This window comes from Lissotriton helveticus, chromosome 2_1 (genome assembly GCF_964261635.1).
Source record: "Lissotriton helveticus chromosome 2_1, aLisHel1.1, whole genome shotgun sequence".
Taxonomy (NCBI): domain Eukaryota; kingdom Metazoa; phylum Chordata; class Amphibia; order Caudata; family Salamandridae; genus Lissotriton; species Lissotriton helveticus.
Window position 1 is genome coordinate 2,116,984,613 of NC_136059.1, and position 288,358 is coordinate 2,117,272,970.

Here is a 288,358-nt window from a genome sequence, read left to right on the forward strand (position 1 = left end):
GATAGAAATGTAACGAAAAGAGTACAAAACATTTACCTTATAATTGTCATTAACTTACTCACTTTTTGTTTTTATACTTTCAATCTGTGAAAGAGAGAACAAACATTTGAAAAATATTAAAACATGTATTTAAAAATTAGAAAAGACAAGGGAAAAGATTGAAGGACAAACAGTTTTTCAACAACTTTGACACTTACAGAAGCTTCTGCTTCTCCAGGCCCCCTACACAGTCCTAAAGATATACATTTTAAACTAACAGTATCTTGATGCAGATGAAGTGAGGCCTATCTTAAAACATGGTGCATCTTTTGCATTGCTGTTGTTTCAGAAAAGTGTCGCAAGACACTAAAATTTTAAATAATTGCTTCAGGATGCCAATAAGATGTCTACTATCCAGAGGTTTGTTTCAGGTGAGGCCTACTCAGGGTTGCAGATGAGATTTACACTTGTTGAAGAGTACAGAGGAGATAATACATGTGAAGGTCTACCAATGAAGTGAGTCATATCCACTGCACTCTTCAACAAAGTTCAAACCTCCTATGTTTCCCTGGACAGACCTAAACTTGATCTGCACAATGTGATTCGTAATGATAGGAAACACAGGTGATGTAAATGAAATACGTGCAATTTATTTTGCTCATTTCACAATCACATCACTTGTGTTTCCTTTGCTTAGGTATCTCATTGTGCAGATGTAGTCTATCATATGAAAGAGTACGCAGAAGTGCAGCACTGCATGCAACAACTTTGACACTTACAGAAGCCTCAGCTTCTCCATGCCTCCTACACAGTTCTACATATACATCATAAATGCAAACAGTACAGAATTAATTATACATGTTAAATGGTTTATTTTTGCTGTTCTCAGAATGTATCAAAATTCACTAAAAACAGTGACTTGAAGGTATTCATCATATAACAGCGGGGAAAAAAAAACACAATCAAAATGATTGTGTTTAAAAAACCCATACAACATAAGAAATGAAAATTCAGAACTCCTTAAAGTTAACTTACTTTCCATGACGTCCAAGGATGTCCTATGAACAGCTTACACTCTTTTGTGCTGTTATTACTTTCAGCCCGCCATTTTCTGAAAGAAAGTCTCCATCGTTTTTAAAAACACGTTACATGCAATAAATGACTTCTTGCTCTCTACCACAAGTTTCCACAAGGCCAAATCTGGTCAGAGCCATTTATAACTCTTGGATTTCTTGTAAGCCAATCCCGTCATTTGGCATTTCCGCAACTTTCAGAATTAAAATGTTGAAGATCATTTTCACAATCCTGGAATAGTAATATCTTCCCCTTCTTGTTCTACATTTCCTATGACACTGATACTGCTTACTATGAAGCAGACTTACACTACCTCTATGACTACTACAATTATTTAATTCTCTACATCACTTTTAATCACAAAGCAATGTAAAACAGTAGACAGCATTGCAGACTTACATTCCCTCTACTCCATGTTTTGATTGGCTGCTTCAATTAGCTTATAAAAAGAAACAGTTTTTCTGAACTCATTCAAAGTGCACATATTTCTCCATGATGTCCAGTCCTATGGTTAGAAGTTATGTCTCTGAAATACACTTATCCTCAAGGCCAAATTGTGTAGGAGCCATTAGAACTTCTTGAAATTCCACAGAGCACATCCCGAGATTATTTCCCTAAAATTTTGGTTTTAAAAACACCAGGTAAGAGTTTTTAAGGTCATACGGCAATTTTTTTTTGAAAATTAAAACAGAATCATTGCAGAATGACCAGCCATTTCTAGACTTTAAATAAGCTGTGTAATGTCCTGATGTTATTGAAGGGCCATCATGATATATAATTGCTGCAGTTACAAAAGTCCTTCCTGATATTGACAACTGCGAAGCTACAAAATTTTTAATTAAAGTTGTCAATTTTGTTCCATCAGGCCTACATCGTTGGAACATTAAAATGACATACTGGCCATATGTTCGTATAAATAATGTTGACATCATTTCAGATTTACATTGGCTACACTCCATGTTGTGATCAGCTGCTTTTACTAGCTTATTAAAGGAAACTGATTTACTGTCTGGCAAAGTTAAATATATAAATCTTTCTGAGTCTACACTAGTAGTACTTGATACCATACAGTTCTCGCAGTCATGCTGCCATTGATAAGAAAGCCCAAACAGCTGATCTACATCTACACCTTCAGCATGTAATACATCAAGCATATACATTAAAAACTCCTGACAATCTTGCTGAATATTTTGAGAGAATTGTGTTTGGCCTGAACATCTGTCTAACAGATTTCGAATTTCAGACACACTTTCTATGTTTCTTCTATCAGTGCTACATTTCTCTAACACAGAATTTAACAAACTGCAAAATCTTTGATCAGAATTGACCACAATCTCTTCTTTTACATTTTTTAGAGAAAACAAAACATTAACCACTACATTAGCATAGCAGTTGACACCAGAACTGTTTTCAAACTGAAAACCAACAACATCTTCAACAGAATCCTTTTTGTTTCTGCTTGTAATTCTAGGTTCATTGACTTTTTGTCTTTTTGCTACAACCTCCCCAGTATTGTTCTCATTTCTTCGTTTCCGGCCTACCACACGTTTCTCAAACAAAGGATACTGAGGCAAATGTGGCGCATACTCTCTTCTTAACCTATTGTATTCCTTAACACAATCTAGATCCGCACAAATGTTTGTGACATCACACTCAATCAAGTACAATCCCGATAAAGTTCTAACTCGTGACAATGCCACATATGCCATACCCTCCTTGAACACAGAACTGCCAATATTCACCAATGCACTGTCTACACTTAAACCTTGCGATTTATGAATTGTCACCGCATATGCCAAGCAAACAGGAAACTGCTTACGGCGAACATATAAGTCTTTTACAAGCAAAAATCTAGCAGAACAACGAGCAATTAGCTGTACTTCCTCAATGCCATCAAATTTAATTTTTAAAAATTCAATTCCATCTCTATTTCTGTATTTCACAAAATCAACAACATTACCCATTGATCCATTTACCAGACCTCTTTCAACATGTAAATTCCTTCTTAAAATTATACGGCAGTTCAAGCACACATTCAGAGTCTTTTCAAAACCTGCAGTTTTAGATATACTCTTCTCTAATGAATCCAATTTTGTTTTCAGATTCTCAGACAAAATAATTGTTGATCCCATATGCTCTACTCTATCAATAGCTTCCAGTTTCACAATCTCTTGCTTTTCTAAATGCAACATTTTGTTGTTAAATTTGGCACATTCTGCAAGAGTTGGCATCAAACATATTCCAGATTTCTTCTCAGTAATTTTCTGAAAAATATTCTCAGGCACAACATCTTGTTCTGGATATAAATTTGACAGTAATCGTGCATGTAAAGCTTCTTTCCCATGCTCGGTCACTTTTCCAATTCTAACATCTTGTAGAATAGTCTTGTAAACTTCATCCTTCGCCTGACGCATATTTTCATGCAGTTCAGCATAATTGAAGTTTAACCATATATTGACGTTGCCAATGCTGCCTAGGCACTTCCTGGTATCTTCATGCGTGAGCATTTTGAACACAGGTTGCCCTTTCACTGGTGTCAGCTGCAGAAGATCTCCGAAAACAATGATGTGTTTGCCACCAAATAACACATCATACTCTGTTTTGAGAACTTCTTGCATCCTCAAATGCACAAAGGCAAGCATGACATTGGAAACCATGCTTACTTCGTCAATGATAAGAAGTTTCATTTTCCTCAAGATTCTTGAAACTTCAAAACAAGCATCTCCAGATAGCTTGTGATATTGTAATTTGTTGTCATGCTCCACTGGCAGCATCAGTAAACGATGTAAAGTAATCCCTTTAATATTATGTGCTGCCAGTCCAGTTGGAGCAGTGACAACACAAGACAGCGATGACTCAGTCCTTTCCTGCAAATAGCATGAAATTGCTTTAATGAGGAAACTTTTTCCAGTTCCCGCTTCTCCACTCACGTACAGTCGGACAGGCTTCAACGACGTACATGAGCACTCTTTCTTATCATGACTTAATCCATGATCAATTTGCATGGTAACTTCGTCATATATTTTCCTCTGCTCAACGTTGAGTTGTCTTTCCAACTCTTCTAAGTTAACCGCATGCTCTTGAGCATGTGCCATGGCTCTTTCCACTTCATTCATAGCAGTGGCAGCTTCATTTTCAATAACAGGTCCTCCTAGTGGATCCTGACTCAATGAAGCAGAACTCTGACTGTCCTGAGAACTGTCTCTGGCAATCTCGGCTGCAATCGTTGCTTCCTGCTCAATTTCCGCATTCAACATTTCTACATATTTGGGAAAAGCAGGACATTCTATGGTCTCCTTGGAGGCATTGAAAGAGTCTTCGTAACAGAGGAAATCTCCAAGCAGTTCCTCTTCTGCACGCCAAGGCTTGAAAAGTTGCAAAAGTGCTAAATAGAAAAACTCCTTTTTTTCAGGAGATTCGCCACTCAATTTTCGATGGTTTACCAAGTGGCATTTTCTTTGCTTGACCAGACATCCCTCACTTCCTATTACAGCATACACTCTTTTCTCAGTATCTTCTTTGATGTTCCTCTTGAATATGTAATTTTGCAGAACCTCATACAGACAAACATTCTCGAGGTGACTGCTTCGATTTGGATAATATGTATCCAACATGTTTGTCTTCAAAATGTCGGTACTGTTTGGCTCCTTTTCCGCCAAATACTCAATTTCCCGCACAGGTTTGAGAACTCGATTACGCGTTGCTGCAAGACCAAGACTCGCCCAAACGATACTCCTGGACATGGCATAGAGACTTGCTGAAGACAACCGGTCAGAACATTCGTACGCTCCGATTTCTCGATGCGACAACATCTTCAGACTGAAACTGTACAACTTCTTGCTGAGGCTCTTTTCATGGGAAATGTCCTCCCACATATCCTTCAATTCTGTCTTCTCTTTTTTAGTGATGTAAGACGTCACATACCGAGCCACAGCCATACAGTTATCAGCCACAAACAGTATATCCATGTTAGCATTCCACATGGACAAAATCACCGGGTTGTAGTCGTTGATGTACTTGGACTCTTTGTTCCTCTTCAAATTGTAAGTGTTTTTAGGTGATTTCTTCATGACATTGTGTCGCAGCGAAGACATCAAACTGTTTACTCTTCCTTTAGAAATCACCGGTCGTGGAAAGCCGAAACGACATTTAGTGTAGAACTTGTCCTTGTTTCGGAATTTACGACGGCAGTACTTTCCACATCGATGGCTTTGGAAACGCAGAACTTTTTCTCTTAGGCTTTTCTTCTCCTTTGCGTTTGGAACAGCACACGTAGAATACTGTTGGATGAAACTCATCACTGAGTCTTCTGGATCCGTTCCAAATTTAGGTGCATCCTTGATCCACAGCAACATATGTATATGAGGAGCACCTCTTGCTTGGTACTCCTTTCTCCAGAAGAAATCCAACACCTCTCCAAGAGGTGGATTCTTCTTATTCATGATGAAAGACATCATAGCTTCAAATCTATGATTGAAGTACCTACATACATTGACTGGATCCAAAGAGCACAGTTCTCCGGGTGTCTTGAATTCGATGTTATCTACGTTAGCATTTGCCTCTCGTAGAAATTCAAGTAAGTCTTCCCAGCCATACTCGGCACAGCTCAGAGTGAGGAACCATGTGGGAGTACCTAAGTTCCTCAACATACATTTTAAATCACCATGACGACGGTACCAGTACTCATTAGTACCACGCTGACACGCCATGAGATTAATCAGGTGAGAATCCAAAATACTGTCTTGGACATTGACTTTATCCATAAAGTCACTTGCCGAGATGTTTTGCATGTGTATACCACTTTTCAAGATGTGGTTCACTGCATATGACAGTCCAGACAGATCGCTTTCAAACAGGAGATGAAACAAATAGGGAATGCATTGTCGAAACCTAGCATCTCCTGCATACAATCGCAAAGTCCGGTATTCAGAAGCAGGAATTTGATGAGGTCGCTCATCATATCTTCCTCCCTGACCTGTTGGAAAAAGCTGTGGGAAACACCGAGCTTCCAAACTTTCCTCCCAAACACTAATGGGACTCCCTTTGGCTTGTTTCATTTGAAACAACTCAATAGCATTCCCCATGACTTCCTTGGAATGCAAAGGATGAACACTATAATGTTCATATATTTCTTCACTAGTAGAGGGTTCTACTTTCTCAATTTGACCAGCACACAAATCGCTATCCTCTTCCTCACTTACTTCCTCTTCTGCAACATATACATTCTTATAGTATTTATTATTTTTTTTCAAATACAATGTTGCCTTTTTAACTTTCCTAACATCTACTAAATCTTGCCATATTTTCTTATTCTTTGTCGGAACCCCATTAACTAAGATAACCAGAGGTTCCTCTTCCACTTTTTCTACTCCAATTGTGTTAATGTTTTTCTTCAAATCTAGAGGCAAATAAACAACTCTTCCCTTTAATCCTCTCTGTAAATCTGATGGAGGCAATTTCCCTGTCTTTGGCTCCATTCTTACAATAGCCTGAAAGGGATGGATACTTTGAATCAAAATAGATTCATAAGTATTTAAATCCTTCAATTCAGAAGGAATCTCAATCAATTCCAGATTATTATGAACTGCTCTAGCAGGCATCTGGTTTTGATTTAATTTGTTACAACAATAAGTACACACACGTTGATCCAATCCCAAATCAAAACAATTTTCTACCATCAAGTATGTTGCGAAATCCTTCCATTCACTATTATTTTCCATTTCACTTTTTGCATATAAATCCACTAACTTAGTCTGATTCTTATAATAAGTGCGTCGACAACACACACAAGTGAAATTTGGCCTCTCACTTGATTTGACCTGAAACGTCGCAATTTCCCTCTGGAAATTATCTGTACTGGAAACCTGTACACTATCTTCCACATTACCCGCTTCTTCTTGGTCAATTTCAACATTCTCCTCTTTACTTCCAAAGTAACAAAACTCAATTTCTTCACATATATTCTTCACATCTATTTCAGAACCATGCAAAAGAGCAGCGCATAATTGTTTAAGCATAATTGCTGGACTCTTAGCATAATACAACATTCTAACTAATTTCCTCACTTTATTATGATGCACTGCTAGCATCCTGAAATGATGAAAAACACTCTGGCATACTCTCCTGGAAAGACAAGCCAGTGAATGACCATGCAAACCTGTCACTTCTCTCACTCTGCAAGGATCTAATTCTTGCAACAACATAATTTTCTGCTTCAAACTTTTCTTATTAAATGACCGTACAAAATCACAAAGCAAATTGATGGAATCCTGTCGCACACTGCAAATACTACTACACTTCCAGGTGTACACAGGACCCTTAGCACGTCTTCCTAAAACCTCATTACCTAACACCTCTTCTGCCTCTGTTGTCACAAGTTTTTCTTTTTCAACTGGACAACCATCTTTCACTTCATAAGCACGACCACTGGTGTCAACTGCATGCACCAAATCATTATCCTGGAAATAACTCTCCTCATTAAAAAATGCCTCACAGCTTGAACTATGCATCCATTCTCCAGAAAAAACTTCACAAAAATTACTACGATTAACTATTCTCTTCCATCTACTATCTCTTTTGAAATCATAAATTGCCTTGTTTAGCTTCCTAATTCTATTGATTATCAAAATAAATAACTTACGTTTAATTTCAAATGCCTGATCAATAACTTTCTCAACTTTTTTTTTTCTCTTATAAAAAACCAGTTTCTGTTGACCTTTCTTAATATTTTTTAACAAATTGCCAATTATCCTGTTGCGGAACATTCGTTTACGAATCTCCCTAAACTGTTGTTTCCTTCTACTATCATGCACAGAGTTATCTCTTGCTCTAGCAGTAACATTTTTCATTGGCCTTTCCTTTCCATTTGAATTCCTTCTCGTTTTATGGACTGAAACATTTTCTGTAGTAATATTTTTTTTACTGCACATATTTCTTATGAAATATTTTGTGCTCTTACCCGGTGCATTCTTCGTGACTTGACAAATCTTTTTGTTAGAGGACTGCTGCTTATTTTGTTTCACCTGCTGTCTTTGACGTTTTGCAGCCTTTCTCTGTCTTTCTATTGTTGGCATGGTGAAATCTTGAAATGATCTGCAGTTGAATCTGTGGTAAAATATAATAAAAAATGTTATTAACCATTATTACCAAACAGTAAAACAATAACAGTGATCAAAAACTTAACACACTACTTGACATTTTAAATAGAAGATTTTTTAGTCCTTGCAAATTTACAATACAGAAATAGCAGAAAAGAAATGACATTTATATTTATGTTACCTGTGCTATTTTATATGTGAATCTGATCTAATTTTATGAGCATATTTTAATATTTTATTGAAGACACTACACATAACCTGCTTTTGAAGGTGTCTTTATTTTTAAATTAAACGGTTTACCTTTTTACTTTTTATTAATTATAAATTTTAAAAATAAATGTTTATATTTCCATAGGCTCAAGCAGGTCAGCTTCCCATCCTATGTCATATAATTCGGACAAATCTGCATCCTCATCACGCTCTTCTTCATCCTCAGGATTTAAATCATCCAAGGGATCAACATCCACTGATGTTTCAATTACAAGTTCAATGATGAGGTCAAAATCAACTGATTGCAGATTGTCGCTCATGTTGAGGTTGTCTTTATCTTTAACCACTTGGCTGCTAAGGGTGTTCGATGAGCTCCATTGACTTTCCATTGAAATCAATGGAAAGTCCATGACGAGTTACCCTTGTCATTAGCGCTGAAGGGGTTAAAGAAAGATAACAACAATGAGATGTTGCAGAGTAAGAGACAAATCTCAGAGATTATAATAGTAAAATTGTTTAACAAGAGTAATATTTTGCAGCTATTATTTAGCCATGTCCAGCAATGCTGAGCAGGTGAAGACTATGTCTAAATTTTCAGTGAACAGGACTCATCTCTTCTTAACCTTGGATAAGCCTCACCGACTCTGTGTGTCCTGCACATACTTAAATGTAAAGGGGCAGATTTATGTTAAATGGCACATCCCCAGGCATGCACCAGTTAACGTGCACCACTACTCTGCCACCCATGGTGTGCCGTATTTACAATCAGATAGGAGAAAGCTTCGTCAAAACCCTTCGCCTGCTTTAAGCAGGCATAGGTCTTGACGCAACATTGTGGAGATGGGGCACCCCTGAGCCTTGCTTGAGCTGCATCGCACTTGCGATACAACTCCAGCAATCACTACCTTTACAGCACAGATACGTCACGCATCTGTGCCATTTTTGCCCCATGATGCCCCGCATTCTAAATGCAGCACACCATGGGTGGCGGAACAGCGGCGCAGGATGACTGACACATCCCTCGTGATGCACCAGTCATCATAAATCTATCCCTAAGCTTCTTATCTTGTTACAGATGAACCGCCATATGTAGCATGAAACTATTTTGCATTTCCTAAATAGCGAATTTTAAGGAATAAATAGCAATTCTTTACCATTCCTAATTTGCAATGAGCAAATTGCTAATTGCAAATTAGCACCGCCGCTGCATCATAAAAGTGACGCACAGTGGCACAAAAGAGGCATACACCTATCATAAATCTGTCCCTAGCATTTTAAATGATTAATCCAGGATGACAATAAGGTGTGGCCTATCCAAAGGTTTGTTTAAGGTGAGGCCTACTCAGGATTGCAGATTAAAGTTACGCTTGATGAAGATTACAGAGGAGATAATACATGTAAAGGCCTACCAATGAAGTAAGTAATGTGCACTTTATTGCGCCAGTCATCATAAATGTATCCCTAAGCTTCTTATCTTGTTACAGATGAACCACCATATGTACCATCAAACTATTTTGCATTTCCTAAATAGCAAATTTTAAGGAATAAATAGCAATTCTTTACCATTTCTAATTTGCAATGAGCAAATTGCTAATTGCAAATTAGCACCGCCGCTGCATCATAAAAGTGACGCACAGTGGCACAAAAGAGGCATACACCTATCATAAATCTGTCCCTAGCATTTTAAATGATTAATCCAGGATGACAATAAGGTGTGGCCTATCCAAAGGTTTGTTTAAGGTGAGGCCTACTCAGGATTGCAGATTAAAGTTACGCTTGATGAAGAATACAGAGGAGATAATACATGTAAAGGACTACCAATGAAGTAAGTAATGTCCACTTTATTGCGCCAGTCATCATAAATGTATCCCTAAGCTTCTTATCTTGTTACAGATGAACCACCATATGTACCATCAAACTATTTTGCATTTCCTAAATAGCGAATTTTAAGGAATAAATAGCAATTCTTTACCATTCCTAATTTGCAATGAGCAAATTGCTAATTGCAAGTTACCCATTCACTTCCATGGGCTAGGAGGCTCATAGGAATGAAGGTTGCAATTTGCGATTAGCAATTAGCTCATCACAAAATAGGAATTTTTTCAAGCGTGCAGGGGTATCTCAAGAACACCCTGCTACACCCCTGAAAAAGAAATTTGGGGGCATATGGCACACATACATGCCCTAAGGACATGTATAGGCGTCATATGGCACCTTTTGTTTTTTGGAAAAAAAATGCTTTTTGAAAAGAATTCGCAAATTACCACAAACTAGAAGTTGGTGGTAGTTTCAAAATCCTTAATATCATTTTTTACATATTTTTTGTTTGATACATTGCATTTAAGGAATCGCAAAATTTGCAAATCCTTCAGTGCAATCGCAAAATAAGGAATAGCAAATTTAAGAATTAAGGACATTTTAAGTAATTTCCACATGTGCAGTGTTTTCAAATTATGATTTGAAAATCGTTTTTGGGGAAAAGTAATGGTTTGCAAATTTATGACAAGGACATAATGGTGTATGCTTCTCTATAAGGCATTTCAGTGTCTCTGATGTCATTTTTCCCATATTACATTATAAGACCTTTCCCCATAGAGCACATTCCTTGTAAATATGCTCCCACCTGTGCATGGTGAATTTAGATTTTGACTGTTTGAGTCACATAGCCATGTTAAAAGTCACCCCAAAAAATTGCAAACGCTTTAAAAAAACACATTCATGTGTCTTAAGGACATTTTAAGTCATTTCCCCGTGGACAGTGTTTTGTAAGTGGCGCAAAAGAGGCATACACCTATCATAAATCTGTCCCTAGCATTTTAAATGATTAATTCAGGATGACGATAAGGTGTGGCCTATCCAGAGGTTTGTTTAAGGTGAGGCCTACTCAGGATTGCAGATTAAAGTTACGCTTGATGAAGAATACAGAGGACATAATACATGTAAAGCTCTACCAATGAAGTAAGTGATGTCCACTTCATTGCGCCAGTCATCATAAATGTATCCCTAAGCTTCTTATCTTGTTAGACATCAACCGCCATATGTATCATATAACTATTTTGCATTTCCAAAATAGCGAATTTTAAGGAATAAATAGCGATTCTTTACCATTCCTAATTTGCGATGAGCAAATTGCTAATTGCAAATTACCCATTCATTTCCATGGAGCAGGAGGCCCATAGGAATGAAGGTGCAATTTGCGATTAGCAATTAGCTCATCGCAAATTAGGAATTTTTCCAAAGGTGCAGGGGTGTCTCAAGAACACCCTGCTGCACCCCTGAAAACGAAATTTGTGGGCATATGGCGCACATAAATTTTAACAACATTCCTTTACCTCAAAAACGATTTTCAATTCATAATTTGAAAACACTGCCCACAGGGAAATTACTTAAAATGTCCTTAAGACACATGAAAGTGTTTTTTTATTGCCTTTCCAGCATGGTTGGGTCACTTTTAACATGGCTATGTAACACAAACATTTAAAATCTAAATTTCCCATGCACAGGTCGGAGCATATTTACAAGCAACTTGCGCCACAGAGAAAGGTCTTACATTAAAATGGGAAAAATAACATCAGGGACAGTCAATTGCCGTATAAAGAAGCATACACCATTATGTCCTTGTCATAAATTTAAAAACAATTCCTTTTCCCCAAAAACGATTTTCAAATCATAATTTCAAAACACTGCACATGGGAAAATTACTTAAAATGTCCTTAAGACACATAAAAGCGTTTTTTGATTGCCTTTGCAGCATGTTTGTATCACTTTTAACATGGCTATGTAACACAAACATTCAAAATCTAAATTTTCCATGCACATGTGGGATCATATTTACAAGCAATTTGCGCCACATAATTCATAATTTTCTCCTTAAAGCACTCTATTCTCTATCTAAATTAAAGAAATATTTTCTCACCTTAGCAAATACTTTGAGTTTGAAAACAGTCTCAGAAACACACCAATTTGTCTTCAGCAGAGCAAAAGGTATGCACTCCAGAGTCTGCAGCTATCAAAAGCACAGAAATGCTGTAAATCTTCACACATATCTCTCATGTCACCCAATCAAAACTCTTCCCTCACTTTTTTCAAATGAAAACCCTTCCCCCCTCTGCCATTTCATGCCTTTTCTGCATGGCAACCACCTCATTGGAAGACTTCTGGTGTTTGCAAGTTCACACAACTTTGTTGCAATTGAACTCTGAACTCTCAGTGCACCTGCATATCCAGTGCATTCTTTCATTTAATGATTTTTATTGACCATTCAAAATACATCTTTCAAAGAACACATCCGTGCACCCTAACTTTCTGTTTTCAGCAATCAAAATCCACCAATCACTGTTACTGCTTCATGAACACAGAAACTCCACAGTTTTTTTCATTTTAAACTCTCATTTTTTCAACTGCCATTTCATTGCCACACTTCATCTGACTGCAGGAGAACCTTCTCTCACCATGTTTTCTGTCTGGATTGTTGGACATAGTTATATTCACTGGGCTCAAAGGTACGTTGAAAACAGGAATTTACCTAACCTCAATTTACAAGATGTGGAAATTAAGTGGTTTGGCCACAGAGGATTAAAATGTCACCAATTGATACCATTGGTGAAAACCTTTATGCATTTGCCCAAACCTGACCTGTTAATTGTGCACTGTGGAGGTAATGACTTGGGCACTTTGACTGGGGTAGGTCTGGAAATGCTTTTAAAGGACACCTTTGAGCAATTGATGGCACTTTTTCCTCAGACTGCCTTGGTATATTCAAATATATGCCAAAGACAGAAATGGAGGTGGTCAAACCAATTTTGTCCACAAATTGAGAAGTCGAGGAAGCATGTAAACAAATCTGTTTCAGCTTACATGAGAGACCATGGAATGGGCTCCCTGTACAACAATAACTTGCGTTACTACATGCAAGATATCTACAGAGGAGATGGAGTTCACTTCTCAGATGAGGGCAACAGAGTTTTCACTCTGAATTTAAGAATGTGCATTGGTACCTACTTATAAGTACCTAAATGTACCATAAACCCAAAAGCTCTTCTCAGAGCTACCCTACATCTAATCACTCACAATTATTATTTTACTCTAACATTTTTCACTAATTTTCAACAAAGTACGCTCCCCGGGGCGCTACCCGGTACGCGAACCGGGAGCTAACCTCGCGAAATTTTTAAAAAAAATGGTTTTTTTCCGCACATATAAGCCTCCTCAGCCACCCTCACAAAACCTAGGGTGTCAAGATAAGTCTACCGTGCCCCCTTCTACCCATTCTGAACATTATTTGCCCTCCATTTTGTATCTTAATTCGACCGAAACACAAAATGGTGGACTCCCGTAACGCTTAAGGTTCGCGTACCGGGGCGCTCACCGGTTCGCGTACCGGGTCGCTCCCTGGGAAGCGCACCATCAAAAAAGGTGGGAAAGTAGTTCACAGAAAAGCCACTGGAGACAATTTCACCAAATATAGATTAGCTCATACTACATACCAATCCCTACCATTTTCACAAATTTGATTGGAATTCCATTTAGTCATTTAGCCTGTAGACCTCTCTAAATACCCTGAGGTAAATTACTTCACAAAACACATCTGAAGTGTTGGAATTGACAACCAATGAAAATGTTACTTTCATTTTCTACTTTTTTTACCTGACATTTCATTGGTTATATACCTGAATATATATAAAGGAAGAGAAGAAAACACAGCCATTTTGACTACTACTTCTTGCTGTACATTTCAATAGTATTTTCACTAATTCCTTCAAATTCTTTCTAAAGGTAAGTTTTTATTTTTAAAACTGAAGTATATTGTGCACTATAAGTTAATATGGTAAACTTTTTCTGATAGATATATACTATCCCTCTGTAGTAGTTATAGATTTAGAGAGACTTCTCTGTTATAGTTATGGATGGAGTTAGGCTTCTCTTGTATAATTATGAATTTACTTACGTTAAATCACATACACTTTTTTAAATTCCTACTTCCACTCTGATACTATACACTGCCCAAAGATAAATTCACTGATAAAAAATGCCTATCTAAAATTATTCCCAACATTGCCCTATCTCTACTAATATATATTTTTTTAATCCAAATTTCAGGCAAAATGGAAGGCGAAAACCAAGTTTCTTTTGAAATGGACCTGCAAGAGAGCAGCCAAGAATTGATTGATACAATTGATCAAATTGACATTGAATTTTTCGATGAAACTTGGGACAATGAACTACTGCAATGTGTACAAGCAGTAGATAACCTCCTTGCAAATGAGGACATTTTACACCCTCAGAGACTACAATGTATATTCCATGATAATTATGAAATTTCTGACAATGAAATGTTAGAAAGTTTAATAAATTATGAAACACAATCACAATAAAAAAAAAATGCTTAAAAAATAAAGAAAATAAAAAATAATCAACAAAACCAACAATCAATTAACATACTGCATTTGAAAAGTCTCTCATTCTTTTTTCATTGTAGTACGCTGCCCAGAAAGCTTCCCGGTTCGCGTACCGGTCGCTACCCACGCAAAAAAAACAAAAACATTTTTTTTTTTTTTTGCCCCGCGGGGCCCTTTTAAACCCTCCACATTAAACCTAGGGGGTCAGGGAGGATCTACTATGCCCCCTTATGGTCATTTCCCCCTTTGTTTTGGCCTCCTCTTGTCTCTCAATCCTACCAAGAGACAAGATGGCGGCCGCTACGGACTGTTTAGAATGTTGACAGACACCGGAGAGCCAATCAGCTTCGCTACGCGAAGTTCCGGTACGCGCCCCGGTCCGCGAACCGGGGCGCGGACCGGAGCGCGCTTACAGATATATATCTTTTTTTAAACGTTAATTTCTCAAAATCCACTGGAGCACATATATTGAGACCTACAAAAGGCACATCGGGCTACCAGTCCCTACAATTTTGCCAAGTTTCGTGCAAATCCATTCAGCCGTTCGGGCTAAAAGTGAGGCCAACCGCCCTATGGAAAACTCAATGTTAAAAACACGTTTTGGGACCCCCCTTTTTTCTCGGCCCCCCCTTGACGAAACCCCCCCAAATTTTCAAGGGCTACTCAGAAACAAAATGTTCCATTTTCCAGAAAATTTCAGCCAATTCCGTCCACAAACACCAAAGTTATTAGACATAGAATTTTCAAAAATCCCATAGGGAAAAAATCCTAACTATATATACCTACTGGCGACCGCCAGTAGGTAATATATATATATATATATATATATATATATATATATATATATATATATATATATATACAATAGTCTAATCCATTTGTGCAAATTTGCATAATGAGGACATACAAATTGTATAGAGTCAAAATATTGAGTTAAAAATATAGAATTGCAGTAATATGAATTCAAAATATAGAATGGACAAAATATCGACTGGACAGAATATAGTCAACAAAAATATCGAGCTTAATGGACAAAATATCGAATGAACAGAATACAGACAACAAAAATATCGAATTAGAGGTAAGTAAGTTAATATCGATTTACATAAATATAGAAAGTCAAAATACCGAAGTATATATTATAGGTATTAAATATATCGATTTTTTAATAATATCAAATTTTTTTAGGTGTTCTTATGTTAGTATATGTGTGAAAAGTGTATATTTATTTTATAATTTATTTTAAGTAATGAATTTTATGGTATTTTATTTTTGCGTAAATTAATTCTGTAGCGGGTTGTGGGTTTATAGGGGAATAGGGTGGGAAGTAATGTAATTATAATTGATCAAATGTTTTAATTTATTTATTGGTATTTATCTTGAATTAATAGTTAAATAATTTTTAATTGGTAATTAATTAAATTATAATTGGTAATTAATTTTTATTAATTGATAATTATGTTAATTTTATTAATTTATTTTCTGTAGCGGGTTGTGGGTTTATAGGGGATAGGGTTGGTTCATCACTACTGCCCTGCCCGTACTCTTCGTTCATCCAACCAGCATAGGTTTCAGGTTCCCAGAGTTAAAAGAACCAGAATGGGCGGTCGTTCGTTCTCCTATCTGGCCCCTTCCCTCTGGAACTCTCTTCCCCTAGCTCTGCGTACTGCATCTTGCTACCTCAAGTTCCGCAGAGAGGTAAAAACCTGGCTATTCAACCAATAATCGGCACCTCTATTTCTCAGTTCCTCTTCTCCTTAATCTGGTCTTTAGCGCCGGGAAACCTCCGGGTAGCTGCACGCTCTATAAACTTAAATATAATTATAATAATAATATAATAATAAAGGGTGGGAAGTACTTTAATTGTAATTAATTACATTTTTAAATTTATTTATTGGTATTTATTTTGAATTAATTGTTAATTATTTTTCAATTGCTAAATAATTAATTGTTAATTGTTAATTAATTTGTATTAATAGGTAATGATTTTTAATAAATAATTTTTATTTGTATTTTTAATTGATTAATTATTATATTATATTAATATGGTAATTATGTGTAATTAATTTGTAATTGGTATTAATATTTAAATTATTTTAATTAATATATGAAGTATTTACTTTCCCTACTCACTGGAGTGGGAATAGTAATTTTTACCCCTTCGCTATCCAACGCTTTCCCTACTGTTGCACTCTCTGGAGTGGAAATAGTAATTTTTACCCCTACGCTATCCAACGCTTTCCTTACTTATGCATTCACTGGAGTGGGAATAGTAATTTTTACCTCTACGCTATCCAATGCTTTACCTACTATTGCACTCTCTGGAGTGAGAATAGTAATTTTTACCCCTACGCTATCCAACGCTTTACCTACCGTTGCACTCACTGGAGTGGGAATAGTAATTTTTACCCCTACGCTATCCAACGCTTTCCCTACCGTTGGGAATAGTAATTTTTAGTCCTGCGCTATCCAACGCTTTCCCTACTGTTCCACTCACTGGAGTGGGAATAGTAATTTGTACCCCTACGCTATCCAAAGCTTTCTCTACTGTTGCACTCTCTGGAGTGGGAATAGTAATTTTTTACCCCTACGCTATCCAACGCTTTCCCTACTGTAGCACTCTCTGGAGTGGGAATAGTAATGTTTACCCCTACGCAATCTAACGCTTTCCCTACTGTTGCCATTTCTGGAGTGGGAATAGTAATTTTTAGTTCTACGCTATCCAACGCTTTCCCTACTGTTGCACTCTCTGGAGCGGGAATAGTAATTTTTAGTCCTACGCTATCCAATGTTTTCTCTACTGTTGCACTCTCTGGAGTGGGAATAGTAATTTTTACCCCTATGCAATCCAATGCTTTCCCTACTGTTGCACTCACTGGAGTGGGAATAGTAATTTGTACACCTACGCTATCCAACTCTTTCCCTACTGTTGCACTCTCTGGAGTGGGAATAGTAATTTTTACCCTCCCGCTATCCAACGCTTTCCATACTGTTGCACTCCTTGGAGTGGGAATAGTAATTCCTACCCTCCCCCTATCCAACGATTTCCCTACTGTTGCACTCACTGGAATGGGAATAGTCATTTTTACCCTCCCACTATCCAACGCTTTCCCTACTGTTGCATTCTCTGGAGTGGGAATAGTAATTTTTAACCCTACGCTATCCAACACTTTCTCTACTGTTGCACTCTCTGGAGTGGGAATAGTAATTTTTTACCCCAACGCTATCCAACGCTTTCCCTACTGTGGCACTCTCTGGAGTAGGAATAGTCATTTTTACCCTCCCGCTATCCAACGCTTTCCCTATTGTTGCATTCTCTGGAGTGGGAATAGTAATGTTTAACCCTACGCTATCCAACACTTTCTCTACTGTTGCACTCTCTGGAGTGGGAATAGTAATTTTTTACCCCAACGCTATCCAACGCTTTCCCTACTGTGGCACTCTCTGGAGTAGGAATAGTAATTTTTACCCTCCCGCTATCCAACGCTTTACCTACTGTTGCACTCACTGGAGTGGGAATAGTAATTTTTACCCCTACGCTATCCAACGCTTTCCTTACTTATGCATTCACTGGAGTGGGAATAGTAATTTTTACCTCTACACTATCCAACGCTTTACCTACTATTGCACTCTCTGGAGTGAGAATAGTAATTTTTGCCCTTACGCTATCCAACGCTTTCCCTACTGTTGCACTCTCTGGAGTGGGAATAGTAATTTTTAGTCCTACGCTATCCAACGCTATCCCTACTGTTCCACTCACTGGAGTGGGAATGGTAATTTTTACCCCTACGCTATCCAACGCTTTCTCTACTGTTGCACTCTCTGGAGTGGGAATAGTAATTTTTATCTCTACGCTATCCAACGCTTTCCCTACTGTAGCACTCTCTGGAGTGGGAATAGTAAAGTTTACCCCTACGCTATCTAACGCTTTCCCTACTGTTGCAATTTCTGGAGTGGGAACAGTAATTTTTTGTTCTACGCTATCCAACGCTTTCCCTACTGTTGCACTCTCTGGAGCGGGAATAGTAATTTTTAGTCCTACGCTATCCAACGTTTTCTCTACTGTTGCACTCTCTGGAGTGGGAATAGTATTTTTTACCCCTATGCTATCCAATGCTTTCCCTACTGTTGCACTCACTGGAGTGGGAATAGTAATTTTTACCCCTACGCTATCCAACGCTTTCCCTACTGTTGCACTCTCTGGAGTGGGAATAGTAATTTTTACCCTCCCGCTATCCAACGCTTTCCCTACTGTTGCACTCCTTGGAGTGGAAATAGTATTTTTAACCCTCCCCCTATCCAACGATTTCCCTACTGTTGCACTCACTGGAGTGGGAATAATAATTTTTACCCTCCCACTGTCCAACGCTTTCCCTACTGTTGCACTCTCTGGAGTGGGAATAGTAATTTTTACCCCAACGCTATCCAACGCTTTCCCTACTGTGGCACTCTCTGGAGTGGGAATAGTATTTTTTACCCTCCCGCTATCCAACGCTTTACCTACTGTGGCACTCACTGGAGTGGGAATAGTAATTTTTACCCCTACGCTATCCAACACTTTCTCTACTGTTGCACTCTCTGGAGCGGGAATAGTAATTTTTACCCCTATGCTATCCAAAGCTTTCCCTACTGTTGCACTCACTGGAGTGGGAATAGTAATTTTTACCCCTACGCTATCTAACGCTTTCCCTACTGTTGCACTCTCTGGAGTGGGAATAGTAATTTTTACCCATACGCTATCCAACGCTTTCCCTACTGTTGCACTCTCTGGAGTGGGAATAGTAATTTTTACCCTCCCGCTATCCAACACTTTCTCTATTGTTGCACTCACTGGAGTGGGAATAGTAATTTTTCCCCTACGCTATCCAACGCTTTCTCTACTGTTGCACTCACTGGAGTGGTAATAGTATATTTTACCCTCCCGCTATCCTACGGTAAAAATATTGTATATTTTCTTATTAATATTAGGTTCATATATATATATATATATGTATATATATATATATGTATTCAAAAATCAAATTGTATGTTTTTTTTAACTTACATTAATTATTTATTAATTTTAAGGTTATTTCGGTATTTTAAGTATGTTTAAGTTAATTATATTTATTATTTCATTCATGTTTATTTACTTTTTGATTCGATATTTTTGTACTTACCTGCTTGGAGATAGGAATTCAATATTTTTGCATTCTATATTTTTTCCTCGATATTTTGGTAGTTCTATATTTGTGTCATTGATATTATTTCCGTGATCCCATAAAAATCATGTTATAGGCAGCACATCAATAGCGTAAAAAATATATATGTATAATACTTTTTGCACCTAAGAGTCATTTAGAACATGCCCAACATCGTAATCGCACAACTTAATTTTGTATGGACACCAAGGTGTAATATGGATGGCAATATCAAATGGCATCTCAAAGGGTAAAAATTATTATTATGATTATGCCCTGTTTTGGCCTACGCTAGTCCCCCTACTCCTGATGCATCGTGGTCCAGGAGGAAACTGTAATGAGACCCTGCATGGGCCTATATTGGTCCCTCTACTCCATATATATAATGGGCTCTTTCTCCCCCTCCCACAGAGAGGCTTCTTGAATACTGTACTCTGCGCATCAGGATCCAAATAATATGCCTCCTGTGGTACCATGTACTCCCAATGGCCCTATTCCTATTCCATCTCTTACTTGTCTACCTATGAATTCGTGGGCCCCCGTGGGGGAATACCCTCATAGATTGCTGTTGAGGTAGGGACTCAATATTTTAAAGATCAATCGCCTAGCAATTCCAACTAGAGTTCAACCTACATGTGAGCATAATTCCTCTTCACAGTTCATCCTAAAGGTGTGTGTGTCCTAAGCTCCACAATGTTTCTAGACTCCAGCTGTGTCAAGAGTCTGACAATGTCACCTCCCCTCTCTCTCTCTGGGCTGCCTGATCAAAGCAGATAAATTGCAGTTTACCATTTTTTCCCTCATGTTTTCAGCAATGTGTCTGGGGACCGGGTAAGTTGAGTCGTGGTTTGTAATTGCCCTAGACTGCTCCAGAATGCGTTCTTTTTGCTGGATGTATGGTACTCCCGATATACCAGAGACCACATGGACATACCAAGCAATAAACCACAAAATTGGAGTTACAATTAAGTATTTTATTGATCTTTCGCTTCTCTTTATTCCCTGGTATCTGGAAATGCTTCACCTTTGTGTTACCTTTACAGGCTTTGCACTTGGTACAGGGAAAGAATCCTGTGATATTGAATTTGTGAGTAGGTTACATCAGGTCTGGCTGATAGTGCGCTTCCAATCACCCCATCTGTTTGTAAGATGCCCCAGTTTTTATTTATCAGGCTACAGATCTGCTGGGATTCCGCTGACAAGCCATGAATCAGTCTAACTTTGGAATCTCCTTGTTCCAGGATATATTTCTTCCCTTTCAGGGTAGGAGATCTCTCCTCACCTTGACTCAGCTTTCACTGTGGCGTCTCGTAGGACCTTGTCACTATAACCCCTCTCACCAAATCTTAAGAGGGAGTCTCTTCCTGCTGTGGTATAATCTTCTGGCGAACACAGTGGTACAAAAGGGGGTGGTGATGGACGGAGCATCTGAACCAATCAAACACTCACACCCAGTCAACAGATCTGGGTTTAATCCATCACCATTCTTTAGCCCACTCTGACACCCCAGTTCAGACATGGCCATATGCAAATCAGTCTGACCCTGTGCCTCATGGGAACAGTCCAGCCCGAAATGCCAAGCCATGCCTTCCCTGGACCGGAAACAAGCTTCTGAGGACCGGTTTCTGGCATTCCAGCCATCTTCAGCCCGGCTTGCTTGAATCCAGTGGCAAAGTGAGCAAGGGACTCACGTCTGAGCATACCCTGCCAACTTATGGCGAACAAAGTGGTACAAAAGGGGGTGGTGATGGACGGAGCATCTGAACCAACCAAACACTCACACCCAGTGAACAGATCTGGGTCTAATCCATCACCGTTCTTTAGCCCACTCTGCCACCCCAGTTCAGACATGGCCATATGCAAATCAGTCTGACCCTGTGCCTCACGGGAACAGTCCAGCCCGAACTGCCAAGCCATGCCTTCCCTGGACCGTAAACTAGCTTCCGAGGACCGGTTTCTGGCATTTCAGCCGTCTTCAGCCCGGCTTGCTTGAATCCAGTGGCAAAGTGAGCAAGGAATTCACGTCTGACGATACCCTGCCAACTTATGGCGAACAAAGTGGTACAAAAGGGGGTGGTGATGAACGGAGCATCTGAACTAATCAAACACTCACACCCAGTCAACAGATCTGGGTTTAATCCATCACCGTTCTTTAGCCCACTCTGCCACCCCAGTTCAGACATGGCCATATGCAAATCAGTCTGACCCTGTGCCTCATGGGAACAGTCCAGCCCGAACTGCCAAGCCATGCCTTCCCTGGACCGGAAACAAGCTTCCGAGGACCGGTTTCTGGCATTTCAGCCGTCTTCAGCTCGGCTTGCTTGAATCCAGTGGCAAAGTGAGCAAGGGACTCACGTCTGAGCATACCCTGCAAACTTATGGCGAACAAAGTGGTACAAAAGGGGGTGGTGATGGACGGAGCATCTGAACCAATCAAACACTCACACCCAGTCAACAGATCTGGGTCTAATCCATCACCGTTCTTTAGCCCACTCTGCCACCCCAGTTCAGACATGGCCATATGCAAATCAGTCTGACCCTGTGCCTCATGGGAACAGTCCAGCCGGAACTGCCAAGCCATGCCTTCCCTGGACCGGAAACTAGCTTCCGAGGACCGGTTTCTGGCATTTCAGCCGTCTTCAGGCTGGCTTGCTTGAATCCAGTGGCAAAGTGAGCAAGGATTTCACGTCTGACGATACCCTGCCAAGTTATGGCGAACAAAGTGGTACAAAAGGGGGTGGTGATGAACGGAGCATCTGAACTAATCAAACAATCAAACACTCACACCCAGTCAACAGATCTGGGTTTAATCCATCACCGTTCTTTAGCCCACTCTGCCACCCCAGTTCAGACATGGCCATATGCAAATCAGTCTGACCCTGTGCCTCATGGGAACAGTCCAGCCCGAACTGCCAAGCCATGCCTTCCCTGGACCGGAAACAAGCTTCCGAGGACCGGTTTCTGGCATTTCAGCCGTCTTCAGCCCGGCTTGCTTGAATCCAGTGGCAAAGTGAGCAAGGAATTCATGTCTGACGATACCCTGCCAACTTATGGCGAACAAAGTGGTACAAAAGGGGGTGGTGATGAACGGAGCATCTGAACCAATCAAACACTCACACCCAGTCAACAGATCTGGGTTTAATCCATCACCATTCTTTAGTCTACTCTGCCACCCCAGTTCAGACATGGCCATATGCAAATCAGGCTTACCCAGTGCCTCATGGGAACAGTCCAGCCCGAACTGCCAAGCCATGCCTTCCCTGGACCAGAAACAAGCTTCCAAGGACCGGTTTCTGGTATTTCAGCCGTCTTCAGCCCGGCTTGCTTGAATCCAGTGGCAAAGTGAACAAGGGACTCACGTCTGAGCATACCCTGCCAACTTATGGCGAACAAAGTGGTATAAAAGGGGGTGGTGATGGACGGAGCATCTGAACCAATCAAACACTCACACCCAGTGAACAGATCTGGGTTTAATCCATCACCGTTCTTTAGCCTACTCTGCCACCCCATTTCAGACATGGCCATATGCAAATCAGTCTGACCCTGTGCCTCATAATAATAATAATAATAAATCCACATTTGTAAAGCGCACAATCACCCGTAGGGTCTCTAGGCGCTGGGGGCCGTCGGGAAGATTGAGCAAGCTATTGCCCAGAGTCACATGGTGCTGGGCTAATCTGCCGCCGGTGCCGGGGATCGAACCCTGATCCCCAGATTCCAGCGTCAGTCGCCCTGGCCGCGGCGCCACACCTCATGGGAACAGTCCAGCCCGAACTGCCAAGCCATGCCTTCCCTGGACCGGAAACAAGCTTCCGAGGACCGGTTACTGGCATTTCAGTTGTATTCAGCCCAGCTTGCTTGAATCCAGTGGCAAAGTGAGCAAGGGACTCACGTCTGAGCATACTCAGCCAACCTATGGCGAACAAAGTGGTACAAAAGGGGGTGGTGATGGACGGAGCATCTGAACCAATCAAACACTCCACCCAGTCAACAGATCTGGGTCTAATCCATCACCGTTCTTTAGCCCACTCTGCCACCCCAGTTCAGACATGGCCATATGCAAATCAGTTTGACCCTGTGCCTCATGGGCTCATGGGAACAGTCCAGCCCGAACTGCCAAGCCATGCCTTACCTGGACCGGAAACAAGCTTCCGAGGACCGGTTTCTGGCATTTCAGTTGTATTCAGCCCAGCTTGCTTGAATCCAGTGGCAAAGTAAGCAAGGGACTCACGTCTGAGCATACTCAGCCAACTTATGGCAAACGAAGTGGTACAAAAGGCGGTGGTGATGGACGGAGCATCTTAACCAATCAAACACTCACACCCAGTCAACAGATCTGGGTCTAATCCATCACCGTTCTCTAGCCCACTCTGCCACCCCAGTTCTGACATGGCCATATGCAAATCAGTCTGACCCTGTGCCTCATGGGAACAGTCCAGCCCTAACTGCCAAGCCATGCCTTCCCTGGACCGGAAACATGCTTCCGAGGACCGGTTTCTGGTATTTCAGCCTTCTTCAGCCCGGCTTGCTTGAATCCAGTGGCAAAGTGAACAAGGGACTCACGTCTGAGCATACCCTGCCAACTTATGGCGAACAAAGTGGTATAAAAGGGGGTGGTGATGGACGGAGCATCTGAACCAATCAGACACTCACACCCAGTACACAGATCTGGGTTTAATCCATCACCGTTCTTTAGCCCACTCTGCCACCCCAGTTCAGACATGGCCATATGCAAATCAGTCTGACCCTGTGCCTCATGGGAACAGTCCAGCCGGAACTGCCAAGCCATGCCTTCCCTGGACCGGAAACAAGCTTCCGAGGACCGGTTTCTGGCATTTCAGCCGTCTTCAGCTCGGCTTGCTTGAATCCAGTGGCAAAGTGAGCAAGGGACTCACGTCTGAGCATACCCTGCAAACTTATGGCGAACAAAGTGGTACAAAAGGGGGTGGTGATGGACGGAGCATCTGAACCAATCAAACACTCACACCCAGTCAACAGATCTGGGTCTAATCCATCACCGTTCTTTAGCCCACTCTGCCACCCCAGTTCAGACATGGCCATATGCAAATCAGTCTGACCCTGTGCCTCATGGGAACAGTCCAGCCGGAACTGCCAAGCCATGCCTTCCCTGGACCGGAAACTAGCTTCCGAGGACCGGTTTCTGGCATTTCAGCCGTCTTCAGGCTGGCTTGCTTGAATCCAGTGGCAAAGTGAGCAAGGATTTCACGTCTGACGATACCCTGCCAAGTTATGGCGAACAAAGTGGTACAAAAGGGGGTGGTGATGAACGGAGCATCTGAACTAATCAAACAATCAAACACTCACACCCAGTCAACAGATCTGGGTTTAATCCATCACCGTTCTTTAGCCCACTCTGCCACCCCAGTTCAGACATGGCCATATGCAAATCAGTCTGACCCTGTGCCTCATGGGAACAGTCCAGCCCGAACTGCCAAGCCATGCCTTCCCTGGACCGGAAACAAGCTTCCGAGGACCGGTTTCTGGCATTTCAGCCGTCTTCAGCCCGGCTTGCTTGAATCCAGTGGCAAAGTGAGCAAGGAATTCATGTCTGACGATACCCTGCCAACTTATGGCGAACAAAGTGGTACAAAAGGGGGTGGTGATGAACGGAGCATCTGAACCAATCAAACACTCACACCCAGTCAACAGATCTGGGTTTAATCCATCACCATTCTTTAGTCTACTCTGCCACCCCAGTTCAGACATGGCCATATGCAAATCAGGCTTACCCAGTGCCTCATGGGAACAGTCCAGCCCGAACTGCCAAGCCATGCCTTCCCTGGACCAGAAACAAGCTTCCAAGGACCGGTTTCTGGTATTTCAGCCGTCTTCAGCCCGGCTTGCTTGAATCCAGTGGCAAAGTGAACAAGGGACTCACGTCTGAGCATACCCTGCCAACTTATGGCGAACAAAGTGGTATAAAAGGGGGTGGTGATGGACGGAGCATCTGAACCAATCAAACACTCACACCCAGTGAACAGATCTGGGTTTAATCCATCACCGTTCTTTAGCCTACTCTGCCACCCCATTTCAGACATGGCCATATGCAAATCAGTCTGACCCTGTGCCTCATAATAATAATAATAATAAATCCACATTTGTAAAGCGCACAATCACCCGTAGGGTCTCTAGGCGCTGGGGGCCGTCGGGAAGATTGAGCAAGCTATTGCCCAGAGTCACATGGTGCTGGGCTAATCTGCCGCCGGTGCCGGGGATCGAACCCTGATCCCCAGATTCCAGCGTCAGTCGCCCTGGCCGCGGCGCCACACCTCATGGGAACAGTCCAGCCCGAACTGCCAAGCCATGCCTTCCCTGGACCGGAAACAAGCTTCCGAGGACCGGTTACTGGCATTTCAGTTGTATTCAGCCCAGCTTGCTTGAATCCAGTGGCAAAGTGAGCAAGGGACTCACGTCTGAGCATACTCAGCCAACCTATGGCGAACAAAGTGGTACAAAAGGGGGTGGTGATGGACGGAGCATCTGAACCAATCAAACACTCCACCCAGTCAACAGATCTGGGTCTAATCCATCACCGTTCTTTAGCCCACTCTGCCACCCCAGTTCAGACATGGCCATATGCAAATCAGTTTGACCCTGTGCCTCATGGGCTCATGGGAACAGTCCAGCCCGAACTGCCAAGCCATGCCTTACCTGGACCGGAAACAAGCTTCCGAGGACCGGTTTCTGGCATTTCAGTTGTATTCAGCCCAGCTTGCTTGAATCCAGTGGCAAAGTAAGCAAGGGACTCACGTCTGAGCATACTCAGCCAACTTATGGCAAACGAAGTGGTACAAAAGGCGGTGGTGATGGACGGAGCATCTTAACCAATCAAACACTCACACCCAGTCAACAGATCTGGGTCTAATCCATCACCGTTCTCTAGCCCACTCTGCCACCCCAGTTCTGACATGGCCATATGCAAATCAGTCTGACCCTGTGCCTCATGGGAACAGTCCAGCCCTAACTGCCAAGCCATGCCTTCCCTGGACCGGAAACATGCTTCCGAGGACCGGTTTCTGGTATTTCAGCCTTCTTCAGCCCGGCTTGCTTGAATCCAGTGGCAAAGTGAACAAGGGACTCACGTCTGAGCATACCCTGCCAACTTATGGCGAACAAAGTGGTATAAAAGGGGGTGGTGATGGACGGAGCATCTGAACCAATCAGACACTCACACCCAGTACACAGATCTGGGTTTAATCCATCACCGTTCTTTAGCCCACTCTGCCACCCCAGTTCAGACATGGCCATATGCAAATCAGTCTGACCCTGTGCCTCATGGGAACAGTCCAGCCGGAACTGCCAAGCCATGCCTTCCCTGGACCGGAAACAAGCTTCCGAGGACCAGTTTCTGGCATTTCAGTTGTATTCAGCCCAGCTTGCTTGAATCCAGTGGCAAAGTGAGCAAGGGACTCACGTCTGAGCATACTCAGCCAACTTATGGCGAACAAAGTGGTACAAAAGGGGGGTGGTGATGGACGAAGCCTCTGAACCAATCAAATACTCACACCCAGTCAACAGATCTGGGTTTGTTCGTCATAAGTTGGCAGGGTATGCTCAGTCGTGAGTCCCTTGCTCATTTTGCCACTGGATTCAAGCACGCCTGGCTGAAGACAGCTGAAATGTCAGAAACCAGTCCTTGGAAGCTTGCTTCCGGTTTAGGGAAGGCATGGCTTTTCAGTTCAGGCTGGATTGTTCCCATGAGGCACAGGGTCAGATTGATTAGCATATGGCCATGTCTGAACTGGGGTGGCAGAGTGGGCTAAAGAACGGTGATGGATTAAACCAAGATCTGTTGACTGGGTGTGAGTGTTTGATTGGTTCAGATGATCCGTTCATCACCACCCCCTTTTGTACCGCTTTGTTCGCCATAAGTTGGCAGGGTATGCTCAGACATGAGTCCCTTGCTCACGTTGCCACTGGATTCAAGCAAGCCTGGCTGAAGACGGCTGAAATGCCAGAAACCGGTCCTAGGAAGCTTGTTTCCGGTCCAGAGAAGGCATGGCTTGCAGTTCGGGCTGTACTGTTCCCATGAGGCACAGGGTCTGACTGATTTGCATATGGCCCTGTCTGAACTGGGGTGGCAGAGTGGGCTAAAGAACAGAGATGGATTAAACCCAGATCTGAAGACTGGGTGTGAGTGTTTGATTGGTTCAGATGCTCCGTCCATCGCCACCCCCTTTTGTACCGCTGTGGTATAATCTTCAGCACATGAGCAATGCTTTTTATTTCTAATGATTCACCATATGATATGCTGTGAGTAAGATTGCATGGGTGTTGACTCTGTGCATGCAAGACAGTATTCCCTGCAGTGGACTTTCTGTAAAGTTTCGTACATAATTTATCCTCAGACACGTATGCCAGGAGATCTGAAAAAGCAACCTCTGTTCTGCATAGATGACTCGTAAAATTCAAATTGAGCTGGTTATCATTAGGGAGCCTTATGTATTCTTCTACCTACGCTTTAAAGGTAATGTTGCATTTAACATTACTAGTTTAGAAAGTGGGAATTCCTCTGCTCTTGCTGCTGTGTGGGCCTCACATTCTATCTCTAATACAAGTCTGGAGTGGGTAACAACTGCACTTTGTGCTTTCTTTCTTGACAGACATAAACACAGGAAAGGTAGTTGTGACAAGGAACTCATCTGCATTCATCTACAATTCTGATAGCTTTTCTGGGCAGGAAGAGAGGGGGGAGCTGACACTTACATCTGAATACACAATGTGCTGTTTCTCACATACAGGGCTGATTACCCCTACTGGTAGTCCGGAGCCAGGATTGGGAGGTAAGGGGGACCTGTGAACTTCAAGGGCCTGCATTGAAACCACCACCACTTTAAAGGCACAACTGGGTATAAGTACTGGGCCTCTGACCATACCAAAACAGTACACCACTGGGCCTGTGAAGAACTCTGTGTTAGAACCAGTAGTTTCTGGCTGGCAGGGACGTAACTAAGCCAGTCAGGATCCACAGTCTTAGACAGATTGATTATGATACACATGTCCTACACCTGTGCTCACTCTTGGGTAGCTTGGCACCGACTAATCAAGCTTATCCTATGGGGGCCAACTGTAAATTATTGGCACAACACCAACCTTGCAACACACTGCATGGGCCACAAAAAGACTCCACACCGTATGTAGAAAGCACTGGTCTTTGTATTACACACACACACATTGAAATCAAATCAAGATGCACATTGTATATACACCTTACAGCTAGGGAGCTGGCAGGAGCTGTCAGGGGCCGCAGGGGCCTTGGGGATCCCCTGCAGCCCACATCATACAAAAAATATCTGGGTGCCAAGGTGGTCAAAAGGGAACCCATGGTAAAAAGCATGTCCAGCTCCCGCCAGCACCCACGTTGGGTGCTGGCTTGTGAGCCAGCAGTGGCCACAGAGGCCTTGGGGCGCCCCTGTGTCGCTGACGTTAATATGAAGTTTAAGTGTCCCATATGGGACTTGGACAACAAAACAAATTATAAATGAGTTGCTGGAGTGGCTCACAATTGTTCACTATTCCAGGATTGAACACCCCATAATGCTCTACAAGGACTCTTATTATATTTTTGATCATGGTGGTGACCCAAGGCAGGGGCCTTACCAGGCTTTTTTTTACCATTTTCTGGAGAAGTAAATGGAGCACTCTAGCACCCACAGCAACATTATTAAAACACAGTAAGTCATCTGGGCTATTGAATCCATGACCCCAGGGGGAGTTTACAATAATTCCGAAGCACTCTGAGCCAGAGCTGTATGTTCTACAACTGGAATACAGACACCCCTTATGGATGGTAGGCATGGGCGGAACTCACGGATTTTGACTCCTTTGAATTCTAGGGAGTTACATAAAAACTCAGGGAGATTCCATGAGTTCCACAAGCGGGTAGAAATAGTCATGTTGCACTGTTTGGGTTGTAATTTAGCATTAATAATGTGAGCATTGATAATGTGTACCACGATGAGAAATCTGCATGAATGACATAAAGTGGTGCACCAGAGGGCGCAACTACTTGAGTTGATTTTGCTGCCCCTCAAGAAAATGTTCTACTAGAGTGGCAGCCTACTAACAGTGAAAGTTTGCAAATGCTTGCATCAACAATAATCTTACCAGATGTCCTGCTAGTGGCTGGAAATCACACTAGGGGAGGCTAAATCTTGCTCGCGGCTGTAAACTCACCATTATGGAGCCATGCATGAGAAATAATTCTGCCAGAGATGCCAAAATTCCTCCAATTCTGTTGATGAAACAAAACACTTCTCCCACCCTGATTGATTAGGAGCTGCATTTTGTGGGCTGTAAAATGTTGAAAAAGACACGTTTACTGTTGTTATAAAAAATGCTTGATTTAAACTATAATGTGATAGTGAGCATTATTAAAATTTGCAATATATATATATGTTCACAAAATATACATTTAATATAATTGTTCGTGTATTTTTGCCACAGTCAATAGGTCTGCCTTATATATGTTAATGTGCTCACCTCCTGATACAGCCAATATGGGGTTGTATGCCAGTCTAGGGTCCGCGCAGGCTGTGCCCAACCCCACACTGCAAAAAGTTAAAGAACATGCATGACCTTGTGCGCTGGCCCTGGCCACAAGCCAGGCCCTTTGTCCGACCCCATGCATGGCAGGGGCTGGGTGTCTGCAGGTTTGTTGGGTGCAGGGCCTCACTTTCAGGACCCCAGCCCCCGGAGGTAAAAAACTGTGGTGGCAGGGAGGTTGTCATCCGTGGGAAGTTGGCTGCAGGGCCTGTGCTCAACAACATGCCACACATGGAGATGATATCTCACTTTAACTTTTAAAAAAACATAGAAATTCACTGAAAACATCTAAAAGGATAACGTGACACTTTAGTTAGGAATTGTAATAATATTATACTTTAAAACCTTGGAAATTTACTGAAATAAAAAAGTTAAAGGGAAGTTATACTAAGGCAAAATGTCAGTTTAAACATACCATTTTAAACAAAAAAATACACTGAACTCCACCAGTATTATGTATCTCAAGTATCCATAACTAGTGCCTTAAGGTAACTATAACTCACTCGCGCCATCTCCCGATACTCATAATTATCTCACATTTTATTCATTGCATGTTCTATGGCATCAAATATTAATCATCATGTCCTCCAACATGATTGATAACACCACTACAACATCTGAAATGACATAATTGATAACAGCACTGTGCATGGCAGGGGTAATTAACACTAGTACACTGGCCATGCACATTGATGTCATTAATGGTGTCAGGTCAGATATCATCAATTATGTCATCAATGAGATCATAGAACATGTCATGAGTAGTGCAATATGTGACTGGGCAATAGCTCACTTAATTTCCACAACGGCCCCCAGCACCTTGAGACCAGTAAGGGCGAGTTGTTCGTGCTTTGCAAATACGGATTTACATTTATATTTACTTTAGTTAACTGGTGTTTTTTTCAGTTAATTGATAAGGTTATCATGCAAATTAAGTTGCCACTACATTTACCTAACATGTCACTTTTTCCAGTAAATTTCAAGAGGGGGTTTAATATGAAATAAACTTTTTATTACCAAACCTATCTATCCCAACCCCCAATGCACCCAGCTTTTGGCCATGTGGGGCAGGGAGATGAGTGCAGGGCCAGATTGAAATTCCAACACTTTTCCAAAGAGGTGGATTGCATTTATCTGCAGGAGGAAACCAGATCCTGAAGGATTTTATTTTTCTGACAATTCTTTTTACCTTTGCCCTTTATGGGGTGCTTGAATACTTCACAGTTACAGGACAAACCCACATTTTGTCATCCACTTTCCCCGTAACTCCCCTGACAATTCTATAGAAGATCCTCAGGCACTTCAAATTATAATGAAAAATACTGTAGTGTACGATTAATCCACAAGCAGAAATTCTAAAGGACAGGGCCTTTTCTGTGGGGAAGCCCTGTGATCTACCCTTCACGGAAGTCTAAACTCCATATTGCATGGTCTTTTGCCATGCCCAGCTGAGGTGGGGCACAAGGAGTGTCATTGCTTCCCAAAGGAGTCTATGGTTAGTACTCATCAGAGAATCTATGAGGAGCCTGTATCTGGCAGTAGGACTGTTGGGTTGGAACTTTGACTTCCTGCTTCCTGCACTATCTTGTCCGTTCAGATTGGTTATGATTTCAAAGCTTAGCATATTTATATACGCATTTGTGTAATCTATTTTTATCAAATTTTTGTGTTTTTGGGTGCATTCTTATTTTGCACTAAATGTCTCTCAATTGTTTTCATTGCCTCTATTGTACATAATGTCATTTTGCTGGATTTCCAAGAAGGAACTAGTTTGGACTCCGGCGAATCGAACTCCTTAGTAAATTTGCAGAATTATTCATGAAAATCACACAGCATGGGTTCAAAAGACAATAGTAATCATTGTTTTTCTATATTTTCAGTGAGAGATCTATATCTAAGTTTAAAGAAGAAATTGATGTGTTAGATGACATGCTACTTAAGGTAATTGGATAGAAGCATTGTATATTATACTGATGATATAAGATTCTTTGCTAATCTGATATTGTTTCTTGCACACCTCCATAACAATCTTAGAGAAAGTGTAACAAGCCTCACATCAGTGTTTTCTCTCTTCGCCCTTTACACTTTTACCCTCTATGTGGGCTGCTGAGATTTCAGTTACCATTAAAAGTCATAGTCTCTTTGTGGAGGTCAATAGGACTAGTTGCGGCACTACTGCAGATTGATAATCTAAATCTGCAAACTAGAACAGTTTGGGAAGACCACATTGAATTATTTGTTTGGATGCCATGAACAGCAAGTATTAAATATGTCACATCAAATTCATCACTGTGTCCTTAACATTAGGCTAATTTTTAGAAAACAAAGCTAGTACAGGCAGTACCTTTGATCAGAATCCTCACATAGTAGTAACCATACCCACCCCATTTGCTCCACAAGAAAGGTATAGCGGTGACTAGGAATCTTCTTAAATGTATGCAGGTAAAATGTGTTTATGTAAAACCAGTTAATTTCCAACACCAGGATCTAAGGTTTTGTTCATTTTCTCCTATTTATCAAGACATGCAGCACTTTGGTATATGATATTGTTAGAAAGGAACAATCTCATTATTAAATGATCTTAATGAATTCATGAAACAGTGAAGGAGAAATTTTGACTCAAGACTCATCGTGAGCTACTAGATCTTAAGCAAGTTAAAGAACATTTATTACAGTATGTGACTCTATTTCAGAAATTAAAAAATAACTACATGTTTTACATTGAACGAAGAATTAAAAAATATCCTGTCTCAGAATCCTGACCTCCCTAAAAGTGTAGAATACTTAATTGACCTAACTATAGGAATTGTAAAGATTAACAGATAGATGGTTTTAAAAGAAAAGATCTGTATGTAGAACATGAAAGTTTGAGAGAAACCCTTAGGCAGTAAGAAAGACACTCGCCCTTCTTGAGCCTATGCAATTTGGTACTGTGTATCCACCCCAAACTTAGAGAGAAAGGTAGAAGAGAAGGAAGCAATGAGTGTGCTAATATTGTGGTCCGTCTTCCGACCGTCCTCTGGTCCAAACGCCAGATTACAATTCTGGTGGTCGGACCCACTGTGGTTAGAGGGAAGACCATCACCTCTGACAGGATCTGTGATCCCGTCGAGCTTGCGGTCAGATTCATATTCCTGAATGGCGGCACTGCTGAGGTAGGCACCGCTGTCAGAATTTTGATATTCCTTTCTGACAGCCTTTTTATGGCCGGAAGATCGCAACGGACAGGCAGTCAGAAACGGGGATTGGTGCCCCCAAACAGGGCCCATGTTCATCGTGGGCCACCATAAATTGGCCCAGTGGGCATATGCAGCAAACCCACTCACCTCCATGCACCTTCTGTCATGCACGAGATGGAGCATGGCACACAATCTGTGGACGTGCGGGCGGGGTTCCTTATCACAGCAGCTTCTGCTGTTGCCCTTTTCCTTAGCCACAGCACAAGCCGCTGTGATAAGGAGTATTTTCTGACCATCAGCACAGCGGTCACATTGTAATGCAGCAGTCAGATCGCCACCAGCATGTCAGGTGGTCTCCTGGCCCATGTGACTGACCGACCGCCATCGTAATTGGCCCCTATGGAACATGAAACCCATTAAAAGTCATCAGGGAAATTAGAATGCTCAAATAAAATGATGATGGATCAGTTGAACAAATGTTTTGTAGTCATCTCTCAAAACATTTGCACACATTACAGAAAGGTACAGTACAAATTTGCTTGAACATTACATTACAGGAAAATGCACAATGGTTTCATATCCTGCAGTAGTCATTGATTTAGCAGCAAAAGGGAATTTTATAGACTGGAAAGTCGTTAAGAAGGTGAAATTACAGAGATTTAAGAAGAAAAACCAAGAGCACATGAGAGAAGTAGAAGGTGCAGAGTTAACATTATGTTAAATTACTCATTCCGCTGCTTCATTGATAGTTATTAGCCAGGATAATCACAAGGAATACCACATTTTCTATATAATTGATGCTCTTGAATGTTAAATCATTTTAGAAATTAGGATTAATGTGGAGCATGGAACAATACAATTTCAGTTATCAAATATTAAAATATCTGGTATCAAGAAATAGATTTGACATTATAGAATATTAATATTCATTTACAAATGGCAGTCATGGTATTTATAGACAAAACAGAGAAAGACATTGACTTAATTAAAAAGATTCCTAAGGAATATCATCATATGTTAGAGGTCTTTGGAAACGAACAGAACAGTTATCACCCCACAGAGAGTGTAATTGAATGATTTGGGGTCAAACTATCATACAGCAGAAAAACATGCACTGAAGGATAGAGAGGCCAAAGATTAGAACAAAATGTAGATGTGAGAAATAAGTCTGTTGGTTGAGTGTGATTTTAACCCTGCTAAAGCAACAGCCACAATTCCAGTCAGGGTAAACCACAAAAGTCACTAAATCAACCTGTGCTTAACTCTCTAACAGCTGGGCACAAAAGCAATCAGGCTTAACTTAGAGATAGTATTTATGCAGCACTCAAACAGTAATACAGTGAAAACACAACACAAGAAAAATCCCAAACCAATTTAGAAAACCAGAGTATGTTTTTATTAATTATTTAACACAACAATGACAAAAATCTAATGAGTGGAACTGGGGTCATGATTTTTTAAAGTATAAAATTAAAGTTTAAGGTAAAAACTAACAGTTAAAAAGATCAATGCCGCAACCGCGGACATCTAACCTCACGAGACCAGGTCAAAGTTGAAAAATATGGTAGACCATGATGAAACACAAGTCTTATACAAAAAGTAAATTGAACCCAGTTATCACTTACTTTCAGACTTTGGGCAAGGCGGAGGCAGTGTCCGAGGAAGTAACGTCATCTTCAGGGAGCTGCTGGACAAAGCTGCGGTAAACATTTCTTCATACAGATGTAGTCACTTTTTTGGAATACAAAAATCTCCAGTGGAAAAAGCCTGGAGACTGCAGCCAATGAGAGTTGCACAAGACCAGATACCCCTTTATCGAAGGATCGCTGAACAGGATTTGCTGCTACGGAGAAGAATGTAGCATGAGCTGCCACAAAGCCAGGCCAACCTGCAATGCACCTTGGGTGGACAGACATGTAGGTTGATCCTGGTCTCTTCTCGGTTCTCATAGCAGTTTTTAGCCAAAGATTCCCACATTTTGACTTTTGGCTATCTGTGAACCTTTAGCACCAATACCAATGGTCCAGAACTTGAGGGGTAGGATTCACTCTGGCTGGGTCCAGGTGCGGGTTCATGATGGTTGGAGCTATTTCTATCCTTGAGGCTCTGGTCAGGAGGCCAGCCAACAATTCCTGGGAGTCACTCTATTAGTCCTGGGATCAGCAGTAGAACGGGTTCAAATAGCAGGGCAGGCCTCTAAGGGTTCAATGTAGACGACTTCAGAGAGCAAAACTGTATTTTGAAGTACACAGCAGGCTACAGCAGCAGGCGGTCTTCTAAGAGTCCTTCCTCAGGTCGGGAAAGTGAATGGAAGAGTGGGCCTGAGAGTCCTTTTTTATAGCTGGTGTCCTTTTGAAAGTAGGAGAAGTTTCTATAGAATTCCCTTTGAAGAGCTTGAAATTTCTGGATCCCCTGCCCTGGTTCCAAGCTGGCTGTATTAACAATGCACAGGTGACAAGCCCTTCCTGTGAAGGCAGAAAACAGCCATCCTGGCACACCTCTTCCCTCTATTGTCTGGCCACCTGGGAGGAATATACAAAGTTAAACTGTCATTAACACTGTTAGAAACTGGATTTCTGGATGGCAGAGGTTTGCACCCTGTCCAAGCAAGAACCACAATCCTACCCAGGGTAAGTTAGATACCTATCCTAAATTAACCGGTGCTCACCCTCTGGTAACTTGGCACAGAGCAGTCAGGCATAACTTAAGAGGCAATGTGCAAAGTATTTGTGCAGCACTTCAAATGATAAAACAGTGAAAACACCACACAAAAACATAATACAACTAGAAAAATATAGCTTTTTCAGAACAAAACAAGTCCAAAACTACAAAAATCCAGTAAGTATGACAGGAGTTATGAGTTTTTAAAGATTAAACTGAAATGTAGTGCTTAAAAGCAAAAAGCGCCAACCAAGTCTATCTGGTTGTGTTAGACCGGGTCAAATCCAAATGTTCAGGCCGACCATGATGGAGTGCCAGTTGGAATCAAGGACCAACCTTGCCCAACTGGAAAGTACCTTGTTGTGTCGTTGAAGAAGATCCGATGCATGGAGCAGAAGAAGCGATGCGTCTTCGTCGATCCTTTGGATGCAGGCGGTGCATCGGTTTTGAGCTATGCAGAGTCAGAGATGTGTTGAAGCTGTAGGTGATGCGCCATGGCAAAGTGCTGTACTCGATCCTAACAGCAGCTGTGATGTGTTGTCCAAGGATATGCGCTGGTTTCCAACACCGCAATGACGGTGATGCATAGATTTTGGCATTTGCAGCACTTCATACCCATTTTCAAGGGCCCCGGACTGGATTGACACCACTTGGCAGGGAAAGTTTCTCAAATGCCAGGGTCTAGGTGCTGTAGGTGGATGGTTGAAAGTCTTGGATGTACTAGAGACTTTAAACAGGAGGCAAGGAGACAAACCCTTAGAGTCACTTTGGTTGCGGGTTGGAGAGATGGAGGTTCCGTCATTCTCACTCCCAGGATAGCATAGTGAAGCAGGAGTACAGCAGTGTAGCAGTCCAGCAGTGTGGCAGAGTGGCAGTACTTCTAGCAGCACATCAGTCCTTCTTCCTGGTAGAGTATCCACAAGTCCTGAAGTGTTCTGAGATTGTGGTGTCAGAGGTCCAGTACTTATACACAGTTGTGCTTTTGAAGTGAGGGAGTCTTCAAAGAGAGCCTTTGAAGTGCAGAGTCCCTGCCCTACCTACCTTGGCTGCAGACTCACTACAGGGGGTATATAACCCTATGCGTGGGGACAAGACACAACCTATTCAGGCATGTGTGCACTCCTCCCTCCCTTCCTGTCTAGGATGGCCCAAAAGGATGTTGATGGCCCATCAGTTACAGCAAAACTCCATTTGTGTGTGGCAGTCAAGAGGGAATGCACAACGCCCCACTGTCAACCACCCCAGACATGTATTCTTAGAAGGCAGATAACACCAAAGTATTGAAGAAAGAAAATGCATGCTTTCTAAAAGTTGCATTTTCAGAATTCCACTTTAAAATCTAACTTTACCATAAGTTAGAATTTTAAATTGTGATTCCACAGACACCAAACTTGGGGATCGATCCCACATCTTCCCAAATGGAAAATACAAATATACGGTGCAATACAGTAATCTCAATGTTAACCTATGGGATAAAAATTCCTTCAGAATTAAAAACGTAACATGTAAAGCTTGAAAATACATATACTGCTTTTTAAACACACTGTACGCTGCCCCTGGGCTGTCCACAGCCTACCTTAGGGATGACCTATATATATATAAAAAGGAAGGTTTGGGCCGGACAAAATGTTAAACTTGCCAAGTCAACATGGTAATTTGAAACTGCACACTCATGCTCTGCCATGGTAGGCCTGAGACATGTTTAAATGGCTACTGAAGTGGGAGGCACAATCAGTGCTGCAAGCCCACTAGTAGAAGTTAATTTACAGGCCCTGGGCACATGTAGTGCACTTTACTAGGGACTTAGAGGTATATTAAATATGCCAATTGTGGATAAGCCATGATACCATATATAAAGACGAGAGCAAATGTACTTTAGCACTGGTTAGGAGTGGTAAAGTTCCCAAAGTCCTAAGGCCAGCAGAAATGAAGTCACAAAAACAGGAGGTCTAAAGCCAAGAAGTAAATTAAAACACACCAAGTATGCCAGGTCTAACATACACCCACTCATGTGACCCTGAAACAGGCTGCAGACATCAAATAGTTTGACCAGGAAAATGCTAACTTTTTAAAAGTGCCATTTTCCAAACTGTAAACTTAAAATCCAACTTTGCCATTAAAGATGACCTTTAGTTAGTTTCTCAGGCATCAAATGTGAAGTAATGACCTTTTCCTTATCAAACATTAGCATTTAATACATGTAATAAGGCCATCCAATGTTTCCCTATGGGAGAGTAAGGCTTCACAGTAGTGAAAATCTAATTTAAGGCCTTTTCACTACCAGAATATGTAAAATCTCCAAGTATATGTCCAACCTTTTAATTACAATCCACACTGAACTATGGGCTACCTAGGGCCTATCATAGGGGTGACTTTTATGAAATGAAAGTGGCGTTTCAGGTTTTATTAAGAAGGTTATACTGCCAAGTTGAGTTGTCAGTTCAAAACTGCATTCTGGATGCAATGGCAGACCTGGGACATGTTTTAAGGGGCACCTTAAGTGGGTGGCACAATAAGTGCTGCATGCCCACTAGTATCATTTAATTTACAAGTCATGGGTGTATGGCAAACCACTTTACTAGGGAATTAGTGACTTATATATTCCAATTAGCTGTAAGTCAATGGTACCATGTTTAAAGGAGAGAGTACAAGCATATTAGCCCTTGTTAGCACTGGTAAAACAAACAGAGTCCTAAAGCCAACAAAAAATATTCAGCAACATTGGAGGGTGAAGAAAAACGTTTTCTGACAGGTCTAACAGTAGATACATATATAGTCAATGGCCTTATTAGACACTCTCAAACTCCTGTGTCTTTGCCTCTACTTTTTTTTTTGCCTATATATCTGTGTTAACTATCATGCCTTGAACAAGGTTACAATTAAAATAGCTACATTTCTCGTTTGATGTAAGCAGGGTTAGATAGGATCAAAGAGGCTAGAATGTTTATGAAGATTGATAGAAAAGATTACTTTTATTTGGTAAGGGTCCTTGAAAGGAATAGGTGAAAGACAGCTCCCAGTGTTATGCCATTTCATTTGTGAATACCCCTGTAGCATTTCAGATTTTAATAAGGACTTCCTCATAAAATCCATAGACATTTTTGTAATCATTTATATTGAGGATGTTCTCATTTTTTTAAAGACAACAACATATTAAAAAAATATGTTTTGCAAAAAGTGAAAGAAAATCATTTATATGCTAAAGCTAACAAGTATCATGTCACTCAGGTGTAATTTTTAGAATTTGTGATTTTACCAGAAGAGTTGAAGATGGTCAACAAGAAAACTCTGCATTTTTGAGTTTAAAAACAAAGTGTACATATATGCCAATACTCAGAAAACATGATACTAGTCTGCCCTTCTATGTAGAAGCAGATGCATCAAATGTACCTTTAGGGGCAGTCTTACCACAGTGTCATCCAGAAACAGGTTAACTACATCTGGTGGCCTATTTAATCAAGATATTGAATGAAACTGAAAAGAATGACACTATTTGTAAGAAAGGTAGTTGAGATTTAAACAAATGTTAACTTTATCTTTTTTTCAATCCCTTTCTTTATTGAGATTTTCAAAGAAACCACAAAATGGTTTGTGCTCTTAATATACAGAATAACAGCAATGTTCGGTGCAACAGTATCTTCATAAAGTGACAGCCATAGGAAGAAACATATTGCCAACATGTATGTCTGGGAATTTCTAGAACAATGTTTAGAATCCCAGAGGGGAAGAGAAGGGAGGAGGTTTTGTCATATAGTTACTGCTTACCTATATACCGTGTTAAGTTAGCATGAGCTTATTAAATGTTTAAACGCCACTTTACCTTTTGCTGCTTCTGCACACGACACATAATTGTTGTTTTAGCTTTCAGCCTAGAAGAGCGTTGTGATTTACAGGAGAATAATATGTCATTGCTCTGATATCAGCTTTGCTTGGTAAACCATGTCTGTACAGTGACTGCTGAAGCCTCAAGGATAACTCAACACAGTATTGTTGTGAGGTCTGATCTTCGCACCTTCCTAGACATAACATAAATGCAGCTGCTGCCAAAATCTGGCTTTAGGCGCGTTTTATATTACTTTGCTTAGAGCACACAATACACACTTGATGCGGTTCACATGCAGAAAGCTGGTGGAAGATGATGTGATCCCTTCACACTAGGATCTTGAGGTATGGGGCCGCCCTGCTAAAACCCAAAGAGACCTTCTTAGATAATAATATAATATGCTAGTTAGGGAGGGTGAAAATTAGGTGTTGTTAAAGTATGTTGTCACCGTTTGCCTTTTATGGACTAGTAACTATGCTGATAACTTTGCTTCTGATAATATGATTCCTTGTATTATCTAAGATACTGCGTTTGAGAAAACGGCATTAGTAAATAAATATTTCAAATGTGCACGTGTCCTCATTTACTCCACGTTCTGGTTTGAAATTATTGTATAACGAAACGGTGTTCATGTGTTCCACGTGACCTGAGGTATTCTAAGTTCATGTTCTGGTTTGTCTAAACATTGGGAGTGTGTAATGACCAATGAGACCCTGTAGCTAGCTCGGTAAGGGAATTTTGGGTACTGAGGTGAGTTTTGGATCACCCTAATTCACTGAGGTTCCAAATCTCTATGCACAGTTCTGTAGGAGAACGGAATCCCTGCTACATGGCGCCCATACGTTGGTGGTCTTATATCATGACACTTGAGTAGTATATCATTCAATCCTTAACCCCTTCGCTGTCGTTTCCGGAAAACGGTGGTGTCGGAAAAAACCTACCTATTTCTGAAATAGGTCTTTTCAAGCTTGAATCTTTCTAAACGATTCCTTGAATTACTACCCAGTTGTGCTACAAAGTTTACTTTGTCCCTTTACCTTTCTGTGACGTCATGGCCAATGCCGTGGACATTCCGCAACATAGTCGAATTGCGGTGCGCAATCATTTGCTAAATTATAATGTCCCAAGGGAAGGCTTGGCGATGATAATGGTGGTGAGTGCGGAAACAGCTTACCCATATGAAATCTTTTATTCGTGGGTGACTTTTCCGGCTGTGGACGGCACTTCGGGTGTGTTCCACACATACACTCCCTCTCCTGTACCAAATGAATATAGTCCGTACAGGGCACAGGAGGTACCTATTGATACTTGGCAGCATCGCGTTTGGTTTGGTGGCGCCCTCCCACATTCTTTAACAGCTCCGAGGTTGGGTCCTTTGTCCATTCCAGGCGCAAATTAGCCTGTGTTGGCTGGATTTACTCCTCATCCACTACACGGCAATTGTACCCTACCAGAACTACGTAGACTACATGTAGTCTCTATTGCCGTAATTCGAGCATTAGTGCAATACATAACCCGTAATCTTCCGGGTGGGCCCCCGGGGGGTGCGGCGCTTCCGGCCGGACAGGGCGGTATGAAGCTCAGTCCCGTAATGGTCAATGCTGTGATGGGCAAGCGTCCCCAGGATAAGGATGAGTTTCCTTTCTGGCTTGCCGAGAAATTTGACCAGCTGGAAGCTGTATTTCCTAACACGACTCCTGGTGAAAAACACAGGATTCTGACAATTAGTTTAGCAAAAGACTTGGCCCCTGAAATCGGTGACTGTGAATCCTGGGGTAGAACTTTTGCGGCGGTCTTTGCGAGGTGTTTTGACACTCCGTCTATGACTGTCCTGCCTGCGGTCCTGAAACGTGTTCAAGACGAACACGGACCCGAGGCTGAGGTTGAATTGGGCATGCGCATGTGTGGCTCCTTTGATGTGGTTTGCGATCTCGTCCTTGCTAATGTCAAGGGAGATGCAGTGACCTTTCAGGTTGCCAATGCTTTGCAGGCGCTCCCCGATGCCGAGAAACCCCGTCAGTTAGCGAGGATTATTGTGGCGGCTTAAAAGACCGTGGGTCGCAATAGTAGGGCACTCAAGCCTTTTTCTACTAAAGAGAAAACGCAACCCCAAGGGCAGAAGTCAGAAACAAACGTTCAGCCCTAGTCCAAAAAACAAAATTGGCCTAAGAAACAAAAACAGGGAAAGCAACAGCAACAACAACAGAAACAGGAGTCTCGACCTGCGTCTCCATTGCCTGCGCAAACAGAACAAGTTTATGACTTGCGCGAACGCGCGAAGATTAAATCACCTGATCGATTTCAGGTTTCTGAACAACGCTCTCCTCATTCCTTTCAGGACTCATCGGCCTCGACGACCGGTGGTGGAGGAGGCGGAAGGGGTCGGGGTGGACAGCAAGGACGTGACCAGCCCCGCCCAAAAGATGTTGCAGGAAAGCAGGACGGCTCTACTCCGAAGAGACCCCAGTTTCAAAAGAAAAAAGTAGCTGCTTTAACAGCACACAGATATGCCACAGATAGTGAGAATGCGGCTTCGGAATCTGACATGGGCTCTGACCTTGCTGGACAGGGCAGCGGAGATTACCATAGTGCGAGAGGCCCTGCGTCCACTACTGAAGGTGATAGCGACTGACCGTTACGTTGTAATAGAAACAGCTGACACAAGAGTTGCTCCCCCTGATAGACTTTATGAAATTGTCCTGTTAATCGAGGGTGACATACAACGTACCATAAAAGGATTTTTTTGGGAAAATCTTTCGTCTACGTATGACATTTTGCTTTCGGAGGCTGACTGGCCCCCACCTTTTGTTCTCGCAGCTCCGCGAGGGGAGGAGGTGATCCTCCTCAGTTTCGCGCACACAGTCTCAAAGGAGCATGCGCTGAGTTTTGCAGAAGAGTGGGCTAAGGCTCTAGCGCCGGCTCTGTACTGTACACATTGTGGGTGGGATAAATTGTCCCCGTCCCACGAGATTCCTTTACGGTCCCAGCCACAGCCTCAACCACAATATCCCATTAAACGAGAAGCTAAGGCTTCCGTTGCGGAAATACTTGAACAATTGGAATATCAAGGAGTTATTGAAACATGTGTGTCACCTATGAATAACCCTCTTTTTACTGTGACCAAGCCTGACGGTTCGTACTGTTTGGTATTGGATTACCAGCATTTAAACTTGCATTGCCGTACCTGTGCAGTACAGAATACACACAGCTCTGCCTTAGTGGATAGTCTTGTGCGTAAGCGTTTTAAGACCACGCTTGACATTTCCAACGGTTTTTATGACCATAGATTGGATGGTCTGAGTTCCCAATGGACCTCCTTTACTTGCGGCGGTGTCCAAAAACAATTTCGGCGTTTGCCTATGGGCTATAAGAATAGCCCTGGGATTTTTACTGCCCGCATAGTCTCTCTTTTAGAGAGAATCGATCCAGATGCATGCTCGTATGTGGATGTCATTTATCTCACAGACGACGAACTTTGGGAGCATCTGTGTCGAGTTAATAGCTTAATTTGTACCTTTGCAGACATGGGTTACAGATTCAACTTTGCAAAATCGCACATTGCAGAGTATACAGTGTTGTTCCTGGGCTACAAGCTCAACAATGAAGGTAGAGGTTTGGCTCCTCACTTCCTGGAAAAATGCGCACAATTGCGCGCTCCCACAACTCTGAAAAAATTACAGTCTTTACTGGGTTTTCTAAATTTCGGGAGAACATACATTTCGGAATATGCCCAGAGTATCAAGCCTTTGTATGCTTTGATACAACCAACTTTTTCCAAATCATGCTGGCTGCCTGAGCACTCAGCCATTCTGCAATCTTTGCAGGCTGACCTGCTCGCTTCTAAATTCTTACTGACTCGTGAAAACCACACTAACCTGGTGATAAGAATCATCCCTGGGACGGTGGGTTTCACGTACCTAACTTTTAATGAAGGAGACACAGTACCTATTGCTTACAAGTCACACTTGTACACTTCGGCTGAAATGCGGTTTTCCACTGTGGAGAAAGTTTTAACGGCTGTACAGATGGCGATTTGTAAGGAACGTGCTCTGTCACAGGGAAAACGCATGTTGGTTGTTACCCCCTGTCCTCATTTAGAGGCAGTTACTAAAGCCAGTGTATCAAATTCTAAAGCTTTGCACCCTCGGTGGATTCAATGGGCTGCTTCCTTGACATCCACGGATGTCACGTTTATCTTTGATGCCTCATTGCAGTCGCAGGAGTACTTACAGTATGAATTCGTTCATCCAGCTCCCTTAGCTATGCGACCTTTGGAGGATTTCCATTGCATCATTTACACTGATGGTTCGGCGCAGGTTGTGCATGGCTCTAAACATGCCTACGTTTCCGCATGCGCCATTGTGGTTGGTGCCATGGTGAACGATGAGTTCAAGTCCAGAGTTGTGCACACGCAGACTCTAGGGGACTGCACCGCCCAATTGGCAGAGCTTCGTGCTCTGATGCTTGCATTGGAGTACGCTGATCCTAGTGTGACGACTCTAATTGTGAGTGATTCCTATTACTGTGTCCAGTCTTACAATGAAAACTTGTACTTTTGGATTCAAAATGGCTTTCGTGATTTCAAGGGTAGCACAATAAAACATAAAACGATCTGGGTTCGAGTGGCTGAGCTTAAAGAGCAGCTGCCACTTGTGTTTGTGATTCATACTCTCGGTCATCAGCGTGTTGGAGTTCACGCTGTTGGTAACTCGCTTGCTGATGAGAAATCGGCAGTATCGTCAAATTTAGTTGCAGCAGTTTCACGGTCCAAAAGTAAGATTGATGATGATATCTTGGCGGCTGTTGCTGCCACTGAGAAGGGTAGTAAACATCCTACGGGGTTCCCTTCGAAGTACACATACCACTTAAGTCCCGATAAGCTTCCTTATGTGACAATTCCTGAAGTTGGGGACCGGTTGATTCCCAACTCGGACCGCAGAGCTACGTTGATTACAGTGGCTCATGAAGGTGTGGCGTCTGCGCATGCGGGCGTCTCGGCCACTGTTTCTCAATTACAACAACGTTTCTGGTGGCGGGGACTGTACAAACAGACGGGCGATTATGTCCTTCAATGTGACATTTGCCAGCAGATTAAGCCTTCGACTGCTGCGCGTCCGCCGCAGACACAGTTGTACATATCTAATAAACCACTAGGATGCGTTTATTTGGATCACTGCGGTCCTTTTTCTTCTGATACTGCGTATAAGTACATCTTAGTAGCAGTTGAATAATGCACACGCTTTGTGTGGGTCTGGCCCCATCGCAGCGCTGATTCACGGACTGTCATAAGAGATTTGCGTGTCTTTGTAGGGATTTTTGCCTGTGGTACCTTCCATTCAGATCTGGGTCCGGCTTTCGCCTCTAAGGCGTACAAGGATGCCATGACTTCGATGGGGGTCCAAGTCAAGTTTTCGTCTCTGTACAGACCTGAGGGTAATAGTGTAGTGGAACGAATGAACCGTGACTTAAAGCAATCATTGACAGCTCGAGTTATAGGCACTGGCAGAAACTGGCTGGCCCACCTGAATGGCGTGCAGCGTGTCCTTAATAATCTCCCTAGAAGGTCTCTGGGTGGGCGGACCCCATACGAAATGCTCTTTGGTATTAAGATGTACGTCCCGGACCTTGACGGTCTAGACTGCGTGGCCCACGCCACAACCTTTGACGTAGATGAACATTGCAATATTTTACAGGATCTACAAAAGACCAGAGACAGTCTTGCAAAGGAACATTTGCCCTCCATGATGATGCGTTGCAGATCCCGGTAGTTGGCTGGCTACCCCAAGTTGGAGAACTAGTTCGAGAGAAGATCGATAACAAGAAAGAATTTGGTCCTTCCTATCGAGCTCAGGTTCCTGTGCTTGGCGTGAAGGGCACGAGAACAGTCATTTTACCACCACTTCCAGGTCGTAAGGAAAACAGGTTCATTTCAATTGACAATGTCAAGATACACAGAGTGGCCTATTCTTCTTAGTATGACACCGGCGGTCTCCTGTCCTTCGATGGTGAGAAATTCTGTTTTGGCCACTGCTTCTAGTCCAGAGCCGGAGGTGGCCCTCGAGACGCCTGCAATTTCCAGTCCTTTATTAAGTACTTTGCCTGGTGATAACGTTGATGAACTTGATTACACTTACACGACTGACTTATCGATGCCTGATTTACAAACTCGTTTGGCCACAGAATCCAGATTTTCGTTTGACTCTGTTTCAAATAACTCGAAAAAGCCCACACGTTTTGCAACTTATGCCAGTCTATTTAAAAAACATTTTTTAATTCCCCCTTGGACATATATTGGCTAGTGCTTTTTTCAATTTACCTTTTTATGTCAATTGGTTTTGTGTTTTGTTTTTTTCGAATCGTCAATGGACACTATGTCGAGGAAAGAACATGCATTCGACATCTAAATTGAACTTTGGCCCCCCTTTCCTCATCGCATTTCGCACATAGACTGAAAAGAGACTTGACTTTTGTTAATATCACTGCTTGGCCCGTCCTTGATGGGATTGTGTGGGATGCCGTTAGATTTCAAATCCATGGCCCTACTGAGGTTGTTAATGTCCCTAACGTGCTTAAAGTCAACATGGGGATGTAGTAAAACAAAACATACGTTCTGATGATTGGGATGTTCAGGCCGTTGAAGCTTTGTTTTCTGATTTGAAATATTATGCTGCCTTTGATGCTGAGGATTTGTACTTAGAATCTGCTAATTATGGTGATTTGTTTTGCTTCCAACATTTTGGCAATCACTATATACATAAAACTAATTCCAGAAGGAATACTGTAAATTATACGCAATGGGAGCATTGCCCAGCTGCTTTACAAGGCAGTTTGAGTACTTTTTTGAAAAAGTACACTTATTTTACCGACTTTAATCAGTCCAATCCTGAGTCTTTTTATTTTAAAATGACACAGAAGCCAATGTCCAAGGTTAGACTTACCGATACTAAATTATTGTACTCGAAGTCCTTTCTTGATCAGCTGGCTGTTGGCGGCTACGAGTTGTGGAAGGAAACTATTGACCTTAAATCTGTTTGGGGTTCTAAAGGCTGGCAGGTACAAGGCACTGAGGCTTTGCACCGTGCATGTCTCATCCCAAACCATATATTGTTTTTGAATTCATCTATTTCTCAAACAACATGCTTTGGATTGGCTACTTCTAAAAAATTAAACACACCTACCATCCCTGAGTTTGAAGAATATTCTGGCTGGAGTAATATTACTCAGTTTTCCATTAGGGAATTGCAAGCTCTATTGCAAAATTCATCCTTTAACATATCCAGTGTGGATCCAAAAGGTTGGCTGATGTGGCACAGGAGTGCTGATTCATGCCAGCATCTTTTTCTGGGTTTAACAGATGGCTTAACACAAGTCAAACCTGATCCGCGTTTTGAAACTGACCATTCTGTCACCACTTATTCAGTAGGCAAATTATGTCAAAATTGGCTGAAACATTCTACCTTGGCTGCGGTTAAACTGCATCTATCCGAGCTGAATGAAGATGTAGATTTAAATGATTTCATAAAAGGCCCGGCTAGTGGCAGATCAAAAAGATGGATATATGCGATTTACAATGAAGTCTGGAAGACATCACAGATTGAGGCGGCTACACGCCTTAGAGCTATTGATCAAGCTAATCTAGAAAAAGTGCTTGCAGTTGTAGATAATAGTATTAACATGCTTTCTTCCCGCATTTACACGTTAGATAATATTGTGTCCTCTGCAGTAGATATTGTGCAGGATGAAGTGTCTGTGTTGTACCATGGTCAAAATCAATTGCATTCAATTATGCAATTTGCGTGGACCCTGCAGACGCTTAAGTCTGGCAAGGTGCCATGGACCTACATGACTGTGTCCTCCCTCTTTGCCCCGTTCAATTTAACTGACAAGCAGCGCATGCTTTCAATGCGAGATGCATCTTTTTCCATGTTACATATTGAAAGGTTGGAATCCTTACCATTCTCTGTGGCAGAGGCCACTGCTGCAACGTGGCTTATCCACGGATTAATCACATTACCATTTGCTTTGTATAAATTTACAAATTGTATGCGATATATTGCTATAGGTCGATATGAACCATTGGGTAATGCGTTTCTCCATGAAGTCTGGTCACTCCCATTTACTTACAGATGTTTAAAAGACGGACAAGAAGTGTATCTGAATGGGGAGAAGTGCACGGAGACACCAGATCACTCTCTAATGTGTAGACACATTCAATTGCATGGTTCTTGTAACCAAGACCGGCCGAATTTAGCCTGTGTTTTGAAAGGACCTCCGGTTCCCGCAATAGTCCCCACTTTCACATTACTGGCAAACGGCAGTTATTTACTTTTAAATAATGAAGATTGTTGTGGGTTAATTAGAGGTGTTGCTTATGTGGTGACTGTATCTGAACGTGTGGTCTGCTGCAAAAATGTTCTGTACCCACCCCCGCATGGGAAAGGGGATGTTTCCATCTGGCCGCGCATCCCAACCTTGACAGCAGAGTTCAATGGCATGAGTAGAATAAGAGCCCTTTTGTCCCAAAAAGAAGTGGCCTTGAGTTCGGCTCGCGAAACATTTGTACTTCACATAGCTAACACCCACACAGAAGTGCAGGCTCTTTTAAATACTGATTTGCCATTGCATTTCAGCGAGCTGATTCATTCAATCTTTAACGCGTCCTCCACTTCTGGGCTCGCACACTTTTTTAAGATAGTTAGCAGTGGTCTCGTGACTTCCTTTGAAAAAATATTTGGGGTCATTCCTGCTTTGTTCCATTCTATATTTTCAAGTCTGTTTGGTGGATTCCTGGTTTTGCTGGCACTAGCTGCAGGCATTCTGGTGATATTTTGTTTTATTAAAAATGGAGGCCCTTTCTGTGCTACATGCCGCACAGCCCAACCTGGTGCTGTTTTGCAACAGGAGGCTTGAATACTATGGCACGCTGCCGCTTGCGACATTAAGCACGGCATATGGATTATCGTTTCGATTTTCCTATTTTACATGTGCCCAGCCTGTGTTTCATTGCCTAATCTGCGATTTCGACTGGGCCCTTGATTTGTGTCTCTGCAAGACGGTGTCTCCTGACGTCGATTTTAATCATCTGATGAGTCCCATAGTTACTCACGAGTTGGCTTGTTCTGGCGAAAGGATTATGGCCTTGGCAGCGATGCATGGACTAATGGGTCATTGGAACATACTCGCAGCAGTGCAAGATTTCTTGGCACAGAGCTTTATTGAGAACCCACCGAGTTGTCCTCTGATGGTGATAGAGGCTCCGGTACTAGAAGAGCACGTATGTTCTTTCCCACTATTAAATTGGATGGCTGAACTGTTTTCGGATGATGACAGTGACTTCATGTTGGAGGCTGTTGCTGCATATTTTGCATATTCCGTCTTGTCCTAAAGGCTTTCCAGGTTTTTGGTTACAACCTGTTTTCTACTTACATAAATTTTTTTGGGCAAGTTGTGCATACATTTTTCACCACCCAGACCTATTGACTTGAGTGAACGTGAGCAATGGATTGGCATGTTGGAATTTTTTATGACACTTATGAAAACTTTTTCCACCATTTTTTAATTTTGACATGGCTCATCGTCTTGAACTCTTCTTTAATGATGTGCCCCTTGCCTTATCTTATCTTATCTTATCTTATCCGTGCTCGGATCATGGGGGGATGTCATATAGTTACTGCTTACCTATATACCGTGTTAAGTTAGCATGAGCTTATTAAATGTTTAAACGCCATTTTACCTTTTGCTGCTTCCGCACACAACACATAATTGTTGTTTTAGCTTTCAGCCTAGAAGAGCGTTGTGATTTACAGGAGAATAATATGTTATTGCTCTGATATCAGGTTTGCTTGGTAAACCATGTCTGTACAGTGAGAGCTGAAGCCTCAAGGATAACTCGACACAGTATTGTTGTGAGGTCTGATCTTCGCACCTTCCTAGACATAACATAAATGCAGCTGCTGCCAAAATCTGGCTTTAGGCGCGTTTTATATTGCTTTGCTTAGAGCACACGATACACACTTGATGCGGTTCGCATGCAGAGTGCTGGTGGAAGAGGATGTGATCCCTTCACACTAGGATCTTGAGGTATGGGCCGCCCTGCTAACACCCAAAGAGACCTTCTTAGATAATAATATAATATGCTAGTTAGGGAGGGTGAGAATTAGGTGTTGTTAAACCCTATTCATTTTAACATTTTAGTATGTTGTCACCGATTGCCTTTTATGGAATCGTAACTATGCTGATAACTTTGCTTCTGATAATATGTTTCCTTGTATTATCTAAGATACTGCGTTTGAGAAAACGGCATTAGTAAATAAATATTTCAAATGTGCACGTGTCCTCATTTACTCCACGTTCTGGTTTGAAATGATTGTATAACGAAAGAGTGTTCATGTGTTCCACGTGACCTGAGGTATTCTAAGTTCATGTTCTGGTTTGTCTAAACATTGGGAGTGTGTAATGACCAATGAGACACTGTAGCTAGCTCGGTAAGGGGATTTTGGGTACTGAGGTGAGTTTTGGGTCACCCTAATTCACTGAGGTTCCAAATCTCTATGCACAGTTCTGTAGGAGAACGGAATCCCTGCTACACTATAAGACACAACTTCCCTTCAAAACAAATCTCACCGAAAGTGCCCTACACACATAGTGCCCTTCCCGACAGAGAGTTTTATATTTCTATAAATTGGAGGTCTGTCCTCAGTAAGGATATCACTTAGTGTTGTGTACAAGACCCTCAGATTCCCGATTGGTGTCATTCTTCATCATCAGGTCTCATCCTGGTCCCTAAAAACCAGGATGGGCTCAACCATATTCCAGGGAGCACTTAGGATAATTTTCCTCATGGGGCCCTATACTAAAAATACCCAGAAAAAACATCAGGTATCCCTTTCATTGGTGATGTGTCTGGTATGATTAAAAAGAAATGATAATTGAGTCTGTGAAATTAATAATCCTACGCACTCACTATGTTATGCAAAAGATAAGTAATACTACTTCTCCCCTGAGGCGGAAGCCGGGGGTTCTTCACTATCCTCTTTACTTACTGTTAATTTCGTTATTGAGATGAGAATAACGCGATTTTAAAAACTTGTAAATATTTTAGATTGCAATTCTTAAATTACCTGGTACACCTCGGAACGAGATTAGCATCGCTCCGAGGCTTCTCTAAGCTTCCCTGGCACAGCGCTGACGTTGTGAGGCACTAGAAAGCAGTTCCTCGATCGATTTTGGCCGCCATTTTGAGTTGGGTAAGGCTGCAGGGCGAGTTGTTCCCCCCTCCCGCCCTCCCAGCCTACATAAGGGTGAGAGTAGCACCTCGCGCTCATTTACTACTTCTCCCCTGAGGCGGAGGCCGGGGGTTCTTCACTATCCTCTTTACTTACTGTTAATTTCGTTACTGAGATGAGAATAACGCGATTTTAAAAACTTGTAAATATTTTAGATTGCAATTCTTAAATTACCTGGTACACCTCGGAACGAGATTAGCATCGCTCCGAGGCTTCTCTAAGCTTCCCTGGCACAGCGCTGACGTTGTGAGGCACTAGAAAGCAGTTCCTCGATCGATTTTGGCCGCCATTTTGAGTTGGGTAAGGCTGCAGGTCGAGTTGTTACCCCCTCCCACCCTCCTCCCCCTCCCCTCAAGATGGATAAAAATGGCAGGCCACCCCGTCCGCGCAGCGGGCGGGCGCAGCGGGCACGCCGACGGCGTGCCGAAGGCGCGCCAAAGGCAAGCCCGTCTGCGCCCGTCCGCTCTGAGGACGGGCTGCAGGGCGGGCTGTGCTCGGGGGCCCCTGAGCTATCTTCACAGATAGTACTCGCCTATACTCTGCAGGAAATGTTGGACATGAAACCTACGGACGCCACATGCCAACATAAGCTTACACCAGAGGAACTACAGCTCATGGATCCTTTGTACACCGGTAACTTTGATAACACCCCCTTGACTACCTATCCCCCTCAAAATATCTGCTCCCAGTCTAATAGTTCTCGTGTAGAGAAAGGATACCTGATCAATGCTAGGTCCATTATTAAAAATAATGTAGCTTTCCATGACTTTGTGACATCCAGAAAGCCTGCATGGGTCTTTGTCACAGAAACCTGGGCCACGGAGACTTCAAGTCATGACCTTTTAATGGCAATCCCAGAAGGTTATGCACTACACAGATTCGACAGAACTAAGCGTAGGGGTGGAGGACTGGCGATTCTTTAGCAGTCTCATCTTACCTGCCGTATTAATGCTCTGTCGGCACCATCTGACCCCGTCCAGGTACTACACTATTTCATCTCCTCATCTCCATCAGCTTCTTTCGTAGGCCTTCTGGTATACAGGCCCCCTGGACCTAGATCAAACTTTAGCAGTGACCTGCTCAGATTCATGGAGCCATATGCGGGCAGACCCCACTTTACTATTTTAGGGGACCTAAATTTTCACCAAAATGATCTTACTTCCAAAGACACTCTGTCCTTGGTGGAGCCCCTTGAAGCGTGTGGCTTTGTTCAATTAGTGAAAGGCTCAACTCACCGGGCAGGCCACACACTGGATGGCATATTTTCCAACGACCCTAGGGTTAAGACGGGTATCCCCGAACCGCTGGTCTGGACCGACCACCTGGCAGTGCCAATAGAATTGACCCTTTCTCATGTAGATACCCCGAGGAAGGGACAGGCTCAGGGAGAGGGCAAAAGGAATTATAAAAATATCACTAACAAAGCCCTGGCCCCTCTCATTAGCTCTATCTCCCTGCCATTAGATGCTGAGCAGGCAGCACAAAAACTAGATAACTCTATTACTGGAGCAGTAGATACCCTAGCACCAGTTACCCGTCGATACTCAGGAAGGTGTAGACCCTCCGCCCCCTGGTTCACTGAAACACTCAAGCTGATGAGTTAGGGATGTAGGAGGCAGGAGAGAAAGTGGAGGAAAACATGGGATACCATGGATAGAGAGATCTATAAACGATCGTTAGCGGAATACAAGACTACGGTCATTAAAACAAAACAAGAATTCTTTTCTGAGATTACAACCTCTCTAACCTCATCAAGGGAGTTGTTTAAGGTAGTAGATTCCCTCTGCTCTCTACAAATTCCAGACCCAGTAATAGGAACACAGGAGCTCTGTGATAAGATCTCAACTTTTTTCTATGCTAAAATCGATGAGATCGCCGTTAACTTGGAAACACAGCAAAAATCACTTGAGCCCAACTCGATCCTGGCCCTTACAAATTTAGAAGCTTGGTCCAAAGATCCCACTAAGACTCTCTCCAACTTCCCACCGATCACATTAGACAACCTTAACACTTTGTTGAACAGGACCAAATCCTCCTCATCTTTGGACCCCTGTCCCCTCAAGGTGCTAAAAGATTGTAGGGACACACTACTCCCTCCTTTATTGGAGATAATGAATGGTGCTCTATCACAGGGGGTCTTTCCCTCAGTTTGGAAGAAAGCGATTATCAAGCCACTTCTTAAAAAGCCCTCCTTCGACCCTACAATCCTGAAGAACTTCAGGCCCATCTCCTTACTTCCTGCCCCCGCTAAGATGCTTGAGGCCCATCTGAATGCGCACTTGTCTGCCTTCCTGGACTCGTCTGGATTTTTAGATCAGACCCAGCATGGGTTCAGGAAATTTCACAGCACAGAGTCCGCACTTACTATTGTAACAGATAACATCAGAATGAAAGTGGACCAGGGACAGACAACGCTGCTAGTCTTACTCGATCTGACTGCAGCATTCGATACCCTATCTCCCTCGACCTTAACATCTCGGCTGCGGGAGATGGGAGTAGAGGGTTCAGCGTTGAGCCTTCTGTCCTCATTTCTAGATCATAGAGAACAGAGGGTCAAATTAGGAGAATACCTCTCCCCTGCTAAATCCCTACAATGCGGGGTTCCACAGGGGTCGGCCCTAAGTCCGACCCTATTTAACATATACGTGGCCCCACTAGCAAGATTAGTAAAAGCGCAGGGAATGGAAGTAGTGTCATACGCAGACGACACTCATATCATGGTGTCTTTGGCCCATTCGGTTAGCACCTCAGCGTCCAGCTTCAGGACTTGTATGCAGTCAGTTGCTGACTGGATGGTATTCAACTCCCTGCGGCTGAACGGTGATAAAACCGAGGTGCTAATCTTTGGAAAGGACCAGGATGTATGGTCAAATGAATGGTGGCCACCATCCTTGGGAACTTGCCCTGTCCCCTCACATTCAGCTAGAAATCTTGGGGTCATCTTTGATACCTCGCTGGCAATGACCCAGCAGGTTAATAGAACGGTGGCCACCTGTTGGGGAGTTATTAAAATTCTTCGAAGAATAGTTCATTACCTCTCCCTGGATGCTAGGAAACAGACAGTGGTTGCGTTGGTCGGTTCTAGACTAGACTATTGCAACTCACTGTAGGCAGGGGTCAATAAGGGATTGATCCAGCGTCTCCAAATAGTACAAAATGCGGCAGCAAGATTTGTACTAGACATTCCCCGCTCTTCCTCTGCAACTCTGACCAGAAAGAGTCTTCACTGGCTTCCAGTAGAGCATCGTATCTCTTTCAAAGCCATCTGTCTAGCATATAGCGCTCTGAAAGCAGGAACTTCTGATGGGTTGGGATCACTTCTTTCTGGATATGTTCCCAGCAGAAGTTTACGCTCATCACAACAGCATCTCTTGGTAACTCCTCGGACCAAGAAGACCAGATGGGGAGGAAGAGCTTTCTCTTCTGTTGCCCCTCGTCTCTGGAACGCACTTCCCTTGGAGCTTAAATCTTTATCCTCATTGCCCCTCTTTAAAAAGGCCCTTAAAACATGGTACTTCAAGAAAGCCTACCACTAACTAGTTCTCTGGACTTGCAAATATTCTGGTTAGGCGCCTTGATGCCCATTGGGCTGAGTTCTGCGTGTTATAAATTTGCTTTCATTTCATCCAACTAGGTAGTAGTGTTCCCTATACAGGGTAACGTCCACACATCAAATGATGGGGAAGCCCTAAAGATAAGATACATATTCCAATGTGACTGATGCGTTGATTTTGGATATAATAAGACAGTTATACAAATACAGTTTTCTGTCTGCCTGACATCCTGTAGAGGTCTCTGTATCTATGGATATACAGCCTTTTTGACTACTTTTCTGGTGCATGTCATTTGAGTTTCTTATCCTGTTGGATTTCAGGATTCTGTAATCTAAACTTGAAGGTGCGACCAGATATGGTCCTCACTTGGTTCCTGATTTCTGTAGTACGTCATTTGGTCCTGATTTTTGTGAAACGTGCTATGTTCATGCCTTGAAAAAGTCTTTTGTAAGACGAAACATGTGTTGGCAATTCGTGTACTGGGCGTTTTATTATTGAGAATCTGATTTTGGAATAAAGGCTAATATATAACAAGATCATTACTTGTTCTGGATTTTCTACCTTGGAACAGTGTTGTGGAGAATGTCCCTATAGCTGAATCAATGAGATTGTACCAATACATGGACATAATTTAAATATATATGACTTAACATTTAATATTAGGTGTGCTGGTAAAGACACACATTTTTCCTTGCACTCACAATGTTAGTCCACATGCTTCAGGCCATGTTCTACTAGGCCAACGGGTCCAGGGCTTTCATCAGGACTATAAAGAAATGTTTCTATTCCCTGGGAAACAGTACATTCCTATTTATAACTTGATTTCAGACTATTAAGTCAGGAACAAGCGAAGCAACATGTAATACATACGTGTACTTAAAAGATGGGGAGGTGAACATACACGGACCAAGTAGGTCGAGAAGAGGCATGTTACCCTTGAAGAATGTGTGACTAACTGCACTTCTTCCATGTAGTCAGGGCAGGCAAAGTAAGGAACCCTGCACTAACTAAAGTCAAAAACTGTCTTTTAAGTACATGTTGTACCCGTTGACCTAGTAGAATAGGGGTTAAAAGATGTCTACTAACATTGGTGTATTCTAGGTATTTTTACTAAATTCCTAATACAGGAGCACAGGAATAATGAACTAAGAGACAGCGTGTGTCTGCTGGCTACTGCTATTCATGTCCTGTAGCGTTTAATACTATTTTCCTAAGGCAAAATACATCCTCTGCGCCATTTTAGATGCAAGGGTACAATTAGCCCTAAATTCTGGATTACGCTTGTCACACAATTATGCATAATTAAAGGTACTTTTGTTGTACTCACTAGAAATTACATTAGAGAGAATTAAGCCAGTAGTGCCCATCCTTAGTGAACACTGCCACTCTATCTCTCTGAGAAGCCAATGACTGCATGCCCTCTCTACCCTGAGAGTAAAATGGCGTAAAGGATTGTACTTGGCCCAGTTTGGAGAGCTATTGTTGAAGAAGCCAGCGACATCAAAGGCAAATAACCTCAATCCCAATGATTGAGGCTCAATCCCCCATTTGCCAGGTGACCCTCTGAGCAGGACCCTATAATAGGTAAGTTGCCATATGTTATTATTTGCGTGTTTTTGCATTTTCAAATAAGGCAGCCTGACGTCTGTTAAAGCCTGGTCAGCGTTTAATAAAGTCTCTGATACATTTTTATTAAAAAACTGCCCGTCCTTACAATTAATAGGAATGAACTTCTTTTAGTTTAGACAGTCATAAAGGCAGCTCATCGTGCACTGGTTGTTTGATTAAAAACAAGGTCACTAATAAATGATTAGACTCTTAACATCGCTGTCAGCTGAAAATTGAAACGTGCACGTGACTTCAATACACAGCAGAGGCTACACTTGTGCATGATTTAATTGAAGACTTAATTTCAGAAAAGTGATTGATCTTAATTACAAAGGACCCCTGACCGTTATGTGCAATCTATCTAAACATTTAACTTAGCATCAAATTACAAGAAAATAAGAGTTAGAATTCCCGATGTGTATTGTAATGGAAGAGTTATATTCTATGTCTTAATAGATGAGCTTCTATCGGGTTTAAGATATAGAAATGCCGATTGATGTTGGAAGTTCAAATTGGAGTCATTATATTTCAAGAAAGGGACACTTTACTTGTTAATTCAGCTTCCGGTTGCAGAAGTTTGAATATTAGATCTCGAAGTTTGAAAAGCATTTCGGAATTATGCAAATAATCATATTGTAATTCACTCATGTGTACCTAGAGCCCTGATTAACCCGGGCTAGTTTGCTTGCTGGGAAGCTCTGTGATTAATCTCTTGGACTGAAAGTGCTCGGAATCTCAATTTCCTGAAAGTGACGTCCCGATGATTACTTAGCAAGCCGGCGAAATGGCAAACAGCCACTCCAGTAAAGAGGAAAAGCAATACAATATAAAGAATTAATTCAGGTCACTACAACTTTGAGCACTCAGGACCAAAGGTAGGAGTTATAAAATAAATTGTGAATCTACCACACATTCAAATGTAGTGTGGCGAATCCTGGGAGACGTCATTTATGTGAACGGTGAAAATGCATCTTTCTGCAGTTTTTCATAATTTATGATATGATGGTCTTCTCGTAATACTTTGGTGAAAGATGACTTGAAACCTCAAACTGCTACTGGCTAACAACCACAGTTAATTATAAGTTAAAAGTATAGTATATGCCGTGCATGTGCCCTAGCCAAACCAACAGAAATAGGTTAAGTCCTCTTTTGCCACAATAATTCTTTTTCATGTGAAGTTTCATTCCCATTTAATACCGAAAGAAAAACATTTTTAGAGAATGACTCATGTAAACTGAAAAGCAATGGTCTGGGATACAAAGGAAATTATTGGGGCAAGGGACCTGTGCAGTTGCTCTGTCATTGGGATCCTGATTGGCTCCCCCACCGCAATCACAGTCAAGTAATCTGCAGTAGAAGTGTGGGGTGTGATAGCTGAGCTGTGTCATGCCATTTGCCAACCGGGGCCCAAAATGACCAGTCGCCAACCTGTCACCCGGACTGGAACACCTTCCTCCTTCCAACTATGAGCCTGCCCGGCTGCTAAAAAGTAGTCCTGGCATCCCAAAGTGTGGTTACACCGTGGGATTTCCCCAGGCAGACCCAGAACCAAAGTCATACCCATCTTTTTTCTTTCCATTGTATTGCACTGGGGCGTTTGTATACTGGACTTTATTTTAAATCGTTTTTCATGTAAAACTCTGGTATAAAGCAGGAATATCGACGGGATAATATCGACTAGCATAAATATCGAGGTAAGAATATCGAATTTAAAAAATATCGTTGAAGTAAATATCGTTGTTGTAAATATCGATTTTGTATAATGACAAAAATATCGTCAAAATAAAATATCGTTGTATAGAATATCGTTTAGAGAAATATCGTTGAATATAATATCGACAAAATAATTGAATGTGTTATATAAGTGTAGAAAAATTTGTTTTATGTTTAAATATTATTAATTAAATGTCTATTTTTATTATTATAGGGATCAAAATGTAAAAAAAAACTTAAATGTTTGTAAATATTTTAGGAGCGGGTTATTGGTATTATAGGGGATAAGGGTGGGTAGTAATTTAAAAAAGTAGTGTAAATAATATGTATAGAATGGTAAAAAATTAGAAAATTGTAATTTATTTTATTATTTTGAATGGCGAAATTTGAAATTTAATTTAAATAACAGAATTATTTATTTAATGGGTTTTTAAAAAGATTTAGTAGCGGGTTGTTGGTGATATAGGGGATAAGGGTGGGTAGTATATTAAAATATGTTTCATAAAATTTAAATTTCATTAAAAAAAATTATAAATTGAAATACGAAAAAATATTATATTTAATTGAAATTGAATGTATTATATAATAATTTTGTAATTAAGTGTGGGTTTTATTTATATAGTGTTTAATAAAACATTCAATTGCTATAAAAAATACGAAATTTGAAATTTCAATATTTAAATTTGAAATTTGAAATTTGAATTTAGAAATTTGATTTTTAAATTATAATAAAATAAGTCAAGTGTGTAATATTTTATGTTTGTGTATTTGTTATAATATATGCTAAGAATGATTCGAAAAACACAAAAACAACCTTTCGGTTAAAAATTATAAAATTGTGAAAATTATGTAAAAAAAATTAAAAAATTCGAAATTTGAAATTTCAATATATAATTTTGAAATTTTAAATTTTAAATTAGAAAATTAATTTTGAAATTATATTAAATTAAGTGAAGTGTGTAATATTTTATGTTTGTGTATTTATTATAATATATGCTAAGAATGATTCGAAAAAATAAAAAAACAAAGTTTGGGTTAAAAATTATAAAATTGTGAAAATTATGTAAAAATTTATAAAAAATTAGAAATTTGAAATTTAAATTTTGGTTAAAAAAATGTGTTATTGTTATGTTAAAAAAAACATATTTTGTGATTGTAATTTAATAGTCTATTTTGTAGTATAATAGATAATAGTTGTTATTAATATATATAAAGTGATGTTTATGTGTTATAGTATTTTGAGGGTTCAGGGTCAGTTTTGTGTTTTTGGGAAAAGGGGTATTTTTAGGGTTCAGGGTGAGCGAACTTCACGTAGCACTACGCGAGCTGCGTAGTAGCATGTTCGCACTGTGCAAGATGCGTTTTCAATGATTGCACAGTGCGAACAAGCATCCGGCACTGTGCAAGCATTGAAAACGGCATCTTGCACAGTGCGAGCTGTAGTTTTCTGCTGCTCGAGGAGATTATTACTCGAGCGGCAGCTTTCTCAACGCGAACAGGTAGTTTCTCATTGAGAGCGGTCGCGAGCATGCGCAACCACTCACAATGAGAAACCTGAACTCCTCGCGTTGAGAATCTCGCCGGGATGTCATTTTGCTTGCTCGCGGTCACGAACATGACGTTCAGGACCGCGAACAAGCAAAAAATGACCGCTGCACTACGCTACGCTGCACTACGCAAGTTCGCACTGTGCTACGTGCCGCTCGCGTAGTGCGAAGTTGCAAAAACTTTGCAAGCTCCGCGAGCGGAGCGTAGTGCTTCGCCCAGGGTTAGTTCAGGGTCCGTTTTCAGTTTTTGGGTAAAGGGGTATTTTTAGGGTTCAGGGTCAGTTTTCAGTTTTTGGGTAAAGGGGTATTTTTAGGGTTCAGGGTGAGTTTTACGTTATTGGGTAAAGGGGTATTTTTAGGGTTCAGGGTCAGTTTTCAGTTTTTGGGTAAAGGGGTATTTTTAGGGTTCAGGGTCAGTTTTCAGTTTTTGGGTAAAGGGGTATTTTTAGGGTTCAGGGTCAGTTTTCAGTTTTTGGGTAAAGGGGTATTTTTAGGGTTCAGGGTGAGTTTTACGTTTTTGGGTAAAGGGGTATTTTTAGGGTTCAGGATCAGTTTTCAGTTTTTGGGTAAAGGGGTATTTTTAGAGTTCAGGGTCAGTTTTCAGTTTTTGGGTAAAGGGGAATTTTTAGAGTTCAGGGTCAGTTTTCAGTTTTTGGGTAAAGGGGTATTTTTAGGGTTCAGGGTCAGTTTTCAGTTTTTGGGTAAAGGGGTATTTTTAGGGTTCAGGGTCAGTTTTCAGTTTTTAGGTAAAGGGGTATTTTTAGGGTTCAGGGTCAGTTTTCAGTTTTTGGGTAAAGGGGTATTTTTAGGCTTAAGGGTCAGTTTTCAGTTTTTGGGTAGAGGGGTATTTTTAGGGTTCAGGGTCAGTTTTGTGTTTTTGGGAAAAGGGGTATTGTTAGGGTTCAGGGTCCGTTTTCAGTTTTTGGGTAAAGGGGAATTTTTAGGGTTCAGGGTCAGTTTTTGGGTAAAGGGGTATTTTTAGGGTTCAGGGTCAGTTTTAATTTTTGGGTAAAGGGGTATTTTAAGGGGTCAGGGTCAGTTTTTAGTTTTTGGGTAAAGGGGTATTTTTATTGTTCAGGCTCAGTTTTGCGTTTTTGGGGTACAGGGTAAAACATTTTTTTTAATATATTAATTAAATAAATTAAATGAAATGAAATTAAATTAAATTAAATTTAATTAAAATCTATTCATTTTAATTAATTTATATTAAAAAAATTATTATATATTTACTAATACTTACGTTGTAATGGTATGCGTTGTAAAGGTACCTGTGTTGTAAAAATATGCGTTGTAAATACATGCGTTGTAATAGTTTTTGCGTTGTAAAAATTTCGTTGTAAAGGTATGCGTTGTAAAAGTATGTGTTGTAACGTCATACATAGTTTATATTACTAATTTATTTTTTCTTATTATATATAAATAAATAATACATATTGTATATAGATATATGTTAGAAAAGCTTTTTTTGAATTTAAATAACTATGAAAAAGTGAATAACAGAAAGGTAATGTGTATATAAGGTTATAAAGAAAATGACGATATTTTATTTATATTAATATGAGTAGAAAGGTAGTCGATATTAGTGTTGTCGATATTAGTGTAGAAGGTAATGTTATTTTAAATATTGTCGATAATGTAGTAGTCGATATTTATGTAGTCGATATAATTGTTAACGATATTAGAGTAGTCGATAAAAAAATATCGATATTTGTGTAAATCCTTGTTTAAGTATATGGTTACGATATTTTTGTAGACGATGTATTTGTGGCAATATTTTTGTAGGTCGATGTTTTAGTAATCGATATTTCATCATGGAACCTAAAACTCTTGCCTTTATGCGATCAGGAAATATTATGAGCTTATTACAGTTCATCCAGATCTAATTGTTTTGGCGCTGTGTTTTCTTGTCTATATTGGATGACATTTTATCCGCTCTAAGAATGTGGCTTATAAAAAAGCTATAGACTCCCTGTTGCTACCTGTTCCAAAGAAAACAACAAGCAGCGAATTGTGTTAGGCAATATTTGGAATTCTTGATCCTTGAAAATAAATGTATTGATAAGAAAGAGCAACCCTCGAGGTCGCGACGATTTATATCTGCAAAGGGGGTGAGTTAAAATAGTCTGACAACTGTGAAAAAGCTGTGGTTCAACGCGAAAACACATCTTGAACACAGGCCGAGAATAGGAACAACTCTGTGTCGCCTCCGGAAGCAAAGACAGTAGAGAACTGAGTCTAAAAGCTGCATGCAGACCCAGTTCCAGGGCAAGGCAGGCTCCAGACTCGGGGTGATCTGACCAGACGACAATGTCCAAGAAATATCAAGGACAAAAGGTTGTTCCCTGCAGAAGTAGAGGTGCCCACCAGAGTTCACAAACATCAACTCAGGTGACTCTATAGCTGCAGCAAAGAATGTGGGGAGCACTTAACTATGAGGTCCTGCTGAAGCAGTGAAGTGTGCATTTTCATAGTGCATTAAAGGAGAACATATTGGTGGCAGAAAAATAACTTTATGAACAACTACCCGATTTACCAAAAATGCTATCATTAGGAGTCGCCAATAATAAGCCACTATTGCTACTAGATACTTGTTAGATCTGGGGGTCTGTAGTTGGCAGAGGTAGGTATCAATATCCAAACAGGGACGCTTGCTTCTAGTCAGGGTAAGGGGGATACACTCTTTGGATAACCCCTGCTCACCCCTTGGTAGCTTGGCACGAGCAGACAGGCTAATTAAAAGCAATGTGTAAAGTATTTGTAGCAACACTCACAGTAACACAGTGAAAACACAACAAATGGACTCTACACCAGCGTAGAAAAATAAAGTATTTTTATCTAGACGACAAAAATCCAACATACACTGTTCCAAAATAAGACTTTAAAAAGAGTTCAAGGGTTTGCACCCAAAAAATCCACTGTTGTATCACTTTTAGCCCAAAGTACCTGTAAATGCGACAAAAGTTCCAAATGGCATTTCCAGCATCGGAAAACAAGCAATGCATCACTCTTGAGACCCTGGGGAGGCGATGCGACAACCCCGCTGCATGCAGCGGGCGGGTGGCGTCAAATCTGGTCTGTACGGGGGGCGATGTAATACCTTGTATGGATTCCGGTTTGCAGGTTCTCCGGTGGGAAGTGTCTCGCACAGGTACAATGTGACAATCTCTGGGGCAGCGATGATCTTCTATGCAACGCCGATGCGCTGCACAACGTTGATCCTTGTCTGTCACGGCCCCTTGATGTGTTGGTGCTGAACTCTGCGACGAAGTTCGCAGCGACGGGATGCGTTTCGCAGGCAAGCGGTGCGCCGGGTCTCGCAGCGACGACAGGCTCTGGGACGATGTACGCAGCAACAGGAATCTTCTCTCACGGGAAGATGCGCTCCGCAAGCAAACGATGTGTCGTTTCTTGAAGCGGCAACAGGCGCTGCGACGATCTTCGTGGTGACGCAAATCTTCTCGCACTGATGCTGATGCGTCCGGAAGCGAGAGATGCGTGGCAATTGCAGATTTTCTCCTCTTCTTCCTTTTCAGCTTCCCAAACAGCAGGAAACAACCTCCAGAGGCCCCACAATGGGATCAAGCACTCTAGGCAGGTCAGAACTCACACAGCAGAGTTCAGGGTGGAAGCTAGGGGTGAAGTCCTTTTGTACCTGGGACTTCTTAACAGGAGGCCATCTCTCCTCAGGCCCTTGGAGATCCTTTCATACATGGGACACAACTAAAGCAAAGTCCTACCCCTCTCCTTGACAGAATAGCAACCGCAGGTCAGCCTACACAGAAGATCAGTCCTTCCTCTTCAGTCTTCCAGCTTTTCTCCTTGGCAGAGGTTCCTTCTTGATTCCAGGATGATTTAAAGTTCAGGGGTTAGAGGTCCAGTATTTATACCCCAAAAAGTCTTTGATCCCTTTGTGCAGGAGGGCTCTGAGCACGGTCCAAACCAGTTTGCGGTGTCTCCTGCCAGAAGACACCTTCTTCCTTTGAGAGAGAGAGAGGCAGGGTCATCAGCCACTCGGCAGGAGGCACAGCCCTATTCAGGTCCAAGTGCTATCCCCTCCCACCACTCAAGATGCAGATGGAGCTATTCAGCCTAGTGCTCACTCACACAGCCTCCTGGAACCACCTCAGCCCCTGTCACTTACGAACCAGACAGTCTATTCACCAACAGGCAGACACACACAGAAAGGTTAGACAAGAAAACAGCCACTTTCTAAAAGTGCTGTTTTCAAACACAGGATTTAAAAAACATCCTTCGTAAAAGATGGGTTATTAAATTCTGAGTTCAGGGATACCAGTTTTCAATTTTCTATCTTGCTCCTATGGGAAGATATGCAGGTTAACATTATAGACGGCATTCCCCATTCTAGCCTATGCGCAAGATAGTCTTTCATTAGGGAAAATCAAAATTGGCAGTATTTCACTATCAGTGCATGTCACCCACACTAGTACATGCTCTACCTTTCACATACACTGCACCCTGCCCAGGGGGGGTACCTTGGGCCTTCCAGAGGGGTGTCTAACGTGTACAGAAAGGGAAGGGTTTGCCTGGCCAGTGGGGACACTGGCCTGGTCAGCATGGCAGTTAGCAACTGCGGTGGCAGGTCTGAGACACCATTTTAGGGCTACTCATGTGGGTGGCACAATCAGTGCTGCATGCCCACTAGTAGCATTTGAATCACCAGCCCTGGCACACTCACTTTACTAGGGACCTATTGATGAAACAAATCTGCCAATCATGGATAACCAATCACAATAATAATTTATACAGAGAGCATATGCACTTTAGCACTGATCAGCAGTGGTAAAGTGCCCAGAGTCCTATGGCCAACAACCACAGGTCAGGAAAAATAAAGGAGGAAGAAGCAAAAGGTTTGGGGATAACCCTGCAAAAAGGGCCATTTCCAACAATACTGCAGGAAAAATCTTTGGTAAACGTATTCTAAATAAAAGCTTAATCTGGACAGAAGAATAGAAAAAACATTGTGCAAGACTCAGTCTGGTGTCCTGCGGGAGTTCGAGCAGCTGTACTTCAGTGCTTCTGCTACCTTTTAAATTGGGAAAAATGTGTTATATTGAGAAAGGTTCGAAATTATGTCACGTTTGTTGACTTGAAACATTTATCTAGGTGGGTTACTTGAGATAACTTAGAAAAGTCACCTCTGAGAAGATGCGTTTTAGTCCTAGAGAACTGACTCCCCTTATGTTCTCCAAGGTTGGGTAAGGCATGGGTGAATATGGTTATCCTTCACTTTAAGGTTTTTAGAAATTACATGAAACCTTACTCACAGATCGGAAATTAGATTACATGAGGATAGCTGCGGCGCCATTGGTATTTTATATGTTGACTTTTAAGAATATGTTATAATAAGTGAATGCTGAATTTTCAAACCTACTGAATTTAGGCCAGGGCTCACCTCTCGACCAACTAAGGCTGAAGGTGGGGCCATTTTCCACAGAAAACAGACTGAGGATGTGATTGGTCCTGCTATGAAAGATGTGAGCCATAAATGTGAAATATACAGAGTTTGATCAACAGTATAATGGCCCAAGACGTCAGTATTTGAATTTTCTGCTTTGAGCATGTTAAACTACTCCATCAAATAGGGTGTAGTTAGCTGTGTCACTACCCAGAATTTCTAACTAATACTTACAACATTAAACTTGTAAATACAAAATATAAAGATTAAAATCAGGAAAAAGTTTATTAGCTAAAAGATTACATCTGGACTTAATTTCAATATCAGCAGGTCATCCTGTGGGAGGGGGTGTGACGCCCTCTTTCCGGACAGGCTTTTGTTCTGGGTCAAGGCTCTCACTCTAGGAGGTCAGAACAGTGTCTCGGGTGGCAGGCTGGCAGAAACCAGTCAGAGAGCATACCTGAGGCTGGTAGGTTTTCGGAGGTCAACTTTAAGAAGTTTAACATGCTCAAAACATAAAATGCAAATACTGACCTCTAGGTGCATGTATTGGTAAATCCATCTATGGAATCAGTGTGGGTTTATCAATATGCAATGTTTGATACCAAACATCCCTATTATCAGTGAAGCCATCATGTAGTTGGGGAACGAGTTTACACCAGTGTCCAGCACATATTCTATATTGGCTTCCCTGTCCACTTGCCCTGGCGGTGATGGAACTGACCAGCACAGGGACATATCTGCTCAAGCAGGTATGTCCTCACATGTAATATAACGCACCCTGACTTAGGTCTGTCAGGACTGCTATAGGGGTGACTTACAAATATTACATGCAGTGGTAGGGGACATGGCACAAAGGGATGAGTGACATGTTGTGTTTTCACTTTTGTCTGAATTAAGACACACAGCCTGCAATGGCCCTTGGGGATCCTGTTTAGTACCCCAGGTGGTAGGTACCAGGGATACCATGTACTAGGGAGTTACAGAGAGTGGTAACGTTTTGCCAATTGGGGAGGACAATTGTACAGTTTTTGGAAATAGCTCTGGCACTGGGAACTTGGCTAGCAGGAACCCAGTGCACTTCCAGTCAAAATCACATCAGTTATCAGGCAAAGAGTGAGGGCGACCTTCTCAAAAGGGCTGCTTTCCTACAGTCCCCTTACAGGATGACCAAAAGGAAATTCAAAGGGAGATCCCCTACTCACTTTTGTGGCACTTCCTGTAGGTGAAAAGCAGGCATGGTGGTAAGACATCCCATCTTCATTTAAGTTTTTCAGGGATCCCACCAATCATACCTTACATGGTCTTGTTAAGTCTCTCAAAAAGTATTTGTGGCTGGTAGGGGGTAGTGAGAATGTGTTTCAGGTAGCCAGACATGAAGTTTGTTCCTTTGTCTGATACAACCCTCTTTGAAAACCCCATTCTGGTAAAGTTACCAATGAGGGCCGTAGCCACTGCAGGAGCAGTGGTAGTTCTATTGAGAATGACTTCAGGGTACCTGGTAGCATGACCCACTACTACCAGTATGAATCTGTTCCCTGATGCAGTTGAAGGGTCTAGGGGACCAACAATGTCAATCTTTACCCTTTCAAAGGGAAACCTAATCTCTGGGAGTGTAATTAAGAGGGCCTCAGGGAGACCACGTGTCTTGCCACTGGCTTTACAGGTGGCACATGAGTCACAAAACTCCTTCACCTTCTGGAACATATCAGGCCATTAGAAGTGGGTGACTAACCTACTCCAAGTTTTGGCCTGGCCAAGATGTCCAGCTAAGGGGATGTCATGAGCCAATGTGATCAAGAATTTTCTATACTGTTGAGGCACTGCCAGTTTCCCAGTGGCACCAGGTTTGGGGTCTCTGGCCCCAGTGTAAAGGGTTTCCTCTTTCCAATAGGTTCTGTGAAACAGTTGACATCTCCCTTTACCTGATCAGCAGCTTGCTGTTTCAGGCTTTCAAGAGTGGGCAGGTCCTCTTTCCCTGGCACAGATCTTCCCCAGAGGGCTCCCCTGGTCTCAGGAGCTCAGTTACCTCTGGGGCTGACAGGTCTTCTCCCTGAGGAGAGGTGGCCTTAGCTGGTGTCTGTTTAGAAGGTGGTTCCTAGTCTTCTTTCCTTTTCTCTTGGAAGGTTGGGCCGTTATTCCAGGCTCCACCTATTATCTTTCACCCTGGGCTTTGCATTGTGCTCTTATTTTTACAAATACCCATTAAGGTATACCCAGCATAGCTACATGGGTCTTTCTTTTGACCTCAGTCGCCCATGCTGAGGACTCCAGATCATTTCCTGGCAGACAGGCTACAGGAATTGCAGAGGATACCATCACCCTCTTTTGGTGAGTAATCCATCCCCATTCTAAGGACACCATTGTCATTGGATGGACCTTAGTTTGGTTGTTAGCACTGATGACTGTGAATGTCTCACCTATCAGCTACTGTCCTGGGGATATCAGTTTTCCATTCACCACAGTGACACTTGCACCTGTATCCCTCAGTGCGTCATTTATGATCCCATTTATATGAGGGTGTTGTTTGTATTTCTCCATGTTAATGGGCCAGACAGCCAGGGCAGCTACATCCACCCCACCCTCTGAAAGAAGAGTTGTTTCAGTGAGCTCTCTTACATGGTCAGGGCTTACCTAGAATCTTATCCGGAGACATACCTCTGCAGTTACTGCAGGTGCACTAGAGAAATTATTTTTATTGGGACAGCTAGGGTCCCCAGTTTGGTGCCCATTGGTCTTACAATCACAGCACCAAGCCTTCTTGGGAACCAAGTTCTTACCCTGGTACTCAGCCTTAGACTGTGTATTGTATCAGGGTCTGCCCTACTGAAAGGTTTTTTGGGGTCCTTTAGAAAACTCTTTGTTTTTATTTTTAGACTGATTACCATCCTTCCACAGGAGGGCTTAGCAGTCCCTTTCTTTTGTCACTCCCACCAGTGGTAGTTGTGGTTACTCTTGTCTTGACCTAGTCGCCTGCCTTCTTCCACAATTCTTGAGGAGAATTTGGAGCTAGGTCTAGCAGGAACACAATTACTCAACAGTTTTCTTTCATAATTACATTATGAAGCCCCACATAGTTTGGCACATTGCTACCTTTCAACCAGCACCTAGTGTCTTCAGAGAAAAGTCCACAAAATTGATCAAGTTCAAACTCTGGGTTTTTCTCGTCTCGCTAATCCTGTACTCCTCAGTGGTGAGTTCAAGCCCCTCCATCAGAGTGTCCTCCCCAAAATTAAGCATCTGCCTCATTCAATGTCAAGAGGTGATCCCTACACTTTCCTTATAACATCTTGCAGAGAAGAGAGCCCCAATACTTTTGTTGAGCTGCATCATTTTACAAGCCCTCTCTAAGGCTGTAAACAATTTGGTGATATCATCACTCTCTGAGTATTTTAGGACAATCCTTTTGGGGATTTCTGTGTCTAAAGCATCATCCTTCTCCCTACTTATGAGTTTGCTGCCACCAAAGATGGGCCCTAGGCCCATCTCAGTCTTTCCTTTTATTATAGCCAGGAGTTAAGACTCGAATGCTATCCTCTTGGCTAAATGCTAAAGATCTGCATCTTTAGTTTATATTTCTACTGGGGTAATACTAGTAATGCTCACAATGGTGTACCTTTCTGAAGGACTATTGCTGGAATCAGTATTAACTTCTTTCACTTCAGGGTCCTCGTCCTCTTTTCCAGGGGGGGGGGGGCTCATTTCCTTGCCATGATCCTATCGTTTTCTGCAAGCACTTGCTGCAGATGTGCTTTTATGAGTCTAGGCCCCATGACAAGTTTCCATGCTTCGCAGAGGTACTTAAGTTGGGATAACCTAAGGATCTGATAGGGTGCCAGGTTGAGCTTCTGGGAAGGGCCCTGCCTCAGAAATAGTTTTAAATGGTTGGGACCCTTTTAGAAAGCCTACAAAAATATTGTAAATACTTTTCAAAGGCCAAACTTACTTAAAGACTTTAAATTCAAAACAGCTTTACTGTGGGTCCCTAACACAATGCCCTAACAGCTAGTTTAAAACAATTCAGAAAAAAATTAAAAATCGACAACAAATAATTTTTAATGATGATTTTGGATTCCTTAGTGAAAACCCTTATTAACCAAGTGGTATAGAAGTCTTGTATTGCACTGCTGCACCCCAATGTAGGAAAGGGGTTCTTTATATGATATATCAAAAAGATATATATGGTGCAAAGGGACCAGGGATGCTCCTATGATTGGATAAGAGCTTGCTCTACTAATCCCAAGGTGCTCTTCTAAACGGTAGTGTTGTCAAGCAGCCTTAGGCTTATAAGAGAGGAGTGCAAGACATCTGGAAATACTCAAAATAGTCAATATATGACACACATAGCTCTGGAAGTGGTAGAAAAGCTTAATCGATTTTTGTAAAATAAAATAAAAAAAATCATAAAAGCATCAACATCAGAAATCAATACATATATAAAACTGTACGATGCTAGAAATAGGTAACAATATTTACAATGACTTTAGGAACATGATAGAATTTTCCTTTTTAAAAAGACACTCTTTAAAAAGTTAGTCATAGTTGCCACACAAAGTTCATCATTTAAGAGCTGGAGATACATCAAAGCAATCCGACAGTGACGCCATGGGCCAAATTTGTTCAAAAGTGGTTTAATCCATCGGACTCTTTCATTATAATAAAAACCACAGAAACAGATCACGTGCAGTGTTGATTGATCAGATCTCCCATCACACGGACAATTAATAAGTTTTTTAGACCAATCATTAATTTGAGGGAAAGACACTAAGCGGTAAAAAAATATCAAATCTAAATCTGGTTGAGTAGGTACCTATCAAAGCCCCTGGAACACCAGATCAGATAGGACTGCATATTTTCTGAGGTGAGCAAGGAATGGTACCGCAAAACCGTGACTTTGTTCAGTTCTACCGGTAGCCTCAGAGATTCCAAATGAGCCCAACATTCTTTCTTTAGGGCTACCCTCGTGATCCTACATAGCCCCTTCGGTTCATTGTAATACTCGGGTTTACCCAGGTCAAGCCAAAACTTTCTGATGTAAGTTAGCCATGGTATTTTATGAGAGTTATCGAGGGACATGACGTCGAGCATGATTTCTCTGTTTAAAACTAACTCATCTGCAGTCCAGACCCTGTGCCAAAGAAGTAATGGCTGCATCGCAATCTGGTCACTAATGTGACGGACCCCCAGCTCGGCGTGGCAATTATATACTGCAGTACTAGATGGAACAGCTAAAATAAACCTTAAAAAAGCATTTTCTACGGATTGAAGTTCTCTAGAATCAAGAATACCCCAGACGCCTGCCCCATAAATCGCTGTACTTACACATTTGGCAGAATAAATCTTAAGTAGAATAGCTGGAGGTCTTTTTCCCATTTTGCGCGAAAAGGCCATAAGTGCTGCTGTGGCCTTTTTGAAAGACAGGATTCTACTCTTAAGTGCTGGACCCCAGTGTCCGGCAGCCTCCAGAACTACTCCCAAATATGTGAAGGTCAGCACTTTATCCCTGCCGGCAAACAGTTTGCAGGTTTTGGGTTTTCCTCTGGTGCATACCATCGCAAAGGTTTTCTTTACATTTAGAGACAGGCCCCTGGATTCCATAAAATTAGTATACGTATCTAAGGCTAACTGCAGACCCCTCTCAGTTTTAGCCATAATAACGGCGTCGTCCGCTTATAGTAGGGACACTACTTGTTTAGAGTTGATTCTAGGAGAATCAATGACTTTGGACGCCAGGACCTCTTCAAGATCATTCGTATAAAGATTAAAAAGAAGGGGCGCAAGGACACACCCTTGTCTCACCCCTCGTCTCACATAAAATGGTTTGGTACATTCACCACTGACACCGAATCTCACCCTTGCCCTAGCCCCGGCGTATAGTTGTCTTAAAAATGAGATAATAGGCTCGTCTATTTTGAGTTTTTCCAGCATCTCCCATAATCGATCGTGCCTGACACAATCGAACGCGGCACTAAGATCGACAAATGCCGCATAAAATTTTTCAGCCTTGGCCTGTACGTATTTCCCTTGAAGGAGTGTGAAGTTTAAAACCTGCTCGACGGTGCCCATCCCTTCTCGGAAACCATATTGGACCTGGGACAGTACACCTGCATCTTCAACCCATGATGATAATCGGTTTAGGACGACCCTTCCCACAATCTTCATAAAAGAGTCAAGAAGGGAGATGGGACGATAGATGGGACGATAGCACGAGGGACTCTCTCTGTCTCCCTTCTTGAAAATGGGAATAATGATGGAATCAGACCAGGTTTTGGGAAGGCCCAACTCGCCACTTGCATCCATCACTCTTTTCAGGATAGGGGACCATAAATCTACCGAATGTTTAAACAAATCAATAGGTACCCCATCAATTCCCGGGGCCTTTCTTCCCTTACTCTGCTCTATGGCAGTGGCCATTTCGGCAGTTGAAATTCCCAAGTTAACTTGATTGAAGGTCCGAAATGCCTCTTTTTCAATGCCCTCCATGTCAACTAGTTTTAAGGTCTCCCCAGGGTTATAGACTTCCGAAAAGAAGTTGATCCAGGAAGATTCGCTAATGGCGACCTCAATCCTCGCGCTATTTAAGATATTAAAAAACGGTGCATTAACTGCGCGCCAGAATTGGGCACTATCCTTAGATTGGGCTGCAAGAACCAAATTGTTCCAGGCCTCCTGTTTAATGTTTTTCTTACAGTTACTTCTGGACAATCGATAGATTTTTCTGCAATTAGCCACCTCTGCCGGGTCCCTGATCTTTTTGTGTAGAGCAGCCTTCAAAAAGGAATGTGCCTTAGAGCAGGCCGCATCAAACCATGAGTTAGTCGAAGTGCTGGAAGAAGAAACTCGCCCACTCCGGGAAAAACTGTCTCTGATATTGTGTGAGATAATTTCAAAAGCTTTCAACACATCCTCACTAGAAGTCTCTTCATCTAAACACCTCTCAATGTGGGCGAGAGATCCCCTGACAATCTTATTGTGCATGGTCTCTGCATCGTTGCAACTCCATTTAATGGTATACGCGTTAGGTCTAGGCATTTCACAAGATTTCAACCATGACAATCTCTCTATCAGGGAATTACACATAACTCAATAAGGAGAGCCACACCAATTTATAAAAAGAACACATATCTTTATATATGTTTAGGCACCAGAATCAAGTTAATCTGGTAAGAGCATTTTCCAATAGAATAATGTTGGTATTTGAAAAGTCGAAACAGTGACATTTTCATAAGCTGCAATGTTATCCTAGAGGAGGAAAAGCAAGTGCAGCATTCAGGTACAGACCAGAGACTTACGGGACCGATCTCCAGAAGTTAAGGTGAATGGTGGGCAAGAACCAAGGCAGCACCAGCAGTACTTCACCAGCCAAACCAGGGCAGCTGGGTGCAGGGGTGCAAAACAGCGTTGGGTGGCCATGTTACTGTATGGGGAACAGTTGTGTCATAAAGAGGCTCCAATCTTTGACTGGGGAGACAGTTGGGCTTAACCAACAGGGGAGCTCAGGCCTCACAATGCTTGGGGACATAGGGTCACTTTTGGACTTCCTCTCCATGGTCCAGGACTGACGGGTGCAGAGGTGTCCTTAGGCGTCAGGCTTTTCTTGCTGTGATGAGTTGCAGTAGAGTGGGTCTGAGTGCAGAGGCTGCAGGTGATGTCGGAGAATTCACCAGGGGTGAAACCACAGTGGACTGGAGGGAAGGGGACCACAATGGCGCCATTGACTCACTTTAACTTGGGCTTGGAGCAACAGGTGCAGTGGTGCCCTTAGGTGTCAGGCTTTTTCAGTCACAAAGTCTTCTCAGGAGTCTTGGTGTGCCTGCAGGATGCAGGGAAGCTGGTCTGCTACTTCACAGGAGGTCTTGGTTTGTGAGTGAAGTGCTGGCTGGTCTCCGGGGCTTTGGGTACTCAAGCTTAACTCAGACAAGACCAAAATCCTTATCCTGGGCTCCTCCCCCTCTCGCTGAGATGAATCTTAGTGGCCCGCACCACTCAGAATCCCCTCACTTCCACAGACCACGAAAAAAACCTCGGCATCATTCAGGACTCCTCGCTGCCTTCTTTGTGAAATCTTCAAGTGGATCCCCACTGAGTCCAGGAAAATGGTCACCCATTCACTCGTCAGCAGCAGACTTGAATGCAGCAACTCACTCCATGCTGACACCACCCAGAAACTTGAAAATGAAACTACCGACTGTCCAGAATGCATTCACCAGACTCATCCTGAACATCCCTCACTGCAACCACATCACTGGGTAGCTGGGAGACCTTCACTCGCTACCTGTCAAGTAGAGAATCACCTTCAAGCTTCTCACACATGCCTACAAAGCCCCCCATAACGCTAGACCTATGCATCTCGACCACCCCCTCTCCTTCTACACTCCCAACAGACATCTCCACTCCTCCCAACCCTCCCTGGCCACCATCCCACCCTACTTCTCCTACCTTGCTGTAAAGACCTGGGACTACCTGCCTCTGCATCTCAGGCAATCACCATCACTGCCACAAACCAAGAAGGACCTCAAGACCTGGCCCTTCGACTGAACTGCAGACCCAGCACCCTAGCCTGCCCAGTGCCTTTAGTCCCTTACGGGTGAGAAGTCATGCTTTACAAGATTCTCATTGATTGATTGAAAAGCGGCAGGACAAGTCATCTTTCAGCACAATTGTCAAAGTCAGCAGGCAGGCAACAGGGTTGGCACCAAATCAGTTGCTGGGTCTTCTGTTCTTGCTTGCAGTTGCAACTCTTCTCACGTCTGTCTTCTTCTTTCAGGTTGGCAGAATATAATTTTCTCTTGCCAGGGGCTCCCCTAAATAATGATTTAGGACCATTTGGGGAGTGTAAGGGAGTAGCCAATGGGCTACAGTGGGAAGTGGGCAAAACCCTGTCCCAGAATTCCTAAGTGTGCCATCATTTAGATGGCCACCTCTGAAAAGTTGTGTTCAACCCAGATTAAACCACCTTAGGGGTGGTACTAGCCTGGGGGCTGCACGCCTATGTGGCTAGCTAATTTTCCTGCCTGCCCAGGTGCTAAAGGGATCTGGACAAAGGGGGTTAGCTTCCTCTACTGTGAGGGTAGCCAGACGTGCACTTCAAAGGTAGTAGCTGCTTTGAAGCTTCACTGGCTTGGAATGCTAATCAGCTAGTCATCCTATGGCAGGGTGTTCAAAACAGTGTTGAGTGCCCAGTGTTACTTTATGGGGATCGGTCATGTCATAAAGAAGCCGCAGTCTTTGACTGGGGGTCAGTCGGGATGCACCAACAGGGGGGCTCAGGTCTTATAATGCTCAAGACATGTAGAAACCTTTGGTCATCTTCTCCTGGGGCCTAGTAGTTCGGGTGCAGAGGTGTCTGAAGGCATCAGGTTTTCATTACCAGAGACTCTCACAGGTGAGGGAGCCTGCACAAAGAGGCAGCAGGCACGTCCTGATGTCCACAGCTGGAAACCTAAGGTGGACTTTGAGTCTGGAGGGTCTGGAGACCACACTGGCACTGTTGACCCACTCAGATCAGGCTAGGCGGCACAGGTTCAGTGGTGCTTTCCAGTGTTGGGGTTTTGGTTGTCCAGAGTCCTCGCAGCTCTTCTGGGGTGGCTGCAATTTGCAGGAAAGTAGTTCTGCTATGCCACTGGACTTCCTTCATCTTGGGTGTAGGCTGGAAGTCCTCCCAGGCTTTCGGAGGCACAGGCAGATGCTGAGCAAGTCATCTTTGGGGCAACTGTCAAGAACAGCAGGCAGGCCAGCATGCTGGGTGCCAAATCAGTTGCTGGTCTTCTGTTCTTGGTTTTTGGGACTTTTCAACATTCATCAAAGGCAGTGCTCTCTTTAAAACTCCCTGGCCTGGAATGCTAATTTGCAGGTCGTGTTATGGGAGGGGGTTTAAACACTGTCTGCCTGAGCAAGCTTGGTTGCTGACCTCCTGAGAACAAAGGCCCTCACCCCTGGGAATCAGAAACGTGTCTATGATGACAAGCAGGCTAGGACCAGTCAAACAGCACACTAGTATTGGTAGGTTTTCTGGGGACATCTCTAAGGCGTCCTCTGGGTAATGCATTCATAAAAACCTGACTTGACTCAGTGTAGGTTTATTATTATGAGATGTTTGATACCAAACATCTTGGGTTACAGCGAAGCCATCATGTAGCTGGGTAACTAATTTTCTCCAGTGTCCAGCACATGCACTTAAAATGCCTTTCCTGGTCATTTGTACTGGGCAGTATAGGGGCATATCAGCTTCTGCAGATATGTTCACACTTGCTGTTGGCAACCTAACTAGGACAAGACTAATCCTTGGAAAAATGTATACTCAACCCCAATATACTTCATTAACACTAAGGGTGCATTCCTCTAGGGTTGGCACAAGCCCTATATGCTTCTTCTCATCTTCGCACTCTCCCTTCCTTATTCCCCACCATCCCCATCCCATTCGAAGTTAGCTTCTCCGTTCAACCTCCACTGCTTTTTTCATTTTCTGTCTCCTGCCTGGATCTCTTTCCCTCGATCTTTCCGTATGTTTTTCTCTCCACCACAGGTGGAATAAAAGACATCTACATATTTTACTGGCTCTAGCACTACGTGTTTTTCCCAGGTCCTTACAAACAACTGACCTCCAAATCCCCCACGTTTCAGTCAACAGCACTTAAAGTATAGCTGTCAAGTCACGTGTCGCAGCTTCCGTCGAACCTGGCTTTTTAGCTTCCACCGCCCAGGAATCTGGGACATGTAGTTTCCATTCTTCTACTCCGGTTTTGTCTTAAAACCCCGTGATGTGAAGTGCTGTTGAATGAAAACCAGCATTGGCTGAAGGCGTCCCACATGACCTGAGACCGCTCTGTTTCCTCAGGTCTAGCTTTGCTTAGCATGGGTTCAGTAGCTTAACATTTAAGCGGACCGGGTGGTTATAAAAAAGGTAAGTTCTTTTTAGCAATAGAAAGGACAGTTGTGCTGGTGGATATCATTGAGGGGATGGGATAAGGCCCTCGTCCCCAGATAAGTAGTTCGGAGTAACTGACATTACAGCGTTAAATTAAACTCCGATGTACTTAAGAGTGAGGGGAGGTTGGTTGCTTTTTTTCTGTCACACAAATGTGTCCTTTACCACCCGGCATACAACATGCCCAGGAGAATACGTACTCAGCAGTTGATTTACACCAGTTCTACAAAGGAATGAGCGTCCTTGTTATGCATGCTTTACGGTCACTAAAGGTTCAGTTATTGTGGACCGAGGAGAGATTTTATAAAATGACATTCCCTGCCCGGTTTTATTTTTACACTTCAAGATATAATCTCCTAAATGTCAAACTATTGTATTGCTCAAGCTATTACTTCCCCCTAACCCAAACACATCAACTCCATCTACTTGAGTCTTCCGTTCCTAGCCCTGCCCACATTTTACCTTTCAATTCTTTTCTTGTTACCTCCCAGTTCCTTTTCTTTAATAATGGGATACTTCGACTGACCTGCAGTCTTTTTCTTCATCTGGACCCGCAGCCCTTTTCTAAGCCTGCACACTTACTGGACAAACGAAGCAGTCTTTTGCCCGCTTGGAATAACTAGCCCTCCAGCAACCTTTATCTGTCCACTGGACCAAGGCTGCTGTGTCATAAAAATAAAAATAAACGAATTCTGGTGCTGTAGGTTGCCACCAGCCATGAGTGAGAAATATGAAATTACATGGTATCTCAGTTATCCTGCCTCAGTAAACCAAACCCTCCCCCTCAAACAAATAAGACAGGAGTGTGGGCGACCATCTCTGGAAGTGACTAGGAAATACACTTTTCCTTTCAGCTAGCACTCCCTTTACTCACAAGCCAAGCATTTGGACTAGTAGTGATGTGAACCACTGCTCCAATTATTTCCTCAAAGTTCACAAGGAAAGGACGGCTGTCCCCCTCCACACAAGAGACCCTTAAGGCATAAAGCGAAGGAGCCTGAGACCCGCTTTGATTTGCTACATCTCACAATATCAATTTCACAGTATCAATTTACATACGAATATAAAGTCCCTAAAGATCAGCTGATGAATCTGAGAGAGCGCAAACTGATATAAATGTATGAGTACATCACACTTACCTATAGTAAGCACAAGTCATGATGAGAAATGCCATGAGTGCTAATAGTATCTGAAATTATATTCTAAATGTATAGCTAATATAGAGATTTAAGTAGAAGTGGAACTAATACAGAAATGTGTGACATTATATGATTTTATTAGACGTGATTATTTTGAATCTATGTCGTGTAGCTGTTAACACATAAGATGGTCTGTGGTAAAACGCAGAACGTGGTAGGCCTCAGGGCCAGAGCTGGAGCTAAAAGGGAAGGTGTTTCTTTTCACGACACAGATTGTTTAACGTTTTTGGTCATTGCATTAATGGGCCATGATTTAGAGTAATGTTTTCTAAATAATAGAATAAGAGTTTAACATGCTTTAATTAAATGAAGAATTTGAATGCTATAATCATAATGTGAAATATTGTAGGACTGAAATGTTTTAGCAGTGATTTACACGTACATGTCTGGGCTGAGAAATGTTGCAAGCCTTTTTAGAAGTCTATGAGAGTTGGGTTCTTGGCGGCAGATATCTGTCTGCAACAGGAAAGGGGGGATCCAATTATAAGTGAATGAATAGAGGTCTGTTCAGTAGACGGCCCAGACATGGAGGAGGGTTCTGGAATGTTTAAGGGGTATCAGCGGGCCGGAGAAGAGACTGAGAAGCAAGGTCAACTCTAACGTCTGAGGCCCAATACAAAGCATCATGGAAAAAGCCTGAAGTTGCACCACGTGAGAGGCGTTTCGCAAGGGGCGTCTCAAATGTTGTTGACTGTTTTGTATTAGGGACAGCACCCCTGGGTGGAGTTAGAGCAGAGACCTGAGGACCCTTTAGAGAGCGGATGGGTAGGCAGTGAGGGGTCATGACTGGAGAACTTTAGGTTTTCACCAAGAGACTTAGAGTGGGTGACTTCCCTTGGGGGTCATTCATTGCTGACACCTTTGTTAGGTTGGGATTTGGTTAAGTAGGGATACCATCTAGAACAGGGTAGGGACGCCTAACCTGTGTTTGTTTTCCTCCAACCTAAATGAAGGAGAGATATGCGTCTATGCTGATAGCTTTGCTATTTTTAGAACTTGTGTTAGTGATTTCTGTTGCTCGTCTGAGGGCTTTTCGAGAGCACATGTATGTAATTGGACCTGTGTATCTCGTGAATCTCATTCTGAGATGCTTGTATTTGCAGCTCATTATATCTTTACAATAAACTTTTGAAACCTAGAAGTTGTCCGTGATCTTTGAGAGTAGAGTCCTTTCTTGGGTGAACTAATTTGCAGATAGGTGTACTGTTTCCTTCCAAGACAGGCAATAAAGGTTCAGTCGACCAGATCGAGGTTTGGATCAATAGATATAAGGTATCGATCAAAATCTCGCCCTTTCAGTTGGTAGCTATAGAGGATGGTTGCCTTCTTGAGGACGGTGACCTAGGCCAGGTTAGCTTACCCCAAGGCCCCTAGAAATCGATGATCGGAAGAACAGCCCGCAGATGAAGATCCGGATGACGTGAGACAGAAAAAGCAGCAGTATCAGAGAGAGTGAGTATAAAGGGTTATGCGTGTTAGATTGCGGTGTTTTTGTATTGTATCTATGTTGTAATGTTTGGCGGAGTTGAATGTCTGTAGAGTGACTGTGGAACAGGTTGTGAGCGCGCGCAACCGGTGGAAATCTTAAGTTCAAGGAGAGCTTAAGTGGTTCGGGTGTATCGGACACCCAGAGTAATTGTCAACTAGTGTGAAGGGGGTCATGAGGTACCATTGATCACCCGAGAGACCGAGATAGGGGGAACGTAAGAGTGAGTGCGTGAGTAACGGACGCTGGTCGGAAGTTACTGTGTGTGTAAGTAACCTATCAGAAAGACGATAGACATCTCGTCAGTTGTGTTGACAATTACAGATAGACTGTGGACGTACAGTCGAGAGAAGTGACCGCTTGGTCGGAAGTAGTCATTTTTCAGTGTATGAATGGGACGCATGCATAACCGGGAGACGAGTTGAGAAAGGAGGGGTGCTGCTGCGAAGCGGAGAAAAGAGACGTCAGGTGGTGTCGCGCAGCGATTGGCTGACAGGAGAAAGACCGCGCTGTGATAGGCCAGCTAGCGAACACGTCATACAGGGTCGCGACGTGATTGGCCGACAGGAGAAAAACCGCGCTGTGATAGGCCAAGCTAGCAAAGCCGCGACAGGATTGGTGGATTGTCATCAGGAAGTAAACAGAGTAGCGAGGCTGGATTTTGTGCGCATAATTATGAAGTGTTTTAAATGGTTGAAAGCGCTGTTTAAGAAAGAGAGGAGAGGATCGTATGAAGGGGAAGAAGCCCCGCCGGAGGGTACGCCAGCTCGTTACATGGCAGTAAATGTTGGGTTGCATACGATCCTTTGGATATCAGAGTGGAGTAAGATTACTGAAGGAAATGAGGAACTGACGTTCCCGAAGTACGGGACGTTCAGATTAGAGGTGTTACATCGATTGAAATCAGTCATGACCTCAAAGAGACCCTTGCCTAGACCAACCCAGTTTGAAGCCCTTGAGGCATGGCTTAGGGCAGCGCATGAAAGGAATATGAACAGACGACAAGAAAGGGTGAAACGCTCGGTAAGGGCAGTACAGGATGCCAGGTGGGATGCGGATGCTAAAAGATGGAGAGTGCATAATTTGGAAATAAATAAACTGTACCCAGTGTTAGAGGCGCCAGTAAATAAAAGCCCCATAGAAGAAGATGACGAGAGCGAAACAGAGGACAGCCTGATAAACAGATTACTGACAGACAGGCCACCCCCGTATAATAGAGCAGGGGGAGAGGTCGAGAATACTGAAGGAGAAAAGGGGGGCAATGCAGGAGAGCATAGACCGCTTCCCAGTTCAGAGTGGGATCCTGAGCCAAAGAAAGAGTTGCTCCAGCCTAGTCAGGTGCAACAGGTAGTCGGTAGGTTTGTGGTACAAAGAGCGCCGGAAACGGAAAGCGCCACATCCTACCCATTGCCAGATGCACTACAGGTACCTGTTACCATAGGTCCTATAATATCGATATATGACCAAGAGAGAGCAAGAGGGGAAGAACGGAAACGGAAAGACAGAGAAAGAGCAGAGCAGGCAAGGAGGAACGATACCACTAATTCCCCAAGTCAGATGCCGATACCCAGAGAGTGGAGCACCCCGATGCACACAGCAGGGGACCCAGGAGGAGATCCTGGGGGCCCTAGATGGCCAATGGATCTGAGGGGATCTGGACGAAAGTCCTTTCAAGAACTAAATGAGTACATGAAGCAGTGGGATGAGGCAGTGAAGGCTCAAAAGTGCATCAATGCTGCAGAAGCAGAAAGGGAAAGTCAGGACAGCAGAGCACGAACTCACTGCGGGGCTGGGGAGAGTAGCCCGGAGTGGGACTGTAGAGGGAGTAGGGGAGTCACCCATTGGGCCCGGAATGGAGGTAGAACAGACCTGGAAAACGGGGGCCCCGGGAGTGAAGGGGTGGCGCGCCCAATACTCAGTGAAGAGGAGAGGAGAGCACAAGAGTACAGGAACAGCTTTAAGTGTCCACACTGTGTGCCTGGCACCAGAGAACAGAATGGGAGTTGTGAGAGGTCGCACCATAGTCCCTGTGATGACAGAAATGAGCGCAGCCCAGGGAATATGGGGAACCAGGAAGGATCGTATCGGATACTGAGCGATACGAGGCAAAGGGAGTGTAGCGACCAGAGGGAAAATAACAGAGAGATGTGCGGTGAGAGGAGAGAAGAAGACGAGAGTGGGCAGAGAGAGAGTAGGGATAAAAGGCCCGTGTTCCATCACCTTCCAAGATTGGATGGCCGAGCATGGGACCTGGAGAGATGGGAGCAAGGGAGGCCACCCATTAATTCTCCTGAGCCCAAACGCAGAGCTCGAAGTTGGGATGGTAGGGAGACCAGTGAGCCCCCTTCGAAAGACATATTGCGAGCTGAGATAAAAGCCAAGAGACTTGATGTCTCCAGCTTAAGGTCAGATCTGGATGACATGGTAGATGGTACCCTGCCTTTAGAAAGAATGGAAATGTATGAACAGGATGAAATACTGTATATGGCAAAGGACATCACACGAAAAGCGAGAGCAGTCCATGAGAAGTTAGTCGAACTAGCAGGCAAATATATGGTGGACTTGTCAAGAACCAAAGCATTACAGGGTAACCACAGGCTACATTACTCAGATCGAGATCTAGATGAGAGGAGAACGATTGGGCTGAAAACACACATAAGGGAACTGATTACTGGAATAAGGACATGGAGGGCACTAGATAAATGGGAAGAGAGGTGGTCCAAGAAAGGGACCGGCAGAAGAAGCATGATTGGTATAACACCAGGACAGCAGGGAATAGAAGCTTACCCTTTGCGTGAAGTTGCCAATGGGAGCTATGTACATGTCCCTTGGAGTAGGGGAGATTTAGCTGCTTTTACCACATCTTTCCCCAAGTTACGAGAGAGCCCCGTGGAGTGGTACAAGCAAGTCGAGAGGTTTGTAAAGATCTCAAAAGTCCTATGGATAGATCTGAACACGCTGTTTGACATTGTAGTACCAGGAGATCTGTGGACAGCATGCAAGGTTAGCGCTGAGTGGCCCACAACGGAGCCAGAGAGAGATGCTAGGACTAATGGGCCGTCCGAGATCGTGATGGCAAAATTCGAGAGAGTGATGACTTGGCTGAAAGAAAAAGTGCCAATGCAAGACATAGATTGGGTCAGAATAGACAGAACGAGACAGGAACCCAAAGAGACAGTCCATGAATATTACGAGAGATTGCTGAAGGCGTTTAAACAGTATAGCGGCTTGGATGTAATGGATCCAAAGGACATAGGGCAATTCGTGTCCAAGTTCGTCCTGGGACTGAGACCGGATATTAGTTTAATGATTCAGCAACACTCGATTTGTTGGCAAAGTAGACCCCTAGATGAAATACTGAGATATGCCAGGTACTGCTGCGATGAGGTAGACTCCAAGGCTAAGAAACTAAAAGAGAAGCTGATGGTGGTACAATTGCAGGCAGCAGGAAAGGGGGGACCGCAACACCAGCAGCAAGGGACAGGTACAGGAGGTAAGAAGCAGTACAGTCAGAACAAGGGTAATGAGGAGAGTACTACCTTCAGACCCAGAGTAGACATAGCTACCTTGAAGAAAACGACTAGGTGTCACCAGTGCAACGAGTTGGGGCATTGGAAACGCGAGTGCCCTTACAATGTAGAGATAGGAGAGCAAGAGATAGAGGAGGAAGAGGTCCAGAGCGCACCTATGAGAGGGGCGACGCCATACCAAGGAAAGGTGCTCAAAGGGGGGGGGGCTCCTCCCCGAGCCCAGTTCCCGCAACCTCCTCGAGTAGGGAGTATGGGTAAGACCTATAGACAAATGCCCCTGTTTGTGGAAGGTGAAGAATGCTATTATGTGGACCCATTAACCGGACAGAGAGTGGAAAGAGAAGACTGCACCCTTGGGGCAGCCTTAGAGGTAGATCAGAGGGGACCCTATGTGGAAGCAGAAGTAGCAGGGTGCCCTACGACATTTCTGGTGGACACAGGAGCCACTAGATCCACGATCAGATCAGCTGCAGTTCCAGACCTGCCCATGTCTGGAGAGACCATACAGGTGGTAGGGGTCGCAAACAGGAGAATAACCAGCCAATTGACAGAACCGGTACAGGTGAAAATAGGGAAGTACAGCGATGAGCACCAATTTGTAGTTTGCGATTCAAGCCCTGTGTGTCTGCTAGGAAGAGACCTGTTGTGCAAATTGAATTGTACTATATATTGTACACCCCAGGGAGTGGAGGTATTGACTAATGATGATGATGCAGATTTCAAAGTTGCAAACTCAAGAATATGTGTGGAGCTGTACCCTACTTTGACAGTAGACGAGCTTCCCTGGGATTTGAGAGAGACAGTGGCATCAGAGGTATGGGATTTCACTGGGGAAGAGATTGGATTAGTCAAAGGGGTGGACCCAGTGAAAATTGTAGTGAAACCGCATGCTGAGTTCCCAAGAACACCCCAGTATAAATTGACTCCAGAAACGATTGCAGGCATAAAACCCGTGATCGAGTCCATGATTAAACAGGGAATACTGAAAGAAATCGTGGGTAGTCCATGTAACTCCCCGATTATGGGTCTGCAGAAACCAAATGGGAAATTTCGGATAGTGCAGGACCTTCGAAAGATTAATAACATAGTCGTTTCATGTTGTCCAGTGGTACCGAATCCATCAGTGATACTGTTTCAGATTCCATTCCAAGCTGAGTGGTTCACTGTGATAGATCTTTGTCAGGCTTTCTTTTCGATCCCTTTGGACGAAGATAGCCATTTTCTTTTCGCATTTAAGCTGGAAAATCGCGTTCTAACATGGTGTCGTATCCCTCAGGGGTATACAGAGAGTCCATCGATCTTTAACCAGCTTCTGAAGAAAAATCTTGAAAGTCTAGTGCTGCCCCAGAAGTCAGTTCTGGTCCAGTACATAGACGACCTCCTTGTGGCGTCAGAAACAGAAGAAGCTTGCAGGGAAGATTCCATTGCTTTGTTAAATCACCTAGCTGCCAATGGGCACAAGGTGTCCCCGGGAAAATTGCAGTACTGCCTGACAGAAGTACAGTACTTGGGACACAGAATTGAGAAAGGCAAACGAAAAGTGTCACCAGACAGGATAGAGGCGATCATGAAAATGAACGCGCCTCAGACACAGAGAGAGGTCAGGATGTTCCTAGGGATGGTGGGTTATTGCCGACAGTGGATCGTGAACTTTTCACTGAAAGCAAAGCCCTTGCAAAAACTGACGCACAAAGAGGTGAGTGATCCGGTACCATGGGACAAAGACTGTTTGATGGCGTTCCTACAGTTGCGAGAGGACCTGTGTCGTGCTCCGGCATTGGGAATGCCTGATTACAATAAACAATTCTTTCTTTACTGTTGTGAGAGAGAAGGTTGTGCGTTGTCTGTGTTGGTCCAAATCCATGGGAATGCCCGTAGACCAGTTGCTTATTTCTCGGCTACTTTAGACCCAGTAGCCGCAGCGTTGCCCGGATGTCTCAAATCCGTTGCTGCAACGGGTGTCAGCATTGAGAGATGTGAAAATATCGTTATGGGGCACCCGTTAGAGGTGTGCGTGCCACATTCTGTTGAACTGTTGATGACCAGGACCAAAACACAGCATCTGACCAATAGCAGGCTCACGCGCTATGAGCAAGTTATTCTTGCTGCAGAGAACGTGACCCTCAAGAGATGCTCTGTTTTGAACCCTGCTACCTTAATGCCACTTCCAAATGATATTGATGATGATGATGAATATACAGACCATGACTGTCTCGATGTGACTGAACTATGCACCAAACCCAGACCCGACATCGTAGATGAGCCACTGACGGACCCAGATGAAGTTTTCTTTGTCGATGGCTCATGTGTAAGAGACGAAGTTGGGCAGTTGAGAGCAGCTTATGCTGTTTGTACAATTGAAGGAGTTGTGGAAGCAGGGTGCCTGGAAGGAGTACACTCCGCTCAGGTAGCCGAGATTATTGCCCTAACACGTGCTTGCTTAGCAGGCAATCAAATTCGAGTCACCATCTACACCGACAGCCAATACGGGTTTGGGGTAGTTCATGATTACGGGCAGTTATGGTCTCAAAGAGGGTTCATGACTTCTTCAGGCTCTCCCATTCGCAATGGAGAGTTTGTGCGCTTGTTGTTAGAAGCATTGCAATGTCCAGCAAGTATCGCAGTTGTAAAGTGCATCGCACATACCAAAAATGAGGACTTTGTTTCGAAAGGCAATAGATATGCTGATGAAGTTGCGCGGTATTGCGCAGAACAAGGTTACTCTTTCACAGAGGTGGATGTGGGTGGAATAAATGTGAGAACTGAATTAGCCATGATACTGGAAACTGTTGATACTTGGGATGAATTGTCAACCATGCAAGAAAATGCTCCTGATTCAGAAAAGGAAACATGGGAAAAGGCAGGATGTGTAATGGGTGAGACTCATTTTTGGGTCTCAGCAGACGGCAGAGCAGTGTTGCCCAATGAGATGGTGAGTCCAATGGCTAGACTCATACATGGTCCCGTACACTTAGGGAGAGATGCTATGCTGAGAGTGTTTAGACAGACTTGGTACAATCCTAAGTTTAGAATAGCAGCAGAAGCAGTGTGCCAGCGTTGTGTGACCTGCCAGCAGCTGAATGTAGGGAAAAGAACACCAGTTGCACTAAGTCACATAGGAAGGTCTGGAGGTCCATTCAACAGAATGCAGATAGATTTCATTGAAATGCCAAGATGCAACCGCCTCCGCTATGTCTTGGTGGTTGTTTGTGTGTTCTCCAGATGGGTTGAGGCATACCCTACACGTAGGTGCGACACCCTCACAGTGGCTAAGTTACTGCTTAGAGAACTTATCCCTCGGTTCGGGGTGCCGGCCTTTTTGGAATCAGATAGGGGAACACATTTTAACAGCGAGCTTGTGAAGATGATTTGTGTTGCACTGAATATAGACCAAAAACTCCATTGCAGTTACCGACCAGAAGCCTCAGGAATTGTGGAACAAATTAATGGCACGATCAAGTCCAGAATAGCGAAAGTTTGCTCCTCAACGACCCTGAATTGGCCTGACGCCCTGCCATTGGTACTCATGAGCCTTCGTAGTACCCCAGACAGAAGAACAGGGTTGTCACCACATGAGGTGTTAATGGGGAGAGCAATGAGACTGCCATCTATTCCAGCTACTGCACTGTTAAATATCACAGATGATATGATCCTGGACTATTGTAAGGGGCTGTCTGACGCCATGCGTTCTGTGTCCCTTCAGGTGCAGGCTGCAGAGGTTCCAGCGTGCCAGGGCCCTTGCCATGACCTATATCCGGGGGACTGGGTCCTGGTGAAGAAACATGTGAGAAGAAGCTGCTTGGATATTCGTTGGCGTGGGCCCTACCAGGTCATCCTGATCACAAGTACAGCTGTAAAGGTGGGAGGCCTGCCCAACTGGATACACGCGTCGCATACGAAAAGGGTTCCAGCACCTCTGGAAACAGCTCCTCTCTCGGATGGACGTCCAGCTGAGGACCAAGAAGCCATAGAGGGGGCTAGCCAAGCTGTAGAGGTGCCAGTGGAAGCAGGGAACGAGTCTGACCAAGCTGAGGACGGTCAGTACAACAGCGAAACAGAAGACGCTACAGAAGGAGAAGACAGCTGGGAGTACGAGTCTGACCCTGACAGGTCTGAAAGAGAGCGAGAACAGACCAGAAGGAGAAGGAGTAGAAGGGCACGTGGAGAAGCAAATTGGCCGCAAAGAAGAAGTTCTAGCCTGAGGTCAACTCCAGAAGCAACCCTTCCTCCGATATCAGAAGACTCAGACCCAGAAGAAGGTGCTCAGGGCGCTGAAGCATCAGACCGAAGAAGGTCAAGAAGAGTGCGTGTGCCTAACAGAAGATACTCCACACCTGAGTGGACATATCTGGCGACAAATGTCTGTGAAACCGGAGACAGGGAGGATCCGAGCGGTGGTGGTGTCCAGTTCTGAGCCCATTATCACCGTGGAAATACAACTGTTGGTACCCGGTGTCGAACAAGAAGGGTCACTAACATTCGTGCTCCCCAGACCTCCCCGCCTCAGCAAGTTAAAACACATGTTTCTTACAGAATTGAAATTCCCCGACTTTGGTACCACGATAACAGCACATGAAGAGCATACTCTTCGCATGGAAATATTGAACTATGCTATTGAAGCTGCAACCACAAATCTAATAGTCGATTGTTAAAGGACTTTGTAAATAAAGCAAGCAGAAGAAAAGAAGATTACCTAGCGCCCAGGAAGCAGAGAATTTTAGGGAACCCCTTGAGTGGATGGAGAAGGGCTAGGGTTGTCTTTTGAACTGTGAAAGGACTTTTTGCGAAAAAGGCTGTCAGCCTCCAGCTGTGTGGATTCTAAAGACAAAAAAGGATTGAAAGAGACTGTAAAGGAACGAGAGGAAAAGAACTTTTTTGCAAAGAGAAAGGGAAAAGCTAGATTGTCTGACGAAATGGAGGCCGGCACCCCGAACCGCAGAGCTAAATGTATAATAGGTACACTAATAGTAGGAGTGATAATATTAATAGCTTTAGTGGTAACAATTTCTTATGTAAAGGGACATGAGGAAGAGGTAAAGGTAACTGATGCGAATTCTGTAGTAACACTTACACCCACTGTTGCAGGTGAGAAAAGGGAAAACACTCAAGAGAAAGCGTTATTGGCTGCAGAAGCCCGCAGGTTACATGTAGACGAGTCCCAAGGAGACTTTAGGTCAAATGCTTATGCTAAACTTTTGTATGAATACGTGGATGCCATGGAGGTTAAGGATTGCTACGTCTGCATGCAGTTGCCTGCGTCTGTAGATGAAGGAATTCGATATCATCACCTCCCTCTGACATATGGCATTACATGTAGCTTATTGCTTAGTATATTTTATGAGAGAGATAGTTTTGAATACTATTTCTCCAATTATGATTCTGTGTTGCCAGAAGTCCCGAATTATAAGCAGATGAATAAATGGGATTACTGGAAGAGTGAAGACAGATTGGCCAAGTTCTTCATTCCTTGGATTACCTTAGATACTTCACATGCCCGTAGAAATAATCTGACATGCAAGGTGTCAGAAGTCGAGAAAAAGTTCATAGGGCAGGTGGATGATCGTTACAGGAGACAAAAGATTTTGAAAAAATCAGGACAAGGGAAATTAGATTGGACCGAGGAAGAGAAGTCACACAAGAGAAAGGGTAGTAGTGGTCCAATAGCTTTAGATAAAGCGCAGAAAGGAAAGTTATGTCTTCACCGAGCCAAAACGTATTATGAAAATGTATACGTGGGTGAAGTTGACTGTGAACATGCTTTTAATTTAGAGTACTACACTAAGGATTTCCTGAAGGGAATGCAAGTGATTCCAAATGTGTATTTTGTATGTGGAAGAAATGCTTACGTGAGACTACCTGACAACTGGTATGGATCATGTTACTTGGCAATTGTCTTCCCCAAAATATATCATGCACAAGACTTATTGATCATTGAGGGCCAGACATCATCGAGGGGAAGGAGAGATTTAGGCGATGCAGAAATGGTTGGAGATGTCTTTGGAGCTATGTTCCCTCTTTTGGGAATAATCCTTAATGATGTTAAAATTAGACGACTGGCAACAGTTGTCGACAGGTTGTCTGCCAGCACTGCTCAGTCCTTAATGCTGGTAGAAGGAGAGATGCAATCGATAAGGGCTATGGTTCTTCAAAATCGGCTTGCATTAGATGTCTTATTAGCAAAAGAGGGCGGAGTCTGTAAGGCTTTGAAGGTTCAGGAATGTTGCACTTACATTCCAGACCTTTCAAAACCCCTTGAGAAAGTTATTAAGAACATAACTAATATACACAAAGAGATCGAAGACTTGAGTAGAGAAAATGTCTGGGAAAAGGTGGGCCACGGAATGAGTACAGTTGGAGGGTGGTTTTCCACCTTAGGCAAAAGCTTTATTTGGTATATCCTAAAGCCTATCATCATAATATTGATCTGTGGGATAATATTGTGGGGATTGGTGAGGGTATTCAAATGGTACAGAGCAAGAAGGTCAGAAAGGGCCCAAAGAGAACAGTTGCAGAGATTGGCTGCCATACAAGATAATCAGTACAGGAGCCTGAGAGCTCTGGAAGCGCAGAGAATGCCAGCAATAACTGCAGTTTAAATGTTAGTGATGACCCCGAGAGGTCATCAAAGGGGGGAACTGAGAGAGCGCAAACTGATATAAATGTATGAGTACATCACACTTACCTATAGTAAGCACAAGTCATGATGAGAAATGCCATGAGTGCTAATAGTATCTGAAATTATATTCTAAATGTATAGCTAATATAGAGATTTAAGTAGAAGTGGAACTAATACAGAAATGTGTGACATTATATGATTTTATTAGACGTGATTATTTTGAATCTATGTCGTGTAGCTGTTAACACATAAGATGGTCTGTGGTAAAACGCAGAACGTGGTAGGCCTCAGGGCCAGAGCTGGAGCTAAAAGGGAAGGTGTTTCTTTTCACGACACAGATTGTTTAACGTTTTTGGTCATTGCATTAATGGGCCATGATTTAGAGTAATGTTTTCTAAATAATAGAATAAGAGTTTAACATGCTTTAATTAAATGAAGAATTTGAATGCTATAATCATAATGTGAAATATTGTAGGACTGAAATGTTTTAGCAGTGATTTACACGTACATGTCTGGGCTGAGAAATGTTGCAAGCCTTTTTAGAAGTCTATGAGAGTTGGGTTCTTGGCGGCAGATATCTGTCTGCAACAGGAAAGGGGGGATCCAATTATAAGTGAATGAATAGAGGTCTGTTCAGTAGACGGCCCAGACATGGAGGAGGGTTCTGGAATGTTTAAGGGGTATCAGCGGGCCGGAGAAGAGACTGAGAAGCAAGGTCAACTCTAACGTCTGAGGCCCAATACAAAGCATCATGGAAAAAGCCTGAAGTTGCACCACGTGAGAGGCGTTTCGCAAGGGGCGTCTCAAATGTTGTTGACTGTTTTGTATTAGGGACAGCACCCCTGGGTGGAGTTAGAGCAGAGACCTGAGGACCCTTTAGAGAGCGGATGGGTAGGCAGTGAGGGGTCATGACTGGAGAACTTTAGGTTTTCACCAAGAGACTTAGAGTGGGTGACTTCCCTTGGGGGTCATTCATTGCTGACACCTTTGTTAGGTTGGGATTTGGTTAAGTAGGGATACCATCTAGAACAGGGTAGGGACGCCTAACCTGTGTTTGTTTTCCTCCAACCTAAATGAAGGAGAGATATGCGTCTATGCTGATAGCTTTGCTATTTTTAGAACTTGTGTTAGTGATTTCTGTTGCTCGTCTGAGGGCTTTTCGAGAGCACATGTATGTAATTGGACCTGTGTATCTCGTGAATCTCATTCTGAGATGCTTGTATTTGCAGCTCATTATATCTTTACAATAAACTTTTGAAACCTAGAAGTTGTCCGTGATCTTTGAGAGTAGAGTCCTTTCTTGGGTGAACTAATTTGCAGATAGGTGTACTGTTTCCTTCCAAGACAGGCAATAAAGGTTCAGTCGACCAGATCGAGGTTTGGATCAATAGATATAAGGTATCGATCAAAATCTCGCCCTTTCAAATCATTTTATCATCTCATTGCAACTCTAAACAGACTACTCCTCCCACTCTGCTTTAACGCCCTCTTCCCTACTTCTTCATAATGCCAGCGTGTCATACTTCTCTGGACATTCTCTCTCCTTGTCGGTCTACCAGCTACTTCCCTGATGATCTACCATTCTTTTACCACAGTCTGACCAAACACTTAGCAAGTACTACCTACTGGTCTATTGGTCACGTTCTCTTCGATCTACATGACCTCGATTAAACCTACCCATTCACTGGCCAGAGATGCCTACTGATCCACCAGTTTTTTCTTCAATTGAACTTGACAATCTTTTGGCAATCCTGCTTGCTCATTGGACATTGCTACCTATGAAAGTACCAGTCGTTTCCTAACCTCTGCCTACCATTCCTCCATCAAGCAGCAAGCCTGACCCCGCAGTATGCCATGGTTGCCATATCTTAATACCCTCTTCGGCTGCCCTTAAGAACAAGCATTAGCATAGCCAATAGCTCTTGCCTTTGGACCTAATAAGTGTTTAGTTATCCAGCACACTATCCTTGGTGCAACAACATCAACTGTTGCATGGCTAAATACTCTTAAGGTTCCAAAGGCGAGACCGATTGACTATGCCAATGCTTGTTAAACTTATTACTGGAGTGGCTATTACACGCCCGTTATTTAAATTATTTGAGGCACAACCTTTACACTAAGGCCCCCATTTCAGCGTCGCAACATTTAAGTGTATTGTTGCTCGATGCCTTGTTCCCGCTGTTGTCTCGAAACCTACATTTTTTAATAAAAAGTAATATCCCACAGAATGAGTAATAACATGCCAGCCCTTGAATGGTGAGTTCAAATCTCTGTTTTTCCTCCTTCGGGTAAGTAATAGGTCCAAATCCACACACACTTGCAACCCAGTTGAAGTCGATAAATTCAAGGGGCTATTTTTAGAGCTGTAACATGCGTTAGGGAGGTTTTGGGCGGGGGAGGGGTTGGAGCAGGTAAGGGCAGACTGCTTGTGGCTCCCTTCATGATACCTTTGAGTACAGTAACATAGGATCGTACCTGTCTACGGCCCCCTCTGCTCCACTCTAAAGTCTGGGCCCTGTATCTCTTAAGTTAGAATTATTGAGTTTAGAGTTCGCACAGTCATTTGAGCCTCACAGACATTGGGAATAGTGGAGCAGCTATGAGCAGTATCTGCCCACCAGGGACACTGCTTCAGATGCGATGGGAGGTCCCTGTAAATAAGTGATTGGCTCATAAATGAAATTCCTAGCTTTCATGGGTTTGTTTCCGTATTCTAACAATTAATTAAATTATACTTCATTGTTTGCAAGTGTTGAAATGAAAGCACTGTTTAATGAATAAAAAAAATAAAAAAAGTTAAATGTAATGTAAGAAACGTTTGTGCATAGTTTTACACTATAGATAAAATATTGTTGTTCCTTTACATCTGCCTCTATAAAGTATTGACTTGTATTTAAAATACGTGATTGGCAATAGAATATTTTGCAAACTGACATTTCTCTTTGCTACTACCGTAACAGAGTCTATATTAAAAACTAAACACCATCAATCGCAATTTTAGTAATTACCCTGTTACTCCTGCTCATGCCTCAGCATTTCATCATGCAGTGACATTTCCATTATGAATATCGCCTTCTTTATGAACACATAAATATACCTGAACCTCAAAGGCTTAATAGGTTGCGAATAATGTAAGAGCTGTTATTTTTAAATGAAAATATATGCACAATCACCCTCGTACTATCACTAACTTGTAATCAACAGTGGTGTCAAAGGAATGCAACAACATGTGGGAAAGACGCAAGGAGAAGCGCTTTCCAGAAAATTGTAAGTCGTATTAGAACATAGCAGAGGAAAAGGAGTAGCAAAAGCAATTACTAGCCGTGCAGCAGTGGCGTAACGAAACTTGAGGGGGGCCCCCTGCAAAGCACAATGAGGGGGCCCCCAGCCAGCAGCCTGCCCACCACCTACCACCGTCCACCAATTAGTTATCACTAATATGCAGCTCACATGGGAGTCACAAAGGGCCACGAGAAGGGTGTGCAGGGCTTTTTCACAGGGTTTTTATGGCTGTACAAATGAGCTGTGCCCCCCACCCAATAGAATGCGCATGGCAAGTGAAATGTCACCCTCTGACAAACAGAGATGTTAAAAAAAAATGTTTAAATCTCGCTCCTTAAACACAAAGAGTATCTTGTGTGTGAGTTCACGTCACCATAAGTGCACGGAGGTTTGTTTACACGATCCTCGGCAGACGTGATCATAATGAGTGATTACGTGTGTCTGGCCAGGCAAGTTATACGGCAAACATATGGGATCCTCGTCAGCTAATTCGAATGCTAATCATCCCTTCTCATGTTTAAACCACTCTATCTGCGATCTTAATCCCAGCGCGTACGTTACAGAGTAACCGTGTTATTTTGGGATTATTTCATTCAGCGCGCACCACATGTGTTGTTTTACAAGGTTATCCAGCTTGCACGATCCCATGGTACAAATGTAGGACACTTGAAGGGTTGTGTTCGGTGGTGTGTGGGGGCTCCTCACAGTGTAAGAGGGCAGCTGCAGGTGCTCATGCTCAATAAGAGGCACCTAATGCAACAGGTGCTTGGCTGACACAAGTACTGTAAATGCAGCAGTGAAAACTGCTCTAAGTGCCACCGCTGCAAGTGCAGGTTGCCCCAAGTTTCCTGATGAAGTGTGCTGCGAAGTACTGACTGTTAGGGCATCTTGTGCTACAAGTTGTGTAAGTGCCTGGAGCAGCGCCCTTGGGCCCATTCCTGCAGCACAGTCAATTACTCATGCTGCAGGTTGGTGTGAGCGATCCTCCTGCAAAAACACTGACACTTAACAAAACTGGGGAGGTTGCATTCACTGGGGTTTTGGGGGCGCTCCTTGGTAATATTGACTTTTAGGCATCTTTTCCACCAAACCTCCCTGAAGGCACTTAAAATCTGCACGGCCCCCAGTAAGTCACAGCAAAACACACAAGATGATGGACGGAATGTTGCACAATGACAAAACATCACCCACAGTCACAGATCTGGGTTTGATCCATCATTATTTTGCTCACCAAGCCACCCCAGTTCAGACATGGCCATATGCAAATCAGTCTTGACCCTGTGCCTCATTGGAACAGTCCAGACCGAACGGCCAAGCCATGTCTTCCCTGGACCGGAATAAAGCATTCTAGGACCGGTTTCTGGCTATCAGCCATCTTCAGCCAGGATAGCTTGACTCCAGTGGCGTAGTGAGCACGGGACCCACGTCTGGGCACACCCTTCCCACATAGGGTGAACAGCAAAACACACAAGATGATGGACGGAATGTTGCACAATGGCAAAACATTCACCCCCAGTCACAGATCTGGGTTTAATTCATCGTTATTTTGCTCACCAAGCCACCCCAGTTCAGACATGGCCATATGCAAATCAGTCTTGACCCTGTGCCTCATGGGAACAGTCCAGACCGAACTGCCAGTAAGTTACAGCCAGAAGTTGTGTTTTTAATCCATTTTGGACAGCAGACTGGTGCCGCTCCTTTCAAGGCTGACACTCCCTTCAGAGCGCCCACACAGTTTCATGAGAAAGAGGATGCTGAGAGCTGGGAGGACATCTTTATATTCTAAATTAGTCACAAAAGTTTACAACGTTGCAACCCAGCTAAGCTCCTACCTGTGCTAGGGAAAACAGATGACAAATTGTCTCCCACTCTAGTTCATTTAACCAATTATTGAATATTGTATGCACTGACAGTATCTATTGTGTTCTTCTAGAAATACTTGTTTATATTTCATGTCCATATTGTACTTGGATATATGAAAGCATATCAATTATTTTAACTAATTGGACTAACGCACCTGCAAACAATGCCTCGAAACAAGGAGAGCCAGGGGCTGGACCAGTTTGATTCCCAGTGCCAGTGCTAGCAACTCAGCCCGATGGCACCCAGGGCCAGAATACGTTTTTTTAAATATGTTTTAGGACTGTAAATAGAATAGTTATGGGATATTTAGGGATAAATCAATGTTATAGTACTGAAAATTTAATATAGCCTAGAAACGTGCAGGGAATGTTAGCGGTGCAGTCAATGCTCTCGAGAGGCAGTCAGGAGAATGTGTCTGCTTTCACAGTGTCTCTCACTCCAACAACACAGCAAACCCTGTCCCATCCTTCACGCTCTAGCTCTATCAAGGTCCAGTATTTTGCACATCATTTAGCAGCGCAGCCCACCGTCCATATAATCAGTTACGGCTGTGCCTCACCTCGATGACAAGGCTTTTATTCCAGCTGATGACGCAAGCCTGATGCCGCATGCTGCCAGCAGCCCGCAGAGCGCGGCTCCTTTGCCTTTTATGCTCAAATAGAATTTGTGTAAACTAGGGAACTATGATTGAAGCAAGCAGTTGGGTGAGGGTGCACAGTTGGGTGAGGGTGCCATCAGACTGCTGCAAGCCCCAGGCTTGCTAGAGCAGCATGCTCAAGCCACTGGCGGCGCCGCGTCTGTAAGTGTAAGGGTACAGTAAGAGGGCTTAGGGGCCCCCTGGAGCACAGGTGCCCCCCCCACCCGCACAACAGGCGCTGCTGCGGGGGGCCTTTGTTATGCCCCTGGTCCTCAGAGCACCTATACTTTTTCACCTCCTCAAAGAAACTCTTCGTTCACAAGGCAGCATTCCTTGAATTACGAGATGTAGAACCCACACAGGAGAATATTTCATGAGCTAACAGTTGGGCTCTATAGCACACATAATTATTTTGCTATGGTGGAATAACGTCAAGTCCGAAATGTTGTAATAGTGTGGAGTCCGTGGTGTGTGCCTGTCTAAATCGTTTTTTTGTTCTAGTACAGACATGAGATGGTATGCCCCATCTCAGACTGCTGGCTCTCTAAAACGTTTTTAAAAAAAAAATATTTATTTTTTGCTTTTCAAGAAAAACACATACAACAATGCGTATTACAAGCAACATGACCCCCGTGTGACATCTGTATACCTTGCAGGTACAACCTGATATCGTACAATAGATGCATTACAATACTCCATATCCTCATACATTACATCACAACATTTCTAGGGCTCACCCGTGTCTCCTGCCTCATTCTGAGGGCTAGACAATTAATAGGCCATCAGTGGGGACCATACATCCTTAGGTCTAATATGCCAGTTGGTCTTGGCAAAACACAAAATCTTGTATCCAGTGCTTGAAATTCAGCGCCCTCCTACTATCCCATGTTTGTGCTACTTCTATCTAGGCCAATAATAATGCAATCAGCACCAGCCGTCTATTTTCTGGTATTAAATGCTTCATCAACCCCAGTAAGCAAATTCTAGGAGAGCAATCTAGTGCTTCCAACATCATGACTGTCAAGGCTTGTGTGACTAGTACCCAAAACTCAGTAATCCTGGGACAATCCCATGTGAGATGAAGGAAACCAGCCTCCTGCATCCCGCATCTTTTGCAGCTGGCTGACTCTCTCAGCCCATATCTCTACAGTTGAAAGGGGATTGTAATATATCTGCTGTAAGTATTCAAAGTGAATAATCCGTAAATTACAGTTAGGAGTCATGCGTCTAGACATGGAGCAGCTGAAATCCCAGTCCTTCTCGTCAAGGGTACCACCCAGTGCCTGTTTCCATTTTTCAAGCACCAAACTGCGTGTCAGTTTGAATGGTGTTATACAGTCGGGTGACCAACCTACCACGCGAGGGACCTGCCAATAAGGTCTGTAAGGGGCTCAGAGTAACTGATTCAATGGGATGTCTGTCATTAAGAGCCTTGAGCGCTTCGCGTAATCTGTAATATGTAAAAACAGACATTGGCCCACAGTTATGTCAGTCGCGTATCTCCTCCATCAAGATGAAGGTGCCATCTGGGTAAACATCACCCATTGTGATGAGGCCCATATCGTCTATGCCCTCTAGCGCCCTTTTTTCTTGGGTCACAGAAAGTTCAGGATGGTGTGCTATTGGAAGAGCCGGGGCATATACAATTTGTCTGCGTGCACATTTCGCCATAGACTGCCAGGCTTGCACTGTGCAGTCCGATGTGCACATATCCCTGAACGGGTAAGTAGAACTAGCCTTGGAAATTAGTGCCACTAAATTATCAGGGGCCATATCATCTACCTCCACCGCCACGTGCGGGATCAAGGGGAGGGGGAGAACCAATAGTGTTCAAATTGTGCCTGTGAGCACAGATAATATAAATACAGATAAGGTGCTGCAAACCCTCCTTGTGAGTATGGCCTAGTAAGAGTACCCCAGCTACACCTGGATTTCTTGCGTGCCAAAACCATTCGTAGTAATATCGAACGCAACCCAGGAAGAATACTCACATTAATTTGATAAGGACATTAGTGAAGAGATACAGAAACCGAGGTGGGATAACCATTTTTATTACCGCTATTCTATCTGTTAGGGAGAGAAGAAGGCCAATCCATCTATTCACCTGCTCTTCCGTGGAGGTCTGAGCTTTACCAAAGTTCTCACGTAGCACTATCTCTGGATCTGAGTGCACCCACACCCCCAAATACTTGACAGGCTCCGTAGACCATTCGAGGGGATATTCGATTTGAAACTGTAGTGTGCCGGACATCAGCGGAAAGACAGAGGATTTACCCCAATTAATCCTTAGCCCTGATAAGTGTTCATATTTAATGTACTCCCGAATAAGCGAATGTAAGTGCTTCTCTGGATTTTGGAGGTACAATACCATGTCATCCGCATACATGGAAATAATCAGGGGGCGTTGACTAAACTGTAGAGCTGCTCTCGCTTATTTCTGTCGCACTAAACAGGTCAGTGGCTCAACAACAATGGCAAAAAAAATAGGGGAGAGGGGACACCCCTGCCTAGTTCCTTTATGTATTTTAAAAGGTTTGGAGTTACAGTTGTTTATGCGTACCCTTGCCAAATGGGCTGCATAAAGAATCTCTTTCCAGCGTATGAAGGGACCCATTCTCAACAGAGTGTCAAACATATACCCCCATCTAACCGAATCAAAAGATTTAGTGGCATCATGTAACACCGCCACTGCTTTGCATTCTGGATGCAGCTGGTGTAACACAGCAAATAGATTACGCAAATTATGGGACGTGGACTGCAAAGGCATAGAACCCGACTGATCCGGGAGGACCAAGGCGGGCAGCAGCAGGCGCAATTTAGTAGATATAATTTTAGCAATTATTTTCGTGTTGATATTGAGCAAGTAGAGAGGGCGGTAAGACTCACAACTGTCTGCCCTTTTCCCTGGCTTTAGCAATGTTACAATTAAGGCTTCCCTAAGGGTGGGGAGGCACACCTTTATCATAAGCTTTGTTATACATATTCACCATGTGAGGAGCTAGCAAATTCGCGTACACTTTATAAAATGTACCCAACAGCCCATCCATGCCTGCAGCTTTACCAGATAGTAGAGACCATATGGCCCCTTTCACATCTTCTAGTGTGAGGGGTTGTAATAGGTACTCACGTTGGGCATCCAAGAGCCAAGCCAGCACGATTTCTCCAAAGAAAGCCCTGATCTCCTCACTGTCAGCTTTGCCCCAGGAGCTGTATAGGGAGGCATAATAGTCCCGTAAGCAGTCAACAATAACAGGAGAGTTATAATATACCGCACCATTCGGACCATCTATTTCGGTGACATATTCCTGAGACCTACCCCCTTTAATTTTAGCTGCCAGCGTATGTCCAGGACGACCACCCTCACCATACAACCTAGCCTTCCAGTATCTAGACATATGCTGAATCTCCTGCTCTGATGTCTCGTTTTATTCTGACACCAATGTCCTGATCTCAGCCAACTTATGTATATTTAACGTATTTGTGTATTCCCTTTGATACTGTGTAATTTCCTTCTCTAAATGTTGCATATGTGCTTGTAGTGTCTTCAACACACCAGCTTGAAGCCCAATGCAGGTCCCCCTGACAGTCACCTTAAAAGCCTCCCAGAGTGTGCCCGCACTCTCCACTGTGCCCACATTCTCCTCAAAATACAATGTAATCGCCTGATGTACCCCTTCCTTAAATACCGGGTCTAATAGAAATGACAGTTGCAAATGCCACTGAAATCAAATGGTTGGGGATGCCTAGTCGGGATACTAATATCCAATGGTACTGGAGAGTGACCCGAAAGTGTTCTCGGCAAATGTCGCACCCTAGTGACCAAGGTCATAATGGATTCTGATATAATCCAGTAGTCCAGCCTGGTCCATGATTTATGTACCGCCGACATGTAGGTGCCCTCCCTGATAGTCAGATGTTTGTCCCTCCAGATATCTCTCATGAGAATTATTTGCATAATCTCATGCACTACTTTGGACGATCGTTTCCCCTGCCATGATGTGGTAGCGCTTCTGTCCACATCTGGATCTAATGCGTGTTCATGTCGCCCCCCCCTGTATCACCAAATCAGAGGGCAACTGAAAGAGTTTAGTTTTAAGGCAGTGATAAAAGTCAGGGTCATCGACATTTGGGCCATATGTGTTGATTATTGTTAGCACTGTTCCCGCCAAATTTCCCTGTACTAGCGTAAAGCGCCCTAGCTGATTCGAATCTGTTGACAGTAGTTTAAATGGTGTCCATTTTTTAACCAGAATCATTACCCCCTTGCATAACTGGAGTAGGAGGCAGCCGCTCTGACCATTGCCCATCGACCACCAATCCTGCCTTCACCCACCCCTGTCAGATACGTGTACTGTAATAGTGCTATTTGCACTTGATGCCTGTCAAGTTAGGCAAACACCTGTCTAATCTTCTTAGGGTTATCCAGCCCCCTCACATTTCATGTCATCAATCTAATGTCACCCTCTGTCAGCCCCATGTTTTATGTAAAGAATATGTTGTGTATGCACTGTCCAGCGATAAGCGGACCACTGTACCTTATTAACCTGCAGTACCGTACGTGTCACTCTGCAAAAAACATACCACAATTCCCTCATCCCCCCACTTCAGCATCCCAATAATGTCATAAGACTAGCCCCAAAGAACATTGCAAAAAACATAGCAACCAACCTAGGGAATACCCGCAAAGGGGACAGCCAGATGCCGTGACTCACCCATAGGAAGGGTTAGGTCGGGCACATTTTCCTAGCCCCCGCTGTCTAACTTGAAGTGTCTCTCACAGATCTACTCTGCCCTCACTTGCTATAAGACCGCACCATCATATATTATACCACTACAAGGAAACAACCATAAGACACGACCCTCATCCTGAAGGATAACACAGTATTAAACGAGCCAAGTGTTGCTACACCCGCCCTCAGGTCCTCCCATGAGAGTGGCACATAGAGCCCAACATGTTGACCGCAGTACCCTAACTCCAAAGAGATAAGGCACATGGCTGTACTGTCCCAATGTCCCCTATATGGTACCATTTTCCAAACAGATGGGAAGTTCACAATGACATGACGCCCCAAGAAGCAAGCAGTGGATCCCTTTATATGAATATCCCTCAGTCTTGTGACCACCCACTTTGGTTTACGAATTGCACGAACTCCAGTTGCACAAAGTATTTCCCTCGCCTGCAACCAAGAGATGACTCGCTCCATACATAGCCTATGATTGCACAAGCTGATCCCACAACAGGAGTCCCATATAAACACCAGACATGCCATTTTAGGTGTAGAAAACTTCTATCGGTGTACCCACGAATAGAACTTGACATTCACTCATAGTAGAAAAAATAACGACATTTTGACTGTACCTTTAAGCCGACCTAATGCCCACAACTGAAAAATAGTTAACATGTTATTCAATCCCCATCAGCCTTGTCCAAATGTCCATTCGGGTACCACTGGGAAAAACAAGATCACTTACAGTCTTTTTAAACGACCAGTTAGCTGGAGTGTAAGATACCCCTGCATTCAGCTAGTCGCTTACAGGAGGTCCTTACAGTTCAGTGGCGCAGTCGTGCCTAAATTACCTCACCAACTCCCAGATGTCATTATGAAGCACTTTGATGCAAGCCGACACCAGTTAGTCTTCCGTATCTGATCTCTCTGCTTGAGTAGGAGACACATTACTCCTCAGTTCCTTCCGTTTAGTATGTAGTTTCTTCAAAAAATCCTGCACTGCCATGGGAGATTGAAAATCTTCACCTTGTTGTCCACCGTGACCTTTAGACGTGCTGGGCACACCATGGCATACGGTATCTCCAGTGCTCTGAGTGTTTGTTTACCTCCATGTATCCTCTACGTGCCGTCTGCACTGCCATTGTAAAGTCCAGGAAAAAGGACACTAAGTACCCGGTTAGGTAGTATTCTGTTTTTCTCTTGCAAGCCTAAGTACCGCATCCCGATCGCTATTGTTTAAGATTTTTGCTACAAATGGGCGCTGTCAAGCACCCGGGGGTGGTCTGGGCGCTAATGACCGGTGCACGCGTTCCACAATCAGCACCTGCGAGAGCTGCTCCGCCCCAAACAGATCCTCCAACATACCCTCCACATAGTCCTCAAGGTGGCCAGTATTTGTGCTCTCAGGTACGTCCACTATGCATAGGTTACACCTCCGGGAACATGCTTCCAAGTCCTCATTCTTGGCCCTACTGACTTCCAGCAGTTTCTCCATTTCCTGGCACTTGTCCGTCGTGGCGTGTGACCGTCTTCCACCGCCGAAATGCTCTGCTCCGCTGCTGTGATCCATTCACCTTGTTTATCTAACTGGGCCGTCATTCAGTCCATCCTAAGGGATAGATTTTCTATTTTGCCATCCATGGCTTGCAGGCTCTGTTGCATATCCTGCAGCGTAGCCTCCAGCATGGCAGAATGTGACTGAGGTTGCTCCAGCCTTGTGCCTGAAAGTGTACCCCCTGGACGGGTTGCGCGTCTTGACTCAAACGATATATTCGGCTGTTGTTTGTCAGCCTTACCCATGATGGCATACAGGAAGGACAAACTTAGAGAGTATCACCCCAGGACCACGCACTGTTGTCTCATACCAGTCCAATTACAGTAGAGCTCCACTTTATATTTTCCTCGCAGGTAGTGTCTCAAACTGAATCTGTTGCACAGTAAGTTACCTGGCCTCATCCTGTTTCACCCTGGAGCCTCTAGTGTGTGCCAACATGTGGGTAGGATACTGAGATTTAGAGTGGCCCCCACTATGTTATTGAGGAACAAGAGTTATGCCTTCAGCTGCATGCCTTCCGGCCGTTACGAATGTCCAGCTTAACTGTGCTCTGGTCTGGCACTCCATGTTATGGTTAGGGACACCGGCCATCCCCCATCCCGCTTTGGGCATCACCAGAAGTTAAACCATTAACGCAAATGTAGACATGAGAGGAGTTTCTTTGGAAGGCGGGGGGTCTCACGACCCTCTGGCCGTATTTATTAAAACATGAAAGCAAATTAAAAATTGAAATAGACAATACTACACAAGCATGTAGGCAGAAAAATTCTTGACATTAGATTACAATGAATGTAGACAGGTATGAAAGGGCTAACCTTAACAAATGTCTAATACAGCGTGTTTCCTAACCGAATCTAGCATCCTACTTATGACTTTTTCTGCATATCCTAGTTATGGGCCTACGGCAAGGTCGCTAACAGGTGTCAAATCCTTATTAACTAGCTACGCCGTCAACTATGAGTGCGCATGCGCAGAGGGCCCGTTTACCGAGATGGTACTTCCCCCCTCCCGGTTACCCTGTACGCTCCGTGAACTCCATTAACCAAAAAGGGGGGCCCTTGCACTCTGCTCCGGTTAATGACGTCATATTGCATGTGCAGGGTGGGTAACCAGCCCAAAGAAAGCGGGACTCCCCCCTCCCCCGCACCCATCCAACCAAGCGGATGTACCGCCCCTGGAGTTCTAGGAGAGATCCGTTGCCCCTCCCCCTGGGCGACCCCATTCAAGAATGGTGATGCCCCCTAAGGACCTTAAATTGACTGCTCACCAATCATGACCTTACCGCCTGACCAAAGACTATCAAATAAATACAACATTTATGTAACCTGCAAATGGGAAAAAGGCTTAAGGAAAGAAGTTTACACCAAACAAGTACCGTACAATCAACAAGCGTAACTTGATTATTACCGCCTGTAAACGGGAAAAAAGACCTAATGTAAAAACTCACTTCAACATAGTTACTGTAAAAACAACCATAAAATTGGTCCACAACATCTAACAAACAATCACAAGAGACTGCTCACCTGTTGGACCCGGTCCTTTGGGCAGGTTCACCCCGAGACTTTTTTGCTTTTTCCCAGCCTGTTTTTGGAACCTGGGTTGGTGATTTTTAGGCCTCTGCGCACTTTTTCACTGAGGTACAGTGTAAAGTGCGTGTGCTCTCTGTGTATGTGTGGTGAGTGACCTGCCCTCCCATAGGAATGAATGGGGAATATGTATGCCCATGGTAGATTCCTGATGCGTGGGGAGTGCAGGGTCGAGTTTGATATGTGTGAACTCGTGAGAATGAATGCTGCAGAATGGTATATGCGGCATGGCTGTGTCTAGTCTAGAAGCGCCACTTTTAGAAGTTGGCATAATTGTGTAGTGAGTCTGCTGACACGTGATTGGCTGATGAGCCTGGCCCAGGAGTGCCTGGGCCTGTTTGTGGATTTACTGTCTGGCTTGAGTGGGACAGGGGCTGCAGGGCCCCCGGAGGAGGTCGGAGCCAGCCCCAGGATGAAAGGCCCCCATCTGCTGTCAGGGATGGGAGGAAAGAGCATCTGGTGGTACCGGGATGTGCCTGTCAGCCCACCATGCTGGCTCTCCCTCCTGATGGCCTACTGTCACCTCTGACCTGAGGCTGACAGGAGAGGGAAACCAGATACACCCAGGGTTCAGGGCTCGCTAGCACAAAGACTTCAAAGACTTCAAAGCCTTTTCTGTGTTCAAGAAGGGGCTGTGTCCCCATCCAAAATGTTCTTGTTCTTGTCTTGTTCTTGAGGCTGACTTGAATCTACCGGGGGTGGGCGCTGCCCAGCCCCTGGATGCCTGGAGGACTCCTGATGGACTCTCCTGGATCCCTGGACTCCTGGGGGACCCCTCTGCCCTACCTGTGCTGACGGGGGGACTTGGCTTTACCACCTGGGAAGCTCTGGGACCATTGCAGCATGGACAAGCTGCATTTTTCTGTGGAAAGCGCTGGAACTGTGTTTCTAGCGCCTGGAGGCGCTGAGCTTCCCCCTGAGCGCTCTGCCTGTTTGCTAGCGCTTTGGAGCGCTTGATTTCCCCCTAGCGCGTAGGAGCGCCTTATCCTTGGCCATAGCGCTTAGGAGCGCTTTATTGTGTTATGTTTATTTGATTGATTGGGCCGATCGAGTGCCTACCTCGATTTATTCTTTTTTAAAGAAACCGGTGCCCACCCGGCATTTGCCTCCCATTCACCGCCGCCGCCCGGGCTTGGAATTGCCTAAAGAACCGAAGGCGCCGCGCTCTCATTGGCCGAGAGAGCCGAGCACCCTCACCAACGCCGCGACGGGATAGGCCCGTGCGGCGCAGCGTCATGGCCCTTGTCGTGCCGTGATTGGATGAGGAGAGGAGACTCGTCAGCGGGGCCGCGACGGGATTGGCTGGTCGAGGCGGCCTCGAAAAGAAAGAGGAAGGCGCGTGAGATGGCGGCCGTGCCCGGGGATCCTCTCGGCTGAGGGAGCCCCGAGGAGACGAGGCGGCCGGTTGGCAGGGCTCCCGTGTGCCGAGGGAGCCCTGCAGAGAGAGAGAAGATTGACCGCTCCCGCCGCGAGGCCTCCGTGCTGCAGGAAGAGCCCCGCCTTCACCCTCGAGGGAAGCGCTGCTGCCGGGCGAGGTGAAGGAGACGCGCTGCCCCCCATGTCCAAGGAGCCGGTGAGTGGAAGCCGGCTGGGATTTGAAGTGCGAGGTCGCCTACCTCGCTGGTGCAGTGTGCTCAGCCGCCCCGCTCTGCAGAGGGCTCTGGGGTGGCTACGGCTGGGGCGTGGGGCAAGCATAGCAGGAAGGACCCGCAGGGCGGCCCCGGTTGGCAGTGGGTCGCCCCCACGTGTTTTGCGAGCCCAGGGAGGCTCAAGGGGCCTCATCTTGTTTGGCGAGCCCAGAGGCTCGTAGGGGCATAATTGACTTTGGGTGCATCTAGGGTGGCCCCGGATAGCAGTGGGTCGCCCCAACGTTGGCTTGAGCCCACAAGGCTCCACAAGGGCAGTTGCAGTTTAGAGGCCTGTGTGGCTCCAACGTTGGGCACGAGTAATGCCAGAGCCTGTGTGGCTCCAACGTGGAAATAGGTGTGTGTAGAGCCTGTGTGGCTCCAGCGTGGCGCAGTTCGCGCCTGAGGGCCAGTGAGGGCCCTGGCGCAGTGTTGATGATTCTCCAGCTGCCCAGCAATTAGTGGGCAGCTGCACCGTTTAGGCGCAAGATGGAGAGGGAGTCCCTGAGAGGGACAGAGAGGGCACAGTGGTGCCAGGCCAGTCACAGCTGCGCAGCACTTAGTGCCAGCTGCAGCGTTTAGGCCCTTGTGAGTGTTCACAGGTGCCCAGCAAGTAGTGGGCGCCTGCATCGTTTAGGCCCCTGACATTGAGACTCAGGGCGTTCTAGCCCCAACAAGGTCAGTTGGCCTAGGGACTGCCACGGGTGGTGGCTTATGTGAGGTTTTGCGCAATTGTATGGTTATTGCACCTCTGAATGTATTTCCTTGCATCATGTGTTATTCCTGCACCTCTGAATGTTCTTAGACATCATGTGACTTTTGCGCTACTGTATTATTCTGGTACCTCTGAATGTATTTTTATTTCATCATGTGCTTTATTCTTAACACCGCTGAATGTGTAGGTTTATGCATTATGTGTTTTTCTTTACTACTCCTCTGAATGTATATTTATGCATCACGGGTAATGTGTTCTTTCTTAGACCCCTAAATGCTGTGTGATACTTAGGGTGTTGTTCTTTTTAGTACAGGTGATCCTAGTGAGGTCCTGGTCCCCTGCGTGACAGTCTCCTAAGGGGTTAGGGTTGCGTAGGTGGTACTTACCTGTTCCCAGTAGTTACTGGATGTGATCTATAACTGTTACTTTGTGTTACAGTTAAGTTTATATACTTTTATTCTAATTTCTGACAAGTATTTCTATATCTGCAAAGTGTTGATTCTGACAGTGGCCCTGTCTTGTAAATAATCCCTTGTGAATATGGCCGTGCCAGTTGGCACAATGTACATGTGTGATTTCTATCTGATATGTTTTGACAATACAAAAGTTATTTTAATATAACCTTGTGTGGAGTCTCTTTTGTGGTGTACCTAGTATGTTGTTGCTGTTGTGCGCTGGCGCAAATGCTTTACACATCGCCTCCGAGTTTAGCCTAGACTGCTCGTGCCAAGCTACCTAGAGGGTGAGCAGGGGTTATCTTGGCGTGTGACTTCCTTGCCCTGACTAGAATGGTGGTTTCTGCCTGGCTTTGGCGTCAGCCTTAGCCTACCAGAAATAGCCGGTTCTAACGTTGGTGGGTCAGCGGTGCGGATTTGGACTTGTGTTTGCGCAGTGCCATAGCGACAACTGGCTACATTACAAAACTCTGCATTTTTCAGATAGTCACATGTTTGGGATTATTGTTTTTGATTTTGTTTTTCCTCAAGAGTGTCATTTTCAGATGGTGTTCCTGTGCTTTATGTTTAGTGGCAGATGAGAGAAAATGACAGGGCGGGACACCAGTAGAGAGGGGAGGTTCCCATAGATTAGGAATCCCTTGCTGGGTCCAGTGTCCAATTCCTGTTCCTGTCCCTGTGTGGGTAGATGGAAGAGAGGGAGTGTGGAGGAGAAATTGCTTGCTCAGGAGGGTGGTTATTCCCTGAGTGTAGTGTGTGTGTCTGGATTCCCCAGTATGGTAGGATCCAGTGGTGGCAGCTTAAATGTGTCCAGTGCGTGAATTCCCATTCCCAGTTCCCAGAGTATGGTGCCTGGTGCTCAGTAAGAGGGTGACAGGCTGAGAGTCAGAGGCAGTGAGGAACTGTCTCCCCAGTCTGGAGGGGGAGTGTGTGGATGAGTGGTGTCTTGAACTAGAGGAGTTGGTGTGAGTTTTTTTTAAGGAGCTTGCACGTGAGGTGTACCTCTGGTGGTGTGCAGGAGGTCCTGCAGAGGCATTGGACAAGAGGGTGGATGTCTGGCGGTGTGCTAGATGTCTTGCAGAGACATTAGGGAGTGATTCTAAAAGTAGTGGCTTGTGTATCTGATGATCCTGTGTAGGTGAAGAGGTTCATGTGTAGCCCAGCTAGGTCCCATTAGGATGGTAGGGGTGTAGGGGCTCACGTCCTGTCTCAGTGGAGGAGGAGTGAGTGTGGGACAGTGTGTCCCACGTTGGCCCGAAACCCTGTCTCAGGGCCTGGAGGGTTCCCTAAGGGAGCGCCAGGTCAGGGGCCTAGGCTGTACTTACAAGTCAATTGAGGAGGATCTTCCTGTGTCTAGAGGACGGGGCGTGTCTGTAACCAGAACTCCGGCGGTCCTAGTGTTGGGCAGTACCGCTCCTAAGTGGAGGGTGCAGAAGTCCTGGTTCGCTGGGCATTTGACCGTCTAGAGTGCTTGACCATTTTTGGGGCCTCTGGAGGTCGTTCCCCGAGGAGGGGGGAGGCCAGGTTCAGGTTCAGCCTGACCTGGAGGGAAGGGCATCTGTAATCAGTGTCCTGACCGGTTGTTGGCTTCCAGGGGTACCGCTTCAAGGTGGGAGGGTGCAGAACTCTGGAAGGGGGTGCAGAGGGACGGTGTCCTTACTTCTGACCCCATTGGGAGGAAAGTGTGTTGCTGATACGCCGCTGGTGTGTGCTCTGTCCAGCCTGGAACATACTGAGAATCACCCTGTGATAGGGAGTACTGGAGGAGAGTGTGTCGCTGCTACGCCGCTGGCGTGTGCTCTGTCTAGCCTGAGACATACTGGGCCTGTAATCATGGAACTGGAAGGGGGTGCAGAAGGACGGTGTACTTCTGACCCCTGTGCAACCTGAGGGTTTGAATCCTAGGTTGGGAGATTAGGAAGCTTCCAGGTCAAGAGGAATCTCTACTAAGGTGGATCAGCTGAAGAGACTGAGGGGGCTGCCCTTGCTGTGTGTCCTGGGGCCCACGTGCAGTTTGTTGTTTCCACTAAGGTAGAGGAAAGGGGATTTTGCTTTGTGCTGTGTCCCCCCACCTGCTTGAAGAGGGTCTGTGCTGTGTGCTTTGTACCTCAGAAGTGGAATAGTTTCCAGGTGGTAGACCAGTGACGGAGTGAGGTCCTGATCTGGTAGGAGAATGGTGTTCTGGTGAGTGCTTCCCTGTGAGGGTTCGGGAACACCGAAGTAGAGGTAGGGTGGGGCATTCTTGCCGTGACCTCTGGTCAACCTGAGGGTGTGGTCCCAAGGTTGTTGGATCAGGGGTAGTGTAGCTACCCTGAGAGAGAGAGTGGAGATTGGCTATTGTGTGCCAGGGGCTACTGCCCCCACTCTGTGGATTGGTTAGGACCTGTGATTTGGATGGCCTAGGGCCTGGTCCTGGCTGTGGATGACTAGTGTGTACCCGTGGGATATCCTAGTTGTGCCAGAGAGCTTTTGTTGAGGGAAATCTATGTGGGTTCAGAGTGGCGAAAAACCGGAAGGTGGCCCTGCCGTGCAGGCCCGTGTCCTGTGTTTTGTCGCCCAAAGCAGTGAAGCCCATCAGTGTAGTGATCGGTCTACCCTGCGTTTTGGCTGGAAGGGGGATGTGTTGGACCCGGTCCTTTGGGCAGGTTCACCCCGAGACTTTTTTGCTTTTTCCCAGCCTGTTTTTGGAACCTGGGTTGGGGATTTTTAGGCCTCTGCGCACTTTTTCACTGTGGTACAGTGTAAAGTGCGTGTGCTCTCTGTGTATGTGTGGTGAGTGACCTGCCCTCCCATAGGAATGAATGGGGAATATGTATGCCCATGGTAGATTCCTGATGTGTGGGGAGTGCAGGGTCGAGTTTGATATGTGTGAACTCGTGAGAATGAATGCTGCAGAATGGTATATGCGGCATGGCTGTGTCTAGTCTAGAAGCGCCACTTTTAGAAGTTGGCATAATTGTGTAGTGAGTCTGCTGACACGTGATTGGCTGATGAGCCTGGCCCAGGAGTGCCTGGGCCTGTTTGTGGATTTACTGTCTGGCTTGAGTGGGACAGGGGCTGCAGGGCCCCCGGAGGAGGTCGGAGCCAGCCCCAGGATGAAAGGCCCCCATCTGCTGTCAGGGATGGGAGGAAAGAGCATCTGGTGGTACCGGGATGTGCCTGTCAGCCCACCATGCTGGCTCTCCCTTCTGATGGCCCACTGTCACCTCTGACCTGAGGCTGACAGGAGAGGGAAACCAGATACACCCAGGGTTCAGGGCTCGCTAGCACAAAGACTTCAAAGACTTCAAAGCCTTTTCTGTGTTCAAGAAGGGGCTGTGTCCCCATCCAAAATGTTCTTGTTCTTGTCTTGTTCTTGAGGCTGACTTGAATCTACCGGGGGTGGGCGCTGCCCAGCCCCTGGATGCCTGGAGGACTCCTGATGGACTCTCCGGGATCCCTGGACTCCTGGGGGACCCCTCTGCCCTACCTGGGCTGACGGGGGGACTTGGCTTTACCACCTGGGAAGCTCTGGGACCATTGCAGCATGGAGAAGCTGCATTTTTCTGTGGAAAGCGCTGGAACTGTGTTTCTAGCGCCTGGAGGCGCTAAGCTTCCCCCTGAGCGCTCTGCCTGTTTGCTAGCGCTTTGGAGCGCTTGATTTCCCCCTAGCGCGTAGGAGCGCCTTATCCTTGGCCATAGCGCTTAGGAGCGCTTTATTGTGTTCTGTTTATTTGATTGATTGGGCCGATCGAGTGCCTACCTCGATATATTCTTTTTTAAAGAAACCGGTGCCCACCCGGCATTTGCCTCCCATTCACCGCCGCCGCCCGGGCTTGGAATTGCCTAAAGAACCGAAGGCGCCGCGCTCTCATTGGCCGAGAGAGCCGAGCCCCCTCACCAACGCCGCGACGGGATAGGCCCGTGCGGCGCAGCGTCATGGCCCTTGTCGTGCCGTGATTGGAGGAGGAGAGGAGACTCGTCAGCGGGGCTGCGACGGGATTGGCTGGTCGAGGCGGCCCGAAAAGAAAGAGGAAGGCGCGTGAGATGGCGGCCGTGCGCGGGGAACCTCTCGGCTGAGGGAGCCCCGAGGAGACGAGGCGGCCGGTTGGCAGGGCTCCCGTGTGCCGAGGGAGCCCTGCAGAGAGAGAGAAGATTGACCGCCCCCGCCGCGAGGCCTCCGTGCTGCAGGAAGAGCCCCGCCTTCACCCTCGAGGGAAGCGCTGCTGCCGGGCGAGGTGAAGGAGACGCGCTGCCCCCCACGTCCAAGGAGCCGGTGAGTGGAAGCCGGCTGGGATTTGAAGTGCGAGGTCGCCTATCTCGCTGGTGCAGTGTGCTCAGCCGCCCCGCTCTGTAGAGGGCTCTGGGGTGGCTACGGCTGGGGTGTGGGGCAAGCATAGCAGGAAGGACCCGCAGGGCGGCCCCGGTTGGCAGTGGATCGCCCCCACGCGTTTTGCGAGCCCAGGGAGGCTCAAGGGGCCTCATCTTGTTTGGCGAGCCCAGAGGCTCGTAGGGGCATAATTGACTTTGGGTGCATCTAGGGTGGCCCCGGATGGCAGTGGGTCGCCCCAACGTTGGCTCGAGCCCACGAGGCTCCCCAAGGGCAGTTGCAGTTTAGAGGCCTGTGTGGCTCCAACGTTGGGCACGAGTAATGCCAGAGCCTGTGTGGCTCCAACGTGGAAATAGGTGTGTGTAGAGCCTGTGTGGCTCCAGCGTGGCGCAGTTCGCGCCTGAGGGCCAGTGAGGGCCCTGGCGCAGTGTTGATGATTCTCCAGCTGCCCAGCAATTAGTGGGCAGCTGCATCGTTTAGGCGCAAGATGGAGAGGGAGTCCCTGAGAGGGACAGAGAGGGCACAGTGGTGCCAGGCCAGTCACAGCTGCGCAGCACTTAGTGCCAGCTGCAGCGTTTAGGCCCTTGTGAGTGTTCACAGGTGCCCAGCAAGTAGTGGGCACCTGCATCGTTTAGGCCCCTGACATTGAGACTCAGGGCGTTCTAGCCCCAACAAGGTCAGTTGGCCTAGGGACTGCCACGGGTGGTGGCTTATGTGAGGTTTTGCGCAATTGTATGGTTATTGCACCTCTGAATGTATTTCCTTGCATCATGTGTTATTCCTGCACCTCTGAATGTTCTTAGACATCATGTGACTTTTGCGCTACTGTATTATTCTGGTACCTCTGAATGTATTTTTATTTCATCATGTGCTTTATTCTTAACACCGCTGAATGTGTAGGTTTATGCATTATGTGTTTTTCTTTACTACTCCTCTGAATGTATATTTATGCATCACGGGTAATGTGTTCTTTCTTAGACCCCTAAATGCTGTGTGATACTTAGGGTGTTGTTCTTTTTAGTACAGGTGGTCCTAGTGAGGTCCTGGTCCCCTGCGTGACAGTCTCCTAAGGGGTTAGGGTTGCGTAGGTGGTACTTACCTGTTCCCAGTAGTTATTGGATGTGATCTATAACTGTTACTTTGTGTTACAGTGAAGTTTATAGACTTTTATTCTAATTTCTGACAAGTATTTCTATATCTGCAAAGTGTTGATTCTGACAGTGGCCCTGTCTTGTAAATAATCCCTTTTGAATATGGCCGTGCCAGTTGGCACAATGTACATGTGTGATTTCTATCTGATATGTTTTGACAATACAAAAGTTATTTTAATATAACCTTGTGTGGAGTCTCTTTTGTGGTTTACCTAGTATGTTGTTGCTGTTGTGCGCTGGCGCAAATGCTTTACACATCGCCTCCGAGTTTAGCCTAGACTGCTCGTGCCAAGCTACCTAGAGGGTGAGCAGGGGTTATCTTGGCGTGTGACTTCCTTGCCCTGACTAGAATGGTGGTTTCTGCCTGGCTTTGGCGTCAGCCTTAGCCTACCAGAAATAGCCGGTTCTAACGTTGGTGGGTCAGCGGTGCGGATTTGGACTTGTGTTTGCGCAGTGCCATAGCGACAACTGGCTACATTACAAAACTCTGCATTTTTCAGATAGTCACATGTTTGGGATTATTGTTTTTGATTTTGTTTTTCCTCAAGAGTGTCATTTTCAGATGGTGTTCCTGTGCTTTATGTTTAGTGGCAGATGAGAGAAAATGACAGGGTGGGACACCAGTAGAGAGGGGAGGTTCCCATAGATTAGGAATCCCTTGCTGGCTCCAGTGTCCAATTCCTGTTCCTGTCCCTGTGTGGGTAGATGGAAGAGAGGGAGTGTGGAGGAGAAATTGCTTACTCAGGAGGGTGGTTATTCCCTGAGTGTAGTGTGTGTGTCTGGATTCCCCAGTATGGTAGGATCCAGTGGTGGCAGCTTAAATGTGTCCAGTGCGTGAATTCCCATTCCCAGTTCCCAGAGTATGGTGCCTGGTGCTCAGTAAGAGGGTGACAGGTTGAGAGTCAGAGGCAGTGAGGAACTGTCTCACCAGTCTGGAGGGGGAGTGTGTGGATGAGTGGTGTCTTGAACTAGAGGAGTTGGTGTGAGGTTTTTTTAAGGAGCTTGCACGTGAGGTGTACCTCTGGTGGTGTGCAGGAGGTCCTGCAGAGGCATTGGACAAGAGGGTGGATGTCTGGCGGTGTGCTAGATGTCTTGCAGAGACATTAGGGAGTGATTCTAAAAGTAGTGGCTTGTGTATCTGATGATCCTGTGTAGGTGAAGAGGTTCATGTGTAGCCCAGCTAGGTCCCATTAGGATGGTAGGGGTGTAGGGGCTCACGTCCTGTCTCAGTGGAGGCGGAGTGAGTGTGGGACGGTGTGTCCCACGTTGGCCCGAAACCCTGTCTCAGGGCCTGGAGGGTTGCCTAAGGGAGCGCCAGGTCAGGGGCCTAGGCTGTACTTACAAGTCAATTGAGGAGGATCTTCCTGTGTCTAGAGAACGGGGAGTGTCTGTAACCAGAACTCCGGCGGTCCTAGTGTTGGGAAGTACCGCTCCTAAGTGGAGGGTGCAGAAGTCCTGGTTCGCTGGGCATTTGACCGTCTAGAGTGCTTGACCATTTTTGGGGCCTCTGGAGGTCGTTCCCCGAGGAGGGGGGAGGCCAGGTTCAGGTTCAGCCTGACCTGGAGGGAAGGGCATCTGTAATCAGTGTCCTGACCGGTTGTTGGCTTCCAGGGGTACCGCTTCAAGGTGGGAGGGTGCAGAACTCTGGAGGGGGGTGCAGAGGGACGGTGTCCTTACTTCTGACCCCATTGGGAGGAAAGTGTGTTACTGATACGCCGCTGGTGTGTGCTCTGTCCAGCCTGGAACATACTGAGAATGGATCACTGACATAACCTCGACAGACCGAATATCGACTGGACAAAATATCGATGACTAATTATCGACAACAAAATTATCGATTTACTATACTTACACAACAAACATCAAAAATATCGACTACACAATATCGACTACTAAAAACAACGACTACAACAATATCGACTCACAACATTATCGATTTCTAAAACACCGATTATTAAATATTTATATAACAACAGTCAAAATATCGATTACACAAACATAGATAGCAAATTTATCGATTGTAAAAAAATCGACATTAATAGATCCTAAAATAAATGACTTTATTATTTAATAATTAAGTCATACTGATCATAAAAAACCAGATTTAGTTAATATAAATAGATGACATATATTATTTATTTTCATAACATTTACAATACACAATAAATACTAAGATACATTTTATAATACATAAACAATGTTTCAACCTTCTACACATTTTTTACAACTAATTATATATATTCCTCCACTTTACAAATATCAAAATAACATTACCTAGAACATTACCTATACAAAATAAATCCTTACACATTCAATAAACGTTAATTGGCGTCACCCATATAAGGAAAACAATTAGCATAACAGAAAAAAAAATTCAAATCAACAAATAAAAACAGACTATCCATTTAAACAACCAATCCTATTTCTGAAACAATTAACCTAATACTATATAAATGAAATAATAAGTAACTAAAAACGCAGTATACATCTCCTAAGTAAAGGAAGACGAAACTCTGCTGGATTTCTGGAAGAAAACTGATGGACTTCAACAGAAAGAGACCTACACATATCTAAAGTAAGTACTACTACATTATTAGTCAGCGAAAATGTAAATCTCAAAGCTCACACCTATATTTTAAAGCAAAATACATCAAATATATCTTTTTTTTTTAGCACTCATCCTACAGATGAAAAAAAAAAACAGAAGACCTACACAACACCTGGACATCAAAAGTTACATATAAAAAAGTAAGTATATATTAGAAATGTAAAATCGAGAATTAATAGATAGGTAACTAAATCTAAACTAGCAAAAAACGTCGAACAAATTATCATAAATAGTAATAAAATATATCTACACATTTTCTCAACTTCCACAGGTACAAAAAGATATACACAGAAAATAACAGTTTGAAGAACATCAACAGCTGAAAATAACGACTTGAAAGCATCAAAACATTTACAGGTAAAATACAAATGTGTGAAACTGTATAATGTGATTAGAACATTTTTTTTCCTTAAAAAATATTTACATTCTCTTTTAATTACCTCCTAGCACTACAATACTATCATGACTGAATGAGCTAAATTCATTTATTCACAAAAAGGGAAAATGCTTCTTTGTTACATGGGATATGTCTACACTCAAGAGAAACAAAAAGATTTGAAAGTGTTTTGGAAGTGTACGAAATATTATGCCAACAAATGTTATGGTAGAGCTATAACTCAGGAAACTACTGTTACTTATACTAAAGAACATAATCACCCACCCAATGTAACAGAAATAGAGATTAGACAAATGCTAGATTCCCTTAAAGAAGCTAGTACTAGCACTGATCAACCAACAACTGCTATTCTGAAACACCATTTAAGTGTACTTCCCCAACATGCTTCTAGCCAATTACCATCTATAGAATCCCTTAAAAGAACAGTAGCTAGACAAAAAAGAGCAACATGCACTACTCCTCCCACACCAAAAACTTTAGAAGAAGTCCAAATTCCACCTGAACTCTCTGTAACTCACAATAAAGAAAATTTTATACTCTATGACAACAAATCTAAAGATAAAAGAATTATACTGTTTGCCACAGCAAACAACATGACAAAACTTACCCAATGCCAAACTTGGATGATGGACGGTACTTTTTCTGTATGCCCCAAACCTTTTTATCAATTATACACCATCCATGGTCATTTCCAAAATGCAAATATTCCATTCCTTTATGCCCTTCTACCAAACAAACAGCAAACTACCTATCAAGAAATACTAACTGAAGTCAAGCAACATACTAACAACTATTTTCCACAAAAAATTATCATTGACTTTGAAAAAGCTATGATAAACAGCATCCTTAAAACATACCCACACACAACAATACAAGGTTGCTATTACCACTTTAATCAATGTATCTGGCGACATCTACAAAAATCAACCTTGAGTATCCAATACGCCACTGATAGCACATTTGCTTATCAAATCAAAAAACTCATCGCCCTAGCCTATGTTCCACTAACAGATGTAACTGAGCACTATAACTTATTAATAGACAGCCCCTACTATAAAAGAAACGAAGATAAACTAAGCCCTATGCTTGACTACTTCGAAGACACATGGGTAGGAAGGCTACACAGATCAGGCCACAGAAGACAACCCAAATACCAAATAGCTTGGTGGAATGTCTACCTTAGCACACTAAATAAGGAAGCAAAAACAAACAATGCAGTTGAAGGATGGCACAATGCCTTCCAAGCAACTACAGGCCGAGGAACGCCTACCCTTCACAAATTAATACAATCCTTACAAAAAGAACAAAGTTACCAGGAGCTCCGAATGGAGCAATCAGTAACTTTGATTGGACCTAAACTCACCAAAGAAACTAAAAAAATGTATAACACACTCCAAAGTCAAGTTACCCTCTATCCAACTAGCAAAGGACTAGAATATCTATCAATGATTGCCAAAACTATTCTTTAAAACATTACATAACTATACACGTAAAACTAAACATATTTTTCCTAAAATTCTTCATTATAATATGTAACAAATTGCAATTAAATTATCAAATACATAATATTAACATATATAAAATGTATTTAGATAATGTATTTACAAAATGTTACATACAACGTAAGTAAAGCAAAATTAAAAACAGTTTTCCCACCCATTAAAAATCCAGAAAATACTTATATTTCTGATGCAGCTTCAAACGTAATCCAATTCCAAGCAATCCATAGGACACCATTCCAAAAACCCATACAATCCATGAAAGCCCAAAAAAAATGCAAAAATACAAGCAAATGCATAGCGACTCCTTTCCACTTCAGTAGACACCAGATACCATAGAAAACCCAAAAATCCGTAATGGCGAAAAATAAACGCTCCAAGAAAATGTAAAAACCCAAAAAATAGTGTGCAAAAATAAGAGTATATAATACTCGTTACACAGCTGTGATCAAAAAAGAAGGGAGTCCTCCAAAACAGCGAAACGCGACGATAACCTAGAAAAAATAAATAACATACCCACCCACATAAAAACACCCATACATATATAAAAACACATATTTATACATCAAACATATTATCTTAGTAACATTTAAACATATTACCTCACCTCACACACCTACAACAAAAACGCGGTAAAAATCCAATATCGTACACTCTACCTAATACCGAACACACAATCTTCTCTAATTAACTCTACCTACATAAACATAAACACAGCACACATACACTAGCAATAAGTTCAGAAACTTATAAAACACAATTAAAACAAACTTACCCTCTCTAACGCGAAGCAGCACCCAACCGCGATCTGTTGAAGCACCAAATACGCCTAAGTAACATTACGCGGTTAAAAAGTAGTCCCTGTATACAGCTAAATGCTATTTAATTTCTATATTCCAACACTTTAAAAAATACACAGAGTATTATATTAAGTGTAAATATTTTTTTAAAGTGTATAAAATTATTTCATAAATATTCATAAGTTTGAAATAATTATTCAACTGTTATGTTATAGTTAAAAAATTAATTTTTGATTTATAAATACATTTAGTAAATAATGTTAATGTAAAAATAAATTGCATATATAAGTTTGTTACAAGAAATGTTTTTTTTAAATTTGCAAATATTATGTAAAACATTATGTATGTATATAATAAATGTTTTTGGTGTTTATGTATTTAAAAATGAATATTATAAATATGTTCAATATTCATAATAATTATTTCCAAAAATATAACATGACTTGGTAATAAACAAAAATGTTACAATTACAAAAAAATGTACATAATTTGCAATCACAATAAATTCAATGTGTATCTGAATAAATATTTTGTTATTAAATAAAAAGTACATATTACCAATTTGTTTCAGAAACTATTTAAATGTTAATATATGTAAAAGATAAAAAAATTATGTTAATATAATTTATGTGTTAAAAACATATACATGTACTTCATATTTTTGTTATGTTAATAAAAACATTGAATGAAATTTTTTGATTATAAATAAAAAATGATTCTCTACTTACAAATAAATTTGTATATGTGAATAAACAATTTTTCATTTATGGCATTTAACCCTGTCTATGTTTCCTTCTTTATTATTGTATATAAATATTATTTGCATATTAAATAATCTATTAAAAAATACCTTATACATTTAAATATGTTTAAAAATTTATTAATATTTAAAGTTCTACAATACCAATAATTGTTTTAATGTATATTAATTCAAATATTTTATATAAAATATATGAAAAAGTAACTAATTTAATAGACATTTAAATTGACCATATTTTTACCCTGTATCCCTCTAACCTAAAACCCTAAACTGACCCAAAGCCCTAAAAACACCCCTTTACCCACAAACTAAAAACTGACCCAGAACCCACAAAATACCCCTTTACCCACTAACTGAAAACTGACCCTGACCCCTAACAATAACCCTTTACCCACTAACTGAAAACTGACCCTGACCCCTAAAAATACCCCTTTACCCACTAACTGAAAACTGACACTGACCCCTAAAAATACCCCTTTACCCAAAAACTGAAAACTGACCCTGACCTCTAAAAATACCCCTTTTCCCACAAACTGAAAACTAACCCTGCAACCAAAAAATACCCTTTACCCAAATACTGAAAACTGACCCTTAACCCTAAAAACAGCCCTTTACCCACTAACTGAAAACTGACCCTGACCCCTAAAAATACCCCTTTACCCACTAACTGAAAACTGACCCTGACCCCTACAAATACCCCTTACCCACTAACTAAAAACTGACCCTGACCTCTAAAAATACCCCTTTACCCACAAACTGAAAACTAACCCTGCAACCAAAGAAAGACCCTTTACCCAAATACTGAAAACTGACCCTTAACCCTAAAAATAACCCTTTACCCACTAACTGAAAACTGACCCTAACCCCTAAAAATACCCCTTTACCCACTAACTGAAAACTGACACTGACCCCTACTAATACCCCTTTACCCACTAACTGAAAACTGACCCTAACCCCTAAAAATACCCCTTTACCCAAAAACTGAAAACTGACCCTGACCTCTAAAAATACCCCTTTACCCACTAACTGAAAACTGACCCTGCAACCAAAAAAATACCCTTTACCCAAATACTGAAAACTGACCCTTAACCCTAAAAATACCCCTTTACCCACTAACTGAAAACTGACCCTGACCCCTAAAAATACCCCTTTACCCACTAACTGAAAACTGACCCTGACCCCTACAAATACCCCTTTACCCACTAACTGAAAACTGACCCTCACCCCTACAAATACCCCTTTACCCAAAAACTGAAAACTGACCCTGACCCCTAAAAACACCTTTATCCACAAACTGAAAACTGACTCTGAAAGAAAAAAATTACCCTTTACCCAAATACTGAAAACTGACCCTGAACCCTACAAATACCCCTTTACCCACTAACTGAAAACTGACCCTGACCCCTAAAAATACCCCTTTACAACTGACTCTGCACACAACATATACCCCTTAATAACCAAACAGAAAAGTAACCCAGAAGACTAAACCAACCTCTTTCCCCAAATACAAAATAATATATATATGAGAATATCTATAATTATATATATATATGTTATATATATCTTTATATATCTAATTATAAATATATTATATATATGTAATTAAATGTAATTAGACAATTATATTTCATATATATATATTTTATATTTAATTATTATTATATTAGTTATATCTATTTATATCTATATAATTAACATATTTTAAGTCTTTAACAATTATTTCATTATGAATACCAATTAATTAATTAACATATGTCATTACTTATAATTAATTAACTTCCCACCCTATACCCCTATTAACACACAACCCACTACATAACATAAAAATGTGATATGTAACATAATTTACTATAATAGCATTAATGTTAATAAATTTACAATTACATAAAATATAATTTACATATTTAATTTATTTTACAAATATTTAATTATTCATAACAATTAACTAATTAACATAATTAATTACTTACAATTAAATTACTTCCCACCCTATTCCCCTATAATCCCACAACCCACTACATATCCTAAAAAAGTTTGATTTTACATATTCAACAATAATTCCATTTATTTAAATAAATTAACAATTAAATTATAAATAATTAACATATTTTAGATAAATAACAAGTATTTACTTATTCTTACCAATTAATTAATTAACAGATTTAATTACTTACTATTAAATTACTTCCCACCCTAATCCCCTATAATCCCACAACCGGCTACATGAAAAAAATTATTTAAATAAGCATAATTCTCAAATAAGCTATTAAAATAACATATTTACCAATTACATATTATATATTTAATTAAATATTAATTTAACAATTAATTACATATTAATACTAATAATTATATTTACATATTTAATTAATTAATACCAATTAATATATTTACATATTTAATTAATTAATACCAATTAATATATTTACATATTTAATTAATTAATACCAATTAATATATTTACATAATTAATTAATTAATACCAATTAATATATTTACATAATTAATTAATTAATACCAATTAATATATTTACATAATTAATTAATTATATTTAAAATACTTCCCACCCTATTCCCCTAAAAACCCACTACCCGCTCCTAGAAATTATTATAGTAATATAAAAATTTTTTTATTTATTAATTATTTTTAACATTAATTCTATATAAATAAATAAATAAAATTAATACATTTTAACACAAAATGCTATTATAAAACATTAAAACAATGTACATTGAACTATTACATATTATATATATACATATTAAAATTCGATATCATGAGAGTCGATATTGTGACAGTCGATAACACAACTTTCGATATTTTTAAACTAATACACATATCGATATTTTTTACTGACGATATTACTTACTCGATATTTTTTATGTCGATATTTTTTACATACATAACAATCGATAAAAAAAAAATCGATATTACTTACCTCGATATTAATGCCATCTCGATATTCTCTAGTCGATATTATGTCCAGTCGAAATAAATGACTCGATATTAAGACTGTACACCACTGAGAATCACCCTGTGATAGGGAGTACTGGAGGAGAGTGTGTCGCTGCTACGCCGCTGGCGTGTGCTCTGTCTAGCCTGAGACATACTGGGCCTGTAATCATGGAACTGGAAGGGGGTGCAAAAGGACGGTGTACTTCTGACCCCGGTGCAACCTGAGGGTTTGAATCCTAGGTTGGGAGATTAGGAAGCTTCCAGGTCAAGAGGAATCTCTACTAAGGTGGATCAGCTGAAGAGACTGAGGGGGCTGCCCTTGCTGTGTGTCCTGGGGCCCACGTGCAGTTTGTTGTTTCCACTAAGGTAGAGGAAAGGGGATTTTGCTTTGTGCTGTGTCCCCCCACCTGCTTGAAGAGGGTCTGTGCTGTGTGCTTTGTACCTCAGAAGTGGAATAGTGTCCAGGTGGTAGACCAGTGACGGAGTGAGGTCCTGATCTGGTAGGAGAATGGTGTTCTGGTGAGTGCTTCCCTGTGAGGGTTCGGGAACACCGAAGTAGAGGTAGGGTGGGGCATTCTTGCCGTGACCTCTGGTCAACCTGAGGGTGTGGTCCCAAGGTTGTTGGATCAGGGGTAGTGTAGCTACCCTGAGAGAGAGAGTGGAGATTGGCTATTGTGTGCCAGGGGCTACTGCCCCCACTCTGTGGATTGGTTAGGACCTGTGATTTGGATGGCCTAGGGCCTGGTCCTGGCTGTGGATGACTAGTGTGTACCCGTGGGATATCCTAGTTGTGCCAGAGAGCTTTTGTTGAGGGAAATCTATGTGGGTTCAGAGTGGCGAAAAACCGGAAGGTGGCCCTGCCGTGCAGGCCCGTGTCCTGTGTTTTGTCGCCCAAAGCAGTGAAGCCCATCAGTGTAGTGATCGGTCTACCCTGCGTTTTGGCTGGAAGGGGGATGTGTTGGACCCGGTCCTTTGGGCAGGTTCACCCCGAGACTTTTTTGCTTTTTCCCAGCCTGTTTTTGGAACCTGGGTTGGGGATTTTTAGGCCTCTGCGCACTTTTTCACTGTGGTACAGTGTAAAGTGCGTGTGCTCTCTGTGTATGTGTGGTGAGTGACCTGCCCTCCCATAGGAATGAATGGGGAATATGTATGCCCATGGTAGATTCCTGATGCGTGGGGAGTGCAGGGTCGAGTTTGATATGTGTGAACTCGTGAGAATGAATGCTGCAGAATGGTATATGCGGCATGGCTGTGTCTAGTCTAGAAGCGCCACTTTTAGAAGTTGGCATAATTGTGTAGTGAGTCTGCTGACACGTGATTGGCTGATGAGCCTGGCCCAGGAGTGCCTGGGCCTGTTTGTGGATTTACTGTCTGGCTTGAGTGGGACAGGGGCTGCAGGGCCCCCGGAGGAGGTCGGAGCCAGCCCCAGGATGAAAGGCCCCCATCTGCTGTCAGGGATGGGAGGAAAGAGCATCTGGTGGTACCGGGATGTGCCTGTCAGCCCACCATGCTGGCTCTCCCTCCTGATGGCCCACTGTCACCTCTGACCTGAGGCTGACAGGAGAGGGAAACCAGATACACCCAGGGTTCAGGGCTCGCTAGCACAAAGACTTCAAAGACTTCAAAGCCTTTTCTGTGTTCAAGAAGGGGCTGTGTCCCCATCCAAAATGTTCTTGTTCTTGTCTTGTTCTTGAGGCTGACTTGAATCTACCGGGGGTGGGCGCTGCCCAGCCCCTGGATGCCTGGAGGACTCCTGATGGACTCTCCGGGATCCCTGGACTCCTGGGGGACCCCTCTGCCCTACCTGGGCTGACGGGGGGACTTGGCTTTACCACCTGGGAAGCTCTGGGACCATTGCAGCATGGAGAAGCTACATTTTTCTGTGGAAAGCGCTGGAACTGTGTTTCTAGCGCCTGGAGGCGCTAAGCTTCCCCCTGAGCGCTCTGCCTGTTTGCTAGCGCTTTGGAGCGCTTGATTTCCCCCTAGCACGTAGGAGCGCCTTATCCTTGGCCATAGTGCTTAGGAGCGCTTTATTGTGTTCTGTTTATTTGATTGATTGGGCCGATCGAGTGCCTACCTCGATTTATTCTTTTTTAAAGAAACCGGTGCCCACCCGGCATTTGCCTCCCATTCACCGCCGCCGCCCGGGCTTGGAATTGCCTAAAGAACCGAAGGCGCCGCGCTCTCATTGGCCGAGAGAGCCGAGCCCCCTCACCAACGCCGCGACGGGATAGGCCCGTGCGGCGCAGCGTCATGGCCCTTGTCGTGCCGTGATTGGAGGAGGAGAGGAGACTCGTCAGCGGGGCTGCGACGGGATTGGCTGGTCGAGGCGGCCCCGAAAAGAAAGAGGAAGGCGCGTGAGATGGCGGCCGTGCGCGGGGATCCTCTCGGCTGAGGGAGCCCCGAGGAGACGAGGCGGCCGGTTGGCAGGGCTCCCGTGTGCCGAGGGAGCCCTGCAGAGAGAGAGAAGATTGACCGCCCCCGCCGCGAGGCCTCCGTGCTGCAGGAAGAGCCCCGCCTTCACCCTCGAGGGAAGCGCTGCTGCCGGGCGAGGTGAAGGAGACGCGCTGCCCCCCACGTCCAAGGAGCCGGTGAGTGGAAGCCGGCTGGGATTTGAAGTGTGAGGTCGCCTATCTCGCTGGTGCAGTGTGCTCAGCCGCCCCACTCTGCAGAGGGCTCTGGGGTGGCTACGGGTGGGGTGTGGGGCAAGCATAGCAGGAAGGACCCGCAGGGCGGCCCCGGTTGGCAGTGGGTCGCCCCCACGCGTTTTGCGAGCCCAGGGAGGCTCAAGGGGCCTCATCTTGTTTGGCGAGCCCAGAGGCTCGTAGGGGCATAATTGACTTTGGGTGCATCTAGGGTGGCCCCGGATGGCAGTGGGTCGCCCCAACGTTGGCTCGAGCCCACGAGGCTCCCCAAGGGCAGTTGCAGTTTAGAGGCCTGTGTGGCTCCAACGTTGGGCACGAGTAATGCCAGAGCCTGTGTGGCTCCAACGTGGAAATAGGTGTGTGTAGAGCCTGTGTGGCTCCAGCGTGGCGCAGTTCGCGCCTGAGGGCCAGTGAGGGCCCTGGCGCAGTGTTGATGATTCTCCAGCTGCCCAGCAATTAGTGGGCAGCAGCATCGTTTAGGCGCAAGATGGAGAGGGAGTCCCTGAGAGGGACAGAGAGGGCACAGTGGTGCGCAGCACTTAGTGCCAGCTGCAGCGTTTAGGCCCTTGTGAGTGTTCACAGGTGCCCAGCAAGTAGTGGGCACCTGCATCGTTTAGGCCCCTGACATTGAGACTCAGGGCGTTCTAGCCCAACAAGGTCAGTTGGCCTAGGGACTGCCACGGGTGGTGGCTTATGTGAGGTTTTGCGCAATTGTATGGTTATTGCACCTCTGAATGTATTTCCTTGCATCATGTGTTATTCCTGCACCTCTGAATGTTCTTAGACATCATGTGACTTTTGTGCTACTGTATTATTCTGGTACCTCTGAATGTATTTTTATTTCATCATGTGCTTTATTCTTAACACCGCTGAATGTGTAGGTTTATGCATTATGTGTTTTTCTTTACTACTCCTCTGAATGTATATTTATGCATCACGGGTAATGTGTTCTTTCTTAGACCCCTAAATGCTGTGTGATACTTAGGGTGTTGTTCTTTTTAGTACAGGTGGTCCTAGTGAGGTCCTGGTCCCCTGCGTGACTGTCTCCTAAGGGGTTAGGGTTGCGTAGGTGGTACTTACCTGTTCCCAGTAGTTACTGGATGTGATCTATAACTGTTACTTTGTGTTACAGTGAAGTTTATATACTTTTATTCTAATTTCTGACAAGTATTTCTATATCTGCAAAGTGTTGATTCTGACAGTGGCCCTGTCTTGTAAATAATCCCTTTTGAATATGGCCGTGCCAGTTGGCACAATGTACATGTGTGATTTCTATCTGATATGTTTTGACAATACAAAAGTTATTTTAATATAACCTTGTGTGGAGTCTCTTTTGTGGTGTACCTAGTATGTTGTTGCTGTTGTGCGCTGGCGCAAATGCTTTACACATCGCCTCCGAGTTTAGCCTAGACTGCTCGTGCCAAGCTACCTAGAGGGTGAGCAGGGGTTATCTTGGCGTGTGACTTCCTTGCCCTGACTAGAATGGTGGTTTCTGCCTGGCTTTGGCGTCAGCCTTAGCCTACCAGAAATAGCCGGTTCTAACATCACCGATCATGACCTTACCGCCACAGGCCAGTGTAGTTGACCGACTATCTGGCCCCCCCCTTAACCTCCTCCCTGAAAGGTCATGCCTACCTAGAACCCTCCTAGCCATGCCAAAATGTTATCCATAAAAAGTTTGTTGCCTGCCCTAGTAAGGTGTACCCTATCTTGCAAGAAGAATTGTTTTCCCCAGATGCACCCATGTGGTATATTCTGTAGGTGAGGTGAACAAAATAATTTCTCTATCTTGTTGTTGATCCTCTTTACCGAGTGATTCAATGCCTTAACAGAGTCCCCACCTCCAACTCAGCCGAGGAATCATCTGAGACCATACTATGGTGCAGCCTGGGCGTGTCTTTGCTAACCAGTTCACTACTGAGATTATCTCTTCCATCAGGACCCTCCTGCCCAACTCTACCAGATCGTTGCCACCCACATGTAAGATAACCACTGTGGGCGGCGGGGTGCACCTATCAAGCATCTCCGTAAAGAACCCCCTCACTTGATTTAGGCAAAGACCCCCCCTACCATGAAAGGAAACCTTGAAACCTCCCTGTTCCGCCCTCTGTCTATAGCTGCCTGAAAAGAAAACAGATTTAACGTGCTTCACAAATGAGTGACCAACCACCCATACCACTTGTGTCTCCCTCCTATGTTCTTGGGTCCGCTGTGGTGCTGAGACTTGCTGTTGGTGATGATCCGGCAACAGGCTCGAGAAACTGAAATAGAAGCAGACAACACAGGCGTCAGGGTACTTACTCGCACCATCACAACATTTGCAGCCGCATCTAACGCTTGTAACTGTTGGAAGATCATCTCCCAATTCTTTTCACACTGTTCGCATGAAACCCTCTAGCAGTTGCTTCAGTGGCCGTCCCTATCCTGAAGGAGTGCGTCCCAAAATCCTGTGCATTGAAACCAGCCCTGTCCATTGTCATTGCCAATACTCGTTGGGATTGGAACCTGGTCAGTGGGGTACCATCTGCATGTATTAACAATGCTCCCTCATTGTTGCCCGTTCGCTGTCTGATAACGGCTTCTACGTGGAACACTAGGCACCAAGGATTATCCCGTGCCCGATGAAGAGCCAGCCCCTCACCCCAGGCCTCCTGATCAGTTTTTGATTAACGTATGGTAATCAACAGCATATCGCCGAATAACTTTGTGTGTTCCATCCGAAGACCCCCAAGCCTGTTGAGCTTGCTGCTAACCACCAGTTAACCCACCCGGAATGCCCCATAGTAGGCCAAAGTAAAGGCGGCCCTGAACAACAGGACCTCCGTTGATGAACTGCAGGTGTTAGACAAGGCATTGAATACTGATGCCAGCCGTTCAAAACCAATCGGTTGCCTTGAATCTGCAGCGGTTGCTTGTAGGCGCCGCCACCCCTTAATGCCTTCCACACGATGAAACTCTTCATGGGATCTCTGGCCTCCTTGAGCTGCGCAAAGAAAGAGACGGCCGCCCTGTGTCTGCTGGATGTCGCCGCTGAGCGCCCCTCCTTATGTAGTGCCTCTAAGTACTGAGTGAACTTCCCCTCCTGATCCCATTTCTCCGCCCAGTCCCCCCTGAAAAAGGAGCAATAAGACAAAAACGCCCCTTCATAAGCTGTTCTGGTCGTGGTCGCTAAGCTAGCTGCCACGAGGTTCTGTAGCTGGGGGCACCAATTTGCCAGAGTGTGCAGGCGTCGCTTCTGCTGATGGTAGGTGTTCCCAGAATACCTGCATCTTAAAGCGAGAGAGTGCGTCAGCTGCGTTATTTAACACCCCAGGGGCATGTTTGGCCTTAAACTGTACATTGAGTTTCATGCAAATCAGAACAATTTCCTTCAGGAGGCGGAGTATAAACTTACACCGTGCCGCCTGTTTGTTGATACACTCGACTACCGTCATGTTATCAGACCAAAAGATGACAGATTGATTACACAATTGATCAGGCCAAACTGTTAATGCAACCCAGATTGGAAATAGCTGTCAAACCACTCTTCTCCCACCACACCTGCCACCGTTGGGCCACCACTTGTTCCCAAGTATGGCGCCAAACCCCACACTGCCCGCAGCATTGGTCTATAGACCTAACTCTGCAGATGTCATGGGGGGACCGCACCACACTACTCTGCCGTTGAAGCCCTCCAGAAATGCAATCCAAATACGCATGTCCCGGCGGACCTCGGCTGGCAATCTCGTACGATGGTGTTTCTCCGTCATGGCCTGCGAGATCGAGCGGGAGAAGGGGCGTGCAATGGGTATAACTCTTAGTGAGAAATTCAATTGGCCCACAGTCTGCTGCAACTGATGTAGCGTCACTTTGTCCTTGGCCAGACATTACTAGAGGGCTCCTCTAAACGTCGTGATTTTGTCTTTTGGTAACCTGAAACAACCCTCCACTGAATCCAATTCTATGCCTAAAAATTCCAATGTGGTTGCTGGACCCACCGTCTTCCCCGGTGCCAGCGGGACCCCAAAAGCCCGTCTGAGCACGCAAAATTCCTGCAATGCCGACGCACACTCCCGTGAGCCCGCCGACCCAAGGAAGGGAAAGTCATCCATGTAATGCATGACATGATTGTGCCCTGTGGTTTGCCTAAAAGTCCATTCCAAAAGGGAACTAAATTTCTCAAAATAGGCACATGAAACCGAGCAACCCATGGGCATACACATGTCCATATTGAATTTACTTTGACAAGAGAAACCTAGCAGATGCTGATCTAGTGGATGAACCGGCAGTAGCCGGAAAGCAGATTCGATGTCAGATTTGGCTAGCAAGGCCCCCGGCCCGAGAGCCCTCAACATAACCACTGCCTGGTCAAAAGACCCATATTTAACATTACAAATCTCTTCATTTATCACGTCATTTAATGATGCACCTCTGGGTGCCAACAGGTTATGAAAGAGCCTGTACTTGCCCTCCTCCTTCTTTGGTACTACCCCAAGGGGCGAGCAAACAAAATTAGGCACAGGGATGTCACTGAAAGGACCTGCTATCCTGCCCAGGCGCACCTCTGGGTTGTGCCTAACTGACAATTGATTCCTACATTCTTGTTTTCCGGTATATCCCACTGCTGGGATCCTAAAGCCCTGCACAAAACCTTCTAGCAACATCCTTGCAGAGGCATGGTCAGGGTACCTGTTCAGCCAAGGAGTCATAGCCAGAACATCGATGGGTGAATGAGCTACCAGTCGGCCGCCCTCCCTAATCCTGTTTTTTTCTTCCCCTGTTTCCAGAGGCGTTACCTTTTGAGCGGTAGGTTGTTTCAGGGTATGAAGGAAGGTTACAAATGGCACATGCATGCCTTTACTTACAAGTGCCTTGTGCCCTTGTGCAAGAACGCTTGTTAAAATCCAAACACACCCCTTTTCGCCCACTACTGCTCCCTGACTTAGTGGCTGCGCCAACCCCTGTGCAGGCCGAAAGGGCAGCTGGGGTTTGACGGGGTGATTTTTGTTCCAACTTGGCCCAGCGTATCCTGGTTGCCCTGCTGCTGTGCTAACCTGGCCATACCAAGAAATAGAATCCACACGATCCCATGACAGTGAGGGGTGAAATTCTTTGGCCTTTCTGAATTTCATGTCATACTCCTTCCACCCGTCCCCCCATAATTATCACTAAAAGTCGTGATCCTACTCTGGTAACATGCCATTTCTGCCTGTAAGTTGGGGGGAACGCTCCGCTGTAATTGCCATGAACACTGAGATGGCCCTAATCCAATTGATCAATGTCTCCTCCAGCCTGAACCTTGCCATTTCTCCCCGCCATTCGCTAGGCAACATTCAGTCTTTCTGTTTCCTAGCATACTCCATTTCCCTATTGTCTACCAGCAAAGAAAAGATATTGACATAATGTTCCCACCCAGATCAAGTCCTTCACTTCCTGTGTGACATGTTGTGCAAGACTTTCCCTCCTGGAGGTATGGTACCTTCCCCTAGTACTGGCAATGCCGCCGCCTTACCACTTTCAGCTACTCGCTGTGGTTCAACGATCTTGTCTTCCCCAGTGCCGCTGCCTGCACCTGTTGCTTGCGGACAAATAGGCGTGCTTGCCCCCCCCACCGCCCCGAGCAATCATGATCTCTGCTACCATTTTCTGGGCCTCTGCGGAGGGATCCTCCCCTGCTTCTTCGGGGCCCACCGATGAAGGTAACATCCCACCAATCCCTAGCCAGGGGAGTACAGCCACTAGCTGCGCTGCCAGTTTTGGGGGTACCTGACCAACCCCGGGGTGCGCCGGAACCGGGATGGGGGATCCTGTGTCAGGTACCGGGATAGGTGCAGGGTTACAAACCGGTACCCCTGGGACTACCGCTGGGACTGCCTGAGGCCCGATGCCTTGTGTTGGCACCGGTGTGGCCGTAGCCGTTGTCACCGGTAAACTTGCCAGGAGTAGGTATAGGTGCCACCGGCGGTGCAAGCCCTCCTTCAGGGACCCCCCCCAGATGACCCCCCTTCTCCCTGTTGCTTGGGGACCCGACTGCTACCCCTCTTGGCCCTGACCCGCTTGGGCAAAGCATCCAATTCGCCTCGGGCTGCAGGGGCCCTATTACTCGCTTGGGTCTCCCAGATGGCCCCGCCTGGTCATCTAACTACTGTCTGAGCTCCGCCATGCTCCTACCTAACTGGTCCACTTTCCCCAATCTCCTGTCCATTGCTGTCATCTTGTGCATCATGCCCTGCAGCATATGCTCCATGCGCGAACGCTTAGCGCCACGCCCACTAGCCATCCTGCTTTTTTTGTGCCTTGCAACAGGTAAAACCACCTACACGTATGCCAAATTTCTGAGCACAATGTGTCCCTGCACCCACCAGGGCTTGCCTGGCGTTTACCTGTCTCAAGTTAGAGGTACACAGACTGGCCGTAAGCACCACGCAACTGTGACCGCGACACACTAGCTAGCCTAGTGTGTTGGGCGAGCGCATTCTAACGCACTCTAGCCCAGCGGCCCAAAAGGAGCAGTGAAATGCAGGTCTGCCTATGTTCTCAGGTACCGTTCTCCACCATGTCACTCTCCGTCGGCTCCGACCTCAATGATACCTCTATGACAGCCTATGAATGAGAAGAGAATTATCATGCCGCAGTGTCACATATAAAGACCTCCGTGCACTTTATAACTGCACCTCCCTTTATAACAATGTCCCTTTAAATTTGGGCGGATATCCTTTATGCGGACAATCCCTGCCTGAAAAGTTCTGCGAGAAAAAACACTGTCTCCCCTGTTCTGGTGCTCTAAAATACTTGAACTTTACATGAGCACCGTATTTACATTCCAAATTCAGGCATGGGGAGATTTAAAAAAAAATTTGCCCAATATCACAGACCTCTTCCTTTGTTGCTTCAAAGTAACTTGTGCCTTGGAGCGCTTTCAATTGAACACCCTATTCCCTTTTTACATTCAGGCCTGGAGAAGATTAAGAGATTTGCCATGAATCACAGGAAGTATTAGGAATTTAACCATCCGTTTTATCCCTTTAGTATTCTTGCCCACCCACACGGCCTCTTCTCCGCTTATTACCCCAGCCCCAAGTTTGTCTCGGTCAAGTGCCCTGCAAACACCCAAGGCACCGTCAAGATCGGAAACCGGGATCTCCCCCTAACTCGATCAATGTCCTCAGCCCACAAAAAACAGCGCCCCGGCCAAAAACAATTCCCCGCTCTGTCTGGGCCCCACTGCGTGCACCCCCTGCCTTACTTCAATCTGTACGCTCCTCTGGGCCCCGATATTAACACAATCGAACCAGCGTGCTACTACAGCACACCTCCGCAACGCGATCCGTCCTGGTCACGCTCCTCCTCGGGCTCGAACAACAGCGCGGCTGCCGACCGCCAGGCAGCGTGCTTTGCACTTACTCCTCGACGCGATCTGTTTCAATACTGTTGCAACCTGAAAGGATAAAACACAAATTATCCTGGGCCTCAATGACACGATGGGTCAGCCTGGGGAGCGCGGGAACAAGAGGATGCCTCCCGCGCTCCCCTGGCCTTTTAACCCTTCTCGAGGCAGACCAGTTACCACTGGTCCGCTCCCTCGGGCTCCCCCCCTTTGACCCGGAAGCAATTAGATTGCTACCGGGTCAACGCGGGAGCCAGCACCAATCAGTGGTGGGGTGCGCCTGCCGCGTCATCAAGACACGGCGGAGGGTACGCCGCGCCACCGAGAGGGCAGGGGAAGGAGGGCACTGGTGCCCCACCATATGTGCAGGGGGGCCGAGCAGCCCCCCCTTTCCTATACAGCAGGCGCTGACTCACACTTGCACCGTGATATGCTGATGATCCCCAGTGCCTCTGACTCTGCAGTGCCATGCAGGCCGCGTTGTTTTTTGCTGTGTGTGGTTCCTTGCTCCCGAGGCACCGCTGCCCTCACTCCACACTGGGGCAGAGGGCACTTTCAGGGGCTTCTCGTGCTCAGATACAGTTCCCGGGTGCATCTGAACCCCACACCGGCGGCTCTTGCATCTATGACCCACCACAGCGGTGCCCAGTCTGGGACGAGCGCAGACATGTCTCCTCAGGGCACCGCCGCTGCCCCTCCCGTCGTCCCCGGCAGCACCGCATCATGGCACAGTGGCCACACAAACACCGCCGGCCTGCCCAGGACTCTCTTGGTGTTGCTCACCCAGATCAGCTCACACCTCATCAGTGGCTAGTGGTGAAAGGGAGCACACCGATCCACTTGACACTGTTCTCCTTGTCAGGTCAGGCACACAGGCATTTTGCGTGCCGCCGAGACTGCCTCTGACACTTTCACGCCGTGAATCCGTCGTGCAGCTGTTTAATCACAGCGCTGTTGCACACATAGTGAGTCCTCACTAGCTTCCAAGTAGAACGCTGTCACCGTGGGGACACGATGATCAGCGGGTTTGCAGACAATTGATGGATAGTTGGCCCAGTAGGCAGAGCCTCACTGCAGTGCGGCCATCTTGCCTCGGGCACTCTAGCACCCCCCCAGGCTCTATAAAATGTTGGGCACTATTTGACAGATCTGCACAATACTTTCCAAAAGAAAATCAACACCTGTCTTAGTTTTGGCATGTTATATTTCATGCAGCTCCATCTAAGAGGAAGGAAATAATAGCATAGGGTGAAAAAAAGATAATGTCTCATCCTACGTCTGATAGGAACTTTTGCTACAATAAAAGCCACATATGAAATTATACCAAAACGTGAAATACATTTAGAACTTTACTCTAAATAGTGACTTTGACTTGTTAGTATTTATCTATCTAGTAGTTTTGTTGTATTAGCATTTGAACAAGTTGTCTGGTGGGCTGAAAGGTGTTTTCATGTGCCTATAACCTTAGCACCATATGACATGATTGCACCAAATTTAGCAGATTCTTAGCTTGTTTAGCTTTGCATTGGTATTTTTAAATGTGAGTGGATTAGGGGTGGGCAAAGAATTCCACTCCGCTGGTAAAGTTTACAAAATGTTGCCAGTTCTGAAAAACTCCACAAAGTGATTCGGATTTGAGTTTTTTCTATGGAGCGGGTCGCCAACAGTAAGTTGGTAAGCGGTTGTGAGAAACAAATCATGTGCTAGGCCTCCTCACAGCAAGATTTCTCATCACCGGTGGTGGCTGCAGGTCGCGACTTTTCATGTTGAAAATCTTCCATTCATGTTAAGGAACCTGGTTCTCGAGTAGAATGTCTACACGAGTGTCAGAAAGCAGCAGCGCCCTCTGGCGCGACGGGTAGTGCCATTCACGCTGATTTTACAGTGTCGGACAAACTTCCGGTACTAAAAATCAGTGCGAACGGCAGAACCTAACAGGCTCTGCTGATGGTGAAACTCCGCAGAGCACAGCAGAGTTTTTCTGGTACTTTGTGGGGTTCCAAGGAATAAAACTCTGTGAACTCTGCCCAGGCCTAGTGTAGATCTGTCAGCGGGGGGGGGACCCAGTTACGGGGGCCGTAAAAAGACTTCATTTACTTATAACTGTGGCATTCTTTGACAAATCCACATGAACTCGGTCAGACATTTAGCATGATTAGTATTCCGTAGGTGCAGCAAGTCTGGTGCAGATCAATTAAGAGGGTGGTTGGTTAAATGGAGGGGGGGCAAAAACATTTGATTTACGAATAACCTCAGTGCGAACGGCAGAACCTAACAGGCTCTGCTGATGGTGAAACTCCGCAGAGCACAGCAGAGTTTTTCTGGTACTTTGTGGGGTTCCAAGGAATAAAACTCTGTGAACTCCGCCCAGGCCTAGTGTAGATCTGTCAGCGGGGGGGACCCAGTTACGGGGGGCGTAAAAAGACTTCATTTACTTATAACTGTGGCATTCTTTGACAAATCCACATGAACTCGGTCAGACATTTTGCATGATTAGTATTCCGTAGGTGCAGCAAGTCTGGTGCAGATCAATTAAGAGGGTGGTTGGTTAAATGGAGGGGGGGCAAAAACATTTGATTTACTAATAACCTTAGTGCTGTTTAATGAATCCCATTAAATGTCAGGTTTCATGCAAACCCAACTAAGGGGGCTTCCCTAAAGGGAGCATCTCTAAATAATTGATTTGCTAATAACTTTGGCACAGTTTTACAAATCTGCAAGATACTTGGCAGTCACTTACCATGCTAAGCTTGCTCCTGATATTTTGAGTATCATCCAAATCAATTGAGTTGGGCACAGTTAAATGGGGAGGGATAAAAAAGTGTTTCTTTGCAGACACGTTTGGTGCTATTTAATGAATTTGTATAGCCGTGGCCTGTGCAGGTAACAGCGGTAGGGCGGTCAGACCAGGTGAGGGCAGATTTCGACGGACGATGACAAGGGGAAATTAAATGAATAATTCATTTTCCCTCTTCATCATCTGTCGAAATTCCCCCTTACCTGGCCCCACTGCCCCATCGCTCTTACCTGCATGGACCGCGGATGAACTTGTATGAAATTAGACAGGCTGATGGCAAGTTAAACAGAGTGCAGAGAATTCTGGAAGCAAGAAGATCCCATGACCATTGTGGTAAAGTTAAAGTTGGGTCTGAAAAATGATTTGCTAATGGCTTTGGTCTGATTTAGTAGATCTCCATTAAATGTGAAATGTGTAACGTACTTCTGAAATGTTGAGTTTCATGTATTTCCATTAAAATGTGCATGGTTAAAGGAGGGTAAGAAACAAATTTCATTTTCTTACAACTTCACGTCTCTTTACAAAGCTATTTAAACTTTGCATTGACTTTATTTGTTAAGTATTCTTTGTCAAGGTACGTTAGTTGTATGAACCCTGGTTTCATTCATTTATGACTGGGGGTGCAGATTTAAAGTGGTGTCAGAAAGGCACTGATTTGATTGATACGTCCGTTATCAGCGCCACACAAAGCGCACCTGAACACAGAGTAGATTTACAAATTACTAGGGGCATCACTTACCTGTGCTGGGGGGACGAGGGGAGTCCCTTTCCGCTGCCGCCACCGCCAGGAGTCACCACAGTCTTGAGACAGCGCCGCCGCCCCGGGACTGCAAATCCCGGCTGCCTTAGCGGCGGCGCTGATTGGCCACGCACCGCAAGCGCCAGGAGGCGCCTACAAACAGCGCTCTGCTTGGCGGAGCAGGGGGGCATCACTTACCTGTGCTGGGGGGACGAGGGGAGTCCCTTTCCGCTGCCGCCACCGCCAGGAGTCACCACAGTCTTGAGACAGCGCCGCCGCCCCGGGACTGCAAATCCCGGCTGCCTTAGCGGCGGCGCTGATTGGCCACGCACCGCAAGCGCCAGGAGGCGCCTACAAACAGCGCTCTGCTTCGCTTCGCGGGACGCGAGCGGGACGCCGAGCGAAGCCCGGGCAAAGGGCGGGCCCTCTGTGGCCCTCCGAGGACCCGAGGAGGACGGGGCGGGCCACCCCACATGGTCCCAACATAAGAGGTAGAGAGACATAATACTGCATACTTATTTATGTTTAATCGTCCTGTGTCGTCATCGGGCTCTACATAGTCCTCCCATGATGTCTGTCTGGGAAGAGCTAAATGCCGTGTGCGGCACTAACTATGTCCCTGATATATTAACCCCCCCCAGAGTGGGTAACGTCACTGATCCCGTAACCTGTACTACCCAAGCTGTTCCTGTATCCCCTGATTTAATCTTGTTTAACAACGAGGATACTCCTTCAAATGCCAATCTATTGTGTTCTAGCTTCTCATCCCCCCCCGCCAATCCAATTGTTCTAACGCCACATAAAGCAGGGACCACATCAAATAATCCTGTTTCCCCCCTTCAATCGACCCTATTGGCCGAATTTGAACGTTTGCTGAATGTTGCCCTGTTACCCCTGGTTACAAAAATCAAGGAGTTGGGAGACAGGCTGTCCAGTGTGGAACAAATAGTAAAAATGACTCATCCATCAACTGTAAATTCGGCTGTCTCCCCACGTTCTACACTCTGTATCAACTCGGACAACCCAATTCCTATTGAACTCAAAAAAGCTCGAATAATTGACCCTGCCTTGAGTTTACCCTTCCCAAGGGGCCAAAATAATCATACTTCCAAAGTCCCTAAACATCCTCAGCCAAGAAGGCAGAGAATTAATTTACCCCCAGAGGCTGCCCCCTACGTGTCCGTTCTTTCCGGGGTGCCCGAACTTGGTCAGGGCAATCACGAAACAAGCAAGGAGCTGCTAAATAAGACCATCTTTTGGCTTAACAACAACAGACCGCTGCCGCCCACCCTAGATGGCGGAATTGTGAGCGTCAGGAGGGTGGGGTGGTTAGGCAGATTGCCTAAAGACATTTCGGGAGATCTGATATTGATCAGATTTAAACACAGGAACATCGTCCCCTTCTTAAGACTTCTCCAACCAAAACCCGGTGATGGCCTTATTTCTACTTGGGACTTGTTCGATTTTTACCCGGGCCCCAGAGTAATGAACAATAACACTTGGTGAAAGGGGACTCTGGCCATCATGTGTTTATACCCAGACATGTAAAATGGAAAAGCCAAACATGCTCTTAACAATTGTATATATGTATCTTGTCGTACATCCTCCAAATGTATCAAGGCCTAATTGATTGCTGCTCTTTTAATTAATTCTTAATTATCTTAAAGGATTGGCTCTCCAGATCTTGCTTTTTTTGTAAATGGTTGCCATTTACTTATTTTAAGGAATTGACCAAATTGTTTGTTTTTAAATTATTTTTCTAACTGTATCTTTGTATGATATTTTATGAAATTGTACGCTTATATGATATTTCCTTGTTGAATATCGAATAAAGCATATTTTGAACCTTTGAACCTTTGATTGATACGTCTTTGGCTCCAGAAAAAAGATGATCTATCTATAGTGTAGTCAAAAGTACACTTTGACCGACTATTATTATCTGATCTTGGTCAGCTACCTCTCATAATTTAACAATGAACACATGTTCTGACTTTTGCCCTCTGTTTGAGGTATGTAGTTGAAGTATTTCTTTGTTCCCTGAAGATTTCTTCCTTATTGGTGGAGATTCTATCTACCTAAAAAGTTCATTGAGTGCTGTTATCATTACCGGTGAGTACTAAAACCTAACTGCAAAATACCTGCAAATTTCACAATTACCAAGAAAAGACGTGTCCGAAGATCTAGATTACAAATTGTACAACTGCAACACCATCACAGGAAGTCATCACAGATATAACAAGGTAAATTGACTTCACCTAAGCCCTAACAGCCTGCATGGACAAGCTAAAACCAGAGTTATTTGATTTAGGTCATGGCATTTTTCTGAGCCTTTATAACTACATTTTAAGGTTTAATACTGTGTGTTTTTCAATGACATTTGCATGCTTGTGATTCGAATGTGATGTTTAAATGTGCCTATAAATGTTCGCTGATTTATTACCATCATGCAAAAGTCAAATGCCATGTTACTATCACAGCACAGCACAGCGAAACCGATATATGAAAAAAAACATTATTTGCAAGTTCACAAATTCAATGTAACAATGACTTGGTACAGAAGAACAAACCAGTTACGAGCCCCTCTGGTAATATTAAGCGGGGGACTGAGCACTTACACCTAAACCACATTATTTTCATAAAACATGAATGCGATGAATGTGGAATCTGAAGAGAGCTTTGGAGCAATATCACACTTTTCAAGAATTGCATAAATGTTGTACAAATGCAGTTGCATCTTCAAGTAGTTAACTGCACGGTGCTAAAGGAGATCATGTTGGACGAGTGGCATTGGAGTTGTTTGTTTGTTTGCAACCACACAGAGAACCACTAATTGAAGCAGGGAGCGTATCTGGCAATCCTATTTTCGTTTTTTAATCTGGACCAATATTTTTTGAATTTGGACAAATGACATACCCTTTCAACAGACTGGCTTGTGACGTTCTAGATCGTCTCTCCAGTAAAAGAATATATCTCCTGCATAGCTCTCGATAAAGAATGGCCTAAAGTATTTTTTTAAAGAAAAAGGAAACAATGTCACTTGACACTGGAAGGGCAATGGTCGTGTTGCTACATTAGCATTAGACTAACCACTCTGCTCTCAGCTGTGGAAACAGAAAATTCAATACATTCACTTATTACCTGACTGCATCTTCCAGTGTTTCCTCCCATGTTGGCAGCTGTGAAACCTGCAATACACTGAACCATGGCAAACAGCTTAAAAAACAATGTCAGGGACCAGTGCCCTAGCATCTGTTTCCTGATTGGGTTATGTATTTAGAAACATATTCAGCTGAGGTCCTATGAACGAAATGAAATATTGATATGTATTCAATATTAAAGCTCTTCGCCTTGTTCTTTCAGTAAGGATATTCCAACTTTTCTTTTAGTATTTTATGGAGAAGCACATATGAGCAATGCATAATAATGCTGGCAGGGTGAAAACATCGTCCAAACAATGTCACATTGCTCCATGAAAATATACTGATGTCCTAAAAAAGAATCCTCAACGATTTCTATATAATATAAGTAATAAAGAGTAAACAATGTGCTATTGCAAATACCACATTTTGTGCATTCACAAATCATAACCATGAATTCTCAAATATGTTTTGGGCCGTCACCAAAAAGTAATTTAAGTTGTTTCTAGCAATTAAATCAAATGTTCAAGACATTGGTGTAGTCAGTATCGCTTTGTCTCTGCGCCGCTCCCCGCTGTAATTTCTATCGTTTTGTCACTGCGTTGTTCCCTGTTCTAAGTATCATTGTATTGTATTTTTCTCTGCTGTCCGCTTGTTGTGCCCCTGCCCTCTGATTTTCGTTTTGTTCCCCCTCTGGTGTGCCCAGCCCCGGTCACGTTTCCCGCCTGCTCCCCGCCGCTGCCCCCCTGCGGCCCCGCCCCCTTCCCTCTCACTCCCTTCCCATTCGCCGCTCCCGCCTCCCAGCTGCTCCTCCCTCGCTGCGCCCCCCACTCTCCTCATATGGCAGAGTGGCAAACGCGAAGCGTTGACGCGCAGCGGGCGCGCCCAAGGTAAGCCCGTCTGCGCCCGTCCGCGCCTGGCCCACGCCCAGCGCCAGAACCCCTGGCCCCCACAGACACCAGCCCACCCGCCGGACTTACGACGCCATCAAACTCAACGCACTCAACGCCGGCCGGAGCCCTGGTTGCTACCAAGCCACCCCGAGACGCACCCACGGACCCTTCAGCTGCCACTCCTGCAAGTTCACCTGCATCCGGACCTGCTCTGCACCAGCACCCACCAAGCAGAGCACCAGCAGCAACCACCTGAAGTGCATCCTGCTCAACACCCGCTCCGTCCACAGACACGCCGTAGAGCTCTGGAACCTGCTCAACACAACATCACCTGACGTCGCCTTCCTCATGGAAACATGGATGAACGCCTCCTCAGCACCCGACATCGCCATCGCCATCCCGGACGGATACAAGATCACCCGGCGGGACCGCGGCAATCAGACCGGAGGAGGCATCGCCATCATCCACAGGAACACCATCCGCCTCACGACCAACACCGACGACACCCTCACAACCGCCGAACACCTGCACTTCCAGATCCACACCGACCCCAAGACCACCCTCAGAGGCACCCTCATCTACAGACCCCCGGGACCACGCACACAATTCAGCGAAGACATCGCCAACTTCATCAGCCCGCACGCCCTCCCCTCCGCTGACTACATCCTCCTCGGGGACCTCAACTTTCACCTGGAGAACAACAACGACCGCAACACCACCACCCTGCTGGACAACCTCACCAACCTCGGTCTCAAGCAGCTAGTAACCTCCCCCACCCACAACGCCGGACACACACTCGACCCCGTCTTCTCATCCAGCAAGGACATCGCCTTCAGCCACGCCACCGGACTCCACTGGACGGACCACAGCTGCGTCCACTTCAGCTTCAGAAAGAACACGATGCACCACCACCAGCAACAGGTCGCACGCAGAAGCTGGAACAAGATCACAGCCGACCAGCTCGCCGCATCCCTGAGCCAAGACCCCCCCGCCAGCTCAGCGAACCACAGCCAGGCCGCCAACAACCTCACGAAGTGGATCAGCAACTGCGCAGACTACCTCGCCCCACTGAGGACCCCGCCCAGCAGACCCGGCAGTAAGAAAGCACCTTGGTTCACCGACGAACTCAAAAGCTCCAAGAAGAACTGCCGAGCCCTCGAGAGAGCTTGGCGCAGAGACCCAACACCAGACAACATGACCACCCTCAAGCTCGCCACTCGAAAACACCACCAACTGATCCACACCACCAAGAAAACCGCATTCAAGGAACGACTGGACAACAACGCACACAACAGCAAGGAACTCTTCAACATCGTCAAAGAGCTCTCCAACCCCAACGCCGGAAACAACGACATCACCCCATCACAAGACCTCTGCAACTCCCTCGCCTCCTACTTCCACAACAAGATCGCAGACATACACAACAGCTTCATCACACTGCCAACGCACCCCACGACCGCACCGGCACCCCCCACCACCACCCTCCGCACCTGGACCCCGATCAACACCGAAGAAACCCGACGCACGATGAACTCCATCCACTCCGGATCCCCAACCGACCCCTGCCCTCACCAGTTCTTCTACAAGACCGACGCTGTCATCGCACCCCACCTGCGGGACATCATCAACACCTCCTTCAACACCGCTACCTTCCCGGAGAGCTGGAAGCACGCCGAAATCAGCGCTCTACTGAAGAATCCATCAGCGGACCCCACCGAACTCAAAAACTACCGCCCCATCTCGCTCCTCCCGTTTCCGGCCAAAGTCATCGAGAAGACCGTCAACAAGCAGCTGGCCGCCTTCCTCGAGACGAACGGATCCCTCGACCTCTCGCAGTCTGGCTTCCGGGCCAACCACAGCACCGAGATCGCCCTCATCGCAGCCACCAATGACATCCGAGCCCTGCTCGACAACGGGGAAACTGCGGCCCTCATCCTCCTGGACCTCTCCGCGGCATTCGACACTGTCTGCCACCGTACCCTAGTGCAGCGCCTCAGCAACGTCGGAATCCAAGAAAAGGCACTAGAATGGATCATCTCCTTCCTCACCGGAAGGACACAGGCCTCCCCCCGTTTAGATCCAAGGCCACCGAAGTCATCTGCGGCGTACCACAAGGATCATCTCTCAGCCCCACCCTCTTCAACGTCTACATGAGCCCCCTTGCGGCCATCGCACGCCAACACAACCGCAACATCATCTCCTACGCCGACGACACCCAGCTGATCCTCTCCCTCACCAACGACCCCGCCACCGCCAGAGCCAACCTACACGAAGGGATGACAGACGTAGCCGAGTGGATGATGAACAGCCGCCTGAAACTGAACTCAGACAAGACGGAAGTCCTCATCCTGGGCTCTTCTCCCTCCGCATGGGACGACTCCTGGTGGCCCACCCCCCTGGGCAGCGCACCCAAACCCACAGACCACGCACGCAACCTGGGCTTCATCCTGGACTCCTCCCTCTCCATGACCAGACAAGTCAACGCCGTCTCCTCGTCGTGCTTCAACATCCTGCGCATGCTAGGTAAGATCTTCCTGTGGATCCCCACCGAGACCAGGAAGACGGTCACCCAGGCCCTCGTCACCAGCCGGCTGGACTACGGCAACTCCCTCTACGCCGGAACCACTGCCAAACTCCAGAAGAGACTCCAGCGGATCCAGAACGCCTCAGCAAGACTCATCCTCGACATCCCCCGACACAGCCACATTTCCGGACACCTGAGAGACCTACACTGGCTCCCGGTCAACAAGAGAATCACCTTCCGTCTCCTCACCCACGCACACAAAGCCCTACACAACCAAGGCCCAAGATATCTCAACAGCCGCCTCAACTTCTACACTCCCGCACGCCAGCTTCGATCGACCAGCCACGCCCTCGCCGACGTCCCCCGCATCCGAAGAGCCACCACAGGAGGAAGGTCCTTCTCCTACCTGGCCGCCAAGACCTGGAACTCCCTCCCGACCCACCTTCGCCTGACCCAAGACCACCTCGCCTTCAGGAAGCAGCTCAAGACCTGGCTGTTCGAGCAGTAGCGGACCCCCCCTCCCCAAGCGCCTTGAGACCCTCCGGGTGAGTAGTGCGCTATATAAATGCATTGATTGATTGATTGAGTTTATTAGCATGGCCATTCCCATTACACACTTAGGTTGTAAATGACTTATAGATAAGGGCTCAAGGTAGTTGATAAATAAAGTTTATCTTAGTGAATTGACATTTATAACCCAGAAACTCCTCTCAGGGTCTTCACTGTATTGGAAAATGGGGCTTAATACTTTCTTATCCTCACTTGAGCAAAAACCTCACGGAGAGAGGAAAAAGTAAAAAACCACCTGTAAGATGGAAGGTTCAAATCAGCCACACACAAAACCATAAATGAAGTTTACAATCTGCCAACAGCATTCTCGTATATTAGGAGGTAACACTAACCCAGATTAGGGGATTAGGAATCGATGCAAACACAAACTCTGCTATATCATGTCATGAGCGATAAGTGTACTGTAGAGCACGTGGAAGAGTATGATAGGAGGCAAAGTGTGTTGGTAGTAGACATTAATGATGGAAACTCGTGCAATAAATCATGTTAAATTCTGTTTGGTAGATCTACTGAAGGGCAAATCTATAGAGGTGTCAATGTAGAGGCAACATCCATAATAGTGTGTGGCTTAACACAGGCGATCTTCAAAGAGAGACTTGACAACAAATGACTGAGTGAAATGGTATTTGTAAAATGTATTTAGAGACCTAAAGGCTACTCTGGAACTGATGGAGCTGATATAAAAAGACGGCCTGCAGAAAGACTCACGTCAGTAGAGGCCAGGTGCAGGATTCAAGGTCTCTGAATCTTGCTATATCTCTATATCTCACAAAGGAGGCCAGTCAACTATCTCTTGGAGTCACTCCAGGTGGTCCTGGTGTCAAGGAGATGGTCCAGCGACAGGCAGCGAGGCAGGCTGTTAAGCAGCAGGGCAGTCCTCTAGCAGTAGTAGGCCAGTCCTCTAGCAGCAGCTGGGTGATCCAAAGGGGGTCCAGGCAGTCCTTCTGAATTCTTCCACAGGTACAGGAGTGTACTGAAGAGGTGTCCAGAGGGCCCAATATTTACATCTAGTTCCTGTCTTTGAAATGGGGGGTTTCCTATGCTACCCTCACATCTGGTTCTGGAAAGTTCCTTCTTTCGCCTTCTCAGGGTCCAAGAAGTATAGAGTGATAAAAGGCTAGTGTCAGGTTCCTTTGTGTATGCTGGAGACAAGCCTTTCATAGTGTAGGTGGGCAAGAAACAGCTCCACCTACAGCCATTCTGGCAGGATGGCCCATCCTGCAGCCGTCTAATGCCATTTTGTCTCAAAGTCTGGAAGGAATACAGAAACCTAACAGCAAAGCTATTCACAGTTCTATGACCCAGGACACTGACAGAAGGCACAATTGGTTAGGACAGGAAGGGTTGTATGACATAATATCGACAGACAGAATATCGACATACAAAAATATCGACACAAAAATATCGAAATCAAAAATATCGGAGTCATATCTTCATAAACGTAAGTACAAAAATATCGAAAATTTAATATCGTAGTACAAAAATATCGAAAATAAAAATATCGGTTTTTTAAATGTATTAATAATAATGTAAAAATAATGTTAAAATACATATAATTTAACAAATATTAAATAAAAACATTAAAACATAATTAAAAAATTAAAAGTAATACATATACATTTAAAATAAATTAAAAACTTAAAAATTTAATGTAATTTTTTTTTTTAAATTTCATTTAATTGATTTAAATTAAATTTACATTTATTTTATTTTTACCCTGTACGCCTGTACCCCAAAAACCCAAAACTGACCCTGAACCCTAAAAATACCCCTGTACCCCAAAAACCCAAAACTGACCCTGAACCCTAAAAATACCCCTTTACCCAAAAACTGAAAACTGACCCTGAACCCTAAAAATATCCCTTTACCCAAGAACTGAAAACTGACCCTGAACCCTAAAAATACCCTTTTACCCAAAAACTGAAAACTGACCCTGAACCCTAAAAATACCCCTTTACCCAAAAACTGAAAACTGACCCTGAACCCTAAAAATACCCCTTTACCCAGAAACTGAAAACTGACCCTGAACCCTAAAAATACCCCTTTACCCAAAAACTGAAAACTGATCCTGAACCCTAAAAATACCCCTTTACCCAAAAACTGAAAACTGACCCTGAACCCTAAAAATACCCCTTTACCCAAAAACTGAAAACTGACCCTGAACCCCAAAAATACCCCTTTACCCAAGAACTGAAAACTGACCCTGAACCCTAAAAATACTCCTTTACCCAAAATTAATTAACATTATTTAATTACAATTAATTATTAATTAAAAATATGTACAAAATTATATTAATTAATTAACTAATTAATATTAATTAATTACCAATTAATTATTAATTAAAAATATGTACAAACTTATATTAATTAATTAACTAATTAATATTAATTAATTACCAATTAATTATTAATTAAAAATATGTACAACTTTATATTAATTAATTAACTAATTAATATTAATTAATTACCAAATAATTATTAATTAAAAATATTTACAAACATATATTAATTAATTAATTATTATTAAATTACTTCCCACCCTATTCCCCTATAAACCCACAACCCGCTCTAATACTAAAACGCAAAATGTTAACAAAATTACTAATTTTCAAACATACATTTCTAAACATATTTAGCAAACATATAAACAACAAAATAAAATACATAACACTAAACAACAAAATTTCGATATTACTAACATACATACCTTAATCTCGATATTCTGTCTGTCGATATTATGGCACATCGATATACTATACCATCGATATTAAAACATCGATATTATTGTATATCGATATTTTAATTTCGATATTTTGTCTGACTACCGACGGGAAGATGGCAAATTTCTAAATGTGGCTTTTTCAACATTTTCGAAATTGTGACTTAAATCTCAACTTTACCATTAACAGGGATTTTAAATGTCAATTCATTTCAGTCTAAACATGACATTTCCACCTGCTCCCAATCAAAAGTTAGCAGTTATTAATGTAATAAGGCATCCCCATGTTATCCAAATGCACAAATAGGCCTTATAGTAGTACTAAGTAAATGTATGAGTTTTTCACTATCAGAACATGTAAAACTTAAACTCACATGTCCTTTTTAAATACAATGAACCATGCTCTGTGGGCCTTTAGAGGCAGCATTGGGAGTAACTGATATTATCAAAAAAGAAGGTTTAGGCATGGCAAACTGTTCATTTTTCCAGTTCAATATGGCATGTTTAAACCTGCACTACAGGCTGGAATGGCAGGCCTGAGACATGCTTTATATTGCTACTTAAGTGGGTCACACAAGGAACGTTACATGGCCACAAGTAGCATAACATTTACAGGCCCTGTGTACATATAGTACTTTATACTAGAGACTTATACGGAAAGTAAATGTGCCAATCAGGTGTAGGCCAGTCTTACCATGTTTTAGGGAGAGAGCACACACAATTTAGCACTTGTTAGCAGTGCGTAGAATCCTAATGCCAACACAAAACAAATTTAGAAAACAGTAGGGTTAGAAGTAAAGAGTTTGGGGGAAGACCACACCAAGAATGTCAGGTCTAACAGACATTGAATACCAATTCAATTATTTGTTATGGAAACTGCAATAGCGAAATAGGCCCATCATGCAAATGAATTTTCAGGTCTGATTATGTTTTATTTTCAGACGTCACGACTATAGATAATTTTTTAGGGAATGTCAGCCAGGGTTCAGAGAAGATCTAGACTTAATCGAAGTGAGTTTGAAAAAAGTGAATTCAAGAGTTAAAAGGAAGATGTTGGTCAACAAAGCATGCTCTTTATGGGAGTTCAGTTGGAGATGTAATGGAAGCTTCGGCATTGTCCAAATTCTGGTAGTGTAACGAAGCTCAAATGCATTGAATTTTTGTTTGTGCAGAAGAACAGAGATGAATCTTCACAGAGAAAGGCTATTATTAGGGTGATTTAAAAAAACTACTTTAGAATGGTTGCCAAAGTTGCAGATCCAATCTTCATAATAAATGGAATGGGCTTTCCTAATGGCTGTTGTGTTTGATATGTGAGATACAATATACAAAGCCTTAAAGTCAGAGTAAAAGGTGTTTAGCTTAAATGCTGTTTTTAGGTTTTTTTTTGCTGATTCACAAACCAGAGATCATTAGAGTGGATTCAAGCATGTCGTTTGAGCTTATGGAAGGGGATGTGATCTAAGGTTGTTGTAAGGCACGTAGAGAAGACCATATACGCAGATCTAAGGCAGGTGTTAACTATAACTTAGACCAATTTACCCTGGGCATGGTAGAGACAATGAAGAAGGAAGGTTCAATTTCCTTTGAGGAAATACGAATACAATTGAAAAAAAAGAACGGTTCAATCTGACCAAAGGAAAACAATCCAGACAGCACTGCAAGAGACTAGATACCATCCAAAATGTATTTTCAAGGGTGTGACCTGATTGATAAATTTCATTGGTTACCTGTAATCCAATGTTGGCTCACACCAGCATTCAGAATATTACTAAATTCCTTGTGAGTGCCATTTCACCAAGATATTAAAGTTACCAAGAAGGACAAACTTGGATGGTGGATTTACATATGAGGTGGTATGTTTTGTGAGTGCTGAGCCAAAATCTAATCTGGCCCTAAAGAACAAAATATTAAACAAAGTGCAGCGTTGCAGCAGGCAGAAATAGAGACTTTTCACAGAAGCAGTTTGCTTTTGTTATTACCAGATGTAGATAAAAAAGAGCTCTCAAAGAAAAATTTACTAACAATATATATATATCGCCAATTGTTCAAAATCCTGGGTTGCAGGAGGTGATCTTAAAATATTCTTGGTTGGGAACTGCAATGTTTGGTCCCAAAGAGATTTCAAGACATATTTCTTTTATGAAAAATAAGTAATCAATAAAATCTAGGACAATGTCAGAAATTTCAGATATGCTTCTTCATGGAGTGGGTAGTGAGAAAGCTAATGAGGGCCTCTTTTCTGAACCAGCAGATATAGGGTATGTCAAAGTGTTTTTGTGACAGCGGGCAGCATGTCAATCCCTAGACCCGGCCAGGCCAGAGAAAGGCGCAGACAAACATGACTTACACAAGCACCTGAAACTCTGCTGCCACTCCCACTGTGCACATCAGCAGTGCAGCTGAGCAACACTGAGGGGCTGATTATGACTTTGGTGGTGCAGCACTGGTCCACCCTGCTGCCACACCCCCAAAGCAGTGATCGGGCAGCCCGGCAGCTTAGGAGTTTCCTTCTCTGTAGCGGGTTTGTTTTTGGTGGGTTGATGATTAGAAACCATGTCAAGAAACCGATTGCACGTTTTTTTGAGAGGTGATTCCATGTCCTAACTTATCAATTTACTCCCTTTGCTGATTCTTGCAGCAGATACGTCCTATTCCTGTGTGGTTGTAACCAGAGATGTTAGCAGTAGAAACTTTGTGTCAGTAGCATCTTTCAACACTTGATAACTGCATACATTTCAAATTGTAGGGTACACTGCTAGGATTGCACCGCCTCACATGCCTTTTGGTACTGGAGGTAACTTTGTGTCCCATAAATCAACACCATGAAACAGTGGCCATTTTAGATAAGGGGAATACCTTCCAAGCTCAATGGTCTATGAGGAGATTTCCCTCGGAATAGATGACCACACGTTAATGTCATGACACTGTGGCCATTTTAGGAGAGGGAATTCCCCTCGCTACCCAGTGGGGTTTATCTGTAGGAGAAAGAGCGTGCACAGCAAAGTTTAGCACCTGGTTAAGTTGATGGGGGCCAGAGAGGAAGGAGGAAGCTGTAGTGATGGACTGCCTGCAAATTATTCTTCAATTATTGGCAGCGAAAGCCACAGTGAGGAGCACAGATCAGGGATGCCTTTATTCCCTGTGTCCCCTCGAACACTTGCAGGTGCTGCTGGGTGCCTCAGAACAAACCCCTTTGCAAATTCTAAGAAGTAATATCTGATTATCACTGAACTATAGCAACCAATAGCTAATGGAAACCTAGCAAACGACCTTCTCTGTATAAAATCTCTGGTACAGAGTTGAAGCTACCGACAGCCTGGCCTTATTGGAGGGCATGGAAATATTAGTGAGTTATCCACCAAAATTTCAGAAAGCATAAATACGGATATAGTAAAGGAAGGCCAGAAGTGATATCTGTAATAGTCTACTAAGAGTTATTATGAAACAGCTGCAGTAAACACAATTGAGTCAGACAAGTGTGTTTAATTATTTCCCTGCAATTGTCTCTAGATTATTCTGGAGTTTATTTACTCTAGCCTTAATATGAGAAGCCCAAAGTGTGCTGTGCTGTGGAGAACAAAACGTACGTTAAAGCAAATGCTACACATCTTTTGCTGTGAGGATTTATCAGCTAAATTCATGATGTATGAAATGCTGATGTCAATGTCAAGTTGATTTTGATAAGCTGTATTTTAATACACTCAGGCAAATGTAACATTTTTCATAACTTGTAGCTCAGACAACTGTTATTATATGTATCACCTTGCATGTTGTGTGCCAATTGTGGCTGTTATTGCAGTCCAGCTGTGATTTTGTCTCGTCTCCAGAATTAAGTTTTTATGGATTGGCTAGAATGTGTTTATCAATTATCTTTGATGTACTGATGAGTCAAAACTCTGGTAAAGGATATGCAGAACAATACAGCAACAATTTTATGTAAGAAACTGGTAAAGCTTTAAATATTACACTTGGCAGTTGTCCAAGTGATATGCACCCTATCATCCATTGTTAAAATGGGATTCCTGGTTGGCTGAGGTATGCACCAGGAACCACCACTCTAGTCAGGGCAAGCTAGATACACACTAAAAGATAGCCTGTGCTCACCCTCTAGTAGCTTGTCACAGAGCAGTATGGCTTATCTAAAGAGGCAATGTGTAAAGTATTTGTGCAACACACACACACAGTAGCACATTGAGTACACCACAAAATCACTCCACTTAGGTTTAGACAAATAGAGGATATGTATCTGAGCAAAATGAGACCATAGCAGCACAAATCCCATCAGGAGAAGTTGAGAAATGATTTTTTAAAGATCAAATACAATACAGTGCTTAGCAGTAACTAGCAATTAAAAAGTTACTTGAGGTCACAAGAGACCGGTGCAAATCCAAAGGCCGACCGTGAGTAAGGGCAGGCCACATAGAGGAGCAATGCAGGGCCTGCTGAGAAAATACCTTGGAAGGAGCAAAGCACTGATGCTGACGGAATGATGCATCAATCTTTTCTACGCAGTTGGGTTGCTGCGTCGTTGTGAAGCTTCACTGAGATAACGGCAATGTGGTGTCATTGAGTCGCACAGAGCATCGTCATCGGGCTGCGCAGGCTGTAGAACCACTGTCGCCTTTGTTTCAGTGACAAAGGGCGATGCATCGGTTCCTGATCGGCACAGTGGTGATGTGCATCAATTTTGTAGCAAAACAGCTGCAGAACCCACTTCTGGGGCCCAGAACATGGAGAAGGCACCTCAGGCAAGTGTAGAACTCACAGAAGGCAGAGTTCAGCAGCATCAGCAGAACAGAAGGAAGTATTCTGTATCCCTGAGACTTCAGAAAAAAGGGTGCAAGCCAGCAAGCCCTTGGATATCACTTGAAGGGAATGCAGAGTCGAGGAGCAGCGGGCAGCAGGTCAACAAGCAGACAAGCAGAAGAGCAGTCCTTCCAGAAAATCAGCCCAGTTGAGTCCTTTAAGTACTTCTGTCAGAGGTTCAGTTCAAGATCCAGAAGTGTTTGATTTTAGGGGGTCAGAGACCCAGTACTTATACCCAAAAGTGCCTTTGATGTAGGCGGTGACTTCAAGCAGCTCTCTGAAGTGTACAAGGATCCGTTTCAATCCAGTCCTGTCTGCCAAGCTATCTGTAAGGGGTAAATGTGTTTTCTTTGTGTTGGCAGGACACTATCTATTAAAGTCTAAGTGTCAGCCCCTCCCATTCCTTCCTGCCTAGGAAGACATATCAGAATGCAGATGAGTGCTCAGAAAGCAGACGAGCCTCAGTTTTCTGTGCTTGTGGCTGTCTCAAACGAATGCACCAAGTGTAGCTGTCACCTGCAACAGATGTGTATTGGAGACAGGTTGTCAGGCACATAGAGCAGTAAGAGAAGAGAAATGTCCACTTTCTAAAAGTGTAATTTCTAAAACAGTAATGTTAAATCCAACTTCATCAGTAAGGAGGATCCATTATTACATTCTAAAGATATGAAATATGAAAAAGCTACTCCTTTCTGATCAGCAGGAGTGGCTCAAGTCAGGGAAAGGGGATGGGGGTAGATGGGGTATGACAAGAAAAATAAAACAAAAATATAAAAAATAACTTACCTGCCACCCTCCAGAATCGCGCTTTTCTGCTCCTCTCTACTTCAGGCAAGCACAGGCTCCCAGACTGCCCTGCAGCTAATCCTAAAGCTTCTCACATGCATGAGAACAGCTTCAGGATTGGCCTGAGCACTGTAAATTTGAGCTCCCAGACAGACTGAGAGCCTCTGCTTGCTCTCTCTTACCCGGCAATGCAGCTCAGGTTGGGGAGAGCTTCAGTATGCATGACGGGTTAGCCGGCCTGAGATGGCTGGCCAAACCGTCATGTGCACTAAAAACAGTGCCCACCACTCCCACTCCAGTTCTTTAACTCCCCCTGGCCCCACTCCTTAGATTCAGCACACAGTCACATACAAAAGGAATAAAAGTCATTGTTTTATTTTTGATACTTTTGAGGGTGCTAGTCTGGGGGCCATAGAGGAGGAGCCACCGCTGCCGATCAGGAATTACAGCTTAAAAATGTATTAAGGAATTCCCAATGCTAGCCTATGAGCGGGTTAGGCATCACAGTAGTAAAAAACAAAACAGGCTGTTTGTCACTGCCAGCACATGTAGAACATAAAAGTAAATTTCCTACCCTTTTTACTCACATGGCACCCTGCCCTTACGGTTTACTTAGGGGCTACCATAGGGATGAGGTATGTGCAAAAGAAGGGCAGTTTTAGGCCTGGCAAGTAGTTTTAAATGGCAGGTCAAGGTGGCAATACACTGCACACACAGGCACTGCTGTTGTAAACCTGAGAAAGGTTTGAAAGGCTCCTTCTGTGGGTAGCATAATCAGGTTTGCGGCCCACTCGTAACTTCTGAAGTAGAGGCCCTAGGTAAATGGTATACCACTTTACAAGGAACTTACCAGTACGATAAAAATGCCATCAATGTCATCATGTATAGGAGATAGGCACATGCACTATAGCACTGGTTAGCAGTGGTAAGCTGCTCAGAGTCCTAAGACCAACAAAAGGAATCAGAAAAATGGGAGGTAAAAGGCAAACGGTCTGGGAAAAGACCACCCTAACGAAGAATTAAATTAGTTATAATTAATTATGACTAATCACTAATTATTCTTTAATACTTATTAATTATGTAATTGATGATTAATTATGTAAATGGTGTGATTAAATTATTTATGAAGTTATGTTTTAGGTGCTGGTTGTGGGGTTGGTAAGGGTACAGGGTTGGAAGTAAATACATTATAATTAATTAATATTTATTGCTAATTTATTATAAGTATATAATTGATAATTACATACATTTTGTAAGTAAGATATTTTTTACCATATTTCAGGTGTGAGTTGTATTTATAGTGATACAGAGTGGGAAGTTACTTAAAATAAATAATTAATTATTATTAATTGTTTAATTGTTAATTCCTTATGTAAACTGTGTAATTAGTATAGTTTTTAAGACATTTTAGGTGTGGGTTGTTGGGTTTTTAGGGGCACAGCTAATTAAGAAATAGTTTTTGATAATTAAACATGAATGCGTTATTAATTATTTAATTGAGAATCATGGGCATTTTAGGTTGTGTTGTTCAGTTTGTAGCAGTATAGGGGGAAGATATTTAAGTAATAATACATTCAAAATTATTCATTTTTTTAAATGATGAAAATGTATTATGTAATTATTTAGTTGTGGTTATGCTTTTTAATTTCAATTACATTTTAATTGTTTGCTGTTATGATTGTGAAAATATAGTGTGGTATTTATGAAAGTAATATTTTTTTTAAGAGATAATAATTATAATAAAATGTAATCATAATGTAATTTGTTGATTTTTTGTTAAAATTGAGACATACCATTTCACAATTTAAATATTTATGTTTTTTGTTAGAAAAATAACTTATTTTTTTTAAGTGAACTACTCTCTCACTGTTGTTACACCAACTGGAGTGGGAATCATACATTATTCCCCTCCTGCGTCCAACGCTTTCACTACTGTTGCACAGACTGGAGTGAAAATTTTAAATTTGATACCTCCTGAGTCCATTTCTTTCCCTTCTGTTGCACAGAGTGGAGAGGGACTAGAAGATTTTATACTTCTGAGTCTAACACGATCCCTATTGTTGCACAAACTGGAGAGGGAATGGTAATTTATAATCCTCCTGAGTCTAACACGTTCCCTATAGTTGCATAAACAGGAATGGTAAACATAAATGTAACCCCTTCTGAGTCCAACGCATTTCTTACTGTTGCACAGACTAAAGTGAGAATAGTAAATGTTACCCTTCATGATTTTAACACTTTCTCAATTGTTTCAAAGATTGAATTGGGAATAGTCAAATTTACCCCTTCTGAGTATAGGTGGGCAGTAAATTCCACTCTGCCAGTGGAGTTCAGAGAGTTTTGCCCACTTTGCCCTTGGCAAAAACGGCAAAAACCTGTCCAACTTATGCATGACAGAGTTTACTGCAAACCCCTGTAATTGCATCCATGTAGATATTGCTCTTGTCTTTTTCTTCTATGTGGTTTAAATATGCCGCAAATTATGGCTGGGTCTGTCTGTGCTGTTTCAAAGCATTTATTCATGGCGTACCCACTCATACGGATGATAAGTCCTAGCGAGGCACTCTTGCCTACACTACTGAAAATGCATATGTTCCCAATGTCAGTGCTTGTGAAATACAACAGCGCCCATGAGAAGAGTGATGCAGGCAACCCAGCATGCCGCTCCGCTTACATCATCATAGTCTGTGGGTCAGGCTATGCAGCTAGAGACTACATTTCCCAGGCTGTATTTTGATGTGTTCTATTTCTGGGCATGCGCTCCGCCAAACAGTCAGCTCTTCTTCTGTAGTCTTTGCTGTCCTGTCTCGCTTTGCTGTTGTGGTGAAGACATCTTCAGGACGTGTTTTCTGTTTTGATCACAATATATTATTTTCCACTAACGACACTGCAGTACAAAAACAAATTAACTTAATAGCACCTGAATGTGAAATTATGCATGTTAAAACATTGGGCTTTATTTACAATACAGTGACTCAGCATAGTGCTGCATGCCATTTTGTCGCTTTCAAAGCACAGGGATGCGTAATATCTACAACAATATGACAGATCCCTGTGCTCCCTCCTGCACTGGTGCAAAATTGGCTGCCATGTGCCGACGCAGACACCCATGCACCATGGTGCAAGGATGTCTGCATTGTGGGGAGATTGTTTTTGGTAAAAAAAAAAATTCCCTTGGTGGACAGACTTGGAATTTCACATACTTAGTAGTTATCTAAATCATCCAAATATTAGCAATGGGTCTTAACACAATGTGGTACACCAACACAACAAATATGAATCACTATTTATTTTTTGTTAAAAAACCTGTCATGGATATTACACTTCTTAAAAACAGCACATTATGCACTTACATTAAAAACACATTACAATTTCATTATCAAAATGTTATACATATAAAACTTAAAAACACATTTACTAACAATCACTTCTTGTCGTCATCAATTGGCTATACAAGGAAATAACAGAAGGGGGAGAGACATACAAAGACACTCCTTATTGGTCATAAAGTTTGCACATCTGAGAACGTAATGTTTCAGAAAATCTAAACCTGGACCCGCTCAACATCTTGTCTACAGGGTAGATTCGGTCTCTTGATTGTGCAGAAGTGGCGTCGACGCGTTTCGATGGCTTCTATCGATAATCTACCATCTTTATCAAGACTACATAATCAGTCTCTCCTGTTTCTGGGCACTGGTTGGTTGCCACTAACAGAGTTTGTCCTGCAGATAAACATATTTCCATAAGTATCTTGCATGAATATTACCTTCATTCTATATAGGCATCCTATACATTCTTGCTATGTTGATAAGATACATTATTCATGTACATGGGGTTCAATCTTTCCTCATAGTTTTATCAATACTATGCAGTGACATACTATTCCTTTTTACAACACTTTTATAGAAATCACTTCATTTAAGTGGCCCCTTAACTGCTCTTTGTACATATCTGACATTTCCTGTTCCCAACTACTACAGGATGCATATTTTGCCCTGCTTCCATCACTTTTTCTTTTAGACATACACAAACTATTACCTCCATTGCTAATGTTTGGGCATGGGAAAACATTTATATAGACACCATACTTGTGGGAATGGGGTTATTTCTGTATGGGGATTTGGTCTGATTTTACCTCCCTCCATTGTTTTGTATTTCCCCACTTTTTATTGTTTTTATATGTTCTATATCATACAGTCCAAATTATGAGGATCTGTACGGGTTTTATTTTTAAAACAGGTATTATTTTGTTAATTTACCTGATTACATAACCGTTAATGTTATTGTCAAGGATTCTCTAGTTTCAGTTTATCCAGCCCTTCATGGTAGTGTGTTTCTTCTGTAACAAGAATGGAGAGTTTCATTATCATATATAAGTGTTGTGTCTCTAAATGTCCCCTAATTTATGCACTATCTCAACCCTTTACCTGATTTTTGGCGTTTTTCTCATGGGGCCCGCCCTTTCTACCCCTTTTGAATCACCCCTTGTTTGTCCTAAGGGGAAAAAAACAAACCACCACTCATTTCTGCTCTACACACCATGTTATCTAACTCTTATCTTTGACTTAATGTTGATACTGTACCTACTTTTTAATGGGGTTCGTTCCAATCAGACTTTCTCCTTTTCACTATGTAGCCGGCCCTGCCCCCCTGGTTCTTATATTGCCACCTTGATTTAAACTGCTGGCCAGATAGTCATTTCTAAGATTGGAAGGAAAGAAAACCGGGCTTTAATTAATACGGGTTTATCCTTTCTCAACCTCGTTTGTTCTACGGCACCAGCACCCTTCTTACCATGGTTCTCCAGAGTAAACACCTTCACGGGGTGGATTGAACCTTATCTCCTGGGTCGCGTCTCTTTCTGTATCGAGATAAAATTACAGAAAAGCGGACCCGTTGTTCCTATTCTATACTAAATTACTCAACTTAGATGTTTCTATGTTAGTGGGGGTTTCCTTACCTCCTAACTAGCGCGCCGGTTTCTTCCACTCCCGACAACCTAACAGCGAGTCCTCCGTGTTTCCTGCTCTGCCGCAAAAGACGAGTGATTCATTAGTTGGTCCTGGGGCTTATTTAGGCCCACTGAGTCTCTCTATCATTGGCTCATCCAGATTAATTTTAGGTGAGCCTTGTTAATTATCCCGCGCTAAAGCGTCGTTGCCCCTCTATACTTGGTATTACTCCCGGAATCACCTTCCATGTAAGTTCTGTGTTCCAAGCCTCGTTCCGGAACAACGTTAAGAGCGAGTTCCAAGCCTCGCTTTCGCCCAGGGCCATTTAGCGCCCTTCAAGCCTCGTTCTGATTTGTATGGAAAAACGCGATCCAAGCCTCGCTTTAATCCTTCTTTGTTTGTTTATTCCTTTCGTGGCATGTATAATATCCAATCCCTATTATCCAAATGCCGACAGGCTCAACTTTGATACATTCTGGCAGGGATAATAGGTATTATAGTATACATTTCTGTCATATAGAGATTCCTAGCACTCACTTCGGTCCTTTAGTTCAATTTATATAAGTTTACGTTTTCTTGTATATTCCATATATTGGCAAGTACATAGGAACCCCAGTCCCCCATTCAAGATGGTGACTTTTTAGAATTACCCGTCTCTGGTGATAAATAAATGTAACTTTGGTCACGCTTCTGGGCCGTTATGAAAACATCTTAATAACTACCTTAATGTGTTCTTCATGTGTTCTATTTCTGGCCCCAATGTTTTAGGGTTTTTTCACATTCACTTGTTTTTGTGCAGGAAGGGGCATCTTCCGACACATAAACAACCACAAGAGGTGATGTCCTCATTCTATCTATGCTGCAGAATGCGGCACGCATAGAAAGAGGAAAAACCAAGGAGAAATGTAAACTTTTCTCCTTGTTGCACCTCCAAACACCTCCCCTGGGGAGGCGTAGCATTCTGATGCATTCCCAAGTTTACGATTTCTCATAAATCTGGGAATGTGTCAGGTTCCAAGGGAGTAGCGTAGAAACACCCAGAGCAACACCCATGGAACGCCCCTTTCATGCAAAGTGCTGCAAGTAAAGGGGCCATATTTACAAGGACAGGAAAAGCCACGCACGGTGGCTTTTGATGTCCTTGTAAATATGGGGCAGCAATATGTGCCGCCAGTGAGGCACAAAAAGTGAAGCACTGGCGGCGCAAGGGACTTGTAAATATGCCCCAGAATATGTGATGAACTCTTCCTTGAGATAAGGATCATGTGTAAACTTGAAAAAAATAGCAAGAAATAAGAATACTCCCTACACATTTGTAAAAGAAGGAAAGGAGTAAATAGAAAAATCATGCTGTACAACACAACTTGAACAACTCGATAAACCACCCTCAAATAGGAATTAAAAAGATTAAATATAACTGTGGAGTGGTGTGGCTCACTGGTTAGAGGCGGCAGACCCGGGAGCAGAGCACAGCCGGGGCCAGGATTCAATTCCCGACGCGGCAGGGTCTTGGACCAGGGTCAACGGACTCGATAATTCTCGCCTCGGTGCCAACTCTAACTAGGGATCACACTCGGCAACTCTGGGCATTAGCTTGCCTCATCTCCACAACGGCCCCCCACATACGCCGGGGATGCCTGGTTTCACCTTGGAGATACCCAGTAGGGACCATCTCACAGGGAAAGCCAGGACGGGTTCCCCAGCGGTCTACAGCGCAGAGATACTCCTTCGGGAGTCGATTCTAGCGCTTTAGAAACCCACAATCAATCAATCAATCAATCATAACTGTACTCAACCTACTCTCGAAATACTAAATCAACATGATTGCCATGATTACCAAAGTGCCTACTCTAATAAGATCGCATAAATTGTTACATTACTTGGTCAGGAAATCTCTTGCAGATCAGTTACCTCCTCTCCAAATCATCCTGTGGACACAATTAGGTCTGCTGAACTAAGTGATAATATGAGACATAATAACTAGAAATCTAAACCCATTTATCAGATAAGCAAGAAATATGAACTATTCTACAACTTGTAGTGCAGACTGATTAACATCTCTCTAAGTCATGGAGTGTTCCTAGATATTTTAAAGACTGATCAAATCACCTTTTGGTAGAAAACACTAGCAGATCCAAACATTTTGGCAATTTACTGACCTGTGACAATTTTCTCTTTGGTGAGCAAAGAGCTCTAGATATGTGAAGCCATTAGCCACATGAACACCTTGAAGTAAACAACCTCATTGTCTCCCAATAGTTTCACCTTGAGAGTGGCAGCAGCACCAAAACTGCCACTCTTAAAAAACCTGATAATATTCACTGTATGTTGGGTGTGGGTGCTGCTTACCTTCCAATCTTACTGGATGTATGGGTGACTTTCCACGCAATCTTGACCATATCATACCGTTTATGCATATACAAGACCACATGCGTGTATTGGGGTATGTCTTAAGATAGTAAGTAAGTAAAAAAATGTTATTCGATTTTTCGCGAAAATCACAAAATTATACAACAAAAATGCATAAAATACAAGACGTAAAAATCATTAGCTCCGGCATATCGCCACTACAAATGATAAATAAAGAAAAGAACTGAGCTACAAAAACAGTCTGAAAGAATCACAGCATTAAGGCCAGGTAAAAGGGGAAAAACCCACAGATTTAAAAAAGGAGAACTAATACTAATGATCAGCTTCCAAGAATAAGCGCTGATAAAAAACGAGTCAGATAAAAGCAAATGGTAAGTGATTTTAACATTTTCAGAAAGAGATAGGTCGGTATGACTTGATTAAAATTCATTGGCAGGAGGAGTGGGCGAATAAATGTAAAACACAGATGGTTAAATCTAGGGCATATCATGATGTGAAGAGTGTAAGGGAGAGAGACATCATCACGGTAGCAAGGCAGAAGATGTGAAACTTTGCACCCTAGTCCCCTTAGGTAGCAGAAGTCGATGAATCATGTTATACTTAAAATATGTCAGAAGCCTTCGAGGATAATTGGACATATCCAACTACACATAGGGCTCCATTTCAGGTATAGTTTTCACCAAATTAAAATGACACAAAGAGCGTTTTTAAGAGCCACCACCTTGTCGTGCCCTGGACAAGGGCACTAGGACCCTGTGGCACAGGGCAGAGGCCAGGGGACACCGGACACCAGTTCCGATCAAGGGAGGGGACAGGGCATTCCTGGGCAGGACCTCGAGGCAAGAGGTCACAGTATATGCTTGCTGTAGAATGGTAAATAAACGTGTACCTGAAAAGCCCCCATCGTTTCCTGTGTCTGCTTGGGGACGTGGAACACGACACACCTCAGGTTCTGCAGCCGCTCTGTCATAAAATGCCTGTTTAAGCCGTGGAATATCCCACCTAACTATACCGTCTGGGTAAGTAAACAACTCAAGCCAATGAATTAAACGTTCACTTAATGTAAACTGACCACGGAATGCTCAGCCTACCGTCAAGAGCCATGCCGTCACAAATGATAACCCTGCAGAGAGAGAAATCCTCTTTTAAACAAACTGACAACCAAAATAACAGGGGATGACCAAAATAACAGGGGTCTTAAGATGGTTAAGCTCCTTCTCCAAAGTTTGTAAAGAACTGGTCAGAACAGGAAGGCACATATCTGAGATCGCTCCCGATTGAGTATGGGGTTTCAAACGGTTCGTTTTTGACTTCTCTTTTATTCTACCTACACTTAAAATCATTGAAAATTCTATTTGTGAAGATAACAGTGGCAATTCACCAACATGCAGACAACACATAGACTGACCATATTTCAGCACTAAAATATAGTGTTCTCAAGAAACAAGATTGCATATCGATCAATCTCCTCGAACTGATCTCTGAGAAACCCAAAGTAATTCATATTAGGCATCACAATAACTGCATAGTTAATGAAGATCGGCTAGCCCTCTTTCTCTTTCCTGCTACTAATTCCTCATCTTCTCAAAGCTTTTCAAAGCTAGCTGGCTGCCTATGGTGCATCTTCTCCCCACATTACTTCAATGTTGACCCTACCTCTTTCCTTACCTCCCAGCCACCCTCTCTAGAACTCGTACACTTTTTAAGAACACCGACCATTGCATTTGTAGATACTTCTTTCACTATATATCCGATTCACAGCAACTGGTATGTTACATATTAGATAAAGTTTGGGTTAACTACAGTTTTATGTACAGTTCGCTGACACCTTCAGTTAAAGTGTGCTCCATGAGAATATAAAGATACTCTATCTTACTCTTAATTTTGGAGGGTGACAGACTACAGAGCATAAATCAGCCTTCAACAAAAAGCACAATATTAAAATAGCCATAACACTAAGAGGTCGAATTATGAGTGGGTCAGATAATGTATTATGTAGTACTCTTCTCTGATCCAGAGGTACAGATACCACGGATGTCAGTAATTCCTGGGGTGAAGGGTATTCCTTGCAGTTTCAGCAGCCGCCGTGTCTGGGTGCAACACTGTGGACCCACGGAATTACTACAGATTTTATGACCCACATGGATTAGCGCGGGACTTGTTATGACGCAATGCATGTAAGAGTTCTTAACAATGGACCATTACAGGTTCAGGAGAGAACAGAGCGCAGTGCTACTCTCCCAGAACTGCTTTGAACAGGGACGGATGTTCTCTCTGTTTATGTTTTGTTTGTGTGAATGTGTACCATATATTTTGTGTTTCCCTGTGAAAACGCAATGTAAAAAGTCCTACCTAATTCAATCCTAACGCTTGGTTTAATGCAGTACTGAATGGCAACAACATTAATCGCACATTCCTAAACCATACTGTAATTTCTTTGCTTAACTCGTGTGCAGAAGAATTGATAATGTTTAACTGAGTCGATGTAAAACACAGGCTGCCAAATAAAGAAGAATTAAAGGTATATACATTCACAGTATGTAGAAAGAGAACCATGTTTTCTTAAACAGCTAGTCTGCATGCCAGGGAATCCTATTTCTCGCTAATGGTGAAGATAAAGCTATTAGGAAATATAATAACTTAGATTGTAGCTATCTTTAAGCGGGACCCTGAAAGAAAATGCAATGTTCTTTCCTGAGATTAGTACAGGCGTGACAATTAATTCTGTCCCTTTGACTTTGAGGAAAGATGTGTTATGACAGCTTGCTGGACAGAGTCAGTCAAAGTAATTACAGTCTGAGTAATGAAGCTATTAGGGAGACTGAACGAGGCAGAAGAGCTGACAGCATCTACAATAAGATGCCTGCGTCTTGTGGGACTACAAAAGACTCCCATCTGTCTGGATGCATACCTACTATGGTTAAAAATATGTCAGCACGACACTCAAAGAAACAAAGTGTAGCTTTGTACGAAACAATAAATGCAATAAAAAACACTGACAGTAAGGATGATTCAATGTACAGAATACTGAGTAAATGGACTGTGATCAACATACAACTTCATTGTCGAGATAACAAGAAACTTTCTGTTTGGGGGAATGTTCAAACCTGGAGAGAAGGGACCAAACAAGTGAAGATACTGAGAGAATTCTTCACTCCTTCCTGTCCCCTTCACTTACAGTTTTTTCATCAGGTAGTCAAGAAAGGTAAGGTGTATGAGTGTGATTGTATGAGTAGTACATACTTGTTGGACTTGGCCCTTAGGGCAGGTTCACCCCTAATCTTTTTGCTTTTATTTGTGACCCAGTGTTAGTGATTTTTGGGTCTTGGCGCACTTTTTCCCTGTGTCCCAGAGTAAAGTGCGTGCGTGTAGTATGGCTGGCCTGCCCTCCCATAGGAATGCATGGAGAATGTGTGTGTCCATGTTAGTTCCTGATGTGTGGGGAGTGCAGGCTCGAGTTTAGTATGTATGAACTCGTGAGAATGAATGCTGCGCAATGGTATGTGCGGCTTGTATGTGTCTAGAAGAGAAGTGCTACTTCTGGACATTGATGTATGTGTGCAGTGAGGATACTGGAGCGTGATTGGCTGGAGCTGGCTGGCATGCCAGGCTCCAGGAAGTCTGGATGGGTCTGCCCGGTGGTGAGTGTGAGATCAGCATGAGTGATGTGTGGGAGGAGTGCACCTGGGTCCTGGATGGGCTGGGTTTTTCCCCACACAATGCTGGCTCCGCCCCCCTGTGGTGTGTCTAATGACCCCAGCCTCCCCAGTGAATGAAAGGGGTGGTTGGGCCATCAAGGGTACTCCCAAGCCAGCTGCAACTGGTTTACCCCCACCCTGCACCCTGGAAACAAAGGATTTGTTAGTATAAGAAGGGGCTGTGTCCCCTTGGAAAATGTTCTGCTTTTGGATCCTTGCCAGAGGGGGCTGTTGCTGTTGCTGTAGCCAGGAGGACCGCCACTTGGCTTGTCTCCCTGCCTGGAGACCCAGTGTGCTGGCTCTGGGCCCAGCCTTGCCCCCCTGCCTGCCTAAGAGACCTTGTGCTTGGGGAGCGCTCTCCCTTGTCCCCAGCGCTGGGAGCGCTTTGTGTCTGCCCTTTAGCGCTGTGAGCGCTTCTCCTTGTCCCTAAGCGCTGGGTGCGCTTTATTTTGATTATAGCGATTGGGAGCGCTTTGCCAGGCAGAGCGAGTGCCCACCTCACTTTATATTTTAATTCGGAGGCCGGTGCCCACCCGGCATTGCCCCGTTTGTTTTAAATATTGACAGCCGGTGCCCACCCGGCATTTGCTTCTTTGGTTTCCCCCGCCGGGCCGCCGCGCTACCTGCGACGACCCGGAAGCGTTGGGCTGGCCGGCCAATTGCGGCGCGGCCCCAGACCAGCGAACCGGAAGTCCCGCCCTGCCGCTGCAGAGCGAGAAGGAGCCCAGCGCCCGATCCTCGGCGAGGCTCTCATGAGGGAGAGAGCCCCGCCCGCTGCCCAGCAGTCGGAGAAGCCCAGAAGGAGAGCCGACCGAGAGTGAGGACGCCGCCGGAGCCCCGAGGAGAGGGAGCTCCCGTCCAGCGTCCCTGAGCAGCCGGTGAGTGTGAATGGGCCTCATTGGTGCTCCTGGGCGGACCCCATTGTTTCTTTGAGCCCTGGGAGGCTCCAGGCATCCCGGTTGGCAGCGGGCCGCTCCGACATCTATTCCGAGTCCACGAAGGACTCCAACAGCCTGCATTTGTAATTAGGAGCCCCGAAGCTCCTGGGGGCAATCTGTTTATTTAGAGCCCGAGAGGCTCCCGCCCTAATTATATTTACGAGCCCCGAGGCTCGAGGGGGCATTTTATTGATCTTTGAGCCCCGAGAGGCTCTGGGGCCATTTTAATTGTTGTAGAGCGCTGAAGCTCTTAAGTGCCTATTTGTTTTGCGAGCCAGAGAGGCTCTTGGGACACGAGTGTGGTCAGTAGCCCCGAGGCTCCCACACAGTGTCTCCTCCCCACCAGTGTTCTTGAGCCCACGTGGCTCCAACGTTTGCCTACCTGTGATTTACAACTGTCCAGCACTTAGTGGACAGTTGCTACGTTTAGGCTTTTGTTCTGCGCAGCCTCCCCTGACATTGAGACTCAGGGCATTCCAGCCCTTGCGAGGCCAGTTGGCCTGGGGGACAATTCTAGTGTTGTGCTACAAGCACCCAGCGCAATTTATGAGTTACTGCTTATGTGATTTCTGCGCAAATGTTCTACCTGCACCTCTGAATGTGTTTTCATGTTTCATGTGCAATTGTTTGTTATTACCTTTGCTAAAAGTGACCTGCTTAGGTAATTGTTTGTTTTATCCCCTTTGCTAAAAGTGACCTGCTTAGAGGATTGTTTATGTTATTACCTTTGCTAAAAGTGACCTGCTTAGGTGATTCCTTATGCTTTTATTTCCCTTTGCTAAAAGTGACCTGCTTAGAGGAATGTTGATGTTTTATTGCCTTTGCTAAATGTTACTTGCCTAGCTGATTATTTTAGGTTTCCTTCCCTTTGCTAAAAGTGACCTGCTTAGGTGATGGTTTTCCTTCCATAGGTCCTGATGATAAGGTCCTAGTTCCCTGCGTGATTTCCCTACAGTGTTTAGGGTGGCGTAGGAGGTATTTACCCTTTACCAGTAGTTACTGGTTGTATGCTACATTAACTATTTTCTGTGTTACAGTCATTATATGTTTATGTGCTAAGTGTTATACCTACAAGTGTTATTTCTAAAAGTGCATTCCCCTGAAAGTGGTCCAGGTGGCCCTGTCTTGTACATAATCCCTTGTAAATCTTGCCCGTGCCTGTTGGCACATTGTAAAGTGTGTGTGTTATCTAATGTGTTTTTATTATTATAATACAAAGGCTATTTTTGATATAACCTTGTGTGGAGTTTCCTTTGTGGTGGGCCTAGGGTGTTGTCGCTGGGGTGCGCGCGCAAACGCTTTACACATCGCCTCTGAGATTAGCCTTGCTGCTCGCGTCACGTTACCTAGAGGGTGAGCAGGGGTTATCTTGGTGTGTAACTCCCTTGCCCTGACTTAGAAATGGTGATCCCTGACTGACTTTGGCGTGAGCCTTGGCCGGCCGGGGGTCCCGCTTCTAACAATACTCCTATAAAAATACATGAACTTTGGTAGGAGGTGCACAGTAGTGATGAGGTTGGAAGGGCTATATTGAAGGATGGAGGATTCTTCCTACTGCATCTCTTCCAGTCCGTCTTTAATTTCTGAATGAAAATTCCATCTTCCCTTCTGAAACTGATTCGCCTCTTGTATACAGACACATAGGTGAGTGTGAGGATGGGGGATGGCAGAACATTATCTAAGGAGATTCCAGCAAACGAAGGCCTAAAACAAGGCTGCATTCTAGCCCCCCTCCTCTTTAATCTGTGTCTTGCCGACCTAACTACAATACTGGACGAGGAAAATGCGCACCCTCCGAAACTAGCTGATAAACTTCTCACGAACCTGCTGTATGCGGACGACGTCATACTTCTGAGCCACACTAAAGTGGGACTGCAGCGTCTAATTAGGCGGACCCACATGTACTCGAAGGATAACGGGATGGTCATAAATGAGACAAAAACTAAGATCATGGTTGTTACCAAAACTAATAAAATAAGATACAAGAGCAAATGGGTCATGGATAAGTCCGAGCTAGAACAAGTAGATGTATATAAATACCTGGGTGTGTTATTCGATGCGAAGGGCAACTTCCAACTACAAAAAAGGGATATCCAAAGAAAAGCAAATGCATTAACTGCAGCATTCAGAATTGTGCAGAAGTCATTTTCCAGCCTAACCTACGGCCCTCTTCTGAGTATTATTGGTGCAAGACTCCTACCGACTATCACATACGGTAGTGAAGCGCTAATGGGTACGGACACTGAAACTCTGAACAAAATCATAACCAGAACATATCGGGCCCTATTCCATCTTCCAGCGAACGCATCCCCTGCCCAAGTAAGGTTGGAATTCGGACTCACCAACCAACAATATGCAAGGCAGGGCCACTTTATAAATGTATGGAATCAAATAAAAAATGACCACCATAATTTAATATCGCATCTGTTATGGAGTGAATTAAATACCGATACTAACTCTACTGCAGCGCTCTATCTTAGGAAAGCAATTAAGGATTTTGCGGTCATGTCGATATGGGAAAATAATATAACCAAGACATCGTTTAAGAAAATAATTAACAAAACCACAAACCATCTATCTATTCTAAACGATAAAGCTACCCTTACAAAGAGAACACACGCCTGGGCAACAATAAATGGCTATAAAAAGAAGGAAATTCAGCAATATCTGGTAACACCTTGGAGGGAAAAAAACAAACAGGTGCTCCTCAAAGCCAGATTTGGAATATTGCCAGGCCTGTGTCACCTTCCACCATGGGAGAGATCGGTAACCCTAACGAAATGTAGACTGTGCAAGAATGGTGAGGAGGATATTCTTCATCTTCTGTGTACCTGCCCTGAACTCTTGCAAGAGAGAAAAGCACTGCTTAGGGTTCTATTCAAGGCACAAGGCATAAGGTCATGCAGGCAGGCCCTGATTAAGTGCCTAATCCCGAATGATATCATTTTAAATGCTACTTTTGTAAAGTTCCTAATAATAGTTAAAAGGAAACTAGGAGTTTTACCTACTGTAAATATTTAACTGACTACAAATCTGATGCAATGTCATTTTAAATTGCTTTTACATGAATATAGCTTTTTACTGTTTCTCCTTTTTGATGTGTAATATTGTAAGATTTTAAATCACGATCATTCTGGTGAACACGGAAACTAGTAATGTTGATTGGGTTTGGAACTCCCGTTAGCAACCTCACTAGGATTTCCAGACTGCTTAAAATCGGGGGGCCTCATTTATGAGGCTGTGCGTCACTTTTACGCCGCCGGCGCGTCACTTTTTGTGACGCACCAGTGGCCCAAAAAATGCACCTTGTTGCGCCATATTTACAAAGTGACGCATCTAGGTAGATGCGTCACTTTGTAAACCCTTGCGCCACATTATACCTGCACCAGGTATAATGTATGCAAGGGGGGGCGTTTTGACACAAGAAAGGGTCGTAGAAATGACGCAGTGAAATCTATGACATTTCACTGCGCCATTTCGTGGCCGCTAATGCGTCAAAATCTTACGCCTGCTTCATGGCAGGCATAAGACTGACGCAGGCACTAACAACATGGGACTTGCCCATGTGAAAGGACACATTGCTGGAGTTGCGTCACTTTTGTGACACACTCCAGCAATGTGTCACTTTTGCGCCTACAGATACGTCAGAAATACTGACGTATCTGTAACTCCTTGCGACATGATGCGTTATATTATAAATATGACGCATCCATCATGTGGCAAGGAGGGCGCATTGAGAAGTGACGCATCGCTGCTTTCATGCATCGATGCGCCATTTCTCATAAATGAGGCCCGGGGCCTTTCAGCTTTTTGTCGTACTCTGTTGTCGCCACTTTGAAGCTGTGTAGTTTTTGAAATTGTCTTATTAAACTTTCCAGTTTGTTAAACCTATGGTGTGAGCATATGGGGCCATAGTATGGACACAACACACTGTAAACAGGTGAGATTGGCACAAACAGGGATAGAGTGACCTATTATAATGAATGAGCTGCTCGACCCCTACCCGGGAGAACGCAAACTTGGGCTTCCCTGGGGGAAATACATTCAATGAAATACAAATCAGCTGCTTTAAAGCCTCTTCATGTTTCACAGTGACATGCATGCCAGCAGCAATTTAAAGACAGATGAGAGAGATGCCCGTGCAGGCAGGTGCAGTGAGTGCCTGCACTCTCCAACAGGGGGTTATGTGGGTGTCCATAGCACTCCTTTTCCCCCCTCCAGAGGGATGCCTTCTTTTTATGGAGCACTGTGTGAGTATCTCCTAGGGACCTGATTGCATCTGGTTCCATGTCTATAATATGGTGCAGGCACAGAGGAAAAGAGATTGCCTCATTTGCATGGGGCTGTAGTCACACGCAAATTAAGATACCTCCTCTCATGGTAGCATTGGCACTACATGAGTGCCAGCCTATCGGTTTTACAGAAGGAGTCAAACACGGTTCTGCAGCCCCCTGTGTAATAGCATTGTGCCCCAGGGCTGCAAAAAGCAGGTGCACACATCCTTTGCACCACTGGGCTCAATCTATAATACGGCACCTGGACTCTTTTGATTTACATGTCTCATATACATTCATGTCTATATTAATTTGGCAAACCTCATGATTGATAAAATGTGCCTTACACATTCATATTTATTATACCAATTTCCCATACAGATATTCAGAATGAGAGATTATCGCAATCTTTTGTGTTCCTATTAATGTTTGAGATGAGAGTCATCCCAGAGAAATATGTTCCAGTCCTGCTCTGCTTTCCAAGACTAGCTTTATGCACATTTTCAATTTCCACATTTGATCTCTGACCCTGATGTTTGTCGCTAGGTAATGATGTTTGGATTCTTCCCTGTGAAATAGATTATGATAGTTATATTCCTGTGCGGTAATTGTTAACTTTGTTTTGGATTTGTGTCTGTTTTTGGGCTGTTCAATTTATCTTTGTTTACACATCTTCAATATAAAATCTTGTTAGAATAAGCTATTTTAGAATTGGCTAAATTGTTTGCCCTCAAAGCTCCTGTTTGCCGATTTTTTTTTTGTTCACATTAGGAATCTATAGTGTTTTACCACTGCTAACCAGTGGTAAAGTGCTTGTGCTCTTTCTTTAAAACTACAATTGGTTTGAACCTGCATATGTAATTATCCTAATTGTCACTAGCATATGGCATTACATTAACCCAGAGGCTGTAAATTATATGCTACCAGTGGGCCTGCAATGCTCATTCTGTCACCCACTTAAGTAGCACTTTAAAACATGCCATTTCAGCCTATAGTGCAGTTTTAAAAATGCCAATTTTCAGCTGGCAAAATAAACCCTTTGACAGAGCTAAAACTTTCTTTTTTAGTACATATAAAGCACCCCTAAGATATGCCCTATAAGAAGACTATAGGACAGAGTTCACTGTATGTAGAAATTAGGCATGTGGTTCTAAATTTAACCTGTTCTGTAAGTGAAAATCTCCTAATTTCATTTTTCAGTTCTGTAAGGCCTGTCTCTCCTATTGGGTAACATTACGTCAACTTACTACATTTGATTGGGAGGAGGTAGAAATGCCATATTTGGACTTACATTGTCTGTAGTCAGTCAGTCAGTCAGTCAAATCACTTTATTCGGTTAAATAAAACCATAAAAGTACAGAACATTCAAATATGGAATCCTGCAAAACAAACATTTTTCCACAACAATTCATAAAATTCATAAAATTCATCTTGTAGTACAAAAATACACTACTTTTGTTAAAAGCATAAATATAAAAAGGTCCCAGAGCACAATCAGTTGCGTCGTATTCTAATTTTCACAGCCGCCTCCAAAAAACTAGCTATATAAAAGATTTCACAAGGCTCATTTAGGGCTGGTTTAACCTGAGTAAATGCCTTTCTCTTTGAGATAGGAAATAAGTACTTCTTTCTAATTTCGTTGTAATGTTCACAAAACATGGTGAAATGCATTGTATCTTGAGCTGAAAAATTGTCACAGGTACAAGGCCCTAGCTCATTTAGGGGCATATTATCAAGGACAGGCGATACATTATCGCCGCTGTTATCGGCAGGAAACTGCTGATAAAGCGGCGATAATGGCCTTGATAATATGCTCTATGAATTCCAATCGAAGCCCATGTTAGATGTCTTCACATCTAACATGGGCTTCGATTGGAATTTATAGAGCATATTATCAAGGCCCTTATCGCCGCTTTATCGGCAGTTTCCTGCCGATAAAAGCGGCGATAATGTATCGCCTGTCCTTGATAATATGCCCCTTAGTTTGCACCACCCTTGTGAATTACCTAGTAAGAAGTGTATGAGATTAAACCAAAACCTAGTTAAAAGCAGACGATGGAATGGCCTATTTACAATTTACAAATATGGTTCCATCTTAGGCACAGTCTTTAAAAGGTAGTGTGTTCTAACAGTTGGTTTTCCTAACTCCAACTCTTCTCGCTCACTCGACCACACATTCAAGAGCTGTGTTCTAACCCGCAACAGATCCACACTCACGATCTTATCCGGGTGGTCAAAAAGATCCTGGCAACCCACAGTTGCTAATGAATTCTTGATATAGTACAGCCAAGTGATTTTGTTTGCACCATCCAAAGCCATACAATCCCTCATGTTTCTATGGTTGAGGTCAAGTTGAGGATTGAGCCACTTTTTTAACCAGCAAATTACTGGGGCTAACTTTAGTTTATCGTTAAATAGCCCATCCCTAATTCTTGATGTACAGAAAAGGTTGGGGTGGATTGAGGGACCGCCAATAGATTGCAGAGAAACTTGTTCTCCACTCTCTGTAACCCCTCCAACGTTCTATAGGCCCAAATGGATGAGCCATACATCGCTATTGCTAAACACTTAGGGCCCGATGTAGGTAAATCTTTTTTAATGCTTCTTAAATACCGATTCATACCGAATCGGTATTTAAGAAGTGGTAAAAAAGAGGAGGGAGTTGTAGGTATTTCAGATTCGGTAAATACCGAATCGTTAAGATTCGGTATTTACCGATTCTGTAAATATTGAATCAGTAATGCCCATTGATTCCTATGGGCATTGAAGCCCATAGGAATCAATTGGCATTACCGAATCGGTATTTACAGATTCGGTAAATACCGATTTCAGCAAGGGTGCAGGTGTCACTTTGACACCCTCTGGCACCCCAAAAATAGGCATGTGCGCCATGTGGCACACAGACATGCCCTAAGGGCATGTCTGTGTGTCACATGGCACAGGTGTGCATGCACACATGTGCATGCACACCTGGATTCGGTATTTTACCACCCAATTGGATTGGGTGGTAAAATACCGATTCTTAAAGCCCTGTGGCACTCTGACATGTGCCAGGTACATCTGCATTTACAGAATCTGTATTTTACCGAGTCTGTATTTACCGATTCGGTAATTTTACCGAATCGGTAAATACAGAATCGGTAAAATACCGATTCTGTAAATGCATGCCCTACATCTGAAAACCCTAATACCGGTCGGAAACGTCCAAAATCGGCCGTTTCCGACCGGTATTAGGGCTCCTACATCTGGCTCTTAGATTTATATAATTTTAGAATAGCCTCTAGCGGTTTTGCCCCTAGCCGCTGTGCGAAACCATTGACTGCCGGGATTGCTCTAGACATCGCATTGATTTTGACCTTATGTTGTACGGCCCAGGTCCCTCCTTCATCAAACACGACCCCTAGATATGCAAACACAGGCACCCTGATTAATTCCATACCTTCACAATAAAAAGTTCTAAAATTCCCCTTTTTTTTCTACCTAAGGTCATTACGTGTGATTTAGCGGTGTTAAGCCTAAGGTCCAGAGAATTCATAAATAGCCCAAAGGCATCTAAAAGCTTCTGTAGGCCGACTGATGTGCGTGCTAATAAGACGGCATCGTCAGCGTACAGAAGTACTGGGCAGCGAGCGTGACCTATAGTGGGTCAGAAAAGGGGGTGGTGATGAACAGAGTGCCTGAATTAAGCAGACCACTCTTACCCAGTCCAAAGATCAGGGCTTGATCCATCACCGTTTTTTAGCTCACTGCACCATCCCAGCTCAGAACTTGGCTATATGCAAATTAGTCTGTTCCTGTCCCAGTGCATGATGGGAACAGGGCAAACCAAACTACCAAGCCAATTCTTATACTGGGAAGGAAACAAGCTTCCGGGGACCGGTTTCTGCCATTTCAGGCGTCGTCGGCCCGGCTTGCTTGAATCCTGATGGTGCAATGAGCAAGGGACTCACATCTGAGTATACCCTTCCACGCTTATGGTGGACAAAATGATTCAGAAAAGGGGGTGGTGATGAACAGAGTGCCTGAATTAAGCAGACCACTCTTACCCAGTCCAAAGATCAGGGCTTGATCCATCATCGTTTTTTAGCTCACTGCACCATCCCAGCTCAGAACTTGGCTATATGCAAATTAGTCTGTTCCTGTCCCAGTGCATGATGGGAACAGGGCAAACCAAACTACCAAGCCAATTCTTATACTGGGAAGGAAACAAGCTTCCGGGGACCGGTTTCTGCCATTTCAGGCGTCGTCGGCCCGGCTTGCTTGAATCCTGATGGTGCAATGAGCAAGGGACTCACATCTGAGTATACCCTTCCACGCTTATGGTGGACAAAATGATTCAGAAAAGGGGGTGGTGATGAACAGAGTGCCTGAATTAAGCAGACCACTCTTACCCAGTCCAAAGATCAGGGCTTGATCCATCATCGTTTTTTAGCTCACTGCACCATCCCAGCTCAGAACTTGGCTATATGCAAATTAGTCTGTTCCTGTCCCAGTGCAAGATGGGAACAGGGCAAACCAAACTACCAAGCCAATTCTTATACTGGGAAGGAAACAAGCTTCCGGGGACCGGTTTCTGCCATTTCAGGCGTCGTCGGCCCGGCTTGCTTGAATCCTGATGGTGCAATGAGCAAGGGACTCACATCTGAGTATACCCTTCCACGCTTATGGTGGACAAAATGATTCAGAAAAGGGGGTGGTGATGAACAGAGTGCCTGAATTAAGCAGACCACTTTTACCCAGTCCAAAGATCAGGGCTTGATCCATCACCGTTTTTTAGCTCACTGCACCATCCCAGCTCAGAACTTGGCTATATGCAAATTAGTCTGTTCCTGTCCCAGTGCATGATGGGAACAGGGCAAAGCAAACTACCTAGCCAATTCTTATACTGGGAAGGAAACAAGCTTCCGGGGACCGGTTTCTGCCATTTCAGGCGTTGTCGGCCCGGCTTGCTTGAATCCTGATGGTGCAATGAGCAAGGGACTCACATCTGAGTATACCCTTCCACGCTTATGGTGGACAAAATGATTCAGAAAAGGGGGTGGTGATGAACAGAGTGCCTGAATTAAGCAGACCACTTTTACCCAGTCCAAAGATCAGGGCTTGATCCATCACCGTTTTTTAGCTCACTGCACCATCCCAGCTCAGAACTTGGCTATATGCAAATTAGTCTGTTCCTGTCCCAGTGCATGATGGGAACAGGGCAAAGCAAACTACCTAGCCAATTCTTATACTGGGAAGGAAACAAGCTTCCGGGGACCGGTTTCTGCCATTTCAGGCGTCGTCGGCCCGGCTTGCTTGAATCCTGATGGTGCAATGAGCAAGGGACTCACATCTGAGTATACCCTTCCACGATTATGGTGGACAAAATGATTCAGAAAAGGGGGTGGTGATGAACAGAGTGCCTGAATTAAGCAGACCACTCTTACCCAGTCCAAAGATCAGGGCTTGATCCATCACCGTTTTTTAGCTCACTGCACCATCCCAGCTCAGAACTTGGCTATATGCAAATTAGTCTGTTCCTGTCCCAGTGCATGATGGGAACAGGGCAAACCAAACTACCAAGCCAATTCTTATACTGGGAAGGAAACAAGCTTCCGGGACCGGTTTCTGCCATTTCAGGCGTCGTCGGCCCGGCTTGCTTGAATCCTGATGGTGCAATGAGCAAGGGACTCACATCTGAGTATACCCTTCCACGCTTATGGTGGACAAAATGATTCAGAAAAGGGGGTGGTGATGAACAGAGTGCCTGAATTAAGCAGACCACTCTTACCCAGTCCAAGGATCAGGGCTTGATCCATCACCGTTTTTTAGCTCAATGCACCATCCCAGCTCAGAACTTGGCTATATGCAAATTAGTCTGTTCCTGTCCCAGTGCATGATGGGAACAGGGCAAACCAAACTACCAAGCCAATTCTTATACTGGGAAGGAAACAAGCTTCCGGGGACCGGTTTCTGCCATTTCAGGCGTCGTCGGCCCGGCTTGCTTGAATCCTGATGGTGCAATGAGCAAGGGACTCACATCTGAGTATACCCTTCCACGCTTATGGTGGACAAAATGATTCAGAAAAGGGGGTGGTGATGAACAGAGTGCCTGAATTAAGCAGACCACTCTTACCCAGTCCAAAGATCAGGGCTTGATCCATCACCGTTTTTTAGCTCACTGCACCATCCCAGCTCAGAACTTGGCTATATGCAAATTAGTCTGTTCCTGTCCCAGTGCATGATGGGAACAGGGCAAAGCAAACTACCTAGCCTTTTCTTATACTGGGAAGGAAACAAGCTTCCGGGGACCGGTTTCTGCCATTTCAGGCGTCGTCGGCCCGGCTTGCTTGAATCCTGATGGTGCAATGAGCAAGGGACTCACATCTGAGTATACCCTTCCACGCTTATGGTGGACAAAATGATTTAGAAAAGGGGGTGGTGATGAACAGAGTGCCTGAATTAAGCAGACCACTCTTACCCAGTCCAAAGATCAGGGCTTGATCCATCACCGTTTTTTAGCTCACTGCACCATCCCAGCTCAGAACTTGGCTATATGCAAATTAGTCTGTTCCTGTCCCAGTGCAAGATGGGTACAGGGCAAACCAAACTACCAAGCCAATTCTTATACTGGGAAGGAAACAAGCTTCCGGGGACCGGTTTCTGCCATTTCAGGCGTCGTCGGCCCGGCTTGCTTGAATCCTGATGGTGCAATGAGCAAGGGACTCACATCTGAGTATACCCTTCCACGCTTATGGTGGACAAAATTATTCAGAAAAGGGGGTGGTGATGAACAGAGTGCCTGAATTAAGCAGACCACTCTTACCCAGTCCAAGGATCAGGGCTTGATCCATCACCGTTTTTTAGCTCAATGCACCATCCCAGCTCAGAACTTGGCTATATGCAAATTAGTCTGTTCCTGTCCCAGTGCATGATGGGAACAGGGCAAACCAAACTACCAAGCCAATTCTTATACTGGGAAGGAAACAAGCTTCCGGGGACCGGTTTCTGCCATTTCAGGCGTCGTCGGCCCGGCTTGCTTGAATCCTGATGGTGCAATGAGCAAGGGACTCACATCTGAGTATACCCTTCCACGCTTACGGTGGACAAAATGATTCAGAAAAGGGGGTGGTGATGAACAGAGTGCCTGAATTAAGCAGACCACTCTTACCCAGTCCAAAGATCAGGGCTTGATCCATCACCGTTTTTTAGCTCACTGCACCATCCCAGCTCAGAACTTGGCTATATGCAAATTAGTCTGTTCCTGTCCCAGTGCATGATGGGAACAGGGCAAACCAAACTACCAAGCCAATTCCTATACTGGGAAGGAAACAAGCTTCCGGGGACCGGTTTCTGCCATTTCAGGCGTCGTCGGCCCGGCTTGCTTGAATCCTGATGGTGCAATGAGCAAGGGACTCACATCTGAGTATACCCTTCCACGCTTATGGTGGACAAAATGATTCAGAAAAGGGGGTGGTGATGAACAGAGTGCCTGAATTAGGCAGACCACTCTTACCCAGTCCAAAGATCAGGGCTTGATCCATCACCGTTTTTTAGCTCACTGCACCATCCCAGCTCAGAACTTGGCTATATGCAAATTAGTCTGTTCCTGTCCCAGTGCATGATGGGAACAGGGCAAACCAAACTACCAAGCCAATTCTTATACTGGGAAGGAAACAAGCTTCCGGGGACCGGTTTCTGCCATTTCAGGCGTCGTCGGCCCGGCTTGCTTGAATCCTGATGGTGCAATAAGCAAGGGACTCACATCTGAGTATACCCTTCCACGCTTATGGTGGACAAAATGATTCAGAAAAGGGGGTGGTGATGAACAGAGTGCCTGAATTAAGCAGACCACTCTTACCCAGTCCAAAGATCAGGGCTTGATCCATCACCGTTTTTTAGCTCACTGCACCATCCCAGCTTAGCACTTGGCTATATGCAAATTAGTCTGTTCCTGTCCCAGTGCATGATGGGAACAGGGCAAACCAAACTACCAAGCCAATTCTTATACTGGGAAGGAAACAAGCTTCCGGGGACCGGTTTCTGCCATTTCAGGCGTCGTCGGCCCGGCTTGCTTGAATCCTGATGGTGCAATGAGCAAGGGACTCACATCTGAGTATACCCTTCCACGCTTATGGCGGACAAAATGATTCAGAAAAGGGGGTGGTGATGAACAGAGTGCCTGAATTAGGCAGACCACTGTTACCCAGTCCAAAGATCAGGGCTTGATCCATCACCGTTTTTTAGCTCACTGCACCATCCCAGCTCAGAACTTGGCTATATGCAAATTAGTCTGTTCCTGTCCCAGTGCATGATGGGAACAGGGCAAACTAAACTACCAAGCCAATTCTTATACTGGGAAGGAAACAAGCTTCCAGGGACCGGTTTCTGCCATTTCAGGCGTCGTCGGCCCGGCTTGCTTGAATCCTGATGGTGCAATGAGCCAGGTTCTGAGCTGGGATGGGGCAGTGAGCTAAATAACGGTGATGGATCAAGCCCTGATCTTTGGACTGGGTAAGAGTGGTCTGCTTAATTCAGACACTCTGTTCATCACCACCCCCTTTTCTGAATCGTGACCTATAGTGGGACATCCAGGCTAGCCAAGTCTAAGACTTTATCCAGGTTATTGATGTAAAGGGTAAAAAGTAGTGGAGCTAAAATACAGCCTTGCCTTACACCTCGGCCTGACTTAAAGTGCCTGGTGCAATTACCCTCTTGGTCAATCCTTATCCTAGCAGTAAGATCCTGGTGCAAATCCGATAGGAAGGAGACCAGACTAGGTTCTATCCCCATCTCAATTAAAACTTGCCACAGTTTAGACCTGTTGACCAGGTCAAAAGCTGACGATAAATCCATAAATACCGGCTGTAATGACCCTTCTTTAGCTAAGGTGTATTTCCCTGCCAATAGGATTAAATTAAGGCACTGATCTTGCGTCCCCTTACCACTTCTAAAGCCGTACTGGATGTTAGCCACAACGTTGTTTTCGTCTAACCATTCTCTTAATTTACCCAGAATCACTCTCCTCAAAACTTTAACTGTTGAATCGATTAAGGAGATGGGTCTATAAAATTTAGGGTCCTCTCTCTGACCTTTTTTAAAGATGGGGACATTAATAGACGAGGACCACGAGGGAGGAAAACCTTGTCCAACACAAGCATTAAAAACATTCGTCAAAATTTTTGCCCCGAATGAGGGATACAACTTAAACAAATGTGCCGGGCCTCCATCAGGGCCTGGAGCCTTATTACTCGCCATGTTTTTGATGGCCAATTCTACCTTCTCCTCACAGAATGTCAGGACAGTGGCAGTCCCTCCAGAAGCATGTACAGTCTCCTGTTCCACACATTCAGGTGTCTCGTAGATGGCCTCGAAATGGGCTAGCCATTGTCCCTCTGTGATATTACATTCCATTGGAGTGTTATCTACACCCGAGAAGAATGGCTTGTTCACAATTGCCCAGAATCTCCCACTGTCTTTAAGGACATCCACCGAGTTTAGAGCTTCCCAGGCTTCTTTTTTAATCTCGGTTTTCCTGGTATGAAGAGCTGACTTATATAGCTTTCTCAATGCTCCTAATTGGTTTTTGTCATGTGGGTCCCTTTTTAGAGCAGTCATCAGGTTACGGTGAGTGCTGAAGTAGTTACTATCGAACAACCTCTCTCCCGAGAATTTGCCTGGTCTAACAGGGCAGGTCAGGTCCGTAGCTACCTGAGCGCAAAAACCCTCAAAAGTCCCCACAACTGCCGAACCCTCATTAGCCCCATTCAAACATATTTCCATCTTATCTTCGACTTTTTTGGCTAGTTCCTGAAAGAAGTAGTCAGGTAACTCCTTTTCACATTTTACCCGCCTGCCTTGATCTGTAGGTTTCACACTTCGTGCCTCTCTCTGTGTGCCTATATTCCTTTTTAAACCACAGCTTCTATCCAGTTCAAGGATGACTGGATTGTGATCGCTGTGGTAAGACCATCTGATGTTATAGGAAACCACCTTTGATAAAAGGGATAGAGACATGAACATAAAATCAATAACCGTATTACTCCCTCTTCCAAAAAAAGTAGGAGTCCTCTCTGATAAAACAATGTCACTAGGTTCATGGAGGTCCAATTCTGCCAGGAGCTCTTCCAGACACTCCCCAGAACGTGTATGCTCAAAGTGTAGCGGAGCATACCTTGCTAAACCAGTTGGACCATTACCCCCCTGGCAGTTCTGGTTACAAAGATGAATATTGAAATCTCCCATAATGATATTCGAAAAATTAGTGCTTTGACTCTCACAATAATGTTCTAAAAACACTCCCAAATTAAGCAAATGTTCATTTTCTCTACAACAATCTGCTGAATTATAAAAATTAACCACAAGCAGTTTGAATGAATTATGGGACACGTATTCAATTGCTAAACAGTTCGGGGTCCCTATCATAACTTCTTTATGTGTTCCCCTGAGATTAAGGGAGAACAGCAGTAAAAGACCACCCTTGGCTGTGCCTGAAGAGGAATGCTGGGCAGGCCTACAATAAGATTTAAACCCGTCCACCCAGAAGTCACCCTCAGTGTCCCAGGTTTCTTGGAAACCCAGTATGTCATAGGTTTTAATCAGCTCTAGCCAACTGGGATCCTCCTTTTTAGCTCGTGAACCTGCTATATTCCAGCTTATGATGTTACAATTTAGAGTATTCAGCCCAGCAGCCCCAAACACGCCTAATTTGTCTACATTCCCTTCTACTCTTACTGAGTCTAGGGGGGCAGTGCCCATGGTTGGTACTTGGTCACAAACTTCTCCAACCTGTGTGCACTGCAGCTCCTTTGCTGGTAGAGATCCAGCAATAGAAACCTGGATGGGAATGAGGGTACTAACCCACTCCTGACCAGACGTAATCAAATTGTCTTTCAGCACTTCCTGGGCCATCTCCCTGGGAGGTTCTCCCCACCCTTCCACTTAATGAACATACACTTCACCACCACATGGGTGAGAAAACTCATGGTCGGTTCGGGCTCCTAATGAACCTCCTAAACTGCCCCTCTGATCAGGATAATGGCCATCAATAAGTCAATCCAGCTCATCTAATGCGCTGAACCTGTTACTAACTGGGACAGGGGCTGGTATTAAAGTATTAAAGGTGTTAAAGGTGTTAAGCCCATAATTTGAACCTGCCTTCTGAGTTGGAAACGACCACCTTTCCCACGCTCTAGCTCTACTCACTTGTTCCGGGTGGGTTTGTTGGTTGGGATAAAAGAAGGCTAGAGGTAATGACTGGACACCTGTGCCCTCTCTCCCAGTATACTGATTGCAAATGTGATGCACCCCCCGCCTATCCCCAAAATTGATTACAATGCAGTCGCCCTCAAAACATTGCTTGCCTCGACCCACCCAGCTTACTCTTCGGGCAAATAGTATTTCACTGTACACCTGTGGAGGTACAGGCTAATTCCTATTTAACCAGTGTGTACATTTGTTTTTTAACTCAGCGTATGCCTCAACTACTCCCTGTTCCAGCCTCGGTACTTTGACCAAGACAACCACATATGGGGTCGATGCCGGGGGTAAATTGATGCATGGTAAAAAAGGGGGCGCTGCACAGGGGATAACAGGGGACAAACGATCATCAAGACACCTAAAATTGTTTGCGGAATTAGAAGCACACGCTCCTTCTTTGGCGCGGGGCTCTGTATCCAGAGGCAAATTCAGTAAACCCCCCCTATTTCGTGTGTTCTCAGTATTCATAGTAGTGCCACCCAGAACGGACCCGCTAACAGCAGTAGAGAGCAAAGTCGGATCCGAACCCACACTTGGCTGCTGTATACAAGTCCTGGGAATACAAGAAGTACTTTCACTTGAGTCAAGGGGCACCACTTGTGGGGCCAGCGGTTTATCCCTTGTTCGATGTCCTTGCAAGAAGAGTGAATCGAGATGGGAGAGTTTGTCCTTGATGAGCTGTAATTTCTCTGTGATGGGAGTCAGTGAGGAAATAATTAAAGCACCCAGTTTATTCCAAAAATGCTCATCGCCTTAAGGTACTTTGACCCCTTCTGAGTTTGTCGAGAGTAGACTAGCAAAAGTATGTAGAGACCTACTCTCATGGGAGGCCACCATGTTCGGGGTCTGGACGGAAACACTCGGATTTGGTTTGTGGGATTTCGTGTTTCTCTTTCTTTGTGTCCCCCCGACCTGTTTTCTCTTTGTAGCAAGTTCAGAGGCATGAGTCGTGGACTTTTGAATAGCACCGCCTACTGACCTTGTTAATACTCCCATTCCAGTGGGATTTTCGGGGGCTGTTTTTCCTTGGGCTCCCAGAATGTCATTTGCTGAGGTCACCTCAGTGGGGGGAACCCCAGGTGAGCTTCTATTGACATGCAGGGACTGGTCGGTAATACTCCCCCGTGCCGGACTAACAGGATTCCCATCCACTAGACTCTCTGGAGGCCTTACGCACATCAGCCCCCCAAAGATGAACGTTTGGATTGTACTATCTCCAAAGAAAGCCTCCTCTCAGTCATTGCAATCTCATGAACCAATACAGAGGATGCCCTTATTAGGAACTGGTCCAGAGTGCCTGCAACCGAGCCGTACATTTGTTGGTTCTTCCCCTTTGCCCCTCCACCGAGAGCCATCTTTATAACCTCGCTACCGCTGTGATAAGTCAATCAGATTTCATTTAAACGAGCGCAAAACTGGAACAGAATTCTGAATTACAACTAAGGACGAAAGCTAACCTTTTTGCGTATAGAGGTTAGAGGGGGGCCCGGCCCGTCCTCTCCCAGTCTTGAATGGGCTCAAACTGGCCTGCCCTTGGCCCGGGCTTCACCCGGCGCGCGCGTGCCGCATAGCGGGAGCAGCGAGGTTCCTTTATTCCCCCAGGCACAGGTGAGGGCGATTAGCTGGTGCCGCCTCTGGCCTCGTGGGACTTTGAGTCCTTCCGTCAGGACTCCCGTCTGCCTCCAACAACAAACCGCGATGCGCTGCGGCTACATTATCTGTAATTTAAATTGCTCTTTAATGGTCACAATTCTGAAAATGCCACTTTTACAAAGTTAGCATTTTCCTGTTTAAAATATTTAGGACCTGCTGCCAGTGTCCTGGGTCACCAGACTGTGATTAGCTTAGCTGTTGAGCTCTGTGTATTCCTCCCAGACAGCGAGATAAAGGGGGATGACAGACCACTCCACTTCACTGAATAACATGCCACTCCACCCCACTCTACGATATGCCACTCCACTCTATGTCACTGTACAACATTCTACTCAACTGTATGACACTCTATGCTCTTCCACTCCAGTCAATGCTACTCTGTCACACTGTATTCCACTATGTGCCACTCTACAACACTCTCTGTGCCCTAATCGAGTGTACAACACTCAATTCTATGCCACTCTATTCCAGGATATTTCACTCTACTGTGCCCCAATCAAATTTATAACACTCCACTCTATGCCACTCTATTCTACGATATTCCACTTAATGCCACTCAACTTTAGGCCACTCCATTTCAGTCTACCCTCAGCTACTCCACTTTGCACCACTCTACACCATTCCACTCTGTGCTTTTCCACTCTCTGCCACTCAACTCTACAACTATCAACTCTATACCACCCCCCTCTACTCTATTCCATGCTACGCCACTCCACTCTATGCTATCCACTCCATACCATGGTACTCTATAACTCACCACTCCACAGGACACTACTCCAGTCTATACTATGCCACTGTAGGACAATCCGCTGTATGGCACTCCACGCTATGTCTTGACACTGCATACCAAAACACTATATGCTATGACATCCTACACCATAACTGAAGAATGTGCGATAGTTGAAGCAACTGTCACGAAAGTGCGCGCTCATATACACATGAAATAATTAAATTTCTTCTCAAATTCAAATGGTCAAGTCGTGATTTCGTTTTTCAAATTATTCTCATTTATTTTCCATTATTTCTATAGATGTTCATATTTCATTCATATGAATAAATCATTAATTCATCAAATGGTTAGACTTTGTACATTTTTCACATTGCCCAATGCATTTCGGGTCTATGGTTAAGACCCTTCGTCAGGGGCCTGAAAATGAAATAATACAGGACCTTAGTGTTCGCAAAACTCCACATTATAACATGATAAATACACAAAACTATTTTTACGCTTCATTGCACATAAAGATAAATTGCACAGTAATATGCCTATATAGTTATGTTAACCGCTGTACAGTGGTAAAGAACATGATGGTAAATATCTGCATGTAATCAATAAATGAACGAAATGCTACGCTGTGTGTCAAGCACATTAACGCAAAACCGATCACTGGGAACTTAAAGACCTAACTTTCCAATTACAAATGAATCGTACTCAGTTATAGATGCATTGAAAGAAAATCAGCAGCACTGCTGTAACGAATGTTTGCTTGCCAGAGGGTTACTTACGGTTCAGGAAAAAATGCACAGGATTGTGAAACGTAATCTAATTTCCTCGGCGTTTGCCGGCGGTTATCGTATGTTTAAAGTTTTAGGGGCGTGTCAGTGAGGGTCATGTGACACGAGTACTGTGGCTTCAATGGGAGTCGAAGACAGACTTCCCGGTGCTAGAATGTTTACCGCTGATCGTGACAAATGCTGTCGAAGTGGGAAAATAAATATATAAAGTTTGTATTGTTTGAAAGTGACACCTTAGTGCATTATGCGGATTTGCAAAGTAAAAGTGGGAAAACTATAAAAATTGGGAGTGTGTTAACCGAGAGGTCCTAAAACTAAGAGAGTAGTGGAAATCAACAAGGGACTGAATTTATCTGTAGAAATACCTGATGGCAACGATTCCGATTTGTATCAGCAGTCAAATATAATTATAAACACAATAATCATGATGTATGTACAAAATAGGATATGAATATACATGCGCATATAAATACACACCATACTCCAAAATTATAAAAGCTCAAAAATGCATGATTCAAGTCAATAGTCTCAGGGAAATTGAAAAGCTCTCATTAGATGCTGATTCATAAAAAACACGAATATTCAATGCGATCATTCATTCCGGTAGGTTGAAGTGAATTCAATTTTTTTATCCCAAAAAATTCCGCTCTCAGTCTCTGTTTAGAGGGGTCCATGTCATTGCGTGGCAGGATTACCTCCAAAACTGTACATTTCAATTGCGAAATTTGGTGCTTCGCTTCAATCCAGTGCATAGCAACAGTTGATTTAGAGTTCGCTAAACGTATATTGCTTTTGTGCTCTGTTATACGTACCTTGAGTTTTCTTTCAGTTTGACCCACGTACACTTTTCCGCAGGGACATTTAATTGCGTAGATAGTGTTTTTGGTGTCACATGTACTGGTATGTTGAAGTATGATTTCATATCCTTGTGTGGGATGCATGAATTTATTACCAACTAGCACATTGTTGCAATGAGTACAGTTTTGACATTTAAACATCCCTTTGTGAATGATTTTTTGTTGCTTAGCCGTTGTTACAATTTCCTTCAGATTCTTTGAACGTTGGTACGCAAATGTGATTTTTGTGTTGAATAAGTCTTTTAGATCAGGTTCTGTATTGATCAACCTCCAATGTTTATTGATTATAGATTTAATCCTCATGGCTTCTGTGGAGTATTTTAGTACGCAAACTGTTTTTTGTTCTGGTTTGACGATTTTTGGTTCCAGTAGTTTTTCCCTGGACATTTTTTGAGTTTTGTTCATAGATTCTTGAAGTATATCCATCGGATAACCTCTCGCTTGGTATTTCGTTATTTGATCTTTCAGTGTGTCCTCAAATTGTTCTGAGTTCGATGTAATCCTTTTTAATCTTATGAATTGTGAAGTAGGTAAATGTTTTTTAAGGGTGTCAGGATGAAAGCTTTGAAACAAAAGGCTGGAGTTTCTGTCAGTAGATTTTACATGTACTTGAGTTGTGAATTCAAAATCAGTCATGTTGACTTTTACATCCAGAAAACTGATGACGTCATGATTGATAGTGTACGTGAATTTAATTCTCTCATTTCTGGTGTTCATTAGAAGAATATTCTGTTCTAACTGCATTCGATCTCCCTTCCAGAGAATAAAAATGTCATCAATAAAACGTTTAAAGATTACTGTGTTGTTTTGCCAATCTGGATTGTTCAGGATGAAATTGTTTTCAAATTTTGACATGTAAATACAGGCATATGAGGGGGCCCCCCCAAAACCCATTGATGTTCCGTTACATTGGTTGTAGAACTTGTTTTGCCACTCAAAATAACTATGATATAGAGCAAAGTGCATTAGTTCTAGAAGAAAGTTTTTTTGGTTATCATCTGCGTCTTCATTGTTCAGTAAACTCCATTCTAAGGCTTCTAGTCCTTCGCTATGGGGAATTGAAGTATAAAGTGAGGTTACATCAATTGTACACAGCCAGTACTCACAGTTCGGGGATAGTGTTGTATTTTCCAAAAGCTTTAAAAAATCGGTGGTGTCTTTTATGTATGTAGAGCCTTTTTGTACTATGGGTTGAAGGTACCAATCAATGTACTTGCCTATAGGTTCGGAGATTGATCTGCACGCAGAGACTATTGGTCTGAATGGTGGTTTGTGGTGGTCCTTATGAATTTTAGGTAACATATACAATTTTGGACGTCTTGGGTATTTAGTTTCCAAAAATTGATGAGTTTTTTTGCTGATCCATTTCATATCGAGTGCTTTATCTATTGTTTGTTGAAGGATGGTCTTGAACTCATTGGTAGGGTCAGCTTCTAATAGAATGTATGTTTGAGTATCTTGAACATGTGTGTTCACACTTTGCAGATAAACTTTGTGAGTACTGGCTGTTTACAATTGATGTAACCTCACTTTATACTTCAATTCCCCATAGCGAAGGACTAGAAGCCTTAGAATGGAGTTTACTGAACAATGAAGACACAGATGATAACCAAAAAATTTTTCTTCTAGAACTAATGCACTTTGCTCTATATCATAGTTATTTTGAGTGGCAAAACAAGTTCTACAACCAATGTAACGGAACATCAATGGGTTTTGGGGGGGCCCCCTCATATGCCTGTATTTACATGTCAAAATTTGAAAACGATTTCATCCTGAACAATCCAGATTGGCAAAACAACACAGTAATCTTTAAACGTTTTATTGATGACATTTTTATTCTCTGGAAGGGAGATCGAATGCAGTTAGAACAGAATATTCTTCTAATGAACACCAGAAATGAGAGAATTAAATTCACGTACACTATCAATCATGACGTCATCAGTTTTCTGGATGTAAAAGTCAACATGACTGATTTTGAATTCACAACTCAAGTACATGTAAAATCTACTGACAGAAACTCCAGCCTTTTGTTTCAAAGCTTTCATCCTGACACCCTTAAAAAACATTTACCTACTTCACAATTCATAAGATTAAAAAGGATTACATCGAACTCAGAACAATTTGAGGACACACTGAAAGATCAAATAACAAAATACCAAGCGAGAGGTTATCCGATGGATATACTTCAAGAATCTATGAACAAAACTCAAAAAATGTCCAGGGAAAAACTACTGGAACCAAAAATCGTCAAACCAGAACAAAAAACAGTTTGCGTACTAAAATACTCCACAGAAGCCATGAGGATTAAATCTATAATCAATAAACATTGGAGGTTGATCAATACAGAACCTGATCTAAAAGACTTATTCAACACAAAAATCACATTTGCGTACCAACGTTCAAAGAATCTGAAGGAAATTGTAACAACGGCTAAGCAACAAAAAATCATTCACAAAGGGATGTTTAAATGTCAAAACTGTACTCATTGCAACAATGTGCTAGTTGGTAATAAATTCATGCATCCCACACAAGGATATGAAATCATACTTCAACATACCAGTACATGTGACACCAAAAACACTATCTATGCAATTAAATGTCCCTGCGGAAAAGTGTACGTGGGTCAAACTGAAAGAAAACTCAAGGTACGTATAACAGAGCACAAAAGCAATATACGTTTAGCGAACTCTAAATCAACTGTTGCTATGCACTGGATTGAAGCGAAGCACCAAATTTCGCAATTGAAATTTACAGTTTTGGAGGTAATCCTGCCACGCAATGACATGGACCCCTCTAAACAGAGACTGAGAGCGGAATTTTTTTGGATAAAAAAATTGAATTCACTTCAACCTACCGGAATGAATGATCACATTGAATATTCGTGTTTTTTATGAATCAGCATCTAATGAGAGCTTTTCAATTTCCCTGAGACTATTGACTTGAATCATGCATTTTTGAGCTTTTATAATTTTGGAGTATGGTGTGTATTTATATGCGCATGTATATTCATATCCTATTTTGTACATACATCATGATTATTGTGTTTATAATTATATTTGACTGCTGATACAAATCGGAATCGTTGCCATCAGGTATTTCTACAGATAAATTCAGTCCCTTGTTGATTTCCACTACTCTCTTAGTTTTAGGACCTCTCGGTTAACACACTCCCAATTTTTATAGTTTTCCCACTTTTACTTTGCAAATCCGCATAATGCACTAAGGTGTCACTTTCAAACAATACAAACTTTATATATTTATTTTCCCACTTCGACAGCATTTGTCACGATCAGCGGTAAACATTCTAGCACCGGGAAGTCTGTCTTCGACTCCCATTGAAGCCACAGTACTCGTGTCACATGACCCTCACTGACACGCCCCTAAAACTTTAAACATACGATAACCGCCGGCAAACGCCGAGGAAATTAGATTACGTTTCACAATCCTGTGCATTTTTTCCTGAACCGTAAGTAACCCTCTGGCAAGCAAACATTCGTTACAGCAGTGCTGCTGATTTTCTTTCAATGCATCTATAACTGAGTACGATTCATTTGTAATTGGAAAGTTAGGTCTTTAAGTTCCCAGTGATCGGTTTTGCGTTAATGTGCTTGACACACAGCGTAGCATTTCGTTCATTTATTGATTACATGCAGATATTTACCATCATGTTCTTTACCACTGTACAGCGGTTAACATAACTATATAGGCATATTACTGTGCAATTTATCTTTATGTGCAATGAAGCGTAAAAATTGTTTTGTGTATTTATCATGTTATAATGTGGAGTTTTGCGAACACTAAGGTCCTGTATTATTTCATTTTCAGGCCCCTGACGAAGGGTCTTAACCATAGACCCGAAATGCATTGGGCAATGTGAAAAATGTACAAAGTCTAACCATTTGATGAATTAATGATTTATTCATATGAATGAAATATGAACATCTATATAAATAATGGAAAATAAATGAGAATAATTTTAAAAACGAAATCACGACTTGACCATTTGAATTTGAGAAGAAATTTAATTATTTCATGTGTATATGAGCGCGCACTTTCGTGACAGTTGCTTCAACTATCGCACATTCTTCAGTTATTCTAAGGCACAACCGGGCATTGTGCGACAAGTGCTGACGCCACCTTAAAGAATATATAAAAACATTTCAACTAAAGAGATAAACCAAGTGAGTGCATAGGGATCTACGTGATACTTCTATGATACTGCTGCCTACCCTATCCCAGTGCACCAACGTTAAAACATGCAATTCGATGAAATAGCACAGATAACAGTAAACAAAGCTGAAACTTTGGCGTTTTCACCAGATGTGGCTAAAGATATATATGGCTTAATACAGAAGACCAGAGCGTTCACACCCCAAGTATCTACAGTGGCACAATTGCTACGACAATTTGAACAAATAAGCAAAAGGGAAATTAACCAAAGACTACACGCTACTACACTGATTCATTATCATAAAAATCAAAGAATTCCTCGGGGATTACGAATAGCCCTCAAACCGATGCTATGTAAAAATAACAAAAAGTTTGTTGAGAAATGGTACCAGATCTTAAATAAGTGCTCATTGGATCTTATTCTACTTATTATCGAGGAACTGTCTAAGGTACTAAAAGAACTAGAGGAAGAACTTGAAGGTATTAAACGAGAATTAAACAAACAAGAAGATATTCAAAAATTACTTGACGACATCAACATTAAACTAGACAAATATACCAAAGAAGTCAATGACCGCAAAATTCGTAAATACAGACGCGATACAATTGATTATAAATTAGAGGAAGTATACACATGGGCGGAAATTTATAATCAAAGAAAATGGCAACAACCTCAACAAAAACCAACTGCAGGTTCGTCACAAGAAAGTGTGGTGTCAGAATCCGAGATATCACAAACAAGAAGACCAGTACCCTTAACCTCAAAAACATCGACAACACAAAAACCAACCGACCAAACACAAAAAACAACCGATCAGGTACAACAACCGTCTTTTTTAGACATAAGTCCAGCTTCAAATGCTCCACCTCAACTCGAAAAACCAGGAGAGGAAAGAGAATCAGAGGAAGAACGGGTAAGGCGGGTCACAAGGAGCCAATCGAAAGTGACTTAGTCATTAATATTTCAAAAAAACAACTCACCGATACCCAAATGAGGGTTCTAAATAAAGGCACTTCTTTTGTTCCTACATACAGATCCAGTTTACCAGAGACTGAAATTGCCTTGTTTAAATTCTTTAGAAACCTTAAACTACGTTATTTTTTCAAAACCAACGAAAATCTGGTCACAACCGAACCTGTCACCTCAACTAAAGAATTTAAACCAAAGAGTACATTCTGTGCTCCTACAACCCATAAGAGCATAGAAACATTTGAACGGCTAGTGTCCACAGAAATACAACTGATCAAGTTTAGTAAACCAAAAAAAACTAATTTATCACCACGCGAATGGAACACTTTAAAAACATTGAATCAAGATCATGACCTTACATTCCAAAGAGCAGATAAAGGGGGAGCACTAATTGTTATGGACACGGAGTTTTATCTGCAAAGTGTGAACACACATGTTCAAGATACTCAAACATACATTCTATTAGAAGCTGACCCTACCAATGAGTTCAAGACCATCCTTCAACAAACAATAGATAAAGCACTCGATATGAAATGGATCAGCAAAAAAACTCATCAATTTTTGGAAACTAAATACCCAAGACGTCCAAAATTGTATATGTTACCTAAAATTCATAAGGACCACCACAAACCACCATTCAGACCAATAGTCTCTGCGTGCGGATCAATCTCCGAACCTATAGGCAAGTACATTGATTGGTACCTTCAACCCATAGTACAAAAAGGCTCTACATACATAAAAGACACCACCGATTTTTTAAAGCTTTTGGAAAATACAACACTATCCCCGAACTGTGAGTACTGGCTGTGTACAATTGATGTAACCTCACTTTATACTTCAATTCCCCATAGCGAAGGACTAGAAGCCTTAGAATGGAGTTTACTGAACAATGAAGACACAGATGATAACCAAAAAATTTTTCTTCTAGAACTAATGCACTTTGCTCTATATCATAGTTATTTTGAGTGGCAAAACAAGTTCTACAACCAATGTAACGGAACATCAATGGGTTTTGGGGGGGCCCCCTCATATGCCTGTATTTACATGTCAAAATTTGAAAACGATTTCATCCTGAACAATCCAGATTGGCAAAACAACACAGTAATCTTTAAACGTTTTATTGATGACATTTTTATTCTCTGGAAGGGAGATCGAATGCAGTTAGAACAGAATATTCTTCTAATGAACACCAGAAATGAGAGAATTAAATTCACGTACACTATCAATCATGACGTCATCAGTTTTCTGGATGTAAAAGTCAACATGACTGATTTTGAATTCACAACTCAAGTACATGTAAAATCTACTGACAGAAACTCCAGCCTTTTGTTTCAAAGCTTTCATCCTGACACCCTTAAAAAACATTTACCTACTTCACAATTCATAAGACTAAAAAGGATTACATCGAACTCAGAACAATTTGAGGACACACTGAAAGATCAAATAACGAAATACCAAGCGAGAGGTTATCCGATGGATATACTTCAAGAATCTATGAACAAAACTCAAAAAATGTCCAGGGAAAAACTACTGGAACCAAAAATCGTCAAACCAGAACAAAAAACAGTTTGCGTACTAAAATACTCCACAGAAGCCATGAGGATTAAATCTATAATCAATAAACATTGGAGGTTGATCAATACAGAACCTGATCTAAAAGACTTATTCAACACAAAAATCACATTTGCGTACCAACGTTCAAAGAATCTGAAGGAAATTGTAACAACGGCTAAGCAACAAAAAATCATTCACAAAGGGATGTTTAAATGTCAAAACTGTACTCATTGCAACAATGTGCTAGTTGGTAATAAATTCATGCATCCCACACAAGGATATGAAATCATACTTCAACATACCAGTACATGTGACACCAAAAACACTATCTACGCAATTAAATGTCCCTGCGGAAAAGTGTACGTGGGTCAAACTGAAAGAAAACTCAAGGTACGTATAACAGAGCACAAAAGCAATATACGTTTAGCGAACTCTAAATCAACTGTTGCTATGCACTGGATTGAAGCGAAGCACCAAATTTCGCAATTGAAATTTACAGTTTTGGAGGTAATCCTGCCACGCAATGACATGGACCCCTCTAAACAGAGACTGAGAGCGGAATTTTTTTGGATAAAAAAAAAATTGAATTCACTTCAACCTACCGGAATGAATGATCGCATTGAATATTCGTGTTTTTTATGAATCAGCATCTAATGAGAGCTTTTCAATTTCCCTGAGACTATTGACTTGAATCATGCATTTTTGAGCTTTTATAATTTTGGAGTATGGTGTGTATTTATATGCGCATGTATATTCATATCCTATTTTGTACATACATCATGATTATTGTGTTTATAATTATATTTGACTGCTGATACAAATCGGAATCGTTGCCATCAGGTATTTCTACAGATAAATTCAGTCCCTTGTTGATTTCCACTACTCTCTTAGTTTTAGGACCTCTCGGTTAACACACTCCCAATTTTTATAGTTTTCCCACTTTTACTTTGCAAATCCGCATAATGCACTAAGGTGTCACTTTCAAACAATACAAACTTTATATATTTATTTTCCCACTTCGACAGCATTTGTCACGATCAGCGGTAAACATTCTAGCACCGGGAAGTCTGTCTTCGACTCCCATTGAAGCCACAGTACTCGTGTCACATGACCCTCACTGACACGCCCCTAAAACTTTAAACATACGATAACCGCCGGCAAACGGCGAGGAAATTAGATTACGTTTCACAATCCTGTGCATTTTTTCCTGAACCGTAAGTAACCCTCTGGCAAGCAAACATTCGTTACAGCAGTGCTGCTGATTTTCTTTCAATGCATCTATAACTGAGTACGATTCATTTGTAATTGGAAAGTTAGGTCTTTAAGTTCCCAGTGATCGGTTTTGCATTAATGTGCTTGACACACAGCGTAGCATTTCGTTCATTTATTGATTACATGCAGATATTTACCATCATGTTCTTTACCACTGTACAGCGGTTAACATAACTATATAGGCATATTACTGTGCAATTTATCTTTATGTGCAATGAAGCGTAAAAATTGTTTTGTGTATTTATCATGTTATAATGTGGAGTTTTGCGAACACTAAGGTCCTGTATTATTTCATTTTCAGGCCCCTGACGAAGGGTCTTAACCATAGACCCGAAATGCATTGGGCAATGTGAAAAATGTACAAAGTCTAACCATTTGATGAATTAATGATTTATTCATATGAATGAAATATGAACATCTATAGAAATAATGGAAAATAAATGAGAATAATTTGAAAAACGAAATCCCGACTTGACCATTTGAATTTGAGAAGAAATTTAATTATTTCATGTGTATATGAGCGCGCACTTTCGTGACAGTTGCTTCAACTATCGCACATTCTTCAGTTATTCTAAGGCACAACCGGGCATTGTGCGACAAGTGCTGACGCCACCTTAAAGAATATATAAAAACATTTCAACTAAAGAGATAAACCAAGTGAGTGCATAGGGATCTACGTGATAATCCTACACCATAACACCATACACCACTCCACTCCACTAAACTGAAAGCAGTAACACTCTATGCCATGACACCATCCGCTGCAATATGATATAACAGTCTACCACATGATACTGCACAACACTCCACTCTATGCCACATAAATCTATGCTACTCCACTCTACTCCGTTTTAGGACACACTGCTCTACTCTACGATAGTCTATGCCCCTACACTCGACCACCCTGTAATCCACTATATGACACTCCACTGTACAACACTGTTCTCCAGTCTATGCCACTGAATTACACTTAATTCAACTTTATGCCACTCTACAACACTCTATGCAACTCCCTGACCAACACTTTATCCCCCTTTAGTCCAATCTACTCTGTGACACCATCCTCCCCCTACTTTATTCTACTATTCCACTCTTCACCACACCACTCTACACCACGCCACTCTATGACACTCTACTCTACAACCCTTTATGACACTTCACTATACCACACTGTTCCACGCTCTACTACACTTTACTCCACTCTATGACACTCGCTCTATTCCACTCTACAACACTTTCCAACACTGTATCACCTCCACTATATGCCACTTTACTCCACTCTGTTCTATGCCACTGTACATCACTCTACTGTATGCCATGCAACTCCATTTGATGGCTCTTTACTCCACTGTACACTACACCACTACTTGAGCCAACTTGACTCTACTCCACTATATGACACTTTGCCCCACTCAACACCACTGTACAACACTCCACTCTCCGCAGCTCTTCACTACTCCTCTTTATTCAACTTCATTCTACTATACTCTATGCCAGTGTACGACTCTGTAATCCACTCAATGCTCCTACATTCCACTCTACAAATTCTAATCCACTATATGCCACTGTCTACAACTCTGACACTTTGTCTATGCCACTCCACCCCACTTAACTCCATGACACATTACATCACTCTACTTCACTAGTACACTCTACGGCACTCCACTCTACACCACTCTATGTAACTCAACTCTGTAACACTCTATGCCACTCAACTCTACCGCACCCTATCACATTCTACTCAATTCCACTCCACTCTATGCCACTCCTCTCTACTCTGTTCTATGACACTCCACTGTATGACACTGTACGCACCTCCCCTGTACCACACTGCCCTCCACTCTAGGCCACTGAACTGGACAACACTGTACTCCAGTCTATGTCACTTTATGTAACTGTACTCCACTGTATGCCACACTATAACATTGTACTCCACTCTATGACACTCTTCACAACTCCCTGCATGTCACATGGGGTGGGTGGAATGTTTCATTCGTCCCACAGAATTGGCATAATTTTGAGCACTCTGTGTTAGTCCTTACGCAGAGTTCTAGACAAGTTCCAGCATTCGCCACATGGCGGAAAAATTCCCTACAAGGCACCATAAAATGGCAGTAAGATTTAGCATCCCCTAGCATGAGTTTCTAATGCAGGTGGTCACGACAAGTTGTTGTTAGAAGGTGGCCTCTCAGATAGACTTACTACCGCTTGAGTAGATTTTCTACTTGAGAGTCAAATCAACTAGAATGGCTGCAAGTTCTAGCGAAAGGTGTGATGCTGTTCGTGCTGCTTTTTCAGTGCTACATGCACTACTGATACTAAAATGCAGTGTGAGCTACATTTTGCCTACAGTTGGCAGAACTCTGCCGACTCTCAAAGATTTTTTTTGTACCCGATTCACTGCGTCTTGACTGTACCGGAGAAGTGCAGACTATCTATCGGCACGTATTACGGTGCCGACTAACTGGATGATATGCCCTTGTTTTTTTCGTAACTTGGAGAAATCAACATCCCATGGATAATTACCGGTTTCCATGCATGAATGCAATTGTTCACACATAATATATGGTCACAAGGTACTCCCTCAGTTGCATGGATGACTGATGACATCATCACCATCCATATAACATTACATGCATGCCCTGAAGAAGTCCAATGTACTGGACAAAATGCTTTAACTGTTCTTCCCTGCACATGCACATTTATTTGAATAATAAAAATAAGATTTAAAAACACATCTTTGAAATTGAATTGTATATATAAATATATATATATTCACTGAAAAAACCATAGGTTTCACGCCTTATATAGTTAGGAATTAGCATTTAAAAAACCTTTGAAATTCACTCAAAAAACTATATGTTTTAGGGGTGTTATAGTTAGCTGGACATTTCACTCATACAAAGCCATTGAAATTGCTCCTATATAGTTAGTTGTACTAACTATATTTCGCGCACCCGCAATCCACTGCTGATGATGTCACATGTTACATCATTCATGACATGGTCAGTGACATCAATGATGACATCTCAAATGACATCACTGAAGACATCATCCAGTGAATGTGGTTTGCTTCTTTATTTAAATATGCATTATATATATAGCAATTTGCATTGAGGAATGAGTGGATATATAAAAAAAAAAAATTGGATGGAGGATTTAGTAGCAGTGTAATTGACTGTTTACTTTAACAATGTATAGTTTCTCACTAAATATAGTGGATAGTGAGTAAACTGTGTGAATATCTGTGTCACTTTGTCAGTTGTTGTGTAAACTGGTTCTCCAGTTGCTTACTAGCTATGTGAAAGTGTATTTTAGTTATTAATTAGTTAACTGAGCATTTTTATGGGAGAGTGAATGTGTGTGTGGTTCGGTGGGGGGGGGGTGTGACTGCCCAAAGATGTGTGAATAGTTGATTCAGTAGATATATGAAGTTAAAACTACATATTCTAACATTTGGCAGTGTATGTGACAGTATAAATATACATAAGACTCAATGATTGTGTGAGTGACTGTATACTTGTAATAATGATTTTATAATACACTAAGTATTACTTACTATGAAGTGGTGTTTGCATAAGTGTGTAGCTAAGTAAGTATGTAAGTATGATCCATTATTTGCATAAGTGAGTAGAATAACTTCATATGTGAATAGGTTGTGTGCTGGTGTGTAATGTAGATATAGGTGTATAAGTATTTTTGATAGTTTTTTATTTTTCATTGACAGCATGTATGAGTGAATCTACAGGTAAGTGATTAGATGTGTGTATACTTCTAGGAATCACAGAGTGGGTTTTTAGATACTTGTATTGCTGTGTCAATGGATTCAAATTTAATACTCTGTATTTTACAAAGAGTGATGCAAGTTTTTACTAGAGAAGGAAAAGTTGTATATGATTGTCACATGGATGATGTCATCAGTGATGTCATCAGTGATGTCATTTGAGATGTCATCAGTGATTTCACTGACCATGTCATGAATGATGTAATATGTGACATCATCAGCAGTGGATTGCGGGTGCGCGAAATAGAGTTAGTACAACTAACTATATAGGAGAAATTTCAATGGTTTTGTATGAGTGAAACTATAACACCCCTAAAACGTATAGTTTTTTGAGTGAATTTCAAAGGTTTTTTTAAATGCTAATTCCTAACTATATAAGGCGTGAAACCTATGGTTTTTTCAGTGAATTTGCAAGGTTTTTTTAAATGCTAATTCCTAACTATATAAGGCCTGAAACCTATGGTTTTTTCAGTGAATTTCAAAGGTTTTTTAAATGCTAATTCCTAACTATATAATGCCTGAAACCTATGGTTTTTTTCAGTGAATTTCAAAGGTTTTTTAAATGCTAATTCCTAACTATATAAGGCCTTAAACCTATGTTTTTTTCAGTGAATTTGCAAGGTTTTTTAAATGCTAATTCTATTAGCGGATAACGTTTAACTATATTAATATCCTAGTGGGACCACCTGAGCAGCCCTAGGGGTCAGGGTGTTTCTACCTTGCCCCCTTTTTGTGTTCTACACGTTTGTTTTTCTGCTTTCTTGTGCCTCAGTCTACCAAGCACAAGATGGATGCCAACACTTCCTGGTTAGAAGTGTTGACAGCCAATGAGAATGCAGCTTTCTCGGGAAGGCTTGCTGATTGGCTGCCACTGTCTGTCAACATTAGCACAAGATGGATTCCAACACTTCCTGGTTAGAAGTGTTGACAGCCAATGAGCATGCAGCTTTCTCGGGAAAGCATGCTGATTGGCTGCCACTGTCTGTCAACACTCCAAACCAGGAAGTGTTGGCAGCCATCTTGTGCCTCTGTAGAACCAAGGCACAAGAAAGCAGTGAAACAAAGGTGGAAAAATCGCAAAGGGGGCAGGGTAGAAGCACCCTGACCCCCAAGACCTGCTCAGGGTGTCCCACAAGGACAACCCAGGCCCAAAAAATATATATATATATATATATTTTTTAATTGCGGGGTACGCATACCGTGCGCGTACATTCGCGTACCCCGCGACTTTTTATTTTTTTTTATTCTTTTTTTTGGCCTTGTGGGTCCTTGTGGGACCCCCTGAGCAGGCTTAGGGGGTCAGTGTGCTTCTCCCCTGCCCCCTTTTTGAGTTCTACACAATTGTTTTTCTGCCTTCCTGTACCTCACTCTACCGAGGCACAAGATGGCTACCCACAATTTCTGTTTTGGAGTGTTGACAGACAGTGGCAGCCAATCAGCATGCAGCTCGTGCACGGAGAGGTACGCGCATGGGTAAGTGTATGGGTAAGCGTACGGTGAGTTCATATAGATATATATGTGTTTTTGAAGTTAATTTTCGAAAAAAACACTGGAGCAATTTTCACCAAATGTAGCAAAGGCACTTCTGCGTTCCAGTCCCTACAATTTTGCAAAGTTTGGTGTAATTCCATTCAGCGGTTCGGGCTGTAGCCTTGTCAATTCGTCCTATGGAAATTAACAAGGGAAAAACACGTTTTGGGACCCCCTTTTTTCTCGGCCCCCACTTCACGAAACCCCCCAAAAATTTCAGGGAAGGAGGGCAGCGGAGCAGCCCTAAATTTCAGAAAATTACACGCAAATTCCTCCACCGGCGCCAAAGTTATTCCCAATAGAATGTTGCGGATTTCCTATGGTAGCTAGGTCCTAACTATATATACCTACTGGCTGTCGCCAGTAGGTAATATATATATATATATATATATATATATATATATATATATATATATATATATATATATATATATATAAATATATAAATAATTAACTTTAAAAAAAATTATATATCTGGGCGGAGCCTAACTACACATCTCATCGTGAGATCTGATTGGCTGTCAGCACTTCATCCAAGAAGTGTTGGCAGCCATCTTGGGACCAATATGCATGATAGCACCTCATTAAAAAGCATTGCAGTTAATAGAAGGTTTTAGGACTTTAGTTACATTATAAATCATTTGTTGATGGTACCATACTCATTTTAGGAATTGTGTGTGTTCTAAGGTGATTTTACCATGTGAAAAATCCTTCTGCTGGGATATCATGAATCATGTTTGAAAAAAAACTATTATCTCATGCTTTTCCCACAGTGGTTTGGAAGGGGATCTATAAGCTAAACTGAAAGCATATTTTCTGTAAATTCACATTATCTTTCTCAGTCATGTGAGAATGAAGTCTGACATTCTCAGTAAAACATGTACATCCAACAAGGACAGAGACTGTCAGTTGATTCCTTTGTGTTCTACTGCAGCCTCCTAGAGTGTTCTAAAGAACAACTAGAGCGCTAACAGTCCTACTTATTACTAAGATATGCCACACCTGAAGCCATCTTGATTGGAATAAAGTGGTAACTCTTAAAACATTTAATTTAAAAAGGAACAAAATGAGGGGGTATATTTTGCCATAGAAAGTATGATTAGTGCTGCAGAAAGAAAAATTAGGGCACATTTTGAGTGACTTCTCAAATCCTCTTCTATTTCATTACAAAATTCTGACATGCGGTCTCCCAAGATGGCCACCAGAGACAAAAGAGCCCAAATGTAGCCCAAATATCACCCAGATGTAGCCCATGTATAGCCCAATGACAGAATGTCCCAGAGTGTTGTAAAGAACAACTAGAGCGCTAACAGTCTTACTTATGACAAAAGTATGGCACACCAGAAGCCATCTTGATTGGAATGAAGTGGTAAGTCTGAAAACATTTAATTTAAAAAGGAACAAAATGAGGGGGTTCATTTTGCCATAGAAAGTATGATAAGTGCTTCAAAAAGAAAAATTAGGGCACATTTTGAGTGACTTCTCAAATCCTCTTCTATTTCATTAAACAATTCTGACATGCAGTCTCCCAAGATGGCCACCAGAGACAAAAGAGCCCAAATGTAGCCCAAATAGCACCCAGATGGAGCCCAAGTATAGCCCAATGACAGAATGTCCCAGAGTCTTCTAAAGAACAACTAGAGCGCTAACAGTCTTACTTATGACAAAAGTATGGCACACCAGAAGCCATCCTGATCGGAATGAAGTGGTAAGTCTGAAAACATTTAATTTAAAAAGGAACAAAATGAGGGGGTTCATTTTGCCATAGAAAGTATGATTAGTGCTTCAGAAAGAAAAATTAGGGCACATTTTGAGTGACTTCTCAAATCCTCTTCTATTTAATTAAAAAAATTCTGACATGCACTTTGAATACCAGCAGCAGACTTCCCTGGTGAGCAGTAGCTTTACTACAGTGATATAATGAGCAACTAGAGTGCTAACATTCAGAATTTATGGCAAATGTGTGACACATCTGAATGCCTTCTTGAAAATGCAATAGATCTCGCCCTCGTTTAAGTTAAAGCCATTCTGTTTGTAATGAGGTGGCTTTTCAGCTTTGCTTTTGATAGTGTTTTTCAAACTTTCACGTAAATAACATGCATATGTATGCATATATGTATATGTATGCATGCATTTATATTTGTATTTATATAGATATGCAGATTATATATGTTTATATATGTATGTATACATATATATACACATACATATATATAAATGCATATATATGCATATATATATGTGTATATGTGTGCGTGTAGATAGACCGAGGCAGAAGAAAGCAGAAAAACAAACGTGAAGAACACAAAAAGGGGGTAGGGTAGATACACCCTGACCCCCTAGGCCTGCCCTATTGGTCCCACAAGGACCGCCGCCCCCGGGGGAAAGCAACGCAGCCCCTTGGCGCATACTGGAGGCTCCTGGTGGGCTATTTGCCCCCCAGGGACCCCCAGTATGCAAGGGGAATTAGTTCCTCCTCTGCAAACGCACCAGGGGTTGCGCTGCAGAACGTTGTAAAAAGGGGGCGTGCCCTCTGAACACCTGCCTGCAAAAATGTAGTAAATCAGTATAAAAAAATAACAATTAATACATTTAAAAATTGTCATTTAAAAAACCTTTGAAATTCAATGGAAAAACCATTGGTTTTAGGCCTTATATAGTTAGGAATTAGCATTTAAAAAACCTTGCAAATTCACTTAAAAAACCATAGGTTTCAGGCCTTATTTTGGGGCCGATTAGGATGGCGGTCAATCCGCATCCCCTGGGCCAGCGGAAGCCACCGCCGGCCTGGAGGATGCGGATTAACCGCCGCGGCCACAGACAACACCCACCGCCAGATTAGGATGGTGGTGGGATTGCGGTGGGACCGGCGGCGGACGGCTGGTCCGTCCGCCGCTGATCCACGGGGTGTGTAGGGCTATTTGGTGACGGTGTCTGCAAGACACCGTCAGCCAAATTAGGATGTGCAGGGACACATGCTTTTCTGCTGTGGCTTTTCCGCCGTGGAAAAGCATGTGGACATTGGTGTTTGGGGGTCCGTTGCGGGCCCCCAGGGTGTCGGGGGTTGGGAGGTGCACATGGGGGTACCTATGGTACCCCCCAACATTTACAGGCACCGTGCGGTGCCTGCCGCTTTGTGCATGTAAATGTAAAACATGCAGTTTTAACATTGCGGCGGGTGCTGCTTCAAGCAGCACCCACCACAATGTTAAACATACAGGATGTGACCGCCAGGGTGGCGGTCACATCCTAATTTGTACGGAGGGACCGCCGCTGCCCCTGCAGACGGTCCATCCACCTCTGGGGTGGCAGACGGATGCAGGTCCGTCCGCCATCCTAATCGGCCACATAATTAGGAATTAGCATTTAAAAAACCTTGCAAATTCACTGAAAAAACCATAGGTTTCAGGCCTTATATAGTTAGGAATTAGCATTTAAAAAACCTTGCAAATACACGAAAAAAAACATAGGTTTCAGGTCTTATATAGTTAGGAATTAGCATTTAAAAAACCTTGCAAATTCACTGAAAAAACCATAGATTTCAGGCCTTATATAGTTAGGAATTAGCATTTAAAAAACCTTTGAAATTCACTAAAAAAACCATAGGTTTCAGGCCTTATATAGTTAGGAATTAGCTTTTCAAAAACCTTTGAAATTCACTCAAAAAACTATAACTTTTAGGGGTGTTATAGTTAGCTGGACATTTCACTCATACAAAACCATTGAAATTGCTCCTATATAGTTAGTTGTACTAACTATATTTCGCGCACCCGCAATCCACTGCTGATGATGTCACATATTAGATCATTCATGACATGGTCAGTGACATCACTGATGACATCTTAAATGACATCACTGATGACATCACTGATGACATCATCCACGTGACAATCACATACACTTTTTCATACACTATTAACATTTTTCATCTACAGAGTATCATATTTGAATCCATTGTCACAGCAATACAAGTATCTAAAAATCCACTCAGTGATTCATAGATGTATACACACATCTAATCATTTACCTGTAGATTCACTCATATTTGTTGTCAATGAACAATAGAACACTATCAAAATACTTATACACCTATATCGACTTAAACAACAGCACACATCCTATTCACATATGAAGTCATCCTACTCACTTATGCAAACAATGGATCATACTTACATATTTAATTAGCAAAACACTTATACAAACACCACTTCATCTATTCATTTAGATAGTAAGTCATACTTAGTGAATTATAAAATCATTATTACAAGTATACAGTTATCCATACAGTCACTCACACAATCATTGAGTCTTATGTATACTTATTTATATACAACAACTGACATATACACTGCCTTTTATTTTTCTAGTTTGTTGGACATGTACCATTGAGAAATATATTTGCTCATCACCACACCCATAAAGAGATTCACTCACCCAAACTGTTAGAACATGTAGTTTTAACTTCATATATCTACTGAATCAACTATTCACACATCTTTGGACAGTCACCCCCCCAACCGAACCACACACACTTTCACACTCCCATACCAATACTCAGTTAACTAATCAATAACTAATATAGACTTTCACATAGCTAGTAACCAACTGTAGAATCAGTTTACACAACAACTGACAAAGTGATACAGATATTCACACAGTTTAGTCACTATCCACTATATTTAGTGAGACATTATAAATTGGTCAAGTAAACAGTCAATTACACTGCTACTAAATCCTCCATCAAAATATTTATTTATATGTATCCACTCATTCTTAAATGCAAATTGCTATATATATATAATGCATATTTAAATAACGAAGCAAACTACATTCACTGGATGATGTCATCAGTGATGTCATCAGTGATGTCATTTGAGATGTCATCAGTGATGTCACTGACCATGTCATGAATGATCTAATATGTGACATCATCAGCAGTGGATTGCGGGTGCGCGAAATATAGTTAGTACAACTAACTATATAGGAGCAATTTCAAAGGTTTTGCATGAGTGAAATGTCCAGCTAACTATAACACCCCTAAAACGTATAGTTTTTTGAGTGAATTTCAAAGGTCTTTTAAAAGCTAATTCCTAACTAAATAAGGCCTGAAACCTATGTTTTTTTCAGTGAATATATATATATATATATATATTCTGACTTTCCTACTGTACAAACCTAATTTGGTGCACCAGTTATTCTTTGTTTAGAGTTTTTATGTAACTCTGTGGAATTCTGTGTAGTGAAACTGTGAGTTCTGCCCACCCCTATCCGACACTCCACCAACTTTACTCCACTCTTCTCAACTCACCTCTACTCCACTGCATGGCTCTTTACCCACTCTATATCACTGAATGACACTCCCCTCTTCCCCACTCCACTCTACATCACTACTCTACACAATGCTACTCCATTACTCTACGACATGACAGTGCATGACACTCCATTGTACACCACTCCACTCTATGCCACTCCACTCTACAACACTGTACTCCTCTGGACAACACTCTACACCCTTCCATGTTACCACTATGTCCTCCATGCTATGGTACTGAACTGTACAACACTATACTCCAGTCTATGTTACTGTATGACATTGGGCTCTACTTTCTGCCACAATAAAATACTCTACTCTATAGTACCGAACTCTAAACAACTCCCTGTATTCTACTCCAACACACTTTACTCAAGTCTACTCCACTCCACTGTACTCCACGGTACCACAGTTTTCCACACTCTATGTCAGTCTATGCCACTCCACTGTATGCCTCTCTACTCTATGACATTGTCTATCTATGACTCTATGACATTGTACTCCACTCTATTTTAAAACATTTAGACCACTGACTACTTTTAAAAAACTGAAAAGAAAACTTTTCATTTTTGTTTTTTAAATGCATCCCTTTTTCCTTTGAGGAAAACAGGCATTCCCCCGCTCCTCTCAAAAAGCAAACACAAATAGGGTGGTCTACTGTCTCCAGCAGTCCACCATTCTCGAGTTTTTAGCGATTCCTAATTGGTCGGAAATTTTGACCTGCCTCATAAATATTAATGAGGTAGGTCAATTGCGACTGACTGGGAATATCAAACAGTGTAAAACACACTGCTGTATATGGCTGTTTGCGATTTCCTAATAGCAAATCACAACAAATCACTATTAGGAAAGCACAAATGGAAATGTTAGTACATGTGGACTTGTATACTCCTCCAATGTATGCCACTCCACTCCACTCCACTCTACGACACTTCACTCCCCTGTATGGAGGTCCACTGTACTCTATGACATGCCACTCCACTCTACCGCACTCTACTCTAGAACACTCTACCCCGCTGTTTGCCCCTTCACTTTAGGCCACTGTACTCCACTGGCCACTGTACTCCACTGTACTTGACTGTACTCCACTCTATGACATTCCATTCTATGATGTACCACTCAATGACACTCTGCTGTATGGCACTACACTGTACAACACTCCCCTGCGCTCTATTTTATGACACTTTGTTTGACAATACTTCATTGTATGACACTCTAGTCCACTCTTTGGCACTCCACTCTACAACACTATACTCCATTATATGCCGCTCTACTAAATGACACTACACTCAATGACAAATCCACACAATAATGCTCCACTCAATGACACTCCAGACTGCAAAACTTGAGACGTCAGATGCCGACGCCGATATTCGAGACACAAGCCACAACGAGCACGCAAACAGCAACCGCCACCGAAAGGAGCTCCTCCACTCTCTTGGGCTAAGCTGATTTCCGTGACTCGGGACCGAGTCCGGGACGCAAGACGTAAGACATGAGTAGCAGCTGGGCAAGGGAGCACTGCAACCCCATTACTCCGCCCAAACCCTTTTTTCATGACCTGGACCCGGGGCAAACCTGGGTGGACCTGGGGCAGACCTGGGGGGGGGAGACAGGGACCTGTGGAGGATCCAAACTTGAGAGAGGCCTGTCTTTCATTCCTGGCGAGTGTGGTCGCTGGTAGCCAGTGACTGTCAGGACTGCATCACAGATGGTCAGCTGAGGCACGCCGGTTAGTTCCGAGTGCAGCCTGCGGTCACCTAGTGGGTCCTGCTCACTCCTCCAGCCTTACTCATCAGTCTCAGTCACCCCTGATCCCAGTCCCCTGGTGGTGAGGCAGCAAAGAGTGGAAAAGTGGAAAGTCAGTAAGAGATAAGAAGCTCCTTGGCAGGTCCAGCTCCCAACAGCATGCCTCATCGTGACATCAATACACGGACCGTCTGGGATTGACAAGCGTGTAAAGTAGTCGATCAGCTCGCCCTTACCAGCTCCCATCACTCTTGGCTGTGGGGGTTTGGTGTCAAGAATCTTGTAAGTGCAGCTGCAAAAAAAGCAGAAAAGTGCACTTTGGCCCCCTTGCTGCTCTAAAACAACCCTGGTTCCCAGTGTTTCCCAGTGATTTCGTGGTTACGCTCCATGCGACTTACCAAGAAATCTGCTTACAGTCATAGGGAGTCCTTACCGCACTTGCCAAAGCAAAAAAGCTATAGGGCTTGGTGTACCCACTCAACAAGCAGACTTCGGATACTTGGAGGTCCCTGTGGGCTTTTTCCCATCCCCTCCTTGCACCTTTCCTCAGGCTGAAATTACAAAAAGAAAATTACAAAAAGAAATAAAAGAAAATAAACAAAACAATTTAGTAATACTCTTTCAGAATCTTAGTGTTCAGTGTCCAGAGTTCAGTGGCTTGGATCAACAGTTCTGGTAAATCCACACTATTAATAAAACTAAAAACCAACTAATGAATCTATCTCGTCCACTGTAGAAAATAGTGCAGACTAGAAAACTCCATCCAGGCACAGCAACATGCGCATTACTGCCCCCATAAAACAGCAAAGAGGCAAAAATCTAAAATGCTATACCCTCAAGGAGGGAGGGTTGGGAAACAAAAGTTGACCCTCATGGAAGAGCAGCAAGATATACCATTGCCAACCTCGAATAGGAATGAAAATGCTAACGCTAACAGTAGCGGGGATATTAGAGCCTACCTGCACCCTAAAACCAAGAAAGGAAAAAAGGCAAACATACCCAGTGGGGTCTAGGTGGACTTAATGGACAGAAAGGACAGTTTTGATAGTTAAAATGGCAAACCACATTGGAGAACTATCTTAAAAATTCCATTATCTCCAGAAATAATCATCATAGAAAAAAGAATGAACGCACCAATGGCCGACAGAGGCCCCCATGAAGTCAATGATCTTGACAATCGTCCCACTGTCTCGGCAAAGCTGGTTCGACCTGGAGGAGAGTAGTTCTCCAACTAAGGAGGAAACAGGTGGGAAAAATTACCAGAAGTGGTAAGACTTAGCTTCCCCGATAGCCCCAGACCAGGGGCGTCATCAATTATATCAACAGGCAATTCAATCAACTCCCACCAGGGTCTCCCCGACGAAGCAAAAGAGTCCCTTAAAGATGACAGATATAGATCTGTGTCAGGTGACAAACAAAAAGGTAGCAAAGGCTATAAATTCAAAATTATAGGGAAAGCATTAACAACTTTTCAGCATTACCTCTTAATCCTGGCCTTAACCAATTAGTCACCAACAACAACTTAATCAGAAATTACAAGGAGACAGATCAGTCAAACCAACAAGCTGGCATTATAACCCCCATGAGAAGAGACAATGCGCTGCGATTGCCAGCAAACAATGCAGGAGAACATTTCTCTGGAGTAAATTTCAACCTCACAGAGACTCAAATAGAGGTGCTTGCTACTGAGCAAGAAAACAATGTTCTCCATCAAGCTCAAACCTTTTAAATTCCTGCTTCTTCACCCAGGATAATGAGTCCTTGAAACCTGGATCTCCACCAAATACAGAGGATTTTTCAGCGCTGTTTCCAAAAACTGAAAAGCACCTCACATTAATTAATTATGCCCTGATATCAATGGCAAATGCAGCCCTCATGCATGCGGACAAGCTTGACGCTCAAATAAACATACTACAGACAGTAGCTGGTCTAATATCGGGCTTTGGCACCAAGCTTGAATATCTGAACAATCTGATCAACAGGGCCCATAGACGAGCGGAGCTAAGCATCAAACAGGAAACATGCGGATGCAGCCCCATATTACAGAAATTGGAAAAGCTCACCGAAATCATAAGTTCCCTAGTCAATTACCTCAAAACAGAGGCAGCTAGACGGCCACAAAGAAGAAATTTGTTCCTCAAGCAAGATAAAAAAGATATAATGCTAAATTCAAATCTTATATCACCGTCTATTTCATATAACAGGGACACTGAGCCCTTTGGGAAAACAGGAGAATACAGCAATAGAACTAGAGGAATAGAAAACCAGACATGTCATATAAACCCAGTGATAATGGTTAACGTTAACTAAGAGGGGCTGGGGAGACCTAAGGAAACTGAACAATATGAGGAGAGTAACAAATTGATAGTAAAAAAATACTGTTTTGGATTCCAAAAATATACAAAGCCAGAAAAAGGGATTTTCCCTCATCAAACATCAACCTTAGAAATGATAGCCAGCCCACCAGAATTCCAGCACTTATCCTTGAAAAATAAGAACAAAATAAGAAAACTAATAAATCCAACAAGGGCAAACCCCCTGGGGAGAGGCTTTTAGTGCAGTGGCTCCAGAGCGACATTAATGTAAACATTGGGCATGCTGCTTCACCCACAAATCAAATTCATAGAGTACATGTTGACAGTACAACAGGGCTGAACAATAAGTGACAAAATAAGTGTGAATGACCCTAAGCTAAGCTCAGGATATTCAGCCTCGAAGCAGGACACAAAAGAACAAGAGTTATGCCCAACAATACAGGAGCACATACAAGGATTATCAGTTGGAGCTGAATGACACAAGACAAAAGAACCCCCTGAATCTAACGTAGACGATCACCTGCAAATTAGGATGTTCAAAGAAAAAACTCCTAAATTAGAAAAAAGTCCTGCAATGTTAAAAGACGACCTGGCTAACTTGCACCACTGGCACACAGGGATCGAAGCGGGCAATCCAAACAGCAACAACAACCCCAAGGAACAACCACATTCTGCTCCATAAAAGGATACAACTATAAACCAAAATCAGATGCCAAAGAAATTTCTAGCCAAACAAATCAAAGAGTCCCGATGGTCTCAAACTCAGATGACAAGGAAACAAAAGCCGGCAGAATAAGTAGTCATGTCCCTCCACCCCCACATCATATAATAAGGAGTGACGATCTTGAACCGGTAGCACAGAAAATCCAACCTTGGGAAGAACTGAACAGCAGAGGAACATAACCCCAAATGCAACAGTGGTCCAGGACGACTTCAATGTAAGCCCTCCCCAAATACCCCCCACTTCAGACCAACTAGAATCCCCACAATATCTAAAGCTGAGGCTATAACCTAGCTGTACCTCACTAGGGAAGTGGAATATTCTCAAAAGAGGAAATATCCTAAAGCTCTGTTCAATCATGCCAGGCTTAGAGGGTATATAAACCACAGATATTGACAGTGTGACATTTCTTGCACCAGAGCCCAGTGATATAAATGTGGCAACAGAAGTAACTTTCTCTAATCAGGATATGGCAAGAGCCCTAAGGTAAAATAAAAATCGTCTGGATGACTGGGGGATCCAGGGGCCATATGTATCAAGCCTTTTTCCCGTTTGCAAACGGGCAGATTCTCAGAATCGGCCCGTTTGCTAATTGGAAAAAGCCTTTTGGGATGTATCATCCCAAAAGGCCGTCGCAAAATAGAGAATTGCACAATTTGCGGTTTTCTATTTTGCGAATGCAATAAAGGAATTGCAAATTGCAATTCCTTAAATGCAATTCTCGAAGCACCAGAAATTTGCTATTTGGCCTTAAGGATTTGCAAAGTACCAACAACTTCAAGTTGGTGGTAATGTGCGATTTTCTTTTAAAAAGCACTTTTTTGATTTTTTTAAAGTGCCATATGTCGCAGTATGTGCGCAAAAAGTGCACACATGCATATTTCAGGGGGGCAACAGGGTGTCCTTTTGGCACCTATGCAACCTTGAAATTGCATTCTCAATTTGCGATTCTCTAATTGGTAATCTCAAATTGAGAATGTCTTCCCATTCATTCCTATGGGCCTCCTAGCCCATAGGAATGAATAGGTAAGTTTTCTTTATTTGCGAATCTCAATTTGCGATTAACAAATAAGGAATATGTAGGATTTGCAAATTTTTTAACTAATCCTAGATGCATTGCATTTTGCGATTCTCTAATTGCGATTCCCTAAAAATTGCAATTTGAGAATCGCAAAACTCTTTTTTGATACATATGGCCCTGAGTCAGAAACTGAGTAAAAATGAAATACCAAGTGATCCTGAAAAAAGGAGCAGACATAGCACAGCTCTCAAAACAAGAAAGAAAATCACAAAGCAGGGGGAATAGCAAGAATGCAATACATTCTACAACTGGCTCCATTTTGCATGACATCAGGTCCAAGAACTAGACTATGGAGCAAAAGCCAAATACAAATTACAATAGATCCAAAAGAGGGAAAACGTACATGCTCGGCTAAGAGCAAGAACTCCAAACTCTGGTCCTGGGTACCACATGCCATAAACTCTTGCTCCTAACAAACTGGGGCCCATTTCTAACAAGAACCATCCTGCCTGTATGTTAAAAAACACTCTGGCATAACTGATAATGAAGAGAAAACAGACACACTACAATTACTGAAGGGATATGATATCATAGCAGTGCACGAAACCTGGGCTCTGTGCTCAAACCCATGGCTGGACTATACAGCCTACGAATCATTCACAATACCCTCCCAATCCGGGGGCCATGCTTTGGGAGGATTGACAATTTATATCATGAATAACTTGACAGTCCAGGCATCCCTGCTATGTGAGGGAAACAGTGAGTATATACTTCTTAAGTTAAGGTTCCAAAGTCCCGATATTCTCAGCCAGGATCAGCATTCCATGATCCTAGTCAGCATCTACCTTCATCCATCTAAACCTAAAAGAGAAATAACGTTGATTAGAATGTTACCGATAATTAGTGATTTCATGATGAACACCCACACAACCTATGGATAATAATGGGAAACTTCAATGCAAATCTAATGGAATCATACATAAACTCCTCCCTGGTAGCTTTGGAAGACTCTACCTGGTCTATCCCAGAAATAAGCACCCAGTATCAAAGAAAAGTCAACCATGGTCTTAAAATGTCAGCCTACTTCAACCTCCTGGGCCTCTGAATCCCAAACGGAAGATCAACCACAGACTCACCAGCAGTTAACACTCACTCCTCTCACTCCAGACTGGCTACACTGGACTACATTTGGATCTCGATGGCTCATTTCCATATAGCACAAGACTTTGTCGTAATTCCCTCAGTGGCAAGTGACGATGCAGTTATTGCTTGTCACGTCCTATCATCGCAATGCCATCGTCAAAAAATCAAACGAACCGGTGAGGAGGAAAATCTTGAACCAATAAAGAAAATAAAGTGGTCGACAGAACACAAGGAAAAAATCGAGGAAGAAGCAGAATCAATCCTGATCAGCGCAACTCAGGACAATGGTAATCTAATCCTGACAAAATCTTGGGAACATCTTGTGGAAGATATAAGGGAAAAACTCACATGGACGAAGCTAAGATCATGTAAATCACACATAAAAGAAGATCGTCTCTCAAAACAATAATAATTAATATCGGCAATAAAATGCAAATTAAACAAAATTATGCAAAACATTACAAATTACATCTCTGAGCATAGGTTAGCCCAGGAAAAGGTTGCAGTAATTTGACGGAGTTACAGGAAAACAAGATTTTCCCACCGGAGAATGATTGAAGAAATCCACTGGAGCAAAGCCCGTGAAATAATAAAGTGACGAGATCAGAAGAGATTCTGGAAGTGGATGAACAACTGTTTTAAATCAAATCTACAACCCACTACCACAAACATCTTGCCCCAAGCGTGGGAAACCCAGATAGAATCTCTCTATGTAGAGTCACCTAACTATAACAGCATAAACTCCAAACTGAGGGCCACCAAAAATATACCATGCTGCATCGAGCCACAGTCCGGATTACATGTTTAAAAAGAAATAACATCTGATATGGTTATGCACATCATTAACAAAATGAGACCTGGATGGGCACCCAACCAAAATGGCATTCCGTCTATCCATACTAATATTATAAAGAGAGAACCCAAACCTATGAGGCGGTTAATCTCAGTAACCACAACACCAATCACAACACCCAATACTGCGTTGGAAAGGGCAGTTGCAGCAGAAGGACATAGGCTATGCAGACGGCCACCATATATATATTTTGTTTTGCAGAGTTTAATATAGCGCGAACTTGACCCAAACTGAATCAGGTATCAGAGCGCTTCACATAGCACCAGTTACGTTACATGAGGACACACATTCATTTTTGTTAGGCACGGGGAGATTAAGTAATTTGCCCAGAATCACAGTATGTTTGGCATTGTTACCAAGACTCGAACCCAGATCCCCAGGTCCGAGGTCAAGCGCCTTAGCCGTTAAGCCAACTCCTCTATACATTTAAAAGGTAAAAGAACCGTGCCAGCAAAGTAGTCCCTTGTAGGCGTGTCTGCGTTGTGCTGTGGGCGTGGGCTGGGGCGTGACTAACGCTGGGGTGTGACTAACGCTGGGGGCGTGTGGTACGGCCATCACATCGTGGGCTGTGGGCGTGTGCTGGGGCGTGACAAACACTGGGGGCGTGTGTCCCCCTTCAAGCCATGTGAGGCGTACATACAAGCGCCAATTACGTTGCTGCGCAGCATCAAGGGGCACGCTGGGGGCGTGAGAAATGCTGGGGGAGTGTGTCCGGTCTTCATGCCAAGTGAACGCAATTGCGCCGCATCAAGGGGCACTCTGGGGGCGTGAGAAATGCTGGCGGCGTGTGCTACGTTCTTCCCTTCATGCTATGTGGGTCGTACATTAATCAGAAGATCGTCTGCTGTGGCCGTGTGCTGGGGGCGTGACAAACGCGTTCACCTGGAGGCCTGGTAAGTAACGTTACTGCAGCCTCTCCTGCGCGCTGTTACTGAACTCTCTCATTCAACAAAATTACACGCGCCTGCTGCCATCAACTAGGGCTCTAGCCGGGCTCAGGCGGCGGATCAGTACACTAATTACACGCGCCTGATAACATCAACCAGGGCTGCAGCTGGGCCTCAAGCGGGGGAACACGCACCTGCTAACATCAAATAGGACTGCATCTGGGCCTCAAGCGGGGGAACACACAAATGAGCGTGTCTGCGGGGACAATTACTGCACCCTCTCCTACTCGCTGTCACTCAACTCTCTCATTAAACGGATTTACCCGCGGCTGATAACTCTCTCGTTCAACGACATTACACGCACCTGCTAACATCAACCAGGGCTGTAGCCGGGCTCAGGCGGCGGATCACTACACCAATTACACGCGCCTGCTAACATCAACCAGGGCTGCAGCTGGGCCTTCTCTGTCCCTATTCTAATGAAACAAAAAATGTTGTCTACCGTGAGATTTTAAAATAAATTGCCCTTGCCAAATGCACACATTACACACATTCTATTTCATACCCGGACAACGTCGGGACGGGCTGCTAGTGGTATATAAAGAGATGGCTTGCAAATGGGCCACAATCATGGCACCGCTATTTAGGGAGTACAGGTCGTGAAGACATATGCTTGAGTCATGGAGGGGCTCCCTTTAAGTCCCAATACACAAAAAAGGCACTCAATCAAACCCAGATAACTACTGTATGATCGCCCTTTTAGGTGTAGATGGGAAGTGCTACACCAGCTTGCTACTAAAAGAACTGACAGCTTGGGATCAAGCATGTAACCTGATTCCGTATACACAAACTGGCTTCCAAAAGGGATCTAGCATCGAAGACAATTTGATCTGTATGTCCCACCTGATAGAAACAACACTAGGGAGGGCACTCGATCTAGCATATATTGATTTCCAAACAGCCTTTGATAGAGTGGCACGTTCGAAATGAAATAAAAAAACTGGGGCATTGATAACTCACTACAAAATGCACTAGTAGCCCTATACTCTGAAACTTGGGTCAAGATCAGAGTGTCTGCTGACTGGTCGACAACAAACAACAACAAAAATACAAACTAACAAAGGATTAAAGTAAGAATGCATACTGGCCCCAATGCTTTTCAACTTGCACTTGGCAGACCTACCTGACTTTTTGGCAGAGTCCCGAGCCTTCACCTCCCAAACTCACCGGAAATAAAATCCAGTTGCTGCAATATGCAGACAATACTATTGTGCTAGATCAAACTCTGATCGGTCTTCAGCCGCTCTTAACTGTGTTGTTGTTATATTGCAAAGCAAATAATCTGAAAATAAATATGACAAAAACCAAGGCGATGATGATCTCCAGACAAACGAAGAGAAGAGGTCTACGGCAAGTTGATGGTAAACCCATTGAGACAGTTACAGCTTATAAGTACCTTGGAGTATGGATCGATCATAAAGGAAGGCAGTCAACCCATATTACAGGGATGCTATGCTTGGCCCAATCCTTGGAGGGGGCCTTTTGCAGAGCAAGGAAAGCCATATGTTCCCCTATCTTACTCCTCTAATTCAAGCAACAGGGGCAAATTCCTACCGTCAGTGTCCCATGGCACAATAGCCTTGAAAGACAAGATGTCACTGTAGCTGGACAGAGCACAATCTGCCTGCTTTTGGAAAATTTTCTTCTTACTAACCTCCACTTCCCATGCCCAAATTCGCATTGAAATCCAACTTGGCATCGCAAAAGTGTATGCTCAAAGCAAGATTTATAGCATACTATTTAAAGCCAAACAAGCATGGGACAATTTGTTAAATAAGTACATCTGGCTAATGACAAATAAACCTGGGTCATCTTGGCATAACTTACTTACTCCCTGTGTTGAAATACTGGACTCCTTAAATATGGTCTTCCCCTATACCCAAACCCGGCAGCAGCAAAACTTTTAACAAAAGAAGCAAAAATAATTTCTGTGGAAAATAACACAACAGGCATGAAAAAGCTAAAGCATGGAAGCTGGGCATCAAAATTATACAACAGCAGGAGCTAACCACCCTACATGTCCTCCCCTTAAAGCCAACAATGAAGCGTCAACTAGTGAGGCTACTATTCAGCTTGTTTCCACTATTGACATACAAGTCCGGACATGGTTATAAAGAAATGGTAGTTACGCAGTGCCGAGCTTGTGGGGGAGAAGAGGAATTGCTAATTCACATATTATGCATCTGTGAGACACTATGCCCCTTGAAAACGTATTGGCTCTGCCCCATTTGGCATATTTCAAATATTCTGACATGTCAGGATGCCATGGTAGAATGTTTGAAGGGCAATTCAGCACAGCTGGCGGCACATTTTAAGAAATCTCTGATGGCTGTAAAGGTCATTTTGACTTCTGAAAAATCTATAGAATCATAACTTTCAACCCACTGTCATCTGTCTCAATCCTTTTTATCATTGAAAATGGGAAGTCTAAATATTTTAATTTTTAAATAATATGATGTTACTTTGTTACATTTTACCTTTAACACTGGAACTCATGCACTTTATTTTGTTCCTAATCATGCGCAATTGCAATGATTTTAATGAATTGAACAATAAAAATCTATCTATCTATCTATCTGTCTATCTATCTATCTATTTATCTATGACACTCCACTCAATGACACTCCACAAAATTCAACTCTATCATTTGAAAAACATTTTATTAAAAAATAACAGTATTGAAATTCAATGCAATTTGTTCTTTCTTTACAAAACCAACGAACTACAAAAAGCATTGAAATTCAAAAGTTATACTCTTACAGTTATAATTTGTCCCCCACTTGAAACATCCTATAACTTGCACACATCCATACACAGTGTTCTCATACATTGTTTCATTAGATATCATAAATCTTCTTAGGAATGCTATCATGTAACATGCTATAAGTGATATAATATGAAAGGGTATAAGCAGTGCATGGGGAAGGCGTGAGATATGGTGCTCTCTATCCTTTGTTACCCATTAGCTGAGGGTTGATTATAAGGACAGAATCATTAGTAGATTTTTGCAATGCCTCATTCTATTTAAAGTTCCTCAATTCTCACAATTCCTTCTCCATTACTGTCAAAAATAGGTCTATTGCATCATACGACGTGCTCGGTTGATTCGACTTTTGGGTTTCCATCCAACATATGATTGGTGATCCACTTGAAACCCCATCTCTATAGGTTTGCACCTAGTGGTTTCTTCAAATGTGTCCTCAATCAGTAGGTCATACTCCCTACCAGACTTAACTCTGATGCAGTTGTAAATCGTAACGTAATTTGTGGTTGTATATGAGGCTCCATATCATGTGACCAATCACTATTCATAGCAATACTCTAATGTGTCTAAGCCATGTATATTATTTAAGCCCTCCATGTCTGCAATACTAAACTCATGACATACATAATTATCTACGTTTCTTATGTCACTTGATTTCACTTTACCTTATCTCTATATTTTAAAGTGTTTCAATTTGTGCCAAAATAAAAAGAAATCAATCCTTGATTAGGAGTAATCAAAGTCAATTGTCTGACAGAAATAAAACCCCTTTTTTAATGGACTGTTCCCAATGTCAGTCAAATTCAAAATAGTCTTTATTCGATATATTTCAATCATGAAAGACATATTACAATCAATAAAAAGAAAGAAAAACGACAAAAAAAGAAAAAAAACAATTGTTTTTGAACCCCACCCGCTATCCCATAAAGGTGCCGGAACCACGATTATTTCTCCATAGGCAAAGTACAATTTAAAAATATTCAATATACAATATAAATACAATAAATAAATAACACCCTCACTCATCCTATTTACATTTTTACATATTCTAGAATTAAGCCTAATTTAAAAAAGCATTTCTAAGTAAAAAAAAACAATATGAAACAAATTCATCATTTCAAAAGAAAAGTTACCATATTATCAGTTACTAGTGCAGTGGACATAGTTATCACTTAATAATATGCTAAGCAGAATTGAATATCCACAGACGCCAGAAATTCATGGTTATTCCAGACTCATTTTGCGTGACCGAATAATCCATATCCAATGCAAAAACTTCGACATGGCTATAACAACAGGCTGTGATGTATCAGTTCTTAGTACCCGAAGTGCCTCACTAGCATTTCTCAAGTTTAACAGGACACAAATCGGTTTAAGCCATGACCGCCTGGGAACACTATATTCAGGGCAGGCAAATAGCACATGTCCAAAATTTTCATTTTGCTCAGGGCAGAAAGGGCACCTTGGACTTTTACTCTTATTCCATTTCTCAGTTAGGGCGTTTAAAGGTAAAGACCCTACCCTCAACTGATGGTACCTTTTCCGATCACCTGGTACAGTTATCTAGTCCCAGTAAGGTTCAAGTGCCGGAGCATGCTTAAGTTCAAGAAAATCTCCAGTAAAGGATCGTTCAAGGCGATTTCTAAAACACTTAGTCTCAATCATGCTCCAGTATAGATCTCGAAGTACCTTTTTTGGGGGAAAAACATTGTTAGCAGGATCATCCCACAATAGGGATAAACCCATCGCCCTGTATATACTTCTCACATCTCTCAGCCAGACAATTTTACACCCTTTGTCCAGTGAACGGACCTCTAGGAATCCTTGGGCATAATGAGAAAGCTCTGGGGTTACCCAGAGCCTTCTCCAGTAGGCTACAGGTCTATATCTAGCCATATCCTCGAAACTATGGAAACCCAGATCATATTTCAGGGGTATCAAAGGTGTTGACAATGGTAGCCCAGTAATGTTACGGAGGAATCTATTCTGCGCTACCATCAGCTTTGTAAGATTGCTGGGCCCCCAGAGTTCGGCTCCATACAAAACAGCCGCTCCAACCTTTGCATTATAAATTTTTAAGACTGGTCTGATAGGTTTAGTATGTGATGTGAAAAGTTCCTTTGTAAGAGCTCCAGTTAATTGGGCGTGTCTTGTCGCTAACTCATTTGTATGTTGTTTCCAATCCATATTATAGGACAAATTAATTCCAAGGTACTTAAAAACCTGAGTCTGTTCCAGCTGGACCCCATCCATGATGGCTTTCCCTCTGATATGTCTCCGTTTATGTAGAACCATAAATTTTGTTTTACTTGTATTAATTACAAGACCATGTTCTACACAGAATAATTCAAACACTCCTATAGCCCTCTGCAATCCCTATTGTGTCTTGGATATCAACAGCGTGTCATCCGCAAACATCAACAGGGGTATCAGTTTACCTGCCAACTTGGGGGCATCTGTTAGTTGACATTCATAGTATCTGATCACCCTGTTGATGTATAGTGAAAAGAGCGTTGGAGCGAGCACGCAACCTTGGCGTACTCCTTTCTCGATTGGAAATTTATCAGTGACACTACCCTGATGATTCCATCTCACTTGTGCAAAATTATTTTCATGCATTCTTATTAATAGGGACAAAATGTCATTTGGGATGCCCTGTTTTTGAAGAGCATTCCACAACTTATGGTGGGGGACTAAATCAAAAGCCGATTTTAAATCGACAAAAGCAGCAAAAAGCATTCCCCCCCCAAGTATAACTATGTGCCAGTAAATTAAGACAAATCTAAACACTTGGTCTATGGTACTGGTATGACTACGAAAGCCTGCCTGCAAGGGTGACAGTATGTCCTGATCGTCTATCCACCCATGGATTCGCTGAAGCAAAAGTCTGGCCAGAACTTTCTGAATACATGCAATGAGGCTAATAGGCCTATAATTGCCTGGGTCCGAGCATGCCCCCTTTTTATAGATGGGGATAATCTCGGCTCCCTTCCAGGTCTCAGGAATAGGCGAGCCCTTTGCGATTCCATTTACTAGCAGGTGAATGTACGTGGCCCAAAGGTCTTTATCGTGCATAAAAAGGTCTGCTGGAACAAAGTCTAAGCCCGGTGCTCTGGCTTTAGGGATATTATTTAAGGTTTTTAGGACATCAGCTTTGCTAAAAGATAAATAGCTCTCCAGTGTATTTACTGGAGTCGCACAGTCCTCTCCATCTATTTCCTCAGCAGCAAACTGAGTCGCATAGTGGGATACCCAAGCTTCTGGTGACACATGGTTCATGGGTTCTCCTCTTATGGCACCCCTTCCCCATTTAACTATGTTCCAAAAGGGTGTCATAGATCTTTCCTCACTTGCTTTAAGGAGATCCCTCCAATAGTCCTCCTCCCAGTCCCTTCTTGCACTTGTCTGGACCTTTTTGTACATAACACGTGCTTCGCTTATTTTGTTTTTATCCTTTGACTTAACTGCAACAGATAATGCCTTATAAGAATCCCTGCAGGATTTATCATACCACTGGTCTTCCTTTCTTACTGGCCTACGCTGCTTCTTAGTAACTGTTCTAATAAAAAATGTTTTTAACCTTTTAAAAAATTCATCGTGGATCCTACTAATTTCAGATAACTGGGTATCCATAAGGCTTATACTCCTTATTTCTTCAATAGCCTGTAACGTTAAATCCCTCATAGCTGTTAGGCTTTCCTCAGTGGCTGCACAAATTGCCCATCTAATGCGTCTAGTGTCATTTGAGAGATTTATTTGAACAGTTTCCCTCAAATCATCATCTCTCAGTACTCCATACATTTTAAATGTCAGAATTAATGGATCATGGTCGCTTTCCACTCTAGGCTCTACACACATATCAACAACACTGGCCCAATTCTCTTTGTTGATTAGAATATAGTCAATACGACTGTGTGAATTTCCATTAGAAAAGGTGGTGGCACCATGTTTGTCTGAGATCACTCTTCCATTTGTGGCCCGCAGGCCAGACTCTACACACAGGATTTTTAGCTGCAGTGCAGCCTCAGACCATTTTTTAATTGGTGGTAAGGAAAGTTGAGGGATATCCCAGGTATAATCCTCATCTAGCGTAAGATCAATGTCGTGGTTGTCTAGGGGTTCAAAACAACAATTAAAATCACCTCCAACAATAACGTTTGCTTTTAAGCAGTATTGTTTTAAAAGAGAATCTAGGAAGTCAACCGCCTCCGTAGGTTTGCCACCTGGTAAGCCCCTTGAATAGATGTTAAAAATATACAGATCCAAGCTAGGTGGCCGTTGTAGCTTTATCAGCAGAATATCAGGATGGTTAGTAGCTAGTTGAACCACTGAATAGCCACTATTTTGTTTTACCCATGTTACTAATCCACCTTTAGGTCTTCCCCTTAAACTTGGTGTAGCCGGAACATAGAAGTGTAAATATCCTTCCATAGGATCAGGATCTAATTGCCAAGTTTCCTGGAACAGAATTATATCCTTAGAATCCAGGAAAGATTGCCAATCCTGTGAAGGTATCTTGCTTTTCAGACCTGCAATATTCCAGGACAATAGGGTACATTGTCCAAACGCTCTGTCAATAGAAGGTTCACTACTATTAGGTAGGTTAACACTTTGTTCCTGTCTATCATAGTTTACACCTAAATTATCCACATTTACAACCATATTTGGGGATAAATTGGCATTAAGATCAGTTTCGTCAGTATTATCAACAGCAGCAATACATAGATACTCATTACATATAACACCTGTGACACCTATATCCCCCTGAACACTACTTGAATTTACCAACAGATTAGTGGTTACAGAGTTTGTCTGGGCATCCACTTCCCCTCTTAAGGATACCCCAGTATGGGTTGGGAAGACAGTATGGGAATTACTTCTGCCCAGTCAATCACAGGCATTTAGATCTGATAAGACTTCATATCTATTCCCTAGGGTCAAACCCCATTCATTTGGAGCAGCCCTTGATCCTCTGTTGTTTCTAACTGATTCCCATAGCGGGCCAGGAGTTCTTGGGAATGTCACATTTTGTTGCTCACCATAAAAGAATTTTAAAGTTAGGGGGACAACAGACCCGGCTCTTCTCTGTGGTGGAAAAATATAGTTTAAAACATTGGGTAATACAGCAGCATGGCAGAAAGTCACTATAACACAGTCTCCTTTGAACCTTTTCGGACGGTTCCCAATCCAAGCAACCCTTTTCACAGACTTGATTTCACCTGCAAGCTGATGCTTGCCTCCTGGTGCCATTTGCATATTAGATGTAAGCCAGTGCAGTGCCTTGCTTGACAAGGATGCTGATGATTCCATTTGAGTATCCGTTGGCGGGGGCACATTGGCCAACACTAATACCACTGGCGATGCTTCTTCAATAAATTGAAGGGGATCTGATTCCTGACGTGTTACTGATTGGATTGTTATTGGCGGTGGTATGCCATCTTGAAGCACAGGATGATTAGTAGGATTAGTCCCCTTTTGAACTGTAAGATCAGGGAGAATTTGCCCATTCACTTTCTCTGCCGGACTTCCTTCCTTAGACTCGGCTGGCTCTCCCATTTGTGACACCAATGTAGTTAAATTGTCAACCCCATCCTTTGTCTTTAACTGAAGAGCACCCATTCTTTTTATTTCCGCATTTAGTCTGTCGATCTTTGCAACAAGCGGCTTAATAATAGTTTTAATTTTCGAATCAATGATATCAGCTATTTTCAGCAGCAGGTCATCCTCATTATAGCTGTTATCCTGATCAGTTTTTTCAAGGGTATTATTTTCTGCATCTTCAGTGGGTTTTACTTTGTATTTCCCTATGGGTGGGGATTTTCTCTTCCTATTTCCTGATCGTAAGCCTGACCGTTTTTCCTGCACTCTTCAATGTCTTCTGGCAGGTCGGGCTTCTAGTTCAGGAGACGAAGAATCATCAGGTTTATCATCCAAAGTCACAGGCTCAGAATCAGAAACGGCTTCTAAGTCTGGAGAAACTAAATCTACTTCATTGTCTAGTGAAAGGGTATTCTGCTGGTCCATAGTTGGGTTAGAATCGACCATAAGATCTATCAGGTCGGTGGAAACATCCGGAGCTGTGATGCTTATCTGGTGACCATTTTGAGTCGGGCTTAATGGATGTAAATCCGGAGACTGACTTAAGCCCAACGACTGTCTCCTTTTATCATTGATCTTACTCACTACTTGAACCATATAATTCTCTATAAGCTTAGTGTTCGCTGGGGCCGGTTTTTTAGTCATGTTTTTTGGCATGACACAATTACGCCATTAAGTTTGCCAAGCAAGAACAAGTAAAACACACTGACCCCTATTTAAAACGCTAACGGGGGTTCCAAAGACACAAGAATACTCAAGCAATATAATACCAAGGAGCAAAAGTCACATTTGGCAATCAATCAAAGTGAAAGGCCCCACATGAGTACCTTTCGTTGCAAATGGTGAATAATAGGCTTGTTTTCTTACTTGTATGTCACCTTGCAGGGGGGTGGCCCAGTCCAGTCCCGGCCAGTCTAGGACTGTCTAAGACTGTCCCGCCCTTGTCCCGGGCTTCTCCCGGGCGCTTCCCACGCGCGACTCGCGAGGCGAGTGGGGGCGTCTCGCCCCTGGTGCTGCTGGGGGATGAAGTCCGCTCTACTGCCGTTGCCCTCACGGCTTCGCTCTGCTCTGCGGTGGCTCTGGGGGCTCCGCTGCAACTCCCGGTAAGCCTCTACACTGTGGCGCTGTAACCACGAGGCTCCCGGCGGCGTCTCCCTTTCAGCGCGATTCCTGGCGCTCTGGGCGCGTCACGGGTGCCTTGCCCCTGGTGCTGCTGGGGGATGAAGTCCGCTCTACTGCCGTTGCCCTCACGGCTTCGCTCTGCTCTGCGGTGGCTCTGGGGGCTCCGCTGCAACTCCCGGTAAGCCTCTACACTGTGGCGCTGTAACCAGCAGTCAAAACATGATCTGATAAGATAATGATTGCGTGCTCATTAATGGGGTCAGATTTCAATCTCTCCTGTGATATTATCAGGAAGACCTTTTTTCTCCCAAATTGCCTTCCTCTCCCTGCTTTCCTCATCCTCTGCCTTCTCTTCCTCCTTGCCCTTTTGGTCTCCTCTCTTTGGGAGTTTCCAGACTTTGTTTGAGTCGATAAAATGTCTCTGAAAAAAATTGTTGGCTCATTAAATTCAAATGATGTTCCTTGCAATTCTTTTCTATCCGAGCTCAAATATAAACTTGACCCTGTTAGCAAGAACTCTTCTGATCCTTGGAACTGGGTCATTTTTAAATGCTTCCTTGGGTTTGTCACATTTCTTGGCAGACATCTTTTTCCTTTTGGTGTAATATATCTTATCTCTTAAGAATGTTCTTGTTTGTACATCCTCCAAAATTTCTTTCACATACTTATGGTCCTTTTGCTTGCCTAATTCTTCCTTTACTTGGATATATGTACACATTTGGCGATCCCCACTGGTTAGTTATTATTAGGTCACCACTTAATGAATCTCCACAAAATGTTCCCAAAAATTCATCTTTTTGTCTAGTTTGTGCACAGAAAGTTTCAAAGTGATCCGTCACGTGGGGGTCGAGAAAAAAAACAGGGCCCCAAAAAACAAAATCCCTAAACATTTTCCAGCAAAACTGCTGAACAGAATTACATTTAATTTGGCAGGAAACTAGGTATTGGTCCGCAGATTGTGATTTTTGTGATTCTGTGTAAAACTGTTCATTAGCTTTTTAGAAATTAAGGGTCAAATATATTTGTATCTCTGGGTGTTTGGGTGCGCAAGTTTCTCGAGGAAGCACCAGTTTAAAAATGGAACGCTCTGACTAGCACAGGGATCTTTATTTCCCTTGGGCCAATGTGTTCCTATGGGATACATTTTTTTTCAGAGAGCCATTACAGGCCTCAGGTACTCTGGGGCATATTTATGAGTTCTGGCGCATCTCTGCAAATCAGCAGGGATGCGCCAGAACTGATGCGCCACGGAATTCCCTCCTTGCGGCACCACAGATGCGCCGCATTTACAATGCGGCGCACCACGGTGCAAGGATGGGCAGATGCGTGACGCATCTTGTGGTGTACGGGTGGCGCATTGCTGGAGTAGCGTCGCAAGTGCGACGCAACTCCTGCAATGTACAGAGGCCACCCATACATAACGTGGTGCGTCACTCCTTACGCCTGCTTCAAGCAGGCGTAAGGATTTGACGCAGCAGCGTCGTAAAACTGACTCAGTGAAATCTTGTAGATTTCACTGGGTCAGTTTTACGGGGCTTTCCTATGAGGGAACGCCCACCCTGCCGGAGAACCCCCACATGAAACCTGACGCAGGTTTCATGTGGCGCAGGGCTTTACAACGTGACGCATCTGCCTAGATGCGTCACATTATAAATAGGTGGCAGGGATGCGCCATGTTTCCGCGCCGTTGCGTCACGCAACGGTGGCGTAAACGTGGCGCAAGTCCGACATAAATCTGCCCCTTAGTCTCCTGGAAGGGGCACATAAATTCCCTGTATGGGCCTTAAAGGCCCCGGGGAGACCACCCTCAAGGCCGAAATGTTCCAAAAATGTGAGAGGGACCCCACATCTGCCCTTCCCAAAGTCTTTATAAGCCCCTAGGGACCCGCTCCCCCATGGCCGCAATTTACACTAAAAGTTCTGTCATTCTTGTGAGCTGCTTTGGCGTCCAGAAGATCGAGACTGCACTAACTGATGTTCTGTTCCAGATGGAGCTGTTATATATGTTTTATTGATTACCATATAAGGTCAATTTTTAACGATTTTTATAATGATGATGTGTTTGTATTCTTTTATGGTTGTTTTATCAACTGAATACAGATTTTATGAAGATGATGATGATGATGATGACATTGTCAGTGACTTCACTCGGGCTCTAATGTACAATATTGTTATGCTAAATATCAACTTAAATGTATTTTATATATTTATATTAAATTTAAGACAAACAGGAAAAAATACTAAATCACTATTTCATTTTGTATTGCAATCTTAATTAACAGAATTAAATTAAGTTCCATAAATATTATTTTCATGAACCTTAAATAAAAAAAACAATTGGCACCTGATAAAAAACATTTTTAATTGCACTTTAATAATTATTGCAAAATATTGTATTTCATTAATTGAAATAATGCAATTATTTTTAATAAAGTTCAATGTTTAATTATACTTAAATCAAAAATAGACTTAAATATTTCATTATTAACTTATTAATATATACTATTTTTACATGTTGTTTTAAAACAAAAATATGTGTATTTATAGTTTTAACTACTTTAAACAATCCAATTTAACTTATTGCTATTTGCAACGATTTTTTTAACATTCCAACTATATTTTCTAATTGAGAATGTTGCAGTGCTAGTGGGTGACCATGTGTATTGCTGGACTTACTACAAAGTATATGGTACTACAAAAGGGTAAGGATCATTGGGCCAGATGTAGGAGGCCATTTACCGACCGGTAACGGCTGATTTCGGCCGTTACCGAGCGGTAAATGGGTACTTGGGATGTAGGGGCATCATTTTACAGATTCAGTAAATTTACCGAATCGGTAAATTTACTGATTCTGTAAAATACCCAATCGGTATTTTTACAGATTCGGTAAATCCCAGATGTAGGTGGGACTCTTCTGAGTCCCAAAGGCCTTACTGATTCGGTATTTTACCACCCAATCCAATTGGGTGGTAAAATACCGAATCCAAGTGTGCATGCACATGTGTGCATGCACACCTAGCCATGTGACAGACAGACACTGCCACATGGCACACATGCCCGTCTTTGGGGTGCTAGAGGGTGTCAAAGTGACACCCCCTGCACCCTTGCTGGAATCGGTATTTACCGATTCGGTAAATACCGATTCGGTAATGCCCATTGATTCCTATGGGCTTCAATGCCCATAGGAATCAATGGGCATTACCGAAACGGTATTTACCGAATCGGTAAATACCGAATCTTAGTGATTCGGTATTTACCGATTCAGAAATACCTACTTCCCCCCCTCTATTTTACCACTTCTTAAATACCAAATCGGTAAAATTCGGTATTTAAGAAGTGGTAAAATAGAATTACCTACATCTAGCCCTAGGGGCCAGATGTAGGAGGCCATTTACCGACCGGTAACGGCCGATTTCGGCTGTTACCGACCGGTAAATGGGTATTTGTGATGTAGGGGGCCAATTTTACCGATTCGGTAAATGTACTGAATCGGTAAATTTACCGAATCGGTAAAATACAGAATCTGTATTTTTACCGATTCTGTAACTGCCAGATGTAGGTGGGACTCTTCTGAGTCCCAAAGGCCTTACAGATTCGGTATTTTACCACCCAATCCAATTGGGTGGTAAAATACCGAATCCAGGTGTGCATGCACATGTGTGCATGCACACCTATGCCATGTGACAGACAGACGTGCCCTTAGGGCATGTCTGTGTGCCACATGGCACACATTTTAGAGAAAGGAAATGTATAGCAAACTCAATGTACATATACTGCCCTTAAACACATATATAATATTAGGTACTGTACAACATCAAATGAACATTTTCTGAGACAGTGATATATCAAAAGTATTTGACCATTTTATTTCAGTTTTTTTCTTTCTTCTTTTTATATTATTGATTCTTTTTTTCCTTATTTTTTCAGTGAAAAACATGTATAGTTCATATAAGTTAACATTCAATTACATATATTAGACATATTCTAAGTTTAACAGTGTAAATTATTAGATAAACACATAACAATACATTAAAGTGCTATACGGTATGACCAATCGATGGAAGATTAGATGAAGGCAATGTGGTGGAATGGAACTACGTGCGTTTCGGCCAAAGGGCCTTCGTCAGGTGACCGTCATTCGTACGTTACAGACATAATAACGTGTAACATAAACCTAAACAAAAAATAATATATATAAAAATTACATATAAATATGATGTCAATCAATGATGTATTTTACTATCTGTACAGTAACAATAGGGTCAGTAACTTTTCATTTCAGGGTACATATATAAACAATGTTCTTTAATCAATATATCCACTTACATTATGTTTTACTATGTTGCCTGTTGTCTGAATCATTTTCGTTTCTTATCTTATCAAGTTTATTTGTTCATTTATTTCATTATCAAAGCTGTTATCTATTATATGTCTCTTCGGAGCATACTACCTCAAATGATCTTTTCCTATACGTTCGTTATATCTAAGTATATTACATCTATCCATATAGAGAATTATTTTTAACATATTCCATTTAAAGAAAAAGATAAGGGAAAAGAGACAAGCAAACCAAACAGATATAGATAGAGCGAAGGTGGTATTTACATTTAGCGACTTTGCTAAGTTAATGAAAGGCAACCTTTATTACTTACATAAAATAGGTCTGATGAAGCACATAGAATTTGTGTTCCCTACGCGAGTTGCTTATCTCTAGTGGCGTCGACTTTGTTAAAAACTGTAAGACAAGCACATGATCTTATTTATGCACCAGAAAATTTATTTTACGGCACTATGGGAACTAGAAGCCTCTCGTATAGTTATACCTAATAACTTCCTATCGATGCTCCCTGTTGCTGGAGATTTCTTGTGTGGCTCAAAGGTTTGGTTACAGTTCTATATATATTCTCGTTGAGGGTTCTTCCTAGTTATATTGCTCTATGGTGGCCTAAGATTTGGGACAAGATGGATAACATTCGCATAATACAATGCATTTGTCTATTTTTATCAAAACGTGTATTTTGTTAATATATACTACTATCTTACTATCAAGTTGTACAGCGTGTTGTCTATATGATTATGCGTAATGAGCAGTGCTAGATAAACATGCAGTTGAACTAGTTTTTGGTTAAGCCTTAATTTATCGAGTTTTACACCCAATGTAGTCCTAGAAATTCATTTTACTCGTACCTTAAATATATCTTCCTCAATAGAATTCATTTATTCAATCCATATTGTCCTTTTTTTAATATTCTCTTATGGAACCACGAGGTGGGGGCATCTGTTTCTTTTATTACTCTAGAGGAACACCAAACAATAGTTTGACATACCGATTTTAATTAGTGATTATTTCATTGTCGTATATTACTTTTTCTTCAAAGAGTGTTTACCTTACAATGATCTTGTAGGGCAATTCGCTATTTCGGCGATCGTATGGGACAGATAATCTAGAATATAAGGTAGGTACAAAGAGAACATTAATTTTATTCATCTTTGCATCTATTCTATAGTTATATCTATATATTGTTATTATCGTTGGCCTGAAGACATACCTTCGTTCTGATGTAGCTTTGTTTAATATGGGGTCTGCTTGTCTTCGCCTCCAAGGGTGTCGGCCAAAAAAGTCTTGTTTGAAAGCCCGCTATTTATAGGTCAACGTAACTTAGTAGATCACAGGTGATAGTTTTAAGCTGGTCTACATCTATTTAGCGCGTTACTATGACGTATATTTCTGTAGACTGAAGTATTCGTCTCTGTACTCGTAGGTACTTAAAGGATATAGATGACGGACTAATTTGTCGTCATTGTTTACGCTTTTCATACTCCAAACGCAATGGAAGAAAGACTTCCGTAATTGGATTGTTTCTTTAAAATTAGCTCAGGTTGTTTTCGATCGGGTCTGCTTATACGACATTCACTGTTATATTGTGATTGTTGTAATGTTCTTATTTATAATAAATATACTTGCAACTTATTTATTAATATCGCCATTTATCACTAGGTTCTGTTGTTATCCAACCACATATCATTACGTCTCCATAATTTTATGTATTTTTATTCCAGTAAAAAATATATTATTTGTTTTAGTTATATTGTGGAATTGTTTATAACATGAGAGTAGTCAATAAATCCTCATTTCCTTTTCATATTAATTTTAAATATATTTAATTCATACCACAGATTGATTCTTTTTGGAGACATGTCTATACCTCAGATCTAAACAAGGAAAACCTTATATGATTGCTTGTTGCCAAGGAATATCAGACTTTAAACCCGATCTTGCGGTGTCCAATGTAAATATCCAATATACTTCGCGTTTTCGGCGGATTTTGTCTATATTGATACCAGGTTTTGCCACAATTTTTTCCAACACTACCCACTGTATTTCTTCTGGTTTATGGTCATTTTCGACATAATGAGCTACTAAGGGGGCATTCAATTTTCCTGTTCGAATTGCTGATTTATGTTCAGTAACTCTGGTACACACTGAACGTGAAGATTCCCCAACATATCCCTTGTTACATGGACAGATTAGTAAATAGATAATATTCTTAGTTTTACAATTTGTCATACATGACAAAGGGATAGAGATGTTATTGAACATGAATTCTTTAGTCTCAATTACTTGTGGACAAAATTTGCAAGTTCCACATCTATGGTTTCCTATTACCGGAGCCCCGGTAATAATGTTTCTTTGACTTTTGTCTTTCTTTGTTGACATCCTTGATCTGACGACTATATTCTTTATATTTTTGTTTTTTTTATATGCAAAGAGAGGTTTTTGAATCATTTCATTGCTGGTTTTGTTAACATTTAGGATACGCCAGTTGGAATATAGGATTTGACGAATCTGATTATTTAACAGGGAATGTCTCGTTACAAACACCAAACTAGCATCTCGCTTGTCATTGGTGCCTGTAAGGAGATGCTGGCGATCATAGTATCTTGCTCTTTTGTTTGATTCGCGTATTAATCTGTATGGATAGCCACGTTCTTTGAAATGGCACACATGCCTGTATTTGGGGTGCTAGAGGGTGTCAATGTGACACCCCCTGCACCCTTGCAGGATTCGGTACTTACCGATTCTGTAATTACAGAATCAGTATTGCCCATTGATTCCTATGGGCTTTAAAGCCCATAGAAATCAATGGGAAATAACGATTCTGTAATTACAGAATCGGTAAATACCGATTTTTACAGAATCGGTATTACAAATACCGATTCCACCTACATCTCCCACCTTCTATTATACCGATTCATAAATACTGAATCGGTAAAATTCAGTATTTATGAGTCTGTAAAATAGAATTACCAACATCTGGCCCATTGCTCTTCTACAAGAGGCTCACTTATTGGACAAAGATTTTTTGAAAAAAGAGGAGACATTAGAAGATTATTAGCAGCAGTTGCACTGTCAATTTCAATTCCAAGAAAATGCATAGTCATACCTGCAGCATTTGATGTGCCCATTCCTATATGGGAATCATTGCGAGGAGGGAAGATTTTCCTTTGCGAAATGAGGAGATTAAGCAGAACCCTAACAATCAGACTGGTGAATTCATCAAGCATGCACAAGCAATACTTTTCTCTAGCATGTCCAGACTACTCACTGAATTCAGACCAGTACATTTAGTATTATGAGGAAACTGGAGCTTAGCTCCTGAACCTTTTCTATATAAATCATATCACCCAGACAAATGTAATGAGAATGAAATAGTTATATTATTGGACTTCCTACAAACCCATATGATGCTTGAAGTTTGAAGTCTACTGCCATAGACCGAGAATATACCAAGCTTTCCTTCCCCTATGGTAAACGTAGTAAATGAGTTCCTACCACTGAATTTTTCTCAATGGCCTACCAGGTTTTGAACTTTTAATTTGAACGATTGTGACTACCTGAATCTCCCTTGCAGTAAATTCATGATAAATGGACTGAAAGTACTAACCACTAGTGTCCTCCTTGATTAGGCCACTGGTGTGCAGATTGGGTGAGAAGGATTGGGTTGTATCGTGTTGAACAAATGAGTACATGTATGTCTGCACATGTGTGGCTGAATGCTGAATGTTTGAGACTAACATCTTGCACATTCCCGTATCTTTGCAGATGTAGCCTGTCACAGGAGGTACTCCTCAATAATTGGTACTGACCTGGAATAGCCCTTGTGATGTGAATAGACCTTTATAGTGTAGGTCTGTAGTCCTTACATTGTATTACACATTGTGTATGAAAACTGCACTGAAATATAGTTTTGCTCCACTTAGGCCTATATTGTTCTGCAACCTATCAATCTGGGGTTATAAATGCACCACAAGTGTCCATTTACTGTTCATAACATCATACTTACACTGCATCTGACTCTTGTCATATTTCCCGGGTTCAGCTTATGATTATATTCTAGCCCTCAGTCCCCTCTACATGGCCAAGTTAATTACCCTGCTTTCCAGCAGGAGGATTAAAAGTCTCCCCATGCAATAAATTCATTAACAGTAGTTAGCCCAGGTCCTGAGAAACGAAGGTTTGTGGAGGAAATTTGAGTCTGTTTATTAGTTTGTCACACTGCACATGGGGTGGGACATACCAGGTCTGTAGAAAAGGGGAGCTGGGCCAGACTTCTGCAACCTATACAGGAGGGGCTTGTCTTTGAGGTTTTAGTGGAAATGAGCAAGACACCGGTGTCAGTAAGAGGTGGGGCAGAGGGTCTCAGGAAACCACTCTTCCCAAATAACTTTAAACTCACCATATTAGATTGTCCCAGAAAGCAGTGGAGGAGGGGTGTCACAGGTGGAGTAATGACATGGCACCCTAGGATTGGCCAAGGGTTCCTGGCTTCTAGAACTTTCTATCCCCACTTTAATACCCCTGCACATGGGAGAGACAGATTAGAAGACATGGGAACCGGAATCGTTGATGGATAAAGGATGCCCTTCATGATGGAGAAGCCACCTGATGCTCTTGCAACGATGGGTTTTGAAACTTTGACTCCATATGACTACAAAACTAGGATGGGTCTCTCAGGGGCCAGTAGGGCTATGTCCTATGAGGAACAGTTGGGGGAATGGAACTACTGGGAGGCCCTGGATGACTCCCCTGGTATTTCTGTTAACTCGCTCTTACCTCAGCTTCTGACACACAGGTGCTCTGCACGATGACCAGGACCCCATTAGACCAGAGCAGTGCACAAGGTGGGCGTTCTGCTTGCTGACCTTGGAGGTGCTGTATAAGATGCCACAAGCAGGAAAGAGTCTCAGGACTACAGGCACGACCAGGTATGATGAAGGGAGCCACCAGATACAGCTCATCTCAAAAACTACCCTTAGAGGCTTGGAGGTCTGAGGAAAAAGAAGTAAAAAAGGAGTTAAACAATCCAAACCAAATCATTCAAGTCTTGCCCCCCCCCCCGTTGAACAGCGCAGAGAATAAAGCTTCACAGCCATTCTTAAAACCTTACCCATGGAAGGCCAAGCAATCAGGGTCACAGAAACCCTTGGGGCATATTATCAAGGGGGTTTAACTCCGCTTTTTGGGCTTTAAAAGCCAAGAAAGCGGAGATAAAATTATCTCCCTATTACCTCGCTGTCGCTAACACCAGTTAGCGACAGCTAGTAGGAGATAGCGACTATTTTGGGCCCCACTTTGCATGTCAGTGATATTTATCACTAATGACATGCAAAGTGGGCGTGCCAAGATGTTAGTGACTGGAAACAGTCGCTAACATCGTCAACTCCTATTACCAACTTTTGGAGATATTCGCGCTAAGCGCGAATATCTCCAAAAGCTAACACCTGCCGTGAGCAGTTCTTAGCCATGTTATCCAATGGGAGATGGATAACATGGCTAAGAGCATTAGCTCGGTAATGCATGAATATCGCTGACTTTTCAGCGATATTCATGCATTGCGGCCGTTTTTTATCACATTTGCGATTTATATGCGATAAAAATCGCCGCAGCTCAGCGGTAAAATTTTGTCTCTAACCAAGCAATATCGATAATTATCGCTATTGCTTGGTAATATGCCCCCTTGTCTTTTATTTGACCTGGCAGGAGGTGTGCATTGGTCCTCATTCCGAGGACATCTATCAGTCCTGGGGACCCCATCCACTAGGGCCTGGCAAAGAGAAAGCTCTTTCCCAGGCGAACCCATCCCCGGAAGCAAGACACTAGAAAGATTGCTGTGCTCCCAAACTGCTGTCTGCCCTTTCCCTCATTCCCAGTGCCCAATGTCTGGGTGGAGCAGGAGGTACTCAGTCAAACAGCCGCAGCTAGTGCTGTGCGTAGGCCAGAGAGAAGAAGAATACATGTGTTCTCCCTGATTGTGGGAAAACATAGCATGGTTGGGAGGAAAGAGCAATCAGGGAAGTGTGGAAGTGGGCTCTCCTTTACTCCAAAAAAAGGAGGCGTGTGAATGCCCTTAATAAGACTGGTGCTCTTGCAATTAAAATTAAAATGTATTTATTTATTTATTTATTAATTTATTTAAGAGATGTATTGAGCGCACAAATACCCGTAGGTGTCTCGGCGCTTATGGATACACTAACTGCAGAGCAAATATTATTGATTGAAAAGCCAGGTCTTTATCTGCTTACGGAATGTTAATAAGGATGTGCTGGTCTTAATTTGGTATGGTAGGCTATTCCAAAGTTTGATAGTTGTAATTATGAAAGACCTATCACCCCATAAAACTTTTTTTGTTTTTGCGACCTTTAGGAGGCCTGCTGTGGGATACCAATTCTGGGGAAACCTGTCTAAAATTTTGGAAAGTCAGAACAGCTTTGGTGTCAGTAGCAGAGATCACAGTTTCATGACTGTCTTTAAGATCTTTTAGTGGAGATGGTAAGAGGGGGTCACTGGGAGTATGTGTCTTAAAATGTGAATAGATATCACAGACTTTTCCTTGGAAATAGGTTGCCAGAGAATCACACATATCTTGAGTAGCATCTACACATGCAGATGTATCTTGTCCCGATAGGTGTGTGACAACCTGATAAAGGCGTTTAACTGAATCGTGCGCCGATTTGATTTGACTGCTGTAGAATTTGCTTTTTTCAAGGATGACCAAATGTTAATATTTGGTCAGCCTTTGTTTGTTGCCTAACCTTTCAGCAGGGTCATAGTGTAGTCGCCATTTACGTTCTTGCCATCTACAACTTTGTTTTTCAAGCCTGAGAGTCTGGTTGAACCAAGGGGCAGAACTAGAAACCCTATTGGTAGACCTTTTCTTTGTAGGAACCGTTACATTAACTGTATCCTGATCCAGTTAGTGTAATTAGTGGCTGCCATCTCAGGATCAGAGATAACAGGTATCTGAGAGGCAAGCAGTTTATATTTAAATTCTTCCACATCAATACTCTTCCAAGCTTTAAAATTAATAGGGGTCTCTCAAACCCACTTCTGTACAAGCCTCATCAAAGCAGCAAAGCCACTTATACAATATACACCTCTCAGACGAAAGGAGAGCACCATACTCCTCTGAGTCACTTATAATTTATATATATTTCTCTTGGAGTAGACCAGCATGCTAGGGAACCATCAATAAATACCAAATAGTGTTTTGAGGCTATAGAATGTGCAGCAGTCCCCAGAGAAATGTGTTTTTTTAACTGGCCTAAGTCCCCAGGGGGATTTAATCTCTGACCACAGTGGAGTATGTCTCCTGGAGCTAGAGCTTTTACTCTTGGGCTCTAGCATGTTGGCATTTTAGTTGGTTTGTTGGAAGTCCTATCATTGCAATAGTAGTCTAATAAAAGTAGAAAAACGATTCTGAGACGTGATATTAATTGTAAGGGTTTAATGATAATGTATTGCATATTAGTACTGTACTGACATCCTGACAAGGCCAGTAAGCCTGCTTTATTGATATTTATACTCCCTTATATTGTAATGTAGCATCTAGTGTAGGGGGTAAAGGGGTATAAGGTTCTAGACCCACTAGTGGTGTAATGTGATAGGGAGTTATCACCAAAGATGTTTGCATGTGCAAAGTGCTACAATGTGGTGCCTGGTTCCCAGTGAAAATATTATTGTGAACTAAATTCTTGTGAAGGAATCACATCCGTCACAACTAATACTCCAGTTTCTTAAAGTACATCATCACATATTGTCTATTTTCTGATGCAGGTATGACTATTATTGGATGTATTGGACAGCAAAAGTTTTGGGTCACCAATCATTCACCACTGCAGCTGAGGCTTGACTTGTGTCATATTGCATCATACCTTTGGAGATGAATGAAACCCAGGCTGAAATCCTCCAAACTGTCAGTCAACGCCACATCTGATGGTTTTCCAATTACTCTACAAGTCTGCCTGCTTTTTAACTTCCTGCTACAACAAAAAGACCTATCAATAGTGTTACATTTTTCAATTGTCGAGGGAGCATACTTTCAGTATGCACTCAGAAAAATATATTGTCTACTTTAGATAACTTGGAAATTAGAGATGTGTATTGACTAGAGGAATGCGCGTAGACAATTCAGAGTGAAGAAAAAAAAGTTGGACCTAGATTACCCAAGCCTACATATGGTAGCTTGGCACAGTAGTGGTCTACAGCTAACTCCAGGCGTTGGCTAAGTACTTACACAGCTTACCCACAGTAACACATTGATGAACCACTAAAATAAAGACACAACACCTTTGTTTGCAAAAATACCGTTACCTTTTATAAAAATAATATGGCTCTTTGGATTTGAAAGCATACAGGTTATCACATCAATTGCTTTTAGGAATAAACATTGCACTTTTACTAGAGAAAATAGTTTTCACTCCTCCAGCTGTGGAAAAAGCAGTAAATCATATACTTTTATCAGAATTCAGCAGTACATTCAGAGAACTTCTTGGATAATTAATTGAAGCTCCTAGACTTCACACTCTACAGGGGTATTTTGCATTAATACACAATGACATCAATAACTCTTTACTACAGCCTACCAATTCATTGGTTATGTTAACACATCTAGGGTTACGTTGCCTAACCCCTTCTCTCCTTTGTCACAGAATGAATCTCCAGGGAAGTAGAAAGGTCAAGGCCCTTTTCTCTGCTTATGGACCTGTTTAAAATAGCTGTCAACCTTTTATCCCTTTTTACCCAACACTTCCCTCTTCACACTCCCACTCTCCTTACTGTCTGGGTGGCAGATATGCCACAGTCCATAGGCCTTCAGCTGGTACCCGCCTCTCAAGCTCCCCCGATCAGCTGCTTCCCTGCACTGACGTGGGAAGAGCCTTGCCGGCCTCCTCAGCCCAAGCGCGCGTTCTCCTGTCAGCGCTGGCTAGGGGGCCTCGTTTCAGGCTTAACGCGGTGATTTCCTGCGTCTGCGGATCACCAGGGGTTAGATGGGCGGTCGGTTGCCCAAGCGCTAGTTCCTCCAGCAAGCACTCACAAGTAGGGGGTTCCGCTGTCAACGCGGCGCTCCGGAAAGTCGTCTGGCGCCACCTCAGGCAACCCGATGGACGCGCTGATCTCTGGGGCATGCGCGTTCCTCGCAATGGCTCCACCTCTCAGGTCGCGCTGCTCGTCGGCGCCTGCGTGTTCCTCCCCGGACCTCGTCACGCAGGGAACACTGCACCCCTGGGCCTGCTCGACCCTAGGCCCCTCCTGCTGAAAGAAGCGGTCGCGCTACTGGCTTGCGCGGAAGCGTTTCCTCGCTTCTCCTGACGCGCCTGGTGCCCCCGGGGTCCCGCAGACGGACCACACTGCGCCGCTCCTCACACGCTGCTGCTTTCCTCCCCCGGCTCCAGAAGAAGTACCTCACAGATCGGGCACTCGCTCCTCCAGGTGCTCCAGGCTCCACAGTTCCCCAACCACCTCAAGGCGCTCCAAGGGGACCACAAATGACTCGCTACCCTGGTAGGTGCAGCGCTGGGCAGGGCATATAAGACTGAGTTTCAGAAAGCAGATCCTGTCAGTTTCTACAGGAATGCTGATCCAGAAGGGTTTTTCTTCTCACGAAGCTTGTTTTCTTGGTCAATAACTGTTGTCTTGAGAGAGGGATCGGTCAAGGGCTAAAGGGGGAACAATCCTCTGAAGTAACTGTCAGCCTCAAATGACAACTAGCTGCTCTCAGTGTGTCCACCTCCTCTCACCACTGCCTCACTCCTCTACTCTGGGGTCAGCACAAAATGGCTGCTGGTCACTGGCCTTATATAGGGTGGCCTGAGACCTGCAGAATTCTCTAGGGTATTCTAGAAAGTTCCCTAATGTTAACCTATGGACCTGTCCTCCAGTGGTGTCCGTTATGGCAGTTGGTGGACACCATCTTAGGTTTCTTGAGATCCCTAGATTTTCAAGGGGGCTGACTAGGCCTCACAGGTTATGAGGGAAAAATGGCGTCATCGCCAAGGAGCACCTAGCCTCCTGACAGCATTAAAAAAATTCCTGATGGACATATGTAAAAATAAAAATAGAAAGTCTGGGAGGCTAAGGGGGACAAAAATAAATCATGGTGGTTAGAGTCTTCCCAGAAGCAGACAGGTCTAACACGCGTCCCCCCCAGCTGAAAGTGGGGAGAACTACCCAACCCCTTGGGAGTCCTCATCACTAAGGCGGAAATACCTGGATAGACCGTCTGCATTGGCATGGTCTGCCCCAGGTCGATGTTCCACCCTGAAGTCCATTCCCTGTAGGGAGATGGACCACCTTAGCAACTTGGGATTCTCCCCCTTCATTTGCATCAGCCAACGAAGGGGGCGATGGTCAGTCTGAACTAGGAAGTGCGAACCAAACAGGTATGGTCGCAGCTTCTTCAGAGCCCAAACCACCGCAAAGGCTTCTCTCTCAATTGTACTCCACCTCCTTTCCCTGGGGAGTAGTCTCCTGGACAGGAAGACCACGGGTTGATCCAAGCCCTCATCATTTAGCTGCGATAACACTGCCCCAATGCCATGTTCTGACGCATCTGTTTGGACAATGAATTCTCTAGCAAAATTAGGGGCCTTGAGAATGGGAGCGGAACACAATGCTTGTTTCAAGGTCAGGAAGGCTCGCTGGCAAGCCTCCGTCCAGACTACCCGTCGGGGTTGCTTCTTGGAAGTAAGCTCAGTGAGAGGGGCCACAATAGTGCCATACCCCTTCACGAAGCGACGGTAATATCCAGTGAGGCCCAGGAAGGCTCGGACCTCTGTTTGAGTCTTGGGGGGCTCCCAGGCGATGATAGCCTCAATCTTTGCCTGGAGGGGCTGCACCGTCCCTCTGCCCACCAAGTGACCTAGGTACACCACCGACCCTTGTCCGATCTGACACTTGCTGGCCTTGATGGTCAAGCCAGCCTGTTGCAGGGCATGAAGAACAGCTTGCAGGTGCTGCAAATGGTCCTCCCAGCTGCTGCTGAAGACAGCAATGTCGTCCAGGTATGCAGCAGAAAAAGCTTCCATTCCCGAAAGGACCCTGTTCACCAGCCTCTGAAAAGTGGCAGGGGCATTCTTGAGCCCAAAGGGCATCACACAAAATTGGTAGTGTCCCTCAGGTGTAGAGAAGGCTGACCTTTCCTTCGCCTCCTCAGTAAGGGAAATCTGCCAGTACCCTGAAGTTAGGTCAAAGGTACTTAAGTATTGGGCAGCTCCCAGCCGGTCAATAAGCTCATCCGCCCGTGGGATAGGATGTGCATCAGTTTTAGTCACTGAGTTCAAGCCTCGGTAGTCCACACAGAATCTCAATTCAGGTGTGGTGCCTGGTGGGGCAGCTTTTGGTACCAAAACCACCGGGCTAGACCAAGGGCTACCAGAAGGTTCAATCACCCCTAGCTCCAGCATCTTGGCGACTTCACTTTTGATGTTGGCCTTCACCTTGTCCGACAGCCGGTAGATTTTAGATTTCACAGGTGGGCTGTCTCCTGTGTCCACGTCATGGGTACACAGGTGGGTCCTACCTGGGACAAGGGAGAACAGGGGAGAAAATTGCTCCAGGATCTGGCGGCAATCACTTTGCTGTTCAGAAGTCAGGGATGGCGAGAGAATCACTCCCTCCACTGATCCATCTTTTTCTTTGTACGAGAGAAGATCAGGGAGAGGTTCACTTTCTTCTTCCTCTGCTCCATCGGTCACCAGCATTAAGACAACCTCGGGCCTCTCATGATGTGGCTTGAGACGATTGGCATGCAGCACCCTGAGGGGCTGCCTTGGGGTCTTAAGATCCACCAAATAGGTAGACTTCCCCTTTTTCTCTAAAACCTCAAAGGGGCCTGTCCAACGGTCCTGGAGGGCATTCAGCTCTCCAGGTTCCATTACCCACACTTTCTGTCCAGGCTCCAGTTCCACTGGGTGAGCGTTGTGGTCATACCACTCTTTCATAACTGTTTGGCTGGCCTCCAAGTTGTCTGAAGCCTGCTTCCACAACTTAGCCATTTGGCTCCGGAAGGCCAGCATGTAGCTCACCACGTCCTGGGGAAGCTTCCTGGGAGTCTGTTCCCATCCGTCTTTCACCAGGCTGAGAGGTCCCCTTACAGGGTGCCCATACAAAAGTTCGAAGGGGCTGAAGCCCACTCCCTTCTTTGGCACTTCCCTGTAGGAAAACAAGAGACAGGGTAGGAGGATGTCCCATTTCTTTCGTAGGCTCTCAGGAAGACTCCGTATCATACCTTTCAAGGTTTTGTTAAACCTTTCCACAAGACCATTGGTTTGTGGGTGATAGGGAGTAGTAAACCGATAGGTAACACCGCACTCCTTCCACATGGCCCGCATGTATGCTGAAAGGAAGTTAGTCCCCCTGTCGGAAATGACCTCCTTGGGGAAACCCACTCTGGTGAAAATCCCCATCAGGGCCCTTGCCACTGCAGGTGCAGTGATGGTCCTCAGAGGTATTGCCTCTGGGTACCGGGTGGCATGATCCACCAAAACCAGTATGAACCGATGTCCAGCTGAAGTTGGTGGATCCAATGGCCCTACAATGTCGATGCCCACCCTCTCAAAGGGGGTGCTAACGACGGGTAGTGGTTCCAGGGGAGCTTTTAGCTTCACCCCAGTTTTCCCACTGGCTTGGCAAGACACACACGTCCGACAATATGTATCCGACGCCACTTTCATTCGAGGCCAGTAGAAATGGGGGACAAGCCGGGCAAAGGTCTTGTCCTGTCCTAGGTGTCCTGCCAATGGTATCTCATGAGCCAGTTCCAGTAGAAAGGCTCTAAAGCATTGAGGGACCACCAAGGCTCTGGCTGAACCGTGGCCAGGTGTCTTGGGCTCACTGTAGAGGAGTCCATCCTCCCAGTAAATCTGGTAGCTCCCCTCAATGTTTCCCGCTGCCTGGGCGTTGGCCTGTTGCCGCAGCCCCTCGAGAGTAGGACACTCTTTCTGAGCTTTGCAGAACTCTTCCCGGGAAGGACCTCCCTCCACATGCCATTCAGTGGGGATGGGTAGGTTTTCCAGGGAAGCAACATTCTCCCCGGTGGACTCCAGATCCACCTCCGCAGGTGGTCCAGTTGTCTCACGAGGTGGAGATGTCGAGGCAGGGTCCTCCGGCCTCCTGTCCTTCTCCTCTCTGGCAGCCGGCTGGGCCATTGTTCCAGGCTCCAGCGTCAATGAACTCCCCCTTCGGGCAGTCGCGGACCTTGTGCTGACACAAGTCCAGTCAGGGGGTCCCAGCATCTCAGAGTGAGTCTGGTACTCCACCCTCCTCCAAGCATTGTGCTCCATATCATTCCCTAACAGGCAGTCAACAGGCACGGCAGGGCTTACGGCAACTCGAAGTGGACCTGCAACCCCTCCCCACTCAAAGGGAACCTGAGCCACAGGATAGTGGCCCAATCTGCCGTCAGCCATTACGGCGGGATGGAGTACATCTGGGATGACCTGCTCTGGAGACACCAGCTGACTCCTTACCATAGTCATGCTGGCTCCTGTGTCTCTCAGAGCCTCCCCTCTTCGGCCATTGATGGTGACCCACTGCTCATACTTAGTAGTATTAGAGGGCAGCTGGGTCTTGGGAACCATCTCTTTGTCTCCCAGGGACACTAAGGTGACACCCGCCCGCTCCCCTCCATTAACCAAAGGTATCTCCTCCCCGAGCACTACACTAGTGATTCCCGGGGCTTTTCCTCCAGTGGGAGGGGGTGGTCTTTTTGGGCACCTCACATCTCCTTTATAGTGTCCCACACCACCACACTCAAAACAATGAACAACCCTTGGCTGCTGGCTTTGGCCAGGGGTAGGGTTGCGAGGGGGGTTACTCTTGGGGATGAATCCTCTGCCCCTTCCTTGCGAAGTATTTTGTGGCCCTTTTGAGAACTCCCTCTTAGTTTCCCCTCCCTCTTTCCTCTGGGGGGCGCCCTGTCCTTGCTTCTGGGAATTCCCTCCAGTCCCCTTAGTCGACACCCGGGTACTAACCCAGATGTCCGCCTCCTCAGCAAGCTTCCTGGGGCTGGTCAGCTTGCTGTCCACCAGATGCTGTCTTAGCTCGGGAAGACACTTCTCGAGTAGGTGTTCCTTGAGTATGAGGTCATATAGTCCCTCATAGTCCCCTACATCGCTGCCTCTTACCCAACCCTCCAGGGCCTTCCTGGAGTAGTCCAAGAAATCTACCCAGTTTTGCGTGCCCAGCTTGTAGCTGCCCCGGAACTTTTGCCTATATTTCTCAGGGGTCAACCCAAACTTCTTGAGCAGCGCTGATTTCATAGCCGGATAGTAGGTCTGTTCACTCTGGTCAAGAGCCAACAAAGTATCCCTGCCAGTGGGGGGCATGTATTTGTATAACCCACCTCCCCAGTGGACTTCCAGAATCCCATGGGCCCTTAGCGAGACCTCGTAGGCGGCTAGCCATTTAGCAATGTCGTCACTGGGTACATAACAAGCCATAATATCTTTTGGTAGGTACGGTCTAGGTTCTTTGATGTTGGTCTGGGTATCACTGCCACCATTCTCTGATTTGGGGGATCCTCGGTTTAGGGCTCATGTGCCAACCTCCTAACCTCCCTTTCCATGTCCATCCTGGCTAGTTCTATTTTCAACCTCCTCTCCTCCCTCCTATCTTCCAGCTCGGCTTCGGTTAAGCCCCTGTCTGAAACACTGCTGCTTGCCCTTGAAGGTAACCTGGGACCTGTCAGAAGATTCCCTCTCCCCATTTGGTTCAGCAATGCAGCCTCAGTAACAGTGTCCCCATCACCCACTTCCATTTCTGGTTCCTCCCTTAGGCGAGCTTCTAACCATGCCCTTATGCTTGTCAGCAACTCTCCTTTCTTGGCACCTTTATTGAAAAATACCCCGTTCTGCTGACACCAATCCCTGAGTTGGGCCACAGTATTGGCTTCCAACTCTTTAAGATTCACCTCCAGCTTTGCCATGGTATAAAATTACTCACAGGAGAAACCCACGAAGTGACTTGAGGTTAACCTCCACCCACCACCAGAAGTAAATTTAGAAAAATCAAAAATATAAATTAGGAGGGCCGCAGGGAGAAAACTCCAGGTGGGGTCTCGTGGTTGTCACTGTGTTACTAATAAGTGAGTGTAAGTACAAATCCGTGATCCCACCGCTGCCACCAATTATGTTGGACCTAGATTACCCAAGCCTACATATGGTAGCTTGGCACAGTAGTGGTCTACAGCTAACTCCAGGCGTTGGCTAAGTACTTACACAGCTTACCCACAGTAACACATTGATGAACCACTAAAATAAAGACACAACACCTTTGTTTGCAAAAATACCGTTACCTTTTATAAAAATAATATGGCTCTTTGGATTTGAAAGCATACAGGTTATCACATCAATTGCTTTTAGGAATAAACATTGCACTTTTACTAGAGAAAATAGTTTTCACTCCTCCAGCTGTGGAAAAAGCAGTAAATCATATACTTTTATCAGAATTCAGCAGTACATTCAGAGAACTTCTTGGATAATTAATTGAAGCTCCTAGACTTCACACTCTACAGGGGTATTTTGCATTAATACACAATGACATCAATAACTCTTTACTACAGCCTACCAATTCATTGGTTATGTTAACACATCTAGGGTTACGTTGCCTAACCCCTTCTCTCCTTTGTCACAGAATGAATCTCCAGGGAAGTAGAAAGGTCAAGGCCCTTTTCTCTGCTTATGGACCTGTTTAAAATAGCTGTCAACCTTTTATCCCTTTTTACCCAACACTTCCCTCTTCACACTCCCACTCTCCTTACTGTCTGGGTGGCAGATATGCCACAGTCCATAGGCCTTCAGCTGGTACCCGCCTCTCAAGCTCCCCCGATCAGCTGCTTCCCTGCACTGACGTGGGAAGAGCCTTGCCGGCCTCCTCAGCCCAAGCGCGCGTTCTCCTGTCAGCGCTGGCTAGGGGGCCTCGTTTCAGGCTTAACGCGGTGATTTCCTGCGTCTGCGGATCACCAGGGGTTAGATGGGCGGTCGGTTGCCCAAGCGCTAGTTCCTCCAGCAAGCACTCACAAGTAGGGGGTTCCGCTGTCAACGCGGCGCTCCGGAAAGTCGTCTGGCGCCACCTCAGGCAACCCGATGGACGCGCTGATCTCTGGGGCATGCGCGTTCCTCGCAATGGCTCCACCTCTCAGGTCGCGCTGCTCGTCGGCGCCTGCGTGTTCCTCCCCGGACCTCGTCACGCAGGGAACACTGCACCCCTGGGCCTGCTCGACCCTAGGCCCCTCCTGCTGAAAGAAGCGGTCGCGCTACTGGCTTGCGCGGAAGCGTTTCCTCGCTTCTCCTGACGCGCCTGGTGCCCCCGGGGTCCCGCAGACGGACCACACTGCGCCGCTCCTCACACGCTGCTGCTTTCCTCCCCCGGCTCCAGAAGAAGTACCTCACAGATCGGGCACTCGCTCCTCCAGGTGCTCCAGGCTCCACAGTTCCCCAACCACCTCAAGGCGCTCCAAGGGGACCACAAATGACTCGCTACCCTGGTAGGTGCAGCGCTGGGCAGGGCATATAAGACTGAGTTTCAGAAAGCAGATCCTGTCAGTTTCTACAGGAATGCTGATCCAGAAGGGTTTTTCTTCTCACGAAGCTTGTTTTCTTGGTCAATAACTGTTGTCTTGAGAGAGGGATCGGTCAAGGGCTAAAGGGGGAACAATCCTCTGAAGTAACTGTCAGCCTCAAATGACAACTAGCTGCTCTCAGTGTGTCCACCTCCTCTCACCACTGCCTCACTCCTCTACTCTGGGGTCAGCACAAAATGGCTGCTGGTCACTGGCCTTATATAGGGTGGCCTGAGACCTGCAGAATTCTCTAGGGTATTCTAGAAAGTTCCCTAATGTTAACCTATGGACCTGTCCTCCAGTGGTGTCCGTTATGGCAGTTGGTGGACACCATCTTAGGTTTCTTGAGATCCCTAGATTTTCAAGGGGGCTGACTAGGCCTCACAGGTTATGAGGGAAAAATGGCGTCATCGCCAAGGAGCACCTAGCCTCCTGACAGCATTAAAAAAATTCCTGATGGACATATGTAAAAATAAAAATAGAAAGTCTGGGAGGCTAAGGGGGACAAAAATAAATCATGGTGGTTAGAGTCTTCCCAGAAGCAGACAGGTCTAACAAAGACCTATCAATAGTGTTACATTTTTCAATTGTCGAGGGAGCATACTTTCAGTATGCACTCAGAAAAATATATTGTCTACTTTAGATAACTTGGAAATTAGAGATGTGTATTGACTAGAGGAATGCGCGTAGACAATTCAGAGTGAAGAAATAAAGACACCGCCAACATATTATTTATGTTTATGTTTAAGTTTTATAAAGCTTTAGCTAGACCCTAAGGTGTCAGGCTGTAAGTATGGGTGAATTTTGCGGATTTGCGGTCCGCGAAATCTTGCGAAATGGCAAAAAAAACAGCGAGTTCGCGGGATTTGCACAAATATTCTGTTTCTACTGGCTAATCAGCAAATGCTAGCTCGTTGGGTAAATGTATAGTGCTTTTCCTACACTGAAGCTGCGTAAAGGGCCAGAAGAGTTGTCTCCAGTGACCACGTGTGTCTGTAACTTTGCAACCGTGCCGAAAGGCGCCGAGGTCCCTCGAGTGAGCTGTCCATCATAGTGAGGAAAGGGCGCCAAGATGTTGCATACCCTAGTATGCGTGGGGTGGGGCCAAACGGGCAGGGCTTCTATGCGAGTTCACATGCCTCTTGTTTATAAAGGGTCAGAGACCGATCAGAGCAGCAGATGAGAAGGAAGCAGCCTCCTGGTCACAGGAAGTACACAGTGATTGGGCTCGAGACACTCTTGGTTGCAAAGACCTCCATTAAGGATTACATCTAATTGTAGATGGTAGACATAGGAAGGAAGCACACCTGCCTAGCCTCGACCGTGCTCACTAGTTGTTTGGGCTGATTATAATGCGTTACTGAATTTGAGCTTCAACTCGGGCACCTGCTTTATTTATATCTGTAAGTGCTTCCTGTTGAGGTTTAATTTTTGTGACAGGAGCATCATGCCAGAATGAATCCTGCCTGCATATTTATCCACAAAGATGCCACCGTGTTGTGCCATACCTCTACTCAACTGGAGTGCTTTCTACTGGCTAATCAGTAAGTGCTACCTCGTTGGGTAAATGTATAGTGCTTTTGCTACACTACAGCTGCGTAAAGGGCCAGAAGATTTGTCTCCATTGACCACGTATGTCTGTAACTTTGCCACCGCGCCGAAAGGCGCGAGGTCCCTCGAGTGAGCTGTCCATCATAGTGAGGAAAGGGCGCGAAGACGTTGCATACCCTAGTGTGTTTGGGGTGGGGCCAAACGGGCGGGGCTTCTATGCGAGTTCACATGCCTCTTGTTTATAAAGGGTCAGAGACCGATCAGAGCAGCACATGAGAAGGAAGCAGCCTCCTGGTCACAGGAAGTACACGATGATTGGGCTCGAGAAACTCTTGGATGCAAAGACCTCCATCAAGGATTACATCTAATTGTAGACGGTAGATATAGGGAGGAAGCACACCTGCCTAGCCTCGACCATGCTCACTAGTTGTTTGGGCTGATTATAATGCGTTACTGAATTTGAGCTTCAACTCGGGTATGTGCAAAAAAAAAAAAATCCGCCCGCGACCGGATTTGCGGATTTTTCGGCAATTTCACGAGATTCGCGGATTGCGAAATTGCCGAAAATCCGCAAATTCCGCGAGCGGGGCGGATTTGGCTCCCATACTTACTTTACATGTTACGTGAATAAGTTTCACTGAGGCATATGTTGGAATTTGTATGGGTCAAGACAGACATGAAATGTACAGAGCAGACAAAGTGGTAACAAAGGGTTGACAGTAAACTCTTCCCCACTGGCGGAGTTCCCGGAGTTTTTCTACTCTGCGCTCCTCTTAGAGTGTAGAGTTCGGCAAAAACTTTGTTACCACCGCGTGCTCCTTCCCATTTTTGCTATTGTTGGGCAGCTTCGCCTCTTACTGCAACATACTGAAAGTGAAACATACGGCAAAGATTGTATTAAGAGAGTGAAACTCCTGTCCCCATTTGCGTCGCCTGCTCTAGGCAAGCTGCTGGTTTATATGAGTAGATATATTTGTGTGGTAAATATTTAATTCCTTTTGACTTTAATATGTCTTTACCATGTCGGATGTACTTGTATCTTTGAGGCAGGAGTGCCATTCCAGATCATTGTTTTAGGTTTTTGTGAAGCACATAAACATAACCCTTGTTGCTACTTCAGAACCAGTCTGTGGAAAATCTTCAGCACTTCTTGTAGTGTTTTACTGTAAATTAGTTTCATTACATACGAGATGGCTTTACCATGCCAATCTTAAAACATCAATGTGAACTGGTAACAGGGCAGCTTCTGTCTGCTGGGAGTCAGAGTTAACAAGAACAAGTATGTGCTGTTGTTTTATTTTTGGGATGTACTAAATCGAAGGCTGTACTTTGAATATTGAGAAAACTTAAGGAGCGGATTTGGTTAGCTTTTTGAATTTATTGTAAAGGATTTGATCATTTTCGCTCAAGGTTCTGTAGCTTGAGGCTGATTCTGCATTATGTCCTATTATGTTTTGATGTATAGAATGCATTTTTGTTAAATAATTTTGAATGCAACAAAAGTTAAATATTAATGCATTATACCCACATTCTAAGTCAGAATGCCAATTTCTTAACTCAGCAAAATGGTTGTGTTTGTGTGCGACAACACATTAATGCCCGGTTAGGTTTTTGTGAAGCACATAAACATAACCCTTGTTGCTACTTCAGAACCAGTCTGTGGAAAATCTTCAGCACTTCTTGTAGTGTTTTACTGTAAATTAGTTTCATTACATACGAGATGGCTTTACCATGCCAATCTTAAAACATCAATGTGAACTGGTAACAGGGCAGCTTCTGTCTGCTGGGAGTCAGAGTTAACAAGAACAAGTATGTGCTGTTGTTTTATTTTTGGGATGTACTAAATCGAAGGCTGTACTTTGAATATTGAGAAAACTTAAGGAGCGGATTTGGTTAGCTTTTTGAATTTATTGTAAAGGATTTGATCATTTTCGCTCAAGGTTCTGTAGCTTGAGGCTGATTCTGCATTATGTCCTATTATGTTTTGATGTATAGAATGCATTTTTGTTAAATAATTTTGAATGCAACAAAAGTTAAATATTAATGCATTATACCCACATTCTAAGTCAGAATGCCAATTTCTTAACTCAGCAAAATGGTTGTGTTTGTGTGCGACAACACATTAATGCCCGGTTTCTAGAAATTTCTGGATTCTGTGAGTTACTACCTCCATTCGGTATTTGAGTTGCTGTAACCAGCTGCTGGTCTCTTACTACAAATAAAGATGCTATTTGTAGAGTTTGGTGGGCTCCCAATTCGATAATACTGAACTAAGAAAATCCAAGTGCAATATTGCCACACATTGTCCTGTGATGAGATGTCCTTCCTGGAAAGGAGAATTACTAGAGAAATTTTTTGTACATTGTAATTTCCACATGCCTGGTTTTCTCCACTGAGGTGTACCCACATAAAACTCTAAGGGCCAGATGTAGGTAGCCAAATACCGGTCAGTAACGCCGAATTCGGCCGTTACCGACCGGTATTTGGCTTTTGAGATGTAGGTGGGTAGTTATTTACAGAATCGGTATATTTACCGATTCGGTAAATTTACCACTTCGGTATTTTACAGAATCGGTAAACATACCGATTCTGTAAATCCATATGTAGGTGACACTCCTAAGAGTGCCACAGGCCCTTAAGAGTCGATATTTTACCACCCAATCCTATTGGGTGGTAAAATACCGAATTCAGGTGTGCATGCACATCTGTGCATGCACACCTGTGCAATGTGACACACAGACATGCCCTTAGGGCATGTATGTGTGCCACATGTCACACTAGCCTGTACTTGGGGTGCTAGAGGGTGTCAAAGTGACACCCCCTGCACCCTTGCAGGATTCGGTATTTACCGATTCTGTAAATACCGATTCTGTATTTCCCATTGATTCCTATGGGCTTCAAGGCCCATAGGAATCAATGGGAAATACAGAATCGGTATTTACAGAATCGGTAAATACCGACTCTTACAGATTCGGTAATTTTTTACCCACATCTGCCTCCTTCCAATTTACCGACTCTTAAATACCGATTCGGTATGAGTCGGTATTTAAGAGTCGGTAAATCGGAATTACCTACGTCTGGCCCTAAGTGTGATAACACTAAGGGCTAGATGTAGGTAAATCTATTTTACCACTTCTTAAATACCAAATTTTACCGATTCGGTATTTAAGAAGTGGTAAAATAGAGGGGGGGGGGGGTGTAGGTAATTCCAGATGTGGAATTACCGAATGGGTAATATTCGGTATTTACCGATTCGGTAAATACCGAATCGGTATTTCCTATTGATTCCTATGGGCTGGCCCATAGGAATCAATGGGAAATACCGATTCTGTAATTACAGAATCGGTAAATACCGATTTTAGCAAGGGTGCAGGGGGTGTCACTTTGACACCCTCTGGCACCCCAAAAATTGACATGTGCGCCATGTGGCACACAGACATGCCCTAAGGGCATGTCTGTCTGTCACATGGCATAGGTGTGCATGCACACCTGAATTCGGTATTTTAACACCCAATTGGATTGGGTGGTAAAATACCGAATTTGTAGGGCCTTTGGGACTCTGAAGAGTCCCACCTACATCTGAGATTTACCGAATCGGTAAAAATACCGATTCAGTATTTTACAGAATCGGTAAATTTACCGAATCGGTAAATTTACCGATTCTGTAAAAAAGTGCCCCTACATACCGAAAACCCATTTACCGGTCGGTAACGGCCGAAATCGGCCGTTACCGGTCGGTAAATGGCTCCTACATCTGGCCCCTAATGCAAGAAGTCAGCATCCCAATGGAACCTCGAACTTCTGCCCAAATTATTAACTCTGATTCATGAGTGAGAGCCTGGCAGCCCTCTTGGAACTTCCAGGACTGCCACTGCAGTATTATACTGCTCAGAGATTCTGTTGCCACATGCTATTGTCATTTTCAGGTGTGGTTTTACCACATCTTTCATAGTTTTCCCAACTGGAATGAGTAAAAAATGTGAGAATCTGTGTTAATAATTCAGTATTCTCAAGTGGGGTGCAGAGAAATATAAATGGGAAAGCATTGTTTGGACACAATTTGTAATACAGATTTGGCCAGCTACTCTTGTTGCTGGCCGAATCAGAATTTTTTTAATTTTCATAATGATAACGGAGAAATTAGGACTGTTGTCATTTATGCAAACAGGTGTAAACTTTCTATGGAGTGAAGGTATTATCACATTGTTTTATCTGAGTCTCCCACATGCTTTGGGTCTGTCCTACCTGAGGTATGCTCAATCACAAAGAAAGTTGTTGTGTTCTCTTCACACTAAACTCATTAATTAATTTTGCATGGTGACATTATTATGCTTCCCTGGACAAGCTGCAATGCCAAGTTAAGTGACTGATTTTATGGGAGTAACCAACTACAGTATAGAGCTTTATTTCTTATTCTTAGAGCAAGGAACGTGCAAATCAGCTATACTTTACTGCCGCTATGTTAATAACGTACAAAGCCGTGCACACGTAATATCTGCTCTGAACATTTTGTTCTGCTTGTCAGAAATGATGATGATTGCAGGCTAGAAACGTGGCTATTTATTTCTGCGTTATTCTCCAGAGAAAAGCCCTTTGAAACGTGATTCAGGCGTAGGTTCCTGAAAGCAAATGGAACTAGCACAGAAAGCAGTTTACTTTCATGGTCAGTGCACCGGCAGTAATGAAGAGTACATGCTCAGTCTCTGGGGTGGGCAGAACTCTGCAAAATCTCAATGAGTTTATATGGCACTCCATGGAATTCTGCGGAGTGACACTGGACAAACTCCTCCAACCCCTAATAACAATACAATATTAAGGTAATTGTTTTGGAGACAGATTAGAAACTGAAACGAGTCAAATGACTGCTTTAAAGGTCTAGTTGCTGTGGGTGGGATCTCTTAGAAACGTAAATCAGTTTGTGTGTGTGTGGAAATAGTTGTTGAGCAGTAGAAATGTGTCCCGTTTGAAGCAAGGAAAGGAGGGGTTACAGAGGAGTTTGTTGGGGAGTGAGGTCCAAATCCTAGGAGCATTTCCTGAGAAAGAACACACCTGGGAGGATTTCGTCTTCAGGTTAAGGGTTAAAAGAAGAAGTGAGTTGGAACTTCTCCGGCCTCTCCCTGCTCTTGAAAGTTTGGTTACTAGGTTTTTGACATTTATTTATGAAGGGCTTTGTGGTGATACAAGCAAGATGCATCTTCCTTTATAGAAAAGTCAATTGAGACTCATGAGAGCAGCTGAGAGTTTGATCAAGCCATTTAATACCTGTAAGGAGCCTGGCAGCAACATTGAGAACGTTTTCTTAGGGGGCGTGGTGACTTTTCAAGGTTCCTGTAATGATGACGTTGCTATAGTCAAGTTTCAAAAGGAATAGTGATTGTGCTCCCATCTTGAGATCATCAGGGGGAATGAATGGTGTGATTATTTTTAGATATTTTAGTGCATAGAGCAGTACTTTGGCTGAGTTGTTGATGTGCTCCTTCATTGACATGTTTTTTGTCCAGGGTAATACCCAAGTACTTTACGGAGTTAGATAGTATGAGAGAACAGTTTAAGGCATCCAGATTCTTTAGGCCTTCTTTGATTGGTAAAAGTTGATGTTTTGGCGAGAGCAGTAGTAGTACAGTTTTAGTGGGGTTCAGTTTAAGTGGATGGTGTTTAGCCAAGTTTGTATCTTGATTAGGATGATATTCAGATGCAAGGTGTCACTGGGTGATTTAATTTTGTAGTAGGGTTGGGTGTCATCTGCATTTAGGTGATATTTGACCTCTGCTTGGTTTAGAATAATGGTGAGGAGGTTCCTTGAAGAGAATAAAGAGGGTCGGGAGAGAATTGAGTCTTTTGGAACTGGTGTAGGCTTAAAGAGAAAGTTATTGATATTTGTTTGTTGTGGGCAATGTTGCAGTTAGGAAGTGAACAATCTCAGGACCCTGCCATCGATACCAGTGCAGTTCTTGAGTGTCTCAAGTAAAGCTGGGTGATTTACTGTATCAAAAGTCTCAGATAAGTCAAGAAGTATTAGGAGGCATGAGTCGCCTTCATCTAAGAATCTATACATATCATCTGAAATATTGAGTATAGCACTTTCTGTGATACAGCATTTTCTGAATCCTGATTTGTGTCATGGAGGTTGAATTCATCTATTTGTTGACTGAGTTGTAGTATGACACTATTCTGCATAGTTTTGGTTAGGAACTTAAGATTGGTGATAGGTCTGAGGTCATTGGGGTCTGCTCCTGGGAGTCAAGTCCGTGGGCTGAGGAGAGAAAGGCGATGATAATTTTGCCCTAAAACAGGGAGAGGATATGGTTAAGGGTCTATACTAGTGTGGATGGGAGGGGATCGGTAGTGTGGGATGTGAATTTCAAGTTTGTGATTATATTGAAGACTTCTCCTTCTGTCATAGGTTTGAAGTCTGTCCACTTAGCATTGTTTTACAGTTGTAGGAGATCATTTTTGCCTTTAGTTTTTCTTGGGGCACTCAGATCCTTAGTGAAGTCATGAGGGGGAGTTTCTGTGGTGACCTGTATGACAGTGGAGCAGGTGGGTTGAAATGTCAGATTTGTGTCTTGGATAGGACTTCGTTCAATTTCTATAACTTTGTCAGTGAAGAAGTTGGCGATTTCGTCACAGCGTTCATTAGTGACTCTTGTTTCCTGTTGGGCAGTAGGGGTAGTTCATTTTTTGAATATGTTGTTGAGTTCCCTAGATCTGTTCTTTTTGCTTTGTCAAGTTGGTTGTGAAATAAGTGGCTTTCTCCCCAAAGAAATGTTTCTTGTATGAGAGTCAATCAGATCTTAGGAGGGAGAGGTCTGTCTGAGAGGGGTCTGTCTTTATAGCCTTTCGGTCTGTCTTAGTGGTTTGTATCGTCTAATTGTTAAGATATAAGTTGAACCAGGATCTAGATTGGATTTTACCAGAACTCTTTAGTTTGAGTGATGCGTCTTGGTCAAGAACTGCTGTCATCACAGAACTATTGTGGACGGTGAGGTCATCTACGGTGTGAGGGAGAGGTTAAGAATATAATTGAGCGCTAATCGTCGAATTCCAGCTCCGTTATTGGGATTTGTTTGATGTTGCTAGCCCAGTACGTAGGTTTATTGAATGGAGTTGGGTAGGATATGGGATAGGTCTTGAGATTGAACAGTATTAGATAGATGATCCAACCAGTCAATGGGTATGATGCATTGAAGGGAGAGAAGCTCACTTCTAGTAATTATCACAATTGGAATTGAGCCTTTAGCACCAATAGGGCACGAGGTAACATTGTAGATTGACAACCCATCAAGATACTAGCAAGAATGGCACAAAAAAGTGATATCTTTCTTAGGCCAGTTGTTTCTTGACAGTACAAATAAAAAAAAACTGACTTTGACCATAGCAACCCAAATCAATTGAAATATTGATTACTAAACTGCAAGGTTCCCCCATCATGCAAGGTCATGCATTCTGGGGTGTCTGATGTAGAATGGAATCTGGGCTATATGGGGTTGTTATGTTATGTTATGTTATGGTACCATATGTTATGTTATTTTATGTTATGTTAGCCAGTGTATAAAGCACAGCGTTTACCTGAAGGTGTCTTAGCACTAGTCCTGCGAACAACAAGTGAGCCTAAGTGAGAGAGGAACCTACTGATTAAAAAGCAATGCTTTCTGAATTGGAGAAGGGAAGTGGCTGCCCGAGGCGGAGTGTGGGAAGGTTCCAAGCTCTGGATGCTCGCGCCACAAAACTGCTTCCTCCAAAATTTGCTTTTTTAAATTTGATAAAATTGACTTTGAAAGAGCTTAACAATCTTAAATTCCTAGTGGGAGAATACCAGGTTAAGGCTTTTTTCAGAAACATGGGTACAGAGTTATGAAGGCCTCTGTAAGCAAAAGGCAAAGAGCCTTAAGGATCTGAGTGCCCCAAGAAAAACTAAAGTCAAAAATAACCCTATCAGTTCCCTGTGTTTGATCTTCGACCAATGAAGGTCTATCAGTGCACTGGAAACTGATTGGTGTCTGGAAAGCCCCAGTAAAAGTCTTGTTGAAGAGTTTTGTAAAAATTGCTGTTTGTTCAAGTACTGGGCCAGCAGGCCATAGTAGAGGCCATTACAATGATCTATTCTAGAAAATATGAGTGTGGAGATAACTGATTTTCTGGCTGCAGTAGGGAGCAATATCAACATTTTCTTCCGGATTCTTAACACATTATATGAGGACGAGATTACCGCGTTGACTTGTTTGCCTAAATTTAGGCGGTCATCTAAAATGACTCCCAGGCATTTTACTTTGTTAACGGGAATAGAGAGGGATCCCATTTCAGCCAACCAACAGGCAGCTGACCAAAAATGTGACCCATTCCCCATCAGAATAATCTCTGTTTTCCCAGCATTGAGCTTGAGACAGTGTTTATCCATCCAGGTGTTGATATGTCTCATACATTGCTGAATGCAGTGACTCGTCTCAGTAGAAGTGTTGAGCGTGGAGAGCCTGACTTGCTTGTCATCTGCATAATTGGTCAGAGCAAAGCCAAAAGATTGAACCAATAGGGCCAGTTTCGCAACATAAATAATAAAAAGTGTGGGACTAAGTGAAGATCCCTGGGGGACTCCGCTGGAAAAACTAAAAGAATTGGATGAGACGGCATCAATGTTGATAATGTGCTTTGAGAGAAAGGAAGAGAGTAATTTTAGAGCAAGATTTTTAATGCCTATTTCTTCTAAATGGCAGATCAAGGTGGAATGATCCACCATATCGAAAGCCACAAACAGATCTAACAGGATCAGTGCTGCTGATCTGCCATCGTCCAAAATGAACTTAAGTTCACCTGTAGCCTTGATCAGAGCAGTCTCAGTACTATGCTCCGATCTGAAACCAAATGCGGTGGGATCCAAGCGGTTATTGTTTTTAATGAGTAGATTCAATTGAATGTTCATGCGCCTTTCAGCTATTTTAGTAGGGAATAGGAGTCTCGAAATTGGTTGATAGTTGGCTGGGTCCTTTTGGTCTAAGATTGATTTCTTAAGTAAGGGCAAGATAGAGGCTTTTTTCCAACATGAGGGGAAAATGCCAGTTCTAAACATATTATTAAAACTATCCATGAGATTTGATGCAATAATGTCAGGTACCTGTTTAAAGACTGAGAGTGGACAAGGGCCATCCAGGGAGCCTGATTTGGTGGTGATAACAGGCTCCTTGACCTGAGCAACTGCAACCGGACACAATATATTTAAAGTATCTACCTTGTGGTCACTGGTAGAAGAATCTAACTTAGTGGAATCACCATCAATGTGATAGAGTTGCCTGAGTGGTTAAAAGAGTTAGAAATTAAGTCAATTTTGTTCTGGAAATGTGCTGTAATCTTAACACAAAAAGACTGGTTGACCCAGTGCCCCTTGTACTCATGTTGTTTAGTGAGAGTATTATTCATTTTATAAAATTCTTTAACCAAATTTTAGGCAGATTCAATTTGCGATGAAAGATACATCGCCTTTTCTTTTACAAGGATTGTTTTATATTTAGTTAATGAGAGTTTATCATTCTCCTTCTCCAAGGAATCATATTGTGCTCTCCATTCTCAGCTTCTTCATTCAGATTTTCCTACAATTCAGGGCAGGGGGGATGAAGTTAGTAATTGCTGTAATAGATTTTGTGTCGATATTGGTCCATGCACAATACTGACCAGCGGCGGCCGCTTCTTAGGAACTAGGATAGCCGCAGGGCAGTTGATCCTAAAAATAATCGCAGAATGATCAGACCAGGTAAAGGGAAGTGTTTTGATACTAGAAATATTTCCATTGTTTGAAAAAAGCTCATCAAGAGTGTGTCCCGCAATTTGCATTGGCTCATTTGTAAGTTGAGGAAAATCAAAAGCCTTCATTATTTTGTTAAGGTGATAGTATGTCTGTCCTCTTTCTGGTCTAAATGAAAATTCAAATCTTCAAGTACTGTAAATTCTGTATTACAAATGTCTGTTTCAAGAAGCAAGCTAATCGTGACGATATATGAGAGGGCATCTGAAAGTATATTTTTTGTAAGCTCTATAATGAACGACAAGGCTTTGCAAACATTAGTCCATCAGTCAGTATGGTCATAAACTTGGCCCTGAGATGTTCCTTGTAAATTATAGCAAACCCCGCCTTTTTTCAACAGACGGTCTTGTCTGTGGAAACGATATCCACTGGGAGCTGCCAAAAGCAGATCTGGCATGGATGTGTCGGTGGCCCAGGTGTCTCTTATAAACGTAATATCAGAGTTATAGCAGTCAATAAACTGTGCGGTTTCTAGTGCATGTTTCACTAAAAAGTGGGCGTTTAAAAGTGTGCAAATAAACACATCAGGATTTTCTTTCCTGCTGGCTTTATGGCAAAAGTCAAAAACTCTAGAGAGGGAGAAAGGTCCTACCAACTGGTAGCCACACGTTTTGCAGCTCTTCTGCCCCTCTAGGCAGAAAGCGAGCATATCCAAATGATTGCAGTTAAGGTTAGCATTGTTAAGATCTAGGAGTTCCTTACTTGAGAAGGTGAATCTTGGTCTGGAATCTGGCCTAAAAACCGGCAGTGGTATTGGAACCTGGCACAGTCTTGGCGTGTCCACGTCCTCTATGGCATGAGTTTTAAATAATGTGGAGCTGCTAGGCAAACAGCCGTACCCTACCGGAAGTGCACTAAATGATTGCCTGATTGGTTTTGTGACGCCCTCCCCACAACCCGCACACAGTTGCGGCAGCCCAGGGCAGAACCAGGTGAGCGTGAATGCAGAGTGCAGAAAAGCTGACACCTAATTGGCACAATCAACTAGTTAACTTTCCCACAAAGGTATTTCCCCCAAATATTTCACAGAACAAGTGCAGGTAAAAAATGAATAAGGCAAAATGATTTGGGCTAAAAAGTAAATAAAATGTTAACGCTTTAAGTACATCAGGTTTCAAATTTAAGCAGGATAATCACAGCAGACGTACTCATGTCCGCCATGCGTCATCCATGGCATGAGGTTTAAATAATGTGGAGCCGGTAGGTGCACTGCCGTACCCTACCGGAAGTGCCATACATGATATGCCTGACTGTGGGGTCTCCGACCACAACCAAAGATGGTTTATTCCTATTACTCGCAAGCAGCACGAAAGTTAAAAGAGGCCCTGAAAAACGTGCCGAGGAGCCCGACTTACTTACGGGCCTGTCGAACAAGATTTAAACAGGCCCTAGTTAAACATAAGAGAGTATTAAAGGAGGAGACATGGGGGGAGTTGGTGGAGTCTAGCACTTTGAAAATTGGCTCACGGTTTTGGGGCATTGTTAACAGACCACTTTTCTCTGGAGATGCAAGTAACACCCTTGGCTCTCACATCACAGAAGAGGAATGGGTGGTTCATTTCCAACTTATGTTTAAGGGCCACACAGACAATTCTTATTTACTATCCCAGCCAGTAAATATGGTCCCTATGGTTTTTGAGAGGAGAGAGATAGAGTCGGGAATTGGGGGTTTATTGAGCAACAAGGCTCCGGGCCCGGACGGACTTCTGCCGGACCTTTTCAAATCGGATCCCTTATTCTGGGCACCGATCCTGACTGCGGTATTGAACGCAGCTGCCAGGGACAGTAGCTCGGCTGCTTGGGCAATCTCTACTATCGTTCCAGTATTTAAGAAGGGGGACCGCAATAGTACACATTGTTACCGGCCTATCTCTCTCATAGATTCTGTGGTCAAGGTGATGGGAGGGGTTTTATTGTAGAGACAATCTTTTTGGACAGAGGACTGTAACATTATCACCGATACCCGATATGGGTTTCGGGTAGGAAGGTCAATGGTGGCCCAATGTTTAAACCTGTATATCATCCTTGGCAAGTACACGATGGCCCGCCCGGGTACGATTTACATGGCCTTCATGGACCTATCGCCCACGTTTGACTGCGTCAACTGGGTCAAACTGTGGCAGTCCATGAGGGTGGAGGCCCCTATCGCGGACTTCCTGATGGATCTGCATTGGGAAACCAAAGCCAATATCAGATATGCACAGGATCTCCGGGTCTCCAGGGAATTTGATATTGAGAAAGGGGTGAGGCAGGGCTGCATTTTGGCACCCTTCCTGTTTAATCTATATATCAATGACCTGGAAGGAGCCCTGGTATCGACGGGGGCTGACTTTCCGCATGTGGGTTGCCGGGGTCTCCCTGTCCTCCTATACGTGGATGATGCTGTCCTGATAGCAAGACATGTGTAGTAAAGACTGTCCACACGTGGTAGAATTCAAGAACCTTTATTAAGTTCTATATAACACAGGTGCCCCCAGCTTGACAGGATAGTCACAACAGAACATTCTACTGCTGCCTTCAAGTGACAGCACGGGCCATACCAAGTGGGAAAGAGGCAAGGGGGGAACAGGAAGGAATGGGTGAAACCAAGGGTAAATTACAACACATCATCCTCCCTAGGGAGACAACAAAGGGATGGGGAGATGGGCAGGAGACACGGAGGTGGGTGCGGAATGGAGAATGGGGAAGAGCGGGGAAAGGAGAGAGCGAGTAAGGGAGAGAGAGAGAGAAAGAGTGAGAGAGAGAAAGGCAGGTGTACACAGGAGGACATCATAGCGCAAAAACCAAAGGTGGGTCCTACAAGGAGGACCCTGGCCCCGGTGAAACACCGGGATCTACCCTATATGATAAACCATGTCCTCTACCAGGCTTGGCAGAGTGCCCCTTGATAACTATAACAATGTCTATGACAGGGCGGGGAGGCGAAGTCCTGTGGCGGGTGATAGTATCCTGAGAAACCATGTTCTCTGCCCCCCCTTTCCTACCAATAGTAAACTTGACTGCAAGTCCCCTTCACCCTCCTAGTCATATCTAATGGTGACGGGAAAAACCTGGCCAAAAACCCCAACTTCCCGTATACCCCGGCCACCCCTCAATTCTAAACAACAGACTGGTAAACAACATGCTCCTAGTAGTACATCTGTCTGTAATTAAGGAATCATGTAGACTCGGGTTACCATGGTTCTCATCCGTTTTAAGTTAGCAAGGAGGGTTACTTTAACCAATGTTCGTTAGATCAGTGTAGGCCCCTCCCATAGTCTGTCCCTTCCATTTACAAGGACGGGAACGTATAATTAGGAAACGCAAGGGCCTGACGATGAACTGAACTTGTGCTCAATAGCAATTTCTAAATGCATCCGTGCAACCCTTAAGTTTGCTTCATGGTGAGGGTGAGTTCCTCAGGCTGCCACTGGCAACGGCGGTCACTTTTACTATTTAGCTCTAGTCCGCCATGACTTGTACCCTTCTCCACTCAGGTGGGTGCCCACCCTTATAGACTTTTTTTTTTTCTTAGGAAATTTTCTGGACCATGTAACGCTGCGTTTACACCAACTCAAATGTCCAGTTTCCTTCTCATCATAAGGATCAGCATCGGGTCTAACGACAGTTCTCTTACTGCTCTCAGTACCACTGGTAAATCCTTCGGTACGCGCCTCCTCAAAATCCGGCCTTTCCCCCGATTCCTTCAAACCCGTTCTACTGGTGAATGATGCTGAATCTTCTGTGTCTTTGAACACATATCCTCTCCCGCCTTCTGTAAGCATCCTGTTCCCTTCTAAAGGTACTTTGGGGCGCGGGTAACGTACATTATTGTGTGCCTCCTCCCTTTGCATCTCAGTCACTTCGCTATATAACGAGTCCCAGTACTCTCCTTGCTTGTTGCACTTTAAATCAATCCAACTCTGATCATAAGCTCCACCTCGGTCAATGTCAGCAGAACATATCACCCTTGTCATATGTTTGGACTCGGCCTGTGCATTAGAGCACCACGCTTTCTCAGCCTTGTGGCAGGTGGACTTACAAAGGTCCTCCTCTGTCCTCGTGAGTCGTGTTTCCACCCCAGTTCCTTTATTAGCAAGTTCTTTTATTTTGAAACTTATCCTTATATTTCCATCCTCATCTTTTCTCCACGAAGTATTTAGATCTCTTTTGAATTTGACAACTGCTGCTTCTCCTATCTGCTCCTTCCTCACAGCAGCCCTAGTCCCTCCAACTTCGTCCCTGGATAATAGTGTTCTCAACCTCAACATCTCCCACTGGGTAATTTGTCTACTTTTGATTATAGTCCGTTTACCCATTGGTTCTGAAATTTTGGGACTTTGCGTTACACTTAATTTCATTTCCTCATCCCCTCCAAGTACGGAGAACACCTCTTCTGAAATATACCCTTTATTCCATGGGCTTCTCACCCTGTAACTCAAATTCATCTCATTTCTTCCAATTAAAATAATGCATTTGCCAGTGTGTGTTTCCCAGGACGTGTCAGCTTCTTCCAACGTATTCCCTAGTGTTATGGCCAATTCGCTCTTCCATTTTCTTTTGCTAACCTCCGTACCTTGTGACCCTGAGTCTCCGTTACAGTCAATATCTACTCCCTCTATTTTGATAGTATACTCATGTTCAATTTCTCTCTTGTACAACACCATTTTGAAGTCTCCTTCTTCTCTGTGTATTTTGATCCTAAATTTCTTCCTGTTTAGTATAGGTTAAAGTAAAAGGATGCAGTCTACAAACTCTTTCTTAAGTAACTGTTCCTAAAGGAAAGAATTTGCTTCAACTAGTAGTTGCTGATGTGCTTAGTTACGTTATTCCTTCACACAATATGAAATCCAGTTCATGTTCTTCTCACATAGCTCATTTTATTTGTTTTTCCTCAAAACTTCCCTCAAAAATGCGTGTAATTACAACAACATGCCTGCGGATTACAATGTTTATTAGATGCCTGGTCCTGTGATTTAAAGATTAATAATGCAAAATCTTATATTATGCAGGTAGGGCCTCGGCAAATGAAAAAAAATTGCTTCTCAGTAGGCTCCGAGAAGGTTCCCTCAACTCCTGTTTTTTGATACCTGGGGGTAGTGTTGGATGAGCGCCTGAAGTGGGGGTCCCTTATTCAAAGGAAGAAGGGGGAGTTCCCACGATCAGTTGGTGCAATCTTCAACGTCAATTTAACCAATCGCAGCGATGCTGAAAATTTATGAGGCGAAGGGTGTGTCATCTGCAAGCTATGGCAGTGAAGTGTGGGGGTACACCACGGCAGATTCGCTACAGGTGGCAGAAAATCATTTTTGAAGCGCCTGCTGGTAATGCCAACTGGCCTATCGAATCTGATAGCCCATGAAGAACTGGGGATTCCTTTAATATGCATTTTTGCCATGCGCCCTTTAGTGTTCTGGCTTAAGTACTGACTTAACAAAGACCTAAACCTAACCCAGCAGATCCTGATGGACTGTATGTCCCTGGATCATGTGTTCAGAATTCCTAGGCTTAAGTACGGTAAAGGCCACTTTTCAGAGCTGGGTCGCCCTGAACCCTTTTTAAAACCTTTAACTGTTACAAAAAAGGATGTTGAATCTGTTGAAAGATGCATTTATTTCTAGAACGAAGTTAGAAAGAGATGATCAGGAACTATGCAAACCTAGTGTTCGCAAATTTCTGACCCTAAAAACACACCCATTAACTGAGCCATATCTTCTGGGGACACTGACCACCTACAAGCGGTTTTTGCAGACTAGGTTCCGCCTTGATTTTTTTCATTTTTTCATTGCGGTGCCAAAATGTTGTAGCACAGGTCAGGTGCTAGCATCCTCTGGCTGCGACAACCTGTCTCCATAGGATTTGCTTCACTTCATGTTCTTTTGCAAACATTATGAAGTCCCCCAGAGACATTTTTTATTCCCCCTTTTAAAGAGGCTTAATTTTAGTCAGGTGCGTCCAGCACTTTTGTACCTACAGTTGTTGAAACCTGATTCTTCTGGATTTTCTCTATGGATATGTAAGAAATGGGTTAAATGAGGAAATCCAATGGAATGTTAGCAAACCTTGGTGGTTGCCCTCATTTTAGTAAACCAATGACATATTATTGTGCAGTTAGGAGACGATGGCTGTTGTTTTGCAGTTGTGATGCTAAGTATGTGGCTGTATGTCTGATATACAGGGCTCTGTGGTTTGGATTCTCAGCCACTGCTATTCCCCCCCCCCGACACCCCCTAACAAAAAAAAATGTTGTAAGATCTTGTGCTTTACCTTTTCAGGAATGGCAGACATAATTAGAACTCGGTTACAGTTTGGTCCCTACAGACCACTCTGGTTAATAGTTGAGTTTGCAGGCCAAGTACAGCTGGATTGGCATTGATCTGCTTGTCGGATTATAAGAATACATTGGTACTTATGTAGGACTCTCTAAAGGACTCTCTAAAAAGATATGTGAATTTGAAATCTTGTACCATATACGTTTTTATTGGGGGTACTTTGGCTTTAATCATTAAATTTGGTGCACAGATTACAGCAGTATTAAGGAGAGGAAAAGTGAAGTAAAACGGTATCCAAGGTGTTTGTTACGCCCAATCATTATAATTATTTCATTGGTGTATAGCTTGTGTAAATATTGTGTAGGGTGTACATAAGAAAAATCATTTTTGCAAATAGCTTTGTTTGCCCGTCCTGGTGCTCCTCAAGTGGTCTATTTATTTTTCCCTTGTTGTGTATGCACCTAGTAGGTTGAATATGTCGGGTATGATATTGAGTGAGTGTGTTTGTGAGATTGAATGAACGTTTGTGAATCCAAGTGGATTTATCACTAGTCCCTGTGTCTATATTCATCCTTATTGTATGATTGTGTATTTTACAAAGTTGTGTGTTCTTTTTTAATGAAGTGAATTTTGTGACTAATATTGTTGTGTACTCAAATAAAAAGCTACTAATGAGCTTTCGGATGTTTTGTCCAGTGGTCTATGCATCTGTGGTCAAAAAGATTTGAATAATCGATCAGTACTGGCATTTCTTCTTGTTATTTAGCTAGTGGACTGAAAGCACTGATTGTGCCACCCACTTAAGTAGCACTTTAAAGATGTCTGAGCCCTGCCAGTGCAGACTGTGTGTGCAGTTTTAAATTGCCATTTCTAGCTGGCAAAATAATGTTTTGCCAAGCCTCAACTATCCTTATTAATGTTAAGGATGTGGTTAATTCACCTATGCGCCCCATTATAACAACCATAGGTTCAAGTACGGAACCACTGTCAAAATATGTCAATGCATTCCTTTGCCCTCTTACTCAAACATACGCCTCATATATTCGTGACACTGGTGATATTATTGGCAAGCTTGAGGGAATGCCATTCAATCCTGATACCGATATATCAGTGACGCTTGACATTGAGGCGCTGTATACCAACATTCCTCAAGCGTTACAGGCAGTGGCAGCATTGTTACAGAGAACCCGGGCGACAGGCCTGACAGCTTTTTGCTTGAATGTTTGGAGATTGTTTTAATGAACAACTATTTTGAATTTAATGGGATTTTACCTCAACAAATTAATGGCACGAGCATGGGGGCTTCCTGTGCCCCCAGTGTTGCGAATATCTACATGGAGGAGCGGGAAAAGAAAAATGTCCTCAATGAGGTGGCTCCATTTTTCGACAGCGTCGTGACGTGGAGACGCTTCATTGATGAAATTTTCTTTATCTGGAAAGGAGACAGTGACGCTTTAGGTGAATATATCCTGTGGCTTAACGCAAGTGATCAAAATCTGAAATTTACATCTCAAAACAGCGCCCAATGTATAGAATTTCTGGACATTCTAATATTTGGTTCTAATTCAGTCTTAGAAGATAGTCTCTTTCGAGTGCTAAAAATACCATTCTGCAATATCAAAGCTATCATCCCACAATACAGAAAGACTCAATTCCATTTGGTGAATTTTTACGTATTAGAAGAAATTGTACTAACCTGACTGAATTTCACAAAAAAAGGGGATGCCCTCAAATTGGGATTGTTTGCTATGGGCTATCCGAAAAGATTAGTTCACCATGCATACAAGCGGGCCAAATATTATAATCGTGATGCCCTTTTGGAAGGCACACATTGTGCCCCTAAAGAGCAGGTGGTCTGTGTAGTTAACCATTCTCCCGTTAATTTCAAAATAAAAAATATCATCCAAAAAAATTGGAAAATTCTGAATACAAATGAGGCGAGTACTAGACTGGAGCAACACTTGGTGGCCGTCCGGAGATACCGTAACTTACGAGATATTCTTGTACATTCTAGATCACAGGTTACGAAGGAGATGCGTCAGACTACCATCACAGGCCTCCCCATGATGATAGGAAACCACAGATGTGGATGCTGCCACGCCTGTGATTCTGCTTTAGTCACAGATTGTCTCGCTCATCAGGGAAAGAGTTTCAAACTAAAGGACCTGACGAACTGTCGGAGCCAGAATATTGTTTACAGTTTGTTCAGTCCGTGGAATTTGGTCTATATTGGCGAAACGTCTCAAGAATTCACGGTAAGATTCAGCAAGCATAAATCAGCGATACGTAATGGCATGATTGAAGCCCCCCTTGTCCAACACTGTCTCACTAAACAACACTCTGAAAAAGATATTAAGTGGTGTATAGTGGAAAAAGTGAAGGGACAGGCAGGGACGCCCATGGAAATAGTACATAAGAGAAGAGAATGTTTCTGGATTTTCTCTATAGATAGTGTAAGAAATGGGTTAAATGAGGAAATCCAATGGAATGTTAGCAAACCTTGGTAGTTGCCCTCATTTTAATAAACCAATGATATATTATTGTGCAGTTAGGAGACCATGGCTGTTTTTTTTGCAGTTGTGATGCTAAGTATGTGGCTGTATTTCTGATATACAGGGCTCTGTGGTTTGGATTCTCAGCCACTGCTATTTCCCCCCCCCCTAAAAAAAAAAATTTGTAAGATCTTGTGCTTTACATTTTAAGGAATGGCAGACATAATTAGAACTCGGTTACAGTTCGGTCCCTACAAACCACTCTGGGTAATAGTTGAGTTCGCAGGCCAAGTACAGCTGGATTGGCATTGATCTGCTTGTCGGATTATAAGGATAAATTGGTACTTATGTAGGACTCTCTAAAGGACTAAAGGACTCTCTAAAAAGATATGTGAATTTGAAATCTTGTACCATAAACGTTTTTATTGGGGGTACTTTGACTTTTATCATCATTAAATTTGGTGCACAGATTACAGCAGTATAAAGGAGTGGAAAAGTGAAGTAAAATTGTATCCAAGGTGTTTGGAAGGACACTGTATTGTACATTTTTGTTAGATGGTCTGTGTGAGATTATGCTTCCTGTATATGAGAATTAATGCAGTTTCACTCTCTGAAGATATGCAGAATTGTGAGATTTATAAACCGGCCAATAAGGGAAAATAGAACAAATATGCTATAAGTAATTTGTTTTTCTTACCCTTTTAATATGGCGCGGGAGTAACTGATGTATAAAAAGTCCCCTCTTTAGTTTCTAGGATCTATGACGTGAATGACCATAGAGTGTAAACACACGAAACAAAATATGGCCGTGACAGAGTTTATTTATTTATTTATTTATTTATAGAGTTTTGTATAGCGCGAACAAGACCCGTGGGTATCAGAGCGCTGAACATAAAAAGATTACAGAAGTGACAATTATCACACCAATTATAACAACAAACAGTTGTGAGGTAGAAGCGGTATGGTACAAGGTGACTAGATAAAAGGCATTGAAAGGTGCATTAGTCTCAACTTGTGTCATAGTCATATCTTCAAGCTCGTTGAAGTAGGGTTACATAACATTATCAATACAAATACTTATATAATTAGCAGTTAAGAGTTGAATAGGGTTAGCTTGTCATAGTAGTCATAAATATAATAAAGTGAGGTAGGGGTTATATAGTTTGAGCTGTGAGATACAGTGTATAAGCTCCCAAATATATGAGGTAGCAGTACAGGGCGTAGCCGAGGCTTGGACGGGAGTCTTTCATTTATTTGATATTGAACTTCAAATTATTCATGATGAATATCCCCTCTTTGGAGTAAATGTTCAAATCAATCAATAGTCTGTAGTTTTCTCTACGTGGGGTATTTACTCATTAAGTGGCTCTTTAGTTCCCGTTTGAAAGTTACCGTACTTTGAATCTTCCTGATGTTTGGAGGGAGTGAATTCCAGACTCTGGGTGCAGCTCCGGAGAAGGCTCGATCATAGGTCCTTTTCTTACGGAAGAAGGCCGGCCGCAATAGCAGCTCATTAGCGCTTCTGCTTGGTCTGTTGCCTCCCGAAAGTTTAATTTTCTTGGCTAGGTATCTAGGCATGTTGTAGTGAACCGCTTTGTGGGTAATACAGGCCATTTTCATTTAAATTCTGGCCTCATACGGTAGCCAGTTTAGGGCTTTCAGGTGGGGCGATATATGATCGAATTTCTTCGTTCCCGTGATGAGTCTTGCCGCTGCGTTGAGACAGGCTTTTAGTGGTGCTATGGATGTCTTGGGTAGGCCAGCTAACGTGGTACAACCATATTCAACCCTTGAGATAACTAGCGATTGGGTGGCCAGTTTTAGATCTGCCTCAGAGATAAAGGGTTTTAGTTTTCTTAGATAGTTCAAATGGAAGCGGGCACTCTTGGCCATTGAGTTAATATGGGCTTTCATGTCGAGGTTCTCATCTAACGTGATTCCCAGTGATTTAGCTGAGTTAACTAGGGTCGGAGTGCAGTTTAGCGCAGTCACCAATTTCACCCATTCCTTTACCTCCGGTTGGCTCCTTTTTGGTGAGATTAGCAGGAATTCTGTTTTGTGGGCATTTAGTTTCAGATGATTATTTGTTAACCATTGCAACGCTTTCTTTAGTGTGTCATTCATTCGGTCGACGTCATCACGGGAGGTGATCTTTATGTATATTTGCGTGTCGTCTGCATACATGTGATAGGATATCCGTGATTTTTGAAGAATCTCCGTAAGGGGTTCTACATATAAGTTGAATAGATCTGGTGATAGAGTTGAGCCTTGTGGGACCCCGATTGTGTTAGGGCATGGGGAGGAGGTTGCTTGGTTGATCAGGAATAGTTGAGTCCTGTTCTGTAGGAAAGAGTTGAACCATTTCAGTACGTTTCCGGACAGACCCATCCTGTCTTGAAGCCTGGTCATTAGTATTTCGTGATTTACCGTGTCAAAAGCTGATGACAGGTCTAGAAGGATCAGTAGGCATGCCTGATTTTGGTCTAGGGCTTGTAAGGCGTCATCAACAATATGCAGGATCGCAGTTTCAGTACTATGTCCTGTTCTAAATCCTGATTGGCAGTCGTCTAGTAATGCGAACTTAGCGATCTGTTGACTCAGTTGGCCCTGTACGCATTTCTCAATCAGTTTGGCCAGTAAAGGTATGTTGGTCACTGGTCGATAGTTATTCGGGTCTGTTGCATCCACTGTTGGTTTTTTGATGATGGGTACTACCTGCCCCGTTTTTATGCAGTCAGGGAGGGTCCCTTGTGTAAGTGAGGCATTTATTATCTCGGTCCAGATCGGAACTAGAGTGTGGCTGATTTCTCTTACACACTTTGACGGTAGAGGGTCTTGATAGTGGTTGTTCAGTCTAAGTTCGGCTAGCTTTCTGGCAATCTTACCCTGGTCATATAGTTCGAATGTGTCCCAATTTGCTTTATTTTTTGTTTGAGGACCCTCTGTTGTCTCATTAGCCTCATTTTTAGGTGAGGGAAGGGTCCCAAGGTTGGCCGCTGCACTTGTGAGCTCGACTTCTAGTAGTTTGGTTTTTTCCGAGAAAAATGAGGAGAATTCCTCACAGCTTATGGGAGTTTTTGAGTTCTCGTGGGTTGTTTTGGCTAGTTTGTTTGACTGTTGTTTTAGGATCTCGAAGAGTTTTCGTGGTCTGTTTATGGCATTATCCAGTTCGGCCCTTATAAATTCTTTTTTGGAGTTGATTATCTTTTTGTTATATTGTTTTCTGGTTTTTCTGAGGGCTTTCAACTCGGGGGAGGAGGGATGTTGTCTCCATTTCCTTTCGGCCATTCGTAGTTTTCGCCTGTCCTCGTTCAGTGCCTCATTAAACCAAGGATTTTTTGGCTTTTCTGAGACGTTTTTCAGTTTTTGAGGCATGGTGTCATTGACGATGTTACCGATTGAGGTTATGTAATGGTCAGTCAGCTCATTGACATTTTGCCTGTTATTAGGTGGCTTCAGGTCTTTTTCACATCTTTCAACTAATAGTTGAATATTGGCTTCTTTTGTCTCACGAATCAGTCTTTTGAACTTGCGAGGTTGCACGGTCTTGCCCTTTTTTATTGTAGGTATCGTGAATGTTATGGCGTGATGGTCCGACCAATCGCATGGATCTATAGCAAGGATTGATGTCTCATTATTTCTTGAGATAATCCAGTCCAACGTCGCTCCTTGTGAGTGAGTGGGCTGGGTGCATGTTTGAGTAAGGTTTAGCTCATTGAGGAAGTCCTTCATCGAGTTAACCAGCTTGTCATTGTTGTTGTCCCAGTGTAGGTTAAAGTCACCTAGGAATATATTGTTGGCATCCGGGTTAGAGTTGGCCGTTATGATCTCTATTAGTTCCTCTGTGAACTTTGCGTTATCCCCAGGTGGGTGGTAGAAAGCATGCAGGTTGCAGCTTTGCTTATTTAGTGCTCTTATATTAAGACCAAGGTATTCACAGGACTCTAAGGGGTCAGATTGGAATTGGCTGACCTCGATCTCCGAGCGGTGAATGCACGCTATACCTCCTCCCACTTTCTTTGGTCTGTCTAACCTGACGATGTTATATTGTGGTGGTACTAGGAGATCAATGGTAGGAGATGATGATTCATTGAGCCATGTTTCTGTGAGGATGGCCAGGTCGATATCCTTGTTAATGATGAGAGTGGCCGTAACTGATGAACAAAAAGTCCCCTCTTTAGTTTTTAGGATCTATGACGTGAAGGACCATAGAGTGCGATTACACAAAACAAAATATGGCCTCGACAGAGAAGGAAGAAACAGTCCCCTGTCTATGTGTGACATTTCCCAGGTGTCAGTAATTACGGTGGTCAGATGGCAGGTTACTGATTAGCTGATCGCTATAAAAAGCGATCCTTTGATTGTTGGAATTTATCCACAGGAGACGTGCACGGCATTTTGTTGGACAACCTTAAAAAAGACTCTTTGAAGGTAAATGTTCGTCATGGGAGCAATATGCAGTATGTGGAGACATAGTGGAAGGCGGGTTGGTTATAGCAGTTCTATAATGATACCGGGGTATTCGTCATCACATAAGCGGAGTCTACATAAAGGTAGATGGTAAAAGGAGTGTAGAGAGGTCCCATCGGGTTAGAGTTGGGTTATCACCTTACTACTGAGTAATGGAATCATGATGAGTTAGCCTTACATGATGTTTCTCGCGCTGATAATGGGTTGCAGTGAAGGTTCTTATTTTCAGTGTGGGTCAGGCTAGGGTAACAGCATCTCTTGAAGGGACATTAGTATTCCTGTTAATAGGGAACATGCTGAGAGGGGAGTTGAGTCTGGGTGACGAGTTAGTCTGACATGATGCTCTTCGCGCTGGGAGATGGTTGTTATATTGGCTCCTTTCATCAGTTAGGTTGGGTTAGAGAATCAGCCTGCTTCTAAAAGGGATATTAGTTCTCCCTTTTTTAAACCGGGAATACGCTCATAGGGGATTCGCATCTGGGTCCGCCTGACATACTGTCTGCATACTTAGATGTAAAATGAAAGTAGTGACGGATTCATATGAACTTTATTTCATCAAGTAACTTCGGGGGTCATTAGGATGACGGGTGGACTTAGTCCGCCCGTCATCCTATCGGGACTAGGGACCGCCCGCCATTAGGGCGGGGTTCCCGTAGGTGGTATTAGGTGGTGGCCGCATCCTGCATTTATAACATTGTGGTGGGCGGTGCTCTCTGCACCGTCCGCCACAATGCTATAAATGCTTGTATGCATTTGCATACACAATGCGGCAGGCACCGCGCGGTGCCTACCGCATTGTATATGCAAATGCAGGGGGTTATCACAGGTACCCCCGTGTGCACCCCCCACCCCTCCTTCACTTTGGGGGCCCGCCGCAGGGGGCCCCCAAAGTGAAGACCGCATGCCTTTCCAGGCATCTGTTTCACCCCATCATAATATGGCTGGCGGTGTCTGATGGACACCGCCACCATATTATTCCTTTTCCGCCCCGGCCGCAAGGTCTTTCCATCCGCCGCGGTCCCCCCCCGCCATACTAATATGGCGGGGGGAATTCAGGAATGGATGTCGGGCGGATTGCCTCCGCCAGGCCGGCGGTGGCAATCCGCTACCACCGAAACGCGTCGACCATGACTTTATAACATCCTACATTTTTTAGTGACCTTCGTTTTGGGCCTTTAGACTAGAACCAACGAAACGCGACAACTTGCACAGATAACTTGTGGTGTGAATGTGTGTGAAGTATGTATGTATGGTTTGTGTGTTAGTTGTTCTCTACCTGGTCATATTGTGGTGAGTATATGAACTTATGAATCAATTTTCATGTTGTTAAAATTATGTATATAGGCAATGTCCTTTTGTATTTTTTAATAATCATAATGTGTTATATATAAAAAAAGAAACAAATTCAACAGAGGAAAAAGTTATTTAAATGATGAATAAAGAAATTAGAAATGAGTAACAGTTACATTTGTGTCTTGTTGTGCCCATGAATATATATAAGAGGCTAAAACCCTTAAATAAATAGATAGGTCACGAGGGAGTGTATGCTTGGAGTAGTTGTTACATGTTCTTTTCCCCTCTTCTCCCTGACCTATGAATTAGCACCTTAGAGGGGGTCCCATTATTTTCAAAGAATACTGGAAGGCCTACCTCTCCCATAGAATAACATTGGGTTACGCTATTTTTTTTTTGTCCCCATTCACCTTAGAAGGTTCCTATGTCCAATTTTTTCAGCCCTTTAACTGAGAAGATACTGACCACTGTTGGGCTTACTACAATGGGCATATTCCTTCAAGCGGCTATATCTCTCACTCGGCGTAAGGGCATACACCGGCGCTGCTTTAGAGTTTGAAGTGTCGAGGTAAAATAAAACAACTCTTTAGCAGACCAGAGTAGAAATGCCGGTGTAATCATTGGACGTAACTATGTTCTTGATCCACCATACCCTTCAAAATCTACACCGTCCTATCTTCTTAGTTTTTTTTCCTGATAAATCCATCCTGGATATATACACAAGTGATTCCAACCATTCAGAGTGCTGCGGGGATATATTGCTCACCCATGTACGACAGATCTCTCTTCTTGCAAGTAGTATGGCATAAAACAGCAGATTTCTTTCGTGGCCTGTAAAAACATCCCCCACTCCAAATATGACCACAGACAGGCTTACCTTTATTTGTTGGTTCAAAATACCTGACAATGATGACTTCACTTTGTCCTAAAAGCCTCTGATCTCAGGACATTGATTGAACATATGCACGTCCGATGCTTTTTCCAAGCCACATTTACCACAACTTGTTCGACTCCCGTTCCCCATCTTTGATAGCTTTTCAGGTGATATATAAGCCCTGTGGAGTGAAAAAAGGTGGTTCCTTCTTAAAAAAGCAGGTTTGACTGTGAGGTAAAGTGTGCACATAGATACTTGCCAAATAGTCTGCAGTTGCTCTCTCGGCAAGTATGTTCCCCACAATTCCTCAGCCAGCGTAAACTCTCCGTCGATGGTCTCCATAAGATGCCAATACCAGAATGCTACTTCCTTGGTTCCAATGGGTTTTATTACCAGTTGCTCCTCTAATATGTTGCTGACGCCAAGTGCCTATTTTATACTTTGTTGCCGGCCAGGATAGCGATAGAATTTGGGGAAGTCCTGGGGTACTCAGTTAATGAGCATAAAATCAGAAATCATGGTATGGAAACAAGTAAGCACCAACCCCCAGGTTAAAAGGGAAATGCGATATCTTGGGCTAAGGATAGTTCAGGATATTAATGAAATCGCTGAAACTAATTTGCTGAGGGTCTTTAAAGAGATCGTTCAACTAATGAAGAGCTGGGTGCCCTTCCGTTAACGATCTTAGGAAGAGTCAGTCTGGTGAAAATGACCATATTGCCAAGGATAACTTTTTTGTTTAATTCCATACCATTACACTTCAACAAAACTACCAAACATAAAATTCAGCAGGAGATAAATTCATTTATCTGGGCTAACAAAGGGATAAGGATTTCCTGGAAAAAGTACACCGTCAAAATTTAAATATATCTAATTAAGAAGTTGGTTTACGCTATTACATTTATAAAGTGATACCTTTTAATTTGGAGCAAGTAGGATTACAGAGTTTAGTGTCTAACAAATAGAAATTGAAATCCCTCCATAACAGTAAAGTTAGATTTGAAATCACATTTCTGATAATGTGCAATTTTAGAAAGTTGGCATTTTCTAGCCCCAACCATTTGGTGCGTTCAGCCAGTATCCTTAGTTACATGACTAGGTATAGCTGGGACTTGGACTTTTTGTATTGCTCTCAGACAGTGAGACCAAGGGCCTGGGGTTTCAGAGGCAGAAAAAGCCCCATCCAACTTGCACCTAGCACCTGAAATCTGAGTCTGCTGTGAGTCTTGCCCCTATTGGTGCCGCACCAGTTCTGCACCCATGGAAGTTGACCTGACATTGCTCTATTAGCCTGGTTGTGGTTTGGGAGAATGGGCGCAGTGCGTTGCATCTCCATGCAGCTCCGCATTGCATCCGCCATTGAATGACACATCACCAATGAAGTACCTTGGATCGTAGCCCACTGCTCCTCGTGACAACGACCAAGATGCAACCCCGTTCTAGAACTTCACCTGCAAGCCTCTGCTGATGACATCCTCAATGATAATGCAGAACCTTGCATCACAAGCTTTAACAGCTTCATTGGAATTGCGACACATCCTCGACATCGGACTTCTCATCATCACTCACAGTTCATCGGAACCACTGCTGTACAACGCATCCTCAACGCTGGATTTCCTAATGCTCCGCAGCCAGGATTTTGGGTATTATGTTCAGCTGGCCTAACTTGGTCTCTGTAACCAGCCACTGCTCTATCATGGTCGGACTGAACGTGTGACTTTGTCCCGGTCTAGTGTTACCAGATAACCACAGTTGGTGCTTTGTGCTTTTAGGCTCTAGTTTCATTTAAGTCTTTGCACATCTCCACATCTACTGATTGGATTTCTGTTATTTTGGTGTCAAATAGTGTATTACATTATACTCTTTTTTCTAAATTGTCATAGGATTCATAGGATTACTCTGGTGTTGTGTTTTCACTTTCTGTTTGAAGTGCTGAATAAGTATTTCATACACTGCCTCTAAGTTAATCCTAACTGCATTAGTGCCAGGTTACTAGAGGGTTGGGTACAAGTTAATTTGGTGTTTGCTTGTGTTTCACCTTGACTAGAATTGTTATTGCTGCTTCAGTGAGGTTTCACCCCCTTCAACCAATAACCTGATTTCCTACACCATTCATAGTCACAGATGGGTAGCAAAAATCCAATTTTACAACCAAAAAATCTGAATCATAGTCCACAACATTGTAACTATACCATGCTTAGGTATAAATACCTTAACGCTTACAATTGTAATAATCCTCCCTTATGTCTACCCATGGACAGGGAAATAGTTGTTGAATTCCATTTACATCCTTGTAATAAGATTGCACTTGACAAGGAATAGACCAAGCTTAAAGGCCTAACACTAAGAGATTGTCCTCTTAAATCCACTGCTCGGGAGAGCCACTGTACCTGACAGTAGGAAACTGTATTAATTTGCAAAATCATCCTGAGGGGCAACTTTGCCTTTCTACCACCACATCTAATACTCATTTGGGAGAACGTTACTCCATAGGAGAACGTAGATCTTGGATTCTTTACACAGAAACAACTCCACTGTTTCTTGTAGCCTGTTTGTTGCTTTCTATTTCCGATTTTCCAATTTAAATGTTCAATTTCTGATCTATAACATTAGCCGTGACATTGTATTCTTTTTCAGAAGTTGAAAATTATTTGTCATATTCTGTAGTGTAGTTACCTTATTCCCAATAGGCTCTGCACATTGGAATAATATACACTATAGATTTGACATAGGACTGAGATCAGAATGTCTCTATCGAGTATACTAAACTTAATTGTGTGTGCAGCTAACTCAGAGGTCACTAGAAACTTTCTCGAATAAACAAGAAGGGATTCATTTCTGACAACCGCATAAATATGACAACTTTGTTTTCCCTAGAATCGAAACATATCTTCAGAGTCGTGGAAACAATAGATAACTATTTCTCTTGCGTTTCAACAAAAACGCAAGAGAGGTGAACTGCTACAATCGTTAGACAGAGTGCTAAGTATTATGCGTACAGCGTGAACAGTAATATTAATTAATACTGTAATAGAATTGTCTGTTGCTATGGCATGTAAAAATACATACATAAATAACATAGGCTAAAATACTCAACTGGTGCTTCTAAAATACGCCTACCCCAGTGTACCTAACCTAGGTCTAGTATGAGGGAAGAAGTAGCTGTCTGTCTTTTAGCATGGGTTTAGTTTTGCCAAGAATTGCCAAAGGTTTCTCTAGGTTCTAATCAGCTTCATACCTTAGAATGAGAGAGGTTGGTATCTCTGTCTCGGGACTCGATTTCCCAACACCCCGCAAGGGGAGTCGGAACAACTAGAGCTGGATTTCCCAGCAGGAGGATGACAGCTTCTGATCAGTGCGTCGGCTGGAGAGTTGGCTTCCTTCGGCACTTGCTGTAGTGAGCTGCATCGTGAAAGTAGGTAAACGAACTGCACCGAACCACAGCGTGCTTTCCCATAGCAAGTGAAGGTATATTTATACCTTGAAGGTGTTTAGGAATGCTAGTATTGACGTAAAAGTCAGGCATATGAACGCCATGAATGAACGCCTAAGAAATAGATGTTCATGCATGATAAATGAGTTCTTGGAGAAATCAATATCCATGCTAGGGGAAGTCGCTTCTGCTTAAGAGTCTGGTTCTCAAAGAAATCGTCGTGACGTAGATGAACAGATGGAAGTAGCCATGCCTGTATTTGGTTAGCATGGGCTATTCCTAAATAAGGACTGGATTTCTATGCCTATATAAGGCCAGTGTGAATTGTACCTATATAAGGGCATGAATCGGGAAATTCATTCGGAATCTAAAATCAAACACAACACCCTCTCCACTTTCTTATGTACAACGTTACTAAATTCTAAACATGTAGAAACATATCTAAAACATATCTACACATAAAGGGGCCCATTAGGGTGTAGGGCGGATCGCCACCGCTCTCATGGCGTTGGCGATCCGCCCAACATCCTAGCCCGCCTGCCACCCATTTCCCCCCCGCCATATTAGTATGGCAGGGAGACCGTGGCGGACGGGAAGACCGTCCACCGCTTTTCCGCCCGGTCATCCTTTTGATGTACCTTCTAATGCAATGTTCCCCTGGTTCTGCGCTCTGGTACCTCCGGGTCTAGATAGCGCTATATAACCTTCGCAAATAAAATAAACTAATAACTATTTTTTCCTGAACGCTGAGACCTGTGCAACATGTCTGATGATCGGTGGAGCTGCTTGACAGCTAATGAGGAAATTGGCCTTGGTTTTCCCCTTGACCGTCACCTACCAGCCGGATTTTGAGCATTGTTCTTCCTCGTCTCACCGCTGTTACTCCTTCTTCCCCTCCCTCCTACGAATTATTGAAACATTGTTTATGTGTACTGTACCTTACTATGCTCTTGTCACTGATGTAACTTGTAACTCAACAATCCTAAATGTAAAGCGCTCTAATACCCTCTTGGGTCAAGTTCGCGCTTTATAAAACTTTATAAATAAATTATAAATAAATAAAAACACTAGAGATGAACACAACACAGGATTTATAAAAAATGAGTATTCTTTATATAGACTTAACACAAGACTACAAATTACAAAAGTCCACAATACTGTACTTCAAATAGACTTAAAGATGGTAGAAGTCACTTAGCTCAAGTTGATGATAAATGTGACACAGTTCTCACAAAAGTAACTGGATGCGTAACGCAAAACACACAAAAGGCTCGCACAGTTGGAGATGCGATGGTTCCTTGCTCCGGGGGAGACGATGCGTTGTGCCTCAATGCTTGCGCAGAGTAGGGGATGCGTTTTGGTCCTTACTGGGAAGGAGGTGATGCGTAGATTCTCGTAATGCGGCCCGGTTATGATGCGGCAAGATGGCGCCTTGATGCGATGCGACGATCCAGTGCGATGCAATAAGATGGCGCCCTTGATGCGACGACGTGTAGGCAATGCGTGCACGCCGGGCAGCCTTGCGGTGAACTCTGTAGATTTGGAGCCACGACAGACCCTGCGACACGCTTCTCTGGTGATGCGACGGCGACCCTTGTGGTGGCGACACGCTTCTCCGGTGATGTGTTGGGTAACAGCTTTGACGAAGGCATGCTTTTCTGGGGATGCGGCGGCGACCTCTGTGGCAGCGACACTCTTTTCCGGCGATGCGAAGGCAACAGCTGCGACTGCAACGCGCTTCTTCTTGATGCGTCGTGCTTTCAGGTCCCAGCGGACACCCAGGCTTCTGCAGAAAGAATTCCTAGCAATGACATTCAGAGGGGAGCTGGTGGTGAAGTCTTTTGTCCCTCGAGCTTCAGCAAGAAGCAAGCACAAGTTCAAGCCCGTGGAGTAATACATTGCAAGATGATGAAAGTTCCTTAAAAGTTCCTTCTCCTCTCCTTGGCACTGAAGACACCACTGAAGGCCAACCCAGCAACACAGCACACTGGCAGGGGTGCAGTACAACCCCTACAGCTGCCTTGGTTCTTCTCCTTGGAAGAGGTTTGTCCTGTTGTTCCAGGAGTGATCTAAAGTCTTGGGGTCTGGGTCCCCATATTTATACTGCAAAATCCTTTGTACTCAGGCAGAGGAGCCTGTACTTAGTCCAAACTAGTTGTGTGCAGTCCTGGAACACTTTGTTTACAGGACTCCTTCTTTCCTTTGACAGTGTGGGCCAGGGACATCAGACGCACCACAGGAGGTGGAGCCAACATTGTGGAAGGCAGGCACGGCCATATTCAGACCCAGGTGCGACTCCTCCCACCCATCTGCATGCTGATAGGTCTATTCAGCCTTGTTCTGACTCACCCGGTCTCCTGGAATCCCCAAGCCCCTGTCACTCACAAACAAACAAACAATCAAGGATTTATAGAGCGCACTACATACCGGTGAGGGTCTCAAGGCGCTGGGGAGGGTGCCTGCGGCTAGCGGTGGAAGAACCAGGTCTTGAGTAGTCTCATGAAGGTCTGTGGATCGTCTGTCTGCCGTAGGTGTAGTGAGGGGGGGCATTCCAGGTCTTGGCGGCTAGGTGGGAGAAGGATCTTACCCCGGAGGAAATTCTGTGGATGCGTGGGACGGTGGCCAGTGAGATGTCGGCTGAGCGAAGTTCTCTGTTGGGTACGCAGAATGACAGTTGGCTGTTTAGGTATTCAGGGCCGGTGTTGTGGAGTGCTTTGTGTGCGTGGGTCAGGAGTTTGAAGGGGATTCTTTTGTTGACGGGGACCAGTGCAGGTCTCTCAGGTGGGGGGTGATGTGGTCTCGGCGGGAGACGTCTAGGACCAGGCGTGCCGAGGCGTTCTGGATTCTTTGAAGTCTGCTGATGAGCTTGGCCGGGGCTCCGGCGTAGAGGGCGTTGCCGTAGTAGAGTCTGCTGCTGATGAGGGCGTGGGTGATGGTTTTCCGTGTGCCTGTAGGGATCCATCTGAAGATCTTTCGGAGAATGTGAAGTGTGTAGAAGCAGGTTGAGGAGTCTGCGTTGATTTGGTTGGCCATGGTGAGTTTCGAGTCGAGTACGACTCCCAGGTTGCGTGCGTGGTTGGTTGGTGTTGGGGCGGCGCCCAGTGAGGTGGGCCACCAGGAGTCGTCCCGGGCGGAGGGGTTGGGTCAGAGGAGTAGGATCTCTGTCTTGTCCGTGTTCAGTTTGAGCCGGCTGTCTTCCATCCAGTTGGCGACGGCCCTCATACCCCGGTGGAGTTTGGCTTTAGCGGTGAGGGGGTCTTTGGTGAGGGAGAGGATCAGCTGGGTGTCGTTGGCATACGAGATCAAGTTGAGGTCGTGGAGTCTGTCGATGCGTGCGAGTGGAGCCATGTAGATGTTGAAGAGTGTCGGGCTGAGGGATGATCCTTGCGGGACGCCGCAGATGGTCTTGGTGATTCCTGAGTGGAATGGGGGAGGCGGACTCTTTGGGTTCTGTTGGAGAGGAAGGAGGTGATCCATTCCAGGGCCTTGTCACGGATCCCTGCGTCGTGGAGGCTTGTGCGTAGTGTGCGATGACAGACGGTGTCGAAGGCAGCGGAGAGGTCCAGGATGATGAGGGCCGTTGTCGAGTAGGACTCTGACGTCGTCTGTGGCGGCGATGAGGGCGGTCTCGGTGCTGTGGTTCTTGTGGAAGCCTGACTGGGAGGGGTCGAGGATCTTGTTCTCTTCCAGGTACCGGGTGAGCTGGGTGATGACCTTCGCCGGGAACGGGAGCAGGGAGATGGGCCGGAGGTTCTTGAGGTCTCTCGGGTCCGCCTTGGTTTTCTTCAGTACGGCGTTGATATTGGCGTGTTTCCAGCACGCAGGGGAGGTTGCGGTCTCGAATGAGAGGTTGATGATGGTCTGTAGGTGGGGTGCGATGGAGCGGTCGGCCTTGTTGGCGATGTGGTGGGTAAGAGGGTCGGATGGGGCGCCGGAGTGGATGGTGCTCATGGTTGTGATGGTATCTTCGGTGGTTACGCTGGTCCATGCGGTGAGGTAGTCGTGGTCGGTGTGTGATTGTGGTAGTGGGGCGATGGGGTTGGTGTGGTGCGTCCGGGGGTTGAGGCTGTCGTGGATGTCGGTGATCTTGCGGTGGAAGAAGGCCGCGAGGGAGTCGCAGAGGCTTGCGATGGCGGGATGTCGTTGTTGCAGGAGCCCGGGTTTGAGAGTTCCTTCATGATGTTGAAGAGCTCCTTGCTGTTGTGTGTGTTGTTGTCGAGGGACGGTCTTTGAAGGAGGCTTTCTTGGTGGTTCTGATGAGGTGGTGGAGGTTGCGGATGGCGTCCTTGAGGGCTGCGCGGCTATCGGGCGTTTTGTCGTTGTGCCAGGTGTTTTCCAGTCTCCTACAGGCGCGCTTGGAGGCTAGGAGCTCCGGGGTGAACCAGCTGGCTCTGTGGCTGGTGTCCCTGCCGGTGTGTTGTCTCAATGGGGCTAAGGTGTTGGCGCAGTATTCTATCCAGTGTCTGAGGGCGCGGGCCCCCTCCATGGGGTCGGTGGGGTTGGTCAGTGGGTTAAGTGCGAGGTGGGCCTGTAGTAGTTCCTTGGTGGCCTTGCCCCAGCGACGTCGGGGGATCTGTAGGGTGCGGTGATGTGAGATGGGTTTCTGGAAGCTGAAGTGGACGCAGTGGTGGTCGGTCCAGGTGAGTTCAGAGGCGTGGCTAAAGGCAACGTGGGGGCTGGAGGTGAAGATGGCATCTAGCGTGTGGCCGGCGATGTGGGTGGGTGTCGTGATGATCTGTGTCAGTCCCAGGGTGGTGAGCTTGTCGATCAGGGTGGATGAGTTGCTGTCATTGTTGTTTTCCAGGTGGTAGTTCAGGTCGCCGAGGAGGATGTAGTTAGAGGAGGTCAGGGCATGCGTGCTGATAAAGTCGGTGATGGAGTTGCAGAATTGGGGACCGGGTCCGGGTGGTCTGTCGACGAGGGTGACTCTTAGGGAGGTTTTGGGGTCCGTGTGAATTTGGAAGTGCATGTGTTCAGTGGTGTTGAGGGTGTCTGTGGTGCTTGTGGAGATCCTGATCGTGCTCTTGTGGATGATTGCGATCCCCCCCGCCGACTCCGTTGGCGCGTTCTCTGCGGGTGATTTCGTATCCATCGGGAATGGCCACTGCGATGTCTGGGGCGGAGGCTTCGGTCATCCAGGTCTTGGTCAGGAAGACGATGTCAGGTGATGTGGAGTCGAGCAGGTACCAGAGCTCGACGGCGTGTTTGCGTGCGGAGCTGGTGTTGAGCAGGATGCAGCAGAGCTGGTTGGGTTCCGTCGTGGTCGGGGGTCCGGCGTCTTTGGTGGTCGCGGTCGGAGGTCCGGCATCTTTGGTGCAGGAGAAGCAGCAGTTCCGGCAGGTGAAGGGGCCGTGGGTGGGCTTAGGGGCGGCTTTGTGGCAGCTGAATGGTCGTCCGAGGTTGAGTGCGATGTTAATGTTAATGTTATGGGCGTCTTATATAGCGCTCGGCTACTCCGAAGAGTGTCCCGGCGCTTTCTAACCCACAACAGTCTACAGAGGGCAGGCAAAAAAGAAAAAAAAGAACAAGCAGGTTACTGTCCATAAAGCCATGTCTTCAGACCCTTTCTGAAGGTGATGAGGGTGTTGGCATCGTACCGAGTGTGGGCTTCGTGAGAGGAGCGTGGTCCAGGGGTTGTGGCGCTGAGTGCGGTCCAGGCACGGACGGGCGCAGACGGGCTTGCCTTAGGCACGCCCACTGCGCGCGTCCGCTGCGGGGCCTTGCAGCGGCCGCCATAAGAGGAGGAGTGGGAGGGCGGGTCAGCTGGGAGGGGGTGGGGCAGGAGGGGAGAGCGAATCGGCAGCAGGGGGCGGGGCCGCAGGGGAGGCAGCGGCAGGAAAACAGGGGCAAGCGCGGGGAGCGGTGGGGTCCTGGGGAGGGCGGCGACAGCAGGGACGGCGAGGAGCCGGGAACCAGAGTCGGCACACAGCGCAGGCAGGAGGCGGTGACAGCGGCGAGCTGCTGCAGGAGGGGAGCGACCTACCAGAGGTCAAGGGTCACTCACAAAACCAGACACACAATACACAAGATAGCAGAGGCAGGCTGGATGGTTAGGCAAGAGAATACCTACTTTCTAAAGGTGGTATTTTATAATTCTGAGTTCAGGCATACTAAATTCAAATGTCTACCTTGTTTCTTGGGTCAGTTAGGATTATAACATTTAATAATCAAACTGCCCATTCCAGCCCGGGACTGGTAGCCTTGCAATAGTGAAAAATGAAAATGGCTGTAATTCAATTTTAGGACATGCCAATCACACCAGGGCACGTCCTACCTTATACTTACAATGCACCCTGCCCTTGGGCATACGTTAGTGGTGTCTGATGTGAAGAAAAGGGAAGGTTTGGGGACTGGCAAGTGGGTGTACTTGCCAAGTCAACATGGTCAGTAGTAGACTGCACACACCCTCTCTAATGGCAGGCCTGAGACACACTTTACAAGCTGCGTCTGTGGGTGGCACAACCAGTGCTGCAAGCCCATCAGCAGAATTTGATTCACAGGTCCTGGGCACACATGGTGCACTGTACTAGGGTCTGACAAGTAAATCAATTAACCCAATATTGGAGTCACTAATCAATACACCAAGTTAACATAGGGAGCACCTGGACTGTGGCACTGAATAGCAGTGGCACAGTGCCCAAAGCATCTAAACCAGCAAAACATATAAAAAATAGAGGAATCAATCATTACAAAATGGGAGGGAGGTTCACGCCAATGGTACCAGGTCTAACATGTGTCCCCTCCAGCTGAAATGTGGGGAGAATTACCCTACCCCTGGGGAGTTCTCTTCACTAAGGTGGAAATCTCTAGATAGACCATCAGCATTGGCGTGTTCTGTACCAGGGCGGTGTTCCACCGTAAAGTCCATCCCCTGTAGTGAAATGGACTACCTCAAAAACTTTGGGTTCTCACCACTCATCTGCATCAACCACCTGAGGGGCCTGTGGTCTGTCTGAACCCAGAAGTGAGTCCCAAACAGGTATGTCTCAACTTCTTCAGTGCCCAGACGACAGCAAATGCCTCAGGCTCAATTGCACTCCACCTCTGTTCCTGTGGAAGTAACCTCCTACTGATGAAGGCTACAGGTTGGTCTAGGCTCTCCTCATTAATCTGCGAAAGAACAGCTCCCACACCATGCTCTGAAGCGTCTGTTTGAACAATGAATTCCTTTGAGAAGTTGGGAGCCTGAAGCACGGGTGCTGTGCACATGGCAGTCTTCAGGGCGGCAAAAGCCTTATGACAGATGTCAGTACAGTTCACTTTCTTGGGCTGCTTCCTGGAAGTCAGCTCAGTCAAGGGTGCAACATTGTTGCCATACCCCTTGACAAATCTTCTGTAGTACCCTGTGAGTACTAAAAAGGCACTCACCTGCGTCTGAGTCTTTGGGGGTTCCCATGCCAGGGTGGTATCAATCTTGGGTTGTAAGGGCACCACCTGGCCGCTCCCTACCTGGTGCCCCAAGTACACCACGGAACCCTGCCCAATCAGGCACTTACTCGCCTTGATCGTGAGACCTGCCTTTCGCAGTGCCATCAACACTTCCCAGAGGTGGCGCAGATGTTCTTCCCAACTGGCGCTGAACACTGCAATGTCATCCCGGTAGGCAGCACTGAAATCCTCCAGTCCAGCCAACACCTAGTTGACCAACCTCTGAAAGGTGGCAGGGGCATTCTTCATCCCAAAGGGTATAACCCAGAATTGGTAGTGCCCATCTGGTGAGGAGAATGCTGACCTCTCTTTAGCCCCATCAGTCAAGGCAATCTGCCAGTAACCAGACGTCAAATAAAACGTGCTGAGGCACCATGCAGCCCCCAATCGATCAATGAGCTTATCAGCTCTGGGGATGTGGTGTGTGTCAGTCCTGGTGACTAAATTGAGTCCTCGGTAGTCCACACAGAACCAGAGTTCGGGTGTGGCACCAGGCGTGGCACCCTTTGGGACAAAAACCACTGGGATGGGCCAAGGACTGTTAGAGGACTCAATCACTCCTAAGGAAAACATCTTGGAGACTTCCTCCTTGATGTAAGCTCTGACCCTGTCAGTCACTCTGTAAGCCTTGTGCTTCACAGGAGGACTGTCCCCAGTGTCCACGTCATGGATGCACCATTCAGTGACACCAGGAACCAGGGAAAACAAATCAGAGAATTGCCCCAACAGTCTGCGACAATCTTGCGGCTGTTCAGGGGTCAGTGTGGCAGAGAGGCTGACATCATTGACCCATCTAGCTCTGTTGAAGACAGGAGGTCATGAAGAGGCTCGGTCTCCTCCTCCATTCCATCATCCGTCGCTAGTAGCATGCCCACTTCAGACCTCTCTGAGTGGGGCTTCAGGTGGTTAACATGCAGGACCTGCAAAGAGTTCCTAAGAGACCGCAAGTTCACCAAATAGGTGACATAACTCTTGTGCTCCACCACCTCAAATGATCCGGTCCACCGTCCTGGAGTGCACAATGATGTACTGGGGCCATGACCCAATCTTTCTGTCCAGGCTCAAGCTCAATCAGAGTGGCATTCTGATCATACCACTGCTTCATTTCCTCCTGGCTGGCATCCAGATTCACCTAAGCAAGTTATCTGAATCGCTGAGTCTGGTTCCTAAAGGCCAGCGTGTAACTATACATGCTGGGGAGGTTTCCTGGGAGATTGCTCCCAGCCTTCCTTGACCAGACTCAAAGGTCCTCTTACCGGGTGTCCATACATAATCTCAAAGGGGCTGAACTCTAGGGGCTTCCGTGGCACCTCATGATAAGCAAAAAGAAGGCATGACAAGAGGACATTTTACTTACGCCTCATAGGTTCCTCAAGACCCATAATCATGCCTTTAAGGGTCCGGTTGAATCTCTGAACCAGCCCATTACCTTGGCGGTGGTAAGGAGTGGTGAACTTGTATGTAACACCGCACTCCTGCCACAGGGACTTCATATAATTAGATAAGAAGTTGGTATCAAGGTCTGACACCACCTCTCTGGGGAACCCCACTCGGGAGAAAATCCCCATCAGTGCACGTCCCACCACGGGGGCCATCACTATCCTGCGTGGGATGGCTTCCGGATACCGGGTAGCATGGTCCACCAAGACCAGGATAAACCTGTTGCCCTTGGCTGTCTTGGGGTCCAGTGGCCCCACAATGTCAATACCCACCCGTTCAAACGGGGTAATGACTACAGGAAAATGTTGGAGAGCAGGCTTTTACTTCCTATTACTTTTCCCACTTGCCTGGCAAGTTTGACAAGTCCTACAATGAGTGTCTGAACTGTTCCGCATCTGGGGCCAATCGAAGTGGGTGACATGCATTTTAAAGGTCTTGCCCTGCCCTAGATGTCCAGCTAAAAGCACATCAAGAGCCAACCCCAGTAGGAAGAATCTGAAGTGCTGGGGTACCACCAGCACACAGGCTCACCCAAGCTCAACAACCTTAGGCTCTGTATACAGGAGGTCGTTCTCCCAGTAGTTCCAATGTGATACAGACTGATAACCTGCTGCCTGGTTTGTGGCCTGTTGCCGCAAACCCACAAGAGAAGGGCACTTCTTCTGCTCTGCCCAAAATTCCTCCCTGGAGGCTCCTCCTTCTTGCTGCCAATGGGTAAGCTCAGGCAGGTCCCCCAGTTCAGCAACTTGCTATGCTGTAGGTTCCAGGGCATCCCCCTCAAGGTCTGTCTCCTCCTGGACATTGGTAACAATGGGGGCTGGTTTTCCGCACCCCCTACCTCTTCTCTTTAAGGCAGGTACCTGGGCCAATCTTTCAAGCTCTAGGATCTCTTGCACACCCTTACTGGCTGACATAGACTGAGTGGTCAAAAACGCCCACTCAGGCAGACCCAACATCTCCGAATGAGCCTTCTTCTCCACCTTATACCAAGGGGAGCTTTCTAAATCATTGCCCAACAGACAATCAACAGGCATGGCTGACCTCAAAGCTACATGGAGAGTACCTCAGACCCCCCCACACTCGAAGGGAACCTGAGCAACCTTGCAGTGGCTCTCTGTGTTGTCAGCAGCAACAACTGGGTAAAATGCATTGGGGATCACCTGCTCTTCAGACACCAAGTGACCAAGTGGCTTGGCAGGTCGGTCTGGATGGTTCCCATGAGGCATTGGGGCAAAATTGATTTGCATATAGCTGTGCCTGAACTGGGGTAGCAAAGTGAGCTAAAGAACTATACTGGTTTCAAAGCAGATCTGTGACTGCGGGTGAGTGTCTGAAAGGTTTCAGCGCTCCGCCCATCATCTTGTGTTTGCTGTGTTCGCCCTAAGTTGGCAGGGTATGCCCAGACGTGACTCCATTGCTCATTTTGCCACTGGAATCAAGCTAGCCTGGCTGATGAGGGCTGTTAGCCCAAATCCGTTCTCAGGATACTTGTTTCCGGTCCAGGGAAGACATGGCTTGGCAGTTCGGATTAGCATGTTACCATGAGGCACAGGGTCAAGACAGCTTTTCATATAGCTGTGTCTAAACTGGGGTGGCAAAGTGAGCTAACGAACGATAATGGATTCAACCCAGATCTGTGACTGGGGGTGAGTGTCTGAAAAGTTTCAGCGCTCCGTCCATCGTCATATGTTTGCTTTGTTCACCCTAAGTTGGCAGGGTATGCCCAGACGTGGGTCCCTTGCTCACTTTGTCACTGGATTCAAGCTAGTCTGGCTGATGAGGGCTTTTAGTCCAAAACCGGTCCCAGGATGCTTATTTCTGTTCCAGGGATGACATGGCTTGGCAGTTCGGACTGACTGTTCCCATGAGGTACAGGGTCAAGACTGATTTGCATATAGCTGTGTCTGAACTGGGGTGGCAAAGTGACCAAAAGAATGATAATGGATTTAACCCAGATCTGTGACTGGGGTGAGTGTCTGAAAGGTTTCAGCGCTCGGTCCATCACCTTGTGTTTGCTTTGTTCACCCTAAGTTGGCAGGGTGTGTCCAGACGTGCATCCCTTGCTCACTTTGCCACTAGATTCAAGCTTGCCTGGCTGATGAGGCCTGTTAGCCCGAAACCGGTCCCAGGATGCTTGTTTTTGATCCAGGGAACACATGCCTTGGCAGTTGGGGCTGGGCTGTTCCCATGAGGCACATGGTCAAGACTGATTTGCATATAGCTGTGTCTGAACTGGGGTGGCAAAGTGATCTACTGAACGATAAAGGATTCAACCCAGATCTTTGACTGGTGGTGAGTGTCTGAAAAGTTTCAGCGCTCCGTCCATCGTCATATGTTTGCTTTGTTCACCCTAAGTTGGCAGGGTATGCCCAGACGTGGGTCCCTTGCTCACTTTGTCACTGGATTCAAGCTAGCCTGGCTGATGAGGGCTTTTAGTCCAAAACCGGTCCCAGGATGCTTGTTTCCGGTCCAGGGAAGACCTGGCTTGGCATTTCGGGCTGGACTGTTTCCATGAGTCACAGGGTCAAGACTGATGTGCATATAGCTGTATCTGAACTGGGGTGGCAAAGTGAGCTAAAGAACAATAATGGATTCAACCTAGATCTGTGACTGGGGGTGAGTGTCTGAAAAGTTTCCGCGCTCCGTCCATCATCTTGTGTTTGTTTTGTTCGCCCGAAGTTGGCAGGGTATGCCCAGACATGGGTCCCTTGTTCACTTTGCCACTGGATTCAAGCTAGCCTGGCTGATGAGGGCTTTTAGCCTGAAACCATTCCCAGGATATTTGTTTCCGGTCCAGGGATGACATGGTTTGGCAGTTTCGGGCTGGATAGTTCCAATGAGGCACAGGGTCAAGACTGATTTGCATATAGCTATGTCTGAACTTGGGAGGCAAATTAAGCTAAAGAACAATAATGGATTCAATCCAGAACAGTGGAGAGGTGTGGCTCACTGGTTAGAGGCGGCAGACCCGGAAGCAGAGAACGGCCCGGGACCAGGGTTCAATTCCCGACGCGGCAGGGTCGTGGACCAGGGTCAGCGGACTCGACAATTCTCGCCTCGGTGCCTACTCTAACCAGGGATCACACTCGGCAACTCTGGGCATTAAGCTTGCCTCATATCTACAACGGCCCCCCACAGATGCCGGGGATGCCTGGTTTCACCTTGGAGATACCCAGAAGGGACCATCTCACAGGGAAAGCCAGGACGGGTTCCCCAGCGGTCTCCAGCGCCGGGATGCTTACGGGCAGCTGTGCGCTTTACAAGTCCAACACATTTACATTCACATTTACATTTACATCTGTGATTGGGGGTTAGTGTCTGAAAAGTTTCAGCGCTCCGTCCATTATCTTCTGTTTAACAAGTGACACCTGACAGCTGTCACACTGGCTCCGGTGTCTCTAAGAGCCTCCACTCTATTGCCATTGATAGTCATCCACTGCCTGTATTTCTTAGTGTTATCAGGCTGCTGAATCTTAGGGACCATCTCAAAGTCTCCTAAGGAGACAAGGGACCTTTTTGCGGGAGCACACCCACCTTGGGCACTCATCTCCTCCCCTCCCAGGGCTACACTCGCCATTTGACGGGGGTGTACGGGGTGGCACATACTGACCCTTTTGGGGACACTGGGGATCATACTAACGGTGTCCCACTTGCTTACACTGGAAGCAGGTAGCAGGCCCCCTGTGAACAGGTCTACCTATCTGGGGCTCTAACTTTTTCTCAGGGGGAGGCTGGGAACCTTTCCCTTGGGAATTACTTTGGGTCCCTTTCTGGAACTTCGTATATTTACCCTTGTCCACGCACTATTCTGCTGGGGACCCTGCCCACCTTTGGCTGAGTCTCCCACATGACCCTTGTGGACCCTGGTACTGACCCAACGGTCCACCTCTTCAGCAAGCTTCCTAGGGTTAGTTAACTTGCTTTCAATAAGGTGCTGGCATAGCTCTGAAAAACAATTAGCACCCAACCATTCACACCTCTGCAAAAGAAAGATGTATATTCTACCCAAGTGGTTCCCTCCTGCTTCTTACAATTCCTAGATCTCGGTCTATAGAGCTCTGGTGGTCAAACCATACATTGTCATCAGGGATTCCTCATGTGGGCATAAGACATCCTATTTTCACTGGGTAGATCTTACAAAGTATCCCTCCCCTCACTCACAAAGAGGCCCCACAACCCAGCTCCCCAATCCTTCTCAGGGACCCGGTAGGCCAACATTGCTATCTCATAGGCTGCAAACCACTGTCCAATGTCTTCATGCTTATGAAAATCTTTAATGACATCCTTGGGTATATATATCCTGCCTTCTGAAGGCATAGATGGTGCGCTGCCACCAGAGGGAGTGATCTATAACACCTGTCCCTTGCTTTCTAACTCCCTCAACATTCTCTCATGCTCCATTCTCATTGTCTCTCTCTCCAAGGACAACTTGTTATTCTCTATTTCCCTCTGACCCTCCATCTTAAGCTTAGCCATCTCCAGCTTGTGTGCCCTATTTCTCTCCCGGTCTTCCAGCTCTCAGAGGGACAGGTCTTTGGAAGAGAGAGATACTACTGCCAGGTGGGGACGGTACCCCTCCCCTGGCTGGAAACACTGGCCTATCCAGTTGACCATCAGCATCCCCAGCTGGCCCCACCACCATCAACTTGCTTCTACCCAGGCACTCAGGGCCTTTTGGTAGTCATCCTTTTTGGAAATGCCTAGAGTAGCAACTTTCAACTTTCTGCAGATTATAGGTTTCCAACCTCTCTTCCTCAAAATCTAGATCCATAGATGCAACAGATGCTGATTTACTCAAGGCAGTAAGAATTGGCAGTTCTCAGGAAAAATAACAGTATGTGGTCGTGTTTGGTCTGCACTCACTAGTAGTGTACAGCAATTACTGTATATGAGTCACAAATGCAAGTCCAAATCCTCACCGTTGACCACCAATGTTAGAACTGGGGGTCTCTAGTTGGCAATGGTATGCACCTTTGATGAAATAGGGACCCCTGCTTCTAAGTCAGGGAAAGGGGATTACACTACTGGATAACCCCTGCTCACCCCCTTGGTAGCTTGGCACGAGCAGAAAGGCTTATCTCAGAGGCAGTGTGTTAAGCATTTGTGAACACACACAGCAATACAGTGAAAACACTACAGATGGACACAACACAGGTTTTATAAAAATAAGTATTCTTTATATAGGCTTTACACATGGCCAGAAATGACAAAAATCCACAATACTGTATTTCAAATAGACCTAAAGATGGTAGAAGTCACTTAGTTCAAGTTGATGATAAATGCGACACAGTTCTCACAAAAGTACCTGGATGCGTACTGCAAAACAAACAAAAGGCTCGCACAGTTGGAGGGGGGCAGTACAACTCCTACAGCTTCCTTGATTCTCCTCCTTGGCAGACGTTTCTCTTGTTGTCCCAGGAGTAATCTAAAGCCTTGGGGTCTGGGTCCCCATATTTATATTGCCAACTCCTTTGTCCTCTGAAGGCAGAGGGGCCTGTACCTAGTTCAAACCAGTTCTCTGCATCCCTGGAGCACTTTATTTACAGGACTCGTTCTTTCCTTTGACAGTGTGGGCCAGGGACATCAGACGCACCACAGGAGGTGGAGCCAGCACTGTGGAAGGCAGGCACAGCCCTATTCAGACCCAGGTGCGACTCCTCCCACCCATCTGCATACAGATAGGTCTATTCAGCCTGACTCACACGGTCTCCTGGAATCCCCCAGCCCCTGTCACTCACAAAACCAGACACACAATACACAAGCTAGCAGTGGCAGGCTGGATGGTTCGGCAGGAAAATACCTACTTTCTAAAAGTAGTATTTTCAAACACAGAATGTTAAAACAAACTTCACTAAAAGATGTGTTTTATCATTCTGAGTTAAGGCATACTAAATTCAAATTTCTGCCATGTTCCCTGGGTCAGTTAGGATTATAAGATGTTATGATCAAACTGATGATTCTGGCTATAGGGACAGGTAGCCTAGCAATAGTGAAAAACGAAATCGGCTGAAATTCACTATTAGGACATACCACACACACCAGGGCATGTCCTACCTTATACTTACAATGCACCCTGCCCTTGGGCCTACGTTAGGGGTGTCTGATATGAAGAAAAGCGAAGGTTTAGGGACTGGCATGTGGGTGCACTTGCCAAGTCAACATGGTCTGTACTAGACTGCACACAGGCTCTGCAATGGCAGGCCTGAGACACACTTTACAAGCTGCGTCTGTGGGTGGCACAACCAGTGCTGCAAGCCCACCAGCAGCATTTGATTTACAGGCCCTGGGCACACATGGTGCACTGTACTAGGGTCTGACAAGTAAATCAAATACCCCAATCATGGAGTGACTAATCAATATGTCAATTTAACATAGGGAGCACTTGCACTGTGGCACTGAATGGCAGTGGCACAGTGCCCAAAGCATCTAAACAGCAAAACATCAAACACAGTGGAGGCAATCAGTAAAAAATGGGAGGGAGACTCAAGCCAATGGTACCAGGTCTAACACCCCCACATACAGGGTGAGTAGGGAAGTGGTAGGGGTCTGAGGGACGGACATTCTCCATCATGGGTACAGGTACAAGGGGGGGGGAGTTTGAAAAACATTTATAGAACAGGGTTGTCAGTGATTTATCTCCCCCCGGCCTGTTGCCCCTATACCATAGTTATAGGGGGCTGGTGCACAGTTTGTGAGTGAGAACGGAAGAGTCCACATATAACCTTATCACAAAGTATCCCACTCAAGAATTGGGAAATCAAGAAAGTCCTTTGAGGGTGACGTAATCCTTACCTTCGGATTCCCAGAACTAGCCCGCAATATACTAAGACACTCGGCGGAGTTTCCTTTTTATACCTCAGATATGAAACCTATACACCTAGGCTTCCTTTACAGGCCAGGTTCCATTGCTAGAGGAGCCAGTAATGACAGACAGACGGAGGGAGCCATTCTCATTGACGAGGGGAGGGTTGGGTGCTTAAACACTAACCTTTGTCAGATTTTAATGACCTGGACTGACGTCAAGGAGGCGGGCATCAATTACAGCCTAGTACAGTCAATAGCGACTGAGCCTCAAATCAAGACAGCCATGCACTCGAGGGGACGATAGAGAGAGAGAGTAGATCTTTCCATAAGTTACCCTAACCAGAACCATCAAACAGGAACCCATGGTGACAAGATAATACCGGCCATGTTACCCTTGCGCCCAGGGTGGGAGCGAGATTAATCTGATCTCCTGGAATATGGCGGGGTCGGGCGTAAAATTTGAGGATGAAAGTTGGATTCAAACAATATCCGAGTATAAGATCATTTGCCTACAAGAGACATGGGAGGTGGAAAACATATTTTCTTTTGAGGGTTACAAGTCATTCTTCCTCCCAGCGGAAGGATCGAGATACGAGCGAGGTAAGGGTGGTCTAATAATCTTTATTGGCCGTGACCTGTGTGGGGCAGGGAAACAACTAAACTGGAACTCAACTATAGCGTTAGGTCTAAAATTGGTGGTAGGTAGAACAAAAAGACTTACAATAATCAATTTCTACAATGCCAAAGATAGGAATTAGAGTTTGTTGATTGTGAAGGAGTTAGCCTGGCTCTTTGATCAGCTGCAGGGGGATTTCTCACTACAATCTGATTGTCCTAGGGGATTTTAATTTTCATTTGTGTTCGAATATTGGGCAAAACATTGGGGTACTTCTGCATGTATGAAAATAGAAGAATGGCACATGAAGCATTCAGTGGAGGGTAAGGAATGAAATGCTCTTATAAACGTCCACAACCTAACGTTTACGCTCCAAAAGACAGTTACACCACTCAAAACTCTCTATCTCCCCACCTATAAAGGCATAGAATTGTGTATCCACTATTGATTTTATTTTTGTGTCTTTAGCACTGACCCATATTATAATATCTTTTAGGACTATAGAAAGTCCTTTCAGCAATCATAGCCCTCTGGATCTGGGGGGGACATTAAAGCCAATGGACCCATGGAGGAGCCTGCAATGGTCAGAGGTTGATAGTAATGCTTTTTATTCATCCTGTTTTAAAGAGAGGCAACAGCAGACTTTGAAGTGCCTAGATATTTCACTTTCAGAGGATGATGTACTTAGATCTTTTGACACAATAGCAACATCAGCGAGAGCACTCCTAACTGCCCGAGCAGTCACTCCTCACTCAAATAGCCCAAGGCAGTTTGATAGGAATGCTCCCAAGCATTGAGGTCCCTTAAAGAGGCTCTGAAAGAGACCCCCCGAAGTAGATCTTAGGTAGCTAAATGTCGTAGAATTTATAAAAAAAAGCTCTAAAGGAACGGAGGTCTGCCCTACAAAAACATGCTTGGGACGAACTGGTCGAGGCTAGCGACTTGAAAGGTAGTTCTGTAGTGTAGGTCCTATATTCCCAATAGGCTCTGCGCATTGGAATAATATATCCTATAGATGTGACGTAGGATTATGTCTACTAGGTCTCTATTGAATATATTAGACTTAATTGTTAATGCCAGTTAGCTCAGAGGTCACTAGAAACTTTCTCGAATTCACGAGAAGGGATTAGTTCCTGACAACCGCATAAACATGACAACTTTGTTTCCCCAACATAAAACTGATCCTCAGAGTTGTGGAAACAATAGATAGATATTTTACTCAGTCATGTGTGCATGCTTTGTTTCACCAGAGGTGCAGGGAAATAGAGAGACGGGCGTTTTAAAAAAAAAGTATTTATTGAACAGTCTTCTTTCTCATGCAGAAGAAATGAACTGCTACAATCGTAATACTGGCTGTAATGTATTATGCGAACAGCAAGAAGAGTATTATAAAATAATACTGTAAACGCATGGTATGGTTTCTAAGCTATAAAATACATACATAAATAAATAAAGACTAAAAGTACTCAACTGGTGCTTCTAAAATAGGCCGAACCCGATGTACCTAACCTAAGTCTAGTACGAGAGAAGAAGTTAGTGTGGTGTAGCTTAAGTTTAGTATTCTTTTGCCAAGAATCTATCCAAGATTTCTCTTAGGGTCTAATCAGCTCAGTACCTTGGTTTAGAATGAAGGAGGTCTGTATCTCTCTGTCTCAGGACTCGATTTCCCAACACCCCGCAAGGGGAGCTTGGAAACACTTGATATGGATTTCTCGGCAAGAGAAAAGACAGCATCTCTCTCAGTGCGTCTGCTGGAGGGTCGGCTTCCTTCGGCGCTTGCAGTAGCGAGATGCGTCGGGCAAGTAGAAAGTCGAACTGCTCCAAACCATTGTGTGTTTGCTTGTGCAAGTGTGGGCATATTTATACCTTGAAGGTGCCGAGTTTTAGGTAAAGGTGGACATAATACCGTCATCAAAGAGTTTCAGTTCTTTGAAAACTCAATGAGTTCTTGGACAAATCAATATTCGAGCAAGGGGAAGTCCATAACTCCTGAAGCCGAGTTTTCCAAGAAATCGTTGTGTATTTTCATAACTAGTGTAAGTAGCCATGCCGTATTTGGACTGCATGATCTATGTCTAAATATGGTTATGATTTCTATGCCTATATAACGGCATGATTATTTATACCTATATGAGGTCATGAATCGGGAAGATTACACTAGGGTCCTAAAATGCTATAAAACACCCACTCCACTTTATTATGTTCGACATTACTAAAATGTAAGCACTAAAACATATCTAAAGCATGTGATTACAATCCCACAAAAAAAAGCAAAAATGCTTTTGAAAGTGGTTGTACACATAAAATGAGCATTTGTACTGTACGCTTTTAAAAGCAATGATTACAACTCAAGCATAAAGAATGATATTGGCAATGCTTAACTCAATGAATCATAATATTTACAGTTATGAAATGGCTCTTAATACAGAAAAAAGGTCGAGACCATCCCATAGCAAAATTTATATACTGTTTTGGTTTGTGGATAAGGCCAATATTGTTTCTAGGAAGTATTCAAAGAATTCTTGTTCTCTAAGAATAGTTCTACTTTAATCAGATTACCTTGTGCCAAAGTTCAATTTTGGAAAAAGTCAAATCAAATCGGCGGAAAATACTGTTCCAAAGTTAGAAGTTTTCGTTTTGAAAAACGAAGGTCGAATTCAAAGTTGATAGAACGCTGTGTGCTAAATTCAAAGGTTATACTCGGTGTCAGGAGAAACATTAAATCTTCTAAGCTGGCAAAGAAATCGTCTACCACAGTAGGTGAGAGTTGATCCACTTCATTAAGTAGATCAATTGTACACAGATGAGAAGCATCGCAGTCAGCGTCAGTCGCATTAGCAATGTTCGCAGTAGATGGTACCTGTGTGCCTGTTGGTCCACGTATCTCACCCTCAGCTGGAATTACTGGTGAGACCTCAATGAATGCCGTCACCAGTATCGGTAGCCGCTGGGGACAACACAATGCATGAGCCGTTACCAAACAAAGGAAAGGGTCAACAGCCGTTGGCATTGCTGATGGAAGTGTCAGACAAATATCCAACACGTATTCCTCTCCACAAAGCAGAAATCGTAGAACAGGTAAAATGCAATCTTGCCAGATTGGTCTGAAAGATAGGAACCACGTGGTATTCAGATCTCTCAAACGAGTTTAGCCAAGAATCTGTGTTATGCGTTCACAATACTGCATTGCCAGAAGAGTGTTCTCCATGGTAATCTGGGTATCTGCTGGTGACTGGACTTGCCATAACGGAGCAGAAGGAACAAAAATAGTATCCCTGCTACAAGTCCCAAGATGAGAGGCAGGCCGCCGAACACAGAGTGCACGAAAAATGCCTAGGACTGCTTCAAAGGGTGCTAACAGTCCCGAAAAAAATCGTCTTAAATACATTGACAATACAACAGGTATCAGACATGTTTAATATCCGACCTAACATTTCTGCGAAATATATGCGGCAGTTCCTTGATAATAAGGCATGTATCTCTGCAGAGGACCTTGCAACTTGCAGATCATACATCTCTCTGGACGAGGTCAGTGGCACAGTTTTTTGTAAAAGAATGGCTTTAATTCTGCTTAAAGTATCAATTTGTACAGAAGAGATGTTCAGTGAAGGCCATAGCGGCAACTCCCTGTCTGTCTTAGTTTTTGGTAACAATACTTGCATATAGCATGTGACCCTGGCTGACACACTAACTAGATAGGCTATTCCTGGCATCATTCCACAACAGCTGTGATCAT